This window comes from Pygocentrus nattereri, chromosome 23 (assembly GCF_015220715.1).
Source record: "Pygocentrus nattereri isolate fPygNat1 chromosome 23, fPygNat1.pri, whole genome shotgun sequence".
Classification (NCBI taxonomy): domain Eukaryota; kingdom Metazoa; phylum Chordata; class Actinopteri; order Characiformes; family Serrasalmidae; genus Pygocentrus; species Pygocentrus nattereri.
In genome coordinates, this window is record NC_051233.1 from 25,884,697 (window position 1) to 26,173,054 (window position 288,358).

Sequence of the window (288,358 nt, forward strand, 5' to 3'; positions counted from 1 at the left end):
AACCGTATTTGTTTGGAGCCCATCTGGACAGCGGCTTGAAGCGCAGCTCCACATGAATCTGGAGAGGCTCTGACAGCCAGCGAGAAAGGTGGCAAGGACGGCATAATTAGTCATTCCCTACTGTTTCTTCTCTCCTTTTCTCTGGCCAGAGAGGTGCTCCCCAGAGCCCATTCGGAATTTAAAAGATCTGCTAGATGCGAAGATTAACAGCCGAAAGCCCAGCGGGTGTTTTAATAGGGTGCTGCGGTCAAGAGTGTTCTGAATCAGCTGGAATGTCAAGATATGTTTCGACACACAGGATAAGAGAACAGAGCTGTAATAAGTGTGAATAAATCATGGTGATAAGTTGGATTCACCTAAAAATGACATGCTAATGTTTTAGTTGTTACTAAATTATAATGTAGTCTTTATAGAATTAGTCTTACTTTAACTTCTTGTATATTAACCACTAGAAAATAAATATGCATACAATACCAATATTTTACTATTTTATCACTGTCTTGCTACACCACAATTACTAACTCATTATTTATTAACAATCCAAAAATTAGCATGTCATTTTAGCTGTCCTCATGGAAGTTGTCGCCACAGGGTCATAGCTAAGGTGGGCAAGGGTTTTGGAGGATCAACCCAGTAAATTTGGGGGGATAAATGACATTTTGATCTTTGGCCATTCTGAAGGTTGAATAAATGTTCAGAAGCCACCAGAATTTCAACAGAGGTGTTTTGTCACAGGTTAAGCAAACAATGTATTACAAACACACTCTTCAGCAAGGTCATGTTGCAGTTACTGCCACGTACATACATCAGGGGACGCTCACCTGGACAGGTAGTCTGCTCAACCGATACATTTTTACAGCTGTGGTTTCAAAGATGCCACAAAGGTAAGATGAGGGAAGGTCATTTATACTGAATATTTCATTGACAAATGCAATTCAAAGTGGTTAAGTGAATAAGATATAAAATGAAAACAACAGTGCTTTAGTGTAGTTCAAGTGAAAATGAACTGAAATGTAGAAATGGAAGAGATAATGAAGAGGATGCACCGTGCAATAGTGTAGATATGATACATGAGTCAAAATAAGGCAACACACTTCTGCAAATTTGAATGTACAATCACTGTTTGTTTGCTGAATTTAACAGTTTGGAGAAAATATAAAACATAAAATGTGGCCTGTGTAAAAGTTATGGCACATTTTTTTGTGTGTTATTTCCCCTAATATGTTAAATTCAAATAAAATAAACAAATAGATAGAAATTCTCACTAAAATTGGCAGAAAAATGCCATGTCCAGTTTGTTCGTTGTAGAATGTGTTAACATAATTTCACTTAGAGATTCAACAAAAACACACAATTTGACTGGGGGTGTCCAAACTTTTGCATGTGAATGCTGTTGCAAAGCTATTTTTTTCATCATTTAGAGCGTATTTGATCTTCATAGCTAAAAGATATGCATGAAAAGACTCAAACACTGCTAGGCTTCCTATCAAGAACGCAGCCTACAACTTCCACATTTAATCAGAATATTGTGTTTTAGTGAGTTTCTTCATTGTACGGCCAAACTGCAAGCTTTATTTGAGGTGGAGGACAAAGCTTCTCATGAATCTTATCATGAGAACTGTCTCACCATGAGATAACTCTTAGAGAACTCTTATCATGAGATCTTTCAACACAGTTTTTTCCTACCACCAACAGCAACAATAAAAAGCAGTTTATGCAAAAGTAATGGCATTACTTTAGAATAAAGTAATAACCCTTATAAAGGGTTTATAAAAGCTTTAAAATGAGTTAAGTATTGAGTTGGTTATTAATCACATAATGAAGGCCTTATTAATAGTTAACAAACAGTTATTATACATTAATAAAAAAACTAATATGAGCTGTTACATCTGATGTATATGAATGTCTGATGAAGCTGACAGGTTTAATGCTGACTGGTGGACAAGACAAACGTAAGATCAGCAACTAGCAACATCTGAGCTTTAACTTTCCAAATCAATGTGGATGTACTATTAGACAAACAACAGGCCACTGTTTCCATTTTTATTTGAGGTATATCTGCTTATTAATTCTTTGTAGTAACAATTAATAAACGGTCATAAACCCTTTATAAGGGTAGTTATATTCTAAAGGGGGTCTGAATTGGGGCAGTCGTGGGCTGGAGGTTAGGGATCCAGCCTCGTGACCGGAATGTCGCCGGTTCGATCCCCAGAGCCGAGAGCACATGACTGAGGTGTCCTTGAACAAGACACCTAACCCCCAACTGCTTCCCGGGCGCTGCGGATTGGGCTGCCCACCACTCTGGGCAAGTGTGCTCACTGCCCCCTAGTGTGTGTGTGCTCACTAGTGTGTATGTGGTGTTTCATTCACGGATGGGTTAAATGCAGAGGTGAAATTTCCCCGTTGTGGGACTAATAAGGGTCACTTAATCACTTAATCACTTAATTAATAAATAAAAATGTTCATTAAACACAGTCAGCAGACAAAGCAAATATACAAGCAGCATATTTCTCCCTTCAAAACAATGGCCACATGGTGTTTACCTGTGTAATCAGCCCAATGTGGGGAAGTAATGATCTGGGGAAAAGAGAGAGAACTGCAGCTGTTCCTGTGCTAGACGATGCAAATGCATTGATACAAAACCTGGAGTTTGAGAGAAATTCTTTGGCTGGATCTGAAGAAAAGCAATGAGGCCAGTGTAAAAATAGCAGTGGCATCACTTCTGCTCACGTTGCCTGTAATCTCGGCACCAAACGCTAAGCTAAAGCACCAGCAACAGTGCTAATGAACTTTAAAGCCTCTTAACCCAGAATTAAAAGAGTACAGAAAGACTTTGAAGCCTTGCGCTAGATGTTGAGATGAAAGATAACTCATAGGCTTCCTTTCTGCTGCTGCCTGTGAGTGATGGCCGTTTGAGGATGTGCTAAGTTTCGTTTTTCATAAGTGCCTACGCAGCCCACATATAAGAGAGCTCAGCAGCCTCTAAATTGCACAAGGCACTTTCGATTTCTTGCATATAACCACTAGTTGTCAAAAACACACATAGTTTACTATTACTATTAATGACTTTTTCAAAAAATGTAAACATTGTCAATGAAAGCATGTGCAGGCTTTGTGTGCAGCAGTGCTTAGCCAATAAGCTTACCTAACATAACTACAGCTATTAATAGTCCTTAATTTTCTTATCATCCCATTCATCATTATGGAGTTATTCTGTTAAATGTTCCATTGCAACATGCAGATCAGACTTTCAAGACTTACAAGAATTTCAGTAATAGGCGATGGAACAAATCCCATTGTTAGAGTTTTCACCCTAAATATGTATCAGAACATGTTTTAGCTTTATGGTTGAATTGCGGTATGTAGGCTCTTGCCTCTCAGTGTTGCCTCCCCACCCCCTTGTCAACCAAATTTGCACACCTGGTCATGTCTTTGTCTTTGCCAAACACACAAAGACAATAAAAATGCTAGAACTTCTTTTTATGTCTTTAACAAGGGTTTACTTTGTAAATACTTGCACTTAGATGTACTTTGCATATGGAACTGGATGAATGAGTGAATCTGTCGAGTGTTCTGCAGTGGTTGCACCTACTACATACTTATCCATCCCGTCAAAATCACTTCATTTTTTGTTCAGTTGTCTTGGATACAGATGCAAGTGGTATGTAAAAAGTTGGCAGCCACTGAAGTTTCTGCAGTGGTTTTGGAAAATAGCGATGGCAATAACATTTATCTAGCTACTTTTGCGAACCGAAAACTTAGGTAAACCCATTTCAGGCCCCAAAACAGTTCATCCATTTGAGTAAAGCTTTGGTTTCCCAAGCAGATTTCATCTTTTCAGCTCTCGGACCCAGTTTTCTCTTTACATGGTGCACCAAATCAAAAGTGCTCTGTTATCCGTAGAGCTGAGATTGGTCTGAACAATTTGATACATAATATGTGAGTATCGTGTTGTATGCAAGCTTCTTTAAAAGTGAATTTAACAATATTTGCAAAAATAAAGATAATGCTCTCAAACCCCAGAGTGTTAAAGAACATTTCAATTGGTGCTTCTTCTGGTTGGATCCAAAAAGAACCATTTTTCAAGATACATGAACGTGTAAAACCTTTTTAAAGTTTACAGAATCTTTTCGTTCTTCAAAGATTTAACAAGTTAACCCCCAAAGGTGACTTCTTCTATGACATCAAGCAAAGAACAATTTATTTCTAAGTGTAAAAACATTTAAACTTGAGTTTATTTGGGTTTAGATCACTTGACTGCTGCTCATGCACTGCTCATGCATTCCTAGAGCATCAAACGTCTTCACTGTGGAAAGGGAATGGAACAATAGCAATATTGGAAAGCTGTCTAATTCACAGGAAAGCAACACAATCTCCACGAACTTCCTCAGATCAATAGACATGCTAGCAGATGTGGACGACCAATGATTTATTGCCTCGTTTCAATGAAACACAATCCTGAAATTGCATCCTGCAGCATGTTTGCTTGTGATGGCCTGACAATTCATTACAGTTTAACAAACTAGCCTTGTATGACTGACTAGACCAAAAACCAGGTCTACGTCCTTGTGCATACCTTGGATACATACCTCCCTACAAGCTCTCATACTGAATATGCCTCCACAGTAATTGCGTCAGATGTTCATGTTCATGTCTGATAGCAGGCCTGTCCAACTCATCAATATGTTTCACCATTTTTACCATGATTATTTTGGTATTTTACACAGTAGTGTAGAACAGACAACAACATTGAAAATAATTTATTTGATCCTAAACATTAGCATGTTTTTTATTGAATAATACTATTAGCATTTCTGTTAACACACTAAACAATCAAGAATCCACACTGTAAATCCAATTTTTTGGCCCAATCCAATCCAATGAATCCAATGTAATCCTAGGCCAGATGTGATTTCGAGATGAGAGCATTTGGGGACAACAATGGGGCTACATGTGGGTGAGAATGTAGACTGACTAGATTTGCAAACAAACTCAATGTGAACCTTCTATGCCAGTCCAATCCTTCTTGAAGAAGGCACTGGGGGAGCCACTAGGAGGCTCTGCTGAGCAAATATGAGAATTGGGCTACATGTGAGTGAGAATGTAGAACCGTTGCAAAGAAACTTAGTGTGAACTTTTTTTGCCAGTCCAACACCTCTAGAAAGGGTCTCAAGAGGACTGAGCCACTAGGGGGCTCCTGTGAGCAAATATGAGAAAATCTAAACAGCTGTTTTGTCACGCAATGGGAATGTTACAAACAGCTCAGTGATCCTGATGCTTGTCCCATGTCTTTCCCAAAATCAGCTTCCTTCCCTCCTCCAATCACTGCTTAGCAGCAATTACACCAACTGCCACGACTCCAGCATCAAGCTAGCATTCCTACCAGATAGTTCAGTAGAGTTGAGGAAGCCAATTTCCAAAATTTAATATACAATGTCAACCACCTGACTGTTAGCAAAGAAATATAAGATATAAACGAAAATAATACATTCCCACACCCACTGTGGCAGTATGCTTTAGCTAAGATGCTTGACAGCCTGTTGACCAAGTAGAGCTGTCCAATTTTAGTTTGTCTTATTCTTTGGGGCAAATATGTTGTATGTTAAGAGAGAAAACATGCTTTATAGGGAAGTGTGGCATTGGTTCTTGGGTTTATGTTAATCTATGCTCTCATTAATGTATCATAATCTTGCTATTGTTTTATCTCGATTGGAAAATAATATGCACTTATAGCAGTTACATGCCCAACACTGCTGTTAGAGTGCTGCCATCCTGGTGTTGCATTGGTTTTGTAACCTGCTGTGAAATCATATAAAATTCACCCAAACATTTGTGAGCGGGGACGACAACTTAATGATCTGGGCTCGTCCGGGGAAACCATGAGAATTTTTGGGCTAAAATGAGGGTGGAAATGTAGACTTATTATGGTGTGAACTCAATTTCCAAACCAGTCCAGTTCAAAGTGGCCTAGTGGCTTTTTGCTTTTATAAGATGGCAGCCAATATGAAAATAGAGAAAACACAATTTTTCAGAAAATAATTAAAATTATTATTAATAATAATCAACATGAACACGCATTCTGCCAAGAAAGGTAGTTCCTTTAGAGTATGGTATCAATGCCAAGCAACCATGGACAGCTAAATGAGGAAAATGCTTGGCCGGCCATCACTGCATGTTACAGTCATTTATTTAATTCTATCAAACTCATAACAACGAAGATATGATAACACAGCATTGTTTATTGCCAAAACCTTTGCTTTCTGAGTACTTTTTGGTCACCAAATTACCTAAATAGTCTTATTTAGTACCAATCTGGTGGACATTTGAAGTATGTAATCCATTCAAGTGACATTTTCAGACTTTTATACTGGAACTATACAGTTAATCATACCATAAGTGCTTTAATTCAAACCTGTGATGTCAATGATGAAGCTATTTAGCCTGTTAGTTATCTGACCAGCATAGTTCTAGTTAAGAACTTAAGTCGCCAGCCCCACAGTTTATACAAAACACATATACAAGCAGCATAAGAGTCAAAGATCATTCAGTAACTGCACAAAGGATTTTAGTGCCATGGTGTAGTAATACATAATTTAGGTGCTGTGAGGTGGTCATAGGTGTGTGCATACACGGCTCAGCCAATTTAGGACCAGAACTATCTTTTTATACTGGACAAGCCTGTTGTTAGGCCACAGATGTAGTCCAAATTCTCCTTAGAACACTCCAAATAAACATGTTTGGTCTGTGTGGAAACGCAGCAAAAATAAACTGTTCCTCCAGCAAGAGGTAAACATTGCCATTAGCTAATGGAAACATTTTGCTACTTGGCTTGTTTTTAGCTCGTTTTATTGATTATATTCCCATCTAGTCCCACAAGACTAGATGTAATCCAGATGTTTATTTATTGGTTGTGTCAAGCCTGTCCCATTTGTCCTCAAGTGGGCCAACAAATCAACTAAACAAGTGACATATTTACAAATGTTTCGAATGTGTTTACAGTGCAATTCAACAGTCATTAATGATTCAGGCCCATTAGATTAACTGAAGCTGTAGAATATGTAATACAAAACCTGCTGGGATCTGAAAAAGAACAAAACAATGTGGCTTGTATGTAGAGTCCTTGAGGTCTGGACAGCGAAGCACTGAGCTAAATTATTTAACAACAAAGTGTTGCCCAATTACTGGTTGGACCGTTTGAGTCTTTCTCCAATCAAGCACCCTTTCTGACATCTGCATGTTCTCTTTAGATCAACCCTCACATTCTGCAGCCTTGGCACTCTCCACAGTTAATTGGGTCTGCCTAATTGAGACTTCCTCAAGCTGAGGCTCTGAAATCAATTATTCAGATGGGTCGGAAGAGTTGGCACTCAGCTGCAAGATATCCAGTGAGTGACCTCAGCCATCTCCAGTTTTTTCCACTACAACAACATCCACTCACCTCAGCATTCCTGTAAAGCCCCAGCCTCTCTACTGAGTCATCCTGAATGTTATCTCAATTATGTATTAAGGATAACTCGATGTACCAACACCTGTGCTCTGGCAGTAGCCTAAGTCATAAATTATTCAGCAACAAGGTTGAGAGCACAAACAAGCAATCCTGAACCCAGAACCTGCAGTTCCATTTCCACTCTATGCACATCTCGAAATTGAAAATTAAGTGAAAAAGAATCAAATTTAAACAATTTTTCTCTCACCTCAACCAGCCAAGATATGCTTGGTGTTTGAAGTTGGCTTTGCTTGTTTAATCTTCTTGCCTAAGTCATTACACACTTGCCTCATAACACATTGAATAAACTTCCTTATGTGGTTTCTGACAGTGTGTGACATGCTATGGTTTAAAAATAGACAAATTACAGTGCTGAAACAATAGCATAAATTTTGTCTTTACATGTGTCTATTTCTGAGATTACTTAATAATGTAATTAAAGGAAATAGTTGTATAATTTGATGAATGTTACATCATTCCTTTGTTTTTCTGTTTATATGTTCTTTAGCAAAAGTGAAGTGAGTTGCTTCACATAAAACCCATTAGTGAAAAGACCTTCATGCCCAGATGTCTTCAAATGACATATAGCTCCACTCAAGGAAACCATCCGATGAGTGAAATGCATCATGAAATGCATCAAAATTGCTCCCATCCTTTAAAATATGCCCATCAAGTAGCAGACAACACATGGAATATGAAGTGGTCTGGTAGAAGCGTATGCACTGCGCTAACCTGGCAACTGAATATTGTGAATGAGCAATGAGAACATGCAGCATTCTGTGGAAATGCACTTCTTATGAAAATATACAGAATCCTGTTATTTTACATTTCTTCATAAATCTACTTATTAAAATTAAATATTTTATCAGCACATTATTTTACCTAAAAACCACTATGTTCTTTCAGAGGCTCTACATCTAAAATAAGTTAAAAGAATGACCTTGTCTCTAAGAAACTAGCTGTGAAGATCTTCAAGTTTGCAGATAACACCACTGTGGTGGGCCTCATAGCCAATGGGGATGAGTATGCCTACATATAGGAAGTAGAGCAGCTGGTCTCTTGGTGCATCAGTAACTACCTGCTGGTCTATATGCAAAAGACTGCGTAAATGGTGGTGGACTTCAGGTGCAACCCCCCCCCTCAAAATCAGTGGCTATATGGTTTCCACTGTGGAGTCACTCAAATCCAGCGACCTGAAGTGGGAGAGGAACAAAGAAAGTACAGAAAAGAATGTTATTTCTGACACAGTTGAAGAAATTCGACCTACCGTAGCGTCTGATGACCCACTTCTACACAGCAATCACTGAATCCATCCTCACGTCATCCATAACCTTCTGGTTTGGTTCCTCCACCTCACAAGAACGAGCTGCCAAACTACAGCACATAATCAGGACAGTGAAGCAGATCATTGGATGTAGTCTGCCAATGCTTCAGGACATCTACAGCAGCAGGGTAATGAAGCATGCTAGCAAAATTACAACAGACCCCTCTCCTCCTGGACATTACCTCCTCTGGTCACTGGTAGAAGATTCAGCGCAATCTTCTATCGTCAGCACGACCAGACATGCTAAGAGCTTCTTCCTCAGAGTTTTAGCACTCATTAACCACAGTGGACACCTCAGACTTTAAACTTAAACTAAACCAACAGACCTCACATACTGTATTACAGTTACTCCTCTGAAACGTAATGCTTATTGACAAACATTCATACCAGTCTGTAATATTCTGTATATAATAGTTATTATATTATGTCTCCTGAGTCTGACGTATGTATAAATATTCATATTTATCTGCATATGTACATATATTAACACGTATTTAGCTTATTTCCCATCAGCCCTTTATTACTGTATTTTTATTTTATTTCTCCTTTAGTAAAATACTTGGTAAATAGTCTGTGGGCGTGTCTGGTCTGTTCAGTGTGTTACATGTCATACATGTGTGCACTCACCAAAGACAAATCTGTTGTTTGTCTAACATTCTTGGTGAAATAAAGTGATTCTGATTCTTCTGAACTCTGTTTTACATTCTGTTCATTTTTATTTGTTATTGTTATTATAAACTTGTTTTAAGGCATCCTGGGGCCCGATTATGAAAAAAAAAAAAAAAACACTACTTATACACAAAGACTGAAAAATAAACTAAAAAGAACTAAAAAAATAAACCATCAAACATCCTAGCTGTTTATTTATTCATTTATATCTTACCTCTGATCTGATCGCTGCCAACAAGGGCAGTCTTTTCTCATTCTCTCAAAACAGGAGCACACATTCCATTTAAACATGCGCACAGTTCATGGCTCTATATTGATATATAGATTGTTCTATATTGAATTATTGTCTCTACTAAAGAACTCTTAATGTAAGGGGGAGCGAGGAGGCGGACGCACACGCTGAGATAAGCGAGATTTATTAGGGGCAAATCCAGGGTCGTAGTCAGAACATTCCAGGGTCAGTGAGCCGACACGTACAGACTTAGGGTAAGACATCTCAAGAATCAACACAAACGAAGACCAGGTACAAAGACACGATACAAAGGTACAAAGACTGGCAAACGCAAGGGGCAAACACAGGACTTAAATACACGGAACAACGAGGGACAGGTGATAACAATCAGGGGCGGAGTTACAAAACCAAAACATGAGCACATGGACAGGACTGGGAGGAGCCAACCGTGACACTTAAAGAACCATCCTTTTAAAGAGTGCATCTCTCTCTCTCTCTCTCTCTCTCTCTCTCTCTCTCTCTCTATATATATATATATATATATATATATATATATATATATATACATATATATATATATATATATATATATATATATATATATATATATATATATACATATATATATATATATATATATATATAAAGAAGGCGGCTCAGTAACATAAACGAAACAGCTAAGCGAATGTGCAGAGTTGGACATCCGGAATCCACCCACAAAGCAATTAGCGGAAGAACCAATTTAGCCTCAAACCATCAGGTGATAAATAAATCCAGCTGCAAGATTAGACATAATATTGTATTCCATCATGTTTTGTCTGAGAGATTTTACACCTCATGCTAACATTCATTTTCTCTTAAAATCACAAATGCACTCAATTCACCGCTGTTTGTTTTATTGAAGGGCTGAGGGGGATGTGTCAGACATGCATTAGTAAGATGTCATTTCAGCTTGTGCTCCTGGCTAATTTCCCTTTTTCCAGCTAAGCTTTTTAAGCTATCCACAATGAGCAGATGACATTTTACTGTATGTTGTATAAATGCTGTAAAAATGAACGCGTTAATTGTTGTGATTCATCTGAAATATTTTACGCATTAAAAAAATGAACACAATTAGCGCAGCTGGGTGAGGTGCACTGCCAAACTGAACCATCCTGGCTAAAGATGGATAAGGACAAGGACTGAGTTTTAGGTGGAAAGCTTACTTTAAAAAGTTGGCTGGTTGATCTCTGGAGAAAACGAAGGTAATATGCCCAGTTTGCAAAGCCGAATTGAATGTCTACGTAAATAATACATCTTTGACACATCACCTCAAAGCAAAGCACCCTACCGAAACGATCTCTTTGGGGCCTTGCCAGTTAACATTACAGGAGTGTGGTACTCGTGGAGGAACAAAGGAACCTGCCAGTGAGAAAGTAACTAGAGCTTAGGTTAACTGGACAGCTAAACACTGCCACCCAGTTAACTAAAGTAGAAGATAATGGTCTGAAAGAAATCATTCAAAGTGCATCAGGAAACAGCTCTTATAGTCTACCCTCCAGAGGAACCATCCTTTCAAGACTGCACACTCTGTATGAAAGCTAAAAGACAAGAAGGATGAACATGCTTGAGCAAGCAAAGTGTATTGTTTTCACAGGGGACCACTGGACTTCTGTGAGCGTCACTGCGCACAGCACTGATAAAGAATGGAATCTGCAGTCGTTTGCATGTTTGAAATGCAAAACAATGCAGAGGCATGATACGGATACAGATGAAGAGGAAGAGTCCATAGAGCAGTCTGGAACGCTACAAAGCAGATCCCAAAATGAATATGGAGAGGTGTCCACCACAGTGGTGGTCAATGAGAGACAAAGAGAGAAACATTTTATAATTGTATTAAAAGGCCCGTTTCCCCCCCGAGGACCACTTATTACATTTCTGTACCAAAACAGTCAGAATTCATTTGTGCATGACTATTTTCGGTCACCCCTGCAACAAACCAGTGACCTGTCCAGGGTGTATCATGCCTTCCACCCAATGGTTGCTGGGATAGGCTCATCCCATCCGTGCAGTGAAACACCCACATACATACACACTAGTGAGCACACACACTAGGGGGCAGTGGGCAGCACTATCCACGGCGCCCGGGGAGCAATTGGGGGTTGCCTTGCTCAAGGACACTTCAGTCATGGACTGTCAGCCAACCCTTCCGGTCACAGGGTTGGTTCCCTAACCTCCAGTCCACCACTGCCCCAGAATGAATGATGTAGCATTAGAGTTTTCCTGGCTGAACTTTCTCTAAAGCTTCCATTTTCTTTCTGTACTACAACACAAACTGAGCTGCATTTTGTGTGCGATGCTATATACAGTACACAGAACTGCTTCTCCCATTTTTCTCTGTATCTTAATAAATGTTTTAACTCCTGCATTTTCACTTATTTTCCTTTTACTTCTTCCCTTCCTTATATCTGATATCCAATCTCCTCAGAAATACCTCCTGAAAAATGAATAACCTGTACTTAAAGGCTGTTTTTGACAGGAACTTAACCCCTTAAATCATCGTACTTCTAAAACCAAAAATATCTCCATCAGTTTGCACTGAGGTATTTGTAGTTAACAAGTAATACGCTTTAATATTTAATACGCCTTGGGTTTTAAGGGGTCATGAAGGATCATAACTACATTATTTCTATATGAATCATATCACTGCAAACTTAAATTAGTAGACTTTACTCAAAAAAAAACCATGCAAATAAATTGCCTTGAAAAATCAGGGCAAAAAAACACATAACAGGTTCAAGCTTGAATAACATGATTTATAAGTTATAGCTACTTTCTAGTTTTCAGTGAATTGCACTCCAAGTTCTGCTTAATCTTGAATTACTTTGGCTAACTTGAATCAAATGCTGTTCCTTGTGTAATGTAATTGCATGAATTAAGACAACTTCATTACATGAAATATACTGTATCATACAGTGATGAGTAAATGACTTAGATATGACTAGACTCGCCCGTTTCTGTTAGCATTTATGGCTCCAAGCTGAGCTGGTGAACTTGAACACAAGACATTATGGTTAGAATAACAGCTTATAAAATGCATCCAACCATCTCATTCAGCATCAAATATGTTCAAGAAATAACATTCTGCGAGGAGAATTATGTTTATAATAAAAAAAATAAGAGTTAATTAACCCCTGTGGTGGACTAGCAGCCTGCCCAGGGTGTATCCTGCCTTCCACCCATTCAGTACTGGGATAGACTCCAGCACCCCCAGGGATCCAGGAGGCTTAGAATGAGTGACCGAGTGACTGAGTTAACAGAAAACAACAAAACCGCTAAGAATGCTGGGAAGCTTTTTGGGCAAAAGACCTTTCAGTCAGTAGGACTTATCCAAATGTCCTGATTTGAACTAGTTTTACTTCAATAACTAAGGATTATAAGATTATGAGATATAGGATGTGTTACTAGATTTGTATGAGCAATTGTAACAAATAAGTAAGTTAGTGCAATTATTGTTTTACAGTGTACCTAATTGTTTTAGTTAATTAGTCTTAGTTACATGCTGTCTACACCTTGTTAACAGTCTGCTGAAATGGCAGTCTACCCTTAATACAATATAAGGGGTGTAATATCAAGGGGTTGTACACCAGTTTATTCTCAAAGTCCAATGACAAGCTTTATCGTTTCTAGGGAAAGTCAGTGGAAGTGAACGACTGATAGTGATGAATGGCTCTGACACTGCGTGTCAGACTGCTCCCACAAACAGAAACGCTACGCTGGTCTGGTCACATGACACTACTCAAAGTGAGCCTTGTTTGTGTTTAATGGTCAAATGCTCAAATTTGAACAAGAATACAGCAGAACAGGATCAATGGTCATGATGGTTTTAGAGCTTGGTAAGACGTTTGGCTCCTATGAAAGGTTTTGAAACGTTTCATTAATTCAGGGCATAAACTGATTTCAGTCCAGATTGATCCAGTGCTCAACTACACAACTCCTGCCAGCGCAGGAGAAGGAGCTCATGCTGCGTACTACAGATTCTCCTGCACCCACCACCCCTCCAATGGACACCTCAGTGATTCTAAACAAGGGAGTAATTCAATAGGCTCAGTATTTAAAAGCTATATTTTTGCATGGTAACGGCATGAGGTCAGTCCACCCTGACACCTAGTTCAAGGTGTGTATTTGGTCATTTTCTTCAGTAAGGTGCCCCACCAGGAATTACAATGGACCTTAATGGTAAAATACTTAAATACTGTCAGTAGATTTTTTTTCTCAAAATTTTAATTTTTTTAGAATATCTCACATATAGAAGGACAAATAATATATAATATATATTATAGTAATGAGATTTTATTCAGAGTAAATTTGGACCATTTCTACAGAACTGAATGAAATCAAGTGCTGCTGATGGAACAAATCCATACCAAACCTGGGCTCCCCTGCTTTCTCCTCACCAACATATAAATAATGTATTATCAATATTTCCTGAACATTAAAATATATGGAATGAACCTTGAGATATACTGAATGAAAGTAACTATTCAAAGGCTTTAGAGTGGGTAATGGGGAATCTCCAGGTGGAGCTTAAACAGAAGGGTTTCTGATAAAGTGACCAGTAAATATATACAGTGCTTCTTTGGACAGAGTGATCTGAGAGTGGCTGATAAGTGATGTGAAGCTACAGATGAGTGGATCTTAAAAATATACATTTATAACTTTTTTACTGAGAGCAAGGGAAAACAATGCCACTTGAAAAGCAACTGAAAATTGAGGTAGGCCACTCCTAGCCCTACTCTTCCTTCTGATGAACACAAACACACTCTGAGCTGGACACAAAACACTACAGTAAACACATACACACACTGTAACTGAAGAACAGCAACATAACAACATTAAATAACAATGTAAACAGTCTGTTTAGGGAGGGCTAAGGCTACAATACGCACAACCCCAAAAGTCCCTCTCTGTCTGAACCGAGCATTCCATTAATTACAGTATTCATTTTTGAAAATCTAAATGTTTGATCCCTGTATATTAATATTCATTCCATATATACATCAATTTTCATTCAATATATATCAATTTTATTCAAATGATCAAAGATGAGCGATAGTCATTTTTTTTGTTTTTGGCATAATTTGTAATTTGATCATTCCTGTTGTTACTGTGGGGAATAATTCTATGTTTTGCCCACAGCAGCTACAATATACACTTTCAGAGTGGACTTTACCTTCATAATGTCTGCAGTATTACAGTTTCTCATTACACATCACCTAATGTTAAAGACTGCATGCTAGCAGATTAATATTAAACTCCAGCCTGCATTTAAACATGACAGATTTTAAGGTAAGTTAGTAGTGCTACAGTACTGAAGAAGACAACAGCTATCTGTTCTGAGGTTGCAACCCAAACAGCCAGCAGCAGAAATCTGAACAAATGGGTGCTGTCAGTGTATGGAATATGTACGCTGCAGCGCCGCATCCAGTTTAAAGAGACAGCGAGGAAAGAGGCCTCTATTTTCAATGCCTTACCTAAATGTGAGTGTACAGTGCACGCCACATGTCTTTAAAGAACATCTTATAGTGAGTCTGCTGTAAGAAAGCAGCCTGTTCTTTCTCTGTAAAAGCCTGCCTGACTGAGTTTGCTAATGGAGAGAGGCTTCAGTCAAAGCTGTTCCAGTCAAATCACTGAATCAGTAACTAACATTCAGATATACAGTAACCTTTCTTTGGCCTCATATACCATTAAGTGCCTCTCTTTATGTTTTGTTGGATTATTTCTCACACAGAGCTCAATGAAAACATGCAGGGAATTCTGTTGAAAGTACAGAATTTAAACCTTCAATCCATGAAACATTTGTGTTTGTAAGTAAAAGAGGAGAGCTCTTATCTTGATTTCAATTTGATCAAAAGTGACTTTACATCTTTGCCTTTAATTTGTTAGAAAAAATGGAAACAGTTTGAAGTGCAGACTCTAACGTGCTGTAACAGAATGTATATTGAATGTGTTGTGTAACTGATTTCATCATTAATTATGCAGTTATATGATTACATTTAAATAGTACAGTCAGGCCCATGAACAGATATTTTTCAGGGTGGGGCTTAAGAGGAAACAAGGGCAACATGAGCTTGAATTAATCTTAATTTATTTGATGTATATTGTGTTGAAGCATGCAGCATCATCAGACTCGTATTACTGATCGGTAAATACCCAGATGGCATTTTCAGCTGACTGATGATGGTGGACTGTCTGAACTTTCATAACTTAGGTGGTCAGAAGAGTGGCCATGCTTCATGCTAGAGTGACACTGGCCTCTCCAGCCACCCCTTGGCTATGCGTTTGTTTCATAGAACCAAACATAGCATTGACTTTTCCCAAAGGCAGCTAATAGGACTAATGTTATGGTCTCTGTATGGGTTTAAACCCCAGGCACCAGTGCAATGTCGTGGCCTTGTACAGTAAACATTATGGAGCATTTAGTCTATTCAAGAGCTCCACAGATTCTCGCATAACTGTTTTTCTACAATAGTGTTTTACAATAGTTACAATAGTTATTAACACACCTTATTGCTTTGGGGGCAGTCGTGGGCTGGAGGTTAGGGATCGGAAGGTCGCTGGTTCGATCCCCAGTGCCGACAGTCCATGACTGAGGTGTCCTTGAGCAAGACACCTAACCCCCAACTGCTCCCCGGGCGCCGTGGATAGGGCTGCCCACCGCTCCGGGCAAGTGTGCTCACTGCCCCCTAGTGTGTGTGTTCACGGATGGGTTAAATGCGGAGGTGGAATTTCCCCAGTTGTGGGATCAAAAAAGTATCACTTATTACTTACTTATTGTTATTGTTATGGTGGGGTGTTTATGAGTTATGCATTATGAAATGTACATATGAAATGACGCTTTCTTAAAGAGATAATCTGTGTTTTAATAATACGATTGCCAGCACTGTGAGGCAGCTTGAAGTTACTGAGGTGAACCACATCCAAACACGTTAAAGCTCATAGAGCTCTGAGACCCTCATCACAGACTTGTCACTCAATGCCATCTCCTTGGATTTTGCCCCTGATAGCCTCATCTCTGGAGTTTCTGTAAATGAAGAATACTGGTGTTGTAGTCATTTAAAAGCAGTAGCTTTTTATTAATTTGTTAAAGAAAGCATTTAGTTGTGTGTGTATTTTTAAGCACATGCGTGGAGAGGGAGTTGAGGCCCTAAGCCGCAGGCTGGCTTAGTGTATGAATAGGCCTCTGCTGCTATTTCATTTGACGGGGGCGGTGGGTGGGAGGGTGGGGATATAGGCTATTTAAGACAGCAGGAAATGATTGTAGGTGGCCTCCTACTCACCAATGCAACAAACGTTTCTATCAAGTCAATTTAGGTTTTTCAGTTAATCTTTGTTGACTTAAGCTTTCTGATACAGAAATGGCCTGAGTTGGTATTTTGGTTTGGTATTTTATTTATTCATTGTCTTTTGGGGTTTCCAGTGAATTTAGGATTGTTTTGCAATCAGACTTCATATTTTGGAGTGCCATTTCAGCTGCCTGTCCTAGTCTATGCCCTCTGTGCAGTGGCCCACTACAAGCTAAACTTGACCCACTGGGGTGAGAGTGAGCCTCGTCTGGCTAAATAGATCCTGAAGAATGTTGATATAAAAAAAAACTATTTTTACACACACCAACAAAGAGGGCACAAGGCTCAAGCTCTCTATTTGTGTGCATGCCTGAGTACAGCAAAAACCCAAAATGTAACCCTCTAAATCTAGTATTGACAATAAAAAAAGAGAGATTTTAACAACTGGAGATAATCTATTGCAAACTATGCAAATGACCTCTTTTTCACAGTAGTTATAAAATGCCATTTTGCCTGTGGTGGAGGTCCCTCAGCTTTTCCACTTTTTTTCTCAATATCACTAAACAATGCTAAACATATAGAGGAAAATGTACAAACTGCAGAATTTAAATTGAGCAGAATTCGCTGCTGTCGAAAACTGTCGCCTCACAATGAGGAGGGTCTGGGTTCGATTCCCCTGCTGGGTGACCGGGGTCCTCTTTGTGTGGAGTTTGCATGTTCTCCCTGTGTCTGCATGGGTTTCCCCCGGGTTCTCCGGTTTCCTCCCACAGTCCAAAGACATGCAGTCAGGCCAATTGGACATGCTACATTGCCCCTGGGTGTGAATGTGTGAGTGACTGTCTGTGTCTGTCTGTCTGCCCTGCGATGGACTGGCGACCTGTCCAGGGTGTATCCTGCCTTCTGCCTGATGATTGCTGGGATAGGCTCCAGCACCCCCTCGTGACCCTGATGGAGAAGCAGCTTAGAAAATGGATGGATTACATAAAATAGAATGCACTGATATGCAAATCATTTAAACCACATTTTTGAAAGAAAATACTACGAAGTCAACAAATCTAATGTTAAAACTTAGAAACTTTTACTGTTTTTTGAAAAACATATGCCCAATTTGAATTTGATGCCAGCAACATGTTCCAAAAAAGTTGGGGCGGGGGCATATTTACCACTTTGTTTCATCACCTCTTCTTTTAACAACACTCTGCTGTAGATTTGCAAGTGATATGTTTTCCCATTCTTGCTTGATACAGAATTTTAGCTGCCCAACAGTTCAAGGTCTCCTTTTTTGTTTTATTTTTCATTTCATAATGCACCAAATGTTAACATTGCATGATAGTCTGGACTGCAAGCAGGTTCAGTTTAGCACCTGGACTCTTTTAATGCAGAGCAATGCTGTTGTAATACATGCAGTATGTGGTTTGCCATTGTCTTCCTGAAATAAGCAAAGCCTTCTCTGAAAAAGACATTTTCTAGATGGCAGCAAATGTTGCCAAAACTTATGTATATCATTCAGCATGAATGGTGCCATCAAAGATGTGCACGTCACCCATGCCATGTGCGCTAATGCACCACTATACCATCATGAATACTGGCTTTTGAGCTGTGCACTGATGACAAGCTTAATGGTCTCTATCCCAGAGGACACAGCATCCATGATTTCCCAAAAAATTAAAACCTTGGTTCATCAGACCACAGGACACTTTTCCACTTCCCTTTAGTCTATTTTAAATGAGCTTGGGCCCAGAGAAAGGGGCAGCGTTTTTTTCATTGTTTTAACTTGCATTTGTGGATGCAGCAACAAACTTTTTACACAGACAGTGGTTTTTGGAAGTGTTTCTGAGCCCTCAGTGATTTCCACTACAGAATCCTGTCTGTTTTTACTGCAGTGATGCCTGAGGGCCCAAAGATCATGGCCAGCATATACTGGTTTTTGGCTTTGTCCCCAAGAAAAAACTAATTTCTCCAGATTCTCTGAATCTTTTAATGATATTATGTAGAGTAGATGATGAAAAGCAAAAGTCCTCTGCTCCTTTACATTGAGGAACATTATTCTTGGATTGTTGCACTATTTGCCATTTCAGTTTTTCACAGAGTGGTGAACCTCTCGCATCCTGGGATGCTCTTTTATACCCAATCATGTTGCTGACTTGTTGCTAATTAACCACTAGGTGTTTTTTTTGCAGTACATAACTTTACCAGCCTTTTGTTGCCCTGTCTGAACTTTTTTGGAATGCGTTGTTGGCATCAAATTCAAAATGGGCAAATATTTTTAACAAATTTTTCAACATTTTATATGTTGTCTTTATACTATTTTACTATCTAAATGATCTGCACATCATTGCATTTTGTTTTTATCTACATTTTGCCCAGCATTCCAACTTTTTTGGACATGGGGTTGTATATGATTTACAAAATCAGAAGCAAACTGGACTTTGTTAGGTGAGCAAGCAAGTCAATATTAATATACTCTATATGGACAAAAGTATTGGGACCCCTACATATTTCATCTACAGGAGCTTTTCTAAATTCTAAATCCATAGGCATTAATGTGGAGTTCCAAGATTTTGGAGTTGCTTTGGGAATTTTTGTCCATTCATCCAGAAGAGCATTTGTGAGACACTGATGTTGGATGAGAGGGCCTGGCTCACGATCTCTATTCTATTTCATCTTAAAAGGTGTTTGATGGGGTTTAGGTCAGTGCTCTGTTTGGGCCATTCAATCATACCTTTATGGACCTTGCTTTGTGCACTGGGGCTCAGTCACGCTGGAACAGAAAAGGCCTTTCTCAAACTGTTCCCACAAAGTTGGAAATGGACAATTGTCCAAAATGTCTTGGTTTGCTGAAGCATTAAGTTTTCCCTTCACTGGAGCTAAGGAACCCCTCAAAAACAATCCCGTAGCATGATCCCTACTCCACCAAACTTTCCAGTTGGCACAATGCAGTCAGGCATGTGTTTTCCTGGCATTAACCAACCCCAGACTTCATAATCCATCAGAAAAAACCATCAGACTGCCATATAGAGAAGAATAGTCTTTACACCACTCGACACTTAGCAGTGTGTTAGTAACGTAAAGCTTTTGTGCAGCTGCTCAGCCATGGAAACCCATGCCATGAAGCTTCTGGCAGTTTCAGTGCTAATATTAATGCCAGAGGAGGTTTGGAGTCTGGAGCATTGATGACTTTTATCCACTTACCTTTACGTCATCTGACATTTGTGAATGAGTTGCTCTGCTTTCTAAACACTTCCACTTTTCAATAATACCACTCACAGTTGATTGTAGAATATACAGGAGAGAGGAAATTCCATACCCACCTTTGCTCACAAGCAGCTCAATAAGGTTACAACATTTCACACCCAGAGAGCCAAACATGTCGTACTAAATGTACCAAAAGAGATACAGGAGGGAAAAAATGATGTGCTTATATTAACAAAAAATTTCAGGGTCATTATCAGTCGCACAGGCTGAATGGCCTCTGGGGGTCTGCAGAAAGAAGTGAAATGGAAATGAATTATTGGAACACAGTTTTCAATAAGCTGCTGTGTAAACTCCACCACAGCCATGCATGTTCCTGAGAACATGGCTATTAATCATGCGTTAGCCCACAGTAAAGAGATCGCCCACATGTCGGTGAGTATTGAGCAAGTGATGTACATGCAGAGTGAGAGAAAACTTTAATTTAACATTACCTCCCTGGGAGGTGTGCGGTGCCATCTTCACCATCATTATTAGGCCTGCACCTACAGTCACTGTGTTATCACTGTCAGCTCTGTCAGCACTAACAAGACACCTGCCAGAGCCAGAAATAGGCCTTTCCAAAAGTAGAAGACGCTGTTTTTTCAGAAGAACAACTTTTTTCTGTAGTTTGTAGAGTTGTATGATGTCAATAAGGATGACTTATAAGAGCGGATGGGAATATGTGTGGCAGATGGTTTGTGTCAGTAGATGGATCTGACAAGGGAACCTCCTGCTGAATTGAGGATGATGACAACAGGCTGTTTCTCTCCATCATCCTGCATTTCCAGGGCTGGGAAATACTTAAGTTATGATATTCTTTTACTACAATATGTGGTGCTATTGAAAACAACATTTTTGATTTCCTAAAGACCCTGTAAATGGATTGTTCCTTATAGAACCACTTTTGCAAAAGAGATTAAGAAACTTTTTTAATGTTTCAAGGATCTCCATACTATAGGATTCTATAATAATTGACGGCTTTTTTTCTGTCACTGTATGTACTGATAAAGAACTGAATGGAACTGTATATCATTGCTGTCAGAACAAAACCTTGTAGAATTTTTTTGACAGCATTTGAAAACAACAGCTACCATTTATACTTTGGTAAATATTATGAAGAACTGACTAATAGAAATGGTCCAAAATGGTTTGGATTAAAAACTCTTTACATTAAATTTCATTCAAAGATATGAATGTTTTTTCTTCTTCTGTAAAGTGTCCAACAGTGATGATGTATACGGACCTATCTATTCTACCAAATGAGTTCAAACTGCAAACCCACAGTAAAAACACTATTTAAAAAAAACAATTAAGAATGCAAACATTAGATATTTACAAGGACTATGTTATGATCTATTTAAACACAAGGCATCGATAGAGACAGCAATAAGCTAAAGATACACAAAATAAGGTATTCTTTCTGTAGACTCATACAAGGACTCACGACGTGGGTTTGGAGGCAAATTCAGGTTTAATGTTGCAAACTGAAAGTCACGTACAGGCAGAGTCAATACCGGGCAGCACATAGAGATTCAGAAAACTTGCAATAAATGCACAACTAACCATGACGTAAAGCAGAGGGTCAAAACCAAAAAAGCAAGACTTGGTAAATAATGTTCAGAGTTACACAGCATGGCTATAACAAGACTTTGCAAAGGACAGGATGGCTTAGTCAATGTGCTTCTATACAATAGCTCTAGTATTCTGGAGATAGTGACCTCTGTGGGTAAGGAGGTTAAACTTCAGTAGTGGATGTGACAATTGAAAGGTGTCACTTATTCTTTCTATTGAGACATGTCCCAAACCACAACCCCTAAATGTACACTTGTAATATATATTATATATATATATATATATATATATATATATATATATATATATATATATTCAGCCACGCACATTGTTAACAAGTGTATAAAAATAAGCATGTATTACATGGCTGTAGAATGGGTCGTATTGAAGAGCTCAGTGACCTTAAACATGGCAATGCCACATTTGCCACAAGTCAGTTCATAAAATTTCTACCATGCTAGATCTGCCCCAGCCAACTGTAAGTGCAACTATTATTTAAGGCTTTACAGACTCGCAGCAGCACACACACCATATTTTAGTATTTGTTCGTCCTGAATCAATTCAGCTACTTCTTTGATTTTACCAAAACATTTTATGTAGTGTAGCTTTAACTGTAATGTTTAGGTCACATAGGGATACTGACTTTCAACATAACAACAGAAAAAATTTAATATGAATAAAAGCATGACAATCACACATAGTAGGAATATTCAAATGGACACTGCATAACTATTAAAAATGTCATCACTTCATGACAAGCCAAAAAGATCTGTGGCATTTTTTCCGGATTGGACACGAATGAGTTAAGCTCAGAGCAATTCTTTGTGCATTTCAGCCTATTCTGGGATTATTGGGGCAGCTCGTGACATCACGTAATGTTTGTTCCCTTTTCTGCCTCAGAATGCAGCTCCATCTCAGGGCAGTGTTCAGACAACAGGAGGAGCGATCACTGCTGGGCTCATTTGCTTGCAGATGTGTGAGAAAGAGGTAAATAGGTTGAAAGCACCTTCAGCACAGGGTTTCTCAGAGGGAATGCAGCCGTTGATAAGTTAAATAGATTTATTTTGCTCATTTTGAAAGTCAAGACCTCAGCAAAATTACAGCAAGCCAAATTTTAAAGAACCTGAGGAGCATCAGTGCTAGCACTACAGCTGAATTCACCTGCAGACATAAACACTCACTGGCCACTTCATTAGAAACACCTATCTTGTGTTTCCACTCAGTTATCAATCATATCTGGTATTGCTATTTGAAGTTTTACAGTCACACTCTGCAGCTAATACCTCACCATACAGTCACAGTGGTTATCAGTTCAAATAAAAGTTGACTTACATTAAATGGTGAATGTTTATACTGCATAGAATTTAAAAGTTTCAAAGGCTTCATCCACTGTTTGAGTGTATTCCCATTGTGACTGACTCTGCAGTGTTTCAGAAGTCATATGTGTTTTCTGTACTTGCAGGGCTTTAGTGAAGGACAGTGCATATATCGTCATTTTCATGAAAGTGTTTTCTGTATTTGCAGCTCATTTATTGTGCAGGGCGTCAGGGTTTGTCAGGGCTTTTTATTATGTTGGGGCTTGTTGGCCACCATAGAAACGTACTTAAAGGCCCTGTTCTCTGGCCTAAGCAAGTAGCAGATGCTTTACTAATATATGTATTTATGAATTATTGGAGAGAGCAGTGGCACCATTCCATTATTGAAGTGCCTTTGACACTATTCATCATCATCATCATCATCGTCGTTGACCGTTTAATCCAGACAGGGTCGCGGTAGCAGTTGGGAGAGCAGAGAATCCCAGATGTCGCTGTCCCCTGCAACTTCCTCCAGCTCAGAGCCAGTTTCTGCCACAAGAGCCTATTCCGCCAAGGGCCCCCCTGCAATCTCCCACTGCCTGTGCAGCACTGCACTGCTCCCCCATGCTGGACCTTGCAGCTGGTGGGCCCACATGGTTAGTGTTAGTGTGGGTCTTCACTCCAGACCTGTTCGCCCTGGGAAACCCTACCAGGAGCATATTGCTCCTGATAACTTAGCTCTGAAGAAGACCCCTAGACCACACAAGCCCTTCCGCCACGACAAGGCCCCGATCCAGGAAGGGTAACACTGTTCAGCCATGGCCAATATATTTTTATAACTGTGAGTTGACGAACCAGATACTCGAGGATGTAAAATAAAGCATAAGGTTTATTAAAAGGAGAAACATAGGAGACAGCTGGGTAACACCAGATCAGGTCTAAAACAAGAATAGCCTATCGTGCTACATAGGAACAGGCAAAAAGAGTAACAAGTAAACAGATGAGGGTCTAAACCAAAAAGCAGACCAAGCAATACGTTTAGCCAAAGGGGCAAATCCAACAATCAACAGCAACAGACAAAACAGGGTCATAACAAGAAAACAGTGGCAATACTTCACAATGAGAGAGACTAACACACAGGTATATTCAAAAGAGCAAACAGGTGAAGACAACTAGAATTCAGGTGACTGGGATTTGCTGACTGACTAATGATTGGATGGCTGGGTCATGTGACTGGCTGATGCATCTTGGCAACTGAAGTCCGTAAGATATTTGGAAGGATGACCATTTTGTTCCTCAGCAGTATATATTTTTTTAACAACAGGCATTTTTTTAGCTGCATTTGTTTTTCTACTCGTACCAGCGCAACACACTCTAATAGATGACCACCATGTCATTGTCACTGCAGTGCTGAGAATGATCCACCACCCAAACAATACCTGCTCTGTGGTGGCCCTGTGAGGGTCCTACCAGTTGAAGAACAGGGTGAAAAGGGGCTTACAAAGCATGCTAACTACAGTCTGTTATTGTATTTACTAAATAAATGGAGAGTGCACAGTACTGCATATGATCCACATGACGATTTATGTTTAATATGACCAGAGATATGAACACTCACTGTAAAAACGGTCAATTTTGACTTCATGTTCTCTTTAAATAGCTTAAATACAGCTTCCCTATATTCCATCCTTGATTTGTACCTACTTTATTTAATGGCTAAGTGGAGCTGATTATTCTTATGTCAATTACACAGGATATGACCATAATGCTAATGCTAAGTATGACCATAGCCACAACAAAACAAGCTTTAGATATGATGCTTGCAGATGTGCTCTGAATAATATAGACTTCTTTAAGGGTAGATATTCCACAGCTTTATGTTGAACATCCCGTGCCCTCCAGTACTTTTGAATTATTGAATGATTTTACCTCAATGAGAGGCTAGATTTCCCTCAGGTTTTCAGTGCAAGTTCAACAATCAAGCCATTTCCCCATAGGCTGTTTGCGCTCGATTTTACCAGGGCTGCCCTTGATTCTGGAGGGTAGTGTAAAAGTTTCTAATGTCTTGAACTCTAGATAAGTAGTAAAGTCAGTGCTGGAACATCTGAGAGCATTTCTGAGGTGGTTTATTCTAAAGCAGCAATGCTTCATGTTGCAACAGCATATAAAAAACAACATTCTCTTTTAAATGTGGCAAACAACATTCCTTTTGTAGAGAGCACACTGTATATTGCATATGGGGACGGGGAGGGGGGGGGGGGGGGGGGGGGCAGGGGGCGATGGGGTGTCTGGAAGTCCTTTTGCCACCACAACATCTGGATTCCTTCCTTTCCTGGGATGGTACTCAAAAGACAGAACAGGAGAACGAGACTGGTTGGCCAAGGGTTAATATCCTGGTCAGTAGGGGGGGCTCTCACAATAATGTAACACAAAAACACCACAGAGCATGTACTATTTGTGTGGTGGATCATTCTTAGCAGTGCAGTGACACATGGTGGAGGCGTGTTTGTGTGTCACTGCTGGACTGAGAATAGTCCACTAACCAGCCAACAGTGTCCTGTGGGCAATGTCCTGTGACCACTGATGAAGGACTAGAAGATGACTAACACAAACAGCAGCAGCAGATGAGCTACAGTCTGACTTTACATGTACATAGTGGACCAACACGGTAGGAGTGTCTTATAGAGTGGACAGTTAGTGGACACAATGTGTAAAAGCTCCAGCAGCACTGCTGTGTCTGATCCACTTGCACCAGTACGGCACACACTAACACACCACCACCACCACCACATCAGTGTCACTGCAGTGCAGAGAATGAATCACCACCCTGCTCTGTGGTGGTCCTGACCATTAAAGAACAGGGTAAAAGGGGGCTAACAAAGCACGTAGAGCAACAGATGGACTACAGTCTGTAACTGTAGAGCTACAAAGTGAACCTATATAGTAAATGGAGTTGATAAAATGGACAATGAGCGTAGAAACAAGGAGGTTTTTTGATGTTATGGCTGATCAATGTATGTTGCACATACTAAACATGCAAACTAACACAGCTAGAGTGCAGTACGGTACTATATGACTGTATACGTATTAAATTTACATTACAAGTTGTTCTTACCAGTAAGCTTTAGGCCATTTGATGATAAGTGTGTGTCAAGATTACACAACTTTGAACCCAAAACAGTTTATGTATTAAATGTACTTTTTTTTTCATAGAAAATAGTTTTACTTTTGTTGGATGAGAACATATGCCTTCTTTTAATGAGACTATTTCAATTCATTACATAGAAGAAAAGGAAAAAAGAAAAACAGAATTTGAAATTAGTGAAGTGGCGCAGTTTTATTTTTCTTAATATTGTTCTTCTTAGTGCTCTCCAATACAAGCCAATAATTATATAATTAACCATTCTTGACATCTAATTGATTCAAAAATATCTTTGGCTGCTGTTAAATCATTTGAATTACATTAAAAGTTTTCATTATGTCAAATTTTTAGCTTCATTCTTTGAAGGCATTGCTACGTGACACTGTGTCAACCATCCCCATAACATGTGCCAACCAACCCCCTGACATTCGCTGACCATCCCCATAATGTGCCAACCAACCACATGTTGGGGCTTTTCAAATTCAGATTTAAAGGAGCACTTTGTTAGATTTTTAGTTTAAAATATTCCAAAATGAACTAAAATTATTGACAGAATGTGACGTTATGACATATCATATTCACACTGATGTTAACATGCTGCCCAGACAGTCCTGGTCCATCCTTTCTTAAAACCACCTCGTATCTCAAGAGGCGGTAGTGAGTCACTGTAGCAGCAAATCTGCCATCAGTCCAACATGAGGGGGATAAGAAGTAGCACCAGAGCCGGTTTATGAGAAGCCTGGCCACTTCCTATTCTCCTCATTATATCAAAAAACAGGTCTGCTAAACAGCAGAGGGCGCTCACCAGTGAGTCCTCAATGAATGGGAGAAAATGGTGCTCAATGGATAAAAACTAAAAGTTAAAATAGTTTCTAATCACTTGCCCAGAATGTTTCAAAAGTAGAAGGATGTATTTCACTAAAAAAAACAAAGAAATCTTACCTATATATTTCCTTTTTTCTACAGCAAACGGGCAACAGAACACTGGCATTACGGCTAGCAAGTGCTGACTGGTTGGCAAGCGGAGCAGCTCATTGGCTGTTCATGCTCACAGACATCATGGATGTGCATGAGGCACCATTTTAAACTCCTACAGCTGGAGTTTAAAAGCTCTTAAAATATAACAGCAGTGTTAAAATGTTTTATGATATTCAGTGTTCTGGATATTATTGTATTTTACATTAAAACATTCAAGCATTTATAAACAATGATTTTGCTCAAATGCTCCATATCAACCCATTCATTTTGCACCCACTCGCTTGCGTTTGAGAAATCTGGAAGTCATTGCAGAGTGGTAACTCTCTACAAGTTCTCTGGTAAGAAAGCAAGAAACCAGAAAGAAAAGAAGTGACAGAAATAGAAGCAAAGCAAGACTTAACACTGGAGTTGCTGTCCACCACTAGAGACTCTCTTAGAAAGTAAAGAGATGAAGTTTGATGTTGAACTCGTACGTTTTCTTCTAGACCGGTAGGTAAACGGGGGAGGAGGAGGAACTCTGTGGAGTATAAATTTGACAGGTTACATCTTACATGAAAGATGGAGGTGGATGAGGTGCAGTGAGGAGAATCAGCTTCACTGATTAAAAATGACATGCTTCACAAGATGAAAAAACATGAAAACAGTCATGGGGTAAGCCCCATAAGCCCACCCTTGCAACAGTGTACACTCAAGGCCTCCTGGACGATCCACGTGTTTGCTCTGTTTCTGTAATTTGTAATTTGTCAGGGTGGAAAAATGTGGACCATCTAAGGGACATTTGAGGACAGGATTGAGAACCACAGTGTTGTTTAATGCTGCTCCTGGCAGCCCACAGCACTGCACGGTTTCAAGTATCCTTTCATTCAACGCACCTCATCCAGCTCATCAAATGACTGTGGAGCTCTTCATGAGCTGGATCAGGTGGGCAGGGAAGAGTGAATGTGTGGTTTGCCAGGAGCAGAGTTACAAATCAGTAGTGCAGACTGTATAGAACAGCTGGAAGACACGGCCCTTCAGATAATAACTCAGAGCTGCTATAGAAGCAGAAATGTCATTAACAAGCCGAAAAAAATGTGATCTCAGGGATGAGAAGGAAGCCAGAATGGGAAGGACAGTGGTGACGAGTCGGAGTCACAAAGAAATGAAACACCTCGGATCTAATCAAGCCTGAAACTCTGGCAGAACTAAGTGTGGGAGGCTAACCTTTCTTCTTACGATCAGTGAAGAAAGAGTCAGGAAGCTCAGAGAGACCATAGATTCTCCATATGTAGCCAGAAGAGTGCTACCCCCCCCACCCACCCCCTTCTCTTTCATTGCCTGTATCTCATTCTCTCCCTGCTCCGCAGATCGGCAGAGATCAACATTAATAACAGACCCAAGCAGGAAATTACTTAGTGCTAAAACAGCCCATAAAAAAGCTTTCAAAATCTCTACTTGCTTGAGTAATCACAGACTCCACTCGTTTTATTCCTCTAATCAGCAGCAGCATTAAAAACGGAGTATGGGATAATTAATGAAGGGTTCTCCAACCGGCCTGACGAGGTGTCTTTTGTAAAAAAACAAAGGCAGCTATATTTTGAGGAGGGCGCCGTGTTTGTTCGCCGCTCTGATTGCGCAAACAAGCACAGTCATTAACCAACATTCTCGCCTTTTCACAGGATGATATTCCTCATCAGATGGTTTCTTTAATTAAGCGTTAATTAAGTGCTTATGAGAGTGAGAGCCAGAACTATACATAATGCTATGGAAGCAGATCCTCTTGGCAATAGACGGAACATTTACAGTGCATTGATGAAATGTGGGAATTGACAAAGTTACAGTTTTCACCTGAATTTAAGCCACTGTTAGAACAAGCCATGGTTGAATGGTCTGAGGCAAGGGTCACATTTTAAACAAACATATCTGACCACACAATCTGGTTGGAAAGCGTTTAGCAGTTTTGTTATAGAAGATACAAGCATGCTTTTTTCACCGTACCTGTATCATTTAATTGACCACCAGTTACTAAGTAAACACAATGGACACTTTTATCTAAGCTGCTGGAACTACTTTTTTGGTGGAAGAAACTGCCGATATTGAAAACACAGTGTTGACTTCCAAAATTCATAAAAATATACTGTAAAAATATAAAATTATTTCCTTCTTTGCCAACATTCATCCATTTAGTGAGGAGCTCTGAATGTATCAACCTGATAAGGTATTTTTTTTTTACTATATACTGTTCAGCATTGATAGTGCCTTTCCAGATGTGTAAGCTGCCCACACCATAGGAACTAATGCAACCCCAGACCATCAGAGATGCAGGCTTTTGAACTATGCGCTGATAATAAGCTGAATGATCCATCTCCTCTTGAGTCTGCAGGACACGGCGTCCGTGGTTTCCAAAAAGAATTAAAATTTTGAATTAATCTGACCACAGAACAGTTTTCCATTTTGCCTCAGTCCATGTTAAATGAGCTCAGGCCCAGAGAAGATGGTGGTGTTTCTGGATTGTATTGACATGTAGCTTTTCATGATACAGCTTTAACTTGCATTTATGGATTACACGGCGAAGTGTGTTCACAGACAGTGATTTCTAGAAGTGTCCCCGAGTACATGCAGTGATTTCCAGTACAGAATCTTGCTTGTTTTTAATGCATCCAATATTGACCATCGGCCTTGTCCCATCATTGCATACAGGGATTTGTATCATTGCATCATTGCATACAGGGATTTCTCCAGATACTCTGAATCTTTTGATGATATTTTGCACTATAGATGGTGGGATGTCCAAAGTCTTCACAATTTTACATTGAGGAACATCTTTCCTTAAATTGTTCCACAATTTTTAGATGCAGTTTTTCGCAGATTGGTGAACCTCTGCCCATCTTTGCTGTTGAGAGCCTCTCTAAAATGTTATTTTTATATCCAGTCATGTGAGTCCGTTAAAAATGGTCCTCCAGCTGTTTGTCATTAGTACCAGTCACTTTTCCTTTTGTTGCCCCTGTCCCAACTTTGTTTAAATGTGTTGCTGCCATCAAGCTCTAAATGAGTTACTGTTTTTCATGAAATGGTAAAATGTCTCACTTTCAACATCTGATATGTGTTCTATGTTCTATTGTCAATAAAATATGGGTTTATGAGATTTGCAAATCATTGCTTTCTGTTCTTATTTATATTTACTTACATTACATTCCCAACATTTTGAAATTGGGGTTGTATATTGTATTTTAACAAAATAGATTTTGGTTATAATGAAGTGCTATATTCTAGTATAAGATAATGGAAAAAATGTATTGTAAATTCATAACGGGCCTAGTTTTATGTTATTATTACCCATTTTTTTCTTCTTGTTCTTCAATACAGTCCAATGACAAACAAAGTGTTACTTGTGTTTAAAAAAATGTTAGCTGCTTACCACTGAATGTCTGTATTCGTGGTTTGGTTTTGATTAAAAGCCCTGAATATTTTTACTACTTGCTTAATTTTTTTAAAATTGTAGCCTTTTAAGGTTGTGCTAACCATCACCATAACATAACCATGTAGGGGCTCCTTGACACAAGTGCAATACATGAACTGAGTCATACATTTCTTACATTTACATTTATGGCATTTGGCTGACACTCTTATCCAGAGCGACTTACAATTTGATCATTTTTTACACAGGCAGGCCAAGGTGCTGTTAGGAGTCTTGCCCAAGGGCCCTTATTGGTATAGTGTAGAGTCATGAATGCACTAATTCCAGGAAATATTTTCTGACTTTTGAAAGTATCTGTTTCATTAATTTGCTGTTAGGCAAGTAATCCTAATGTATGGTACATGTGGGACAACAGTGAATGAAAACTATGCCAAATAACTTCACTCTCCCCTACTTTAACTGGGCAACTTTGCTTTATGCCTTTATTTACTGTGCAAAATCAGTTACATAAAATCACTAGAATGCCTGAGATCATGTGCCATCACAAATAACATCATGGCTATGATGATCTATGTGGTATTATTTGTGATAACAGACTCCCTTTTGTTTTATTGCCTCATTATTGCAATACTGGTGCAATATGTTTGCTCTCCATAGGTTAAAGGAGTATACACCATACATCAAGGGCTGCTTTCACAGACAGGGTTAGGACACACCCTGGAAGGCACAGATTTTGAATGGAGATTGTCCAGTGAAAGGAAAATACAGTCCATAACTAGGCTTAATACCTGTCTGGGAATCCAGCCCCAAGCATACTAACATGGCTAACAATGAATGGAAGGTAGTAGACACCAATTATCATGATGTTACATGAATAATACTAATCATTGGGGCACTTCTAATTAGCAAAATTAGCTTTATTGGCTGAACAATTCCTTCAGTGGAATAAGAGAGGCATTATGATGTTTGTTTTCTGCATTGAGAGCTTCCACTGAGAATGGATCTTCAAAAAGAGTAAAGGGACTAGGCCTGGGTGACATCTAAAATTAATCAACACAATATTTTCTAGTTAAAAGAATCCTGATTATCAATAATATCACCCCACCCCAACTGCCACCTTCAAAAAACAAAAAAACAGACAGTCTGCAGCAGCTATGACATTCTTTGAAATTTAATATATATATGCTTTTTTCAAATATTAACGGTAGAGCTTTTTAATAGAACTCACATATCCAAAAATGTATTACTAAGTAGCCCAAAATTTTTGAGAACTATTTCATCTATCAGCAGTTTGCATGCTAATAAGGCTCCCTGCTGGAGAAACTTCAGACTGCAGGTGATTTTCAGGGCCATGCCCATGCACTTTCCACATTAAAAACAAGGCATTTTCTGTTATTACACCAGTGTTTTCATAATTCAACTTACCACTGGGGCACTTAATCTGACCAGAGGACAAGAGTACCTTTCTCTTCAGGTTAGAGTTAACTTGGCTGCTCCACGCTAACTTCCAGGCGTTATTCTACTGCAGTGAATCACTTTGATGGTGAAGTATGGCGGCCTTCATTTTTGATTTCACATATACTAAATTAAGTCCATGCATTAAAGACAGCATTATAGTGTATATCAGAGAGACATAACATAGGCAGTTTCAAATAAATCTCTCTCTGTGAAACTATCTACTGATGGGTGAGCCTGCACACTTATTGACATGAACATGAACCCCAGTTTCCCTATGTATTTCTGAAGCAATTTAATGTTAAATTAGTTCTCTCAAATTCTCTCTCAGTTCTTTTACCAAAACAATTATCACCTTTTACACATCTCCATTGTGTTACTTGTCCATCATCAACAATATCCGATTACATTGCACTTTCACCCAGGCCTAAAAGGTACCCCCCAAAACAGAGACAAAAATGGATTCTGTGTTATTTCTTTCAATAAACTCTGTGTTCCTGACAAAATACTTCAGTCAAAATGGATGACATAAATTAAAATTGGACAGCTGAACAACTTATGTACATAAAGATGAAAAAAGCAGTACGCTTAAAAATCCAAACCATCAAGCATCCTAGCTAAAGCATACTGCCGCAGCGATTTAAACGTTTTTTTTTTTCATTTATATCTTACCTCTGATGACAGTCTGCAGGACACTGCTAACAATGATGATGCAACTTTTATCTTTAACTTGGGTTACTGACATTTTAGATTTAGTTTTGGAAGTGAGCATTTACTTTGACCGAGTTCAGGGCCTCACTTTTAGCAGATTTCCTGTTCTCATTTTTAAATACATGGACCTTCAAATTCAAAGTACATTCAAAGGAATGTTAGCTCACTACTACAAAAAACTAAAGGCTTGACTGAGGGAATGGTGGACAGTGGCATTTTCTGAAGGAGAAAATGAGGCATATGTTCAGGAAAGATGTTGAGAGTCAAAACAGTTGGTTCAGATTTTATCCTAATAGCTAGCAGGGGCCCACTAGTGGCCATAAAACCCATGGGATGATGGGTAAACCCATGGGCCTGGCTAAGTCTTACATAAACATTCAACAATGCAAAAGGTCACGTTATTGTCAGACTTTCTGCCAGGGGACCCCCAAGACCTTTGCCACAATTCGAAGTCTGTCTGCAACTACTGAACAGGAGAGCCAAAGAGCAAAACCAAGTCATACATACATACATGTAACATACACACATAAACTGCACCACAGCATTAACTTTGATCAGAATCAGACAGGACAGAAACTCTGATGTTACCATTGTCTCCCAACCATAAAACCCCTATAGCAGCAGACATGAACTAAGATAAAACTTCAAATACATAAAAACAGTGTCTCTCAACAATGAAAAAACTTGTAGCAGCAGACATACCACCAACAACACTCCCAGTCCAGTCTGTTCCACTGAGGTAAACTGTGTTTTAAGGACAAACACCCACCACAGCAAGTGGAAATACGCTATCACTGTGTTTATGGCCTCTAGGCTTAAACCTAAGCATTCACAGTGGTGGTGAACACAGTGGGCACACTCGTTCATCATAGGCTAGTGACTAATGATGGTACTGACGCCTTCTGACAGCCAGCTGAGTAACAGCCAGACACCCACCAGCTTCTCCAGTTCTCTGCAGGCTTCACAAGAAAACTACATGTGGCTATGGTGGAGGAGTAATGGCTTCCTCCATTGGAGAGCCGTTTGCAGGTAATGCTGCCCGTCCCCTAAGGCTTCATGGTGCCTCACACTGCACATGCAGTCAACTGCAAAAATGGATGGCCATGATTAATTTGACCCTCTAGTACTTAACATCAGGCTGCTACTATATTACTGCATCTCTGTAAATGACATTAGGCCACTCCACTATAATTAAAGGAGTGTACTGAAATGGGTCAATAACAGCCTGATAAAGGCTTTAAGGGTAGCAGTAGCAGAAGGGAAACCTCAGGGCCCTCTGAACCTTTAGATAAGACTTAATGATTATGGGGAATTGCATAATACATGTCTGTAATTTTTAGTTTGTTGTTATTCAATAAAATCATGCTTGTATTTATACTCGGCAAGTATTGCAGTACTACAGTACAACTATATTGCTACTACCATTTGGTTAAATTGTTGGAAAATTGCTCGATTAGAAACTTTTTTCCTCTGTGGTATCTGGGCAAATACAGCCAAGTAAGGCCATTGGTTGTGACTTTATGAACTAAACTGAAAGCCTTACATGTAGCCAGAGGAATCCTCCAACCAGGTTTTTCATTTACAATGAATGGGACCAATTTCATGGAAAACATTATTCTAGGCCTTCTGGAAGTCTTAGATATGCCACTGACTGCAGGATTCTGTTGGTTATTAGAAATAGAAAACAGCAGCTGTTGCTCTATACCAGGACTGTTTACCCTTTAACGCCACAGGCAGATAAAATAATGCATTGTGTCTGTTACAAGCTTCACATAAAACATGGAATATCTTTTCCAACCTTCAAATGCCTGTGTTCAATTTAGAGCAGTTAAAACATATCTGTGTTGCTGTTAGCCTGAGCTAGTGCCTTTGGCTATTCTTTTAATTCACACATTTTAAAAATGTTACAAGGACTGGAGGAACTTCTGAAACAAAGTTGTTCACAGTAGGAAGCGTATTAGGTGTCCAAACACAGAAGGCGGGCAAACTTAATATAAAATGTAGAGCTTTTCAAACACTGGCTACATTAAAGATAAACAGTATAGCACAGGTATTAAAGAACAGTTGAGACTTCAAGGTTTTGGACATTAGTAGAAAAAGAAAGTAAAGCTCCCCAAGTACAATAGAAGATTGAATAATTTATTATGATGGCCACCTGCTGTGATTTTAACATAAAAGTCCTACCTCCTGCAGGTTATAATTTGCTCATAAAACAATCACAGGAATGAAGTCTTTCATCTACCTGGTTGAGCTGACATTTCGCTAAGAGAGTTTTCAGCAGAGAACAAAACATTGTGGCTGTGAGCTTTAATGATTTTTGTGAACAGAATATATTTTGGGTGATAAGAGAATGAACAGGAACTATGGCTGGCTAAGGACTGTGGGCAGCAAATAACTTCTGCCATTTTTCTTACTGCATTTGTCAGACATAAAGCTACAGCTTGGAATGAAACTACACTTGTCCACCATGTTTTCTGTCTAGTTTGCTTCTTTAGCTTTGCACTAAGGCCAATGTGAGGTTAATGTAATGCAAGCTTATACCACACTACTTAGCATCATGCAAACTGCATGCATTAGTCATCACATGCTTGCCTCAAATAGATTTGCTTATGTGATTGCTGAGACTGTACCTATTGTTGTCTATAACAGCTGCTATTTCTTTTTAAAGCTATATTTCTGTATACATCTGTCCATTTTTTATACAAATCTCAATACTGAAAAAGGTCTGTTTATGCTTGATCTTCTGACAGGTCAGATGCTGGATCTAACGCATTTTTTAGCAAAGTGATGAGCCTCAACTCATCCCTACTTATAAAGAACTCAGCCTTTCTGGGATGTTCCTTTTATATAATGCAAGATCGATCACTGTTCAATGGAACATTTCACAACATTCTGAGCCTTAAATTGCCCCCCTGTCCCAGCCTTTTTGGAATATGTTCCAGGCATCAGGTTCAGAATGAGCATAGATGTACCAAAAGTACTAGTTTGTATTTTACTTGTATTTCACATACTGTTCCAACTTGAGATAACAGTACATCAGGCATGATTATTTATGCCACGATTTGAGGCGTGTCTGATGATGTGATTTAGGCAAGCAGTTTGCTCAATGCTAGCCTCTGACTGTAAGCTTTGATTAAAGTAAAGTAAAGTAAAGAAGACGAAAGAAGCAAACTTCAGACACCCAGCATGCTTTGGCTGGTCTATTACATTTGGGCTAAGTAAGAGAAATGGTGTAATCTTATTTTATTTAGCTTCTTTAAGTCTGTGATGTGTTGTGGTAGATCAGCGTCAAGAATGTTCGTGCCACAGATGCTAATGCTTCAGAGAAACACTCACAATGCAGTGGAGCTTTTCCCTCAAGAGATGTCAGGCCAGTTTGTTTATTCTGCGCAAAATTTGATTACAGTGATTAGTGGAAGAACTGATTGTGCACAGGGACTCTTTTTACCAGGATGGTAGATTGCTGTAATTAACTCTGTACACACTCTTTTTTTTTTTTTTTTCCATTTATTTATTTATGTGTTTAGTTATTAATTTGGGGGGGGGAGAGTGGTACTTCTAAGTCATTAGATTGAAAAGAGAAATAATGACAGATAAGTGCTGTTATATCATTTGATTTGTTTTATTATCTCAAAGCTCAGCCAGGATATGCATAAACACTGTCACAGTTGTCCCAAGACAATTTTTGTGTTTGAATGAGAGCAGTCCTGTAAAATAGCTGCACCTAAAAGCCGCAGCTCTGCAAATTCCTGATTAATGTTTTCATTTATGACAAGGGAAGTGCCCGTTCAAGCCCCAAACATAAAGATTCTAACTGTATTTTTGTTGTTGTTGTTGTTGTTGTTGTTGTTGTTGTTGTTTTGTAATGGAATGACTCTGATTCAACCCCTCAACAATCATGGACTCCTCTAAGCAGCTGATTGAGGATCTGAAGGCGAGGCAAGACCAAGAAAACTCTCAGACAGAATTACTCATGGACAAAGCAAAACCCCCATATTTTATATATATATATATATATGGGATATACAACATATATACAGCACAGGATCAGCAGGACAGTTTAGCTGACACAGGAGTGGTGGTGCACTGTTCTGCTATGCAGCATCGCTTGCATGAATATGATCTGCATGGAAGTGTCATTAATAAGAAACCTTACCTGCCCCCTTCTGCCCAGTGTCATCACCTGAAATATGCAAAACAACTTTTAGATGAGTTTTGTGTTCAGAGCTGATGAATTTAAAAGGCATCCCTTTGGCCACAATCACCAAAGATATATTTATTCATTTTGGGGGAAAGTGGTGCATGTACTGTTATTAGCTTGAAATTAGCGGCAATGACGGATAATTGCTGTTATATCATTTAATTCAATTACTATGTCAAAGCCCAATCAGGAATTGCATAAACAACAACCTAATTGTCCCAATACTCTTTTAATGTTTAAGTGAAAGTCAAATAGTAAAAAAGCTGCACATAAAACTTAGAGTTGTGCAAACTCCTTATTAGACTTTTTATTTGTTGTAATAGAACAGCCAGTTCAAGCCCTGAACAAAATGTAGTGTTTTATGTATTTTGATGGAAGAGTTGAAGTCAAGGCATATTTCCTGTGTGCCTCAGGTCAGGTAAAGTTGATTGCTCATAAAATGGAGCCATTTCTTCTGTGGCCTCATTATTAAGGTACTATTTGTCAGATTGCTGTTGACAGCAAAGCTTTCATAACCATTCCAGACTTGCTGCTGGCTTTAAAAAAAAAACACAATGTTGCAATGACATTTCTAAATGTGAGTGAGGAAGAGAGGGAGAGAGAGGGAAGAACCACAAAGTGTCTTTTTCTATTTGATGTAGCAGCGGTACTCTTGAAGGCGTGAAAATCCTGCTATGACATTTTATGCTTGTAAAGTACATTCCTTCACCCCTTTGAAGTCCGCAGCAACTGCGGCAGTATGTACTCGAGATATTTATTCAGTTTTTGATCACATTTCATGTGTACACAAACACTGCGTCATTTCTCAGTCTTAATTTTGTGCTACCGTCTGTGTAATTCATTCACCACGCAGTTCATGTTGTTTCAAACCGAGTGTCCGAATTGAAATTTAGACTTTTCGCAGAGACACCTCTCAGCTCTCGAGCCATCACTGATGGACTTGTCTTAAGCAATCAACATCACGTTAGCATGGGAGCACTCGCAGCAGGATCACTCTGAGGAGAATGTACAAGACGGAATCCCTTCTTTCTAGAATGATCAAATCAGAAACAGAAGGCTTTGTGCTAATAGAACTTGCTTCAATAGTCACTGTTGACTTGACTGGCACCAAAGAATTACCATTTTGTTCTAGTGGTGGGAATTATTGATGTGTTTCAGCTCAGTAGTTGTGCTAGACTTTTGAATGGGATTGGATACTCCATTGCCATTTATCCCTAATGACCAATTAACTCTTTCCCTGTCTGAGTGCAGTCATCTTTCTACAAATGTGGCACAATTCAATAGCAATTTAGAGGCTTGGATTAACTCCTCGTAGGGTTGAGGGCTATTGTTTGTGGGCTGAGCCTCAGGTAAGCCCCCATGCTAAAGGGTATAATCTGGAAGAGCATTGACACTTTCCCAATACGTCGATCTGCCCTCAACCAGTCCTCTTGGTTCTTGGGTCAGATATACATACATCACAAGGCAATATGCACCCACAGTGCATCTGAAATTAACATTTCATTTACTAAGACTGCAGCTAATCATACGAACAGCGCATGACTGCCTACTGACTGCTGGTGTCATTGGTAATCACCAGCTGAATCCCAAGCTCAATACATTCTCTGGCTCTCAAACTTCTTGGTGCAAACACTCAATGACCATGGGCCCCACTAAGCAGCTAATTTTACAAATGAAGCTAATTGCAGGCTATAAAATGGCATTAAAGCTACAATAAATACTGCTGTTGTTAATGAAAGCCAACAAGATGCTTCTGAGATACCAGGTCCCACGGTGGCCATTCTACCAGGAAGATGCAATTCACATAAACAAAATGTTTTATCAGACCATGTTGGCTCTCTTTGTGGGAAAATCTCGTGATTCTATATTTAGCTGCTAAGTACTAGCTAGCAGTGATGGGTTTAAGCTTGTATGCCGATTTCATAAGTAAGGCGTATGCTTTCTAGGGTAGAATGCATCCTATTTGCCTGAAACCTGACACAAAACCCCTTAGGGTTGGCTGAACTATATTGTCCTTGTAATGGTGAACCTTCTATTAAGTCATACTGTTGGACTGTTGATTAGTTCCAACTCAACAGATCCCCAGGATTGTCACATTCTCATGCCTTGAAGTGTTGTTATTGTGTTAACCATGTAACAGAGGAACAAATTGCATTGTGAGTCGTTCACTCTCCACCAGAAGGAATGTTCTCTGCCTGACACTTTCCCAATATGGTGTTCTTGCCCTCACCTCTGTTCTCATGATTCTCACTGCCGGCAAACCTACATTGTCCTTGTAACAGTAAATTACAAAAGCTCTCGTTATGGTATTTGTGATCGATGACAGTTAAGTGACCTGTAGCTTCTCCTTTGCTCTGGAGTAGTGTATCAAATCAAGGGGCTGAAAGGAGAATAGCTGTGCTATAATTAGAGATCAATAGACACTAAAAACATGGGGTGAAAAAATCTGGATGGAGCAAAGCCTTGCTTCAATTCTGATGGGAATGACTTGGTGAGATTTGATATGTACCTGTAGACGAAGGCCAGGGTTCATTTCAACCTCATGAGCAGCAGGGCCATATTAACCTGAATGAGCTTACATTGAAGGAAATCTGTTCATCTGTTCAAGAAAGTTTTCTTTTACACCACGTTGCAGGGGTTAAATTGAGCCAGGAACTTGTAGGAACAGTGCTCCAACACCTTTGGTTTATGTGAACAGCAAGACAAACTGAGCTCCAGTGCTTTACATGTAATGGAAATGGAAATGATTTCTCATACAATCTTCATGAAATTTGATGAGATAAAATATTCCATTAGACAACCACTATACAACTACTTCAACCACTCCTACTTCCGCTGCTAATGCTCCAGGATCATTATTTTGTTTTGGTGATACATATTTACATTAGTTTGCGAGTTGATGTTCATATTCATAAACGTACATTTTTAATCCATCCTTCTGCCATAGTTACATTATTTTGTCTGTTATGTGCCAACTTTTAAGTTGTCATTGTTTACCTGCTTTTATAAGTGCATCCAATGCTTTGTAACATATAGCAGCTAGGAACGTTTGAGGTATCACTGAAGTAACTGCGACACATGCAAAAGTTTGGACATTCTTCCAAAGCCTCAGAAGTTAGTTAACATATTAAGACATCTTTGGCCTGTTTGGACTGGTTATGCACATCAAGAATTGTCATTGGTAATTGTCAGCTGATTCCCTAGCACAATACATTCTCTGACTCTTTAAATCTGGTGCAACCACTCAACAACCATGGGCTCCTCTAAGCAGCTGGATCTATTGAAGTGGAAATTGAAACCTATTGCAGATTAAGGCTATAAAATGATTTCAGCTTCCAGCTCACAACTTCCACTGTTCGAAATGTCATTGAGAAATGGGAATTAAGGGGATTTGCTTTGCATTTCTTTGAAAGTTTTCCTGGTACTCCAGGTCTTGCCTTCCACGATTCCCCTTACCTTCCATTTCTCAATGATATTTCATACAATGGCAGTTAGTGAGGTGACTGTGGAACTCAAGGCAAGACCAAGAAATGGTATGACATGAAAGGCAAAGCAAATCCCCCATATGACAACCGATGACCTGCAGGAAGATTTGGCTGACACTGGTGTGGTGGTACAATTTCTACTACCCATCATTGCTTGAAAATACAGCTTCTGCATGGAGGAGTCATCAGAAAGCAACCTGTGATCTGAACAGCTGTAATATACAAAACAACTAGACAACATCTATATAAGCCAGATGCATTTTAGCAGAAAAAAGTGTTGTGCACTGATGAACCAAAAAACGAGCAGCAATTCATGAAAAGAACACTGTGCCAACTGTTAAGCTGGGGGTGGATCTATTATGCTTTGGGGTTGTGTGGAAGCTGGTGACACAGCAAATACTGAAGGGGAAGAGGGAAGAATGGATTCCATTAAATATCAGCCAGTTCTGGAAGCAAATGTGACACAGTCAATCAAGAAACTGAAGCTAAAAAAACTGGCTACCAGCAAAAGATACAAAACATACCCAAGAATTCACCATTCACAGTTGGCTAAAGAATGAAACTAACTGCTGCACCTTTACCAGCACTACTAACAAAGGTTTGGCCCACAGTGAACCTTGCCTTTCATGTGCAGGCAGACACCGATTTTTTTCCCAGAGAAACAGCCCCGAGATCACCATGGATCACTGGGTGTGTGTAAATGTGTGTGTTCTCCTCTGTGCCCTGAGTCACTGTTTACCTCTACTGCTAGCACAGCGATTCCACCGAGACTCTGGGTGGAATTAGATTGCAGGAGCTTTTAAAAGAACAATCAGTAGAGCCAATTTAAAGTGTTCACAGACAAAAAAATCCACATGGGTTTGAAAAATCCAACTTCTTGATATCAGCACCACTTTAATATCAGTTTGAGCCTTCATTTAAGCCCCTCCGCATATAAACCCCAGATGAACTAGAGTGACTGAAAGTACTTCTTTACTCTTTTCCTCAAGAGCTTTCTGCAGAGACCTAACATTTCATTAGAAGCTATTCTGGTCTGTGATAGGACCTTTTACGTTCAAGAGTGCTCCATCTTCCTGGTCTGCAAGAAATGCATGGCAAATATGCCAAAATGATTTCTAACTCATAGCGTCTACTTGCTGAATTGATGCACAAGCAGAAGAGACATTGTGAGCCATATTCCAGTAGCTTGACAGCTTTTTGCCTTGAAACAGAACAAGGTCCAATGTTAACTCTCCTAGGTCATCCATATGGTCTTGGCATATAATTTGAAATGCCTCTTTATATCTGGTGTATTACCTTATATCTTTCCGGGTGGCATGGTGGGTCACAATAAGAAAGGTCTGGGTTCGATTTCCAGCTGGGTGTCCAGGGTCCTGTTTATGTGGAGTTACCATGTCTGTGTGGGTTTCCTCCCACAGTCCAAAGACATGCTGGGATAGGCTCCAGCACCTCCAGTGACCCAGTAGGACAAGTGGCTTAGGAAATGTGTGTGTGTGCCCTATAACTTTCTGTTTCATCTTCTTACCTATTTTCCTACCTAAGTTCAACCTTCTCAGCGTAGCAGACAATGTATGCATGGCCTATACCAGCCTAGTGAAGACAAAATGAAGCACTCTAGACCAAGGGCTCTAAATTTTACTTTGTGCTGAGGTCACTTTTAAACCCTGGAAGCATCAGCCAATAGAAAACAAAGGGCCGAGCTGTATATCTTCGTTCTGAAAAATACTAAACTGAGAAATGTTCCTTGGTCGATATAATGCTGCTCATCACTTACAGTTGTTAACGCTGACAGCAGTCATTTACTGAACTATATGTTCCCTCTAAAACCACTTCAAATCAAGACTACTACTACTCGCCTGACTTTTGCTCCACCCCTGAGAAGAAAACAGCGAGATGGCAGTCTGGTGTGACCGTGGCTGAATTTATAACGGGTCAGCTTGTCACTAAGGGACGGCCTTGATTGAGCTATTGAACCGATTGTGTGCTTGAAGCACTTTTTCAGTGCAAGGCTACAGATTTGTGGTTTGCGGCAAAGTGTTAGCTAAGGAAGGCAGGCCCAGACTTACGATCAAGTGACAAGACTTACTCTTTGATTATTTTTCTGCTATTTCTGTAATGTGTATATTAGTATGTGTGGGGTGGCCCCTGGTGGCGGGAGGGAGGAAGAGGGGGAAGAGAAATATTTTTAACCCTAATATAGAGACACACTCTGAAAAAGGTTAAGATCTAGACCATTTATATTCAGCAAAAGTGCGTTTTGAATAGTTTACTTGTATGATAAGCTCTTACTCCATCTACAGTTGAATGCAAAAGTTTGGGCAGCCCTGCATTTCTTAGCTCTCACCATCAATTACTCATCAAGCACCTCATGGCGGATTATGACTTTAGTTTCTCAAATCAATTCAAATCCTTATAATTATAATATACATTATATATATTATACATTATATATATTATATATATTATTGTATATATTATATATATACATTATAAATGCAGCTTAAAGTGATTCGCAGTATAAAGTAAAAACAACAGAGGAAGAAAAGATAATCAGGAATAAAAACAAAATATAAGAAGCAAACAATAAATAGCAGAAAATTGATATATTAATACATGCATTTATAAAGCACAGGATAAAAGTGTAAATAAAAAGAAAGAAAGACAATAAAAAATGCAACTAACACAAATACAAAAGTAATAGTAATATTCCAGTGAAAACAAAGGAAACAATAAAAAACTAGTTAAATGCTAATTAATACAATTTTTACATGCAACTGCCAGAGGCATCAGCCTCACCGCTTCCTGCTCACTTTAGAGAAGCATTTGTTTACTATGCTGGTTTTACTACAGTGAGCAAGGACATGGCTTTCTATACTGGTGGCTAAGGTTCATATTCATACAAAGACAGTAATATTAATGCTTTTAGTTGCCCTTGGAAAAACTCAACTCTACGTTTACACTGCCTCTCTTTGTAAGAGTGATTTCAATGTACAGTAAATGAAATGAAGTTTAATTCATGCTCATGCTTTTTTCCTTTTTCTCCATTGAGCGACACACTCAAATTGTCAATGCACAGGCCTATACACTCACTGGCCACTTTATTAGGTACACCTTGCTAGTAAAAGGTTGGACCCTGTTTAGCCTTCAGAACTGCCTTAATTCTTCGTGGCATACTTTCAACAAGGTGTTGGAAACATTCCTTTTGGTTGGTTGTTTGAGTTACTGTTGCCTTTCTATCATCTCGAACCAGTCTGCCCATTCTCCTCTGACCTCTCACATCAACAAGGCATTTTCTAACTAAGCTCACACACACCCACACACACACACACACACACACACACACACACACACACACTATCTAAGCCACTTATTGCTGGGGTTTATCCCAGTGGTCATTGGCGGAAGGCGAAAAGCACCCTTCCTGTGATGGACAGGCTGCCAGTCCATCACATGGCAGACACACAGACATATACACTCTCACTCACATTACCACCTAGAGCCAGCTCACTTTTCACAGCAGTGAAGATACTAGATTTAATGGCAACAAAAACCCAATAATTTGGCTCAACAATTCTTCTTCTGGAAAGAGTGTGGTCTTTAACACCTCAACTGAAATCTTGCATATCCTTTTTGTCACTGGTTTGAGAAATGAGTAACAATTCATTCCTTTCATCAAACTGTTGGGAAATTTGGCAGGTTTCAGATTAACAAATGTGCTGTGGTACATTGTGAAAAAAAACAAAGTACCAACTGGGAGAACCAATTTGCTGCAGCACCATCCTGAGGCAGACCAGTACTGCATCTCTAGTTAGTTAAGAATACTAAGACAGAAACTCATAGATTATAGGCAGGCCAAACAATCACCTTTCCCTGAATTTGTATTTAAGTGTCTATTTTATATATGTATGTGTGTGTGTGTGTGTGTGTGTGTGTGTGTGTGTGTGTGTGTGTGTGTGTGTGTGTGTGTGTGTGTGTGTGTGCGTGTGTGTGTGTGTGAATCTGGCAGTATGACATCCAGTAATAATGTAATTCATGTGTTGTGCTATAGAGGTCACTGCGCCAAACAGGATGTCTGATAGAGGCAGAAGACCTCAGGGAAAATGGTGAGAAGCTATTGGTGCTAAGAAAAGCTGTGTTGATCACAATCATCAACAAGTAACAGTGCAGTAACTAAAAATGAGTGGTTAAGCTCGCCTGCAAAGTAGATGATAAAACCACAAACACTTTTCTGTAGGGCTGGTCTGAGTGCCATTTTATAAGTTGATATTTCCAAATGAGTACTTGAAAATTCTTTCTCAACCCTTAAACATACCAACTTATGTTTGATAATTGACCATAATTTGAAGGTTGTTTGTTAGTGCAGCTCAAAAATTATCCAGTAAGTCACAACAGTGTTGCAATATTCAGGCCGAAGCCTGAATGTGTTGCTCACTCATGTGTTGCCATGATAGAATCCGTGATGGATGCCCATTCGTTGAAATCACTACAGCTTTTCTGCCATGTGTTTTGAGTAGTTTTTATTTTTATTGAGTTATTTTACTTGTTTAGCTAAGTCATATTTGAGTTGCGCTCAGTCACAGCTGGATGAGTTCAGATACATGCAAATTAAGCTCTGTCCTAGCCGAATAAGTTCAGTAATATCTAAGTCATAGCCGAATTGAGTTCAGTCATATCCGAGTTGAGCTCAGTCAAATATGAGTTCAGTCATTTTTGAGTTGGGCTGAGTCATATCTGAGTTAAATTCAGTCATATGCGAGCTGAGCTGAGTCATATCTGAGTTAAATTCAGTCATATCCAAGTTGAGCTGAGTCATATCTGAGTTAAATTCAGTCATATGCGAGCTGAGCTGAGTCATATCTGAGTTAAATTCAGTCATATCTGAGTTAAATTCAGTCATATGTGAGCTGAGCTCAGTCATATCTGAGTTAAATTCAGTCATATGTGAGCTGAGCTCAGTCATATCTGAGTTAAATTCAGTCATATTCAAGTTGGGCTGAGTCATATCCAAGTCAAATTCAGTCATATCTGAGTTGGACTGAGCTCAGTCATAGCCAGATTGAGTTCAGTCATATCTAAGTTGAGCTTAGTCAAATCAGAGTTGAGTTTATTCAGATCCGAGTTGATCTCAGTCATATCCAAGTTAAGCTCAGTCACAGCCAAGTTTAGTTCAGTCATATCTGAATCGAATTCAGTCATATCTGAGTCAAGTTCAGTCATATCTGAGTTGAGATCAGTCACAGCCAGATTGAGTTCAGTCATGTATGAGTTAAGATCAGTCACATTCGGATTGAGTTTACTGACATCCAAGTTGAGCTCAGTCATATCTGAGTTGAGTTCGGTCAAACTCGAGTTGAACTCAGTCATATCTGAGTTGAGTTGAGTCATATCTGAGTTGAGTTCAGTCATATGTGAGTTGAGCTCAGTTAAGCTCAGAACTCCGTCTATGGCCTATTGGTGGATAGAATGGCTGAAGATAATTTCACCCTCACACCAGACATCCCACAACTAATAAGTTTGTGGCTCTGAGCTTTCCAGTTTTGTTTTTTGCCTCCAGCGGAGCCTCATAATACTCAGATAAGTACCGTTATGATTCATTATCTCATCATTTTGCATGCCTCTATTGTATAACAGCCTTGCATTGCACATTTCTTATTGTCCAATGATTTAAAATGCTCCCTTGATTTCTTAGGCATATGTGCTCTTTTAGCTTAGATGGTCAGTTGATTGTATTTTGTTGGATTACCACAATTGTAATAGCAGATCTGAAGCAAAAAAGTTTTATATATATATATATATATATATATATATATATATATATATATATATATATACAGTCATATATAGACACTCTGCCTAAGGAGAAATGAAGGCTGTTTTGCTTGGTTGCTAGAGTGGCAAATAGCCTACTGAATTGCACTTGCAAAATTAAAATGTTTATGAATTTGGCGCTTGGTGGGTATTAATTTCAGGCCCTGGTAAATGTGAACACTATACCAAACTATCCAGACTTTTGCTGGAAAAAATGTGTTCAACAAAACTTCCCTCACAGCCAGGCAAAGTAATGAAAGTAATGTCAGTAAAAAGCATGTTCAGCTGCCCCTAGTTCTAATTACATGGACCCTCTGACACACAGCATTGCTTTCCCTTGCTATATGATGTAAGACATTTGATTCAGCTCATGAAAAGTAGTTGCATCAAGTGTGTTAGACTAGCAAAATACACACACACACACACACACACACACACACACACACACACACGTATGTGTATACTACTTTTTTAGTTGATATTGAGGCACCTACCTATAGATCTATATAACCTGATGTTATGCTGTAATGAACTAATGCTTAGTACAACAAGTGTGTGTGTGTGTGTCTGTTGAGGCAGCTTAAAACTGGCATATAAAAGCTGTGACACTTTTAGGAAATAACTGTATGTTGTGGGTGGTCTTCAGAGTGGGGTTGTCTCATTTTCATGCCACTGTGGTTATTGCTGCACTCTTCAAATGGTTGGTCTTGAAAGGTTTCTAAATAGTTCTTAGCTGGGATGCGTGGTTTAAGGACAAAACTCTAATTTATAGAACCTTTACTTATTAGGCCTCTGTCTTACAGGTTCCATTACTTAGGAATATTGATTCATTACAGTGTTATAATAGGAACAATTACCCTTCACCTTAGTTTAAGGGCTCTTCTGTCAATACTATGTCGTGTACTTCATAGCACATTTAATTTCCTCTTGCAATTATGGCACAAGTACAACCCAATTTCTGTGCACAATGTAAATAAAAACAAAATGCAGTGATGTGCAAATTATTTAACCCCTATACATAGCAAATGCAAATTTTAAAACTGATAAATGTTTTTCTTTTTTAAATATACACACATTTTGATGCCAACAACACATTCCATGTAACTCTTATTTTATTTTATTTTATTATTATCCTTATTTTCCTGTAAATAGTCTAGAGGTTTAGCTTTAATTTTTATTATTTATAATGTTGATAAGGTTTATACTGTTTCCCGTTTCTATTACTGAGTGCCTTACTCCTGTTACTCTGCTGCTGCTGTAATACTGGGAATTTCCCTGCTGTGGGACTAATAAAGTATTATCTTCTTTTATCTTATCTTATGTAAGATGGGACAGGGCAACAAAAGGCTGTAAAGTTGTGTCATGCTAAAAAAACACCTGGTGGTTGATTAAAACCAGTCAATAATATGATTGGGTATAAAAAAGCATCCCAGAGACAGTATTTCAGCAAAGATGAGGTTCACCACTCTGTGAAAGATTCCACGATCTAAAGCAATATATAAATATCCCGACCTTATTTAAAATGGACTGAGGTCAAGTGGAAAAGTGGTCGAACAAATCAACATTTAAATTCTTTTTGGACATTATAGACACTGTGTCCTTCAGGCTAAAGACCCCTCACCCTCAGCTTGTTATCAGTGCACAGCCAAAAAAAGCCAGTTTTCATGATGGTGTGGGGGTGCATTAGTGGGGTTGTATGATGTGACATGAAGTCCCAAAATATGTAGGCCTCACGTAAACTGTTACCAGACTAACAAGTCTGAAAAGTTGAACTATAAATAGTTTAGAGTTGCTGTTCAGCTTGGTTTTTAGCATGTCTAGAGCACTCTGGCTCCACGCTCTGTGGTCCTTTGCCTTTCCAGAATTGCAAATCAGCCACCAGACGGCCGAGAGAGAGAACAGTACTGACATAAAGAGAAGTTGCCAACATTTTCACCAAGCATGAAGTCTCACGCACTCTCTTTCTCTCTCTCTCTCTCTCTCTCTCTCTCTCTCTCTCTCTCTCTCTCTCTCACACACACACACACACACACACACACACATACACACACACATACGCAAACAAGGTGAAATTCATAAACAGTCACTTTTTATGAGCAGCCATCATATTGTGTAGTGGTTGACCATCTGTTTCTAAAGTGCTCTGTTTCTTTCACTTCTGTCTTCAGTTCTGCAATATGGCCAAACTGGCGGAGTTTCTGGTGATAAGCCATGTTGGTTTGAATGCAATATGAAGCTTGTTACTTAGTACAGTATATTTTTTTAATGCATGTACAGTCATCTGCAAAGTTTCAGCACCTCTGGTAAAATTACATGTGTTGTTGATTTTGAAAGTTCCTCTTTCAGGGAACTTTCCTCTGCAGGGAACACACACTTGAATTTAACAAATTGGAAAAACAGCATGTGGCCTGTGAAAGAGTTGTGACACATTTTATATTGAATTTTTTGAATATTGATATTGAAATATAATTTATATTGAAATTGTGTGCTACGATTCACAGAACATTGCCACAGTTAAGTCATTTATTTTTATACTATGCTTGTCTTTATTTTAGTTTGTTTAGTTTAATAGATTTGCAACATTTTATTTTACTAGACGTTTTTTCCTAGAAGTGTGAATTCTAATCAGGTATCAACCAACACTGCATATTTTCTAGATGCTTATTATGCCCATGTTGCTTTTTAAATATATTTTTATGGTATTTTAATAAACTTTTATTTCTTAAATGACATTTTAGCTTATTTTCTTACAAGTATGAATTGTAATTTGTGTACCATCAGATATGTTTTACAACCTCCAGTTTATTCATAAATATTTTTATTTTATTTTATTTTATTCCACAGAGATTAATAGCTCATTTGACATTTGCATTGTGGTCTGTCCTTTTTCGCTCTGCACTACCGTTTTCTCCTGCTGGTCACTGTGGGCACCTTTCCAGTACCGGAATCATATGTGCATCAGTAACGCAAGATAAAAGGTGTGAGTACAAAGTTCAGAAAGGAAGCACTCAGAGTGAAGGTGACAGTGAAAGATAAGAGGACATGACAAGAGTGACGAGAAAGAACAAAACAGCTCAGGTCTAAAACATGTCCTCCTGTAGAGAGACTCTGCTGCTTCAGAGTCTCCTGTGTTTGAAAGTTCACTGAGGTCTGAAAGAGCTTGAGAAGCTTCTGTCCTCTGCAAGTGAATCAATAAGGCTCCGAGTCTAAGTCGACACACATGCCTGCACTTCTTTAGCTGTCAGTATGTGAAGGAACCTGTAATGTGATTTAATATGCTTTTCTCCATTGTTGCATCCAGCACAGTGATTTTGACTGAGGAGTCAAGAAAGCTTTGTACTGTTACAGTCTCGTTTGTTTGTTGTACTAAGTATTAGTTCATTACAGCATAACATCAGGTTATGTAGATATATAGGTAGGTGCCTCAATATCAACTAACAAAAGTATTATACACGTACCAGTAAATAGGCTTCTGTTTATATATATATATATATATATATATATATAAATAAAACCTTGTGTCTTCATTGACATTGTTCAGTTTTTGACAATTTGAAAATGCCTGTTGTCCTTTACATTGTATGTCAAATTCATGGTGAATGGACTAAAAGAAATGACCCAAAATGACTTGGAAGAAAATCTGGTTCCATTGACTTACATTGAAAGTAAGGTTTTTTCCTACTCCTGTAAAGTTTACATTTTGGAGGTATGAGTTTTTCTTCTGACAATATATATATATATATATATATATATATATATATATATATATATATATATATATATATATATATTAATATGTATCAAAATAATATACATTATATGCTCAAAAGTATCCAGACACCCCTTCTAATTACTAAACTTAGCTTCTTGAATATGTACACACTGGCTTTTCCAATAGAGTGGAACTATGTTCTCTGGTGTTTCTGGAAATCCATCCACACCTTTGAGATGAGTTAGAATGGTGATTGTGATCCAAAACTAATTATCCAACAGTACCTGACCTCACTTTTTTGGTTGAATGTAATCAAATCCTTACGATAATCTTCCAACATCTCATGTAAAGCCTTCTCAGAAGAGGCTGTTCCTGCAACACAGGGGGACAAGCCCTAAACCAGGGATGGATTACAGATCGTGCCAATGCCCAGGGCCATTATATTTTAGGTGATTGTTTTGTAATTTCAAAAACTATAGGTCATGTCTGCTTCTCTTGTTTGGATGTATTCTGCATATTGAGTAGGATGTTTTCATGAGGTATCACATGAGCTGTAGTGGAGTGCATACTTTAAATCAACAACTGCCCTGTTCCATTTTTCACAGTGTATGAGGGAGAATGGTCTCAATTAAAAGTCTAATAAGGGAATCATTACTTACTCACAGGTTGTAACTGACCAGTGATGTGGTCCAATTGAATCTTATTATTCATTTTAAGTATATCTGTTAACAGTTTTCCTCTCTAGCCATTATATATATAGGTTAGCCTTACTTATGCATCCAAAACGTTATAATAAAAAATTATATTAATAATCATACTTTTCAGTGTTTTTTATTCAGACCCCTTTAGTAATTACCACTGAAACATCGCATTATTATTATCGTGCCATTCAATATATGCATTATCATTATAATGATTTATTCACCAATTTGCTGGAACTCATTTTGGTTTTGTTGCCAGAGACATGATGCAGCACCGGCTCTGCAGCCATTCTAAATTAAACTGTCTACACAGCCACAGGAGAGACTGGCATGCGTGGCATAAATATTAATCACTTCACGCTACAGTTTCCCTCTTCAAGAAACATTCGAACCATGATAAATATCTCAGAAAGAGTCGGATTGTTTTCTAGCCTTTCATTTTCATTTTCATCCTGTTGCAGCTTGCTGCTCCGGTGCAGGTTCATCTACACTTATCTCAGAACGTAGGAAAACATTCTTAATGAACAAACCCAGTTTCATGAAGGTTGAGATAGTATATGAAATATGAAGTTGAGATAGTATGTGAGCACATAAAAGCAATGATTTATTAATCTGCTTTAAAGCAACATTATGTGGGAATTTGGTATTTCTTGCCATTGGGGTCCCCTGTACAGCCGAGTGTAATTCATATAATTAGCGTAATTCATTTATACCACTGTTGTAAATACATAACGCACTTTGAGACCCCCTCTTGGACAGCTGTATATGTGTATTTGTTGACAAGCTGAAGGATTCAGAACTGAAAAAATCTGAAAGAAAACATCTGAAGTGAAAGAACCATGTCAACTGACTGCTAAGCCAGCTATTACGTTATTGTTTACTAGAGAAGGCCAGCTCAGCATCTGACTTGCATCTTTTTATCTCTTTTAGCGCCAACAAGTAAAGGCCAGTCTAAGATTTACCCTTGTCTAGTCTCTTGCTCAGTCATTCTCTCTTTTTTGCTTCCTCTTTTTTGGCCTCTTTGCTGCCTCTGTCATGATGTCCATACTGGGATTACTGAGCGGGCGTCTTCTTACAGCTAGCTAAAGAGGCATAGTTGTTAATGTGTGATGTGGTGCCGCAAAACATTCCGCAATTCTCGCAAGAGGTCTTATGCCAGCTCCTCCAAAGTTACATAGTGCTATAGTAGGCTTTCTGGAGCCAGAGTGGTAATGACACCATTTTCCCTATTATAAATCAGTGTGCTGTCAGTATTATTTCAAAGCTGTTTTCTGAAGGTACAATCGTTACAGCTACATAATGTTGCTTTAACCTGTATTTAACCAAAAACAGCACAAGGACAAGAGTTTTAATGTTTTATCTGATCAACTTCATTCTATTTTGTAAATATAAGCTGATTCTGAAATTGATGTCTGCAACATGTTCCAAACAAGTTGGGGCAGGAGAAATTCCAGAATAGGACCAATGTTAAATGTGCAGTAAACATTATAAAAGATGGGCTATAATAATGCCTGGGTATAAAAAAGCATCTTGAAAGGCCTAGCAAGTATGAGTTGAGGCTTGCCACACTGTCAAAAAATGAATCAGTAAATAGTCCAACTGGTTGACACAGATGCTCCTCAATGAGCATTCTTTTCTGGGAATCTGGAGAAATCTCAGTGTGCAAAAAGACCTTCAACTCATTCAATCAGCTCAGGAATAATTTGATTAAGCACTGTCACTGCATCCACAAATGTAACCACAATATATAGGTCAACCACATCTAGAAACACTGCTGATGGGGTTTAGCTCATCTGCAGTGGAAATGTTTATTGTGATGTGATGAGTAAACCTTTCAGTTTACTCTGAGGGTTTATAGAAATAAGGGACAACCAAAAAGAATATCTGTGAAGCCATCATTAATGCTGAAAGATATATACACATTTTGGGGCAACATGTGCTGCCTTTCAGACACCATCTTTTTCAGTGACGTCCATGTTTATTTCAACATGGCAACACCATGAATCATTCTGCATGTGTTGCAACTATGTGGCTGTGAAATTTAGAGAGTGCCGGCGCTAGACTGGCCTGCTGTCTCCTGTTGAAACTTGCGAGTTGGCTTGGTGCAAAAATGTCAGCCATGTGGGAATCCTTGAGGCCTGGGGAATCTGAGGCCAGATTCAGTTTTGTTTGCAATATCTTCAACACATTGCAACCCCTGGTTCCACCACCACATTTTATTTGGTTTCCAAAACCACCACTGAAGCAACATGTGTATTCTAAGTTTTTCTATATGTATTGTTGATAAAGGTGAAACAGCGATTGGACCTTATCTCAAAATTATGGCAACATAATATCTCATGCATCAAGTTCTCATAAACATTCCATGTAATAGTTTTCTGTGACAGAGATTTTAGAGGCATTAAAAGCTTCGGATGTCTGGTTCCTATCACATTCACATTCCCTGTTTTACGTACAAACAAACAGAATGAAACTAATTCCATCTCCCTGCATTTTTTCTGAGTATATGACCACCCACATGTCTGGCCGGACACTGAAGGAGGACTGACTGTCGAGCCTTCCTGCTACCCACTTCAGACCAGCTGCTCACACCCCAGCTACCGCCACCTGCCTTGGACTAGCTGCCTGGAAAACTACATTGAAGTTTTCATGGACTCCTAACTATTACTACTACTAATACTACTGCTATTAAAATTAGTAGTATAATCATTTGTAGGTAGTTTGACCAGAGGAGGATGGGTCCCCACTTGTGAGCCTTGGTTCCTCCCAAGGTTTCTTCCTCAGCTCTGAGGGAGTTTTTCCTTGCCACTGTCTCCCCTGGCTTGCTCAACGGGGGGTTTTACATTCTTGTTAAAACTTTGTCTTTTCTGAAATTCTGTGAAGCTGCTTTGTCACAACATCAGTTGTAAAAAGCACTATACAAATAAATTTGATTTGATTTGATCAATTCTGACTGGGTAAATCTGAACCATTCAGTCATGCAGAACTTTAGAAAAATCAGTGGAATTTCTTCTAAGCTAGTTATTTCCAAATGTCTATCTTACAATGCATTCAGCTAATAGAATTATATTGGCAGTCAATTGGTCCTCTGTCTTGTCTACAGGTGTCCTAGAAGGGAGAAAATCACAGAGTGGGCAGATCCTCCCTGGGGCACCAATGCTTAATATACAAGAGGCAGTTGAGTGGGTGCTCATAATAAGCTTTGGCAGAGAACCAGATGTGTAATAATTCAAGCAGCCGAAGTGAAAATGGGTCCAGCCGAAGAAGGAAACAAACCACGCAAGGAGCGGGAAAGACAAGATGTTCGCGAACACCTCTTACCCCAAAGCACAAACACATTTTTTCCTTTTGCATCATCACCTTGTGCAACACCCACAGAGAGCATTTAGAATGCAAGGAAGTCTTTTTGATTTTTACTTCCCACCCCACCTTGTCAGTTAACGTGCTTTAAAGTTCCATTGCTTAGTGGGAGGAAAAACATTTAGACTCACAAAACACACGTTATTAAAGTCAATTGCTGTGTAAGAAACTCTAGAGCGAGGACACATTCTTACCTTATCGTCCCTGCCATTTCACAACCTCATTATTTTCAGTTCTAATATTTTTTTGGGATTTCACAGCAGCTGCTCTTCACACAGCATGAATAGTTCATGACAAACAGATTAATAGACATGGCCCAACGTTGGATTCTCTTCCCACTGAAGCCATAAAATTCAATTTGAAGTCCCTCAATTGAACTGTGTGTTTTTCTTCATTAAAGCTGATGCAGTATATTTCACTGGAAATGTGTCTCATTGGCAAAATAAGAAAACCAGAAGAAGCCAATACTAATAAGAGTATTTTTATTGTGTTCATATTATGGGTTTTTCTCTTCGGTGTATTTTTTATTTGTGAAAGGGGTCTTCAGATTGATGGAGAATGTGCTGTAGGTGGTTCTATATAGCAACCTTTTTGAAAACCATTCTATATAGCTCCAAAAAGGGTTCTTCTATTGTTACGATGTCAGACTTGTTGCAATAGCCAGACTTTTTAGTGCTATACAGAACCATCTACAGCACATTCTTCATCAATCTGTAAAACCCTTTCATGAGGCAAAGAACCTTGTGATCATGCAAAGGGTTCTTTGAGTGTTCATGGTTTTATATAGAACCATTTTCTTTACTAAAGAACCCTTGAAGAACCATGGTTTTTAAGTGTGTATCATATTTGACATGCACACTGTTTATTCTATTGTTATCAAAATAACAAACACGTCTCCAATATGTCTCAAAGTTCTTGTCTCCAGGAATTACAAACATTCATGTACACTCTCAGAAATAAACTGTCACCGGGATGGTACCCTTAAGGGGAGATCTCAGCACCTTTAGTCAGGGAACATAATTGTACCATAATCAGCTGAAATTATATGTTCTATGTTGACTCATTATCAGGGTATATATAAATATACTGCCGAAAGGGGTCTTTAGAGCAATGTCTTAAAGGAACCATTTTTGTGGTAGAAGAACCTACATATAATGTTCTACACAATTGAAAGGTTTATACTGTATGTTTTCTTAAGTGTGTATGGTCATGTAGAGGAGCTGGGAAGCTGATCTGGCATCAGTCATACACAGAGATTGTTTGAAAAGTACGTTTGGCCTAAATTTTACAATAATTTTCTTGCAACCAATCATGGTAGATCTGCATGGGCTTGTAACTGATGCAGAAGTTGCAACCTGCATTCTTCTGTTCACCACATAGAATGACACTGCACAGACTGTTTAAATGTCTCCCACATGCTTATGCAACACACATTTTTTAGGCCTCCCTGCAGGGCTTTTGAGACGTCAGAGAGCAGCAGGGAATCCACGCCTTCTAATGCTTCTAAAATGAATACCAAGCCACGTCTGTGTCCTGTTAAGAGCCTCACTGTATAAGGGACTCTGTTAAAGACTTCAAACAAGCACTGCTGTCATGAAAAACATACTTGTATCTTTGAGTGGTGGCTTTATAGAAGGATAAAAAAGTTCAAAACAACTCAAATGGTGAAAAACATAAAAAAAAGGTTTTATAATCACCTCCCAATTGGTGCAGACATCTTTGGAAAGAACTGGCATCAATTAAAGCCATCTGCCATTAACTCACTATTACCTCTCTTGAAAGATTCCCTCAGGGGGGTTGGAGGTTTAGCGGGGGGATTGGGGGTTGGGGGTCTTGTCCACTCTGGCCACCCCTTTAAACCATGCATGCCTGATAGTGGACTGTAACTGCAAAATAGCAACACAGAAAGTAAAGTTTATATAAGTTCTTTTCTTTCTGCAGGCCTCTAGTCGCCATTCTGACAGTGGAATGGAAATCAACATGGATATTTTTAATTAACACAATCAGACCCCTCTGTGGTCCACATCTGTGTGTTAAGTTTTATGCATCTTTATGCGTTTGTCTATCTTTGCAATAATATAGTGCAGAAATACAGTTGAGATATTTCCTAAATCTGTAGAAACTTTCCATTCCATCTTATCAGCATGTGTATGAGACACACATCATCTGCCTCTCACGGTGTGTAACTGGTGGATTTGTGCATCCATCTATATTTTGCGTGAAACTGACCAATGGACACTCAGGAAATCACGAAGGGCTGAGCCATCATGTCAGAAACCCTTCATTCTTTATTTATTTGACATCAGAGACACATGTAAAATGAGGTGTGCAGAAAGGTTCACAGCAACAGCAGTTTTGGAAAGTAGCAACAGATATAATGGAGCATTTTAATGTGAAACATATGAGGATCACATCATATGCAAATGCAAACTTTAATAAAGGCAAATTTAAGATGATTTGGCCTTTGATCCCAGGGGGTTAATTAGGAAACTCTTGGATCTCTGTGTGTGAAAGGTTGTGACTCTGTGTTGAGCTGCTAGCAAGAAATGAGGGGGTGAAATGGGGGTGGGAACACCTGCTTTGTTGACAATGCTCCATAATGGCCGAGCCAAGATTCAATGGGGAGAGTATGAATGCAGCTTTCTTCATATCAAACAATCCTGTACAATTCACACAATAAAAACACTTTTATAAATGTTTACTTGCTTGCTCACCTACAAAGATCTGCAAAAAATCTACTAAATCAGAATCGGTTTACATTCAGTTTTGTAAATCATACACATTTCAATTGAAATTTATTACAGCAGCATAAGGAAAAAACTATGGCATAGTTTATGGATACTAAATGCCACTGTACCCCTGCTTGTGGCCCATCCCCACCAACAAAAGATGTCATTTGACTGGGGATGCCCAAACTTGCATATGGCTGTATACAATTTTCTATAATATACCATTTTGAGCAAATAGCACTGTTTAAGCACATTTAATAAACTGAACAACAAAAAAAAATCTTTTTCTGTGGCCCCCTTAGTGCCATGACCCACCAGTTTAAGAGCCATTGCAATAGGGGGAGAATTGGACTTGCAGGTGGAATTGGACGTGGCTAAATTGTGGAGAAAACTGGGTAAAAATCAAAAAATGATAAGCAGAAAGAAAATGTCTGGAGCTTTTCTTGTATCAAAGTTTCTTTTAGGCATGTAAAAGTGTTGCATTTCCGTTGTTGGTGAGTCTGAAGAAGAAATCAGAAGGCTTATACTGGAAAAAACACCATTTAACACTCTAAGATGAGGTACCTCCAATAGGCCTGGCTGATGAAAGCTTTCGTCTTGTTTTTGTCAAGTTGACGCCAATCGCGGTGTCATTAGTGATCAGAATCTGTGTATGCTCTCTCTTCAAAAGCATCGTGCCTGTTTTCGCTTCTTCCATCTCTTCCCTTCCCCAGAAATGCCTTTCAGCTGTTCTTCATTTCCATTTAAAGTAAGAAAGTATCATACAAAGGAAATTGAACGGCGCTACTTGCACCGCAGTCTCTGGAATGGAGCAGTAAATCCACTGCACCCCCTCCAACTACCCCCCTCCGAAAAAGTCCCTAGACTTCTGGAATGGGGATATTGGGGTAAATAAATCACTATCAGCCCGAGCCCACAGGTCATCCTCCCATCCTCTCTCTGTCCCTCTATCTCTCTACATCTCTCGCACGATGTCTCAATTGCAAGAACCTTTCGAATCTCCTCTAGACATGACCAGTGCTTGAACCGCTGCGAGAATTGCTTGCACCTTCAGACTGATGAGTTCTGACACCACCTGATGCCCCCACGGGAGGTACAATTGGGGGGAAAAGAGAAGGAGGGTAAAGGAGATACAGTGGGGCAAAAAGTATTGAAAAAAGTACTGATTGTGCAAGTTCTCCTACTTAGAAAGATGAGAGAGTCTGTCATTTTCGTTATAGGTACACGTCAACTATGAGAGACAAAATGAGAAAAAAAAATCCAGGAAATCTCATTGTAGGATTTTTAAAGAATTTATTTGTAAATTATGGTGGAAAATAAGTATTTGGTCAATAACAAAAGTTAAACTCAATACTTTGTAACATAACCTTTGTTGGCAATGACAGAGGTCAGATGTTTCCTGTAAGTTTTCACCAGGTTTGCACACACTTTAGCTGGTATTTTGGCCCATTCCTCCGTGCAGATCTCCTCTAGAGCAGTGATGTTTTGTGGCTGTCGCTGGGCAACATGAACTTTCAACTCCCTCCACAAATTTTCTATGGGGTTGAGGTCTGGAGACTGGCTAGGCCACTCCAGGACCTTGAAATGCTTTTTATGGAGCCACTCCTTTGTTGCCTGAGCAGTGTGCTTGGGATCATTGTCATGCTGGAAGACCCAGCCACGTTCCACTGATGGAAGTAGGTTTTGGCTTAAAATCTCACGATACATGGCCCCGTTCATTCTTCCCTTAACTCGGATCAGTCGTCCTGTCCCCTTTGCAGAAAAACAGCCCCAAAGCCTGATGTTTCCACCCCCATGCTTCACAGTAGGTATGGTGTACTTGGGATGCAACTCAGCATTCTTCTTCCTTGAGTTTTTACCAAAAAGTTCTATTTTGGTTTCATCTGACCACATGATATTCTCCCAATCCTCTTCTGGATCATCTATATGCTCTCTGGCAAACTTCAGACAGGCTTGGACATGTACTGGCTTAAGCAGGGGGACACGCCTGGCATTGCAGGATTCGAGTCCCTCTCGGCGTCGTGTGTTACTGATGGTAGCCTTTGTTACTTTGGTCCCAGCTCTCTGCAGGTCATTCATCAGGTCCCTCCGTGTAGCTCTGGGATTTTTGCTCACCGTTCTCATGATCATGTTGACCCCACAGGATGAGATCTTGCATGGGCCCCAGATCGAGGGAGATTATCAATGGTCTTGTACATAATATCAAACATTGTGGACAATGTAAAGGTTTAGGAGTTTCGAAGTGTATATCTCTGAAAATGTGCTAACAATTGTTGACTTTTATAAAGTCTACTTACACATTGACGTATATAAACTTCATTTCACTTCAGCTTGTTTGCTAACTTAATAACTACTTTAAATAACTTGGGCTAATCAATACTGTAGCCACATCTAAGTTAATACTTTATCTAACATTATCATACAGTGTTATTAACAACATGTTTGACTTTGATCAGCAGCAGCTAGGCACTTCCTCTCAAGATGAAGATGCCATTTTCTTCTCTTATCTACTAATCTAATCTAAATTACATTGAAATGTGGAAATGTGAAAGAAAATTTCTGTTTAAATTATACAGAAAAAAAACGTAAAAAGATGGATGTTTTTTTTACAGTGTAACAATGTTATCTGCTTGTTTAGCTACTTTAGCTGCTTGGTTTAGTTGAGGATGCTTGACCCTTCAAAAAAAAAACACCAGCATGCATCCAGTACTGGTCTAAGCTGGTTTATGTTGGACTGGTGCTGGTTTGGCTGGTCACCCAGCATTGTATACTAGTATCCAATATACAACATATCCTTGTTTTGCTGGTGATCAGCCATGGTCAATGTCAGAGTTAGAATTAGTGGCAGGGTTAGGGTTTGGTTTGAGATTGAACATTGGGTAAGGTTAGGTTTTGATTGTTTGACGTATAATATAAAGTCTGTTTTGTAACATAACAATACATCTACTTAATTTAAGCAATGCATCAACAGAACATCAAGATATTTACTTCAGTGTATTCAGATGCTTCACTACTACTAATTCACTGATATGCTGCTGATGTGTTGATGATACTCTGTAAAAGGTTTATCATGTACAAAAGACCACTCCAAATAAAGCATTACCAACCAACATTATCTCAAACCAAACCCTAACCCTGGCACTAATCCTAACCCTGACCTTAACCCTAACCAAAACCTATTCCAGTGAAGCTCCAGGTACAGAATGGCGTCAGTGTGTGTGTAACAGCTTGTTGAGGATGTTGAGATGGTCTGTTTTAAACCTGCTACATGTTCAGTGACCGCTCAGGTTGTACATCTACAGATATGAACTCCAAACAAAGTGAAAAAACAACAGAATTCAGCAGATTATAAACTAATTGTATTTACACAGTTAATTAAAAGTCTCCTGATAATCTAATGAATGTATTCACTGCTGCTACATCATTGGTATGTTGTTGATGTTACTGAGAATCTGTTAAGTGTTTATTTCATCTAAAATGGACCACTCAAAATAAAGTGTCACGCAAGAGTCAGTTTTCAAACATTGTCCACAATTTTTTGTTTTTTCTGTGTAGTGCACTGTGGGACAATTATTGTTATTGTGGGACAGTGTGATTGGAAAATAATGGATTTGTCAAGGACTAATGACTAAATATCACTGACCCACCTACATTCCCAGGATTCATTTAAGAGGTGACTTGAATGCAGAGGCACACCGGGTTTCACTCCTCTGCTAGTACTCAAAAAGCACTAAATAATCCATGTGGGCCTCCAGTTTTACAACCCTGGTCCTGCTCCAGTTGGCACTGAACGCCATCATGAAGGAATTAATACAGATTGCTAATCGCAGGGTTCCACTTTCGATAACGTTTAACATCTGCTTCAGAAAGGCTGACTCTAGCTTTGAAAAGGACTTATCTGGAGCTGCTGTCGAATGGCCGATCTGTCATTAGCCACTTTGCTCTATAATAGCAGCGCTGAGGGGCTGGAGAATTGAGTGGGATGCCCTGTCAAGTGTAAGGCAAGGCTCTCAAACTTGAGCTAACACAAACACTTACGCGTCTAATGCGACGGCGGCGAGGAGGACGAACGGAACCTGTCTAATTTCATTCACGCTCACAGTCATAATCTGTCTGCCTCGATCAGGCTCAAGAGGCGGCTCTCTGGAAGGAAGATGCCCTTTAACACTAGCCAAGAATGAGTCTCCTCTATCCACGTCTAAACCCCTAACCACAATCACGGCAACCCCTTTTGTTTTTGAAAATGATGCTTGCCCACGCTCCAATACTTTCACCACTCGCTCTCTGTAACCCGGAATATTATCTTTCTTGAACAGAAGAATTCAATCACTCCAGGTACTGGTCATCAGATGCATATGCAGTTTTTTGTCCTTTTTGTTGCCACAGAAACAGCCAGAGGGATCTTAAGAGGCAACTGTAGTAGCTGAGGGAAAGTGAGCATACTAACATATAGCTATTGTTAGAATAAAATCTCATAACTGGAAATGATAACTTTACAGGACAAGGAAAAAACATACTTTCATTGTAATGTAAGGCAATGTAACCCGTACTTCCAAATAGCTTTGGGCCATTTCTTTTGGTCTATTCATCATGAAATTTACACACGATGTAAAGTGCAACAGGCATTTTCAAATTATGTCAAAAACTAATAAAAAATGACAAAAAATGGAGATTCAAGATTTTGTTCCAATGGCAGCAATGTATTAACTGCTCCATTATTGAAGGAATATTCCAGTGTTTGTCAATCTAGTCTTTGTCTTCCACATCTGTATTACACCATCTAATAACACAGACAATCATTCAAATGCAATTCCCTATACTAAGAAAATAACTGAAAACATTTTCTAAGCTGTTGTTCCTTATGGGTCATGGGGGGAGCTGGAGCCTATCCCAGCAGTCAGTGGGCAGAAGGCAGGATCACACCTTGGACAGGTCACCAGTCCATCGCAAGGAATAGTAGTTTATGCAAATTTACGGTGGTCTGGTGCTGGTCTATTTCATCACCCAATATGTAAATGCCGGTTGACCAACATCCAACACACAATATATGACTGGGCCATGCTGGTCTATGCTCTTGTTTCTAGCAGGAGTGACTACATACCATAACATTGATGAAAGCATTCTACCAAAATACGTATCTGCATAAACATTTAGTGACAGAATTCAGCATCTGCCCACTGGCTTCAATCTATTTTGAATACAGGGAAAAGCAACAAAATGATTGCAAGTATGTTGTATATGTGACAGATGCAGATTAAACTTGAATGCAAAAGTCTTACCAAGGCTCTTGAATGCAAGCCTTGTATTAAAAGAACTCTTTGGCTGACATTAAAAACATAACTGTTGCTACATTAGTTGTAAACATGCCTACTTGCATCCTACAAGCAGCCACAGTAGCTGAGATTGAAATCTTTGAGTTTAAAGGAAAAGCCCTTTCTGGTGATGTATCATGAGAAGGGGAAGAACCTCCAATTCCAACTGCTTTGGAGTGGGTTTTGGGGCCAGGCTGTTTTCACTAGCTGTCAATTGCACAAAGAAGCCTAATAGCAAATGACACTGCTAGGAAGCCAAACGTTCTCTTATTGCATCTGTGTAACTGTGGTAACTGTCTTACTATGGAGAAGATAGATCAAATGGCAAAAATCACAAATCAGATGAGCACAACAAGCTAAAGGCTGGCTGGCTGTAGATCTACATACGTCACTTTGGCTGAAAGTTATTTCGTGCTAAATACAGACAGAATCATTGTTTTCTTTATGTTTTTCTTTCAGTTGTACTAATGCTAGCTTGGTTGTATTTATTGGCTTATTAGGTTATATCTATCTCCCTAAGCAGTATTGACTCAGCACTGACTCTTGCTTTTGGCTGTATGTTGGTTCAAGGGTAATTTGCACTCTAAAGTACTTGTTCTAGCTAGGATCCATTCTTTGAGTGGACAACAAAGCACTTTTTGAAGTCAGTTTGGATAAGAGAGTCTGCTAAATGCCATCAATGTAAATGTAAATGCAAGTTTATAGACCAGTGGCTAAGCTAGCAGTCTGGAGTTGTTGACACCACAGAGATTCCAAGTGGTTTTATGATGTATATCTCTAATAAATGATGTGAATTGTAGAAAAAGAACACTGATAAATGAAAATATGAAAACAATACAAAATCATGCAAACCAGTGAGGCTGTTTCATGCCAGAATGGCCCACAACGCTACATGGGGAAGCTAAGGATCTTCATTTCATATGGCCTATGTGACGGAATAGGCTACCTGTTCCACACCTATGAATAACATCTTCAAAATAAGGTACATTACAAAGAAGAGATGCTGACGCTTTTTGTACTGATGGTTTCTTGTTCAAAGAGCACTTTTGAAAAGAAAAACTGAACTGGTCTGCCCCTGTTGAGCAGCTCATTTCTGCGAGGAGGTTCTCTACAGGGTATTCAATTGATTATTCATTAGTCACTATGTTGTTTCATGTTGGAAGGGGGTAGATTGGCCATGTTTAATAGTGCTTCTGGTGCCTGGATAGATCATTTATTTTCATGCTAAGTGACAAATGTTTACTGACAGAGCGATTGAACTCAGTAACGCAAAGCAGACAATATGACTCGGTGGAATTTTGCTCGGATATTGCTTTCCGGCCTGTTATGCTTCAGAATGCGCCTGCATTAAAAGAAGCCAAAATCGTGATAGTGCTTTGGAGTTCAAGGCAACCATTAAAAGGGGAATTAAATAGAAGCTTTGTTCTATTATCTCCAATCAAATTCAATTTATACATGTACTCTGTTTTTTTTGTTTTTTCTAGAAGTCATAGAACATTTCGCTCTGGACCTTGCACACCAGCCATTGATAATGTATCTCACCTTAAGCGAAGAGAATTAGCATGAAAACACAAAATCTTCTGAAAAAATGAGCTGCGTTCAGAGGGAAAGAAGGCAATAAGCCCCTGAGCAAATATGAGAGGAAGGCTGTGAAAAAAGATGATATCAGCTAGGAAATTAAAGGCGGCCGTTAAAACAGAGGTGCTGACCAAAATCACACCTCACTTTAGAGTCACCGTACCATCAAGCAATATTTTGGCCTTGAAGAGTTTAGATTTACACAGTTTACCCTAAGCCCAATATGTAGACGATCAACCAGGGCTTGTTTCATGTCTTCTTTCAAGGCTAAAGTAGCTGAGAGGAATTGAACGCTTATAGCCAAAAGGTTAGCATAGTGCTTTCTGAATCACACTGTGCCTCAAACTGTGTGGGATATATATTTTAATCATATAGCACCACATTTAAACATATGTGTGTGTCTATTTAACAACATATGGTAGAACATGAATCATATATGGATGGCAAATATTTCTGATATGTGCGAGGCTCAGGTCATTTAATGTAAGGTTTTCTGTCACGAGTTCATGGTGTATTTCTTGCTTTATTGGATTTTTTGCTTTACAAAGTCTTTTGATTTTTGTATCAGATATATGTATAACCTATGAAGCAGACTACAGATCAGATATAGATCAGATATATATCAGACAGATATCCATGTATTATGCATATATTTAAAATATTTGATGCTTATGACCCTTTATCAGATTTCTGTATGCGTAGACCTGCTACTGTGGTTGACTTGCTACAGACATTGCCTTTATCTTTATATATTTCATATATAATCAGGTGAAGAATGTAAGAATTACAAACATTTTCACACACTGAGCAGATACTGTAGCTTTATACATTCTAGAATTCATTCTGCTGCTTTTGTCAGCAGTCATATCAATAAATTCAAGCAAGTCAGTTCCACTATCAGCCATACGTGGCCATGCCATAACACTACCTCCACCATGCTTAACAGATGAGATGATGTGCTTTGGATCATTCTGGTACAGAATCTTTGTCTCATCTGTTGTTGTTCAAGAACTGTGTAAACTTTTTAAGATAGTTTTTAGCAAACTCTAATCCAAGACCTCATGTTTTTTAAGCTTACCAATGGTTTAAACCCTCTGTATTTAATCTGATGAAGTTTTCTCTTAATGGTTTTCTTGATCTGGCCAACTGTAAAAAAATCCTCTGTCATCCATCACAGATGTTTTCCATAGCCTTTTGGGCCTCTTGATATTTGGGAGCTCACCACTGCATTCTATCTTTTTTTATTTTATGCTAAAATAACTACACTGCTCAAAGAAATAAAGGGGACACTCAAATAACAACAAAATCACACAAAAAATATCAATGGAAATCAAATTTATTAACCAATGGAGGCCTGGATTTGGAGTCATACACAAAATTAAAGTGGAAAAACACACTACAGGCTGATCCAACTTTGATGTGATGTCCTTAAAACAAGTCAAAATGAGGCTCAGTATTGTGTGTGGCCTCCACGTGCCTGTATGACCTCCCTACAACGCCTGGGCATGCTTCTGATGAGGTGGCAGATGGTCTCCTGGGGGTTCTCCTCCCAGACCTGGACTAAAGCATCCGCCAACTCCTGGACAGTCTGTGGTGCAATGTGACGTTGGTGGATGGAGCGAGACATGATGTCCCAGATGTGCTCAATCGGATTCAGGTCTGGGGAACGGGCGGGCCAGTCCATAGCTTCAATGCCTTCATCTTGCAGGAACTGCTGACACACTCCAGCCACATGAGGTCTAGCATTGTCCTGCATTAGGAGGAACCCAGGGCCAACTGCACCAGCATATGGTCTCACAAGGGGTCTGAGGATCTCATCTCGGTACCTAATGGCATTCCAAAGAAATGCCACCCCACATCATTACTGACCCACTGCCAAACTGGTCATGCTGAAGGATGTTGCATGCAGATCACTCTCCATGGCGTCTCCAGACTCTGTCACGTCTGTCACATGTGCTCAGTGTGAACCTGCTTTCATCTGTGAAGAGCACAGGGCGCCAGTGGCGAATTTGCCAATCCTGGTGTTCTCTGGCAAATGCCAAGCCTCCTGCACGGTGTTGGGCTGTGAGCACAACCCCCACCTGTGGATGTCGGACCATCATACCATCCTCATGGAGTCAGTTTCTAACCGTTTTTGCAGACACATGCACATTTGTGGCCTGCTGGAGGTCATTTTGCAGGGCTCTGGCAGTGCTCCTCCTGTTCCTCCTTGCACATAGTTGGAGGTAGCAGTCCTGCTGCTGGGTTGTTGCCCTCCTACGGCCTCCTCCACATCTTCTGGTGTACTGGCCTGTATCCTGGTAGCGCCTCCAGCCTCTGGACACTACGCTGACAGACACAGCAAACCTTCTTGCCAAAATTCGCATTGATGTGCCATCCTGGATGAGCTGCACTACCTGAGCCACTTCTGTGGGTTGTAGAGTCCGTCTCATGCTACCACGAGTGTGAAATCACCACCAACATTCAAAAGTGACCAAAACATCAGTCAGAAAGCAGAAAGGTACTGAGAAGTGGTCTGTGGTCCCCACCTGCAGAATCACTCCTTTATTGAGTGTGTCTTGCTAATCGCCAATAATTTCCACCTGTTGTCTATTCCATTTGCACAACAGCTGTGAAATTGATTGTCAATCAGTGTTGCTTCCTAAGTGGACAGTTTGATTTCACAGAACTTTGATTTACCTGGAGTTATATTGTGTTGTTTAAGTGTTCCCTTTATTTTTTTGAGCAGTATATAACCTTGTCAGCATCCAAATATTTATGGACCTTCCTGTAGGTAATGTGTTGTTTTATGCATCCTGTGAAGCATAATGTACTCAAAATAGACAGAGAACACAGGCTTTTTGCAAGGTTTTCAGGAAAGCCAGATAACTTACTGTCAAAAAACTGACAATAGATGATCTAACTTGGGAGGTCTCTACAACTCTGTATAATGTATTCTTAGTGTTATTTAGCACAGAAAAGAAGTTTACAGAGGTGGCTAATCTGTTTTATGGTAAGAGCAATATCTAACAAAATCTAATATCTTTTTGGCACTGATCTTGTGTAATGACTCTATGAGAGGTGTGTGTTTATTCGATTATCCATCTCAACAACCAGAATATCCAAATGTTAATCAATGCTTACTTACCTCATTCACACAGAACAAAATGGGATACTATTTACACACACACACACACACACACACACACACGCATGCACACACACACACCGGCCACTTTATTAGGTCCACCTTGCTAGTAAACAGTTGGACCCCCTTTTGCCTTCAGAACTGCCTTAATTCTTCATGTCTTACTTTCAACAAGGTGTTAGAAACGGCCCAAAATGACTTTCCATGATTCCATCGACTTACATTGAAAGTAAAGTAGGTTTTTTCCTTCTCCTGTAAAGTTGTCGTTTTGGAAATATGAGGTTTTCATCCAACAACAGCGATATGCTAAGTGTACTATATCATGGCGCCCTTGGCTCACAGAGGCCCCTGTGTATACATTAGCAATAGGCTAACTGTGTGTAAAGATGACATCATGTTTCAGTTTACGAAGCATCCGGTTTCTTTCAATTTACGAAGCGTCTGTGTGCTTCTTGGATGTATTTTTCAAAGAGGAACAGAAAAACCAAGCCTGTCTAACCCTGCTTCGTCTCTAACCTGAACCATCACTGGAAATCTGTCTGCCCTCAGGCAAGAGCTGGCCTGCAAACAGCATTCACCTCAAAGAGCCCCTTAAATGGCAGCCCAAGTCTTGAACTGTTCCAACCTTCTGAAGTTCTGCAACAGCTGTGTTTGCACTCCCTGCTATAAGAACAGTGCACTATATAACATGCCAGCTATTTCATAGTGTTTCAATTCTCACAAACTGTATTTACAAGGGTCCAGTATGGCTTTATGTAGGATTGCTAATCTAACTTGGATGCGATTATTTAAAAGCGCTCTTTGATTGTTATGTTCTAAGATTGGAGACACACAACTCAGATACTTCTAATTCAGTTTGAACCCCAATGAACTGCTTTTGGAGATGCTAACACCAGCTGTGTGTTTTCACTAAACAAAGTACATCTCACATGGTCAATGCCAGAGTTGGTAATGAGGAAAGTTGGGAGAATTCCCAGCAGGCCGATAGCATTTTGGGACGGCTGCTGTGAGCTAATGTATAAACTCATGCATATAAAAACAAGAACGCTCAGACACACTTCAGATGTTACTTCCAAGAGGTTAATCTGTTAAAAAATTGAACAGATTCTTTTAACTTCATCTGAAAAAACTTGGTGGAACCAGTGGCCCAAGGTGGTGACCTGTATGAGCACTATGGTTTATTTAAGGTGGAACTGACGTTCAAATAACATGCTAACATCAGCCCTGAGAAACTAGTGCATGAAAATTAGCGTGACAGTGTGAATGTGATACTGGCTGACACAGCAAGCAGTGCTCTACAGAATTCATACTAATGCAGTAGTTTTCATCTATGAACCATATGAAGATGGACAGCAGTGGCTAGAACTGCAAAAAACAAGGTGGCACTGAACAGACAAGGATAAAAAAAATCGTTAAGAGGATGAGGACATATCTGAGCAGGTGAGCAGTGAGAAGTACTGACCTTAACTTAAGTTGTAGCATATTGAGTATCATGATTATGTCACAATTAAGATAAAAGCTTTCACCTGTTTTCATTTTATCTCAAGCCAGCTATCTTGCTTATCTCAGTGTAGCACATAACCTAGAAACAGGTATAAGATATAAAGAAGATGAAAGTACACAGATTTTAGAAAAAGTTGATTTGTGTGTGGATCAGAGCCTAAAGAGAGTCTAATTGATGTCATTTCTTTTACAGTACAGAAAGTCTTGATTACAGAGAAAAAAGTCTTGATTGATCACAATGGCTTGTACGTCATGGTCATGCCTCCATGGCTTTCTCTCTGAAAGGAAGAGAATTTCCTGATGTGGGATTTGACATCGACCTCCTTCTTCCTGAAAAGAGGGAGGCACATCCCTGTTTACACATTCCTGTGTTGTAACAGTCACTGCCAGGAAACCAAAACTAATGAATCTCATTTTTTTTTGAGAACTCACAGACCCTCACACTCTATGCATATCATTTATTTATGCTTTAAAAATTATGTCTTGAGTGTTTTTTTTTTTTTACGTAAACACTGCAAATAAGTTGACGTTTGCTACAAAGTTGATTTGAGGACAGCCTTAATGAAAACTGCATCGCCATTATCATCATGTTAAAATAACTGTGCTGCATGATTCTCTTTCATGAAAGTGTGGATGTAAAAGCGCGAGGATGTTTTGTAGCTTCTTCACAGCGTGTGGTCCTTTTCCACTGTGCAGAAAACATAATGAAATCTTGACATTTCTTGCTTTTAGGCGAGCTTGCCAGGCCAGACTAGTTGCCAGGCCTTGTCCCTCCATGATAAATCCTCTCCCTGTCTGCTGGACACTAGGCAGTCGCCTTCAACAATGCCACTGTGGGCTGTGCGAAAGCCAATAAACCCATGAAAGATCTTGCAAACAGAGAAAAGAGAAAGTGAGTGCAACAAAAAAAGCCATCCAAAAGCTTAAAGCTGGAGTTTTAGGCCAAATTATAGATCTGATGATGTCAATTAGGGTGGATTTATGAACTTATAATGAATTCTCAGTAAAGGTCAGCACTTTTGTGTTGGGACAGTGTTCAGTCCTGCCTCAGGGTCAACAGCTGGGAACTAAAGCGCCGTGTAAGATGCAACAGTGCCCCCTTCTGGACGTTCAGCCCAGTGGGTGCTACAGATTCTCCAGCTTTACTGTCGATGTTGATAGTGAGAAGATGTGGGAAGCAACTACTTCATACATGCATTGTTTACTCAGTTACATTCGCCTTTAGTTACTAATTCTTGTTTTGTTGGTTCTGTTCCTGTACTGCTACACCTCTGACGCATGGACGTAGCTAGAACTTTCATTTCAAAATAATACATCAGTACAGCTACTGGAGAAAGGAAACTGAAAGACAGAACTGTGGTGTTGTAAAATAACTTAGTCATTCACAAGGAAGTGATAGATTTGAATGAAGTAAATGAAATGCTTTGCTCTTTTCAGTCCACGGTGTTAGCTTCATATGGACCGACCATAGACATTACACATTTAGGCTGCTCTCTCCACAGGATATACATGCTCATAAAGCCAGCCAGACAGCACTGTATAAGCTAACCTATAACACATGCATATTGTCGCTGTCCAAAGAAAAACAGGTATCTCCAAAATCTCCACTTTACAGGAGACAGTGAAAACCTTCTTTACTTTCCATGTAAGTTAATGGAAAGATATTTTATTTTAAGCAGTTTTGGAGCATTTCTATTGATCCAATCATTATGAAATTGTCACACATTGTAAAGGACATATGCTGAGCTCAAATGACGCAGAAAAGTAAAAATCGCAAAAAATAGATGTCAATGGTTTTCATTGAACAGCGACAATATATATAACTGTAATAAGAATGACAAATTAATTAATAAAGCTGATTTATTTTTGAGAGTTAACTCATCTTACTATTGAACAGCCTACGTCATAATGTAGCTCACAGACCAGCACTTCTGAAGTAGCCCATACACATTCCCTCACTTGTTTAACCTGAGTAAATTAGTCTATCATAGCAAGTTATACTAATTATTAAATGAGGCATTATCAGACTCTTATAACTGATGATACTACCCTGATGGCAGATTTTACCATAACATATGAATGATGCTTTATTAATGATTGCTGACTGTCTTACATCCCATAACTGGGATGGCTAAAAGGGTAACCATGCTTCATTCTGGGGTGGCACTGACCACCCCAGCCACCCCTTGGCTACGCCTCTGCTCTGATGCCTGATCTTCAGCATTTTAGTTAAGACCAAAAAGAGAAAAATAGAGTCAAATAAACGTCACTTCCTACGCCAATAGATGCTGGCTGTACTAGTCATTTAGTACTTAAGTCATTTCTGACCTGAATAGCTTCGTATATGTATTTTTTTAGGTGCTTTTATATTTACTTGAGTCAAGTACAGGCTTACACTGGAAAAAGCAATGAAAACATCTTAACACATTAAAAATAAGATAATATATCCCCCCCAAAAAAACAATGAACACAATTATTATTACATTTCACATACCGTGACACAAATCCAGTGAAACTGTACTAATTATGCTCCCTTTGTCCTAAAATATGCAGTTGATCACAGTTTTTAAGTTTAAATACTTCTCAGAAAAGCATGTGTTGTCATTTATCACATCACAATATACTACGTCAATATCATTATATTGTCCTATTACCCAGTGTGTTTATATCCTATGTCAAACTGTTTTTTATTAAATGGGCTCATTATTGAGGGAAATTGCTGCAAGAACTGTGTGCAAGAACTTCCATAGCCCAGTTTAGAATCCACAAAGCTTTGCTTTCTTATGTTAGAAAGCAGCACATCAGCAGCAGAAGACAAAGGACCACAGAGAGAGTGGTAGGCATTGTTGGAGACTTTTACTGCTCCTCACACTGTAAAAAACACCATCACTTCATATTCTCTTCAAGCATGAGAATTACACAGGTTTCACCCTTTACAGCTTATGTAATCGCTTTTGTTGTCAGTACATGCGATTTTACGGGAATCGTTTTTTCGTCCAGATGCTTCACAAAATTGGAGATCATTATGTAAGAGGCTCCGCCTCAGCAGCCAGACGGGAGTGAAACAAGAGAGTCTCTGTTGTTGGCTTTGACCGCTTTATGGGGGCTGTGGGGGGAGGGTTAGCTCCTCGGTCTAGCGTTTCCCTCCTACAGAACCGACGAGAAAGGAGAGAAAGGAGAATGAGTGGGAAAAAAGGGACAGTATAGTCTTAAGCATTATTGGAACCAGGCCAGATTCAGAAGTTAGCAGAAGTTCTCCAACATTTGAGTTTACAAACTTTTAAAAACTTTGAAAAATCTTGTAGGAGCTGCACTGTGCAAAAATGAAATAAGCGTCCAAGTGAACTGAAAAGCTGTACAGGGTGTTATATTCATAATGTGGATTTGTAATTCAGTAATCAGTCATGTCTCCCATTCATTTATGCAAATGTTTGCTTGATGAAAAGATGCGTTCTGTTGATTTTCTAAACATATAATAATTATAATGATAATAAGAATAAGAAGTCAACACTTCCCCTAAAGGGAACTTTAAATAAAATATGACTTTTTTCTGTAATTCATTCATTTTTTGCACATTTTTGTGTACAATGTCTGAGTTTACCATACTGGAAAAACAAATAATGTGCAGTATTGTGTTCTCTGGAGAGGCTGTGTTTATTTATTTTCACTTACAAAATCAACAAAATATGTATTTTGACCAGGGGTATTCAAACTTTTGCACACGCTTTTGCATAGCTGTGATTTTGCTTTGTTCAAGTCATAGCCAATGAGTGGGTCTCTTTAAATGAATCTGTAAGTGGGCTGAGAGACTTGCAGGGGTGGGAGTTGGTTATTTGTTCAAGGCTAGGGACTTGCTTAAAGGGGAATTCCACCAGTTTTTAAAAATTTCCACATACTTAAGCTCTTGAAATGGAAATCATTCAGACTAGGTTGAAATGATTCACCGTTGAGAAACATTTCTCCTCAGATTTCTATACAGTGGTGGTGAAAGGAACCGATGGGCCTGGTCTCTCGATGACAGATTTCTTTCCTGTCCATCTAACTTTAAGCTTAGTTTGATGTCTCACAATGGTGGAGCACTTTTTATTTGCTTACATTACCGTGCCAACTTAAGCTGCATGCCTGCTCCAGGGCAAGCTTCCATCTAATCAGGGAGGGGCACAGGTGGATCCTTCCTCTTCTTCATGGCAGTTGTGGTGTGAATCATGTGAATTCTATTACTTCTATAGCAGAGGAAGCAAATCACACTGTATAGATATTAAGAATATAAAGCAATTATGACTCCAAAAAGCACTAACATGCTGGCAGTGGCATCAGCGCTTGCTTTTTACCATCATAAAAGCTTTACTTTCTACATTTTTATGTAGATTTGTGCACATTAATAATAGTCTGAGAACTTAAACCTGGTTTAACAGAGGAAGTAGTTAACCACAGTTCCACTTTGTGGGTTTTGTGAAGCTGAAAGCGTCAATGTTGAACTTTCTTCATGAGACATGCCTTAGGAGTCATGATATCTTCAACACAAATGTATGCATTTTAATTACTATCTAAATGATCAGTGCACCTACACATGTCCTATGAGTTTGCACAGTCATATACAAAACTCTCGTCTAATTATAAGTTTGCATACTTAGGATTATGTTTGATTTTGTGAAAGTGAAAGTTAACACATCCTCAAAAGAGAACGTAAATATGGCATCTTTCTGCAAATTTTAGTGCACAATTTCTAGTTTACGCATATAAAAAGTCACGGTCAAGTTTTATTACACACTTCTAGAACTTAAGAAAAGCTCTGTTAGTTTGCATTGAAGTCCCTGTAGTTTCTGAATAATAAGGCTTTGTATGAAATAAACCTGGGTTGATAAGGTTAACCCGTTGGAAAAACAACATAAATGTGCTGTAAGTTTAGCACAGGCCACATTTTAACCCAAACTTCTGCTGTACAACTGTATGTGTATGTATACTATGTATAGGAGTTGACCAAGCATGTTTAATCTAAGTAAAGTAAAAGTTGGTGATTCATTTTTATGGTGTAGTAAAATAGGGGGAACTTTGTGAAAATATATTTTTTGAATATATATATATATATATATATATATATATATACACTGGCGACTATTTTGGATAGTCCCAAATAACACCCTGCTTGTACCCCTCCACTGTGTATGTATTTTTAATAACATACGTTTTAGACTATACGTTTTTGTCTAAAAAAACAATAAAAAAAAGCATATCAGTAATCAGGCAGTGTATTCATAACCAGTTTCAGAGGCATTAAACACTTCAGACAGCTGGTTCCCATCACCATCATTGTGAGTAATCCTAACCCAGTAACTAGAGCATTTCAGATGAACCCCTCTGAATGACTTTGTTTACATTGTAACCATTTAATTATGTAGCAATTTAAAAATGGGGTTGAATTCCCTGGTGTGTTTGGGTGATATAAGTGTGTGTTCTGTTAGCATTCACTCTTACACATTTAACATCGAACCAAAAGATGTAAACAAAGCTAAAAAAAAATAAATAAAAAATAAACAAAGGGTAAAAAGTCACAGCAGACTGAACGCACAATAACTGATAATGTCCACTGAACTTCCTCGGTTATGCTGTTCTGTCTTCTATCTGGGCTTATTGCCTTTATTCACATCTTGTGATATTACAGCAATCCAGCTGTAGCATGCAAAAGCAGGTTTAAATCCCTGTAACATCCTCAGCTGGCTTAATCTACAAAACCAAAATCTTGGCACATTAACAAGTAATATAATTTATGTGTGCAGTCACATGTGTAATGAGCAGTTCTAACTTGCTGCAACCTTGTATTAAAACCGAAACTAGGTGATAAAACACATGCAAGTGTCAAAACAGCATCAGAAGCCCTTCTTTTCAATTAGCTCTGTCTGTGGTCGGTTTAGGCGTCTTTTGTCTGTGTTGTTAATTTTTGAAGGGAACTGAGACTGGAGGTCTTGGCCCACTTATCTGATGATTTTATGGGAGGGGCTCACAATCGCTGGTTTGCTTTCAAACATTTCACACATAATTCCTTTTGTATAGCTAACACGCATTCAGTGGAACTGCACTAGAGCTCCCTGGACGCGAACCCCAGACCACCAATTTCAGGAAGACCGGAGAGCGGTTCTCTGGACCACTTATGGGCTCAAAACAGCTTTAACACCTGACCAAACGTATCGAACTCGCAGGGCTAGCAGTCCTGTTTCTGGAAATAAACTCTAGTTTGAAAATGCCTTGAATGCACTCTATTTGTATCTTGTATTCTGTTTGTATCTGTGTTTGTATCGTACAGATTGTGTCATATTCATTTCATCTTGATCTGTGCAGAGACTGCAAATGGAAATCATCTAGTTAGCTAACTTGGGTGCTAGTTGGGCTTGATTTTTTTTGTACATGGTCCCTGCATGAAGTGAACATAGTGAACTCACCTCTTTAGCCAAAAGCTATTACCGCTCCTAATAATCGGAGCTCCTATTACCACTAACCACGCCTGTCACATTGTATCATCTGACGGTTTTGTTAAAGCTCCCTTTCTCCCAGTGTAACATGGCTTAGCCTGAGGAAAAGAGTTATTTGCCTTGACAAGTCCCAGCTCATCATTTTACATCAGCATTGGCCAAAGACAGTTTTACTTTGTAGTCGAGGTGAATTGTTCTGACTGGGTGCATGCACCAACAAGTAGAGAAGGCATCTGGCCTGTGTTTGTATCCTCATTTGCCAAAATGAGTGGGCAGATTACATTGCTGTGGCTGTTCCCTGTCCAAGGGAATGCACTCTCATTCTCCGATACAGGGGGCTGATTACATTGCCATGGCTACATCACTGTCCCACAGGTCACACTTCAGTTCAGTGCCTATGTCTTTACGGTGGCTCTTCGGAGTGCTGTTTATCTGATGGTGATGGGTTTGGTGGTCTAAGAGGTCTTCAAAAAGAAATAAATGGCTAGAAATATATATGTTTTTGGCTAGAAATAAAAAATAAAAGTGGACTTTATTTTACACAGTAATGTGTCTGATTAAGTGTAGTTTAAACAATAATAGCAATCTTACTTCCTGATCTTATAATGCCAATAAGTCAGTTCATGTTTTGGTTGAAAAGATTGAAATAACCAACCCGATGAATCAAACATATTCCACTAATGACTCAAGCTGTCTTACTGTAAAATGCTTGAGGTTTTGTGTACTTGTGTGGTTTGCGGTACACATCCACTTGTGCCCCGTTTTTCAAGTGTGGAAAAGCACAATTTGCAAAACCACAGTAAACATGCTAAACACATCTTTATGTGCATATTGCAGCACACTAAAATCTGATTGCCTGTCATATTCATAAATTAAATTTACACTGTTGTGTTGTGTCAAGCTGAGACATGCTTCTTCTTTAGTTTAGAACTGCTAGCTAGGCTAACATTACTGACAAACAGAAAAATGAAAGTGAAAGAAAAATGAGAAAGACTTCTGTAAAACTGCTCTCAACTCATTCAAACCACATTTTCCTAAGGTCATGCAGGCTTGTCAGTGTGGTTTAGGACACATCGTGACTTACTGTGAACTACAAAACAGTATATAATGCAAGTGCATGTTTTTAGTACTTGCTGATACTCATTACAATACCATGAATCCATGAGTAACCTACTTAGAATTAAATAGTTGTTAATGTAAATGAGTGCAGTGTATCCTAAATCATCAAAATCTAGCTGATTTTAAATTATGTGCACTAGCTGGCTATGATACATTAGTCACTTTGAGTAGTGCTACAGTGAAGAAGAGCAGGTTTTGTTCCATGTCAGAACACCACTTCTGTACAATTAAGTAAAGTATGTTTCATAGTTTTGATCCTCATCTGTCTCCTTCAACAACAATCTCTTATAGTACAGTGACAGAACAAATCACATCTCAGGAAACTCACATTTCATGTCTGATTGAGCTGTAATGTCCTCCAAAATCAGACCTATGCTGTGTGATTTTAGAAATCTAGTTCTCAGTTGAAGGAAAAGAAGGGAAACACTTAGCTACTATGCTCCTCTTAAATGGAACCAGTTAACAGACAGCATTAGAAGAGCCCTGACTGGACACTTTCAAATCTGGGCTGAAAACATTCCTATTTGAGCAGCTTTCAGATCAGTTTGAAACACTGGTAGCTCTACTGCTCTTCTCACCTCTAATGGCACTTTATTATTCTAATTTCCTTTTTAATTTGAAACATTCTTCTCTTTTATAATAACTAGACCTGCCAGAGTCTCTGCTGCCATGTTAATACTGTAATCTGTCACTCTTTACAGAACTTACTCTCTGTGTGTTTTTTCTCCTTTCTTTGTCAAATTAAACAGCTGCCCATCCTGTGCGTCTGATGCTGTTGCTTCTTCTGCCTTGATCGGGTGCCCACTGCTCGCCAGCTTTCTGGACCTCCTGATCATGCTGCTGCTGCTGCATAAACTAAAGCTAATCTAACTAACCATTGCTCTACCTGTTTTCCCTGTTTTGTGCTAGAGTGCTTTATACTAATACTATTTGCTACCCGGTGACGACCAGAGGAGGATGGGTTCCCCTTCTGAGTCTTGGTTCCTCTCAAGGTTTCTTTCTTCTACTCTTAGGGAGTTTTTCCTTGACACTGTCGCTTGGATTTTTCTGTTAAACTGCTTTGTGACAACACCTGTTGTAAAAAGAGCTACATAATTACACTTTGCTTGCTTGCTTTTCAAATCTAGTGTTTTAATCATGAATGACTGCAGTGCATGAAAGGTGCTATATAAATAAACTTGCCATATAATAATAATAATAATAATAAGAAGAAGAAGAAGAAGAAGAAGAAAAAGAAAAATATTTTAAGAATAAACTGACAAAATTAAGGAAATATATGTATGCATACTTATCTACACTCATCAGCTTTATTAGGTAGACCTTGCTAGTAAAAGGTTGGACCCCTTTTTGCCTTTAGAACTGCCTTAATTCTTCGTGGCATACTTTCAACAAGGTGTTGGAAACATTCCTCAGAGATTTTGGTTGGCTGTTTGAGTTACTGTTGCCTTTCTATCATCTCGAACCAGTCTGCCCATTCTCCTCTGACCTCTCACATCAACAAGGCATTTTCGTCCACACAACTGACCGCTCACTGGATATTTTCTCTTTTTCGGACCGTTCTCTGTAAACCCCAGAGATGGTTGTGCGTGAAAATCCCAGTAGATCAGCAGTTTCTGAAATACTCAGACCAGCCCGTCTGGCACCAACAGCCATGCCACGTTCAAAGTCACTTAAATCACCTTTTTTCCCCATTCTGATGCTCGGCCTGCACTTCAGCAAGCATGCATTAAAGTGTGCAGTATTGTGTTCTCTGTAGAGGATGTGTTAACTTACTTTCACTTTCAAAATAAAAAAAAACATGCCATTAGACCAGGGGTGCTTAAATAAACTTTTGCGGTTGGAGCATGCATGCTACTCTCACTTGACATGAAACTGCATCCAATGTATGGAAATATAAAGCACCAAAAATGGTTTTCCATTGTTATAAGTATGACATCATAACAATAGCAAAACTCTTTCTGGTACGATACAGAACCGTTTTCAGAAAGATTCTATATAAACCCATATACAGTACATTCTCCATCAATCTTTTGCCTTTACTAACCATTGTCTTTACTAAAGAACCCATGAAGAACGATCTTTTTTTAGTGAAGAGTAGTGTAGCACACTCACCAACACAAAATAAGGTTCTTTCCACTCATTGCACTATTGGTCCGTTTAAAGAGCACTTAGCTTTCATGCTGTAGTTTCCAAGTTTAGTCTCCACTATTGCACTTACAACAACTTTGTGGTTACCTGCTCAGAAACTATACTTAGTATCTGTTAGAGCTTCATAGTGCAATGGCTTTGAAGTCATATATTATATATAGTATATGACTTAATAGAACATTAAGTACTATTTATCCCCAGCACAATGATCACCACAAAAACACAAAACTCAAGGTGAAAAAACACTACAATTAAATATAAGTTTGTGAGCTACAAAAAATGTGGGATCCTTCAGTCATATTACAGGTTTTGTTGATTTTCTAAAGGAAAACACATTTCTGCACTTTTAAATGCACAGATACTGCTTATTTGCAGAACTTAACATAATGGGGAAAAAAATGAAACATGGCTTCTACAACAGGACAATGACCCTAAACACACCTCAGAATACACAATGGTCTATCTCAAGAGGTGTTGGATAGACCTCAAAAGAGCAAGAATGGCCAAAGAATCTCACAGAACTAGAAGTCTTGCAGGAAACAGTGGGCAAAAAGCCCCCAAACAAAAATGGAAAGGCTCCTGGCTGGCTACAAAAAGCATTAAGAAACTGTGATACTTGTCAAAGACAGTGTTACAAAGAACTGACCATGCAGGATGCCCAAACGTTTACTTTGAACCTTTTCATTTTTTTGCTATTTTGAAAGTGGAAAAGATGCAAATAAAAAAGAAACTAAAATAATAAGGTGTCTATACTATAATAATAAAGTGTCATCACCAGTCAAATTACAGGTTTTATTCATTTTGTAAATGAAAATAAAATAGTAAAGACACTTTATTTTTGCACAGATAGACATGGTGCACTAAAAGTTGCAGATAAAAAGTTTATTTCACTTAGAAATTCAACAAGATGTCATTTGGGCAAGGGTGCCCAAACATTTGCACGCAGCTGGATGTTGGCCTTATAGAGAATTTCAGTATTTTGCCATTTTAATATTCAAGGGTTGCAAAATTGAGTTCAGCTTACAAACAGATTCATATAGTATCAAACAAAGGTTCTATGATTTGGAAACCTTTCTGGTGATATATTGAAAAAAAGGTTCTCTAAAGAACCAACATTTTGTCCAACACAGAGAAGAGCCATTTAACAATGCAAATAGCCAAATGTGCATTCCAAGTTGTCATGGTTCTATATGTAACCATTACTGAAAACCAAGTGGGTTTATATATTCATATAAAAGACACAGAGATGTAAATTAGACATTTCCTTCCGTTTTGGAGGCGGCTGTGGAAAAACCCCACTGGTTTCCAGTAACAAAAACGTCCTATAACTTCTCATCCAAACAAAAAAAAACCTGTGCTGATGACGTTGAATGTGGTATAGATATTTTTACCCAGGCATTTACCCAGTCCTGCCTCTTTGAAGTTGGAACTTGGTGGTCTGCATCTGCAAACTGCTCTTAGCTAACCCCATGAGGCCTGGTGGAGCTGGCCAATTTGTACATCTCCTGTACACACTTGTGTACAACTTTCTCCCAATATTATTACAAACCAACACTTTGTAAAACTGAATAGAAAAAAATATGAAAAAACTGCAATATTTAGAGCGCATTACCCCTACCTATACAGCTGAATTCACTATGATGAGGAAAAAAGCCACAGAACATGTTGTAATTGGTCTAAAGTGATAAAATATACCTTAAATAAACATTGAACAGCATCCATATGGAAGTATTTTATTTCATTCACTATTTAGTCAGGTGGTTTCACATGAAAACTTTAAAATTTGTGCTTCACTAGTGATACTTTTTTGATCCCACAACCGGGGAAATTCCACCTCCGCATTTAACCCATCCATGAAGTGAAACACCACATACACACTGTGTCACTTGTGAGCTGCTCATTAGTAATTTTGAAGTGAAGGAATTTCCTCATTTAGGCCTCATGCATTACATCCTTTTTCGGAAAAATGTCAAAAACACAAAAACTATTAGAAAATGCTCACATGCCTGGATTGTAGGGCGATGTCATACACCTCAAGAAGAGCTTTGTGAGCAAGTGGACTGCACAAAATAGAGAGCACCACAGTTCTAACAAGGTGACAATAAAGTGCTACAAATACTGTAGACTTTGACCTGATGCCATTGGACCTCTGCAGTTCAACATTTCACACAGATTCAAGGTGCAAAACATCACCATTTGCTGTGAGCTTATTACGTTCCCACAGCTACGCCGATATTTCTGAAATATCAGCACAGTCCTAATCAGGCTGAGTTATTTCTAGCTTTTCACATATTTCAGTTAGGTCACCTGGGGTCTGAGGGCATTTTCTCCATTTGCTTTTAACCCTGGAGAACCCACGGGGTCAAATTTGGTTCGTGGTTAATTGCTGCCATCTAAAATGAACAAAAATTAAAAAAAAATATATATATAACCTCAAAAGCCCAGAGTGCCACTTCCGACCCCTGCATAGTGACACCTATGTAGTGAATATTGAACTCAGCTGAGTTACAGTGTCAGTGACAAGATGGCTGCCCACATGCTGTTTTGTTGAGCTGCAAACCCAGGAAACTAATTTGGCTTCTCAGCAAATCAGAGGTTGGTAAAAATTTTGTATTTTTGTTAATCTGTTTGGTAATAGCTTGTAGAATGCATAGAAGTATGTTTTATATTCTTTTAGGAGAAATTAGTGACTAATTAGCTAGTTCAAAAAACAATGGGTCAAAAATGACCCTCTGGGTGTATTGGTCCTATGTAGATAGAAAATTGTGACAGTCTTGTATTTGGCTAAAGCCTTGAAATAAATGTATTTTTTATATGTTTTAGTAAGTTACCTTGCTAGTACAGGGGCAGAGACTAAGAAAGTAAATACCTCTTTATTTTTAGGGAGTATGGCCACTCCCTTTTCAAGACAGGGAAACACTAGTTAACACACACACTAGGGGGCAGTGAGCACACTTGCCCGGAGCGGTGGGCAGCCCTATCCACGGTGCCCGGGGAGCAGTTGGGGGTTAGGTGTCTTGCATAAGTACACCTCAGTCATGGACTGTCGGCCCTGGGGATCAGACCGGCAACCTTCCGGTCACAGGGCCAGATCCCGAAGCTCCAGCCCACGACTGCACCAGCAATGACACTATATGTCTTTGCTCTTGTGTTTTATTTTTTTTTAGCAGAGATCCATTTATGACATTTGCGTGGTTTTATGTACCAATAAGAGTCGCAGTACACTTTTACATAATCCAATCTCTCTTTTTTCCCAGTAAAATTTAAAAAGACTATTTGTTACTATGACTCATAAAATTCATGTAAATGACATCTATTCACTCAGACTGAAACACTTCTTATAACCTCAATATGAATGGGCTGCTGTAGGCTGAAAATATGGATATATGTAAATGCAGGATGATGGCTATATGTCAAAATCAGAATCTTAGTTTCTGTATATGAACCATATGAATGGGGGTTATCACGGTAATGATACCTTTACTACCAGAGGTCCCTCCTGTCACAGTTGCTCTTATAAACTGATACAAATCAAATGTATTTTCTTCATGTGGTTGCAATCAAGATTTGGGGATGCAAAGTTCGTTATGTTCCATTTCAAGTTTATAGAAGTTCACTTGTGAGCTTCAAAAGGATTTGAAACTTACATTTGAAAGTATGTACTTTTTGTGGTATTTGATTGACTTGTCTTTCAGTTTGAAATGGGCCATGTGGTCATGGGCCAATGGTGTTTGTCACGTTTAATTTGCTAGATTAGCTTTCTTCCAGGTTAAACTAGGCATGTTGAAAAGATGATGTCTTATGCCCATATTTGAGCACACACCATTACAAAGCTGTTTGATTGAAAATGAACTTGTGAAACAAATTCAGTCCTGATGGTTGAAGGTAGTACTTTTACATTTGTATTTATTAAATTAGCAGAAAAATATGTAAACAAATTGAGGCCAGATTGATATTAAGTAGCCTGAGAAATGCACTTAAACAATGAAAGCCAAACATGGCTTGACCTAATCTGCTATAAATGTAATCTGTAAGGGTAGAAAGTGCATAAATAGTAGAAGAAGTAGATGAAGAATGGGTCCCAAGTTTACATTGTCTGTAATTACTGTGTAGTTAGACATTACCAATACATACAGGAAAAATGAAAGTACTGCTGTTACAGATAGATTAAACATATCTTTATAGTTGTAACAGCATATTTTCTCTTGTGCAATCACACATATGTAATCCTTAGAATTCCGATGATGTAACACAATCATGCTGCCACCATGTTGGCAGGCTTCTTCAAGTTCACTCAGCAGTGCAGTGATGGTCTGTGTGTATGTTTGAGCACATTGCCTTGATTTTATTTGATTTGTTGCTGTAATTATAATAGAAGCTGAAATCTAAATTGCTGAGATTACCTACCCTCATACTACTTCTATAAACTCGCACACTCAATAGTATGTAAAAAAAAACATTACCATTAGAAATGCACTCATTAGTGTAGTAGACAATGTATAGAAGTGTGTATTTTGGGGCACAGCATTAGATCAGCCAGTGAGACATGTTCAACAGTCTAGCAGCCTCAGTCAAGTATGATCATAGCTTTGCTGTGTCACTTGTGAGCTGCTCATTAGTAATTTTGAAGTGAAGGAATTTCCTCATTTAGGCCTCATGCATTACATCCTTTTTTCGGAAAAATGTCAAAAACACAAAAACTATTAGAAAATGCTCACATGCCTGGATTGTAGGGCGATGTCATACACCTCAAGAAGAGCTTTGTGAGCAAGTGGACTGCACAAAATAGAGAGCACCACAGTTCTAACAAGGTGACAATAAAGTGCTACAAATACTGTAGACTTTGACCTGATGCCATTGGACCTCTGCAGTTCAACATTTCACACAGATTCAAGGTGCAAAACATCACCATTTGCTGTGAGCTTATTACGTTCCCACAGCTACGCCGATATTTCTGAAATATCAGCACAGTCCTAATCAGGCTGAGTTATTTCTAGCTTTTCACATATTTCAGTTAGGTCACCTGGGGTCTGAGGGCATTTTCTCCATTTGCTTTTAAAGGCACTTGATATCCATATGTTTCATATAAGAATGTTTGTTGCTACTTTCCAAAACCACTGCAATAACCTCAGCAGCTGGAAACTCTCTGCATGCTATTTCACATGTGTCTCCGTTCTCAACTGAATGAAGAATGAAGTGGTTCCGACATGATGGGTCAGTCCTTAGTGATTTCTTGATTGTCGACTGGTCAGTTTCACACAAAATGTAGGTGGACACACGTACCCACCAATTACACATAGTGAGAGGCAGGTGATGTGTATCTCAACACATCTCCATAGCCTCTGGATGTGAGTCGTGTACGATTGTATGTTTATTACACACTAAGGCAATGCAAAGTGGCTGAGCTATTCTTACAAACATGATTAAGACTTCTAAATCACCTGACAAATTGCTGAGCCAACAGAAACAACCCTGCCATCAGTCATATGTCAGACTTAAACTTAATAAATGACTAGAAGCATGTGCAAGAAAATTCCAACTTCCTTCAGCTCATTCCCAGGGACCCCGAGCCGCTTCCAGGCCAACTTGGAGATTTAATTCCTCCAGCGGGTCCTAGGACGACCCCAGTGTCTTATCCAAGTAGGCCGTGCCTGGTACACCCCCAACGGGAGGTGTCCAGGGGGCATCCGAATCAGATGCCCGACCACCTCAGCTGGCTCCTCTCAATGCGGAGGAGTAGTGGCTCTACTCCAAGCTCCTCCCAGATGGCCGAGCTCCTCACACTATCAAATAGAGTGTAGCCCACCACCCTACAAAGAAAGCCCTACTCATTTCCGCTGGTTGTATTCACAATCTCATTCTTTCGGTCATTACCCACAGCTCATGACCATAGGTGAGGGTCAGGATGTACACCGACCGGTAAACAGTGAGCTTTGCCTTATGGCTCAGCTCCCTCTTCACCACTACAGTCCGGTACAGTGATCGCATTACTGCTGCCGCCTGTTCCAGCCTGCGGCCGATCTCACGATCCCTCTTCCCATCACTTGTGAACAAGACCCCAAGATACTTAACCTCCTCCACCTGGGGCAAGTCCTTTCCCCTTACCTGGAGTGGGCATGCCATCCTTTTCCGGGCTAAGACCATGGACTCAGATTTGGAGGTGCTGATTCGCATACCAACCACTTCACACTCTGCTGCAAACCGCTCCAGTGAGTGCTGGAGGCATCCATGTGATTCAGCCAAAAGAACAACATCGTCTGCAAATAGCAGAGACGCCACCCTCTGGCCTCCACACATAATGCCCTCCTGACCTTGGCTACGCTTTGACATCCTGTCCATGAATATCATGAACAGGAGTGGAGACAGGGCACAACCCTGCCGGAGCCCAATGCTAACACTGAAAGGGTCCGACTTAACGCTGACTATACGAAAACAGCTCTCACTCTGGGAGTACAGAGATTGAATGGCCCGCAGTAGTGCTACATTCCATTTCTGGTAATAGAGCCCCCTAAATCTTACCTTTACAAGTGTTGGTATTGGTAGCCATTCTTATTTGTTTTTGTAAAATTTTCTGAAATTGAGATGTGTGCATGTCATACAGTCCACCAGTCAAGAAAATCTTCATCTTTATCTTCAACTTAACATCTTTATCTTCAACTTAATCTAGCATTTTCTTTGAGACTGCATCTGAGTGTCCACAAAGCTTTCATGTTTTTTATGATCATTCTGGTCTAATTTGTTTGGTATTAATTAACTTGCAGGGTTGTAGGAAGTTATGTCCAAGCATGGTCAGAGTTACAGCTTGGCTAGCAAAAATGGTGGCAGGGTGTTCTTAATGACATAATGAAATACTACACTGTATCAAAAAAAGTTTCGGGGCACCTATACATTACACCTACAGGAGCTTTATGACATCCCATTCTAAATCCATAGGCATTAATGTGGAGTTGCCCCCCCCCTTTGCAGCTATAACAGCTTCCATTATTATGGTAGGCTTTCTACAATATTTTAAAGTGTGTCTGTAGGAATTTTTGCCCGTTTATCCAGAAAAGTCACACACTGATGTTGGATGAGAGGGCCTGGCTCACTGTCTCCATTCTACTTCATCTGAAAGGTGTTCTGTCGGGTTAAGGTCAAGATTCTGTGATGGCCAGTCATGTTCTTCCACTCCAAACTCACCCAGTCATGACTTTATGGACCTTCCTTTGTGGTTGCATGTCTGTGGCAATAAGACCGAATGAAACACTGGAATTTAATGATTAAGAGGTATGTCTCAATACTTTTGCTCATATAATGTATGTAAAGGCAGAAAGCAATTATATTTGAATGAACTGCTGTTTTTCCAACAAGACATTGTTGATTGTAGAAAGTGTGTAATTATCTACATTATGAGAGAACTTACACTGCACCCGCACTTCAATGTTTAGTTAGCTGTAGTAGCTTGATTGTGTTGTGACATGGTAACCAAAGTTCTGGCTTTAAACCATTCTGAAATGGTTTGGAAAATGACTGCACAGTATAAAAACACTGTGTAAATATGGTTAATTGTTATAAAGCCAGAGCTATGGTTACCATTTAGCAATACAATCACGTTACTACTGTCATTTCTTGTACAGATGCAGTGCAAGTACTCTCATCATGTAAGTAATTACTCATCTGTTACAGTCAGAAAAGTCTAGTGGCGGTTTACCATCATCCTATTACAGGTGTAATTACATGAGAGAGAATATGCTGTTACAACTGTCAAGACACAATTGTGTAACTATATCAGCTGTACTGCTGTAATCCATCTGTAACAGTGTTGTTAAAGTCTAACTACAAGGTTATTGGAGACGTGAAGTAGGTGGAGCGAATATGAAGTGAAAGTGAAGAACAAGAATGAAGAAAAGAAGTGTTCTTTATTGTCGTAGATGAAAAGCAATATTAGAAAAAGAAGACCGGTAGAACAACAACAGCAGTAGACGAAAAAGAACAACCAGAAGAAAAGAATATGAAGAAGAAGAAGAAGAGAAGAAGGAGAAAAAGAAGAAAAAGAGAAGAAGAAGATGGAGAAGAAGAGAACAACATCGGGACAAAGGACTGGAGCAGAACAAAAACAATGAAAACAAGTTTAATTTGTAGTGTTTTTTTTTTTTTAATGGGACAAAAGTAAATGACAAAACAGAAGGGAAAGTATGGAAAGTGTGTACAATGCAGCGCCTGTCTTATAAAACCCCCCCAGTGCAAACAAAGAACAGAAGGTGACAAATCATCACAATGTAAACAAGGAGCATACGGACACCTGCTACGGCTAACAAAAATTCCCCGCACTGCCTGCGCAGGCTGTGTCATCTGCAAAGTGTGCATTGTACTCAATTAAGGTTTTCCTCTGGCACCTCAAAGCCCTTCTGCTGTTTCTTCTTTTTCTACACTTTTCAGTCTTTTTCGCCATAAAATAATCAGAGAAACTTATTCCCTCAAGCAGCACTGTGTCTGTACAGTTTCATTATAGTTACTTTCATTTCTGGCTTTTTATTGTTGCTGTTGTTTTCTTTTTCTCAAACACGTCTTTCCCGTTTGAAAGAGTTTGAAATCAGTAATTACATCCAGCTTCGCGAACATAAAACTCCCTCTGTTATCCATCTCTCTGGGCTTGCCTGCCTCCCCCCCTCCTTTTTGGTCACAGCCCACCTCCTCTCTATCTAAAGAACTGCTGCTGACTCCCAACCCACATTCTTTCTGAAGCCCTGTTTGAAGCAAGTCTACTACTTTTTGCTCTTGGCTGAACGCAGGCAGGAAAAAAAGGGAACATGGACGGGAAAATGACCGGAGGTCCGAGCATGGTTAATGCCCCAACATACCTGGGATGGTCTATCTTCAACACACTGTGCTGCTGCCTTCCTCTGGGAATTGCAGCCATTGTGTTCTCCTGCCGAGTAAGTTTGAAATCATTTCTTTTTTTTCCATTCTTTGAAGAAAAAACGTTTGCCTAGAAAGGATTTGTGGTGTCATTTTTGGTTCCAGAAAGAACCGTTCTGTACGGTTCTTTTGAAAAAGCATTTTTTTTGCAAAGGACATCCTTTTACAGTTTAAAAAAACAACACATAAAGTAAAGCAACCAAAGACTGGAACCATAAATTCAAGCCAAGAACCATTCTTTATTTATAAGAGCTTCGTTGCGCAAAAACGTATTGAATTTCTGCAAAACTGAAAAAAAACTTTTTCCTGATAGGCTGACACTGCTAACACCATCGGAGATGGCACAAGAGCTCACGAGCACTCCAGGACAGCAAAGAACCTGAATATTGCAGCGCTGGTCATTGGAATCATTTTCCTCATCATCTTCATTGTTTTAAAAGTTCTTTTCCCAAGCCAACAGAATTAACAGACTATTTCTGTAACTCCTGAAGATAATTTTTTTGTTATTCCTCATCATCATTTTCATGTACAATTCCGACTAAACTTTGGCAGAGAAGGATGCCAAAATTTTGCCCTTTACCTTTTACATAAGACACAAAGAAGACAAGGGAAAAAACAACTGCCAGGTGTTGCATTTAAAAAAAAAAAAGCTTTTTTTTTCTTTTTCTTTAGTTTTTTTGTTAGTTTTTTACCTGTTTGTTAACAAAAAAGTACTTTGTATAATCAGTTTATTCCCAAAGAAATATGTTTTTAACCTGTGTTATCTTGTATCTTATCTTTTTTTGTATATGAACACATTGTACCTTGGCATGCATTGAATATCTTTTATATAGCCAAATAAAATTAGACAGAGATTTTACTCCGTTTCAGTGTTTTTTCTTACCTTTTCTACATCGGGAAAGTGTTTCAAATAGACATTAGAATTAGGTAGTCGTGTTGATATTAGCGAATGCATTTGGGTGTTTTCGTTTAATGGTAAGAACAATGAGAAAAGAGTTCAGAAGGTACTATAATGTCACTCTGTTTGCCCAGCCTCGCTTGCTGCAGATGTGCAAACAAGTGCATTGCTCTCGAGTCAATAATAAAATGGCGCACTAACTGTGGGGAGTGGCGAACAGCTCTGGATGCGTGTTGATTAAAACCAGCCCACGCAGCATAGCTAGCATCGCGCCCCAGCACCCAAAGCACCAACCAAATCTGCCCTTGGTTTTTCCACAAAATTTGATTTAGCTTTCATATTTTGAGCTTTAGGGCATTAAGCTCCAAACCATAACGAGGGATGCCTTTTATGAAAGCATGATTATGCTGTCCAATTACAGTTAAGTCAATAAAGAGCCATGTAAGCGGGATTTTACCGTGCTGTAATCCTGTTATGTGCCCCTTATCATGAGCTTTTAGTCAGGCGTTTATGTCATGAACACTCTTATTTTCAATTTGTTCAGCAGTGTGAATGAACATTGGCCAGAGACTAGCGTCTTCCATCTTCTAAACAGTGTGAGACCAGACCATAAGCACAGGCGAGGCTCAGATTTCACTGTTAGGGGAGTGGACAGGAGAGGCCAAGTATGCTGCATTAGTTCCACATTAACCGTGTTTATGTTCACATTCCTGTCCACTATAAGCTCCACTGCTACAAAGTTGCTACAGTGGCTCCATGTGAGCAAAGTACAATATAGCAATTGTTATCTTTATGAATCTGATTCAGTATTACTTTTAAACCAAACCATAACGTATCTGTACTGACCTTCTATTAGAGCCTCTTTGTTAGTTGTTTCTTATTCTTTCTGTGTATCATTCTTCCAAAAGCGCTTTAAAATCAGCACAAAACCCGTTTCAGATGTTCAACTGACTAGAGCTTGATTTTCTCCTCTCTCTCAAATATAAAAGCTTTAAGTATTGTTTATCCGATGGGGGCAATTTTGGTGGTCTACCAGCTCAGTTCTTGGCCCACATTTTTGGAAACTCCTGCTCTTTCACCTTTTCCATTACTTTTCTCTTTTCATGCAAATGGATCACATTATATCCGGTGATTGGCTAAAGCAATTTGCTTCCCCAAACATAACATTCCAAGAGACATTTACTGGAAGGGGTATATTTCGAGTGTATTTATTTTTGGATTGTTATCATGAATTGACCTTGTAGAGTCTGCACGCCATCCAAACAGTTGGCATTTGTTTGTGCCCAAAGGTCAGATGTGTTTTTGCTTCCTGGCTAAATCAATTTCAGGCACATTTGATATTCTCAAGCGAAAGATTTGGAACAAACTGCTCATTAGAACTGAAGCTTTGCACTTGTATCTCTTGTGTCAGCGATGGTACATGTTGATGGTCTTGTCACTTCCTTTCCGTGAACTAGACATAAATCTATATTGATATATGAGTCACTCAACACCAACTCACCAAAGGCCTATTATGTTATGGGTTTCCATCATTCAAGCAAATACTCCTATTAGTTTCAAGCAACCATGCAAAATAAATTTTTTTAGTTATGATGGTTTGAAGTTTTTTAAGTTGATGGTTTTAAATTAACATCCAAATTTAATTGTAAACGTTGAGTTGAGCTGCTTACATAATGTTTGTATCGACCTGGAAAATGAACGCTGAAGAATGCACTAAGAATAATATTTCACATTTAGTATTTACGGAAGTCCAGAGAGGCCATGAGGTAGTTAGAATTTTCTGTATTGTTATTTTGAGATAACAAGTAACTTGTTTCATAAATAACTCTATCTTGAGATAACGAGATATTTGTCTTGCTATTTTAAGATAACAAAATTGTTATCTTGAAATAACAAGTTACTTCTCTTGTTAACAACTTTTGTTATCCTGAGATAACATTATCTCATAAGATAATGAGTTAATTATCTTGTGATCTTAAGATAAGAAAGTTCTTATCTTATGTGTAACAGGGAGCGAGGAGGCGGACGCACGTGCTGAGATAAGCGAGATTTATTAAGGGCAAATCCAGGGTCATCGTCGGTTCAAGTAGCCAATACGGAGAGATCGGGGGGCAGACATGACAGACACCAGAATGCAACAGAACAAACAGAACATCCAACACAGCAGATAACAAACAAAGCAAAGACCAGCCAAAGCAAAGGGCAAACACAGGGCTTAAATACGACACCGGGAAGGGAGGGACAGGTGAAAACAATCAGGGGCACACAAAACAAGGGGCAGGACTACGGATACCAAAACAAAGAAGCACGTGGACTATACCAAAACACAAACACATACAGGACTGGGAGGGGCCAATCGGGACATTATGAATTATTTATCTTGTTATTCCAAGATAAGAAAATTGTCATCTTCACATAACAAGTTACTTATCTTGTTATGTGAAGATAACAATGTGGTTATCAAATGACGAGTTACATATCTTGTTATCTCAAAAGAATACAACTGTTACGTTGAAATAACAATTGACTTACTTTGTTATCTCTGGATGAAATAAGGTGTTGCCTTAAGATAATTAATTAATTATCTTGTGATCTTCAGATAACAAAGTTATTATCTTGAGATAATGAGTTATTTATCTTGTTATTTCAAGATAACAAAATGTTTATCTTGAAATAATAAGTCCCTTATATTGTTCTCTCAAGATTACAATCCAGGACATTATAACAACAACTCATGGCCTCTCCAGTCTTACGTAAGTCTTCCTACCTTTCTATTATAAATCATTTTTAAAGATATAACATGAGGTTAAAAGGGCTTCACCAATAAAGATCTTTTGTAGGCCTTTTAGCCTCAATATTTAGTCGCCCACAAACTGGACTAATCTTAATGTTAAGAACAGTTATATCTCACTAACATAACAAATACAGGTGAGTTATAACTCCTTCATGATTTCATCATTTTTCAAACATGACATATTTGAGTAAGGCACATGATATAAAGAAGTAGTAAAACTACAGATAGACTGGATTTACATTATCAATAAAACTTTTTTTATGCTTTAAAAAGTCTTTATCCTTTTTTTGCTAATGTATTCTTGTCTCTCTAGTTTTTTAAGGGATCAGTAATGCGTGTAATCTCTATCAAAGGCATCATACATGTATCCTGTTTTGCTAGACATTAAATTAAATTTCCTGTCCATGAGGACACAAAATAATTACAAAGACATCAACATTATGTCCAGAGGATTCCAGAGGGTTCCCATTTCCTATCAAACCAACAAACAGAGCTTTCCTGGGATACACCTTCTCTGCTGATTTCACCTAAAAGCCCTGAAATCATCTACAAATATTCTCACAACTTAAAAGATCTGTCCTGCAGCTACAATATACAAACATCATTTTGATCATCACCAATGAATAACATTATGTAATGTCTGTGCAGGAGAGCTCCCAATAGCAATAACAAAGCTCCACAATAACAAAAATCTACAATCGCAAAAAAACGTTTTTGGCATAATTTGAAATTGTAATTGCACATTGTGTAATTGTGACCAATAGAAATGGTCAAAAATGACTTGGAATAAACTTTTCTCCATGGACTGCCATTAAAAGTCATAGATGCTTTCCCATCTACTATAAAGTTACCTTTTTTGGAGATGAGAGGTTTTGTTCTGAGAGTAATGATATACTCTGAGAAACGAGAATACAAACATTCTAGAACATTAAAAAGGTTATTTTGTATAGCCAATATTTTTGTATTTACAGCTTTACTATTTATTCATACTGTGCTTCTACTCCAAATACATAACACATGCATAATTTTATTGACATGTCAAAGAGACATAACTCTTCTTGTTCAAAAAATAAATAGAAAGTCGGATTGATCCCTATTGAGAATACATAGGTTGAAAATTGGTTTATGTGATTGTTATGTCATTTTGAACTGTAAATATTGTGTGTTGAATTAAAAAAAAATAAAAGAGTAAAAATAATTCTGAAAACTGTGTGAAATGTTCCATTTCAAAGGTGTGACATTGCACTGAAATAAAAAGTTGCACCTGCTAATAATAATTTGCCAAACATTAAAAAATCATAACTAAAAAATGTTTTAAAGCACAGGTCTGAAATTTGCCATGGTTGCTTAAATGAAAGTAATTTATGCTTGATTTTTTTTCATGGAAATTAATAAAGCCTGACAGGCTGCAGGTGAGTTAGTATGAAACAACTCATATGTTTTTGTTAGAGCAGAAGTAAATTATACATGTTGTCCCTTAATATTAACCCCTTCACGTAATTAATTTCCAGTGAAACTGAGATTTAGTATTTTTCCACACCTCCAAAGTTCTTATTCTGTTCTTGTCCTGACATTAGATGAATGAAGGGTGACCTCAGGGTTTGGCGCAGTACTTGTACTTTGGTCAATTGAAAGTGCAGCATAATTAGTATGTGTATTCAATGGAAAGTGATCTAGCAAAATGAGCAATTCTGTCGTAGGGTGATGTGAAAGTGGGCAGTAAAACAAACGTAGAAGCTGGAAATAAATACAAGATGGGTGTTGGGTAGTAAGGGACTGCATGTCATCTGGATTACATAACAGCATCTTTGTTAAAACATAAAACATGCAGATTACTGCTACTTTTCTATAAATTACTGTTTGTTAGGATTACATTTTTGAACTGAAACAAAAATTAATCTATCTCTGCTACTGCATAAGAGTTATCATTATGACTCACAGTAATAGTTATTAATAGTTATGTGTACATCTGTACACTACAATAGCTAAATATGTAGTTTAACGTTTAAACGGAGGCCAACAATAATCAGATTAGATTATAGTTTTAAGTAATAATTTAAAAGATGACATTCTTTATTACATTTTTGTATGTTATTTGTTCTTAATATAAGTTTATATTTTATTAGCAGTGTACACGTTTAAAGTAAAGGTTCCTAAAAAGGTTCTTGGCTTGTACATCATGGACACAGAAGTTATTTGGAAATGAAAAAATTGGAGATTAAAAAAAGTAAATATCTGTTTATCAAGCTGAACACTAGTCACCAGTTGCCTGCATTGTCTACAGTACTGTGCAAATGTTAGAGACCACCCTTAATCAATATTTAGTCAAAAGAGTCATTAAGTAGAAGTTATTACATTTTCAGTGTAACGGGGAGCAAGGAGGCGGACGCATATGTGGAGATAAGTGAATCCAGGGTCATAGTCTAAATGGTCCAGGGTCATAGTCTAAACGGTCCAGGGTCATAGAGCCAACATGGATTGATTGGGGGCAGACATGACAGAAACCAGAATCAAACAAATACAAATAGTACAAGCAGAACAAACAACAAAGACCAGCGACAACTAGAGGCAAACACAGGGCTTAAATAATAACAGGGTAAACGAGGAACAGGCGGGAACACAGGTGGAAACAATCAGGGGTGGAGTCACAAAACGAGGGGGCTGGACTAAAAAAACAAAACAAAAAACATGCGGGCTAAACCAAAACACAACACAAACACATGGACAGGGCTGGGAGGGGCCAATCATGAAATTCAGAATCAGAAAAAAAGCATATTTAACATAAAAAATATTTAACAAAAAATAAAAAAAGCAAAATGTAATATTCAATTTTTCAGTTTTTAGTGTGTCCACTCTTTGCCGTTATTATAGCTTTTTTCTTTTTTCAAAGAAATCAGCAGGGATATTTTTCCACACCTCCACATTTCAGTCTTTTGGCATTTACTGCAACTCATCCAAATAATTCCAAACACATCCAGTGATGTCCGGACTACGGGATGGTCAGCCTTTTATTCTGAGAACTCCAGCAGCTTCTTTGTTTGATTTGCAGATTTACAGAAGATGAGATATTGCACAATCTGATATAAAAAAATATGCATTGTCTAATAATAATGGGAAATGTTAAAAAGTCATATCTTTAAAACTGTTTGGAGCACAGGTTTTTTATTTGCCATAGTTGCTTAAATGAAACGGAGGTTTTGGCTTGATTTTTTTCATGAAAATCCATGAAACCAGACAGGCTGTAGGTGAGTTAGTGTGGAACGACTCATATGTGTTAGGTAAGCTTCAGGAAGAAAAGCTAAAGAATATATTTAACAGAAAATGACATCTTAACAAGTAAATATAAAAAGAAAATGTTCAGTGTTAAAGTGTCCACTCTTGGCCATCATCTCAGCATCCATCATATTCATATTTACATTTTTCACACCTTCAAATTTTTCACACCTTCAAAGTTTAGTCTTAGAAGTTGGTTGCATTTTCTGCTTTTCTCGATCCAGGAAACCCAATTCAGTGATTTTGAGGTCTGGACTCTGGAATGATAAAAGCTTTAATTTGGAAAAGTTTTGATGGTTTATGAGGTCTTGCACAGTTTACTGGACCCTGTTTTCACATGTTTTCCTTTGATTTTTCTCTTTATTATGATTATGAAATATCACCTGAAAAAAATAAGTAAAATATACTTCAGGTATGTGGTTGGTTAGTGTAGTGGTTAACACCTCTGCCTTCTATGCTGTAGACTGGGGTTCAATCCCCACCTGGGCAAACACCCTACACTGTACCAATAAGAGTCCTTCGGCAAGACTCCTAACACTGCCTTGGCCTCCCTGTGTAAAATGATCAAATTGTAAGTCGCTTTGGATAAGAGTGTCAGCCAAATGCTGTAAATGTAAATGTTGCTGTCTGAAAATTAAAATTGCTGAAAGTTAATAATGTTTTTCATTCCTTTGTAATGTTACCATTTCAGAGATATGAACAGTGACTAAATGCTTATGTTAAAGCTTGATACCATTGTTATTGAGCGTGTTTAGTTGTGTGTGTGTGTGTGTGTGTGTGTGTGTGTGTGTATATATATATATATAATGAAACTAACAACTTAATTCATGCTTTAATGCTTTTGTTCAGGCTCTATTTCATTTTTCACAACTTTTCATCATTTATTTTCCTATTGTTAGTGTGGGCATTTGGTGGGTCCATGCCTATTCTCTAGCTTAGGCTCACACCACACATGTGAAACAAGCCAGAAATGTCAACAAGAGACCACCAAAACTGTCAATGTCAGATCAACAGTACTTCATCGTGGAAAAAAGCTTTCAACTTGGAGAGAGAAGAGAAAATCAAGCTCCTCTTGCTTATGATCTGAAAAAACACACAGGTGTTTCTGACCACCCCAGAGTCCAGACTTCAACATCACTGAATGGGATGTCTTTGGGATTACGGTGCTCATGAGAAGCAGAAAATGCAACCAACAGTAACACTGTGGCCTTCTTCTCGTGCTTGGGCTTAATTTCAAATGGCTCCCTGCACCTTCCATAGTGCATTATGTAGGAATGTAAATATTGGATCCTGCAGCCAAACAGTGCAAAATATAGCTAGGAAATTTGGGACTCAGACACATCCAAACTCAATAAATGATGCTCTATTTGACTGTAAAAGCCAGTATTTCTAAAATTCTATATCTAGCAAACTATTTAGGGAGTACAGCGTCGTTTGGGATTCTGCCTGGGTTTGACATGACTTCTGACTCAAACATGCACAATTGAGACATGTTATCAAGTGAAACTGTTTAGACTTTCATACTGATGTGTTGCAGTTAATCAAACTGAAAATACTTTAATTTAAGCCTGTGATATTAATGATGGAGTTGTTTAGGCTGTTTGCTGTGTTTTAGCCCACGAGCTCAGCCAATCAGATTTTAGGACCAGAACTATACACACAGTGTTTAATATATTGCTGTATTTTTGACAGTTTTTAATTTACATGTCATTTTAATTCCATGATTGTCCAGGACTGAAATGAGGAACGTGACCATAATCCATGAATTCATCTGAAGCCCACTCACCAGCCTTCAATTAAACTGGACGTTTGAAGAACGACATGATATGATCCATATGGAGTGAACATCGCTTCCATTCAAAACATTACTGGGACATTGTTAGGACTGACCCACTGATTCCCAGTTTAGCAATTTCACACACCACACCAAGCTCAGGCTGGGCTGAGGGGAAAAGGACAGTCCGTGTATTACGACATTCTCTGTATCCTGTGTATTTGCAAGTGATTTTACTGGAAGTTTCACAACATTTCTCTCCAGAGAAACATTGACCTTTGACTTCTGACCATATGTCAGTTTAGCTAGTCTTCATTACTTGCAACATGATGGAAAAATGCCTCTAGTACACTCTTTAAAAAAAGGGCTTCTAAATGTGGCTGGGACATGTAGATCCAGTGATTTTTCTAAATCTGTGCATCATTAAATAGTTCAGTAGTAAACAATGTTATTCAATGTCATGAAATTCATTCAGACCAACTGAGTCAGAATAATTCACAGTGGTGGTGATAGGAACCAGGCGTCTGAAGTGTTTGGTGTTTAATGTTCAATGCTGTAAAAGGTGCACGACAGAAGGTTATTATATTAAATGGTCATGAAAATGTTGAAAAATGTCTGAGAGGTGTCTGAGACATTTTCTGGACAGTTTTACAGACGACTGGCCTAAAACACACACACATATGTCATCTAAGATGCTTATCCTTCTGGGTCGCATGGGGTGCTGTAGCCGATCCCAGGAGTCACTGGGTGGATAGCAGGAAACACACTGGACAGGTCAAAATAAAGGAGAAAAATGCATTCATAGTGAAGAGGCACATGTACGGCAACACTGTCCCCAAAGAAAACTTTCAATTTTTTCAGATTACCACTATTTTACCAGTTATATGCAGATATGTAGGTTGTTTTGGATTTTAAATGGCTACACAGTTTTTTATTGCTAGGATTTTACAGTATTTAACATTATTTCCACAGTAAAATAACGTGTTCAATATTTTACTATGAAAACAACCAATCTTTTCTGTATTATCGCAGCAAATTACTGTGATGTTAATGTTGTGCTGTACTATGAGGGATATGACAGCAACTGAGCTAAAAAGGCATTGATTGACATATCAATAAAAACTGATATAAAAAGCATTTTTTAATTCTGATTTGGTGTTTTAAAGATTTTTCCTTTAATGAAACATATTTATAGGTTTGATAAAATTAATGTCAGTTTTCATGTGTGCATTTACAGTACTTTTCTAGCTACTAAGTTGCATTATTTTTACAGGTGTTTTGTAAAAACACAGAAGGTTACTGTATATTCATTACAGTAAGTGTACAGTAGAATACAGCTAAATCACAATAACACTGTGGCAAAGCTTTACTGTTATTTACTGTTAATATGGTGCAGTACCACTGTAAAAAAAGTAGCATTATTAAGTGTCTCTACGATTTTACATCAAACCACTCTGAAAGACGTTGTTCCCATGTGAAGAACTGCACAGAATTGCACAGAAATTTCAAAAAATGCTTCCCCTTTAGCTGGTATAGAGCTTTTTAAGTGGTTCTTTCACCTTTAAGTGGGTTTCTTATACTGATCACACACATTTACAGAAGTAAAAGTTCTCATGAACTTTCTAAGCGTACTGCTTCATTTTGTTCTTCAAAGCGCTGTAGGTATGATGATCAGTCCACAGTAAATCTAACAGCACTTTCCTTCTGAAATTCTGACACTCATTTCCTGTAACCCACATTTAAAGAGGCATGTCGTGTAGTTCTGGAAAGTATTCCGAGCCCTGTCTCCGCACAGGACGCTGTGAGAAAAGAGGGGGGAGGGGAGCTGTAAAAGGATCTGTTGATGAAAACACTAGCCCAAGGCCAGCCCCTCCACCTTCTGTTGTGCTATTCACCCAGGAGTCGGTTTGTAGGACAGCAGCAGAGGAAAAGCTCCAGTCACATTCCTAGAAAACTTTAAAAAAGGAAAAAATTAGGACACCCCTTCCTGCTCACCAAACTCCAAACAAGAAGTGAAATAAGGGAGTGGTTGGGGGCTGAGCAGTGAAGAGGGCTCTGGGCAGTGGGGAAAAAAAGAAAAAACTGATAAAAACAGACCCATCCATAGAGTTTCGGCCAGCTTGGAGGGTGAAACAGTTGGAATTTATGATGTCTTGATGAAAATTTCCCAGCATTGTCAGTTGCCCCTTCTCATTGTGCAGAGTTCAGGTTATGAAGAAATAGAGCTAACCTTTTAATTCCAAGGCAAAAATAAAAAAAAAAAACACATCTTGTTAAAGGTTGTAAAAAGTTACATCTTATGTCTTTCTATAGTAATTGAATATAATTGAATATAATTTGAATATAATTACATTTTTAGTTCACATCATAAATCAGGGGTATAGCTACAGGGAGGCCTATAGGGGCCTAGAGATGTAAAATTTGCTATCTGCATAATTGTGCAAATTTACAGGGTACACACCGCTACATTAGACTAGTGTTGAAAAGTGCTGAAATCTGGGAGATAAACTTCAAGCTTCTTGAAAATTAACTTAAAATATTGAATTTTACCGTAATTATCAGTTATTTTTCATTTTCATACACTGATTGTTCCCCTATAGGAATGAATGTCGATATGTCTAAAATTCTAATGAAACAGACAGCAGTACCATGCTGATCCACTGCACTAAAACCAACATAGACATGCACACACATCAGCGACTCGGGGACTTGAATGAGTTAAAAGAAACAAAGACAAATGAAGACTAAATATATCACCCGTAAGACGTTAGGTGCAGGGGCAAATTGGAAGCCGTGAAAAAAAAAAGGAAAAAAAAAACAGGCGTATCCATGGAGTTTTGGAACAATCTGGTCTGACTAATTTATTATCAGGTAAAGACACCACAAATAAACAAAAAATTCAGCTTTTTATATGATCATTATGTTTACTGAAGATTTTAAAATCTGGAGATCTGAAGATGTAAAAATTAATTGCCCCCTAAACCTAATACCTGGTTGTGCCCCCCACCCCCCCATCCCCACCCCTTAGCAGTAACAACTGCAATCAGATGTTTGTGATATCTTGTGATGAGTCTTTTGCATTTTTGGTCCACTCTTCTTCATAGAATTGTATTAAGTTGGGTACATTTGAGGGTTTTCGAGCACAAACTGCCTGTTTAAGGCCATGTCAATGGGATTCTTGTTAGGACTTTGACTCAGCCACTATGCAACCTTAGTTTAGTTTCTTCTAAGCCATTCAGAGCTGGACTTGCTTGTGTGTTTTGGGTCAATGTCCTGCTGCATAACTCAACAGCACTTGAACTTCATGACACAAAATGACAGGTAGACATTCTCCTCCAGGATTTTCAAAAGCAAAGCAGCCCCAGACCGTCATACTACCACCACCATGTTTGAATGTTGGTCAACCTTAATTTTGTTTCCTTTGACCCATTCAGTTTTTGAGTAAATTTCCCAGCATTTAGAGTTGTCTTTTCTTCTTCTGCAGTTCAAGTTACAAAGAAATAGTTTTACTATTGTTTAACCTTTCAATGTTATTTGCCAGCCTTTTCAAGCCAATAAATATGAACAGGAATTCACACTTCAATCCCCCTTTATCATTACTCTGATATAAGACGTCAATAATGAGCATATCCGTAGCAGTGTGAATGTCATTCTCAAAGTGTGTGTGCACTCAATCAGAGACTATCATAGTTCATCCAACAATAAAGGCAGCAACACTGTGGAACAGCTCCAATTTCACATGCTGATCCATTTTACTAGACATGTTTAATATATAATATGTAACATGGACATGCATCCACACCAGCAACTCTGGGAGCAGATCTGAATGTGTTATAAGAGACACTCTAAATATATCACCAGTAAGATGTGGCTAAATTGAGTTCCAATGCAGCAGTACAGTACTCAGTTGACATCATCCATGTTACTGGCAAATTTCCTTTTTGAGTTTTTTGCTTACAAAACCTCTTTTGTGCACTTTTCCTCGAGCTCCGCTGAACTAAACTGAGCATAGGTGGATGAAGTATCTCTTGTGTGCTCAGCACGCCTAAACTAAGCTTTCAGGGAAAAAAAATACTCCTAAAGTGTTCTCCTAGATCCTAGTGTCTTCTTCTCATGAACACCCAATCAGAAGCTTTGCTTACACAACATCTTGTCAGCTCCATCCGGAGAGGGAATGCAGATGTGGGGTGAAACTCAAACATGGGTTTTGCAACACCCCAAACTATGAAGCCCCTTTTCTGGACTGGACTGTTCTCTTTTTTGCACGCTTAACTACACTGACTAACATGAATGTAAATAAGTACACTGTTACTGTATTCTGTCTAAATTATAAAAGCAGAATTCCAGCCTGAAAATATATTTGTTTGTTGAACTATTATTTGCTGTTTATTTATTAGGTCGTGCAGTATTCTGTAGCGCAGCATTGCATTCCTCAGCCATGGTAGTCTGAAAGAATACATGATTTGTATTGCGTACTACAATATCCAGCATGCAATGCACAAACAATCCCTGGGAATTCCTACAGAATTCTGACTGACACTTCTCTAGAGGCTAATAAATATGTCTGCTGGCTTGCATTAGTGATAAAGCAACTGACCATTAAACTTAATCAAAGGAATAACTCGAAGCTGAAGAATAAGCCAAACCCCATGTTTCCACCCAAAGCTCTTCCAGTCTATCAAAATTGACTTCCACCTTCATGACGCAATATTAAAAGAGGGTTTTTCTAGTCTTTATACGAGGAAATCTTGCTTTAGAGGCTACTGTGGCGCTGCTGAGGCATATTTGCAGCAGATGTAGTGACAAGTACATTTTTCATTTTGGCCAGAGTGTCCATCTGTACATACTGACCTGATGCAGTTAGCACTCAATACTTTTTGAGCTTGAATGCACATAAATAAAACAAACCCAGTAAATATTATAAGTACTTTGTTATTTTTTTATTCTATTATTTTAATTTCTTTGCCTTCTGTGGGTATAGACTGAGGTTCAATTCTATGTCTCGGCAAGCACCCAACCCTATAGCAATAAGGGCCCTGAGTGGCAAAATGGTCCAGGACCCAATAATTAAACTCTTGGGCCCCCTGAATGTCTCAGAAACAAAATTCTGGGGGGTCCCTCAAACTAAACTTATTGTGACATTATGCTGTCCGTTAGGGAAGCTGTCTGTTAGACACTCAGAAATTCGGGTCATAGTTTAGCCTGCATCACCCACCAAACGTCAAACTTTGATCGTTTGAGCGTCTTTGATATTCTTACCTAACAAGTGATGCAGCATTGGTCTGCCTCAGGGTGGTGCTGCAGCAAATTTGATTTACTCAGTTGTTCCTTCATAGCCTAGCAACTTTAGCTATGCCCAGGATACCTCTGAGCATGCCATAGCAAATCTGGAAATCTGATAACATGCCAAATGTCCCAAGAGTTTGGTGGAAAGAGTGAATTGCTACTAGTTTCTCAAACTGAAAAGATAAGAGGGCATGTGCAGGTTCACAAGAGCACGTCACTAAACTAAAAAAGCATTTTCAAAAGAAAAATCATTCAAGTCAAGTCAAATTTAGTTGTATAGCGCTTTTTACAACTGATGTTTTTACAAAGCAGCTTCACAGAATTCCATTAAAATCAAAGTCTAAAATTAAACCAAACATTTTATTGTTATTTAAGGTAGCAGCAGCACTGCTGTGGCGAGTTAGCAGCCAGCCAGTGCAATTATATGTCATTATATTCAGTATTGTGTGTGGATGTACTGTGACTGTATTTAGAACATTCTGTTCTGCCTGTTTTTGTTTATCCCTACATAGACATGTCTGTCATGTACATAATTTGTCATGTATAGACTGGGCTTCATCTAATCAGCCCAGCTATAAAACTGTGTCAGTCCATTGTTTTATGAGCCGGCTAAGTGTCTGGTACCTGGACACAAGAAATAAACTTCGTAGTAAACTTACAAGTAAAGGATAGCAAGATGAGTTTTTGCAGGAAGTAATAAGTGACATAATAACATTACAGTTTGAGCGAAGTAATTATTAATAATGGATTATTCTTTTTGAGTCATTACTGCAACACAGGAGCTGACGTCAGAGCTAGTATTATGTGGGTCTGCTGAGGCAGCACTCTGTTCTGACTGAAAAAACAAAGTTAGCTTTGGAAGTGTAGCCACAACCTGTTTGCTTTCCTCTCTCTGTTTGTTTTTTTCTGCTGAACTTGGATCACATGGTTAGATTTTCCCCCTCAACACCCAGAGAATCACACTGGATCTCCTCTCCGTAGTGTGAGCCATTGTTTTATTACCTTGTTCATACTAGTCTGTCATTACAGTTGTAACAACATGGAATAGACTATTATAACTATGATGAAGGGAGTTGTTTTACTGAAATTGCTGAAAATAATTGCTATAATTGCAAATAACAGCTACTTTAAAAATGTATAGATGTGAAATATGTTGTTTCACACATACAGTATGTGTAAGTTCTCTTCATGGGGGGAGCTGCCTGTCTTTGTCTAGTGAAATACTGGCTGCTCCTGCCAGTATTGTCAATTATCTGAAATTGTAGCCTCTTCAAAGTGAGCCTTATTTTCACTTATTTTCATAACAGATGGGCACAGAACAACAGCCGAGAACAGTGCAGACAGAAAATAAGTACAATTTAAATGCAGTGATTGCACAGCTTAAACAGGTGCTACGCTGTTGCTAAAGTGTTACTGACTGATTACTGTGATTGCAAATGTGTTGATAAGTGATTGCTATAGTATACAAAGTGATTGCTAGGGTTTTGCTATGTAGTTGCTGTGGTATTTTGGTGGTTGCTAGGGTGTTGCTATGGTAGTTGCTATGGTATCCCAGATGGTTGCTAGGAAGTTGCAAGTTAATTGCTGGTGGTTGCCTATATTGTTAATAGGGTGTTAGTAATTAATTTTGGTTGTTGTAATTTAAGCTTGGAGCACAAGCACAAATTTTGCACCCCATTCATCCTCATGGGAAAAATATTACCCTTTTATGATAATTGTGTGAAAAATGTACATCTGATCAAAAAGTTGTATACAAGCACACCATTCCCAATCAAACTGAACATGCTAGAGTTGAAACAGTGGCAATGTCTTGATCACTGGGGATCGAACCGGCAACCTTTTGGTCACAAGGCCAATTCCCTAAGCTCCAGCCCATGAGTGCCTACTGCCCACTGTGTGTAGTGTAGTAGTGTAGCGTAGTGTTACAGAGTGAAGGTTTCTAGCGCTTGACATTAGAACCTCAGCTTAGGGGATCAATCCTTCTGGTTGCAAGGCCGGTTCCCTAACCTCTAGCCCATGACTGCCCCCAAATTGTCAGGGGAGAGCGCAAACGTAGTCCCCCACTACCAGACGAATTATGCAGATGAAATTCCCGCATTTGCAGAATTCGCATGAGTCAGCACCACCAAAGTGCAATGGCACTGGGTGAACCTTCGTGATCATGTGTAAGTATAAGTTTAAAGTGTGGAGGATGAATTTGACAGGTTGCGTCATCTTACGTATTGCTCCTTTAAAGCATCTGGGTCGTTAGCACAGGCGAGGTGATTCTTCCTTCTCTAGGTAGTGGCAGTTTGAACGTCCTGCACCAAATGTCTTGGAACACTGGTTGTGAAGTGTTCGTGTATCTTCTGAGGATATATTTTTTTTCACTATATCATCCACACACTTGCTTATATAGCCAGGGACAAGACAATGCATATCCATCTGAATTTGTGTGATCTCCTCATGTAGCAGCCTCCTTGAACTCCAGCTGAAACTGTCCTGTAGAGCTGACACCGCTCCTTCCAGGCACACTTTGATGTTTTTTTTGACTGGTTTCTCTTTTTTTTTAGAAGTGATTGGTAAGCAGAAAACAGCGTCACACTCTTGTGGTCTGAGAGTCCAAGGTGGGGTGGGGGGACAGCTTTGTATACTCCCTTTGTAGTGGTGTAAACACTGGTCCAGTGTATTCTCTCTCTTGTTGGGACAGAAACAAGTTTACATGTCTGAAGTCGGCTATGACAATAGTGAAACTGTCAGGGTGTCATAGAGCCCCTAGCACATTCTTAATGACGATGCTATGGCTAGTACTTTATCATTACGCATTCCACTGCGGCCAAACAGAGGCTAGAAACAACAGAAGCACAAACACAAACAAACAGAAACATTTAATCACATTGATGCACAGTCCGCTTCCTCTCATCTTCCCAGATAATCGGTTTCCGTCTGCACGGAAGCAAGTAATTCCGTACAGCGTAAGTGCTGAGATGAGGATGTTACTCATGACATAATTGAAACACAGCATTCCCTCGTCTCATATTGTGCAGTCATTCTTATCTTGAGCAAGTTTATTTTGTTGTCAAGTGAGCAACAACGACTAAAAATAGCAGGGGTACTGCTGACCTGGAGGGGTTAGCTTTTAGCATAGTTCAGACTCCAGTATGTCTACCATGTTTGTACTTCTACTCACATCATCTCCTGTGCTTCCTCTCCCAGCATTGCCATTCAAGAGGAGACCTATGTGTTTGGGCCTGACGTCTGCAGTCGCCCAGCTTTAATTCACTCCTCCACTAGCTCTGTTTGTAGCAAAGATCACTGTAAAATATCACATTTTCCTGTAATTCCTCGTAGTGTTGCTTATTGCAGAAGCTGTTCTTGATTGTGTCAGTCTAGCATGTTTGTGATGGTCCAGTGATAGACTGACTGTGGAAAACATACAATAAATGTAAGATAAATGTATAAAATCAAGTACAGATGTGGACATGGAAAACCTGCAGTGGCCATCTGCATCAAAATTATTGAGAGAATTTCCATATAACTTAAGCCCTAATTGGTAGGCATGACTTTGGTTGCCATTACATTTGTATTGTCCTATATCTCCTATAGATCTCCTATAATCCTATCATAATCCTATCCAGAGAACAGCTTCAAAAACATAGCAAGGTAAACTTTTACTCTGAATAGCACCATCTGTCTTGCTCCAATCCACAGATGTTTAGCTAGCTTGTGGTCTAAACTTTTATGGATCTGTTACCAACAACCTTGAACGAGGCTATTATTGAGCTGTGCTCTTATAAAATAAGGCTCCAAAAAGGACTATTTTTACCAGTGTAAAGGGGATGCCACTATTTGTGTCATTTTTCTCTTACCTGTTTAATCACTGGGGCATTCTGAACAGAAGACCATTACTAGACTGTGTACACTTAAACAAGAATGTAGAATTCTTGCACCCTTCACTATAAAGCATGCATCCACTTGACACAGGTACAATTTTTGTCTAATGAAGACAATAAAGAGTTCAAACTGGAGAGCAGAGATGAGGGAAAACAACACAGCAAACTTAAAGCCCTAAACTTAATCATCCTAGGCTAAAGCATACTGCCATGGCAGCCAAAATGTTCATGGAGCAAAAATGTTCATGGAGCATTTATGTCTTACCATTGATGGCTAAATGCATTGAAGTTGACATTCTGACACTGCCCATTTTTGCTTTTGTAGTCAAAGAGCATTGCGTCAAATTCTCAGACCATGATGGTCAGTTTATAAATATCAATGGCAAAGCACATTTGATGTAATATACAGTGCTACTTTGCTTTGCTTTTGTATTTAGCAGATTGTTGCTATCATGTGTGTTACCGTTAACAACATCACAGTACTACAGTACTCTGCTTTGGCTCGCATCTGATTATTTCTGACAATAACCCACCTTGTGTTCTATTGCAGAAATCAAGGCCATTCAAAAAGCACAACAAACAAAAAAAACAGCTACAGTGACTGGTGGCCGTTCTGTAGTCCAGTGAAATCAATCAACCATCAACCACAGCCAGTGTCCACCCTGGAGACACAGTTGACATTCTCAGAGAAATATTGTGTCATTTTACCAACAATATTTTTAGTTCATGTTAAAATCTTTTTAGTTATGAAATCTACCAAAGCAACCCCAGCTGAAGCTTTTCTAAACAAACCCTAACAACAAAATATTTGATAAAAAAAATCTAATAATACAAATTGCCTGCTTGGTGTTTACAGTAATTCCCTTTAAATATTTTGATTACTTATAGGATGATTTGTTTATTTTGCTTAAACATGAAGATGACAGTGTTGGCAAGATCATGACAAGTGAATTTGACCTTTGAAACACTGATGAACTACATGAATGAACATTTCATTTAGTCAAATAAATTTAAAAATTGCCACTGTGAAGTCTAGGTAGGCTATAAGGGTTTTCATACTTTCACACCCTGAATACATGAGTCCACAACCAGGACCAGGTCTGGGCTTGTTTGGGGGAGGGGCTCATTAATGCTGGCTTGCTCTCACACACAAAAATTCCATCCCAACCGTGGGTCAGTTGTGCATACGTCACATTTCTGCATGCAGCTTTGCTAAATGGTGGGCACTAGCTTCATCCGTTTGGTGCTTGTTATTATTTTCCTTGGATGCAACTGCACCTGGGCTCAAACACAGTTCAAACACTTGACCAAATGTACCAAACCTTTCAATTTTGAAGACATTATTTCCTTCAGTACGTAGTGCTACGTGTACTGAAATGTATGAAGTTTTGATAGATAAAGGTTTCCAACTCACTACTGTAAACTATTTATAAATTTATTTACAGAAAGTCCAATCTGATCTGACTTTTTTTGGTAAATATATCATTTCTTTAACCTGGGAGACCAGATGTTGCCATTAAAAAGTTCAAATTCATGTTGCAAGATGAACAAATTGGAATACATGCATTTTTGTCCAATTGCAGTCCACTAACTCTGTAAACTGCACTCATGAGCCAACAGGGTTGCTTGAGTGAAAAATGGAAAGTATGTAGACATTATTGAAGTGAATTGTGTCGTCTTGGCTTACATGAAGAGGCCAAAATCTATTGAAAGTACTTTGCAGTGAATGAAAAGTGTTTATCTTGATCCAAAGCAAATTCCATTTTAATGAAACACGAATAAATTGCAGTGAAATGTTTTAGTTTTGTTCCATCAACAATTGACCTTCATGCTAGGAGGTAAAGTCTAGGTACACAGACTCTGTTTGACTGAATAGAAATGTGAGGCATAATTGAATTCAGTTCATACAACAGTGTGCTTAAAGAGTCCGTATGTGGGCCTGCATTTCACCGCCTCACATTACATAACTTAAACAGCCGTATGTAAAAGGATGAACACCCCAGGTCAAGTGACATGTTTTGTTGATTTTTACACATTCCCCACAGAGAACACACTTAAAAGTGGCCAATTGTACAGTTTCTGTTTATTCGTTGGGTAAAAAAGCCATGGCGTTCACACAAGCCGCATTTTATGTTTCCTTTTCACACCCAGATGCTAAACGTGTTGGAGAGGATGTGGTAACTTAGGCTTAACAGTTGGCTGGGGTGCCCAAATTTTTGCATATGCCTGTCTATTGATTTGATAGTAGTACCAGAATAATGTATAGTGGTGACTGGATTAACACATTTCTAAATGTATGTATAGTATGCATACTTCTGTCGGAGTCTCTAACAGCTATAGCCAGCTGGACAGAAGACAAGATGCCACTGCAGTTATGCACAGAGCACGCAGACCCTGGGGTACCTGAGGGGGCTGAATTCCAGGAAGTATGAGTCATCTGAAAAACTCATTGGGTTGTACCTAATATAAAGCATATGATGGCTTTCTCTTTAAAAAAAATTTAACAGCACCATAAAAGTCTGTTTTTTTATATTTATTTGCGTATAAACAACCATAAAGTACAAGACATTTTTCAGCATCAAGAACAAAAGCAGAAAATGCATATAAAATAGAAAACTCAACAACTAAATACAAAATCACATTCAGTATTTAGTGTGTTCACACTTTACCTTCATTCTACTTTCCTTCTAAGACTGAACGTTTCAGTTCAGGTATTTTCATTACTTTTTTCTGAGACTGTACTGAGCCTTTTAAGGGAACCTCAACATGAGGGCATCCATTCACACAGGATAATTACATGCATTTCCTCCTGTACTCTTTAACCAAAGACCCAAGGATAAATAAGAATATCAACATAAAGTTAAAGGGAAGTCTTTCAGAAAAAGAAATGTTGGAGAACTGTATTAGATTTCTTTATGGTGGCAGTGATAGAAATCAAGATGTCTACACACGACATGATGAATTTGTTAGCCAAGTCAAAGTTAGCCAGGCAAGCTCCATGCTGCACCCACTGATTCAAATGCTGTTGTGTCCATTCAAGAAGCAAACGAAGCCATAAGTTCAGAAAGAGGGAAATTTAAAACAGCACTGGACAGAAAAACACTGGATTTCCGGAGGTCTCAGGGTCCAGGAAATGGAACGCCTTGAAATGAAGCCATGACCTTGGCACTAATCCTGCAAGGGAAAGTTCATTTCTCTGTACTATACAAAACCAGCTAGTCCACTTTCTACAATATGATTTGTGGGTTTACAATCCAGTCATTGTTAAAGGTACTGGGTAGTGGCTGATCTTTTCAGAAATGTCTTACATTAACTGGAACGAAAGATGCTTTAAGAATGATTGTGAAACATTGATGTACCCAATAAGGACGTCATTCTTTTGGCTGTGGAAATGGAATGCAATGGTAAGAATGTGAAAACTGAGGGTAAGAGGAAAAGAAACTTAAAGCGATACATCAGTCAGACTAGAAAACCTTTAGAAGAATGTTTTTGTATGCTATGCTGTACACAGGGGTGCAAATGACCTGGTTTTCCTGGGGGAGGCCTATTTTTTTTATTCATTATTTTTATTATTTATTTATTTCTATTTAGTTTTGGCCTATTGAAAATGCACCCTAAAATGCGTATTTCCGGCACATTTTATGTTGAAATATACCTGCAAATAATCCATCCATCCATAGCTTTTATATTCAATATAGAAATACTTTACTCTAGGGCATTTCCTACATTAAAAATTATAAAACATTTCAGTAGCTGAAAGTCTAATTTTTTTTTTTTTTTGGAAATTTCACCTTCACTGAAAGAATGAAAAGCATGTTGATTCTGCACTAATGTTTTGATTAAATATCAGGAATTCAGTTATTGAAAACAGTTTTATTGCAACTACTCTGTAATTTTATTTGAACTCAAATAAATTACGTCTGTTGTGCATAACCCTAACCCTAACTCTGTATATTCCACATATTGCTCAACAATTTTAAGTTACAGGATTGTTTTTAATGATTTTGTACACTCAAATGGCATTTTTGAGTTGAATTGGCTTATTACTATTTAGTCTAGTCAGTTGATATGGCAACATTGAAACCCCACATTCAAAACATGACAACTGTCGGTTTTAATTGCTTCTCATTAAAGTTACATTTTTGTTTTGTTGACCAAATCTTGATAGATAAAACACACATTTCTTTCCCATTGGCTCCCGGGCTCCATCTATTTTTATACTGAGTGTTTTTTCCATTTGTTTTACTTAGCGTCAGTGTGCTTTCATTCCACCCAGGCTGCCTTTTACAACCATAAACTTATCAAAACATCAAATAATATAATTTACATTAAGTAGACTACAGTCTATAATCTACAGGTATCCAAACGCAAGCCACCACTTTCATTACCCATTGTGGAGTTTCTTGGTTGTCTTCACATACAGCAGCTTGACTTTCCACTGGCCGAATGGGCTGTAGGCTGAGCTTGAGGTGCTTTCAACAGACACTTTGTTTCATTCATACAGTTTAGAACAGAGTACATCTAACAAACTACATTTACCTATAAAATCAGTTACCTAGATTTTTGAGATCTGTCATAACTTTTAGTCCTGGACAAAGCTATGGACCATTCCCACCCCTGGCTGTGCAACTCTTCCCCCAGCAGATAAACCTTGGGAAGTGAGGTTGTCCGTTTGAAGTATCACACATGTTCAATGAGCAATGATAGTCTAACATAGGGTTGGGAGTTTAGACCAGGGCTCAGAGATCTGAATAAATATTAGTTCTCCAATATGTTAACATTTTTACATTTTCACATCCCAACACCAACATAATATTCATAAACCAATTAGAAGAAAATTTAAAGTAAGTTATTTTCATTCCGGGCGCCATGGTGGTGTGGTGGGTAGCGCTGTCGCCTCACAGCAAGGAGGGCCTGGGTTCAATTCCCCTGCTGGGTGACTGGGGTCCTCTCTGTGTGGAGTTTGCATGTTCTCCCCGTGTCTGCGTCAGGCCCGTAGCCAGCATTGTGATGGGGGGGGGGATCTTTTTCCCCCAAAAGTGGACTTCATTTGGCTCTCTACTCCAATGCCCCCTAAATACACGAGCACACTTCAAACCTTTTAATTTAGACATATTTTATTCATTATAAGTTTGTTGTGAGTCTGTTGTTGCTGTCCTTATTTGTTCGTCTGTTGCTCCCCACTGTTAACATAAATTTGATATAAATGTAAGTGTTACTCAAACTTCCTACATCTGTGATGTGACTTCATTGTCTGTCTCTGTTGCTCACCTCAGTTGTCTGTTGCTTTGTTCCATTGTCTCTGTTGCTGCCCTCCATTGTCTGTCTCTGATGTTGCTGTCCTTTATTGCCTCTCTCTACTGTTGACATAAATAGATAAGAATTACTTCATGAGGTACACTATCGGTATGGTTATTAAAACTTAAACATGAATTAATAATGATATAAATTGAAGTGTTCCGTCTTATTCAAATCTTCCTACAACTGTGCTGGGACTTCATTGTCTCTCTCTGTTGCTCACCTAGGTCTGTTGTTGCTCTCCCTCCTCTGTATCTCTGTTGCTGTCTGTCTCTGTTGCTTTTCTTCATTGTCTGTCTATTTTTCCTCTCCATCTTTTGTATCTCGCCTTCTTTTTCTTTATTTTTTAATTGGGTCTTGCCTTCACTGTCTGTCTGTTTTTCCTCTCCTTTAGGGTCATTTTACGGGAAATCGGACACTTTGGAACTCAACCGACACAGATTTTCATCAAACTTTGTGTGCCTTTTTAGTGGCAATGTAGAACCCCAGAACTGCATTTGCATGAATCTGGCACTAATATTTCAGAGGTTGTTCATGACAATGCAGGCTATGTGTGGAAAGATACTGACCATTTTAAAATAATTTTTTTTATATTCAGATTTTAGTATTTTAATATCTCATAATTTATACTCGGCTAACTGTTGAGTTCAATGTTGTTTGTGTACTCTGTAGAGCCAGAAAAGAGCTTTCAAACAGCATCAAAACCATCTGTTTGTAATTTAAATGGACATAATCAAGGTTGAATGTGTAGTGCCCTACCCTCTTACTTAAAACATTCTTAGTCCATTTCTCCCTTTATATTAGTGGCAGATTCATGCAAATGCAGTTCTGGGGTTCTAACTTGCCACTAAAAAGGCACACAAAGTTTGATGAAAATCCGTGTTGGTCGGGCCCCAAAGTGTCTGATTTCACATGAAATGACCCACCATTGTCTGTCCGGCACTGTTAACGCAGGGGAGTTGTAAAGAAATAGAAGCCCTGCACTCAGCAGCTTTTACCGATTTTGGGCCTTTTATTGAACAAGTCACCAATGTTTTGGGACAATGTTGCCGGCGATTTCTTCCGTTTTCGCTCCATGTCTTCTTTTTTACCCATTTTCTCAAGTAATTTAATCCCCTGATTCTTATTCTTTCCACTAGCTAACAACAGAAATGGGGGAATTACCGCCACCTACTGGATTGGTGTAAAACAGTCTGAACAAAATGTGTAAAGAGAAACATTAACCGTTTTTCTTACTCCTCACTTCTCTGAGTCTACTTTTCTTTTTTATTAGTCTGGATGTGATATTGTAAATTAAGATTTGATGTATATTCACCGGAGATTAACAATTCATTCATTGAATAGCCTACCTATCTTGAGGGGCATGTGTGTACGGGGGGAGGGGGCGAGGGGGCGGCGGGGGGGGATCGAAAGAACCCTTCGATCCCCCCTGGCTACGGGCCTGTGCGTGGGTTTCCTCTGGGTTCTCCGGTTTCCTCCTGCAGTCCAAAGACATGCAAGCAGGCCAATTGGACATGCTACATTGCCCCTAGGTGTGAATGTGTCAGTGACTGTCTGTGTCTGTCTGTCTGCCCTGCAATGGACTGTCCAGGGTGCATCCTGCCTTTTGCCCGAAGACTGCTGGGATAGGCTCCAGCCCCAACCCCCCCCTCCCTGATGGAGAAGTGGCTTAGAAAATGGATGGATGGATGGATATTTTCATTCCTTCCCCAACGACCAGTGGTTGTCAACCAGTGGGACGTGACCCTCCAGTGGGCCATGGTAGTACTGCTAGAGGGCTGGTGGCCATGTGTGTTATTGTTTCATTTTTAATTTAATTTGTTACAATACAGAAATCATTTCAAAAGGAAACATGTCAAGGCTGGGTCATCTACAAGAGAAGCTATCAATGTCTTAGACTGAGAAAAGAGAGAAAGCCAAGCATAACCAAAACAAGGAAAAAAGACTGAATGCCCTTCCTACTAGTTAAGATATTAAAAGGATTAACACTAAGACGTTTTTAGGAAAATGGACCCGGATTGGTTAAATCTTGTGGGCCATGGAAGCTTTGTAGTAAGCTGTGTGGGACATAAGTTGCAAAAAGTTGGGAACTAAACTAAAAGTTTCCTTTTAAAACAGTTTCTTAAATAACCAGCAAATTAACCAGTCAGTCTTCTAAGTGATAAGATATAGCCAAGCATGTTTATGCCATTGGTTAGGACTTCAGGAGCTGAACAGAAAACTTAACTACATTAATAACTAATGGTGGACCTGACCCATCTCATTTTAATATATAGTGTGTGAAACCAATAGTTTTATACTGTATTCAAATCAATTTAATTTAAAAACATGGTCCAACTTTATATTAAGTGTCTCTAATAACAGTGTAGTTACATATGAACAACATATGCAACAACAATGTAATTACTAATGATTTAGTCCCTGTTACAAATGGATTACTGACGTATACCTTATTTAATTACATGTGTATTAACTTCAGTTTTGCTTTGTGTAATTACACAAGTGTATCTTAATAGTTGTAAAAGCCTATTCTCTCACATATTTACACAAGGGAAATAACACACATGTAATCACAATTGTAATAAGACTGGAACAGTAGTTTGTTTTTTTTTAGAAGTTTGTTTTTCCAGCAGTAAAAGGAAGTATATAATAACTTACACTAAGACATTACGTACACTGTATCTGCCAGCTTTTCGAACATTTAGCTAGGACTTATATTTCTAGTGCTGTGACATTGTAACCAGTTTCAACTTTAAACCATTCTGTATGTATATGTGACTGTACAGCAGATGCTCCCTTATCTTAACACGTAACTTTTATTCAAAATTTATGAAACATGCTGCATTACCCCAAAGCAATTTCTATATTGTCACTCCATTATTACACAGTATCTGGATAAACATTACACAGGAACTTATAAAGTGTAACTTTAGCACTACAAGAAAGTTTCTGTGTAGAGGACACACTTGTGTAATTACATGAGGCAAAACTGCATAACTGCAGTATTATTGGGTATTGGGTACATAGGCTGTAGTTCTGTGATCTATCTGTAACAGTGAATAAATCATCAGTAGTTAAAGTGTTGCTGCATATGTTATTCATGTGTAACTGCGCAGTTATTAGAGACACTTAACATAAAGTGGGACCAAAAACATTTCTAGGCATTCTGGAAGTTGTAACTTCCAATACAACTGCTAGCTGATCTAATATGTTTCATTCAGATGTTAGAAACGGAAAACAGCCATAGCTTTATGCCAGAGCGCTTTGCCGAGTCACCGTAAAACTACTACACACAAGGTAAAATATTCAATTCAATTCAACTTTATTGTCATTATACAATACAGGGTAGTACAGTATAAGGAAACACTATCGGGCTACTTTTCCAGTGCAGTAATAAAAGATGCATAGTAAACAGCGCAAAGACAAAAGACAGACAAAATGTGCATTGTCAGTAGGTACAGGTACAGCAGATACAAATATATACTAATATTTGGTGTTGTGTACAAACATTACATGTTCTTGCTTATCTAGAACAGCCAAGTACTGCTCATGGGAACCGCTGTTCATTTATCAGTAATATACTATTTAAATCCCATACAGGCATTGCCACAAATTAGCATAATGGTAGAGGTATTTTTTCCTTTATGACCTGAACTGAGGGCCTAACGCTAATAGCACCCACAAAAACATCTTTTATCTGTACTGACCACACAGTACAGATAAAAAGTGAAGAAAGAACATTTACGTCTCTCTGGGCCTTGCTGTGCGCCCAGTTTCTATAACATGACCCTTCTGCAATTGTTAACCAGGCTAACTCTGGCTATAATTTCAGAAATAGCTCAACTGAAGCGATGAACTGAAGTAAAACAGATTTCAAGGAAAAACTGCGACACCACCAATAAATCATACATTCCACTGAAGGAAATTAAGTGAAAAGTAGATGTGAGAAACTGATAGCTTGATCATATGAAACCTGCTGAGATCCGCTCTCATAGCTTGACTCCAGCCTGAGGCAGTATTAGCCAAACTAGCGGATCAGAACTAAACAGGTAACCTGTTTATGGATTTCTTCCTTCTATTATAATGATTCTGTTTATTAAACTTGAAATCTGTTGTGCATATTTTATTACAAATGCCAGGGAGCTACTTTATTTAACAGGTGCCACCCATAGCCTGCAGTTTACCCATTTATACAGCATGGATCAATCTAGTCTAATATAGCTTCTTCATAAAGTCTGGACAGTAATTCTGTCACTCTGTCTTTGACTGGCCTAATCTGTTTCCTCCCCATCTCTCTCTCTCTCTCTCTCTCTCTGCTTTGGTGTTCATCTTTAACTCTGAGAGGCTGTGTAGCTGCTTAACTGTCTAATGCAGTAATGATGTCTGATTCTGTATACAGTGATCAGCATGATTACTACTGAAATATTACAGCAAAAAATGAGGTTCACACCTGTTAACGTAAGCTGGCGTCCAGGGAGCTGATGGGCAGCAGGACTCTCACTAAAATACTAAAATACTAGGTCTAGTATAATCATCTAACCATGAAATGCATGCAGTTTAATGTAAACCTTGTTCCTTACACAGTTTACAGAAAGGTGTGTAAACGTGCTCAGAGCAGACTGTGATCAGTCCCAGCTCTCAGAACTTTAGCTTTAGTGTTTTTCTGTACAGATTATTTCCAATGATGTAGCTGAGTCAGCTCAGAAATATTTTTAGGTTATGACAGTGGAAATACGAAAAAGTATCTAAGTAACTCTGTAGTATATTTTCAACAAACTACTTGTTTACTTTTACTTGAGTACTTTTTTACTAATACTTTTACTTGTTCTTGAGTAAATTATCACTACAGTAACAGTACTTGTACTTAAGTAGGGATTTTCAGTACTCTTTACACCTCTGAATACATTACACAATAATTGGGAATCCCTGTGGTGTCTAATCCTGACTAAGCCTAGCCTGGCTACTGATCTGTAGGCTAACCAATACAGCCGAGGTTGCATTATTGTAAAATTTCCCCAGTTACAAAATTGTAAAGAAAACAGCCATTCTGTCTCAGTTTGGCATCTAAATCACCAGGTAGCTGCCTTGCCAACTGCAGCATTGTGTTTGTTGTCCTCCTGAGGTGATGACGCATTTCTGTAGTGTGAGTAATCTCTCCATTGTGTTGATGGTTTGAAAACAGCTACTGTAGTTATGTGGCCATAGTAACACATTTGGATAGCAGTAATATCAGCTCCCTGGCTTCTTTCTGCATTCAGCAGCTAAAAGAAATCCCTTTTTAAAACAGCTACCCCCAAATATCCACCCCAAACTTTCACTAGTTTTTTAAAAGTTCCTTCCACCATCATCAGAATGGGGGTTGTCCTTAACTTTAATCCTGAAAAAAGAAAAAAAAGAAACAAAAATCTAAATCACACTGTAAGAAAAAAAACCTGCAAATGATATCTCATCCCTAGCTAAATCACAACAATAAAAATCAGTGATATGGGCTGTTAATGCTCATTTACATGTCTAAATGAAATTCTTATTTCCAATACAAATCATTGCATTTGTAAGAAGATCTGTAATCACCTGGCAAAAATTCATTTACTGTTTAAAAAAATGACACTATTCAATGATAGTGTCTCATCTTCAGTAATTTCTTTGAGCTGCTTTTTTGGACTTCTCCTTCATTCTTGGTATAGACCTTAAGTCATTATTTCACAGAAATAACAATGCTTTAAATGAAGTATCGGTTTAGGTTCCTCTACCCACTTACAGTGATTAATAGTATATTGCAAACAAACGTACAGTATTGCTCATAAATGTAAATACCCCAGCCAAACCTGTACGATATTCATCATTTTTGAGATAATACAAAACTAATTTTCTTTTAGTTAGTAATAGTGCTCACCTGAAGCTATTTATCATCACGGACATCCAGACACAGGAGGTATCACATTAACCATATGTTGCTCTCGGAACAAAACCTCTTTCTCCAAGTCTCCAAAATGGGAAGTTACAGGAAAAATAAGAAAAAAAACAAACTTTACTTTTAATGCAAGTCAATGGAACCAGACTTCTTCCGAATCATTTTGGGCCGTTTCTTTTGGTTCAATTATCATAAAATTTACAAAGTGTAAACGGCATTTTCAAATTATGTAAAAAAACCTCTAAAATGACAAAAACGGAGATGCGAAGTTTTATTCTGGGAGCAGAGCACAATAAAAAAAAACTAAATGACGTCCTTATTTACATACCCTTGTATGTTGGGCCTGTTAATAGGCATGGGAATGAGGTCCTAATGCATAATAATGAGGACCTAATGAGGTCGTATGCCACATATTAGGATCTTGATCCTACGCCTTACTTAGTCATGGCCACACATTAGGATCTTGAGCCCATGCCTTACTAAGTCATGGCCACACATTAGGACCTCATTTCCATGTGTTAATAAGGCATGGCATTCCCAATAGGACACCATCAAATTCATTTATAATCAGCCATTGGTCTTCTGTTCAACTATTAGGATCCTTTATATTGTGATCATCACAAAAGCCAAAACACATCACAAAACCGTTTGGAACCAACAGAAACACAGTCATTTCTATATTTTTTTATAGTATCTAATTTAGCTACTTAGTTACCTGCCTACCAGTTAGCTTACTTCGCACACCCACAAAAACGTCTACATTTCCACAGAATCTGGTGTCAAACAAAGCTTCAGTATTCCTCTGTGGTCACTAGCAGAAATGCTAACAGCATTAGCTTCCTATAGATTGTGTTGAACACTGTACAAAGTAATAATCCTAAAATATAGCAATCGATACATCAACATACATCAACAACTGTCCTAGTTTACCTTCTGGTGCTCTTTTTCTGAAAAAAGAGCCACAAATACTGACCAAGAGACTGCTCCTTGCTCCAACAACCCATTTCAGCATTACAGGTTTTATGGTAACACCACACAGAAGCCTGGTTAAACCAGAGAACAGTGACCATGCTTGAGCTTGTGCTCAGGAAAGCTAACTTAGTTCTTGTTATGGTTTGGTTGCTTTTTGTTTGTGAGGGAAGGTCTTCTGTGTTTGGAAGGCTGCAGCAAGCTTTTATCTGGTAAACCACAGCTATAAAAAAAGTGCTGCTTCGTGCTGCTACAGAGTGTTCTGAGGAACCACGGGGAAAGAACCTTACAGGTGCCACATTTTAACCATAGCTTTTTATGTTGTTGCTCAAGGTCAAGCTGCGTGTGCCTCTGGCCATATTATCACATTTCTCAGCCACAGTGTCCCACCAAAGTTCAGATCAATTCATCTATGTTTTAAAGAGATCTGTGCAAATGAGTGTTTTTATATCAAATCGATCACGTTTATTGTCATATCACATCTACACAGGCGTGAAGGTGAATGAAAATCTGAACGTAGCTCCCTGTAGTATTGAGATATTATATATAGAGAGAGAGAGAGCACTCTTCCAATGTACAGTTGCACAGTAATAATTGTTGCCTACGTTGTAGCACTGTTTAGCGTGAGGTAAGCTTACAGTAGTTGGTAGCTAGGCTTAAGTACAGCCTCCGTACTGCAGGGTTAGTTGTTACTCAGCGTTACAACTAAGCCATCTTTAGTAAACAAAGACAATCAAGTAAGTTTTGTCTTTTTGTTCCATATGTTCACACAAAATTTAAGATGAAAAAGGGCAGTCATGGGCTGGAGGTTAGGGAACCATCTCAATGTGACAAAGACAAAGGAACTGGTGGTGGACCTGAGGAGGGACAAGGCACCAGTGACACTTGTGTTCATTGGGGGGTCAATGTGGACACTGTGGAGGATTACAAATATCTGGGTGTGTATGTTGACAGTAAACTGGACAGGGCTAAGAACACTGATGCCCTCTACAGGAACATCTGCTGGACTATGCTCAGGATCTTCTATGAGTCTGTGGTGGTGAGTACTATCCTCTATGCGGTTGCATACTGGGGAAGCAGGCTGAGGGTGGCAGATGCCAACAGACTCAACAAACTGATCCGCAAGGCCGGTGATGTTGTGGGTGTGGAGCTGGACTCGCTGACGGCCGTGTCGGAGAGGAGGACACTGTCTAAGCTGCAGGCCATTATGTACAATGGCTCCCACCCACTCTATGACACGGTGATGAGACACAGGAGCTCATTCAGCTCAAGACTCAGTCTACAGAAATGACCATAGAGTGCCAGAGGAAGTCATTCTTACCTGTGGCCATCAAAATCTATAACTCCTCCCTCAATGTGTGATACTATGGTACTCAATACCAAATTGTATTGATCATATGTGTAATAATATTAATAATGTAATTAATTTTTTTTAATTATGTGTGCAATAACTCAGAGGTACAATAAATTATATTATAATTTTATAATACTATTATAATTAATGTAAAGCATAAATAATTGGTTATATTGAGTGGTTTCTGTAAAGAAACTGTTAACACTTTCAATGAATGCCACATTTGTAATTATCTATAAATACATTTATAACATGTTATAATGCATTCATAAAGCATCATAACCATGACATTTATAAAAATTCAGTACACTTTATTGCCATGCTTATTATGCATTATGAACTCTTTACATAATGCATTATAAGTACTGTTCATAACAAATTATAAGAGCTTATAAGTTGTATTTGTCCATTCTAAGGAAAATGATCATACTGTACTAAAGCCTCCTCCAGTGTTAAGAGTGAGGCTTTGAGTTGAAGTATATAATGAAACATTAAAACATACACAAATGTCAGATTTTAAACTGCCTCAGTGTTTTACCCAATGTTGGAAAGTTAATGTACACCACCATTAGCTTGACACTTACTTAACACTGTATAACCATTAGAATGCTAGCAGAAATTAGCACTACTGGACTGTAAGTTAAGTGATAAGTGATTTTTTAACCCCACAACCGGGGAAATTCCACCTTCACATTTAACCCATTTGTGAAGTGAAACACCACATACACACTAGTGAATACACACCACACACTAGGGGGCAGTGAGCACACTTGTCCAGAGTGGTGGGCAGCCCTATCCACGACACCCGGGGAGCAACTGGGGGTTAGGTGTCTTACTCAAGGACACCTCAGTCATGGACTGTCGGCACTGGGGATCAAACCGGCAACCTTTTGGTCACAAGGCCAGTTCCCTAACCTCCAGCCCACGACTGCATACTGCCCACTGTAGTGTAGCATAGTGTTACAGAGTGAAGGTATCTAGTGCTTGACGTTAGAACCACTGAGGGAACAAATTACAATGACAGCACTCTACTATCTCGCCTCTCCCTCTCCAGGCCTTCCCTCTATAGTAACTTCATACTCAGGGTGATGTCAGAGGGGGTCCAGGGGAGGGGCTGATGGTTTGCTTTGTTGTAATGTAAAATAATATTCAAAGTGAGAGCACTGGTTAAGAAAAACACATAGTAGCAATAATTCTTGGCTGAACAGCCTGTTTGGAGCATCTGAATATTCAGGACTGAAACCCCCAAAGATGCAGCCCTAACAGCACCAGTGGTGAGAAATAAAATATTATAAATGCCAGGGTGTAAATAAACCTTATATTTGTCTTTATTTTATGTTCTCCAGGCTAGTACTTCTTTGGCATTGACCGTATAACATGTCATTAACACTACTTATATCACATTATATTAACAATTAATAATGTATAATAAACATGGCTATAAAGTGTAACTCAGTGTAATTAATTTTTATCAATGTTTATAACCATGTTTATAATGCCTTATGAATACATTATAACACATTATAAATGTGTTTATAGATGCTTAAAAATGGGACATTCATAGAAAGTGTTACCGATAAACTTGCCATATCAGAAATGTTCATAGTGGTGGTTTATTGGAACCAGATGTCTGTAGAGTTTAATGCCTCTACAAGCAACTTCACAGTAAAATATTAAATGAAATGCTTATGGCCATGCTGCTTAATCTTTGAGATGTTATTACATTTGTTGGAGAAAGTTTTGGCTTAAAACCTATTTTTAAAATGCATTTAAGATGCAGACGTACAGCAGATGATCATAAGGCAAAATGGTCCCCAAAATGGTCCCCTTTGTACAGATCTATTTCACCATCATCAATGTTATAAGCAAAAACCTTGAAGACAATGCAGTTTCACTAGTCAATAAATAAAATGGCTATATTTTCAATGTACACATGATCCCTGGTTCCCACTCTTCCCACTAACTGCCACTGTAATGAAATCCAAGTGTGCATGTTTCTCTACAATGAATCACCTCCCATCAAACTACTCAGAATGACTTTGATTGATGTTCAGACAATGGTCACAATTAAATTATGCATAAATCTTAATACGTAGGTAAAATTCTTCTTTAAGTTGACTGATTCTGTAACAAGTAATGTGAAATAAGGAAAAACACCAAGTGTACGTGTAGTTCTTAGTTGCATGTACTATTGGTTAAACCAGGGCCTCGAGTTTGAACTGAATCTGTTCTTTCATGCAGGTGATCATTTAAATTGAGTACATGTGGTTTGCTGGAGTTTTGCTTCCACTTTGTGAGAATGAGAAGAGACAGACATGTCTATAAACTTCCCCTTTGCTGCATGTGAGTATACATTAGCATTTGTCCAGCATGAAGACTCGCTGTAAGACAGTGTAGTATGATCATGGAATGTGTTTGGGGTAATTCAGGCGTTGTTATGTGGAGGGACTCTAATGGGAAGAGCAGCATTGGGAGCCACTATATTTGCGGAACAGGGGAAGAACTGGGGGTCAGGATTGAGTACTTGAGCAATGTGGACATGCCACAGGCTCCTTACCCCCAGGTTGGAAGGGGAAGGCTTGGGTCAGCAGCAAGTTGGAGAGCTCTGTTAGTATTTTGACCATGTGTGTACAGTGAAGCTGTGGCCAATACAGCTCAATAAACACCTGACGTATATATAGTTGTGCTTATCTCCAACATCCAGATATGTTGCTAACTGTTCTGGACTCAAGCTTATCTGGTCTGATAAGTCAGACTCTCAGATTGTTTATGGAAATAATGGACATTGTGTTCTCCAGGCCAAAGATGAAACAAAGGACCATCCAGAATGTTACCAGTGTAAAGTTCAAAAACCACTGCCTCTTACAGTATGTTATGGACACATCTGCACATTAATGCTAAATACCTGGAGCAACATATGCTGCCTTTTATACACTGTCAAAATATAACATATGATTTGTACAGATGCACAGCTGAAGACTTGTATAACAGAAGAATGGCTTTCAAAACTGTATGAATTGGTTGTTTTTAGTCTACTAGTGATTATAAAATGTTGTTGAAAGGAGATGATATAACACAGTGGTAAACTCGCTCCTGTCTCAACTATTTTGGAACAAGCTGCAAGCATCAAAGTTACAATGAGCAAATATTTACAAAATAATAAAAATTGTTATATGGTAAAACATAAAATGTCTTTATACTGTTTTCAGTTTAATACAGACATATCAGGATTTTTGTAACGTGGAGCGATGATGAGGCAGACGTATGTGTGGAGACAAGCAAGATTTATTAAGTGCAAATCCAAAATGAGGATCAGAACAGTCCATGGTCAGAGAGCCAATATGGCTTGCAGGAGGTACAGACATGACAAAAATGAACACAGAACTCCAAACAGGCCAGAAATAAACAAAACTCCAAACCTTACATCAAACAAAGACCAGCAAACACAAGGGGCAAACACAGGGCTTAAATACACTTGGGCTAACGAGGGTTCACAAGACACAGGTGGAAAACAGGTGGAAACAATCAAGGGCAGAGACAAGAAACAAGGGGCAGAACCGGGAGGAAACCAAACAAAGAAGCACACAGACGATAAAAAGTAAACAGAAAAGCACATGCAGGAGTGAGAGGAGCCAATCGTGGCAATTTTGCTGCTGTCAGATCAAAAATGGTAACTTTACAGGAAAAAGAAAAAAAACAGACTTTTTTCCAAGTCATTTTAGGCCATTTTTGTCCAATCATCATGAAATTTACACACAATATAAAGGGCAACAGCCATTTTAATATTAAGTCAAAAACTGAAAAATTGAGATTTTTGAGGTTTTGATCCAACATTTACTAATCACTGCTTTGTGTTTTTATTAACATTTTGTTTAAGGTGCCTATATTTTTTTCAAATTGGTTTTGTAAAAATTATACATTTTTCAGGAGATTTTTCTAAGGAGATTAGATACAGGACAATCTGTTCGCTTAAGGAAGGTGAAAAACAAAGGAAAATAAGTGTGGAAAAAAACAAATTGGAGCAAAAAAATCCTTTCTTTCTTTTTTCTTTCCATCCTTCCACTGTGAGAAGGCAACTCAGCGCTATGAGTCTGAAAAGAAACAGCAAAGCGAACAAATAAAACCATGTAAGATTGAATTTTGAAGGTGTGGAAAATTATCCCTGCAGATTTGTTTGAAAAACTGAAAGCAAGAGTCCTGAAAAGAATGATAGTTGTTTCTAAATAGAGACAACAGATATTTTGGACACCAAATAAGTCTTAGCTGATTGCATGTCTAACTTACTGTGTGTGTGTGTGTGTATGCGTGTTTCTGTGCATGTGTGTGCGCGCGCATGTGTGTGTGTGCGTGTGTGTGCGCATGTGTGTGTGTGTGTATTTGCATGCGTGTATGTGTGCGTGCATGTGTGTGTTTCTGTGTATGTGTGTGTGTGCATGTGTGTGTGTGTGTGCGTGCATGAGTGTGTGTGTGTGTCTGTGTGTTTTGCGTGTGTGTGTGTTTTGCGTGTGTGTGTGTGTGCATGTGTGTGTGTGTGCGTGTTTTCCGTGTGTGTGTGTGTGTGCGTGTGTGTGTGCGCATGTGCGTGTGTGTGTGCATGTGTGTGTTTTGCGTGTGTGTGTGTGTGTTTTGCGTGTGTGTGTGTGCATGTGTGTGTTTTGCGTGTGTGTGTGTGTGTGTGTGTGCATGTGCGTGTGTGTGTGCATGTGTGTGTTTTGCGTGTGTGTGTGTGTGTGTGTGTGTGTGTGTTTTGCGTGTGTGTGTGTGTGTGTGTGTGTGTGTGTGTGCATGTGTATATGCACCGGTAAAAAATACTTTAGTTTTAATGTAAGTTCAATATAAACAGACTTCTTTCCCAGGTCATTTTGGGCCATTTTACACACAGTATAAAGGGCAACAGTCATTTGCCAATTAGTGTCAAAAGCAAAAAAAAATACAAAAATGGAGAAATGAAGTTTCATTCCTGAAAACAGCCATTTACAATATATTGCTAAAAGTATTCGCTCGTCTGCCTTCACATGTTTATGAACTTGAGTGACATCCAATTCTTAATTCATAGGGTGTAATATGATGGTCAGCTACCCTTTGCAGAGGTATAACAGCTTCAAATCTTCTGGGAAGGCTTTCGACAAGAGTTAGGAGTGTGTTTATGGTCATTTTTGACCATTCTTCCAGAAGCACATTTATGAGGTTGAGGTTATTGGGTTGAGGTCAGGACTCTGTGCAGGCCAGTCAAGTTCTTCCACACCAATCTTGCTCAACCATGTCTTTATGGACCTTGCTTTGTGCACTGGTGCGCAGTCATTTTGGAACGGGAAGGGGCCGTTCCCAAACTGTTCCCACAAATTTGGGAGCATGAAATTGTCCAAAATCTCTTGGTCTGCTGAAGCATTAAGAGTTCCTTTCACTGGAAGTATGAAACCAAGCCAACTCCTGAAACATGACCCCACACCATGATCCCCCCTCCACCAAACTTTACACTTGGCACAATGCAGTCAGACAATTACAGTTCTCCTGGCAAATGCCAAACTCAGACTCGTCCATCAGACTGCCAGGCGGAGAAGTGTGATTTGTCACTCCAGAGAACACGTCTCCACTGCTCTAGAGTCCAGTGGTGATACTTTACACCATTGCATTTGACGCTTTGCACTGCACTTGGTGATGTAAGGCTTGAATGCAGCTGATCGGCCATGGAAACTCTCTACGCTGTTCTTGAGCTAATCTGAAGGCCACATGAAGTTTGGAGGTCTGTAGTGATTGACTCTGCAGAAAGTTGGCGACCTCTGCGCACTATGCGCCTCAACATCTGCTGACCGCGCTTTGTCTATTTACATGGCCTACCACTTCGTGGCTGAGTTGCTGTCATTCTCAATCACTTCCACTTTGTTATAATACCACTGACAATGCTTGGTTTCATACACCTGTGACAATGGAAGTTATTGGAACACTTAAATTCAATCATTTGAATGGGGAGTGAATACTTTCAGCAATATAGCGTACATCTTCTCACGCAATTCAAAGTTAGAGCTTAATGCTATAACAATAAATGCATGAAATTACTATAAACATTAAATGTGCAAGATAGGAATTACTTCTGTTTTCTCTGTCTGCTTCTCACACATCACTTCATTTAGCCATTTATTTAATGCAAAGACTTTCAAATATAATTGTTTAATATTGTACTATACTATACACCAGACACTGATCAGGACACTGGTCTTCATATCACTTTTTATCTGAGGAAACCAGTGCTATCACACATTCCTGCAAATGCGTCACTGCTAACGTCACTGAAAGCTGATGGTTTCTGAGCAGCACAATGCCCTGTACAAAACCACAGATAGGTCCCACCTATTGTTCTAAGCGAGCAGTGACAGGTGTTGGATTATGGTGTATCTGTTTCTAAGGGCCTGATCCTTCTAGGTCGTCTGAAGAATGTTCTGTACTTTTCTATGCCTCTCTATCAAGGGTACATAACCTAGATACTTAGGGAGAGGGGGGGTTGTTTGGGCCAGTGGCGGGTGATAACACTCACTTGGTGTTTGCTCCTACTTTCCTGCAGGAGAAGAACCTAACCGGTGACCCGTGAACATCTCTGTATGAAGACGTCTTGAAATAATTCAAACCTTTTCCTCAAAAGTGCACAACTCATGTCAAGATAGGCAAAGAAGAATAGCCAAACCAAAGTAAATCATGCAATGGCAAAATGAGTCATACCCTGCAGCTTTGTCTCACTTCCTTTGGTTCTTATCTACCAGCTTTTCCTAGCAGATTAGAGTGACTCAGTGAATCTGCCTGAGGTATATTTACCAGTAAAGTGGAACTGAAAAGTTTAGAACTTGTGTTTTTGAAGGTTTACCACAGTTTTACCATTATTAACATCACATCTAAAAACTCAGAAGGTACATGTAGGTTCACTGGTGGTTTTGGACAGCAAATCAAATGTCTTTATTTGAGTTGTAGACATTGTGACTCCTGGTTTCACCACCAGTGTAAAGAAAATGAGTCAGAAGGTTTCTCTGCAATAGTGCCTTTCATATCAAAACACTCTGAATGTTTTTTTTTTACATTTCAACCACTGAATTATTCAGCAGGTTTGACAAATCTGTAGAATTCCCTCTTTAAAATGTTAAAACAACAGAATAGGACTTGACTTTATAGTCCCTAGGAGAGGTTTGGGGGAGGTGTCTATATGGGGGTATTGGCCAAAGTTAAGTGGGAGGGGTTCTAGAGTGCAGGAGTGAAGGGTGAGAGAAGGGAAAATGGGGCAGAGCTTCAGTTTTGTAAAGGGAGAGCGGTGTCTGCTTTGGGGACGGCCTCCACTGTATTGTTGTTTTCAGCAGACGACCTTGGGTTTAGTTACGATCGCTCTAGGGAATAAAAAGGCAACAAGAAAGTCTCAGCACAAGCTCTGCTTTCCATCTTGATCACTGCTGCCACTAGTTACCTCGCAATGCAGCAGTAACCATACGTGAAAAATCTGGGAGAGCCCAGTTGTCTTTATTCTACGCTACCAGAGCCATCCTGCGTAGCTTAAAGGAAACAAGTAACCCAACTTTATTCTGCCTTTGTATTGTGTGTTCCACCCTGTCATTAACTTTTTTACAGGTTATTCTCTGGGTGTTGACTTTGTGTGCTTTGGTGAGCTCTGCCCTCGTTGGCTGCCTCTGTCGAGAGGAAATGTGGGGGTGAGCAGTGTGCAATGGAAGAGTGGTTAACAATAGCTAGAGACGTGTACAGGATGGGTGCCTGATTTTGAGTGAAAGCATGGGGGCAAATGTGTTGATTACAGACAATCAGCTAAAATCATTTGTACATATGTGTGTGTTTAATGATAAAGGAGTGTAATGATGAAGGCCAGTGATACATGTATTGTTTTTAAAGTGTAGAAGGTGTCATGTTGTAAATAAGCCAAATGTAAAACTTATGTAAAAAGTTTTTACATAATACTGCCAGAAATAAAGAGGTGAATAACAGGTAATATTTTTTTCTTGTAACTGGCTCATATGAGTGCCTGTAAAGGTGAACATGCTCTTCAAATTCATTCAAATATAAACCTAGGTTGTGGGCAGGAGCAGACAGCATAGATTTTCTAAAACTCTAACAAAAGTGGGGGTACACATGCTTTAGGTGCACACACATTGCTGAGGCACCTATGGAGCTCACTATACCATACATGCTCAACTTTTTACGCTTGTTTAGTGTCAGAAAAAGTCACTAAAGCATGAGCACAGCCAGCCAAGCATGTCATTACAAAGTAGTGTGTCATGCAAAGAACTTGTGATTTGCTTTCTAAGTGGAATTTTTACATGTTTGCCTAACTCACTGATTTGTTAGCATCCCAATGGGAATTCCAACGTTACTTTACTACCAAGCTAACATAGCATATATAGAGAGCATATAGCAGCTCTCTATCTTAAACACAAACATTTGAAGCATGTAACTTTCATTCAAGTAACACATTACATACTCTGGGTGTTACTGTTTGGCTGTTAACTTCTTCAATAAATACACTATATTGCCAAAAGTATTTGCTCGTCTGCTTTCACACACATATGAACTTAAGTAACATCCCATTCTTAATCCATAGGGTTTAATATGAGGCCGGCCCATCCTTTGCAGCTATTACAGCTTCAACTCTTCTGGGAAGGCTTTGCACAAGGTTTAGGAGTGTGTTTATGGGAATTTTTGACCATCCTTCCAGACGTGCATTTGTGAGGTCAGGCACTGATGTTGGATTCACTCCAGAGAGCACTGCTTTTTACTGTCCTGTTTATCAGAAAAGTCTGCATTTGAAACCGCAGCTGTATGAAGGCTAGTTGAGTGGGTGTCCTTGAGTGTGGGGCAGGACTTTTGCTTGATAAGATGCATCTTATTATGCAGGGATTTCACATTTGAGAGTTTATCAGATGGTAGATGCATGTAACATATTTACCTGCTACTGGCTGCACTGCCTCAGAGGAGCTCTGGAGGTGTGGCCATGTGAGTAACCAGGCATGGAGGCTTATGGTAGATGCCCTCCTAAAAAGGGATTTATTTGTTGTTAAGGTCACTGTTTGTTAGTGTGAAGGTATGTGTGTGCCTATTTTTTATTATTAAGTCAATAGTTTTTTCCCTGATTTTGCCATCAATGGCCTTCTAAGGTCCATTGGCTCCTCCTCAGTTTAGGCCTGAGGACCACCAGTGGGTGCTTCATGACCCACTTGTGGTCTAAGGACCAGTGGTTGAGAAGCCCTGGTTCAAGAGAACAGCAGATGCAGATCGAGGCCTAAAATGCATGAATGCGTTTTGATTCCTCAAGCTCTTAGGGACTCATTAAGAGTCTACACAGAGGTTTTACATAAAGAATTTGAATGGAATTTTCTGACATGTTCAGAAGCACTAGTACTTCAGTTTCAGATGGTTTTGATACTCATCTCCATCATTCTGAATGGTAACTTTTGAGCAGGTTTTCTGGATAATGCCTTAGGTTTTCACAGTACGTTTCACATCCTTATATGAAAAGCTATAAAGTGTTTTTGACGCAGTTGCGTTTCGATCACAGGGGAAGTAACAGCAAGAATACATCTTCCATACCTTTAGTTAGGGAGCATAACTGTACCATATTCAGTTGCAGTTATATTTAAGAAACCGTTCTCATACCCACCATCCTCTCTCCAGCTTTTATTGTATTTTTCTATTTAAAGTGATTAAGCTTTCAAAAATATCAAATATGCCCCTCACCCAAAGAAAACTGAATATAATGTATTTTAAAAACTTATTGAAGGCAAACAACTGGACCTTTGAGACAATGGTACATTTTAATAATTTGTACTTTGAGGGACTAAAATGTAGCTGGCCAGTCAACCAGGACCTTCACATTATAGTGCGTAACTTTAATACAACCCATAACGGTTCTCAGCTTGTCAAGCTTGCATACATGCAATGTCCTCCATTACATACTGGCTCTCTTCAACCACTTATAGCTTTTCTAACTCAGCTTTTCTGATTAGAATCCAACTTCGGATCTATTTATCACCAGAGGTTATTCTATTAACAGTGCCAATGTTCCACACATACGAGTATTATGGATTTTAGGTCAAAATGAATAGGATTGGATCAACACAAGCATCTAAGAACCATAAATCACCATAAACCGAAGCTTCATACTGGTCAACACTGTTCTGTAGATCAACTTTTTCCCCAGTGGTTCCCAAACTTTTCTCAGACCCCAAAAATAATGATGTGCCTTGGAAAATGTGTTTACCGCTGTTATATTAAAAATATGCATGCAATTTAATAGTATATAGATAAATAGATTAATGCCCTAGAAATTCTTAACTGCCTGTCCAGAACTGTGTCTAATTACATCATGTTAGAAATATGAATGCTCAGTAGTAACATGATATCCGTAACCTATAGCTAGCTGTCTAGCTAACTGCTGGCCGTGCTTCTAAAACAGAGCTCCTGTTACGAGTCAGCGTGGTCATATCTGTGGACAGCATGGATACATTTCTCATCGTCTTATTGTGCACCATGCCTGTAAAGTACAATTGCAGAGAAACACTGTGAGCCATGACTGTGAGCCGTGACTGTAGGGTAGCTATCATATCATTTTATTCCTGTAGTTAAGGTGGGCCGTTAGCTACAGCGCTCTCAGAAATTAAGTTAATCACTTATAGTAGCATCCTGCAACACTTGGCTAACAGCCACTTGACTAACTACGCAATAAACAGTGTAATAAACCATTAATACATTTAGATAAGCATATATAACCTATTTGATGCCAATCCTAATCTCTAAGCGGTAATCCCAGCAAGCTATGGAAAAAAAAAAATCACTACAACTATAAACCATGTCTGTGAAGGTGAAACTAACTTGAGTACTCAAACATTATACATTCCTTAAAAAAAAACAGCACTGGGTTAATTAGTCTGATTACAAACTGAACAGCTACACTGAGAATAACTGGTTTTATGTCTCCAGTCTCACTTAGCAATATTACAATATTTCTCTAAGGGGCTTTGCTTCCATTTATTATTTCATTGTTCATTTCATTGAAGAATGTGGACCAAACCTGATCAATTTTCCCTTGATAACCATTATGTCTCGCAACCAGAGCTTCAAAGGAGGCTGTAACGGTTCATGTGGCAGTGAAAAACACTGCGACTGAGACTGGTCTCTGAGCAGATAAAGCCAGGGAGATTCTGGTAATGGTTTGCTCACCCACCCTCCAAGACTTCTGATTGTTTGCTTGCAGAAAGGAAAAACACAGGAACACACTCATATTGCGTGCAGGAAGGTTCCTTCCCTGCCATTACACGATCATTACAGATCATTATCTGCTAATCCTTTTCTCTTGTGTTTGACTTGTGAGTAGTAAAATCTATGCAAGTGTAATTTTACCTAGTGCATTCCTGACTGAGCACCCAATGCACCATGTCTTTCTAAGTATCCTCTGCAATGTCCGAGCTCAGGTCCTTTTCCCAGATTGGCCTGAAATTCTCACATTTGCAATACTGTCATAGTTTCCCCTTGTTCTTGGGTCGGTTTCTTGCCCTGTGTTGTTGCCATGTGCTTGTTTGGTTTTGGTTCGTGTGCTCTGCCTTTTCCCGCCTTCCCCATTAGTATCTTCCCCTGTTTGTAGTCTGTCCCCTCCCTCTCCCTGGTGTTCCCCATATGTTGTAACCTTTATCTAGCCCTTTGTTTTAGTCAGTGGTTGTCTGGTCTACTTGTCACTCTGTTTTATGTAGTTGTTCTTTCCCTGCCTTGCGTTTTGTTTGTGCTTCTTTGTTTAAGCCCTGTAGTTTGTTACTTTGCTAGTTTGTTTTTGTTAAAGTCTGCTTGCACCTAAATCCAGCCTCCCTGTGCATACCATACATGACACATACAGATTATCTGCCAGCAGTTTATAGCCTTTCTGCTGGACGCCCGGGAAGCATGCCTGTTAATTCTCAAACTCCATTAACATGATGTCAACAACTCTTTACTCAGCTTCTCATCTGTGAAGTCTCCCTTGTCTGTTAAATTAAAGCACTGTTTAAGCTCTTGAAAGGAATGAATTATTTCATCTTTTTACAGGTCTCTTACTCGATTATATTCCTATATCTAGCCATGATTTCCACAGAATCTGATTTTCCCAATTTTAGTGGAGGGATTATTCCAAACAGAGGAGCATCTCTGTATTGAATAATACACAACACCTCATGCAATTTAGCCCATACCCCTCAGGGTGTTGTAATATAGGATTGGTGTCGTCTTCCTTTTAAGTGAGCATAAAGTTTTTGTAATTTTCTAAGTGCTCAGTATGATTCCTCCAGCTGTACGGAAAACATCAACGCGATACTTAAATCCATCCCATACTCGATTGAGCATGTGGGGTGTTACTGTACTCATGGCTCTTTCAATACAATTTTGGAGATCATGCAGTGTTGTTGGGAGTGGTGGCACATAAACACAATCCTTAATGTACCCCCACAAAAAAGTGATAAGGTGTGAGATCTGGTGATCTTGGGTACCAAAAGTGGGGTGCCAAATCATGGGCTCCTTTATGGCCAATCCAGCAATGATGGAGTCATCTGCCATTGACAGTCAGAAACTATATTGCCCTCTCTTTCAATTGGTATGTGATTGGCTCCTAGGCACCTCACAGTTGTAAAAATATGACACTTTGAAATCAAATGAATCTTTTTGAATCACCCTGTATAACTGAACTTGGGAGTAACGTAACATTTTGATGATGCTTATATTTCCCCATAACTTGTGATTCATTCATTTTATCTGAAGAGTTATCTGATTCCAGTGAATGAGGAGACAGGTAACTCCAGTACCAACAAGTTGTTGGCAGAATATTAAACACTGCCATGTTGATAAATCAATGGTTTATCATGTCTCCCACTGATAGAGACTTTCTATGAGTCTAACAACACCATAGGAACATCTTGCCCTGTCACAGAGAAGGAATACAGGGCAATCCTAGTAACTTGGAGCAGGACATTGACAAGAAGATTATCCAGATGAACTTTACTGAGAGCAACTTGATTCAAGGTAGTTATTGTAGTTCCTGATGCAACTGGCCTACATGGTAAGCCTTTAATACAGTGTAATGTATAATCTGAGAAGTTTGTGATTGTCCAACTGTTTGTTTGTCCTCTGAGTAATATGTTTAAAAAACCTCTTTTATCTCTGTCCCTTCCTCCACACAGTTTGTTTCATCTCCCAAGTATTTTGTGGATTTGAGGATCTCAGGGAATTTGAATGGGGGTGGATTGAATGGGGCCCATAAATGGAGCTTGAGGAATTGAGAAACAGTCACACAGGAATAGCTATCACCAAATTGGTGAGCTGGAATGTTACAACTCTATAAAGAGAAAATGTCTCTGCTCGTCTACACAAATTGAAAGGTGAAACTGTGTATCTACCCTTATGATTTTATTACTATTTCAAACTATTCAAAATTTTATTGCTAAAGAAATAAATACATTTACTTCCACTTTTATCTGGAACAGGATCTTTCCTCAGCTTAGGAAGGAATTTTTGCAAAAAACAGGGAGAAGGGGCCCTACTGGGAAGCTATTCACGAGCTAGGGGCTCTAGCTTGAGCTCTAGGCTCACTAGAAGGGGTTTCAAAATGGGCTAAGATGGAGCAGCTTTTGTGTATCCCAGTATTACTGCTTTCTCTCATCTGAGCCCTATTACCCATTAGCAGACTTCTTTTGACAAATAACCCAATAGTGAATGGATCACTGAAGATCTAGTCTCAGTTTAAGGTGTATTTCAATAGGCTCTCCATCTGCTCTTATTGTGGCAAATGCCTTATTTCCTCCATCACTTATTGACTCTGCATTTCAAATGTGGGCTAAGAGATGTGTGAGATATAAAAGACGTGTTAAAAAACAAAATCTTTGGTTCATTTGCACAGCTTAGATCCGATTTTGGTATCCACAGTCTAATATTCAGGTATGCAGCTTCATCAAACATATTTCTCACCATCTAGAGTAACTGGATAGATGAGTGCTTAAATATAAACCCTTCTGTATCTGTACTACATGAAAAGAGTTGCTACACCTACTTTGACTCATATAAAGGCGTAATGGGAATTGCAGAGAAAGTCTGGCAATTGGCCATGAGGTTGCTGCATTTAAAGGGCTCCACAGATTGCATCTATGCAGAAATAAATGGGCAAAAATACATCCAAATATAAGCCCAGCTTGTCTTAAGTGTAAGCGGGATCTTTTTTTGAACACACCCCGAATTGCTGGATTGTTCGCTCGGCATCTTTAAAACGTCTTCCCATATTTAGTATGATCCTCTGTAGGTGGAAGAGGGCTGAGCCACCGTGTCGTAAAAACAGGATCAAAGAGGTCATGGTCCATCTTAAACTTGAACATTTGAAGCATATTACCGGAGGTTCAACCAGGAGGTTCTATAAATGCAAGATAATGAACACCAAGCGTTTTTGACACATTTTGAGACGGAGTATTCTCACCCACTAAACATATCATAAAGGTCCTTTTTAAATATTTATTTTTATTTTTTCCTTTCTCCCTTTTTTGTTTTGCTGTTCTTTCTTTCTTGACTCTAGCTGGGTCTTAGAAAATGCGAAGTGAGGATTGCTGTTGGGGGGTTTTGGGGCTAGAAGAATTTGTCTGGAAGTTTTTGTGCATACATATTGAAAAGTCAATAAAAGTAATAATGAATACTTGACCTGCGAGGAGATGCGACCCCTGAGCAGAAAGCATTCTGCGTTCTCCACTTCAATCAGAGTGAATCTAGTTATAACTGTGCAATGTGTTTTTCGTCGGCAGTGAACCTCCAACAGCTCAGAGCCTTCGTTGCTGGTTCCACAACACTGGACGATGTCCAGAATCGCTTTGAAAGAGCTGCGAGTTCAGTGACACCCGACGTGCTCAATCAAGTATGGGATGAGTTTGACTATGGTGTTGATGTCTGTACAGCTGAAGGAGGTTCACATTGAGCACTTGTAAAATTACATAATAAACTTTGTGCTGACATAGACTGTTTACAGTTTACTGCATTGTTCTGTAATGATTTGCAAGTGAAATAAATCATTTTGAAATCAAATGAGTCTTTATGAATTGTATTTTTGCCAGTTCACTCTCTTTTTTTTATTTGGGTTTTCAATCAGTTGATCTTATTGTCTTTTTTGATGCATGGGCAATGATTTTTCCACTTTGAGGCCCCCCATGCTGTGCCTGTTTTTCCAGTAGACCCCACATCTATCTGAAAAAACGTTTTTAAGCTCCTCTGACAATAAGCGCTTAAATGCTGGATTTTGAAAAAGAGGGGTACTAAGTCTCCGACATATCTTTGTACCGTTTGTGCATTTGTTGTTAGACACAGCTCCACTGCTGTGTGATCTGCAAGAGCAGTTATTCCCATCCTACTATCTAGGATTGTCTCAGTCATTCTCCTTAATACTAAACATAATCTGGTCTACACTCTCGTAAATAAAGGTAGTACACTGTCACTGGGGATGTCCCTCTCTTGTCTCTGGGGTGGTACCCTAAAGGATACATCTTGGTTCCTTTAGTAAGGGAATATAATTGTACCATAATCCATTGAAATGATTTTTTCTAAGGTGTACTAACTCTACACACCTTGTTTCGTCTCCAGGCTATTATTTTACTGTTCCATTTTAAAACATTAGTTTATGAAAAGGTACAAATATGTACTTTTTACCAGGAAAAACTTATTTAAGAATGTTTACATTGTTTGTATCTTGATAAATGAGAAATGTACCTACACAGAATCTTTATTTTTAACAGTATACAGGGAGATTCACTTGAAAGAGGCCCCAAATATTCTGTAATAACTCTCTCTAGGATGAAGCAATCTAAACGAAACAATGTGTAATGTGCTCCTCAGTATATGGAGCTTCTAACAAGTCAGGATCCCCCTGCGTCGGAGCGATGATGTAGGCACCGTACAGCCATCATGGCGTTTAACCTCCGTTTGCAACTTCTGGGTCCATACTGGGTGCATTATGTGTCTGGCAGAAAGCGGAGATCACTTCCAGCATTGCATTAAAGCAATCCATTACACATATGTTAAGGTATGTAGCGTATTCTTTTGGTTCAGATTGTTTCAATTATGACCTTGACACATATGTTATATTTCCAAATGTATTCGCTCGTCTGCCTTCACACGCACATGAACTTGAGTGACTTCCCATTCTTAATTCATAGGGTTTAATATGATGTCGGCCCACCCTTTACAGCTATAACAGCTTCAGCTCTTCTGGCAAGGCTTTCCACAAGGTTTAGGAGTGTGTTTATGGGAATTTTTGACCATTCTTCCAGAAGCGCATTTATGAGGTCAGACACTGATGTTGGATAAGAAGGCTTGTCTCGCAGTCTCCGCTCTAATTCATCCCAAAGGTGTTCTATCGGGTTGAGTTTAGGACTCAATCAGGCCAGTCAAGTTCTTCCACTCCAAACTTGCTTATCCATAGGGACCTTGCTTTGTGCACCGGTGCACAGTCATGTTGGAACATGAAGGGGCCATGCTCAAACTGTTCCCACAAAGTTGGGAGCACAAAATCTCTTGGTCTGCTGAAATGTTAAGAGTTCCTTTCACTGGAACTAAGAATCAGAATCAGAATCCATTATTGATCCCAGAGGGAAATTGCAGTTGTTACAGTTGCAACCATTTATGTAAAAGAATAAACACTTTAATAATTTAAAACAATGATAAAGAGAAACTTGCAATATGTACAGGAGATTTAAGTACTTATGAATATAGTAAAGTGGTGGTGACTGTGATAATAAATATGAAATATCTAGTATAAAGCAGTGCAAATTATTTAAATTATTTAAATTATTGTCCCTCTGAGTTATTGCACACACAATTATTATTATTACACATATGAACAGTTTGGTGTTGAGTTTTGCACAGATGAACCACACTTTGTGTATCATACACTGAGGGAGGAGTTATAGAGTTTGATGGCCACAGGTAAGAATGACTTCCTCTGGCACTCTATGGTCATTTCTGTAGACTGAGTCTTGCACTGAATGAGCTCCTGTGTCTCATCACCGTGTCGTAGAGTGGGTGGGAGCCATTGTCCATAATGGCCTGCAGCTTAGACAGCGTCCTCCTCTCCGACACGGCCGTCAGCGAGTCCAGCTCCACACCCACAACATCACCGGCCTTGCGGATCAGTTTGTTGAGTCTGTTGGCATCTGCCACCATCAGCCTGCTTCCTCAGCATGCAACAGCATAGAAGATAGCACTCGCCACCACAGACTCATAGAAGATCCTGAGCATAGTCCGGCAGATGTTGAAAGACCTCAGGCACCTCAGAAAATAGAGATGACCTTGGCCCTTCCTGTAGAGGGTGTCAGTGTTCTTAGCCCAGTCCAGTTTATTGTCAATATACACACCCAGATATTTGTAATCCTCCACAGTGTCCACACTGACCCCCCTGATGGACACAGGGGTCACCGGTGCCTTGTCCCTCCTCAGGTCCACCACCAGTTCCTTTGGCTTTGTCACATTGAGCTGCAGGTGGTTGCGCTCACACCATGCAACAAAGTCCTTCACCGTCGCCCTGTACTCTTCCTCATTGCCCTTGCTGATACAGCCAACTATTGCAGAGTCATCAGAAAACTTCTGAAGGTGCCAAGTCTCTGTGCAGTAGCTGAAGTCCATGGTGTAGAGGGTGAAGAGGAAGGGAGAGAGGACAGTTCCTTGTGGAACTCCAGTGTTGCTGACCACTCTGTCTGACACACAGTGCTGCAGGCGTACATACTGTGGTCTGCTAGTCAAGTAGTCAACAATCCAGGACACAAGGGGGGCATCTACTTGCATCACTGTGAGCTTATCACCCAGAAGAGCAGGCCAGACGGTGTTAAATGCGCTGGAGAAGTCAAAAAACATGACCCTCACAGAGCTGGCTGGCTTATCCAGGTGAGCATATACTCGGTTGAACAGGTAGATGATGGTGTCTTCAACTCCCAGGCGGGGCTGATAGGCAAACTGGAGGGGATCTAGAAAAGGCTGGACTATGGGTCGGAGCTGATCCAAGACGAGCCTCTCCATGGTCTTCATGACATGAGACGTCAGTGCCACTGGCCTGTAGTCCTTGGCATCACTGGGTCGTGGCATCTTTGGAACAGGAACAATGCAGGATGTCTTCCACATCATAGGGACCCTCTGGAGGCTCAGGCTCATGTTGAAGACATGTTGAAGTACTCCACAAAGCTGGGCAGCACAGGCTTTAAGCACCCTGGGGGGAACCCCATCAGAGCCTGCAGCCTTGTTTGTGTGGAGTCTCTTCAGTTGTCTTCTCACCTGGTCAGCAGTGAGACTCACTGTAGAGGTGATGGGTGGGCGAGGGATGGAGGTGTGAGATGGGCTGTCACCAGAGGGGGGCAGGCTATCAGGAGGGGGGGTGAATGGAATGGGCTGCTGAGAACCGGCAGCAGAGGAGTCAGGATGGGGGGGACAGAGCCTGCAGTGTCAAATCTGTTAAAGAACAGATTTAGCTTGTTGGCCCATCCACGCTGCCCTCTACTCCTCTGTTGTTACTGGACCTGAAGCTGGTGATGGTCCTCATTCCATTCCAGACCTCCCTCATGTTGTTCTGCTGGAGTTTCCACTCCAGCTTCCTCCTACATTTGTTCCTCACCTCCTTGATAGCTGTCTTCAGTTCCCGCTGAATCGTTCTCACCTCCACTCTGTCTCCAGCTCTGAATGCCCTCCTCTTCTTGTTGAGGAGAGCCTTAATGTCCTTTGTTACCCATGGCTTGTTGTTTGGGTAACATTTAACAGTCCTGATTGGGACAGTGGAGTCCACACAGAAGTTAATGTAGTCGTTGATACACTCTGCGAGCCCATTGATGTCCTCTCCTTGTGGCTCACAGAGCGCCAGCCAATCAGTAGCCTCAAAGCAATCCTGCAGTGCCTCGTAAGTCTCCTCAGATCATCTACTCACTGTTCGCGTGGTCACAGGCTGACTCTTCACCAGTGGTACATAACAGGGACTGAGGTGCACCAAGTTGTGGTCTGACCTACCCAGAGTGGGGAGGGGGGAGCAGCTGTATGCATCCTTAACATTAGCATACAGCAGGTCCAGTGTTCTTTCCTCTCTGGTGAGACAGTCCACATACCACAAGTGTGGTAGTGCCTTAGCCATATTGACATGGTTAAAGTCACCTGATATGGCAATAAAGTCACTCTGGTGTTGAATTTGGAGACATGCTGTAGTTGAATAAATGACATCACTCGCCGACGTCGGGTTGGCAGAGGGGGGTACGTAGACAGTCACGATGATGGCATGCGAATACTCACGTGATAAATAATATGGCCTGAGTAAGCACAGCAAGCCCTCCTCCATTGCACTTACGGCCCTACCAGTCTGGAAGCCATCGATGGAAACATGGTCATGCGGGATGTCCTGGTGTAGCCATGTCTTCGAGACATCCCAGATGACCATGTTTCCATCGATGGCTGAGCCCAACTCCTGAAAAACACCAAACTTTACACTTGGCACAATGCAGTCAGACAAGTACCATTCTCCTGGCAACTGCCAAACCCAGACTCGTCCATCGGCTTGCCAGATGAAGAGGTGTGATTAGTTACTCCAGAGAATGTCTCCACTGCTCTAGAGTCCAGCGGCGGCACTTTACACCACTGCATTCTACACTTTGCATTGCACTTGGTGATGTGAGGCTTGGATGCAGCTGCTCAGCCATGGAAACCCATTCCATGAAGCTCTCTATGCTGTTCTTGAGCTAATCTGAAGGCCACATGAAAAGGTCTGTAGTGATTGATTCTGCAGAAAGCTGCCAACTTCTGCACACTATGTGCCTCAGCATCCGCTGACCCGCTGTCATTTTACATGGCTGTCTTTGCCATCATTTCCAATCACTTCGATTTTGTTATGATACCACTGACAGTTGACTGTGGAATATTTAGCAGTGAGGAAATGACTGAACTTCTTGTACAGGTGGCATCCCATCACGGTACCATACTGGAATTCACTGAGCTCCTGAGAGCAACCCATTCTTTCATAAATGTTTGTAGAAGCAGTCTGCAGGCCTAGGTGCTTGGTTTTATAACCTGTGGCCATGGAAGTGATTGGAACAGCTGAATTCAATGTTTTGTATGGGTATGAGTGAATACTTTTGGAAATATAGTGTATTATACCTCACCTCTTTGTCTTTATATTCTTTCAACAGAATGAAATTGAATTTCTCATTCGCTAACATAGCAAATTCTGGACTCTTACTATTAAATGAGCTATGAAATACTCGGCTGACACAATCTTTCTTTTTTTTTTCAGCATCTCATTTATTCATGTGTTTCTTGTGTACATGGCAAATCTGTCTGCTGTGATTTGAGACACAGCAGATATTTTTTCTGTGCACCATTTATTTTCCAGGAAATAACTTGTATGTATATCTGTTCACGTTCACTTGTACATCCATAAATCTTCAGTTATGCTGCCAGTTCTAACAGACATTTTCAAAAAAAGACAAAAATATATTTTAATATTGCTTCTCTAGCCATCAACAGCTTTAAAATGAAAGAATGCACTGCCAATATCACTCATCATACCAGTTTGGCAACCACAGCCATTTCATAATATCTTAACACTACTAAAGTGTAACATCAGTCTAGGGGTCTTCAAGGACTAAGTGAAAAATCAGCCTCAGCCTACGAGACACTTATCGTTGTTTTGACTTTGAGTGTAACCTGCAAACAACACTGTAAGGGCCTCATTAAGTAGTCAACAAACTTTCCCATTAATATTACTGTCACACAATGTTCAAAGCATACCTGGTGTCAGCAGTGCTTGGGTAACACCTTTGCCAGGACTAAACATTTCTAAGCTCTTTGCTGCATTCAGTGTGGGTACATTTAGAACAGGAAATTGCACAAGGACATTTACATCATGTCACAGCTACTACAGGAAACTGGAGTTCTACCACACCTCTTTCAGTTAATCAAGGGCTTCTGAAGATAATCATTACTGAAACAGTTCGGTCAAGCTCACTTTTGTCCCATCCCCAAATGTAAATCAAACATGTTTGAAGTACTTATTCAAATAAAGTAAAAAACAAATAATAGCTGCCACTTTAGTTATGCAACACAGTTTTCATACTCTTAGTACCAGAAAACATAACTGAGTTTGCTCAACATGCAATTTGTGGCAACTGTGACAATTACAGTAATCCTTTATTAGTCCCTGACTGAGGGAATTCAGTGCTACACCAGCAATGCACTCAAGAAAAAGAAGTGTCAAGAACAAAATTAGCCACATGGCTAATGCTTGGCCACTATTTTAGGGTTACGGCAAAACTTAATTTTATCATAGACAAGTCATCACTTCATGAAGTATTTTTAGTAGCTGCTCCAGGTAGAGCTGAAGGCTTAATGCTGAAGCTGCCCTGTGTGGAAACTGGTTTCTACAGGCATATCAATAGTTGGTGGGCCAAAAGGTCTTACTGCCATCTAGTGGTAGTCACAAAGCACTTGTATTTGTACACAGCAAGTGACAGGCAGTTTTTAAAAATGATTTTTATTTAGACCATTTTCTCCATTTTATTTTAATACATACATTTATTAAAATAATGAATCTTAAAATGCCTGGAAGGCACTGAAATAGTTTCATAAATAACTTACACTTAAATCAAGCGGTTAAACAAACAGACAGGAGCTTTTTCTATGAGCGGTTCTTGCTGACCCAGTGGTATTTGTCCACTCGTGGACCAGAGAAGGCATAAGTGGGCCTGTAATTTTTGAAGCCGTTGTGTGGAGGGTACGGGCCACTTGAATGCTGTTGATAGCCATCCCCAGCATAGGGCTTCCTTTTCGAATAGGGAGCCCAGGACTGCATAGGGGCAGGTGGGCCAAACTCACTGAACTGCAAAAGATCAGGGAAGAGAATTTAAAGTCATTAAAGTACTTGTGTCAGCTTTCTCCAGTGGACCAGAAGTCCTGGAGCTCAAAATTCAGAGGCAACCTCTTTTGATCACTGTGCCAATAGCCCTTATAGTAAACAGCAATCTTGTGGTTGAACAGATTTGCTAGGATTTAAGCCATCAAGTCAGCTGTAGGCCTCCAATACCAGTTTGGACCACATGAGATGACATTTCAAGCAGTGACCCTCTGCTGAAAATCAACTGACCATACATGACCATGTATTTATAACTGACCAGGCCATGTGGCATTGTGCCTTTTAGACTGATGAGCAAGTGAGCTCTGTTAGGATTGGTTGCCCTGTATACATCTGTGTCACATTCAGTAAGCAGCCCAGGCTCAAACATTTATAGCTTCAATAGGAATGGTGAGGCCTCCAGAGATCTTCATAGCTGAAACTAGAGACAAGCTCATCCTATAGAAGAAAAGCTGAGAGGCTCTTGGCTCAGAAGCAAGATTACTGAAACTTATGAAATGCACTCCATACCTGGTAGACACTATTGGGGTTGGACACAGTGGGGATGCACTTCGGCTCAGGAGCTGAGAGAGTACTGCTGCTGCTACTGCTGGTCATGCTGCTGTTGGAGCTCTCCTCGTCTGAGGACGTGCCAGAGTAGTAATCCGAAGAAGCCCGCTCCACAGCATTGTTTATCCTGCGTGAGAAGTCGCTATCCCCCTTCTCCCCATCCAACAGTGTCACACAAAACGGTGTGGTCTTCTCACCATACCTGAAAAACAAGTTGTCAGACAACTTGCAGGCAACTGATCAACAATTCTGAACACCTCCATAGCGATCAGCATGGTTAAAACCTACAGAAGACTCAAATCACTTCCCCAAGCACAACACATGAAAACTGCTAAAGCACACTTGACACCAACATTGTAAGATGTCACCTTGCCTTAAAGCATGCGTAGCAATCTAGGGACCTTCCAGGTCAAAGTGCTGCAGCAGTTAGCATTTACCCTCATCTAAAGCTCTGAATTCAGTTCATGAAGGCCTTGCTAGTTAGCTAATGAGCCAAATCAGGTGGGTTTGTTGAGGTTGTGTGCTGAAGTCTGCAATGTTTTGGCCCATAAGGCCTGGACCCTGACATGCCTATAGTAGGATTGGCCCAACCAAACTCAGAATGGCTTTATGCATTTACGGCATTTGGCTGACACTTACGACTTACATTATGATGACTTACAATTTGATCATTTTATATAGGTAGGCCAAGGTGGTGTTAGGAGTCTTGCCCAAGGACTTATTGGTATAGTGTAGGGTGTTTGCTCAGGATTGAACCCCAGTCTACAATGTTGAAGGCAGAGCCGTTAACCACTACACTATATTAACCGCATGCCTCTTTCTAGATGCACAAAGTTGTTAACTGCGGTGGTGAGAAGCCACTGTCTGACAAGTCTAAAGCCTCAGTTTCCTCACAGAGCCATGAGACCATCTAAGCACTGGTTTTACACCTTGGCCACTGAATTACAAGTTTTGAAAAGTTTGAATTCCCCTTTAAACCAAATGTGAACATATAAACCTAAGATTAGATTGAAAATGGGAACTCAAGTGGTCTTGATGGGAACCAGACAAGAATGTAATGCCTCTAAAGTTCCCTGACAGAAGCCAGTGACAAAGTTAGTTATGCTATTTGAGACCAAAAAACTGTGTCGAATAGTTTCACGAGAAGCTTTTGGGCTAAAGCATTCTGAAACTACATGCAGGGTGTCATGAGGCAAATTGACCCCAAAGAAATTTTCCATAATCTACATTACATATGAAAAATACAAGACATGCATGCTTGCATGCGAATCTGGAGAGCAAATAAGACTGCTGTGTGTTAGACATCACAACCCCAGTATCGAGTTAACCAGTTAACTACCAATTAATTTCAGATCAAACCATCCCACATGACTTTGCAAGCAGCAGAATTAATGGATGGAACTGGTTTAAAACAAAGCAAAGCAACACTTTGGCATTTAAAAGCAGAAGGTTTGAGGCATCTTTAAGCAGGTCACCTGCAGGACACTTCTCCTGGGTCCACCCAAATGGTGATCTCTTTTGGCAAACCCAGGTCCTCATAATCAACACCACTCTGTCTGCAAGCACGAGCAACTGTGGGATCCCTCACTTGAGACTTGTTCATCCTCAGACACCTAAAAGAAGCACAGTTGATTAAAACTGAAGCCAACTTCTGCAGGTCATGCAGCTACAAAAAAGACCCTCACCGAAAAGCCTGTCCTTTGCACGGGTTCTCAGGGTACCAGTGGCTTTTATAGCTCTCAAACAGAACTGACGTAAAAGCGACAGCAAACTTCTCCCTGTGCAAGCGGTCCAGTTTTCCATGTTTCTTCGCCAGCCTTGCCACAAAGAAAACTGTGGCTGCAATTTCTTCCTTCATTTTCACAGATTTAGAGATTTTCAACACGTAAGAAACTACAGTCCTTTTTTGCTAATCTAAAAATTCAATAAAACTAGAATAAAACCAGGTCTCTTCACAAACAAGCAAAGAGAGTTTCCCTTAAAAACTTCACAAAACTGGCAAAAACAAGCTCAGAAGCACACAGTGAACATTCAAAGCATTGCAGCAAACAAAGAAGTGCTACCTTTTAAAGAAATCAGTGGATACTTTGCCTGTTAATGCCTAATTAGGTGTTTCAACAGGTGTTTTATATTAGCAGAGGTTCCTCACAGGGCTTTACTGACATTGTCCAGTAGATGGCATCAAAGGAGAAGTTGTGCCCCCTTCCAAGTTCCCTGCAGTATCAACTGGGGCCAAAGGTTCCCATTTCAGCCCTTAGCTACCTCAATGTGCCACTGTGTTATTCCCACATGGGAAGAATGTGTGTTACAAGACTGTGAAAAATCCTCTGTTGAAGGTTTTAACGGTTTGGGTTATTTGAATTTAATCTTAAAAATCCATCAGTTTTTCACATTTTCTGCACTATTAATAACCATTTCATGTAATAACTTTCTGTGGTGTATCTGTTAGAGGCATTAAAGGCTTCAGATGTCTGGTTCTTATCACCCCTGCCGTGAACAATTCTGTAGGTTTTGAAGCAGATAGATATAGCGTGTGAATTGTGGGCCATGTGATGTAATAGATGCAGGAGCGTCCACTTCTGGTCCTGGGAGGGGGGTTGCGGGGAGGAGTCCAGCACATGTATACATTTATATACAACCAGTGGATTCAACACATAAACACAAACATATGCGCTTGATAAAAAAAGAATGCATTCAAAATGTGAGATATTATTATGTCAGTTATTTTTTTAAAACATGTAATCATCAGCAAGGTGTACATGTCCAGTGCTATTATACTGCTCAAATAAACCAAGCAACACAATATATATATAAAACCCCTGTCTCCCGTAGGTTGCCATTTTTGTCACAACATCAAATGTTTGCTCTTTCGTCTCCACTGAGTGAAGAAAAGCCAGCTAGATATATAATTGAACTCAAACGGGATAGTGGGGATAGTGTAGTGGTTAACACCTCTGCCTTCTATGCTGTAGACTGGGGTTCAATCCCCACCTGGGCAAACACCCTACACTATACTAATAAGAGTCCTTGGGCAAGACTCCTAACACTGCCTTGGCTTGCCTGTGTGAATGATCAAATTGTAAGTCGCTCTGGATAAGAGTGTCAGCCAAATGCCATAAATGTAAATATATTAATCATCCTTTCCAGGTTTAACCAGAATGTAAAAATTAACCAAGAAAAAAACCTGTTGACTGCATCACAACAATGGTGACCAACTAGTAGAGGGATTTTACCATTTCCCATATGCTTTTATAATAAACAAAACATTTTATGCATAATTAAATCACTGCAATAAAGTCATTTACAGTTTCATGCGAAGTGTAGTGAGTTAATTGTAGGGAAACTAACTGACTCAGATTTCTTTATAGTGGTGGTGGAACCATGTCTACAACTCAAATATAGAGCCATTTACCATCTAAAATCACCTTTGAACCTACTCATGTACAGTTTTCTTTGGGGGCTATTTTGCCTGATAAAACACTACATTATCTCTCTGCCATGACTGGATTTTTTAGGTCAAAACCTTCGCAAAATTGTAAAACAATGTCAGACAACAACCATTTCAAAGTAACCACTCTATGTGAGGGAGCTTTCAGAGGCATTAAACTCTTCGGACGTCTGGTTCCCATCACCGCCACTGTGAACAATTCTGATTCAGCAAGTTTCTATGGAACAGAGCATTTCACAGAAAACCACTCTGAACATATAGCGTAAAATTCACGGTACCACACTGATGAGTTTTTCCTTCAGAGCAACAGTTGGTCGTTTTGATAAACGATAAACGTTAAACTCTCAGGGCAAGTCTGGACTTGTCTTCAGTGGAGGCAAGAAACATTTAGTAAATGGTTTCTCTAGTAACCCGGTCAGGCAAACCTTTTGTCCACAGTCAACACGTGTAACACGCACCCTACCAACAGCAACAACACGGCCAACTCGGACATAAATGAAGGCTCTCGGTGGCGGTTTTACTTCGTATCTAAGGAGTCACTGAGTCTTTTTGTTTCTTCCCTTCGTCTAAACTAGCCCAACAATAACGAGCCCAACGGCGCCCGAGTGACAGTTACCTTGAACTTTACGACCTTGAGTCACCACCACACAGGTAAGATGGTCATTTACGTCACAGACTCGGACTCGAGTCACGGGCATTTGTGGGACAATAAGTCAAACCTCGCTTATTAAAGTTCATTTTCAGAGAATTGAGTATAATACCAGTATCTCCCGGTAGAAAAGGTGGGTAGGGTAGTCTGACTTAAAGGGGAATTCCACGGATTTTTCCAAATTTCTGCATAGTGTTGTGATAACGATTTGGACTTAAACGTATTTCAGTCGATTTATTTTATTTTATTATTTTTAATTTAATTATTTTAGTTTATGGCGGGGAGATTTACGAAGGGTGTTCTAAGACAAAATAGTCCCCTAAAGAAAGTGCCAGATACCTCCACATTACACACAAAAGCCCAAAGGCCGCGTGTAGGTTCACTGGTGGTTTTGACAGAAAATAGAATGGCTGTATTTAGTTGTAGACATTGTGAGGCCTTGATCCTGATAATCACCACCGCTGTAAAGAAATCTAAGTTTCTCTACAGATGGACCATTTCAGGTCAAACCGCTCGGAATGGCTTTCTTTACACCACAGCCACTGAATGATGCAGACATTTAAAACACGGTGGGGTTCCCCTTTACGCATAAATATCAACAGTGGTTCCAGTAGAGGGAAAAGGCAGCTACCAAAGCTAACCTGAGGTAAAAATCAGGTCTCTGTATGTCCCTGGGTTTCCTGTAGAACTACAGCAGAACTTCTGGACAAACCCAGCCTCTGTCGGGGGGTTTGCGAGGCTGCGTTCTTCTCTTTTTGTGATTTTCTAGGTGTGAAATAAAACGCTAAAGCTGAAGAGGTGTGAGGCACAGCCAGGACGAGGCTGATGATGGCCTCCACTCCACCTTTAATGTGGTATTCGCTGAATATAGTGATCATATTCCATATGGGAATAATCAGAACATAACCATCCATATTTCAGTACATGGTACTGAGCTCGTTTATTTACTGCTCTACCGTGTGATGGATGCTTAATGAAAAGGGGGGTATTTTAAAGTAGAATCTTAAAATAAACTACAGTTATTCCTTACGAAACGCTTAATGGGTTACGCTGCTGGGCTGCACGCATGCGCGAGATATCAACGTTATATTATGACTAATGCCATCTTTATTAGGAAAATAAATCTGTTTCATAAATCAGTTGTTATTCTTTATAATCTGCATATCCCAAATCATCACAGATTGATATAAACAGCGTTTTTGAATTAAGCTCTTCAAACCCAAACGCTAGAATTAATTCATTCCTTCAGTGACGGTAAAAAAAAAAAGCCCACAGACGACTTCGTGTGAGATGCCATCATGTAGCCCGCGACACAAGTTTCCTACCTGTTTTCCGTCACGCCTCTTGCGATGAGTTTGACAAGCGGTTCATAGTTACAAGCTATTGGCTGGTCGTTTCTGAGCGTGAACTATAAGCCAATCCCAGCGCAGGATTCCACCACCAGCCAATCATCGCGCAGGAGGGGCGGGACGTTCCGGAATGCGGGCGGGAAAAAGCATCGCCAAACTGCCCTAACGATTAGCTCGCTGAAGGCGCGCCTGTTCCCGCCTCTGACTGCTGGCGCCTCGCAGGGCGCTGAATTCGAACGACCAGCGGCGGCTCCCGGTTATAAAAACCCTCGAGTTCGTGCGGTAAAGTACAAGCGAGCTGTAGAGGCTCACTGCACGCTGGGCTTCGAGTTTGTGTGGTAAAATCCGAGTAACTGCGACGGCGAAGAAGAAAGTCTTCAGCTGGACTGTGTAGTTCTGGACGGCTTTCCCTTCATGTGAGTACTGGTGAGTAGACATGTCCCAACTTAACCCTTTTCCTTTATAGACATAACTTTGGGAGTGTGTTCCGTCTCAGATCTGCTGTGTTCTGCTGTTATACTTACAGGGACAGTTTCCCAGACCCAGATTAACCCCAAGTCTGGACTAAAAGTGATATCCAGTATTTATTCATATTCAGTCCCTTAATTTAGCCAAAGCCTGAGCTTAATCCACGTCCAGGAGCTCGGCCCATGTTCCTACCTGGATGCCTGTCATTGTAGCCGTTGATTGAGCCTTTTCCATTTTATAACATCACTTATTGAACTTATAGTCAGTAAATAAAGAACACTGATCAATTTTTTGTTTTGCCAAGAGGGCAAACTTAGTACTGTTTAACTGGGTTTAGTGCAGTATAGTGTGTGATGCTAAGTAATAATGATTGTATTCATCGTTTCTGATTGCAGACTTTAAATGTGACACTCTTAATGTGCTTCATCTGCATCAGAATATGGCGATACATGTCGTGTATCATGAAAATGTCTTTATGTATCACGATATGCTATTTTTCCATATGGTAAGTGCAAAACGTTTACGTTTATTCATGTGGAATTTATGTACATAGTCAAACAGGTGGCATAGCGAAGATCGTAAAGGCCCCATGGCAAAGCGTCGAATACCATTCATTGCTTGTCTGCTCTACTTTCACCTCCTGTTTAGATTTTATAATTATATAGAATGAATGCATCATGTTGTGAAGGCTCCTTATCACGGACGACGTGCATTATGAATCAGACAAATAGGTGTCAGTGCTGTCTGTAGTTTTAGCTGGTGGTCAAGCAATTAGATCTTGGGTGTACTGCCCCATGGGGTCTAGACAGGTTCGACCCCACCCCCAATAGTGACACCAGAACTGACATTGCGTCATGTGGTATATCGTTATATCTAAGGCAGCACTTTCACAAGTATTGCCACACATAGTTATATAATTGATATTTTCACAATAAACCTACGTTATTGCAAACCGGCGAGGATAACATGCTCACTTGTGGTTTAAAGAGCTTAGTTTCCCCAAACGTTTGATGCAGTGCGGCATAGAGGGAAGAGTCAGCGTCTATTCTACCCACCTATTCACCTGCAACCCCACCTGGTGGTGTGACGTCGGCAGGGCCGTGACAACAAGGGACACAACATGTACACACAGCAGAAAGGAGAGACGCTAGCGTAAAGGTGGCATTCCTTTGGATGGGACCTTGGGATTAGTTGTTTGGGAATGTAGAGGTGGGTGGTAATGAGTTGTATGTAGTCTGTATTAACAGGGCTTTTTACTTTTACTCAAGTATTTCACTACTGCTAAAACAAGCTGTGCTTTACAGACATATTTAAGGTCTCTGAACTGTGGTCAGCACTATTTTTCTGTACACCCTGCAGATAAATGCGACAACATTTCTTGGAATAATCTTTTTTCTCTGTACTCCGGTCTTGTAAAAGGAGAAAACGGCCATCAGACTCTACTTTGGACTTCAGCGAATGAAACACTATGTAATTCGAATGTTTTTCGGCCTGCTGCCACTTTTTGTACTCATCCGGTTACTTGAGCCTTGTTGTTCTTGACTGTTCGGCCCTGATTTACGTTTAAACCAACGTTACTTGTCAGAATGTCTTTTGTGTGATTTCTCTGAGGAATACATTCAACTGTGGAGGTAAAATATCAACTTTCACACGTTGCCTGTTTTGTAAACGAAACTTTAGTCCACTGATGTGAATCCAATTGCTGCTGTTACGTACAGTCGCCTGGGTTACGTGTTGGGGTTGGTTTGTAGGCAGTGTTGTTAGCTGATTGTTTTATACGCTCTACAATCACTAACCATACTGCCAACACAACGGCCTGCAAGCAAGCACAGATCACCGGCTACAGTCCCACAGTGGTGCTACTGGTGTGGCATTCTGGACGACTCTAGAGAACTGATACTGTGTGGTCATTTGGCAGTGTAGTTAGCTGATTACAGTGCGGTAATCACTAACCTCACTACCAGCTGAACAACAGGAACCGCTCAGCAGACACAGCTTTACACCTTTTGTTGTTATGGGCTAATAAAAACTTGTAATAAATTGCATTTTTATAATAAATAAAAAGACAAAACATCTACTTATTTGGGTTTCTGGCTTCAGTGTGTTCATACATGATGATTCAGCCTTATTTGGTCTAAATCTTCTAGCTAGTAATGTAAACAGTGACTGCTTCGTTCTTTTAATGGAGTTGTGAATTTTATCAGCACTCAGTTTCAAGTCGTCTCATTAGCCATATTACTTTAGTAAGTGTGGAAGGAATGGAAGGAATTTACCTGTGACATTAAAAGACACAGATTCGCGTATAACGTTGAGAAATGCTGGGCTTTATGAAGAGCAGGAGACTTTGCGGTTATGGTCGACGATGCACTGGATGAAACAGTGAGAATGTGTTCACAAGAGGCAGTTTTCAGTAATTCTTTAAGAAAAGCATCCTGGTGACTGAAACCCCATGAAGGACATGGTAGACAAAAAATTACATGCATTTTTCCATGATGGGAAAAAAAAACTGCCCACAAAATGACCTTTTTTCCCCTTACATTCATATATCTCAGAATAATTATCACAAGATATCTCAGGTGCTTTTATACCCATCACAGAAAAGCCCATTTTCTTATCACCCCATGTCTTTTTGGGGGATCCGCGAAAAGTGTGCTTCAAACACTGGGCCTCATTCATCAATATCTTGCTATGGTTATTATTATATATTAATGTGTTCTTTAGAAACGTCCTAAGAAAAAGTGGGTGTCACATTCATGACGTGTTCTTAAACCGTAGAACTGTTCGCACCTTTGTGTGTAGATTCTGGTCTTAACTAAGAACAAATCCCACAAAAGAAAACTGTGTAAGTGGGTTTTAAGAAGAAATGTCTTCTTAAGAACGGCTGGTGAATGAGGCCCAGTGTGTCCTGTCAACATGCAATATTGGGCAAATATTTGGGCGTCTGAGAAAATTAGATGTAAAGAAGGTATTTAATCTGCCAGCAAGCATTTTGCCTCTGAAGAGCTCTAGTATTTGTATGCATTTCTAATATGAATATGAATACAAATAGCATTAATAGTATTGACTGTATGGCCTTCCGCCGAAGACTGCTGGGATAGGCTCCAGCATCCCCCCGCGACCCTGACGGAGAAGCGGCTTAGAAAATGGATGGATGGATGGGTGCACTATATGTATGCCAGTGTCATTTAACCATTTTCAAGCCTTTCCTTGAGGGAGTCCATTATGTGCAGCTTTCATTCAACACCCAGTTTGGCTAATCAGTCATTCATCAGGTGTGCTGGTGATGGAATATAACAAATCCAAATTTTCTTTCGTTTTTTTCCAGTTTTTCCAATGTTTTTCTCAAATTTTCTCAGGGGTTGAGGTTCAAAGTCATTGAGACCGGTTTGATCTGAACTGGTGCCTTTTTAGAGAAACTGGTTTCTTTGCAGTGGTGACGATGGGAACCAGGAGTCCCAATGTCTACAAAGCAAGTATGGCCATTTTATGTGTTATCCAAAACAATCTTACACAGGCCCTCTGAGTTTCAGATGATTCTATATAGCTCAAAAAATGCTTCTGCTGTTTTAACCATGTCAAACCTGTAAGAATAGAACATTTTAGAAGATCCCTTTTCACGTTCTTCTTCAACTAGTCATGCAGAGGGTTCTTTGAGTGTTCTTTGTTCTATGTAGAGCCATTTTCTTTACCAAAGAACAGCTGGAAAAGCATCTTTTTAAATTGTGATAGTGACAAATCTGAAAAAAAAAAGTTTTATGGGGCGACAATTTAGCCTCACAGCACCCTGCATGTATTCCTCCGCCGTGAATGGATTTACATCAATTTATTAAAATATGTTTTAGACCAAAAACATGATCACAAAGCTGTCATTAAACTATGTCTCAGACATTTAATGTATTCGTAATTGTTTCCTGTTTTAACGTTCCGTGAGGGAGCTTTTAGAGGTGGGCGTCTGGTTCCTATCACCACCACTGTGAACAATTCTGACTGGCTCAGTTTCTCTAGAACGAAGCGTTTCACAGTAAATCACTCTGAACGACGTTGTTGACACGCTAAACTTAATTCAGCAGAACTGAAATTGAAAAAAACGAATGAAAGCTCGTGGGAGTTCACCTTTAATGTTTTCACTTGTTCTAATGTTTTAACAGTAAAAACACTCCTCCTGCTTAGGCACCTAATGACTGTGTTTTTCTCGAAACGCAAATATTTCTTAATAATAAACTCCAGTTGCGCTTTGGCGTCTGAATATTTATTAGTGTAGGGCAGAAAGCGTCCCGTCTCCATGACTACCGCGACACGAAAGCGTCCAGTTTCCTTGGCAACAGAGCCTAGCAACGCTTCCTTGCCAACCATCCGGCGGCCTTTCCGGCGACGGCCTAGAACAAGAGGATCATGAACGAACTACAGGACTTCAGTGCTCTGGACAGCCACTCAGATTTGGAGAAGTATTTCACCGTGTTTGAAGGCTCGTCGCAGGAGGACGTGGCCTACGCGAAGGTCTTCTGGAATTCGCTGTCTCTGCAGCCGCCAGTAGAGTCCAGCCTGGTCTCTGTAGACATCAGGCAGCGGCTGAAGGTGGCCAAGTCCCCACAACGTGAGTTATACAGTTCGGTGTGCGAGTATTTAACTCTTTGTGGGGACCCAAATTGAACTGAATTGCAAACGGTGAAATGCAGTGGACACATGACGTTATCTTTCCGCAGTGACAAGACGATGTGCTCTCCAGAACGAAAACAAAGCCACTGTGGCACCGTATTAACGTCGCTTCACCTCTCACTGCATGAGGATACGCTTTTAAAAACCAAACGCTGAATTCATGCCAAGGTTGAATAATCCGCTTTGAAATGTTATAGGGATGTACAGTGATGATCATGATTAATTGTCACAATGTGTTTTTCTGAGTAGATCATGCATAATTAGGCTTGTTTGGATTTAGTGCAGAGCAGTTTGTGAAATACTGAATAAAATATTTGTAGCTGTAGGTGTATAGTAGTAATCATCATCATCATCATCATCATCATCATCATTATTATTATTATATTACATGTGGCACTACATGTTCTATTTTTTCTGTCCCACCTGTTGTGATGCATATCATTCATCATTAAAAAGTCTTGAAGTATTGTTATATCGTATTTTTGCCATACCCCCCCCCCCAAAAAAAAGATGTAAAGATGTGATGAAAGCACAGCTATACTGCGTTCCACTGTGCAGTACTTTAAACAGATTTTCCTTATTGAAATGCAACAGTGAAAATAGCAAAATACAATGCATACCTACCATGTTTTCCAGGGTACAGGCTATCACATGTTTTCATATGTCTTGATCATGTAATCAATATGGTCATATACACACACACACATATATATATATATATATATATATATATATATATATATATATAAATTTTTTTTTGGACCATATTGGTCATAGAGAGAGAGAGAGAGAGAGAGAGAGATTTTAAAATGATTAGAATTACTACAAATAATATTGATTTAATGTATATAATAATAATAATCATTTCCAAGGCTCTCCTTGAGGAAAGGAGACATTTTACAAATCTAGACATTCTACTATTCTTATTATTCTCATTCTAACTATATAATATATTAATATAATTATATGTGTTTTACAATCTCACTGTTGTTGAAACAAAACCTTGTAAAAAACATAAAGAAACATAATTTACTTTTAATGTAAGTCCATGGAACCAAAACAATTTTTCAAGTAATTTTGAAAAACTTCTTTACAAATTTCTTTTGTAAAGAACAATGTAAAGAACAATAGGCACTTTCAAATTATGTCAAAAACTGAAAAATGTTTTTTTCCCAACAGCAGCAATAGATAGATAGATAGATAGATAGATAGATAGATAGATAGATAGATAGATAGATAGATAGATAGATAGATAGATAGATAGATAGATAGAAAGAAAGAAAACACTTTTTATGCATGTCATTGTCTAAACATCACCACAAGTTCTCCTCAAGGAAGGCCAGTATTTCTATTCACCGTCCAGTACCTGTTTTATCTAATCAACCCTTTATTATTACTCATAAACTGATTCAGGTGCTGCTGATGGGATTAAATAAATCCTTTCATTCCTGGGTGTTCAGCGAGAAGTCAGGAACTGAACCTGTTTTCTTCTAACAACTTTTTGTTCTTCTAACGTTTTAATACAAAAATGACTGGCACTGTAATGTTATATAGCATTTTACTGGTAAAAGCTACTCTAACTACTAAGATAAACAGTTTTGGACTTTGGTACAATACTTTCACTTATATATAGATGTAAGTATGTGTGTAGTATATGTTTTAAAGGAAAGTCCTAATCATTTTGTTATTGTTATTTTCCCTGTTAGCCCCCAACCGCGGTCCCAGTCTTTCATCAAACCCCAGTAAGTAACATGCTTTATTCTGCATTTCATTACTTTCTCTCCCTTTCATTCACCCTATCTGACCCCATGTCCCCCTCCAGAGAATGATGAGGTCCTTCAGAGGGCTTATCAGAGACAGATGGAGGATGAGAGGAAGAGATATATGGAAATGGTGAGGAACAATCTCTCTCTAACCTGCAGTGTCCTTGTTTGAGCATGAGGTATTACAGCTGCTCAAATTAAAATCGAAAAAGTCGGCGTCATAATTGTCATAACGATGACTTGCACAAAAAACGGGTCATAGTCTTAATGAGAAATCCAAGAGGAAATGCTTCAAACCGACTTTGCAGGCCAAGTATTGATAGCATCGGAAGATGACTCGTCCTCTCAAATGGAAGACGGTTCGATTCCGTGCTCAAGTGGCCTGTGATGTATGATGGTACTCTTTTCTGCTCTGTCTGAGATGTGCTGTGCTGGGCCCTCCATCACTCCTCTACATCTTTATATATGAAAAAGGGTATGCATAATACCATGACTGATTCAACTTGCTGTAATGTAATTACTAAAGCACTTGTGAGACCAGAGATATACAGATCATGCACAGTAAAATGAAGCTTTTATAATTCCCCTGATGAATTTCAGTTGAAGGTGGCTGACAACGACTTAAGCACTTTAAGATTCACTTGTAAATTTGTGTTTGAAGACTAGCAAACCAACCATAACTACTCTCAGGACAGCCTAAGGTGCTGCTTTTGCCTGCAATTTCTTAACTGTGATTCATCACTAATGCTTGGCCTAGAGGTGTTAAACTGTATGTAGGTTAAAGGTATGAAAAACACCTCTTGGACCTCCTGAATCCCTCAAAATCAAACTCATACATGTATCAGTATGACATCATACTGTCTATTAGGGAAAAATAGGCGCTCATTTACAAATTCAGGGAAAGGTCATTGTTTAGCAGCTTCACCTACAATCTACTATAGTACTTGATATTCCCAGTAGAGATGCAGCACTGGTTTGCCTCAGGGTGGTGCTGTAGCAAATTGGTTCACATAGTTCAGTGGTCAGCAACCCAAATGTTAAGAAAAGCCATTCAACAAAAATCAAACCACTTTGGGAACCACAGCATATTATGTCGATTTTACCATCTCGGCTGTAAATATGACTCAGTATGTGCTGATGTACTAGTACAGGCTACAAAAATATAATCTAAACGAAAATGCAGATTTACTTTGCTCTGCTTTAAGCTTTAACTCTTAAGCTATAAACACTTTTCTCACATCTCCAGCAGGAAACTTTTCTGTGGAAAAAAAAATTCTGGTTTCTGGTAACATATCTGTCACCGTTGGACTTTTCATGAGGCTGAAGTCAGCTTTTCATTCACCGGCTTCTCGGTACCATAATGTAACTGCTGCACCATTTAAGGTGAAATGGGAGAATTCGAACAGGAAGCTGACTTCAGCTTCCCAACTTTTTAGTGTTTGACATTTTCTCGTTTAAGATTAAACGTATCAGGAAAGCAGCTGGAGTGATTATAAATGTAAATAAGTGCCGTTGTCTCCAAATTATCAATGTTCGTCTTAAATCTTTCTCTTTGTCTAACTGTTAGCCACTAGCTAGGTGTGATTGTTGTCTGCATTGCTATGGTGACCAGCAGCCTGTGCATCAACCATCAGTGTTAAAGGTTGGGGAATTAGCAGATATAAGCCACATTATCTACAGCATTTAAGCCCATTTATTGTTAAAACTGTGTTAGAAAGATCCACAGCTTTATTTTTCTGCAAAGACGGTTATTTTACCTTTAGTAAAAATCAAAGTCTGCAGCCGCAACATGGCAGTAATAGAGCCGCATGTTGCCAACCTTGAACTAGTTGGTCCTTCATAGCCCAGCAACTTGAACTATATCAAGGATACCTCTGAAAAAAATTACAATATGCTGTTGTACATTTGTTAATCTGAAAACGTGCCTAATTCACCAACAGTTTGGTGGAAAGAGTGAATTGTTACTCATTTCTCAAACCAAAGACAAAAAAGGAGATATATAAGATCTCAGCTGATGTGTGGAAGACTATTACCAAACTGTAAAAGTGAATTTCCAGCATTGTTAAGCCAAACATTTTGCTGCCATTGAAGCACCATTATAGCGAGTTAGCAGCTCACCAATGCTGGACTAGCCAGCCAACGTGGTTCCTGCTGAATACCAAGGGGTATTTCACACACGGTGTAAGTTTATGCATCACCATCCTGTTCATGCTAATCTCATGTCAATCTCAGATGTGGTTTAGTCTGACTCGAAATTGACATTGTTCTTAAGACAGTTAAGGCGGTTTCTCTCATTTTCTCCTGCAGATTCCTAGCATGGCTGAGCAGTGTATGCTGACCATATTGACCACTAATGATGATAAATATTTCTCAAAACTTCTTTTACCAGTGAGCTGGCCTACAAGATAAGCATATTACAGGTGCATCTAATTGAGTTTTCTTCTATTCTTTGTAATTGTATACTAGCACTAATGGCGGATTGGGAGCTGGTTTGCAGTGGGCGGTTATAGATCTCTGATGAAAGATGACTTGAGATCAGAGGGGTTTTGCTGGGTGTGGATCTGGCAGGCAAAATCTGCTGGCTTTAAGCAAAAAGGCTCAGCAGACTGCATTAACAAAATGAACCTCCCACCAGCTTCACAGCGCACTTAAGATCACAACGTAAATTGACTCAGATGTATGCCGCCACTAAACGCCCCCGCGATTCAGGCGAGATTGTGCTGAAACTGCTGCAGCTGGATTACATCTCTGTATAAAATTTAAAGTAAAAGTAAAGTAAAAAGTATTTACTTTATTGTGAAGAATATGTGTTGGTTACAATAATAATATTCACCTGATTAGCATCGTAGTCTAGGCCACACACTCCTACATGTGCATAGGAGCATGTACTTTAAATGGGTAGGAAGGTTACCAGTATAAAGGTGAATACCAGTATGAAGTTACTCCAGGATACGTCTTTAAGCCCTTAATAAGCCAACTAGTAATAATAACAATAATAAGAAGAATTATTATCATTATTTGTTAATGTTGTTGTTATTATTATTATTATTAATGATTATTATTAAAAATCCAAACTTTTTGTTAAGTATAAGTATAGAATTTTTGTCCTGGTCATGGAAAATACTGTAGTAAAAAAAAATTCCATTTATATCACCTGCCCTTAAAGGGCCCATATCACGGAACACCAACATTTTTCTAATTTTTTAAAAAACAAAATAGTCAGATGCAGTATGTAAATATTTTAAATACTGTTCCCAGCTTCCCAGTCTCCATATATGGAAACTAAATTGCAAAAACAGCCTGTTTTAAATTGACTGTTTTTGTGATGTCACACATTTACATTTATCCACCTATTCAACTTACAGCAGTTCAGGCCCACCCATTAATGGTAAAGTTAAAAGGAGTGTTGCAGCCAGGACTGATTTTTAAAGCCAATCAGAACAGAGCTCATTTACATATATCAGTCTAAAAGATAGTAATTCTAAGGGAAGGGAGGATGGACAATTATTCTGACTGTCTTTTGTATGTTGAACCACACAAATGTCATAAGTGGTTCTCAGAGGAAAAAATATAAGACCAGAAAAAAGTGGGCTATGGGCTTTTTAACAGACACCATGATTCCTCTAAAACACAGCTCCTGATGCGTTGTGCGCTGCATATTATCAGCTAATAAAACTCTCCTGAGTGATTGTCCGTCTTCTGTGTGCACCTGATGCTTTGAATCAGGACTAATGTGATAAAAGCAGTCTGGGGCGCTTTGATTTAGAGCCCTCCATCGCTGTCCAACCCGTGTAAATTCTCCCACAGCAGAACCACCCGGGAGCCAATTCAGTAATGCTATCCCAGAGTCTGGCATCTTTAACGAGCTTCTTAGCCCCACTTAGCCCTGCGCTCCTGTGCTGATGAATGTGCTTGTGATGCCTCCATCTCTTGCTATGTCCTGCTAACCGAGGCCACTAATCGGATTAGTAGGCCAAAGCCTGCAGTGAGTACTCTGCAGATCAATTCATCTGTGAAGGGGGCTTGGAGAATTCAGGGAAAGTCTATTTATCCCACTGTGGGATCTGGAGTGAGGAAAAGCTCAGTTTGAGACTGGAAATGGCTTTAAAATGCAGATAGTGTTTAACTTTGCAAGGCCCACAGGATCACAGTCTGTGTAATTTATATCTTTTAATCATTTTATGGTTATAGAGTAACTGTAAGCGAAGCTGGAGGTGTGAAGTATGTTATATACGTTTGTTTTCTTTTTAAAATGGTATTTTGTGATTCAGACATAATAAAACGTATGGATTTTTAGCCACGTTAGATCTTTTTCTTTATACACTGCCTGACCAATAATAAGAGCCTTTGATTGTATAATTACTGCAGTGATTATGATTATGTTTCAGCTGGCAAGAATTCTTTTAACCTGACCACCGGTGTTTCCAAAACTCACTTTGTCATATTCTTCATAACCTTCATAAGCCACATTCAGAAGGTGGGTGTCATATAAGAACTTCTTTCCAGTCAAATAGGTGGGTAATGGAATTTTTAAGCCTTATAATAGAAGAAGCTGAATTCACATTTTTTGTCTACTGAACCTCGACCCATTTTTCCACAAATCTGGGCTATAAACTATAAACAGATGTCGTCTCTTCAGTGATGAACTCTGTAAAAATGATTTTTATAAAATTATACACAGAGCGTTTAAGATTTTTGGCTTTCAGCAGCAAATTGTAACATATAGCAATATGTGTGGTCATAAAACACATGTTCTGTTAATTTGAGGGGAGCTTTTACCTAAATAAATAAATAAATAAATAAAATTAAAATATACAGTTATTTCATACAGTTACACAATTATTTGCCTTACGATTTGGTCATGTAAATTCAGGTGGACAAACCAAAATATACCCCGGAGAACAAGAGGTTAATCAAGCATGTCGGAAGATGTATCCTTTGGTCGTGTGTTTCAGAAGGGTCAGATTATTGGCCTTCATCAAGCAAAGAAAACAACTAAGGAGATTGACGAAATTACTGGAATTTGGTTCAGAACTGTCCGAGTGCATTGTTAAAGCCTGGAAAGATAGTGGTGAGCCATCAACTTCATGGAAGGGTGGTCAGAAAATGTGGTCAGAAAAAAGTGTGGTCACATAAGGGCTTTAGTTTACTGGAGAACATAAAGACTGAAGTCTGGAGCAATGAAAAGGTCATGTGGTCTGACGAGTCCAGATCTACCCTATTGTAGAGCGTTTGGCCCAACAGGGTATGAAGAGAAGCGCATAAAGAGATGGATCCATCATGCCTAGTGCACATTGTACAAGCCTCTGGTGGCAGTGTTATGATCTGGGGTTGCTTCAGTTGGTCGAGTCTAGGCTAAGCAATATTATGTGGCAATAAAATGAGGTCAGCTGACTCCTTGAATGTACTGACCATCAATGGGTTTTTTCTTCGCTGGTGTATTCAAGGCCGACAATGCCAAGATTCATTGGGCTTACATTGTGAAAGAGTGGTTGGGAGAGCATGAGGAATCGTTTACTCACTTGAATGGGCACCACAGTCCTGATCTTCAGACTTTACGGAGTGGTTCGACTCTCCTGTTGTCAATACAAGATTACAAAAATTAATGCAGTAATGCCAAAAATGAATGTTGTGATGTTGCATAAGGTTGTCAACGTAAGTGAGTGTGTGCCATAATTAAAGCTAAAGACAGGCCAACCAAATATTAGTGTGCACCTTTTTTTTTCCAGGCCAAAATGTGACAACAGAAATCGTATTATTAGAGTAAAGGCGCTATTGGCTGTTTATTTGCCTTGTCATTAAAAGGATAAAAGTTCACCGTGGCTCAGGATTAATGACCTCCACAGTGTTGGTTAAACGATTCAGCCAAATAAGAGTGTAGAATGCTTTCTTTGATTACTGGAATGCAACCTGTAGTCCTGCATTTTTCAGTTTCAATGTATTTTTCATACATTTAATTAAGTTTTCTCCAGTCCACCTCAAGTTTAGTTTGTTTTGATGCAACTGCTCCTTGGTCAGCCAGTGTGAGGCCATTCAAAGGCCTGTTTTCGGGAAGCAGATGAGGCCTGGTCTTAGAAAACATTATCAGAGGTGATTATTAGATATTCTTTTAAAGCATTTAAGGACTTTAGAACTTAACCATCTATTGCACGATGTTGCCTTAGGGCAACAAACTCGTTTTTCTCACTTTACAAGAACATTATACATATTTAAAGACAATAATAGGGTTAGCAATAAAGGAAAGAGCTTGACTAAGTCAATAAAAAGCATGTATTTTGTGTCTCTGTCTCTTATATTTAATATTCAGTATACATTTTTTTTGTTATGAGAATTTACAGAAATATGTTTGTTGCCTAGAAGCAACAGTGGCAGTGGAACGGATTTAGCCAGTCATAAGCCAGGTCGCGCCACTTCAGGGAACTTGGCTTTATTCCATTTCTTCCTATAGTTTCATAGTGTTGCCTCACAGCAACATACTCCAAAAAATAGTACATTAATTGTGATGTTTATGATGTTTTTTGATGTTTTTTCATTTAATAATCAGGGCTGATTGTTAATAATCGTAACATATAATTTTATAATAATATAACTTAATAATGAAGGACCATTGTATGCAAGAAGGTGACGTTTTTTAATTGCTCTCATAATGCGTGCAGTAGAGGGTTTAAGGATTTATGTATTATCAAGAGCTTACCCTGATTGTGAAAAACAACATAGATGCATCATTTCCCAGTCACAGAACTTCATGAACTTCCCAATGTGTTGTTCTCCTTTGACCCACTGTTAAGTTATTCACTTACAGCTTGCATTTAGACTGAAGAAGAGTTCTTCCCATTTCTCCACTGCTCCACTGAGAGCAATCCACATGGAAGCCCCAGGATAGATGGCCCTCTAGAGACCAAATTCATTTCATTCAAGTCCTCTTAAGTAATTAACCTTCTTTCCTAGGCCTCCAAAGCAGAGATCTATAGACAAATGTCTGGCTTTATTAGAAAAAATAGCCTTTTCCACCGAAGAGACTCACTTAATGCTGGATGCAAAGTCAATTGTGCCATTTTTGCATCCAGTGTCTTGTGTTAGAACACAAAAGAATTCTCTCATACCATGGGTAATGTAATTTAGCCATTATACAGTTGGATGGAATTTACAGATGATTCTTTGGCGAGTCTAATTCCTTTAGATTTCACTTTGAGTGCTTTGGGAGCGTGTAGCATGAGTAATGTTTATAGCAAACGATAATAATCAAATTCGACACTGCATTACGTTACTGTAACTGATTAACCTGCTGTGAAATCATGTCTGCTTGATAAATGGCTACAGAGGCCATATTCGGAATGGAATCAATCAGATGATATTAAACTCCAGCCAGCCATGTAGCCAGAAAGTGGGTGTGTTAAATGAGAGTTATGAGGCTTGTTTAGCAGTTGTAGCGGTTGGCTGCTGCTGCAAACTGCCTTCTCAGCATCACAAAGACTATATGCACGTATGGGTTTTTGTGGGCTGAAACTCAGGTGGCTATAGACAACATCCTGGCTCGTTTTACCTTCAGTTTGGATCTTTCTTCACCCTTGTCATGATTTGTAATCAGGAATTCCAGACTGTTTTTTGCACTGTAATTCTGTCTCATACTTACTAAACTAACTTACTCCTAGAATATTCACATGTTTAACACTTTGTACATATCTAGTACAATTGTAGATCCATTAGATGTTTGTCTGATAGATTTCTGGTAGACCTTTAACATTAGCCATGAGCTTATCTGGTGTGGGTGAGAGGAACATGGGTTCTATTTTCGAGTCTTGGTTCCTTTCCGTTTAATCCTTGAGCGTTTAAGGAGTTTTCCCCTTTTGAGTCTTGGTTCCTCTCAGCGTTTCTTTGCCATACTATTAGGGAGTTTCTCCTTTTGAGTCTTGGTTTCTCTCAGTGGTTCTTCCTTATGTTCTTAAGGATTTTTTTTTTCATTTTGAGTCTTGGTTGCTTTGAGCGTTTTTTTTTTTTCGTTTGAGTCTTGGCTCCTCTTGGTGATTCTTCCTTATGTTCTTAAGGGGTTTCTCCTTTTGAGTCTTGGTTTCTCTAAGTATTTCTTCCTCATGCTCTTAGGGAGTGTCTCCTTTTAAGTCCAGGTCCCTCTCAGAGGTTCTACCTCAAGCTCTTAAGGAGTTTTTCTTCTTGAGTCTTACTTCCTCTGACTGGTTCTTCTTCATGCTCTTTGAAAGTTTTTCCTTTTGAGTCTTTGTTCCTCTTGGTGGTTCTTCCTTATGTTCTTAATTAGCTTCTCCTTTTAAGTTTTGGCTCCTCTCAGTGGTTCTTCCCTCTTCCTATTTTCCTTAGGAGTTTCTCCTTTTTAGTCTTAGTTCCTTTCAGTATTTCTTCCTCATGCTTTTAAGGAGTTTCTCCTTTTGCGTCTTGGCTCCTCCAAGCGGTTATTCTTCATGCTGTTTGGAAATTTTTCTATTTGAGTTTTGGTTCCATTGAATGGTTCTTCCTTTCAATGATGCTAGGCTCTTAGTTTCTCTTATTTACTCAGTATTTCTTGCTTATACTCTTTCTCCTTTTGAGTCTTGGTTCCTCAGAGGGGTTCTTCTTCATGCTCTTAAGAAAATTTTTCTTTTGAGTCTTGGTTCCTCATAGTATTTCTTCCTTATACTCTTAAGAAGTTTCTCCTTTTGAGTCTTAGTACCTCTCAGCGGTTCTTCCTTATGTTCTTAATAGGTTTCTCTTTATGAGTCTTGGTTCCTTTCAGTATTTCTCCCTAATGCTTTTAAAGCGTTTCTTCTTTTGAATCCTGGTTCCTCTCAGTGTTTCCTCCTCATGTTTTTTTTTTTCAGCCATGGCGCCTCTATAAACATCTATATAAATAAGTTTAACTGAACTGGACTCATTATGTGCTGCATGCCGCTTCACTGCTTGTGTCTACATTTTCTTTGAAGGCGAAGAAACGAGATGAGATCATGATGCTCTTAAAGAAGCAAAGAGAAGAGCGCATTAAGGTAAGGACTGAGGTACAGGATGAATCCACTTCACCTCCTTCGTAAAACCTTATTGCTGGTTCTCTTTACTTCTGTCTAGTTGCAAATATGACTGTGCATAATTCACCCCAGTTAGAGCCTGTGTGGATTTGGAAAGGGCAGGAGAGGACTCCTCTGGACAGCCAAGTGTTTTATTTCTCTCCTATCCATTAGAGTGCTCTCTCTCGCTGCTTCTCCCTCTCCTCAGCACTTTTTCCTCAAAGCCTCAGCACTTCTGAATCTGGCCACCCCAGAGAAAAGAGGAGTGGAGTGGGCTGGAACTGAGCCCCCACTGGGCCTTCATTTCTCTCTGGGGAAAAGGGTGATGATTAGAAGCTGCTGGGGCTTTATCCTCCCCCCGCAGCATACCCTACCAGTCATGTTTAATCAGACCATCATAGCCAGTGTCTACTTTTACATGCTTACTTTGCACAAATGTGCATAAAAGCAATACATCATTAGAGGTGTGTTGCAGGGATTTTATCTTGATTAATGTGAAGCAGACAAGTTTGGTTTAAAACCAAAAAATATTATACATTTTTCTGCATTTTCCCTCGAGTCCAATTACACTATGTGTGGCTTTTAGCAAAAAAAAACAGTCGTAATTCATTCTTATAGGACCTTTCTTTACCCCTTAGAATTAAGTAGGCTGTTTTGGTGACTTTTCCTTTAAGATTGATATATGTATGATCTCTGCTCTGATTGGCTGCTGTGTATTGCACCTCATTCAGAAAGAAGTATTAGCTGAAACTACCCTTTATAACTTCAATGTGAATTGGCAGAGCTAAACCACTGTAGGCTGTATATATATATATATATATATATATATATATATATATATATATATATATATATATATATACACATATATGTGTGAATGTTTTGCTCTTTGTTACTTTAAAAAAACAGTGAATTCAAAACAGGCTGTTTTTGCAGCTTAGCTTCCATAATTTAACTGTCTGGACCAGAGAGTACATTGAACCATATTGTTTTTAAAAAGTGGGCAAGTTTAAAATATCCATGATATGAGCCCTTTAATAAGAATGTGTTATTAACAGTCACAATCACAACAAAAAAATCTTCCACCATACCAACAGCATGGCTGTCAAGCAATGAAACTTTTTTAAACCCCAAAAATAGAGGGACTTTTTCGTATTCCACTCACAACTATTCACTTTTATTCACAACGGATAACTTGTTATTTCATGGTAATAACAAAATGACTATAATAAAAAGTTGTTCTCTGATTATTATGGCATTTTTCATGTTATTACCATCTAAATACACTGTCTCTGTTTTGCAGTTGAGAATATTTCCTATGTAAAGCTTCCCTTGTTGTAAATCTCATGTTTCTTCATAGCTGTGAAATGTTAACTCTCTGTTCTTCACAGAAAGAGATGATATCCTTACAGCACAAGCCAAGAAGGTTGGACCTGACTGAGAGGTACCAGAGACAGTTTGAGCTGTTAAACTTCAGATTCCTTTGGGGATGCAGCAGTAGAGAAATGATGCTTGGAATTGCTTACAATAAAAGAGGCAGGGTGCGTAATAGAGGCCTGCATTGATCATGTGGCTACAGAGGCAGTAACCCTATCCTGACTGGGAATTTACTGCTGGGGAAAGAGGGAGGTGGAGCTGTTTTGCTGAGGCTGCTGCCATAAATCAGATCTAATTAAAATAAAGGAGAACAAATAATTGGCTACTCCCTTTTAATTCTCGGTAGAGGAATTGCTCCAACTTTACAGGTAAGAGAGTTTTGTGGGCTGGGTTTTGTACATGCATTTGACAAAAAACAGGACAAATTGAGGCTGACTTTGTGAAGTGTTTTTTTCCTTTAACAAAAGCTAAATTTTTAATTTTTTACAATGGAAATGGTGCATTAAGTTACTCAGATTTAGAGTCAGTGACATGTGTAGGACTTTCAGAAGACCAAGAGTGAGGATATATTCCACTGTTAATCTGTCATTCTGACATGGTAAACCTGAAGACCTGACCTGGGGGAGAGCTCGCTTGCCTGTATCTACCTACATACCACAGAGAAAAAAAACAGTGTGGACAGTTTTCTGTTTGGTGTTTCAGAAATATATGCCTTTATTTAACTTATTCAACTTTATTCAACACGAAATAAGAACATGCCTGTTGCCCTTTACATTGTGTGTAAATTTAATGAAGAAGTGACCAAAAGAAAAATAGCCCAAAATTACTTGGAATTTTTTTGGTTCCATTAACTTACATGAAAAGTAAAGAATGTTTTTTTTCCTTCTCCCTGGAAAAGAGATTTGAGCTTTTTATATACATGGTATCTCTCGCTCTCTATCTCTCTCTGTGTTTGTGTGTAGGGTTTTTTCAAATTTTCCCTTTTAGATTTTAAGTGACAATAAGTATAAAAGACATCATTTATTTCCCGAATTTAACAAATTGGGGACAAAAAAAATAACAATAAAATGTGGCCTATATAAAAAAATATTTGCTTATTTTTTATATTTCTAATATGTTAAATTCAGTATATAAATAGATATTGTAACAAGTGAGGAAGCGGACGCATGTGCTGAGATAAGCGACTTTTAATGTGGGCAAATCCAGGGTCATGGTCAAGACGGTCCAGGATCAAATGGAGTCTGTCAACATGGAGAGAATAGGGGTCAGACATGACAAAAGAACACAGAAATCCAAATACTTCACACCAAGCACGGTCAAACAACAAACAGTACAACAAGAACAAAGACCCGCAAAACAAAGGGCAAAGCACAGGGCTTAAATAACACAGGGTAAACGAGGGACAGGTGGGAAACAGGTGGAGACAATCAAGGGTGGAGTCATGAAACAAGGGGGCTGGACTAAAAACCAAAACAAAAACACATGGGCCAAACCACAACACAACACGAACACATGGACAGGACTGGGAGGGGACAATCGTGACAGATCCCCCCACAAAACCAAAAAACACAACAGAACCAAACCAAAACAGACACCAAGGACAGGACTAAACAAGCACAGACACAGAAGCAGGAACAACGGGCACAGAAGCAGAAGCAGGAACAACAGGCACAGAAGCAGGAACATGAGCGGAAGCCAAAGGCACAGACACTGGGACAGGAGAGGGAACAGGAACCACAGGCACAGAAGCAGGAACACAAGCCGGAGCAGGAACAGGAGCAGACCCAAACGAAGAACATGGAACAGAAGCCGGAACAGAGACACGAGAAACAGGAGACGGAACCGAAGAAATACCAGACACAGGAACAAATGAAACAGGAACAGAACGAGGTTGAAACATGGAGGGAGGACGAGGAAAACAAGAATGTAACACAGACCAAGCAAACAACAGGGGAACAGGGACCAAAACTGACACCGGCACAGAAATGGACACACAGACAGACACTGGGACAGAAACGGAAGGAGAGACAGAAACGGGAACCACCACAGGAACGGGAAATGGCACAGACACAATAGAAGGGAACAAGGACAGAGGAGGGTAAGAACGAAGGAAAAGGCAAAACAGGAGACACAGAAGGATCAGAAGGCCCATGGGGAAAAGACACGGGAGAAACGGGAGGCCCATGGGGAACAGTAAAAACAGGAGGAATGGGAGGCCCATGGGGAGCCACAGACACAGGCGAGGGCGGGATGGGCGGGAACAAAAGGGCTGCGACGTCCACGTAGGCAGGTGAGCCTACAACGATGTCCACAGAGGCAGGCGAGCCTGCAACGACATCTGGCGTTGCAACTGGCGGCAGGGAGTGTCGCAGGGCGCAGCCGCGGGATCAGGAATGCCGCGGGGTGCGGCCACAGGATCAGGAACTTGAGCTGGGGACTGCAGCTCCAACCTGGAGGAACAAACAGAAATGGGACCCTCTCAGCCGTTCCAAAGGTTCACTTCAGCAGCTCGCATTGGTGCTTGAGAATGAGCCGAGTACCATAGTAATGGTTATCTGAATGTTCCTGCCGTCTAACCACATTTAGCGCTGCAGGTCACTCCTCCCTGCAGAGTTGTTCAAAACAGGCAGACCCAAGGTACTTACCTGAGTGCTCGTCGTCTAAACCAAAGACAGGATGGTCCTTCACCTTCCTACAGGACCGACGAGATGCCCCTGTACCCTCAGTGCCAGGGGATTTGCTCTCATTGGCTTGGTGGCGTTGAAACATGGGTAACTCGGGCTGCGTGGAAACAGCCGGAGTTCGTCCCAATGGAACAGCCACAAACCAGTATCTCGCTAACTCGCTGCATCCTTAGTGGGCTGGTCTTTCTGTAATGCCGGGGAGCGAGGAGGCAGACGCATGTGCTGAGATAAGTGACTTTTATTGTGGGCAAATCCAGGGTCATGGTCAAGACGGTCCAGGATCAAATGGAGTCTGTCAACATGGAGAGAATAGGGGTCAGACATGACAAAAGAACACAGAAATCCAAATACTTCACACCAAGCATGGTCAAACAACAAACAGTACAACCAGAACAAAGACCAGCAAAACAAAGGGCAAAGCACAGGGCTTAAATAACACAGGGCAAACGAGGGACAGGCGGGAAACAGGTGGAGACAATCAGGGGTGGAGTCATGAAACGAGGGGGCTGGACTAAAAACCAAAACAAAAACACATGGGCCAAACCAAAACGCAACACAAACACATGGAGGCAGGCGAGCCTGCAACGACCTCCACGGAGGCAGGTGAGCCTGCAATGATGTCCACGGAGGCAGGTGAGCCTGCAACAACGTCCAGAGTCGCGGCGACCGGCGGCGGGTCTGGAGGTGCATAAGTGTCGCGGGGTGCGGCCACGGGATCAGGCTTGCAGCAGGGTGCAGCCACGGGATCAGGAACTCGGGCTGGGGGACTGCTGCTCCAACCTGGAGGAACATACAGAAATGAGACCCATTCGGCTGTTCCCAATGGGGATTGGAGGGGCCAATTGTGACAGATACTTTGCACTAAACATAGCAGAAGATTTTACATATATATATATATATAATCACTGCTGTTGGAAAATCTCCAAAATGAGAACTTTACAGGAGAAGGAAAAAACATACTTTACTTTTGATGTTTTTCAATAGAACCAGACATTTTTCCAAGGACTTTGGGGCCATTTCATTAATTTGACACATACATATAATTAAATCTAAAGGGCAACAAAAACTGAAAAACTGCTAAAATGCAAATTCAAGGTTTTGTTTCTGATCTACATATATGTATATATAATAAGCTACAGTTGAGCCAAGACAGTTCAAATCCATTGATTTACTGTCTTACTATATAAAACCGTTCTTTTGCTGATTAATGTATGATGTGCCTCATTCTGTAACACTTTCCCTAAATCACTAATGATGGCTACTCTGTGGGTATTAGCTGGCAGCTGAGGTGAGGATGAACAGTGCAGCACTTACTTTACTGCTGATAGAACATTTCTAGTATGTGAATCTTTAAATGATGGCAGAGTACACGGGCAGCAGCTCTCAGTGCGACTCCTATAGAGACCACAAGCTCTGCACCTTTTTGTGTGATGCTGTAGCCTGGTAATTAGCTGAGGGGTTGAAACATTTGTGTTAGATTAGGAACAACATAACTGTGTGTAGCACAACCTAGTACAATGTGTTTTATGTCTTTTCAAGTCTGCTTACTGACTATAATTGTATTATACTGTGTTTTTACAGGGTTTCTCTAAAGACTCCACCTGAGGTTCTGGAGCAGGACATAAAGGAAGTCCAAGCGTTAATATGAAGGGCACCTTCAGTTGTTCACAGTAACCAGAGACATTCCTCCTCTCCTACTACAAACATCTCTGTTTAAGACATTTTAGATTCTGGAGAGTCAGCACGTTAAGAGTGAATGGCTTTATCGGCTGTGTCAGAGAAAACAGTGAGAATTCTTGCAAATATTTGCCTTATTGAGAAATATCTCATAGCCATTTATAGCAAAGTAGTCCCCATGAAGCAGTCACCACTGAGGCTGGCTCACCACACTCCACTTTAGTTACCACTTCATATCCATGACTTCATGCTACAGATTCAGCAGAGCAGTGCAAACAAATTGTACAAAAGACACAGTATTATGCCAATCCATGTTATTAAAATGGGACACCTTTACTGTCAAAGCGAGTTAATTTCTTCACACTGTGAAAAACAGAGCTTGATACTTTAATGAACATATTATGGTTCATTTTGCTTGTGATATGCATGAACGTTATGGTTATGACTGACATTTGTGTGTCTGTTGAAGAAATTTCAAAGTAAGCCTGTCCAGTTGCTTAATCATATTTCCATTTTTGTCATTTTTGTCATTTTTCACTTGAAAATGGCAGTTGCCCTTCACATTGTGTGTAAATTTCATGATGAATGGACCAAAATAAATGTCAAGCCAGAATGACTTGGTAAAAAACCCGGGTTCCATTGACTTACATTAAAAATAAAGCAGGTTTTTTTCTTTTTCCTGTAAAGTTTTCATTTTGGAGACACAAAGTTTTGTTCTGACAACAGCGAATTGTATCTTTAACATGGGTATAAATCATAAGCACAACAAAACAGCATTCACCCATAAGCCTCCTGGTACTGGATTTGCGATAACGCTGCCTTTAAAGATGTGCAAGTTCCCCCCACACCATGACAGATGCTGGCTTTTGAAAATCATACAGGCAACAATCTGGATGACCCTTTGCTTCTTTGGCTTAGAGATCACAGCGTCCATTAATGCCATAACTAATCAGAAAGATTGACTCACCAGACCACAGTAGATGTTTCTACAGCTCAAGCTCAGAGAAGACGTCACGTTTCTGGACTTTACTATAGCAAATGGCTTCCACTGTGCTTGGTGCAGTCTTTAATTTGTGGAAGCAGTGATAGATGGTGTTTATCTGTCAGCGCATGTGGTGGTATCTCTGCATTTCCTGAATCTTTGGTGGATATTATGCACTGTAAAAGCTAAAATACCTCAAATCCTTACACTACTGAGTTGAGTAATGTTATTTTTAAACTGTTGGATTTTCTGCTGATGCATTGGCAAAGTGGCGAGACTCAACCCATCCTCATGAAGGACTCGGCCTTATCTGGACACTTCTTTTATGTTTGAGCATCATTGTACCACCTGTTTAAGATATTGTTTGACCATTTCACAACATTCCTAGTCGTACCTTTCTCCTGTCCCAACCTTTTTTAAATGGGTTGCGGGCATTCGTTTCAGAATGAGGGTATGTCTACAAAAATAATAAAGTTGATACGGAAAAATCTTATATATTTTGGTTTTGTACAGGTTGTGTTCAGATATAGGTCCATTTAGATTTATAAATCACTGGTTTCTAGGCTTTTTTGTATTTTACCTACTATACCAGCTTTTTTGAAATTGGGTTTGTATATATGTCTTTTTTGGCCAAAATATGTGAACTATTTAATAACTGATGTGACCCCCTGAAGATCCTGTAACTGCTGATCAGCTCGGCATATTGACTTGGCCCATTCCTTCTTACCAAGCTGCTTCAATTGGTGGGCTTTCTTGCATGAATGCTATGTCTTAGTTCCTGCCCCAACATTTAGAATGGTTTCGGGTCTGGACTTTGACTAAGCCATTCCAAAATACTACATTTATTCTGCTTTAACCAGTGGTTCTAGAGTAGATTTTGTGTTTTGGTGTTTTAGTGCCACTGTCTTTCTGCAGGAGCCTTATATTGAGGTTCAGTTCATGAATGAATGCCCTTCATTCTTCAGTCACATTTTATTGTTACTGAACATTCTGGCAAGCTGTCCAATGGTGACAGCAAAACAGTCCTAAACCATGACGCTTCCACCACCATGTTTCATATATACAGTATGTACAGTCACACTATACATACAGTATATCGCTGTTTTCTGAAGAAAACCTTCTATCTCCATTTTTGTTGCTTTTTAGTTTTTACATCATTTGAAAACACGTTGCCCTTTACATTGCATGTAAATTGACTTACATTAAAAGTGAAGTACATAGGTTTTTGCTTTTCCTATAAAATTCATCATTTTGGAGATACAAGGTTGTCCTCTGACAACAACAATATACGTTTAGAGAACATCCACATAACATAAAGATCAGGTCTGGGTCATCCCATGGATGGTTTTATAGGCTCATTCCTGTTAAGGGCCCTGATGAGCAATTATGACAAAATTTAAACAGCTTTTTTGACTTACGGTGGGAACTTTACTAGCACAACAGTGAAAAATGAACTAATTTTGAACTAATTTCTCACGGGGATCAACCCCCTGACTCTCGCACAAGCTAGCATTCCAATCAAGGACCCTTCCAACATTTGTGCCCAGGGGCAGATAACTCGATGATCCAGGCCTGGTAAAGGTTCTATACCATTATAAGGCTCGTTCATTGAAAATTCTGAATTATGTGGAGGTTCTTCAAACTTTTAAAACGTTCTTCAGGCTCCCATCCACTGAAAGGCTCCAAAAGTGGGGGCCAACATGGGGTTATCACCACTGCAGAACTGTAGCTAATTCGGTCCATTGGAGAAACTATGGTGGACTAACGAGCACATTAATGCAAAAAAAGCCCCTCTAATCTCTAATGAGGGTCAGAAGAATGGCCGAGGCTGTCCTAAATCACCCTTTCACTTTTTCTAGAATCTGGTAGTGAAGCTTAAATGGAACACAGAGGGCGGGGCCAGAGGCTTCACCCATGGTCAGTCTTTGACCTGCTGGTGATGGATGACGTGAGTCTGTTGCGCGCCCCACATGCTCGCCCCCGACGCATCTCTCTCCAGCCTTCAGCGGGAGCGCTCAGAGATGCCAGCGACTGACAGGGGAGACAAGTGTCCAACTCAGTTTGCTGGGAACAGAACTCCTCTGTGGATATCCCTGATCTGGATCTTCTAAATACGTCTCCAGAGCTGTTAAAACGCTCTTATAAATCTATATGTACATATAAACGAAGCATGAGAAGAATCTAGTGCGATGGATTTGATGAGTGTGGTGGGTTTGGCGGCGCTGATGCTCAGTGTCCCTGCGTTAGGATCCAAAGTGTTGAGCGGTAAGTTCACGCTTGTTTCTTTATCAAATGACTTTTTTGGCCATATTTTCTTCCTTAAATGGAAACTTAAGTGCTTTTTAATGTAGTACGAAAAAAGTTGGTTTTTTATTCGAATTTCCCGTTCCACCTTAAATGGTGCAGCAGTTACATTCTGGCACCTCAGACGCCTGAATGTAAGTGCTGCGCCATTTAAGGTGGAGCGACAAAATGTGAATAAGAATTCAAGCGTTCGTCTTTGTCTTTATTATCTTTCTGTGCTGCCTAAATGGAAACCTAAGCGCTTTTAACGAAGTGAGGTTTGAGTAAAGCAGTGAAAATGAAGCTGAAGTTGCTTGTTCGAATTTTCCGCCCCCCTTAAAGAGTGCAGCACTTACAGTCTGGCTTCACACTGTAACCGCTGCACCATTTAAAAGAGGCGGTTCAAAGAAAACTAGTTTTTAGCCTTTTTAGCTTTTAATAAAGTGCGTTTTGGGGAAAAAAGCAATGACATTGAGGCTATAGTTGATTTCTTAGTCGCATATTCCGTTCCGCCTTAAGTGGTGCAGCAGTTACAGTCCGGCACCTCAGTCGCCTGAATGTAACTGCTGCACCATTTAAGGTGGAACGGAAAATTGGAATAGAATTTAAGCGTTCGTCTTCAGACACCACACTGTAACTGCTGCACCATTTAAAAGAGGCAGTTCATAGAAAACTAGTTTTTAGCCTATTTAGCTTTTAATTACGTGCGTTTTGAGAAAAAAAAGCAATGACAATGAGGCTATAGTTGGTTTCTTAGTCGCATATTCCGTTCCACCTTAAGTGGTGCAGCAGTTACAGTCCGGCACCTCAGTCGCCTGAATGTAACTGCTGCACCATTTAAGGTGGAACGGAAAATTGGAATAGAATTTAAGCGTTCGTCTTCAGACACCACACTGTAACTGCTGCACCATTTAAGGTGGAACGGAAAATTGGAACAGAATTTAAGCGTTCGCCTGTTTCCCTTCAGTGCTTTTCTAACGTAGTGCGTTTTGAATAAAGCAATGAAAAGGAGGCTGACGTTGGGCACTAGCCTCAGGCGCCAGAATGTAAGTGCTGCACCTTTTAAGGTAGAACGGAAAATTCGAACAAGAAACCGCCTTAAGCTTCATGAAATGAAACCCTTATTGACGGTTGCTCGAAGCGTAGTCCGCAACAAGTTGCAACCCCAAGTTTGGTAACGTTTCTCTTCGTGTAGCTTCATGTATTTTTGACAGTTTGAGCCTAGCTGGGCTATTAGCTCTCTCTGTGGACCCCCCTCAGTGCGGGAGTCGTTTCCTTGTGTGTTTCTTTTGATCATGATGAAAGCGTTTCTTCTTTCTTTACCGCCTGTAAACCCGGGTTTGGACCGTTTCCCTGCGTCGCAGACATTTACGAGCCCAGAGGTATGTCTGACCACTGCAGTGCACTTAATGAGCCCGCCTTGCCATTTCAGACTGCATTCGTCACACAGGGAGAGAAGTCCTACACGTCATTGTGCTGTGATGTCATTAGTTCATTCAGTTGTTAATGTCCATTTTCAGCCACACATTTGCAAATTATCCAGCCAACACGTCTGTGTGGGAATCCTATGGGTTTGAAAAATGTGGGTTATTTTGGTGTTCGTTCCTGAAAGATGCTACAAAGGGTTCCTTGAGAAACGCCGTAGAACCGTGTAAGATAGGAACAGGCTAAATATGGTGCAGTATGGTAGAAAAATGGCTTTTATATTGCTAAATTTAACTTATTCTGGAAAAATAACATAAAATTTGCAAATATTGGCACATTTTATGTTTAGATTTATTTTGAATATGTTCAGCATTTGACCTGGGGTGTTCACGTTTTGCACACACACACACACACACACACACACACACACACATACATATATATATATATGTATGTGTGTGTGTGTGTGTGTATATATATATATGTATATATATATATATATGTACAGAGACATTTTCAGTGAGTGCAGAAATATGCAGAGACCTGAACCTTTCAAAGATTTTAAATTATGATTAAATAATTTTTCCTTCTTCATCTTCTTCTTTTTATTATTATTAAATCATTTTCAATGTCTAATTCTGTCTATTAGACCTAACTCACAAGTTTATCTGCTAAAATTTATATAGACTCTTCTATGTTATTCTAAATTGCTTCAAACACTAAAACAAATTCTGCTAAGTGGCAGCAAAATACATGAATTATGTGCACTCGTTAGTAATCCTCCCAGACTCGTAAAAAAAGCCTTAAACAGCAGCCATTCAACTTTCAGGACGCCTTTATCGAGCACACCTACAGGCACCGTTCACTAAAGTGGGCTACACTAATCAGCCATAGACCAAAGGACAGAACTCTTAACTGATACGCTGAAGGCAAACCAAAGCAAGAGACCAAAGATGTGTGGTAATATAACAGAGAGCACGTTTTTTTGAAGTCAAGCTTAAGAGAACCTAATATGGGCGAGATCCTCTATCTGTCTTGGGAACGCATCCACTGAGTGTGGGTCGATTTCTCAAAGCTGATCTGTTCTGTCTTTGGTGCCTGTAATGGGGTGCTGGGTGGATGTGCTGCAGTTGGAGTGAGCCTATATAAGGTGGCATCATGGATGGTTGCCAAAGCTTCCAAATTACTGGAACCAGTGTGCAGTGAATCAGAAGCTGAAAGCAGGGGTGGTGGTAAAACATTGTGAATAAAGGAAAATGTGTCAACACCAGAGCTCAGATGCTAGACATGTGCTTCCTTGGACAGAAACCAAGTCTTGGAGAGAGAACCAAAGAGCCTTGCTGACAGCAGTGATGCTGTGTCAGAGTCAGAATTGTAGCGATGATAGGAACTAGACATGTGAAGTGCTTGATGCTCCTAAAGGATTGCGTGCAGTGGTTCTGAATACACTACCTGATGCCTGCAATGTTGTTTTATGATAGTTTTGAGAAGGTTTTGGCCTAAAATAAGATTTTTTAGAAAACTAGTCATGGCAGAGAGGTACATGCAGGGTGTTATAAGATGAAATATTCTCCAAAGAAAACTTATTCTGTCAGATTCATCACTATTTTAGCATCATCAGCATTGCACGGACAAACTAAGGACACACCTGTAGGTTCACTGGTGGTTTTGGATAGTAAATAAAATAGATATTTTTTCATTGTAGACACCATAACACCTGGTTTCTATCACCACCACTGTAAAGAAATCTAAGAAGATCATTTTCTCGAAAGCAATCCAAATGACTTTCTCTACAGCTCAACAACTGAACTGTAGGGTAGCCCTAGCAAAATCAGTGAGGCTTCGGCATGGATATCAGAAAGAAACGTTTGCTAGAAAAACTGCAAAAAAAAAGAAGCAAGTTCCAAAAGTTGCTAAATTTAGAAAGTAGATAAAGTTTAATATGAAAAATCACTTTAATATGAAAAATCACTTAAATATGGCTTCTTTCTGCAAGGTTTAGTGCAGAAGTTCTATTTGTTTGTCTAACCATTTTAAATCCCTGGCTTATTACATACTAAGGCTTATTATTCAGTAACTTCAGGGACTTCAATGCAAACTAGTGGAGGTATTCTTAGATTATAGAAGTGTGTAGTACCACTTTGTGCCTCTTAATAGGTTAATACATTGGAAAAATAAAACAATAAATATTAAATATGCAATTTTTGCCCTTTTGTTCTTAAATTTATCAAATAAACAGTAAATGTGCCTTATAATTCAATTATTTTGTTCTCAGTAGAAGATATGTTCACTTATTTTAACTCAGAAAATCAACAAAACATGTCATTTGAACATGGAGTTTTCCGCAAACTTTTTGATTTGCATTTGATTGTATGTGGATTCTGTTTTTCAGTTGTTAGAACTGAAAAGTGACAAGTTACCCAAAATATCTGCTGATATTTAACCCCTTACATGGCCATGTTTTATTACACACTTCTATAACCTAAGAATAGCTCAACTAGTTTGCACTGAAGTCCCTGTAGTTAGTAAACAATAGGCCTTAGTATGTAATAAGCTTGGAATTTTAAGAGGTTAAATCATTTGAATAAAACGAAACACAGCTTATCTGGGCAGCATTTGGAACCTGACCAGCCTACATTTAGTCCATCTGGGCTCCACAAAGATGTTGGCAACATGTCTATTGCGATGACATTCTCAGTTTATCCATGTTTTTACAGGCATATCTGAGCATATGTACGCCACAGGCTCAAACCTTAAAGCAGAATTGAGATTTCATTGTATTTCACAATAATCTGGACCTTCGTCTTCTTGAACCATAACTAGCAGGTCTCTTACTCTTCCCTTTAAAGGCCAGCGGATCTGCAAGCGCGGCACCGACAAGCCCTGCTATAAAATCGCCTACTTCCAGGACAGTCGGCGCAAAGTGAACTTCGAGGAGGCCAACCGAGCGTGCAGGAGCGATGGAGGAGAGCTCCTCAGCATCCAGTCGCCTGATGAGCAGAGGCTGATCGAGGGCTTTATCCAGGAACTGAAAGCTTCAGATGGAGATTTCTGGATTGGGCTTCGCAGAGAGCCAAACTATGAAGAGAGCAACATAGACTGTGCATCTCAGTACTACTGGATGGATGGCAGCCGTTCAGCTTTCAGGTCTGACTTGAGAAATTCCCACTAGAGCTACCATGATCTAACGCATAAGTATAAAAACATGGGCAGAAATACTCATCTAAAATAACACAACTGAGATTACTAGTGGAATGCAGTGTAGTGCCAATGCTCTTGATCTGATAATATTAAATGATCTATATCATAGAACACTGAAATAGAAATAGAAATGGAGTTATGACATAACTGAAGTTTGAAGAAAGACCACGCCTATACTCCTCCTACTTAATTCTAGCTTCCTATAAATACCAGTCCTTCACTCCTCCTACTCCTGACGAATTTCGCACCCCATCTCCTCCCCTTTCTCCTCAACCTTGTCCACGCCTGCAATTGATCTTTAATTGGGGGGGTCAGCCTTCTCATGACCCGCAGAAGCCGCACCAAACTCTAGCTCAAACTTCCTCAGAGATCCCCTCCTCTCATTATCTCACTTACCAAGGCATGGACTGCATTCGCAAAACACTGTTGTAGGTTTAAATAATGTGCCATTCACTCCATAGCATATGCAAAATTTTGGGCGCCCTTGGTCAAATGACATTGATTGATGAAACATAAAATGTGACTTGTGCAAAAGTTATGGCACATGTTCTACTTTGTTTTCTTTTTTCCATTATGTTAAACTCAGTAAATAAGTAGAAATTCTGAACTAATATTAGTAGAAAATGCTCTCTGTAGAGGATGTGTCATTGATGAAGTTATTTTCACTTCGAAAATCGACAAACCAGTGCGCCCAAACTTTTGCAAACGACTGCATAAGGAAGCTATAGTGAAACTTGAAGCCATTCCTACATATGCTGAAAGTCTCTAGTTTGAGATTTACCTGTTTAAAGACTGGAAAAATACCTTAAAGGTGGAAAAGACTTTTGAAAATCTGCTTTGGAGTGGATTTTGGGGAGTTGGCTGTTTTAAATGTGGTTTTTTAATTTAGCTGGTGAATGCAGAAGGAAAGCAGATAGCGAACACTGCAGATAGGAGGACGAATATCTTATTGTCATATAACTGTGGTAACTGTCTAATCTTTAAAATGAAGAGAATAGGTTACACAAATGACTCATCAGATGACCTGTCTATTTAGATGCCTTAGCTCAGTTTGGCTGCCTTTCTCTGGCTGAAATGACGTTTCTGGTGTCCATTTTTCGCTAAATAAAGATAGAGTTTCTGTTTTCTTTGCAATTTTGTTTGACAGCTGAAGTAAGACTTACACTAAATACTAGCGTGGTAGCCTGTACATCAGTGGCTAGTCTACCAGTCACGATTGGGTGGCACCAGGAGAGTTCCACTGATGGCATGACATATTTTTGTAATGCATGCTGGGTATTGTAGTGACAGAATGTTGAACATGACACATGAAAGCGATATAAAAACATAAGTCATGTCTAAGAGATAAAATGCTGTACTATAAAATACTCCAGTGTGACAAATAACACTTGTTAAAACTCTTGTTTGAGGCTGGGAAGCCACTCCAAGCTGCCTAAACTGCCCACTATACCACGGTTGTGATGTCACAGCTGTGTAATCTGAGTGTGGTCATTTTGTGTGTGGGGGCAGGAACTGGCACTGGGACGAGCCCTCCTGTGGTTACGAGGTGTGTGTGGTGATGTACCACCAGCCGTCAGCTCCTCCAGGCATCGGAGGCCTTTATATGTTCCAGTGGAATGATGATAACTGTGAGACTAAGAACAACTTCATCTGCAAGTATACCAAAGGTGAGGATCTTTCACATGTGCTTGTGGTCACTCAAAGGGGCAACTCCACCAAATTTTAGAAATGTCTGCACAATTCATTCATCAAGATCTAAACAAAGGCATTGAAAGTAATTTGATGTGAAATGCACCACTTTGTTTTATATGGTTCTCCTGTTGTTATGATGTCATGCCTGTAACAATAGAAGAACCCTTTTCGGTGCTATGGAGAACCCTTTTTAAAAGGTTCTATTTAGAACCATATATCTTTCAACAATCTGAAGATCCCTTTAATCATGAAAAGTGTTCTTTGAGTGTCCATGGTTCTGTACAGAACCATTTTCTTCACTAAAAAGTGTGAATCTTGACATTGACATAGTGGAACGCCGTTGGTGCTATATAGAACTATTTTCAAAAAGGTTCTGTATTTACCATGCAAAGAACTAATTAACTATAAAATGGTTCTAAACAGAACTTGTGGGCCTAATTAGAACCATTCCCTTTGCTAAACAGTCCCTTTTTTAAAAGTGTACCCAAAAATATTTTAATGAATCCCCTCAGCCCTGGTTCTGAGTGCGCTGCTATGGCCTGGAGAAGTGCAGAGAATCTCCAAACCCCCATTCAATCCAGGCTAATCAGAAAATGCTCCATTCTGATTTGGCCTCTATATCCCTGTTATGACTCTCTTCTGTATCAATGCACAGAGCACCATTATGCCACCCCACAAAAGAGTGCATTCGGTACCCTGAGGGGGCGGAACAAAAGAAGCACAGATCCTGACGCTATCCATGAAATATGATATTCATAAGAGATTTCACAGAAGTGTAAAGTTCAAGATATGGTCATGCACTAATAATTAATATGTTTTTGGGTATTTTTTTTCTTTCAGATAGAGCACCACTCCCCACCACCGCAGGAAACCGAACACGGGCAGGTGATTGTTTGATTAAACATCTAACATCCAGTTATAACAGGGGTGGACGATGCGGGCAAAATATTATATTATGATACTTCAAGACACTTTCACAATGCATGATATGCATCACAATATTTAGTGTTTCTGGGATTTAAGAAGTTGGAATAGACTAAATAGAACCTGTAATGCCACATATGAAAACCTACAACAACAGTTATTACAGGGGTGGACAGTCTGTAAATTACTGAGTAATTTACAGACTGCAAAGCACCAAATCCAATTAAACAGGCCAAATTACGCTCAATTTGTATAAATCACGTAGTTAGTCAGTGTTTTTTAAGTACTGACGACATCCACAATATGCTCAGAAAAGCAGGCTGTGACATAATTAAGCCCATCCGTGATTAAACCCTTATTAAACCCATCCGTGAAGCAAAACACCACATACAAACTAATGAGCACACAAACACTAGGGGGCAGTGAGCACAGTGTCTTGCTCAAGGGCACTTCAGTCATGTACTGTTGGCACTGGGATCAAACCGGCGACCCACTGGTCACAGGGCCAGTTCCCTAACCTCTAGCCCGTGACTGCCCCACGATATAGCACAATAACAATAAATCGTTTAAACATTAAAAACAATTAAACACAAAACCGATAAATTCTCCAGTTTTAAGCGTCCGTTTTTATAGATAACTGCATGTCATACAGTATTACAAACCACACATGAAGTCTATATGAGATTACTTAACAACTCATTGTGGTTTTATGCAATTGTGTGATGAGTTTACGTGATGCTACTCGGTGGCCTACAAGCGTCCATTACTTGTTCGCCGCATTCTTAATAGACATGTTTCTTCAAGGGCTCTTTAATGAAAGATGGTGAAATGGTTCCTCAGATTGAGAAAGAAGAATGTGTCGTTCATGGTTCTAGATAGAATCTTTTTTTAACTTCTTCCGAATAGCCCCAAAAAAGGTTCTTCTATTGTTACAGTGTCAAGCTTGGTGCTGTGCAGAGCCATTTAAAGACATTCTCCCTCAATCTGAAGAAGCATTTCACCATGTAAAGAGCCATTAGTCATAAAACAAAACCATTCCCTTGAAGATCCATATTTTTAAGAGTGTACATTAACCTCATAGCTCCACTCATTGACTGCATTTACAATAAGGGGAAATGTGTGTGCATTTATTGCATTATTGCTGATTTATTTCTTTAATGAGGCACAATCAGTGCATTTCAGATAAACTGTATGAAATGATTCATGTAAACAATTTACTGTAAAATGAACTAAAGCCAAGTCCGGTCGGCACTAACAGACTGTAATAACTCTTCTTGTGCTGTCAAATAAGGACACCTAGTGGGTAAAACAATGAAATTATGTCAAGGACATTGTATTGTCTGCAGGAAACATGGTCTTCCTAGTCTGTGATTTGTTCAGCACCTGCTGTACGTCTCTCGTTCTACTGTGCTGTTTGTGTTTTTCATGAAAAAAATGGTTGATGTTCATTAAGTAATGTCTCTGCTTATCTATTCCAGATGTTCTGCCCACAGCAAAAGTACCTAAAAACCCCTCCGTCACAGTTAATGATGATGGAATGAGGGTAGTTGTTTCTGAACCAACAGGTACGAAACGTAGGTGTCCATTTTTTACCACTGTCAAATATACCATGGTCAAATTACTGGTTATAGTTATTCATTTGCTAAAACTGGGAATAAAGTAAATGCAGTACTATACAGTACTATACTATACTGAATGCAGTACTATACAGTACTATACTATACTGAATGCAGTACTATACAGTACTATACTATACTGAATGCAGTACTATACAGATGGTTTTCCAAAAAGGCCCTTAAGTACAAGTTATTCAGGAGATCAGATATAAGATCCACCAGAACGAGGAAAGGTAATATCAAAGGATAATTAGTAAAAAGAACAGGAGTTTTTAAAACTGGAGTTCAAAAAAACATTAAAAGATACAGACAAAATACGACCTAGAACAACCTTGCGAGAGCTGGTAAACCCACAAAACTGTCCCCATCAGATAAACAGGCCTAAAAACCTTCATCTTTTATAGAGAGGAGAAAACCAAGCTCCACTCTCGATTCAGATCTGAAAAAAATCCACAGCTGTTTCTGGCCGTCCTTCCACTGTGAGAAGACAACTCAACACTATGAGTCTGAAAGGACATGTAGCTGTTAAGAAGCTCTTACTGAGGAAAAGAAACAGACAAAAAAGAAAAACGTTTGTAAATCAAAGAAAGAAGCTGCTGGTGCTCTCAGAACACTGGGCTGACCACCCCAGAGCCCCAGTCTCATCATCAGTGAGTGTGTTTGGAAAATGCTTGGATTGTGACGAGCAGAACTTTAAAGACTGAACTTTGGATTTGTGGAAAGATGTCCCTGCACATTTCTTTGAAAAGCTGAAAAACTGAAGGTGTAATAAAGGCAATAATGATAAGGTGAAGAGTTGACACACTAAATACTAGAAAACCTTGATATTATATTTCGGTATTTGAAGGCTTTTCTATTAAATGTGTTTTCTGCTATGTCCTGACACTGAAAAAATGAATAACTTGCACTTCATGGAAACTAAATAAACAAGGGGTGGTCTCTGACTTCTGCACAGTGCTGGATTTTGGGTAAATAATTTATCAGATTTGATCATGAATTTCGTAGTAGAATACTTTGCTGCTCCATAAATGTTGCATATTTGATTCTACATACTGTTTAATTCTGAATATAATCCTGACTGCTTTACCTTTCTCGTCTTTTTCAGATAATGCTCTCAATATTGCTTACATTGTCCTCCCTACAATACCTCTGCTTCTGCTCTTGATAGTCGCAACTGCAGTTTTCTGCTTCAAGCTATTTACCAGAAGGTATGCCATTATACATCTGCTGAAGCTAGATTTACTCATTACAGCTTTTCCACATATAATAACTATTTAAATAGGTTAGTTTCCTAATATTCAGTATTTCTTTTACTTATACAAAATGGCTTAAAGAGAATACATTTCATAGTAATTACACAGTAATAACAAAATAATAAGATAATAATAATATAATAACAACATAAGGGTGCAGGAAGCTTTAGATAGCAGGTTTGGATTTTAAATGATTCCTTCTTAATGAAGAACAAATACACTGATGTGCCAAAATTCATGAGACGGTAACTAGGACTGTGAACGACCCCCTCTAGACCGGCAACTCAGTGATCAGTTCCACAAGTGGACGGAAAAAGTCTGTCACTCACAGCTCTTTGGTATTTGTAGGTGTAGGATCTCAGGTGCGAATGGACCTCTATACCACATCCCATAATGCTTGATTAGGCTCATGTCAAGCAAACATGCAGGCCAGACCATTCATCTGAACTCTCCTCTTCTCGGACCAGTTCTGGACAACTTGAGCCTGATGGCATGGTGCATTATCCTGCTGGAATATCCCATAATTGTCCATGAACTACATGAGGTCCATGAAAGGCTGCCAGTGGTCACCAAGCAGTGTTGTGGTCACCGGTCAGTGGTGTGTTTAGGCAGACAAGTGGACCCAACTCATGCTATAAGAACACACCCCACACTTATATGGCACTGTCACCAGCCTGCACAGTGCCTCGTTGTCAACTGGGCTCCATGGCTCCATGCTGTCTGCGCCACATACAAACCCTACCATCACCCCAAAACAATTGGTACTATGACTTACAAGACCATGCCAACTGTTGCCAGTCCTCTAACCTCACAAGCTCAGGTGAGGTGCTGTGTCCGTTGTCAGAGTCACAGTGTCTGAGTTGCTTCTACCCAGTCAATTCTACCCAGACACTGCCTGTCACAATCAATAAGCACTCATGGGCGGCCACTGCCCTGTCCAGTGTGGGTGGTAATGCCTTCTGTGACACGTTCCTGGTACACACATTACACTGTGGATCGGGAAACGTTAAATGCCCTCACAACTTCAGAAATTAAATGTCCCATCTGTCTGACACCCACTGTCATGCCTTGATTCATGTTGCTTTACCATGAGCACACTGGCCAGCGTTCAGCCACACTCACAAGATGACACCTCACGACTTATGACTTAGGTGTGGGTGGTCCCATGCCGTCCCATGAGGTAACGTCACTTCATAAGCAAAGTTTACATACTGCTATCTCATGCCTTTTGGCATGTCAGTGTATAAAACGTGCCTTTCTGATTGTCCATACTGTCAGGGACAACTTGATCAAGCACATCTTTTCTGTAATGGTACCGAACAGAATATGGTACCTTTCGCAATCTTTGTAAGTACAACAGTGATGCCAAAATCATGCCAAGTTCTGAACTGTATGTGTACAGAAATGCAGTAAATGTAATTATATATCTCTTTATTATGAGTACATTCTGTGCACTGACACAACCAAGCCTAAGATCACCATGACCAATGCCAAGCGTCGGAAAAGAGGGGTGTAAAACCCCCCAGCACTGAGCTGTGGAGTAGTGGAACTGTGTTCTCTGGAGTGATGGAGTTCCATCCAATACCTTTGGGAGGAGTTTGAGAGGCGTTTGTGATCCAGAACTTATCATCCAGTGTCAGTACCTGACCTCATTCATGTATATATATACATACATACATATATATATATATGAAGATTTAATAATCACTGTTTTCTGATTTTATTTACATTTCACATACCCAACAGTTTCGGACTTTAGGTTTCTAAAAGCCAGTGGGCAGATGCTTCTGTTCTAAGCAAGTGTTGAGTTCACTGCTGCAGATTGAAAAATGTTCAACAAGCAAGTGTCTGGAAACTTTTGGTAATTTCATGTATCTATCTTACACACCTGCAGCCTCTAAAGTACAGTACCTTTTTCATCTTTGCAGGAAAAAGGAACGAACAGAGACTCCACCCAAGGAGCCTGGGTATTGGCCGTCCGGTGATCGCTGCAACAGCCCCAGCCCTGACGTCTATAAGGTCATCCAGAGGCAGCATGATGCAGACCTGAAGGGCACACGGCCCGATATTAAAAACACCTCCTTTCTGGGCTCATCCCCAGACACCCCACCCGGAGATTATGACAACCTGGGCGGCCGGGACACAGAAAGCGGTTTCGTCACGCTGGCCAGCACCGAGAGCGGCTTTGTCACCAACGACATCTACGAGACAACCTGCCATGGCCGGGGAAGTCTGAGATACTACAGAGAGCACGGCTGGCTGGATAATGAATTGTACGGCTACTGAAGGAGACGTCGAGCAGCGGTCTGGATTGTTTATAGCCCTGTGGTCCAGCCAGCTAAAGCTTCTGCTTTCCTTTGCCTATGTCTGGTAATTTGGTCGTTTAGGAACTCAAACAGGCAAGCAAATGATGGAGTCTGACAAGTTCCAAAGTTATACTAACTTGCTGAGATTTTATCGACTGGTTAGAAGAAGATGTAACCAAAGGGGTCCAGGCATTTCAAAGTGTTGACTCCTGCATTCGCATGAAATCAAAGACTATGAAAATGTTTTAAAAACGGCATATAAGTGTCATGAAACCTTTAAAGAGTTGATCAAAACGTTTTTGCTAATTCCTCTGAATGACTGCTTGTGCAGATATGGTTTTGCTGCTAAGAATCTATATTTTTACCAGACATTTTATGACTAGAAATTACCAATGAAATGTCATATTCTCTGTTCCCCAAGCTTATCCAAATTGGAATAATCATCATCTTCTAGCGCATATACTTAAGTGAGCCTAGTCACTTCTCAGTAAGTATAAAGAAGCTCCTTCTGGAAACAGTTCAGTCAGTTTTCCTGCATAATTCAACAGTTGTGGTGTAAACAAAGTCAGAGTGACATTGTGAAATGGTTTATTTTAGAGAAGCTTAAAACTCTTATTTTCTTATAGTTTACTTACAATTGTAATTGTGAAGAAAAGTTTTCTTTGGGTACTATTTTTCCTTACGGCATGCTCTACTGTGCCTGTCTGCTTTCTTCTGTGTATTTAAAAATACTTATGCTTTACGCCCAAACCTTTTAGCAAGTTTATCGTAAAACAACACCTCAGGCATCAGACGACGTATCTGCAAGCATTTCATGTAATCACTTTATGTGAAGTAGCTTTTAAGGGCATTAAGCACTTCATATGTCTCACTGTCCTCACTTTTTTTAAATAAAAACGTTCAGTGTAGTTTGTAAACATTTTTAAACCGTTTCAAAATGTACTGTTCTTATGTCCTTATGAGATAAACAAGCCACAAAAATAGTCTGTTTTAAATTCATTTCTTTTGTGATGTCACAAAAAGCAAACAAATGTACATTTAGCCCCGCCCATTCACGATAAGGGGGTGTTTCAGGCTGGCCTGCTTTTTGAATGAGGCACAGTGCAGGACAGCCAATCAGAGCTAACCTATTTCACATATATCACAGTCTTAAAGCGACAGTAACAAAAATGGGTTAAAAATGTAAATGTAAAAATGAGTTAGCTCTGTTTTCAGTACATGAAACCACACAGACATTACCAGTGGGCCTCAGTGGGAAAAAATCAATGACAAGAAATGTACATGGGCTCTTTAATATGTAGTGGGGCTGAGATCAGATGGTTAACTCTATGAATAAGATAGAATAAGGTGATTCTATATGCGCTTGCCTCCTCATTGGTGAGTTTGCATGGCCCTGTTATGCTGCTTTTCTTCCATACTGCAATGGTTGCTGCATTGAGCTCAAGGATTCAAATGTGATCTTATACTGATGGCTTGGAGACTGTTTGCCTGAGAAATGTCCCGACTCCAAATATTCCCTGCGTTTTCTTTCAGAAACGTGTGACTGTGGTTTGTGCTCGTGTTAATAAAAGCCATTAATAAAACAAGTAATGAAAGACGTTTTTCCCCACTTAAAACCACAGCAGTGGCTCATTTTATGTGCATGCAGTTATGAACTGGGAGAGGCAGTGCACCGCTGTGGCCAGCAGATGTCGCTATAGTACACAATTTCTCTTACATATTTGCATGCGCTAGAAAAGCTTAGGATAAGCTCGCATGCATAATATACGAGCGTTATAAAACTGTCATTTTAAAGTAGAAGTAAAAGGAAAGCGGGGCAATGGGAATTCTCCCGATGTTTCCCCTCATCATTAAACGGCTGAGAGGTAAACAAAGTCGGTCAGGGTGGTTTCATTGGGCAGAAAGTCGGGAGTTCTTTAACTACAGCGGTGGTGAGGGAGCAACGTCAACAAATCAAACTGCCACTTTATTTACTTTCCAAGCTATGTCTGTAATGTTGATGGTAGAAAGGTGTTACAGGTTATAATACGTGTTCTTTGGGTTCTATTTTGCATTATAACTGCTCGCATGTCCCCCTCCGCCATGAAGGACTTGTTTTCAACCACGTTTAAGTTCCAACGCTTATCTCAGATCTATCGTAAACAACGTCTCGGGTATCAGGCAGAGTGTTCGGCGCATTTCATGTTAATTATTCTCTGTGAGGGAGCCCAGGGGCGTTAAACTCTTCAGACGTCTGGCTTCTGTCACCACCGCTGTGAACGGTTCTGACTCGGGACGTTTCTGCCGTGTATTTTACTTTATTTATTTCGTTTACGTCTTAACCGTGTAATTATACATACATTTTGGAAAGAAATGGGCGGGATTCCTCCTTCGCTAGGACGTTTAAAGGGGTGTAACGACCTCTTTAGACTGTGCTCGGGCTGAATGAGCGCACCGCTGGGTTCATATTTTAGAGGAGACTGAAACAGCCGAGCTTCACGGACAGCTCACACTCAGCTGCCGACTGACGCAGGAGGCGGATAAGGTTGTCTTGGTTACTAACCGCTCGCGAGCTGCGTGGACCCGCCCCCCCCCCCCCCCAACAAAAAATAATTAAATAAACAAACAAATAAATAATTAATCCCGTTAGCGCTGACGTCAATGCGCGTTGGGCGCCAAGCTCGCGCCGAAGCCGTTAGAGGCGGTGATGGTGATGGCGATCGTATCTGAGGCGACACTGAAACGACGAGCAGGCAGAAAGAAGGAAAGGAAAGCGGAGATGTGATGAAGGGGGCTAAGGCGGAGCTAGCTAGCTTAGCGCCAGTGTTTTGAACTTTCAGCCGGGGCATGTGAAGCGCGGTTCGGCTGGAGAGAGTGAGAGAGGCCGCCCCACTCCCCTCCCCTCCCCTCCTCTCCCTCCCCTCCCCTCCCCTTCACAAACCCCCCGCCTTTCGAAAGCACACAGGTGTATGAGCCCCAAGCACTCGGCTAACTCTCCGACTCACAGCTGAAAGGGCCAGCGGGAGGAGAGCCACGGCCATGGCCGAGCCGGCCGAGCCGAAAGCCGGTCAGCGGGCGCCGGTTCGCGTCGGGTTTTATGACATAGAGCGGACCCTGGGCAAAGGCAACTTCGCCGTGGTGAAACTAGCCAAGCACCGTATCACCAAGTCCGAGGTAAGTGGACGCTGTCCACGTTTTTCTCTCAGAGGAATCGGAGGGGGGTTTACCTCAGAGAAATTGCCTGAAACTTCTTAGACGGCTTTGCGAGCGCCAGCTAGAGCAACGTTCAACCGAGAACGCTGAAGCGAGTAACTTCAGCTGCAGCTGCAGCTGCATTCAGGTGCGCTGAAGGCGTCCTGCGGGGTAACGTTAACCGCTGTATTTTCAGTGGGACCGAATGAAACGCTACAATGCAGAAGCTCAGTGGCCAAATTGTGTTTTATGGTTACACCACTTGCCTGCTGCCGACTTCTGCTCGATGCAAACCGTATTTCATTTCGTCTCGGGCGTATTTTATTACTAATTTTCAATCAAACGAGCACAAATGATTAAAAAAATCCGTGCACGCAAAGCGCCTTTTGAAATGGGCGGTTTGCCACGAACAGCAAGAATCACCTTTGCCTTTTGCAAAGTTTCAGATTGGCAGGCGCTGCAGCCAGCAAGACGAAACACACGAGGACAGAGAAACCCGAACAAGTCGTGTAAGCTTCCTAAAGCATGCCGCTGTGTGTTGATTTGCCTTTCATGTCAAAGTATGTCAGCTGTAAAGCGCTGGCTGCACTGGAATGTTCCTAATACCTGCTGGCATGTGGCGGCATCGGAGATACTGCTGTGCCGACTGACATGACGTCAGCGTGTTTGTCTTCAGGGGAAACTCTTCATGTTCCTCTGCTGCTCCTGTGGTACAGAGAGCTCGTGCGAGTCTTACACGGCTTAACATGCTCCACTCCTGGCCAGCCTCTTGCAGAATCGTGCATACCTTTGCAATGATGTTATATAATAAATGATCACATTATGTAATGTTTCAATGGATGTGAATGGCTCTGAATGTATGGATCCCCTCTATTTCTGCTGGGCAAGTGCTTTACGCTCCAGTAAACTCATGTTCCCAGTGCTGAAATGGTAAACGCTGCTTTTCATCAACATGCAGGTGGCCATAAAAATCATTGACAAGACCCAGCTAGATGCTGCCAACTTGGAGAAGATCTACAGGGAGGTGGAGATTATGAAGCTGCTGGACCATCCTCACATTATCAAGCTTTACCAGGTGCGTCAGGGTTGACAGTCATCTGTGTGCACCATTCAAATTCTCGTCATTCACTCAGCGTGCAGTCATCAGGGCAGATCACAAATCCGGTTGTACCAGTTTGTCAGAAATTTACTCATTTCCAACACCAAGTGTTATGTCATTGGCAGGGATTGAGTGCATCAGTGGGCTTGTTTTGACGTTTCACCATACCGACACTGTTGTCTTATAATGGGAGTGGATTTGGCCAATATGACCATTGCTTGGTGTGAAATACCTCCATCAGTGTTAACAGCTTGATGTGCACAGCTCTTAGCGCCAGCAATGTTCTTCCAGTATGTTGTTGGAATGTGGGGCTGGAATTTAAGGATATTATATTACGATACTCTTGCACAAAGGAGTTCAAAGATGCTGCTGACTGTACTGACTGCATTTTCCATGCAAGAATTTAAAGACTTGCTGTGAAAAAAAGCTACTTGTGGAATTAAACCATAGTATTTAAGAACAATGCAATAAATACATTTTATTTCAGTGAATTTAACAACCTGAAGCACACTGTTAAAAAAAAGCACAGTCACAAGGATGAGTTGAGTGTGATTTAATTTTTTTTTTTTGCTTATAAACCTGAGCCCAGGTTATAAGCTGAATAAAGGTAGTAATAAAGAAGAGGTAGCAGCAGGCTGAACGAGTCCTGTAGTGTAACTGCATATTTTTTGGTATGACCAGATTAGTGCAGACGTGCCATGGCGTCAGCTGTCATGTTTTATGGCCACAGAGCTGTTGGCTGCTTGTGCTTGATGCAGTGTCATTTCACCTCACGCTTCTTTTATTGATTATCCGCATTAAATAAGCGATAAATCTAAGTCTATGCATAGGCTATAGTGTCCTCCCCACCCCACTGCCTCTTATTTTGCACCTGTGCATGCACACAATTCTGGGGAACTTTGCTAGTTCAAGTTAGGTAATTGACAATATATAGATTTTACTGACTGGCGCACTAAATTAGATTAAGTTAATTATAATGTAATTGTGTCTTCTTCTTTTTTTTGGTATTTAGCATTTTCAGATGCACTCAATGAATGTGACTCAGAAAATGTGAACATTTTAAGGAATATCAGCTTATAACGTTCAATGTAAGAGAAAGTGATTCCATTGTCCTGATCTGAAGCAGGAGTGGAAAAAATAACCATGGTTATCATTTTATCCATTATCGTGCAACCCTAGTGGAAGTACATATAACGTGTATTACACAGTTGACCCTCCCCTTTTAAGAGTTCATCTCTTCAGCATGAGTCTGATCTTAATACTCGACCTTCTGGCCTCGCTCATATTGCATTTTCAGCCAAGAATGAAAAGCTACCCTCTTAGACACCAGCTGTACCAGCAGCAGGATTCTTTAACCTGAGCTCCTTCCGCCATAGAGTTTACCATTAGTCATAATCACCTTTCACATCCCCCGTGGGAGTTTGTCCGCTTGGATCCCAGGAAGCTGAAGGCCAGATCGAGGCCTGAATCCAGTTGTTGTGGCGGCATTCTTATAGGGTTAGCCTCGTTTCGTTACGTAATGTTTTTTAGGTCGCCCAGGGCTGGGATGCTGTGAGTAGCAACAGCAGTCTGCCTCTGTTACACAACAGCAGCAGCAGCAGTGAGTGTGGTGGCAGTCCAGCACTGACCTTCGCTCAGGCTGCGTTGGGCTGTCATTCAGCGGTTACCCACGCTTTAATCGAACGCTGAGATTTCACAAATTGTTCACTGCCGCTGCACTGCAAACTCCGCTGCTCTAGATGAAAATCACCTGTGGCTGTCTAAAGCCTACTAAGAAGCTTATGATGGGTTCAAGGCTTTTATGGACATTTTATCACAAGAATATTGGGATTCCAGTTCAAGCAACCCTCTCCAACTGAAGTGAACGTAATGAGACTGTTATGTCAAAGACGATCTGAGACATATTGCAGGGCATGTCACAGTCTATGGTTGTTAATGCTATTTTGCTACACATTACATAAGACTTTATACGTAGTTATATAATGCATACATTCAATATACATACCGTAAAAATGTCAGAGACCACCTTTCATTTATTAAATTTCCATTAAAAAACAGCCAGTAAGTTGAAGTTATTTCGTATTTCAGGAGATATTTCTGAGGAGATTATATTTAAGATAATCCACTTGCATAAGGAAGAGTAAAGTCGGAGGAAAATAAGAGAAAAACAGGAGTTTTCAAAAAAAATGAAGTAGTAGAGAAAATATGACTCGAACAACTGTGCAAGACTTGGTAGACCACCGAATCACCCCCTATCAGATAAACAGCACGTAAAGCTTTTTGAAAGAAAGGAGAAAATCAAGCTCCACATTTGCTTCGTATCTGAAAAACTCCATAAGTGTTTCTGTCCATCCTTCCAAATAAACTATCTGGGTCTGAAAGGATGTGTAGCTGTCAAGACACCAGTACTGAGAAAAAGACACAGACAAAAAAGAGGAAAATGTGCAAATCATGCAAAGACGCTGCTGGTGTCCAAAGAACAATGGGCCAGAGTCCAGACCTCGGAATCACTGAGTGTGTTTGCCATTTATTGGAGCGTGAGAAAGAGAAAATGCAACCAAATTCTCAGACTGAACTTTGGAGATGTGAAAGACTATCCTGGCAGGTTTCTTTAATAAACTGAAAGCAAGACTCCTGAAAAGAATCAAAGTTGTAATAAAGGCAAAGTGCAGATGCACTAAATGCCAAGAAAAATGATATTCTACTTACTTGTTGAGGCTTGACTATAATTTTCTGTTCAATGTATGTTTTTGCTGTTTTCCTGATTTAATAACTTAATGGCTGTTTCAACTAGAAATGACATGAAGGAAGAGTGGCCTCTGACTTTTGCACAGTACTGTACAGGTAAACACTTCTGCTTTACTGTGTTACCAAATTACAGTAAACAAGGAGTCCACAGTGTCTTCTATAGCCTTTTGCACTAGTTCCGACCTTCCTGCTGTGATATGACCTCTGTTTAGTGATAGTAGTTTTGGCACACTACACTGAAGTATTACTCCCTGTTTCTCAAGCTTCTAAGGCAACATTTTTGGTGCAACAGAACAACAGGTGGTATTATTATCACTGTTACAGTGGGGATTTGTGCTCTTTTAATCATTTTCTGGGTAATGTTTTTCTCCGTTTCCTTCAGTATGTGCAAAGCTGTTTCCGTTGAAGCCAGAACTGCCACACTTTTTATAAGACAGCACATGTAATAGTGGGAAAATACTTTGGTGCAAAACTTTAGCATTTTGGTGCAAAATATCTTGTTGGTCTTTTGTGGTGCTAATTTGCATCATCATCTGTATCAAACCTGTTAATGTGCTTGGGTTTGTTCTCTTCTAACAGGTCATGGAGACCAAGAACATGCTCTATTTAGTCACAGAGTATGCCAAAAATGGGGAGATCTTCGGTGAGTGTCTGTCTTATTCTCCACAATACTGCTCAGGTCAGATTTTTATAGTAGAGAGGGACATTTTAACTTTTTTATTGTCTACTTTTAATTGTTTACTTGATAATTAATTGTTTACTTATGAAACGAAAAAACAAAAGAATCAATTGTTGCAGGCAGCTAGCAAAATAAGTGGTCCACTCCTGGTTGTTTGGCTGCCATAGTATTATTATTATTATTATTATTATTATTATTAGTAGTAGTAGTAGTAGTAGTAGTAGTAGTAGTAGTAGTAGCTGTAGTAGTAGTAGTAGTAGTAGTAGTAGTAGTTGTAGTAGTAATAGTATTTTCACACGTATTTGATTAAAAAAAACATATAATTTTGTTTGGGATATTTTCATGAACAATGCTGCTAGACTTGTGTCCAGTGACGCTTAACTGAGTTACCATGGTAACAACTTTAGCTTTGCTTTGACCTTTTTAAAGTCTGTAACGGTAGTTGTCTAAACTTAGGTTTTTAACATTATTTTGATTTTGTGTTTACACGTGTCCATATGGTCAGTTCCTGATGATGTATGTATGTATGTATGACCGTTGACTGTCGACTTTGATTGAGTAGTTTAGAATCTTCTATCTTGAGACAAAACAATATGCTGTAAGTAGGGATGAACGATTTGTAAAAAGCAACAAAGTGATAATATCAGAACCGTTTCTGATGCTACACAGAACCACATACTACACATTCTCCAATGTGAAGAACCATTTAATCCATGCACAGAACCTTTTATGCATGCAAATGGGCCTGAGTGTTCATGGCTCTGTATAGAATGATTGTCTTTACTACATTTTTTAAGAACCTTGTAGAACTATGTTTTTTTTTTAATGTAGGCTATAATTTTTAAAAATTACAATTTCAATATAAAAATGATTCATCTGTAATATGAATGTGTGAAAATCTTATCCTGTCCTCTACTTAGGACAAATGCAAGATGAAAGATAAGTATTGTCAGTGATATGACTCCTGGTCACAGGACAAACACTGTCGTGTTTCAGCTCTTGTACAACAGCCTTGGAAATGGCCTTGGACAAAAAGCATCAGGCTTAACTGCCACAGACACCACGATCCAGACTGTAAGGTTCGAGTGACATTTGCAGTTTCATTCTTGCGTACTAGATTAATTAGAGGTATGACAGAGTTTACTCAGTTGGACTGTTAAGTTCTTTAATTTGTTTTTAAGATTATTCTTTGATACACAAGCTTACTTACAAAGATGACTTTGGATATATGTACATTTAAAAAACCATGTCTGTTCCTTGTTTTTGGGGAAGTTCTTCTTCTGGGACTCCTTCAAGTAGGTGCCTTTAGAATTCCTTTGTAGTACTGTACATGCATGCAGTGACCTACAGCACTTGCCATCTGCATGCACTGAGTGCTGATCCTCCAACAGTCCCCAACAGTGAATAAACACATTCAACAGATGCCATTTGTTTATCTCTGTTAATTAGCTTTGGCACCTGTAATGGGAAAAAAGGTCACTATGTTTGGGAATCTTGCTCCGTGTTTGGCAGCTGGCTGGCAATTTTTGTTTATCGCCACTCAGGCTCGTGCTGTTGTGGTGCTTAAAAGGGCTAATCTAAACTGTACTCTCATCCTTTGTGAAGCTTTATTATATGGGGACAGTTACAGCATTCACATGTCAATGGATTAGCCAATTAGATAGCATCTTTACGATGAAAGGTTGCTTTCGATTGAGGCCACTGTCATATGATAATAGCTATAATAAAAAAATAAATAAACACAGAACAGAATGGTTGTCCACAGAATGGTGCATTTGATAATGGAGAAAGCAGTTAGTGAAAACAGCAAAAATCTACTGTGGCCAGCTGTTAGCGCCTGACTGACTCTAGCCTGTGGACTGGTGTCTGGTTTGGATTAGTGCTCCAGGGGTCTAAACGAGTACCTCTGACGTTTGCAATGTTTTCAGAAGAAGTGGTAACTTCAAAGCGTATCACGTTCTTGGCAGGCTTCCCGAACGGCAGCACAATAAGCCTGCCCAGGACCAGAGAACAGGGTGTCGTAGAGAGCAGATCGTTATCAAAGCCAGGTTTTGTAATAATGTTTGAGTGGGTGGGAGTAAAAGGGGATAAAAGGTTACCCAATGAGATTTCAGCTTGTCCATTTGCCTTATGGATATGACACATAGGCTTTTAGGAAGAAGAGCCACTGGGAATTGAAATGACATTTGGGAGACCAGAGGCCAAAAATAAAAAGCTGATAGCAGAGACTGTGTCTATAATAAGGCCCAGCATTCCACAACAAACGCCAAGAAATCCTAACACTGGGTTCACACCTATGTGGTGTTGTTTGGAGTGTTTAGAGTGTTCTTCCACCGTTTGCACTGTTCTAGAATGTTCTACCCATTCAGACAAACCACTGCCCCATGTTTGTTGGCGAATGTTGAGTTTCAGGGTGCACTGATTCAATCAGCCAGTACCGGAGTAAGCTGTAACTAAGCACAGCTTAGAAGTGACTTGTAATTTTAGTATATCGCTGCTGTCAGGAGAAAACCTTATGTCTACATTTTTGTCATTTTTCTGTTTTTAACATAATTTGAAAATGCCTGTTTCTCTTTACATTGTGTGTACATTTCATGATGAGTGGGCTGAAAGAAACGGCCTGAAATTATTTGGAAAAAATTCTGGTTCCATTGACTCACATTAAAAGTAAAGCAGGTTTTTTCCTTTTCCTGTAAAGTTACCATTTTGGAGATGCACGTTTTTCTTCCGACAACAGCGATATCTTTCCTGTGGGGTTCCTTCACCACATTTTGAACGGTGAAAGCAGTGAATCTTGGTCTAGCAGAAGATCTGAGGTCATCAGTTCCTCGTTTGTGTGACCTGAACAGATGTTCAGAGATGTTTTCAAAGTCAAACATGGTCTCTGGCATTTGGAGCACCCTCCTCCTCCATCATAGTGTCGTTATGAGGGGACCATCAGGGTTGGTTATTGTTGGGCCTCATTTACTTCAGCTTGTATTGCAATTACAGTATGAGGTACGAGGTGATCCTTCACAGAACCACATGTAATCAAAGGTCATTGCTTTCATTGGCTGTGTTTATATGTGTTTTCCCAAGTCTGATTGAATACATTCTGATTATAGATTAAGACTGAGGTGTTTAAATGCTCATTCTGCTCAGCAATCTGATGGAAGATCTCCGTTTACATTGCACGCTACAAGTAGTCAGATCCAAAATGACGCACACGGGCAGAGTAACACTTAGCATAGACATTACCATGACAACGAGTATCATGTGAGTCCAGTCAGAGTGAGACGAGTTATTAGCTGACGCACTTGGATTTTTAAGTGTTATAAAATTATGGCAGATTCAGGAAAACATACTTCATATGTACTTATTAAAGAAAGCCGAGAGGAAGACGTCGTGTTCTGAGACACATAGGCTGGACCCCCGTTACACCACCATCTTTTAAAGATCAGAGCATAAACGTCGTCAGAGCATAAAAATCGCCATGTTGAATAGATTTTTTGACTTTTAAGACGCTGTGACTTTTAACATTTTTCAAACATTTTTAACTTTCAGAAAAGGTTGTAGGTTTTGAGGCTTTTCCAGACTTTACTTTTAGAAGAGATTTAGACTTTCCTGCCTTTTTTACTCAGAAAGTAAAATAAATCAATAGTTTCCCCAGAATTTCCAGAAAATTTAAGCTGATCACTTCAAGAACAGTACTTTACTTTGCACATGTAGCTTTATTTTATAGCTTCTTCTGCACAAAGAGAGCCCACCTACTCTAACATCACTGTTAAATCACCATTTAATGCATAATCCTGCAATTTCTATGTTGCTAGTGTGTTTTTTAAAGGCTGAACCTGATAAAAACCTGGACCAGATGCTCTGCTCTTGGCTAACGTCACGGTGCGAATGACGCTTTGTTGTCAAATACTTATACCATGCGGATGTGAAGCCATCTGTCAGCTGACCACGATGCCCCGTCCCGTTCTTAAACCAGCATGGCCCGGGCCTGGTTGTGCGCTCACATGCACTCCGTGTCCTCTGAAGTATCCTATGTGTGTCCTTAACACATGGGCTGTATGACGCACATGAGGCTTGTAGCGCACACTGCCTGCTGTCTGCAGCTTCACACTGACATGATCAAGCTCTGAGAGCTGCTGTTTCATTAGCACCAGAGACACACTGCAGTGCCTGATGCGCACACACTCTCTCTGAAGGCCTGCTCTTCTGTCCTCTCACCTGCCTCACAAAGAACCAGCAAGAGCCGATAGTTACAGAAGCTTTTGCTGCTTCATGTCATACTAGCTTCTTCATTCCACATGGCATGCTGATGCCTTTGTAGCTTTCCTTTTGGCTGCATGCAGAGCTACTGCTTACTGTTTTTTAAAAAGGTATTCGTGAATAATAGTAATACAGCACTGCAGAAAAAGACCACAGCTTAGACACCACCCTTCATTTATTAACTATGTTTTTCCATACCCCTAAAGTTCAGTCTTAGAAATTGGTTGCAAGTCATTCCACAGTGGAAGGATGGACAGAAACGGTTATGGGTTTTGTAAGAGTGGAGCTTGATTTTCTTCTCTCTCTCTCAAAGATGAAAGCTTTGGGTGCTGTTTATCTGATGGTGACAACTTGGTGGTCTGCCAGGTCTTGCGCAGTTGTTAGAAATACCATTTTCTCTATATCCTTAAAGATTTTTAAGTCCAGTTTTTCCAGTTTTTTTCCAATTTTTGATTTAACTGCAAGACTGTATGTACTGTGAGTTGAGGTTTTATATAAGTTTATATAAGAACAAGATCAAAGTATTTAATAACAAAATAAAAACATGGCACAAAATAAAGCCTGATAAAGGCAGTCCATGCTGCAACATACTATATTACTTCAGGGTGACAGGGCGGAGCTAAACTGCTATAGGCTGACTAAGCAAATATGTGTAAATCTGTTTTGTGACATCACAAAAACAGTGAATTCAAAATGGGCTATTCTTAGTTTATATATGGACTGAGTTTTCTAAGATCTAGGCTACGTATTTGTAGTTCTGTAGCATTTGAAGTTAGAGGACTGAACTTTCTCAGTTATTTATCTACAGCCCTCATCATCCTGGAAACATCTTAAACTTCTAAATGTTTTTTTTACAGTTTCCTACTAACTGTTTGCAAAGGACTGGCACATTGAATTCATTTTATACATTTATCTGATTTTTATACTTTTTATATAATTGAAAACATTGATCCCAGACTTACAAACAAGAGTGTACGTTGCGTGTTAACTAAGAAGATTACTTATTTGTGGTAGTTAAGTCTTCTGTCAACACTGTGGTCTTGTTTTGGCAGTTGAGTTTACCACTGACAACAGCAAAACGCAAAATGAAATGTGATGTTAGCTGTGTATTTTTTCCTGTAGGGTAGTACAGTGTTTGAGTAGTTGGAGAATGCTAGACTACTTTTAGATAATGTTTTTTACTGAAGTGCCTCAAATAAAATAGCTTATTTTAAAGTGTAGTAGCTTTCAAGGCAAAAAGTCTGATCAGTTTCAGTTTCAGGTCAGTTTTGAAAAAGGAAAAAGTGGTATCATGTTATCTCTAGTCATCTCTCCTGCTTGTAACTCTGACTGAATGAACCTATAAAAAGTTTGAAAAGCAAACCTTTAGTTTTTGTTCCGTTTATAGATGTTCATTTTTTTTCCTTCCTCTTAAAGTCAATATTTCAAAGACAAAGTTTTCTTGCAACAGCAGTGATACTTAGCATGTGGTGCAAAGAGGATGACTTGTCTGAAATCTGTCTTACCCACAAAGTTGAATGTCCTGAACAGACTCATTTAAATACACTCATCTGTTCACTTGGCCTAGTTTTATTAGTTCTGGCAAACATAGCAAAATATTGAACAGATTGAGCCTTCTGTGAGCCAGTATTGCTTCAATGATTTACAGATGATCTCAGCACTTTAAGCATTTAACTCATTTAGCTTTGTCTGCTTTGCAGCACTCGATGATATTGCAATAATTTACATAATTTATAATGCTATGCTGAGTACATCATGGATATCATCAGTACTTCTGGAGCACAGAATAGTATACATCATCCAGTAGACAGATTAAGACACATTATGCTGGCCTGTAAACAATAACCAGTGAATAGCAGCTGCATAAGCTGCATAGTAATAAGTAATGCATTGAATGTCATTACATTATGCCATTGTGCAGTGTGTGTGTGCGTGTGTGTGTGTGCGTGTGTGTGTGTGTGTGTGTGTGTGTGTGTGTGTGTGTGTGTGTGTGTGTGTAGTGTGTATATATATATATATATATATATATATATATATATATATTTATACACACACACACACACACACACACATATATATATGTGTGTGTGTGTGTGTGTGTGTGTGTGTGTGTATAAATATATATATATATATATATATATATATATATATATATATATATATATATATATTATGAGAGAGAGGGGGGTACTGATATATTTTTGTCAATATATTCAATTTTTTTTGGTAAACATTAAAATGTTGCATTATAAGATCAATATATAACATTTTTACCTGTTCCAAATTGTTTGAAAGCCTCAGAAAAAGCTAAATATTGTGTACCTTTGGGAATGTTAATGTGCAGCAGTAACAGCTGATATGTGCTGATCTGCAGACTACCTGGCCAGCCGTGGGCGGCTGAGTGAGGCGGATGCTCGCCGGAAGTTCTGGCAGATTCTCTCAGCCGTGGAGTACTGCCACGAGCGCGGAATCGTCCACCGAGATCTGAAGGCCGAGAACCTGCTGCTGGATGCACATATGAACATCAAGATTGCAGGTACGTGGATGCAAGTTTACACATCTTTACTATGAATTGGTTATTGGTTTTAATGATGTACTGCAGTGCAAAGCAAAGTGATAATCGTAGTAGTTTTAATAGTTCCAACAACCACAGATATCTTTGAAAAGTCTCAGTGGAAACAAGACATGTGCCAGGGCATCACTTCTTCATAATGAAAATAACAGTAGTGCTGGTGATAATTTCACATTAGTTCAGGTTGTAGTTGTAGTGTTGTTGTTAAATTGTAGTTGCAGTTGATTGGTGTCATAAAGAAATACGAGAGCTTCAGTGAAAAGCTGACTGATGTAGTACCTGTGATGCGTTAGTTCTTTTTCAGTATATTTTAACAATGCACTGATAACACCAAAAATGATCATCTTAGTCACTGACTTCCCCAGTAAGAAATTATACAACACTTCTCCACCTGCCCCATAGCAATAGAACATGAAGAGAAAATCTGCCGTTTTTCTTATAGACAAGCATTCCCTATGTTAAGTTGGGTAAAATGCTAAACTTTCCCCAATTCAGGGTTTTTGGTATGTAAAAGAGAGGCATTAATTGAGAATGGCTAAAGTATTTATCTAAGTAATCTCTTAAAGCTCCAGGAAACCTAAATCTGTGTTTTCTTTCTAATTAGGTTAATCTTGCTCTTTTCGGCTCACACCACACGTGTACAAAATATGCCATAGAATAAACATTAAAACATTTGTGTTTGAGTTAGAGAAACCTGCTGAGCAGAACTTGGAAAGCTAAACAGCTAGCAAGCTAACTCATGCTAAAATTTTAGGACCACACCCTGACCGTTTTCATATGTTTCATATGTCTAATCAATGTTTTTGAGCAGCGTTTCATGCCATTGCTGTCTTGTTTTTCCTTAAAACTTTACTGGTTGTTTCATATGACACTGTATTTTAATATCATGAAAGCTTGTTGTTCTAATTACAGTAAATTATTCAGTAACCGCTCGCTCACTGGCGAGCCCCTCCCCCTTCCCATCGACCCACCACCGATGGGAGGGGCAGTAGTAGGGGTTCGGTGCATTGTGGATCGGGCAGTGTCCGAAGGCGTGGGCCTTGGCGTTGCTGAAACTGGCTTTTGGAACTTGGAATGTTACCTCACTGACGGGGAAGGAGCCTGAGTTGGTGCAAGAGGTTGAGAGATACCGGCTAGGTATTGTCGGGCTCACCTCAACACACAGCTTGGGCTCTGGGTCCAATCTCCTTGAGAGGGGCTGGATTTTATTCTTTTCTGGAGTTACCCATGGTGAGAGGCAGCAGGCAGGTGTGGGCTTTCTCATAGCCCCTCGACTCGGCGCCTGTATGTTGGGGTTTTCTCCGGTGGACTTCTCTAGCTTCCCTAGCTTCCCTACACCTTCGGGTTGGGGAACGGGTCCTGACTGTTGTCTGTGCTTATGCACCGAACAGCAGTTCAGAGTACCCAGAGCACCTTGGGAAGGGTGCTTGATAGTGCTCCTCCTGGAGACTCTATTGTCCTACTGGGGGACAACGCTCATGTGGGCAACGACAGTGAGACCTGGAGGGGTGTGATTGGGAGGAATGGCCTCTCTGATCTGAACCTGCGTGGTGTTCAGTTTTTGGACTTCTGTGCAAACCACAGTTTGTCCATAACGAACACCATGTTTGAAAACAAGGATGTCCATAAGTGCACATAGCACCAGGACACCCTAGGCTGCAGTTCAATGTTTGACTTTGTAGTCGTGTCATTGGACTTGCGGCCATGTTTTTTGGACACTCAGTTAAAGAGAGGAGCTGAGCTGTCAACTGATCACCACCTGGTGGTGAGTTGGATCAGGTGGTGGGGGAAGATGCCGGTCAGACCAGGCAAACCCAAACGTATAGTGAGGGTTTGCTGGGAACGTCTGGCAGAAGAACCTGTCAGATTGATCTTCAACTCACACCTCCGTCAGAACTTTGACCAGATATCGGAGGAGGTGAGGGACATTGACTCAGAATGGGCCATGTTGCGCTCCTCCATTGTTGAAGCGGCTGACTGTAGCTGTGGTCGCAAGGTAGTTGGTGCCTGTTGGGCGGTAATCCTCGAACCCGGTGGTGGACACCCCAGGTGAGAGATGCCGTCAAGCTGAAGAAGGAGTCCAACTGGGCATGGTTGGCCTGTAGGACATCAGAGGCAGCTGGCAGGTATCAACAGGCCAAGCGATCTGAGGCTTCAGACGTTGCCAAGGCAAAAACCCAGGTGTGGGAAGAGTTTGGTGAGGCCTTGGAAAGTGACTAAGTCGGCTCCGAAAAGATTCTGGCAAACCGTCAGGCGACTCAGAAGGGGAAAGCAGTGTGCCACTAGCACTGTATATAGTGGAGATGGTGTGCTGTTGACTTCGACTGAAGACGTCATTGGGCGGTGGAAGGAATACTTTGAGGACCTTCTCAATCCCACCGACACGTTCTCCAGTGAGGAGGCAGAGTCTGGGGACACGGGAATAGGCTTGTCCGTTACTGAGGCCGAAGTCCCTAAGGTAGTTAAAAAGCTCCTTGGCGGCAGGGCTCCAGGGGTGGATGAGATCTGTCCCGAGTTCCTCAAGGCTCTGGATGTTGTGGGGCTGTCTTGGCTGACACACCTTTTCAACATTGTCTTGACATCGGGGGCGGTGCCACTGGATTGGCAGACTGGGGTGGTGGTGCCTCTTTTTAAAAAGGGGGACCGGAGTGTGTGTTCCAACTGCAGGGGAATCACACTCCTCAGCCTCCCTGGTAAGGTCTATGCAGGGGTACTGGAGAAGAGAGTCCGGCTTATAGTCGAACCTCGGATTCAGGAGGAGCAGTGCGGGTTACGCCCTGGTCGTGGAACACTGGACCAACTCTTTACCCTCTCCAGGATTCTGGAGGGTTCATGGGAGTTTGCCCAACCAGTCCACATGTGCTTTGTGGATTTGGAGAAGGCATTCGACTGTGTTCCACAGGGTATTCTGCTTCGGGAGTACTGGGTACATGGCTCTTTGCTACGAGCCATTCAGGCCCTGTACAAACAAAGCAGGAGTTTGGTTCGCATGGCCAGCAGTAAGTCAGACTCGTTCCCAGTGAGAGTTGAACTCCATCGGGGCTGCCCTTTGTCACCAATACTATTCATAATTTTTATGGATAGAATTTCTAGGCGCAGTCAGGGGATGGAGGGTGTCCGGTTTGGTGACCTCAAGGTCACACCGCTGCTGTTTGCAGATGATGTGGTCCTATTGGGGACATCAGGCCGTGAACTTCAGCTTTCGCTGGATCAGTTTGCAGCTGAGGGTGAAGCGGCCGGGATGAGGATCAGTACCTCCAAATCCAAGGCCATGGTTCTCAGGCGGGAAAGGGTGGAGAGCTCTCTCTGGGTTGGAGATGAGCTCTTGCCTCAAGTGGAAGAGTTTAAGTATCTTGGGGTCTTGTTCACAAGTGATGGTAAAAGGGAGCGGGAGATTGACAGGCGGATTGGTGCTGGTCAGCATTGATGTGGGCTCTTTACCGGTCTGTTGTGGTAAAGAAAGAGCTGAGCCATAAGGCAAGGCTCTCGATTTACTGGTCGATCTACGTTCCCAACCTCACCTATGGTCATGAGCTTTGGGTAATGACCAAAAGAACAAGATCGCGAATACAAGCGGCCGAAATGAGTTTCCTCCACAGGTTGTCTGGACTCTCCCTTAGAGATAGGGTGAGAAGTTCGGCCATCCGGGAGGGACTCGGAGTAGAGCCGCCGCTTCTCCACATCGAGAGGAGCCAGCTGAGGTGGTTCGGGCATCTGGTTAGGATGCCTCCTGGACGCCTCCCTTGGGAGGTGTCACAGGCAAGTCCACCCTGGAGGAGACCCCGGGGAAGACCCAGGACACGCTGGCGTGACTATCGCCCAGCTGGCCTGGGAATGCCTCGGAATCCCCCCCAGGTAGCTAGTGGAAGTGGCTGGGGAAAGGGAGGTCTGGGCCTCATTGCTTAGGATGCTGCCCCCGCGACCCGAACCCCGGAGAAACGGAAGATAATTTCATAATTCTGCTAGCTTTATTTGATTAAAAAATTGAGTCTCTTTGAGATCCTTTGAGAGTATAATTTGCAGGCAAAAGTTCCACCTCTCTGGAGGAAATGTGTAACTGCATATAACATACGAAGAAATTTTTTTAATGCCGTTTGTGTTTCTAACCCCTTCCCCAAGTGGATGAATCTGATGATTGCAAGTGTGTTGTGTTCTAAACTTGGTGCAGGGCATGTCTTCTGAGGATGTGAGTGAATGATCTATTATTGTCATCAGTTTATCGGTTTATCAGTATAATGTTGATTTTGCATTTGAGATCAAAACATCAAGCCGGATTTTCTTTTTGAGCCTGTGCATGTGACGTTTTATTTATATATATATATATATATATATATACTTATTTCAGTTTTAACCAAACATCTTACAAAGTGCAGCTTTCACTCCTAAGAAGCTGGTCTGTAAGTTCTGTAGTTAACAGGTTAACATACCTGTTTTTATTCCCAAATGTATGTCCTATACTGGGAGCAAATGCATGTCAATTTTAATCTGGCTCACTAAAAGTGGGTTAATTATTCAGTCTTTATTGCAATTTACTTGCATTGTGCACTTTTGCTGTGAAGGTTCTGCCTGCAGTATGTGTTAAAGCCACAAAGCCAAAAAGCCCAGCCTTCACTTTCCTTCAGGCACACCACATTTCAAACCAGATACCACGCATACACGCATGCATACCAACAGCAGTCAGTCTCTCAGCCACTCCGGGATCACATATTTACCCAGTGACGTCAAGTGGAAGTCAGGCCAGTAGCACTGAGGAATGAACTAATATGCTCGGAGATCAAACACGCACACATTCACAGAGCTGTAAAACCAGCTGAGCTTGGTGAATCACCAGGCCTCCCACAGTTTATTTGTACGAATCCAAAGATTTGAGGAAATGAATTATTACAAACATGCTAGGGCTACATGACAGAAGATGGATTATAATTATATTAATAACTTTTTTCGCTGCATGCTTGTTGCTTGGCTTGGTTAAATATATAACTGAACGGTTTGGTATTTATTGTCAATGTGGTATATATTTGTCAATGTGAGGATCCCTGTTATTCCTCACAGAACCCAAAACCTTCTGGGTTCTGTTGGCACATCTATTGCGATATAACGCGCCCTATGTCTCAAATCTGTAGTGTACATTTTTAGTGAGAGTAGTGCATTCACACTGAGAAATGAACCTGGATGTGGTGCACTCTTAGTACCTGAATTATGTACTAGAACCACTCAAAAATTAAGCGTAGAACAATGCACTCAACAACCACAGGCTGTCATTGCAAAATGTTATAAAGGTATCTGTATATCTTATATAGCTAACTGTGAACCTAGGTATAGATTCAGTCATGTGACATACTGCACAGTAATTTGTCATTTCTATTTAGTGCTAATCGTTCAATTCGAGACAATACTACCCTACAAAACTTAGTTTCAGACAGAGAAGTGCACAGTATGTTGTGTAAGAATATATTGCACAGTGCCTGAATTGAGACTGACTGTTGTAGCTATAGACAATTTAGCTAACCATTAGAGCTAACAATGCTTCATTTAGATATATTTACATTTACAGCATTTGGCTGATGCTCTTATCCAGAGCGACTTACAATTTGATTATTTTTACACAGGTAGGAGGAGGTGGTGTTAGGAGTCTTGGCCAAGGACTCTTATTGGTATAGTGTAGGGTGTTTGCCAAGGTGGGAATTGAACCCCAGTCTACAGCATAGAAGGCAGAGGTGTTACCCACTACACTAACCAACCAGATATACCAACAGATATACTTCTGAATGGAATTGATTAGTGGCACATTTCTTGCTAATGCATTGCAGAGACCAGTATCGCAATTAGGGCCAAGATTACATGATAAAACTTGGATTTACGTGATTCAAAACACCTCATAACAGACGATGGGAATTGAGTGTCAATTATGGTACCAAATATGTTATCAATGAAGGTCTCTGAGCATCCGACTGTTTTTGGTGCTGATGGTGGTGATGGTTGTGATTGTGAGGCACGTAAAACATAATGTTGGTATTAATGTTAATTTAGTAATATTTTCCTTGCCTGCTAGTGCACAATGATATAATTAAAAAGAGAACATTTTACCTTTATGTTTTTATTAAAAAACAAGAATTTTCTTTGAAATGATGAACTGGTGACTGATATGATCAGGGACTTGAACTAACCAGATAATGTTTTGATTTCAAGTTGATTCCTCATAATAATCAGTAGATTACTATATTTAAAGAACACTGACTAACTACGTGTTTCATAACAAACTGAGCATTATTAGGCCTGTTTAATTGAATTTTGTGCATCATCATTATTATTCTTATTATTATTACTCTTCTTTTTATTATTATTATTATTACTATTATTATTATTATATTTGTGGCAGTGCAGCTTCTGTTTTGTCTGTTCCAACTTATTAAATCTCAATAAAATGATATACTGGTCTGCATATCATGTATCATGAAAGTGCGTTGAAGTTTTGTGATCTTTTTGCCACATCATCCAGCCTTATGTGCATAATGTTTCACATGCAGTAATACTTTTGTCAAATCACAGCAGAAACTGTGAAAGTGGCACAAACCCATTTTCATGTAATTCAGCTTTTTGAAGAGACAAATAGAGACATATAATGGTTTCAAAAAAGCATTCACGCAGCTATAATGCCCTCTCGGCATGAAAAAAGGGTGTGAATATAAAAAAAAGTGTGAAATCTTCACCTTTACATAATTTTTACATTTGCACTCTCCATCTCCCACTAACCTGGCAAAAGGCATGTGATCGCAAACATCAATCACTGCCTCTGACCTACATTCTCAACTCTGAGACATTTTTGTGTGTGTGTGCATATGTATGCGAGTTATAGGCTCACTTTATCTAGATCCGGAGCTTGTTGTTTTCCAAGTAAATGATTGCTGCAGTGTGACAATAGAGGCTGGTTCAGACTGAAGTGATAGAGTGAGGGGCTGGCCGGGTGTTCCATAGGTGCCAGTCTCCAGCTGCTGAAAGACGCATTGTAGAGAAAGGACCTGCGAGGGAGGGGTCAGAAGACTGAAATTGAATCATAAGGCATTCCTAGTTTCTAGTGTCTTGTATATACAATGAGCTTTACTTCATTACTGCTGATGCTTTTATTGCACTCATTACTTAAGATGACGTTCAATATGGAAATGTTTATTGAGGTTTATTAGCTCATATACTCATAAACTCCACACCGCTTTTATCAAATGAGGTCTTTGTCATCATTTTACATGGAAAACACCTCATGGATATGGATTGTAACCCGCTCAGTCACGTACACACACACACTCAAGGCTGTTTATCAGGCTGAAAAATTCTCCACATAGAGGCAGTATTTGCAGCTTTTGGTGCTTCTGTTTTAGTCCAGACCCAGACCACAAATGCATGGTGTCCAGCCAATAATTACAACAGAAAAAGTTGCAGTAATTACTGGTTATTACTAGTCTTGAGCAATCCTTCAAGTGGATAGCATCGTATATAACATCATAGATTTCTTGTTACAGCATATTGAGCAGTTATTATGGCTTTCATGTGAACTTCTTTTAAAATGCACAAAAATAATGCGTTACCCTTTTACACTTCCAATTCATTCCATTGTTTTTTCATTCCTCCAGTTTGGTAGTGAAAGAGTTAACCTCCACTGTAACACTCCCATTCACCCCTACATGTCAGTAAAGCCTTTGACCTGAACACTTCAGATACCATGACCTCTTTCATGGCCTCAGCTATAATATTCCCCCCATTGACTTTCACTTTGGTGCCCTTTCCCTTTCCCACAAGTTCACCTGTTATATAACAAGGGCAAGGCAATAGATTGCTTTCAAGATTCCATCATAACAGCTCCAGTGCAATAGAAACAAAGCAAACTCTTTGACACCGAGCATGTCTTGGGTGATCAATTACACCTGGTAAAAAAAATAAAATTTTACTTTAAATCTTTACATTTAGAAAAATATGAACATACAGATGTATTGAGTAACACAATTTTCAGTAGTCATTATCACTCTACCTGCTGAGTATAGAAGACGAGAATAATATGTCACGGATGTGCACTCCTGTCAAAGTGATAACATACAACTTTTTATAAGTTGGTCGCAGCCTGTATTGCTGCTTTGGACCCTTTCACTAGGAAGGCTTCATATTTGACCACATTTGCTAAACTGAATATTGACACATGTTTCATGACCTTACCTTTTTTCTAGACTTCGGCTTTGGAAACTTCTTCCGCCCGGGGGAGCCTCTGACCACGTGGTGCGGCAGCCCTCCATACGCCGCCCCGGAAGTGTTTGAGGGCCAACAGTATGAAGGTCCACAGCTAGATATCTGGGTAAGAGGATCCACAGAACACTTCAAATACAACACAAGCATGTGCAGCACTGCTTAAAATATTCTAATCACTATTCAAAAGCTTGGAATCAGTGTTTTCAGTATCATAAAACAAATGTCATTGCAGGTAAATGTATAAAGTGATTCTAATTCCCATGCAGCATTTTCAAGTAATGAGTAGGAAGCTATAAAGTCTAAAATAACTGGTGAATCGGAATTTTTAGATTTTGAGTTTACCTTAGAGTATGAAGAATTGTCAAATACACTATATTTCCAAAAGTATTCAGTCATCTGCCTTCACACGCCTATGAACTTGAGTGACATCCCATTCTTAATCCATGGGGTTTAATATAATGTTGACCCACCCTTTGCAGCTACAACAACTTCAACTCATCTGGGAAGGCTTTCCACAAGGTTTAGGAGTGTGTTTATGGGAATTCTTGACCATTCTTCCAGAAGCGCATTTGTGTGATCAGACACTGATGTTGGAAGAGAAGGCCTGGCTCACAGTCTCCGCTCTAATTCATCCCAATGCACTGGTGCGCAGTCATGTTGGAACAGGAAGGGGGCATCCCCAAACTGTTCCCACAAAGTTGGGAGCAATAAATTGTCCAAAATCTCTTGGTCTACTGTAGCATTAAGAGTTGCTTTCACTGGAAGTAAGGAGCCAAGCCAACTCCTGAAAAACAACCCTACACCATAATCCCCCTCCACCAAACTTTACACTTGGCACAATGCAGTCAGACAGAAAGTACTGTTCTCCTGGCAACCACCAAACTCAGACTCGTTCATCGGATTGCCAGAGAAATGTGATTTGTCACTCCAGAGAACAGGTCTCCAATGCTCTAGAGTCCAGTGGTGGCGCTTTGCACCTCTGCATTCGATACTTTGCATTGCGCTTGGTGATGCAAGGCTTGGATGCAGCTGCTCGGTCATGAAAACTCATTCTCTGACGCCACATGAAGGTTGGAGGTCTGTAGCAATTGTCTCTGCAGAAAGTTGGCGACCTCTGTGCACTATGCGCCTCAGCGTCCGCTGACCCTGCTCTTTTACGTGGCCTACCACTTTGGCTGAGTTGCTGTCATTCCTAATCGCTTCTACTTTGTTATAATAACACTGACCATGGACTGTGGAATATTTAGTAGCGAGTAGATTTCATGACTGGACTTGTTGCACAGGTGGCATCCTATTCACTGAGCGCCTGAGAGCGACCCATTCTTTCACAAATGTCTGTAGAAGCAGTCTGCAGGCCTAGGTGCTTGGTTTTATACACCTGTAGCTATGGAAGTGATTGGAACAGCGGAATTCAATGATTTTGATGTGTGACTGAATACTTTTGGCAATAAAGTGTATGAATGAATTAAGTATAATTATTTTTTGTTTTGTGTATTTAAGTTAATGCAATATTCCTTAATTTATAACTTCTTAAGTTATAGTTGTTTGATGTCTAGATTATAATATTTAGGTCTATATTATATTAATTATCAAAAAAAATTATGAAACCAGCTTATTTCAAACCTTTTGATTAGTATAGCCAAAAACAGACATTCATCCATCTTCCACTGTTATGGAGACACAAAGATCAAAATTGTGAAATACAAGCATCCCCAAGTCCAAAGCACTTACATTGCTGAAGTGCTTGCTGTTTGTTGTATTCGTGCCCTCTTGTCTCACTGGTTCAAGCACGGTGGGTTGCGTCACCGGCTAATGGTCATTTTGATTGATTCTCCACTTCAACAAGAGCGCATGCTTGTTATTTCCTGTTTGTTGTTGAAGTGGTACTCTATGAGTAATGCTGGTGTATGTGCTGTTATCTAGAGCATGGGGGTGGTCTTGTATGTGCTGGTGTGCGGAGCTCTGCCGTTCGATGGGCCCAGCCTGCCTGTTCTGAGACAGAGGGTCCTCGAGGGGCGTTTCCGCATCCCCTACTTTATGACCGAGGGTAAGGCTGTAGTTTCCTCTTATTTGAAAACAAGATGTTCACCATAAGCGCTCTATTGAAGAGACTTCATTACTGGGATTTGCCTTAGATTTGTAACGTTTTGCATTATGTTTGTTACTGTAGTAAACTAAAGTGTAGTCTGCATACCAGGAAAAGAAAGCCTGAGCATTTCACTCCAGTCCAGTTTATAATGGCTTCCTGTTAAATTTCGTATTGATTACAGGGTCAGGATTGACATATACAGCTCTTAATGGCCTTTACCTCTGTGATCTCTTTGGTGGAAAGTCTTCTTCTTACATGGCTTCTAAACTCTGGAACAGTTTTTAAATCCAGATTAAAATCATATACAGTACTGTGCAAAAGTCTAAGCACCTTGTTTAGTAGTTGAGATGTTGTGAGCTGGTTAGAAGAATGCTGGTTCCAGATTCCTCCTCATTGTCACAGCTACTGTGTAGATTTGTTCAATTCCACCTTCAGCACACCTGATTTAATTTAATGAAGTTTTGATCAGCCAAGCCAAGTATTGTCCTGAACACTGAATTACATGAAATCACTACTGTATTGTATTTGTACTTTGTACTTTTGTACTAAACCCAGTCAAATTTTTGAAAATGAAGTGAAAATAAGTTAATACAAAAACAAACATAAAATATCAAATGTGCCACAACGTATGCACGTCACATTATGTATTTCATTGCTTTTCCCCACTATATTAAATTCAGCAATTAAACCATAATCATGCATAAAAATGTGCAGAACTGTGGTCTCTGTACAGGATGTGTTCATTTATTTCCATTTAGAAAATCAACAAAACATATAATTTAACCAGGTGTACACAAAGTTCTGCATAAGAATCTAGGAAGCTAACATATAATGGAAGTAATCTCAAATAGTCTTGCTTATGTGGTTTCTGACACTTTAATTCATGAAAATGGTCACAGTACAGAAAGAAACCAAGGCTTATTACTGTTACAGCCTGTCATCACAGTTTTTAGCTCACATACACATACAGCAAACATGTCTTGGCTGCATAACTACCTTTGGGTTGGCGGAAACTGTAAGAATTATATTTTTTGCCAAACTATTTCTTTACAGCCGTTTATTGTTCTTTCCTCAGACTGTGAGCACCTAATCCGGAGGATGCTGGTGCTGGACCCGGCCAAACGTTTGTCCCTGAGCCAGATCCGTGAGCACCGCTGGATGGTGCAGGAAATGCCGTCTCAGAGGCCTGTACTGTATCGGCAGGGTGTGGCTGCAGACAGCAAGGTGGGCTTAGGGGAGCATAGCGAACAAGTGCTCCGCCTCATGCACAGTCTGGGCATCGACCAACACAAGACTATAGAGGTGAGGCTTTTAGCAGTTTGGAGAAGCAGCATTTAAAAATACATATGCATTGCACTGTGATTGTAGATGGTCAGGACGTAATATAATGGGGTCTGATGAACGATTTGGCAGGTGCTGTGGTTCATACTTGCATTTTTTGAGGCTATTGATCTAGTTTTGGCCATGTATTTCTGTATTATTATGTGCTTTATGATACGAGAGGCAACCCAATGCTGCATTTCTGAGAGCTTTAACAGTTTTTTGCTTTAAAATGTAGTTGATCAAAAAATGATTGGTGTCTAAAGTTTGCTTGTTTCGTTTTGCAAGGCTATTGTAAGTAACAAGTTAGGGAATTTTACAGTTGCTTTATAGTTTACTTGTATGATGTCTCACACTGTATGGCTTTTAATGCTAAATATAATCCTATATAAATGGACAAAATATGTTACATGGCCAAAAAACAGTAGAAGCAAGCATCTTGAAGTATGAGTTTTGTCCAGGCTTCTGTCCATTTTTATGTACATCATTCAGAAATCACGTGTGCATCTAAATCTCTAAAAGAATGCATCAGTTTTCCATCTTCTCCATTTCTCTTCCCCATGCAGTCTCTCCAGAACAAAAGCTACAACCATTTTGCTGCTATCTATTACTTGCTGGTGGAAAGGCTGAAGGCCCACCGAAGCAGCTTCCCCGTAGAGCAGCGGCTCAACGCCACCCAGCGCCGCCCTAGCACCGTCGCTGAGCAGACAGTTGTCAAGGTAACGCTCTCCTGCCAAGGTGCCCCAGCTATGTTCCAATGGCAACATTCTAAGAGTGCAAATAAAAGTCACACGGAGCCACATTCCTGTGATCTTACTGCTCAAGGCAAACCTCTGACGCAGCAGTTGTAGAACACAGGAGTTTGTGGTGTACCCGAACATTTGGTAAAAAAATGGGACTATTCTATTGTGTGTAGAAATTTGATAGGAAGTAAATATTTTTAAAGCAAGAGTTTAGCAAAAAAAATTTCCTTACCCCAAAGTTAATCAGTCTGCCAAAATACATTTGGTGTCTAAAGTTTGCTTTAGTTTTGCACTGAAGCCTTGAGGCTGATGTAGCTAACAAGTACAGAAGTAAATTAGCATTGTGCAAATCATCTGCCGAAATCATTGCGCACTTGCCTCAGTCTTTGTCAGGTTATGTAATCTCAAATAGACTTGTCTTGGTAGTATATTACTATATGATATACTGTAGTCTATAAATATGAATGCAGCAAGGCCTCTTTTTTTGTTTTTGCTGTACAGTGAAGACTAAAGATCAAAAGTAGAACAGTAGATCAGAATCTGAGCTTTTATTTCCTTATACGACACCTAGATGTGTTAAATAATTTAGTACATGGCACTTTTTGTTTGAACCCAGCCACTTTTCGAATGGGCAGGAACATTGTACCAGTGTTTCTTGTTGCCCAGGTGTGTCCTGTTATATTCATTGTTAAAATACTTAGTTGCCTTGAATGTTTACCTTTGGTTTGAGCCCTGGGTTACTGTCATGATTCAAAAAATACAAGCTCATTGTTTAAACATGGTGGAGGTAGTATCATGGCTGCTTATGAAACAGGCTTACTTGATGTAGCTCATGATTGTTGTAACAGAATAAACTCAGAAGTCTACAGATTCCATCTGCCAATTAACAGAGAAATACATCCAACCTAATCAGGAGGAACATCATCATGCAGCAAGACATTGACCCAAAAAGCATTACCAAAATAACAAAGGGGAAAAACAAGTAGAAGGTTTTAGATTGGCCAAATCAGTGAATAGATCTTAACACAATTGAGTATGCATTTTTACCTGTGAAGAGGAGACTGAAGGGAGAAACCCCAGGACAAACAGCAACTGAAAGAAGTTGCTTTTCCCAAAAGAAAAATGCAGGAGTTTAGTGATGTCAGTGGGTGGCTGCCTTGATGCCAAATATTGAATATTATTTACTTTAATTTAAGACCATCTGTTTCTGTACTTTTCCTACCAAGAAATAGGGTGGTCTGCCACATTCTAAGTTTAACACATGTAGATATAAATATCAAAGGAAAAAAGCTGGAATTCTGATCTGTTGTGCCATATTCATCTTTTGATCTCAATCCAAAAGTATCATTTGGCTTTCAGAGGGTACTGTATGCTGCATAGATTTTGTCTGTATTTTAGCCAGGTGGTCCCAGTGCAACACCAAAAAAGCAAACCTCAGACTTGGTCTTAAACTGGTTTTAGCTGATTTTAAAGACTGCAAGGGAAAATTGTAATAAAATGTAAGTTTTATTTAACTATCGTTTCAAAGGAAAATCACCTCAAAAACATCTAGATCTCACTATGTTAAAATGGCATTGATATTTCTCATAGGCTTCTGTCCCGACCCAGGTGGGTCTCACCCCTCAGTCTGCACGCCACCTGCGCTCACCGGTTCTCCTGCAGACCTCCACTGAGACATTCAGTTTCCCACAATGCCCTGCTTCCCCAGAACAGGCCCTCATGGAAGAAGAGGTGGCTACTCCCAAGGTTAGTGAGAAGTTTCTGGTGGGAATATCAAATTGTAACAACCAGTAGTTTGAGTTTGGTATCACATTAACCATGTATACATCCACTGGACAAGACAGATTTGCCAGATTTGATATCAGGGAAGGCACTGGCCGGACATACGTTGTAAACTCATGTAGGTCTAAAACTTGGGATAATCGTGACCTCGGGTAATATGAAATTTGTCTGGGCAGGCATTGTAATATAACAATTACTGACGAGATGTGATTTTATGCAGTATGAATTATTGCATTGTGGGTAGTTTTTTTCCAGTTTGACCAGTAATAAGTGGAGTGAATGGCATTTTGTAGACAGTACTAGTAGTTTATCTTATGCTAATGGAATAAGAGAACCTGCTAATAATATACGTGGCCATGTGCTGTATTGTTATTGTTATTGAGTCTCACTCCTGTCACTGTCTCACTCCTGTCACTAATGCTGACATGTGAATGTCTGGGCTGTGACCTTTTAAATCAGAACTTTATCCTCTACAAATCCATCACAAATTACAGAACCTCCTACAGTAAAACTAATCCAGCTACAAAACTACTTTTGTCAGACACTCGAGAGCTGTGAACTCAGAAATTCACAAGTTTAAGAAAGTACCAGTAGAAACAAACGTGGCTTTCTTTATTAAGACAACAAGTCCCACTGGCTTGTGCAGGGAGAGCGAGGCGAGTCAGAATCCGTGCGCTTTAGCCGGAGGCTATATTTGTGCGCTGGTCGGGTTTTTTAAAATAGCAGCGTTACTCATTGGGCGCCGCTGGATGACGCCAGCAAGGGCTTCTTTTGTCTGTGCTGTGTGAAGTTCCTCCGCCACAGTGCCACCCTCCACTCTTCCTCATGACTCATCATCATCACCGGCGGAGAATCGGCCTCTGCTCCTGAATCCTAAAATAACACAAGTGCAGTGATGGCAACTAATGAAACCCTTCAACATTTCTTTCTACTTCATATCTCGACGTAGCTGGCAAGGGATGCGTATAGATTTGAGTATGAGTGTAAGGTGTATGCTCTACAGCTTAAGTCAATTGTCAGTGGAAAATCACTGTGAGTTAGGATTTTTGAGCTATGTGGCCCCTTTGTTTGGGCTCAGTTGCTTAAGTCCCACTGCTGAGCCAGGCCAGCTGCCGACAGTTACACAACACGCCGGGCCATCGGGCGTCTGCCAGCCCTCATCTGACCAGCGCTGGGCCGCCCGCTAGCTATGCTTTTCCCTCCCTCTCTCTCTCTTTCTCTCACTCTCTCTCTGCCAGCCATCAGGAGGTGTGACTACGTACCACCTTTTCCAGCTAAATCAGGACCCTGGCTGTCGCTAGGCGGTCGCCATAGTTACCGTATATTTAATTCCTAGCACTGTGGCTCAGCCTTTTTGTGGTTCTTATAAGCATCAGCCCATTTGCCCTTAAAGCAATACTTCCTCAGAATGCTAACATTATTAATACTGGATCAGAATCAGAAGTATGTTTGCATACACAAGGAATTCAGTCACTTAATGCAGTAGTTCATAACAGGTATTTTTCACTTAATACAGACACCTAGACATTTATTCTCTAAATACACATTCAGACACCCTTAGATACTCATTTCTGTAAACATTTGCACAAAGATTCATAAAAGCAAGAGTTATGCACAGATTCAGCAGCCAGATAATAGCTAACAAATGGAAATTAATGGAACAAATGGAAACACAGTGGCATAGTGTGGTATTACCCCACTTAAGTCTGTTCATTTGTATATGAGTTTATCGCCTCCCTTTTAAAAAACTGTCAGACCAGATTTCACACATTTAAAATTATTAATTACAATTCGTAATAAAACTAACTAAACTATTTTTCACCCTGTTTGGAGTGATGCTGAACTAATTACATCAAATCACATTTTGTTAACATTACCACTACGACAGCTAAAGTGATGGCAAGTGACATCTTTCTTGAATTGTAGAAAGTATTTCTTCAGAGCCTGTCTGATTTTACGCATGTCGAGTTTTGAACACACACACGTTAATGCTGTCTTTCACATACAAAAACAGTCCAAAACAAATTACACACTGCAATTTTTATCGGAGCCTGCTTGTTTTCCTGCATTTTACAGATATCTAAAAAATCAAGAGCTTCACTGTCATGGCTGCAGCCCAAATTAATATGCATCAGGGTGGCGGCGTGGCTTGTAGCAGAGCACAAAAGCTTATTCAACAAGCAACATGGTGACTATAAAAACGCGGAGGTTACAGAAAGTGGCTATATGGCGGACAGTAGTTGAAAGGCTGGTGAATGAGAATGAATACATTACAGTAACTGTATAAAACCTTTTTTTTAGCTCATGTAGGTGGATCGTAGTTTGTTCATGCCCACAAGGAACTGCAAACTATTAGATTTCCTTGCTAATGAACGCCCCTTTTTAATGTGAGGGGCAACAAGCTCATTATACAGCTTCAGCTCTTGTAGTGGCAGTTGAACTCTCCGTGCTGGTGTCTTTTCTGTTGGATGGGGTGAACGCAGTGTGTGTGTTTTGTTTAGTTGCAGTGTTTAAAAGATAACTGATTAATTCACCAGCACTGCTATTCAAAGAATGAATTTCTTCCTTCTTCTTCTGTCTTCTTTACACGTGTTCACATTGTTTGCTCTGGCTTGTTGCGAGGGTCCCACTACTTTAAAATCACATCTGTTTCTAGGTCTTAACAGCGATGTCTGTGAAGAATAAGAAGATTTAGGAAGTTTCAGTTTGAAGAAGGAATATGAGAATTTGTCTGGCTGGCATGTTTTTTTTGTTTGTTTGTTTGTTTTGTTTTTTGGGGCAGATTTTGGCCTGCTTGTTAATTGTAAATATGATGTATTTGCTAGAGGTCTGCACGGGCTTGATTATTAATGCCAGCACCCACCTACTTTAAATAGCAGTCACCTACACACCGGCCTGCTACAACCACATGCCACACCCACCTGCTCCTGCTTACTTTGGGCTATACCAGTGGTCTTCACCCAATCCTGCCTGCATTTACCATATAATCCGCTCCACTGGCATAGGACACATCCATGCAGAAGGATGCACTTTAAGAATTTTTTTCACAAGTTTGGCCACAAGATTCACTGATGTAGTGCAGATTTTTGTATCTATCCTACCCCTTTTCATGAGTATAATGACATGAGGAATTTTCATGCAGTTTTGTTGCTTTAATCCTTACAAGACTGACATGCCTTACAGTCATTGTCTGCTTATTTCCTAAAATGTTTCTTTACAGGGGAAGGAAAAATGTTAACTTTCAGTTTTCAGTTGGAAGATTTTTTTCCAAGTCATTTTCTGCTTTTTCTATTGTTCCGTTCGTCATGACATTCTGACTAATGGCAGCTGACGTTTTCCAAAGATGTAAAATATGTTGTAGGGTTGGACGATATGGCAAAAATAATATTCCATGATATTTGAAGGCGTTTACAGTTGTATGATATCAGTACGCAATATTTCATTTTTCTGAGGTTTGATAAGTTGGAACAGACAGAATGCACCTGAAGTGCCAAATTAAAAGTACTATTAAACTTCTGTTTTAACATTTCCCTTACTGCACCAAATCCAATTAAAGCCCTGTACTTTAAAAAAGATAGATTTAGACCAATTACTGAAAGCATGTGAACACCAATCAGTTCATATTATCTGCATAAACTGCAGAGTAACAAGTAGCTGATTGGATGTCAGCAGGTGAAGGATAATTTAAACAGGTCCTGTTTTGTACAACTTGCAAAGATCACACCAGGGCAGATCGAAGGATCCAGATGTTTTCAGATGCTCTGTTGCCCAGAAAAGCTGAAAGGATGGCAGGACAGAGAGAATGCTGTCGGATTTCCAGCCCTGACAAACGGATCACCAGCAGGCTTATCCTGATTTACGCATCTGCTAGAAGCCAGCAGGCATTTGATAGCATGAAGTAGTGTTACATAATTCAGATAAATAAAATGAACCAGGGGCACATAATCGGAACCCTGCGTACAAAAGATGATTAACTGGCTGAGGATGTGAGGAGGCAGAATGGTTAATAGAATTTTTGCTCTGCTTGTTGGGATTCTCAAAAGCAGGCACCGGTTCCCCAATGGCTCAGGCATCAAGGCCCCGTTTTTTCTGCTGGTTTGTTTTCTTGCTCTGCGTGTGATGCTATTGTGATGCAGATGGTGTATGTGTTTCTGTGTTTCATCTGCTTATTCATAACATAAAACTCTTCCTTATTTACCTAATTTGCATACTGTGCAAAAATAGCAAGCAGCTTCTCTTTTTCTCTTTTTGAATCCACAGTTTGTATGTGCCGATTCTAACGTTTCAGCTTTGTCTGGATCTAAGGCAGCCAGTCTCTGACCTGAAAACATTTTAGTTTGATTGCAGTTCTTTAGAAAAAGATTAGTCAAATCTCAGTGATTTCATGATTCCATGAGATTCGGAATTCTTTTTAAAATATACAGAGATGACTGAGGGAGGTATTTACACAGTGGGGAATTATGGACAATAAAAACAATTCATCAAGCTTCTTCAGATTTTTATATTCCAAAATAGACTGAGATTTCTATTTTGTTTTTTAAAAAATTCAGTTGCATACCTTTGAATAATAAGGTATTTATTTATTTATTATTAATAATAATAATAATAATAAATACAATTATAATAGATTCAAACGTTGATTGTGTTGCCATTTTTCAATGTATGATGATACATCAATGCATAAACCTCTCAAGGCTACAGCTTGTTTGTAGGTAGTTTTCTTGTCAGCAGTATGTATTTCACAAATGCCTTCTCTTTAGGTGGACGGCTGTCTGTTGGACCCTCTGCCCCCGGTCGTGGTCCGCAAGGCCAGTGGCTCAGTGCCAGGAAACGTCTTGGAGACGTCCATTGACGAAGGAATCGAGGCTGAGAAGGATCAGACCACGCCTCCTGCTGCCTTCCAGACCACTCGCTTCAGCCAGCGCAGGCACACACTGTCTGAGGTCACCAACCAGCCGGGAGTTCTGCCCACCACAGGTCTGTGTGTGCGTGTTTATGTTGGTGCATGAACAGCTAGTAGTTTTTTTTTAATTACAACTTATATACATACAATAAATACTGCAATATACGTTTGTTTGTATAAATAACACACGGTACCGTGCGAAAGTTTTAGGCATCTAAGCAAATTTTTTAACAATTTACCTCAGCAGTGAGTTTATCACAATATACATTAGAATAAAGTCATATTCATAATATACATAAAAATAATAAAAAGTAACAAGAATTTCTTGGGTCCAGTTCTTTCCTTGATGCCTTCACAGCCACCACAGAGACTTACTATCATCAATTGCATCATGTGTACGATCTACTGAAGCACTGATTGGTCAAACCTGGAGTTGCTTTTTAATTACATATACAAATATACAAATACTGGGCTTCCTCGAGGAGAGGTTTGAAAATGGTTAAACACACTAACATCCATAAAATCACTACTTATTATTTATATATAATATAAATAATGTGATTTATATTATAAATATTTATATTTATCGGCAAATAAACATACTACAATAATAATTGGATTTTGAAAATGTGTCTTGGGTGCCTAAGACTTTCGCACAGTACTCTGTGTGTGTGTGTGTGTGTGTGTGTGTGTGTGTGTGTGTGTGTGTGTGTGTGTGTGTGTGTGTGTGTGTGTGTGTATAAACACATGGTACTGTGTATTTAAATAAATAGGTACAAAAAATTTACAACTTTTTAGCATCCTGTAGAAAACAGCAGAAATCACGCATTAACAGAATATTACACATAAGCTTCAACCACTAAACGTCATTTTTTCAGTATTAGTTTATTCACTTTTTGCCTTTTATTAGTTTTCTTTCTTTCAAAGAGACTTACTTTCAGTTTTTCACAGACTCTGCATTGAAATTCATCTGTGCATCTAGACAGAGTATCGGATGGATGGATAGGTGTAAACTAGAGGGACAAGCAGATAGGTAGATGGATGGCTAGATAGGTGTATAAAATAGATACATGGGTGGATAGATAGATGTATAAATTAATGGAGAGATTGACAAAAAGACTCAGACCTAGATGTGCTGAAACAGTTCTGAAAATGTTCAGAATTTCATACTGGCGTAGTAGTTATAAGCAGTACTGCTGTAAGGTAAATGAGTTTTGCCTGCATGTCATTGTCACAGGGAAGCTGCTTTCCATGGGCCTGAACCCGTCTCTGGGCAGCATGGACTCAGAATATGATATGGGCTCAACACACAGTGACCTTAGCCTACCTGAAGAGACCCCGACTCTTAGAAGCACGCTGGCTGCAACACCCGTCAGTCAAGGAGGCCCCTCCTTCATTTCCATCAAGCCTGCTAACCCAACCCTGCAGGCTCTTAGCTCAGAGGGGCGGGACACTCACAATCATTCACCAGTCAACTTCCGTGAAGGCCGCCGAGCATCCGACACTTCACTCACACAAGGTGGGTTAGATATATACATAGGATGGGTGGATGGATAGGTAGATGGATAAATTAATAAACAGATAAATTAATGGATGAATAGATGTATAAATGGAGGAATGTGTAGATGGATAAATTGATAAATTAATAAACTGGTGGACAGATAGCAGGATAAATAGGTAGAGATGGATAGACAGATGAATAGGTAACAGGATAGATTGATAAATGGATAAATGGATGCATGGATTGATGTATGAATTGATTAGTGTATAGTTGTATAGATGGACAGATGGATAGATGGATTTGTGCGTGTGTGGATAGACAGACAAATGGATGGCCACTATCTACATGGTTCCTGCTAGTTTTAGGTCTCTTACAGGTTCTTGATCAGTAATCTTTTCTGTCTCGCTTCTCTCTCCCTGTCACTCATTTGCTATTGCTATAAAAAACCCATTTGCGTCAGTCTGTCCAAATCCGTAATTTCAGCCCATTCTCGGTTCATTTGAAGAACCCTGTAGTGCCTCCTTTCCCAGCCCACGCCAAATGACACTCACTCTGATTGACTCCTGACCTCCCATTAATGATGATTACGTCTGATTCCTAAAAAAAACCTCTTGATGATTCAATTCAGCAGCGATCAAAGCAGCAGCCAAAACTATGAAACAGCTTATCTCTCGCAACAACTGTAGAGCTACAATATTTGTCTGCCATTTAGTTTTTGCGTTCTGTTCTACATGCTTTCTAGGTCTGGTGGCTTTTCGGCAGCACCTCCAGAACCTGGCCAGGACCAAGGGCATCCTGGAGCTGAACAAGGCCCAAATGGTGCAAGGATCAGGGGCTGGAGATGCCAACTTCCAACCTAAACCCCTGGAGCTCTCAGAGCTCCTAGAGCCTCAGCACCAGGTCAGGATACTCAACATGGCGTGAATTTTGATTCTAAAAAAAGAACGGCACTTCTGAACTTCTGAAACCCATTTTGAAGGGTATTCTGATTCTGTGGTCAGCAGCCCCTCGAATGCTGAATTTGATTTAAAAATGTACACTTAAGTCATATCCCTGAAATCCATTATGATTTGATTTGATTGAAATGATGACATTTACCAAGCAATATATTTGTCAGAACTTCTACATATTAATTATATTGTATGCAGGGAGATGGACATCAGTCTCATAGCGGAAAGGACATGGCCACGTTCTCTACAAAAATGCATCCTTATCTGTTGTCCAGAAGACAGTCTCTGGAAACCCAGTACCTTGCTCAAAGGCTGCAGGTATTCTCACTTTGAATTCAACTGTTAACCGTTGCCGTTCATTGTGCAGATTGTTGACCCACTTTTGCATTCTAATCTTGAAGATGCAGGGGCTAGAATTGTGTGTTAAAATAGCAGTAGGCCAATCATATCCTAAAATAGCACTTACGAGTCACTAACCAACAACAGTCACTACAGGTCTTGAGGTTTCTAAAGCACGTTTTTGAAAAACCTCTTTCTCTGTATAAAAGTTGCGAAAGTAAAAAAAGCCAGAGGGCGACTGCAGTGAGTCAGAATCTGGTTGTGGTGGCCTGAATAAGTTTAATCTAAAGCAGTTTTGTACGGTCCAAATTAAACTGCAGATTAGACCAAAGAGATTAATTGGAGAGCACAGTGGGTTGGGTTAATGACGATCTGCGTGTTTTGCCAGAGGGCCAGTCTGCTGGCCAGCGGTCCTGGCAGTGGGCAGATGTTCTGTAAGGAGCCTTCACCTCGTACACTGGAGCAGCAACTGCAAGAACACAGGTCAGGACTTTCATAGTCACCGTCATATATATTTATCATTTTCCCCCAAACACATGAGAAATTGCTGATTATTAAAGTTAATTAGTTAATTATTAAATTAAATCCATCAAAACATGCCATAAATACTTGACCCCATCACCAGTCTCCAACAAATGTAGCCAGTCAGCCAAGACAAGTTTGTTGTCTGAAGTTTGTTTCTTTACTTTTGTGCTAGAGCTACAAAGCTAAGGTAGTCAATGCAGAGATATTGTTCTAGGATGGGATGCAGTGTAATGATTTTTAGTAGTAACACTATTTTCACAAAACACAACATGCTATGCAAAGTTTTTAGTTTTATAGAAAACACACATTGAGTTGTATCTTACTAATTGCAGGGAACATCATGGCATTGCTATCCATAAATATACTAAACAAGGAATGTATTTTTCCTGATACTGCATTGCAGTGAAAGCTAATATTCGAATTATGTACACATGGAAAATATTGGCTAGCTTTATGCTTTTTTGCTTCACTCCATTTTTAGCGCACTGTGACAACGCAATATCATTAGTGAGGGAGATTTTATGAAAAAGTCATTGTTGTCTTGTTGTCCTCAAGCATTTTAGCCAGTTATATTTAGCCCATTTCAGTATATATATTTTTAAAGGGTAAATAGACACTTTATGTATAAAGTATGTTGTGAATAGTTAGGCTGCAACTACCAATAATGCATTTGTAAATAAACATAAACAAGTCACAGCTTGGCTAATTGATTATGTATTTGGGATAAGGAAAAAAGCTGGTTACTAAATTGTTGCTTTAATGCAAAAATGACTTCTATGCAAAAACAATTACAGGATGGTCAAGTTTTTTTATAAGCAAGCTGTTGCATCCATCAAAACATGCAATAAATGTTTGTGACCCCATCACCAGGCTCCAGCAGAAGAGACTCCACCTCCAGAAGCAGTCACAGTTGCAGGCCTACTTCCACCAGATGCAGCTGGCTGAGGACCAGTACCCACCAGCACAAGAGTGCTTGGACCCCCAGCACAGCACGCCACTTTCTAGTCCGCCATTCTCCCGGACCCAGCCTCTCACTCCACTCCTAGAGCCTGGCAGCCCGGCATTCCCTTATAGCCCAGACCTACTCTTGCCCTCTGCCACCTCTCCCCCAGACTGCTTCACGTTCAGCCGTTCCGCATACACCCCATCCACCCCCACCGAACCCCTGTATGCTTGGAGTCCAGCTCAGCCATCCCCACTCCCCCCCACCCAAGGAGAGACCAAAGCGGCTCAGCCCGCTCCGGAGCATTCCTACATGGACTGTGAAATGATGGAGACGGTGGAGGCCCAGCAGGGTTGTGTGCTGGTGAACTGAAGCTCTATTGCAGTGATCACCAATCCTCCTCCTCATCATGTACCATCCTGCTAGGGTTGATCTCCAACCCAAAAGACCATATGTAGCTGATCAAAGCATGCCAAACACAACTGCTGTGCAATTGTCTACTAAATGCTATTGAGTACTGGTTTTTAAACATACTATACATGAGGTAGGAGAGCGTTCGGTAGCACTAGTATAAACAGGCTCCTCATCAGGGCTCGCACACACGTTTGAGATGGTCTGAGCAGGTACTAATACATCACGGTTTACTGAAATACAACGTGAGGCGTTTTAAATGAATACATTTTACATTTCATTACTCTGTCGTACACCACTCAGCCGCTTCTGCTGGGTTTTTTTTCTTCAAATAAAGGTCTTGAAGGTTACACGACGAAACATGCTTTTCTCAGCCACGAAATAGGACGGCTTTCAGTGACAACAGCCGAAAAATGCATTTGACACAAAACGATCTGGCATGCATAGGTGGATTTTTGAGTACTGTGTTGAACACAATGCAGAAAGGGAGGAGCAACTCATGATGGTAAATAAAGCTGTTACTTACAAACAGGTTAGTGAGTAAAGCTTTACTCCTCTGCAGGAGGGTCTTTGCCATCTCAAAGTACAATTGATAAAAGCCAAAAACACATCAGCAAGTCCTTTAGGGCTGGAGTCAAACTCTGCAGGATTGTACATCTCCAAGAGCAAGATTGGTGACCATTCCTCTACTGGTTAGAATGGGGGCACACTGGGGCTGGATCTCAGGATAACTCACAAGGAGGGGCCACTTGGGGTCAGAGAGCCCTCAGGGACAAACAAGATGCCGTTGTTGTTAATAATGTCTAATTGTATTGACCCTGTACACCTTCCCCTTTTGGATCCCAGGGTTTGGATGATTTTCGTCGTCAGTCGTTTGTAAGACCTGTAGTCTTTAAAAGAATTAGCTCAACAAGCACAAAGGGAATCAGAAAGCACATCACAGTTACAGTAGATTTTCTGCATCAGTATTAAAGCAATATGTTCTCTGTAAAATGCCCTGTAAATTTGATAGGGTCCCTCTTTTTTTTTTTTTAAACCTTTTTTATATCCCTATACTGTTGTCACTGAGTCAACTTTCATTGTTGTCATTTATTTTATCTGGATTTGGAAAGAAAAGCTGTAAATACTGAGACCTCTATTAGAAAAGAGAGGAAAGGAGGTTTTAAACATCCAAACGGTTCCACTAAGGTACTTTGAAATGGAGGAAAATGGTAAAAGTGGTAAATGGTAATGACCGAGAATGAGCGCAGCGTAAAGCTACAGTAAATGGTAGATCTGACCATACAGTTCCTTCTTAGACACAACTCTGTACGTTGTGGTTCTGCCATTCTAGTTTCGGCTATTTTATAAATGGACAAAGCGCTGACTTTACTGCTGCTCCTAGTGAGCAATAAGGAGCTGTAAAATGTACACAATTGCACAAAGGCTGCTAGATGAACTCTTCTAAAGATTTCTCCAGGAACCTTTTCTAGTGTTATAGTGACGTGCCTTTCTATTCCTTTTCTTTTCTTTTCAAGAATGTATGTTTTAATGGAATCCTGCGAAATTTCCTGTTGGGGAATAGTGTTAAGTGACCTCTTTACGGAACCAAAGCCCCTCCGAGGTCCTCCTTCCAACTCCACTATGTGGCTTTTAGGGGGATCAGATGAAGCTGTGTGACATGGTTACAGTCCAACAATATTATACGCCGTCCAGAAGTATAATAGCAATATCTGAAGCTACAGTAATAGTCCTGGCGCCTAGAATAGGTGTCGGTAGTGAATGTGTTTACTTTGTCTGTGCCATTTCAAGCCTTTTTAAGAAAAAGAAATCATCAGTTGTTAGAGTTTGTAGTCAAGCTTTTGTTGGCTATACTTTGTTGGTATTAAACCTGAGAGATTGCAGTTAAAGAGGGCTGTTTGTTGGGGTTTTTTGTTATGACTTTAAAGTTCTTCCAAATAGCCTAAACATAGCCAATACACTATGCTTTACAGAGATATGCCTTGTTGATCCCTGGGGAAAATGTGGGATTGTTCAACAAAGGGGCTGTAGAAAAGATAAATGATGCACTGAAAGGTTCCTCCGGCTCTGTCCACCTCTCAGATTTCAGTTTAAATGGAGAGACGTTTATACAGCAGTTCTTGAGGATTTCACATTTAAAGGTACACCAACTATTTCCCCCAGTTTTTAAGTCTCTTTTTAAAAATACTTTCAAATAATCTTTGTGGATTTCTTTGGGAAATATGCGCTTTTCAAGTAAGGCATTAGGGCTGCGGGGAAAATCGATTCTTGGATGCATCGCAATGTGGACGTGAATGATTCCCAATCGATTCACAAATGTCAAAAATCGATTTTGGAAGTGGGTAAGCGCAGCACCCGGACACTCTGTGGTGGCACATGACAAAAACACAACCGGATGAGCGAGAAATCCGACCAGCTCTGCATTAAAGCCGGGTTCGGTCAGGAGTCACAGCCCAAACGTTCAGACGTTTTATCCTTTCAACAAAAGCGAAACCACCTTGGGAGCCACATTTAATGCCCAGTATGTCTCAGTGTGTGCTGATGTCCTAGTATTGGCTAAAAAATATAGAAACGAAAACACAGACTTACTTTGCTTTAAACTTCAGCTCAGCTACAGCCGCTTTCCTCCCCTTTCCACCAGAAAACTCTTCCTCTGAAGTAGAGCAGCTTATTGTAAAATGTCTCTGATCGTTCGGCTGTTTCACGAGGCTGAAGACATTTCTTGTTCGAATGTTTCTGTTCCACCTTAAATTCTGACTGAGACGCCGAATGTAAATGCGGCACCATTTAAGGTGGAACGGGAAAGTTCGAAAGAGAAGCGACTTCTGATTCACAACTTTTTAGTGTTTGACAGCCTCTCAGCTTTAACGTTCCAGGAAACTAACTAAGGTGCTTATAAATGCGAACAAGTCCAAGAACAGTGACCCCTGACTCTCTACAGCGACACCAAATCCGGAGGTATAAAACCACTAAAGAAAACGGGCAGGACGGCTGTGACGTGCTGCCTGGACGTCCATTACCACAGGATCTCATTTCACCATAACGGCGCATTTTACCGCAGATGAGCGGCAGCAGCGTGCTCCAAACATGCGCAGTGAATGAGTCTTCAGTTCACTCGCCACATCACTTCCATTTATTTATTAATAAATTTTATTAATAAAGGACATGGAAAGTAAATTCACTGTGGACTATTAGAAATACTTTCATCACACCATGAAAAAAAGATGCATCGATAATCGTTTTATAATCGCATCGCGGCCTCTGAATCGTAATCGAATCGAATCGTGAAGTGCCAAGAGATTCCCACCCCTATAAGACATGGTGCCAAAGCTCTCCAACAGGCCAGCCTGGTGTACAGAGCGGCAGGTTTTGCGTTCAAACTGCTCCTCCAAAACCATAAAAACTTAATATCCTTCGATTATTGTATGAATTATGAATGAGTATAACATTTACAAAAAAGGTGAGCATTACATTTGACCCATTAGCTCAGTGTCAGTGTTCTCACTGTACTGGTTCCTTTATGGAGGAAAACATCAGTATGTCAAAATACCAAATTCAAATCTCAAAATAATGACATTTTTTCAACATTATGAAATAAGCTATTACATTTTTTAAAAATTTTATATTTCAGGAAAACTCAATTAGACACCAAGTCATTTTGACATAGTAAGTCAATATTTTGAGAAGTCTTTATTTCAAGAAATGTAGTCAAAATCTGGACCCGTTAGGAATCATATGGAAGCTATCGATGCCCATTTCCGCCACTTAAAACTGTCTTAAAAATCCAGCACCTAATTTTTATTTTTCATTAAGTACTTTTATTTTGCTATTCTTATTTTAGGATACAACATCTCTCATTATTCTGAAAAGGCTTCATTATTTAGATTTATTTATAATTTTATCCCAAAAGCAAACGGTAGCTCAAAACAAGAAAGCATCTTAAATGACACTTCATGTCTCAAATGAAAGTTTTTCCAAAATAATTTAGACAGCAACTCAATGACTAAGCATCTAAATAACATCACAGCAATTTACTTTCTAATTTTAAAAAATTAGATGCTGGATTCCTTTTAACATGAGTCTAGATGTTGGAACAATCAATGCTTATTGGCTCACAGACAATACCAAGACTTATTGCTTAGGTACTGAAATTCAACATTGAGTAACCTGGAATTTGATACCCTGTAGTACTGAAGTAATTTGGTTGATGCCACAATAGTACTGAATTACTAGACCCTGTGCCTCATTAAAATCACACAGGAAGTCATTTGTACCTCATATTTTACAAACAAAATTTAAAAGTATTTTAAAAGACTTGGAAAACGTTTAAAAACACTGACCTACTACTTTTACCCCAGGTCTCAGAAAGCCAACTGTAACTCAGCTGGCTGTAGGTGTACCAAGAACTCACTGGACCTTGTCCTTAAGGCCAGGCTGAGCCACCAGAACCAGTCAAGCAGCCAGACAGCTCTTATCCCTAAATCAGATTACACTATAACACCCTCTCCTTGGCTTATAGCTCACTGTATGGTACACTGATGGAGGGCAATCTGCCACAAACCAGCTCACTAGCATTAACCTCAAATCAGATCGACCCTCTAGTGTCCATGTCAAACCCTCAGAAAATAAACATTTTAAAGCCCTTAGGAGGGAAAACAACAATCATAATGGTCAAACAAGCAGCCAGACCAAGCAGAGTTTTTCCTTAAATAGCTGCTATGGCAGGAGGAGCTGAATTCCCCTGCTGATTGAGCCTGATTATGAGTAAAGCGCTGCCGACACTCATAAGGTGAGTCGTGATGCAGCAGCGGCGAGATGTTCATCAGCACACACGACAGCAGCTGTCACACAAACCACACCAGACGTACAGCGGCCTTGTCAGAACAAAAGCTCTGCGTGCAATCGTGAAGCTCTCACCAGGGCTCTGCTAGACCTACTGCTGTCCAGAAAAAAAAAACAAAAAACTAACTAAACAGTAGCTACTGATCTCAAAATAAATCATCCAAGCCTACAAAACTCATGAAAACTTATTTTCCAAACTGTATCAAGATTCAAACAGCAGGGCTTGTTGGGATTTTTTTTTTCAAATGCACAATGAAACAAGACAATTGAGGAACATTCTAGAGGAAAAACAGGCGTCAAAAGTGGAGACTGACAAAGCTGTGCCTAATTGTGTACTCGCATCAAAACTGCAAGGGGTGTCATTCTGACTGAGAAAGAACCTCTGAACTCCATCACTTATTTGCTTTTCAGCACAGCTCCTGACAGTTTGAATGAGCCGTTGTGATATGGGGAAAATGACTAAAACAAGGCTAACACAATAACCCATCCTCGCTCACGACAGTCAATATTTTCCAAACGTTTCAGGCTGTGGACCATGTGATGCCTTCAAAAAAAAGCTCAGAGAAAAGTGTTTTGTCAGGTTCTTTATTGATTCTCCCCTCCATCTGAGGGTAGTGTGGGTTCACGTTCATATAAAACCAAAGAAAGCACATTGACAACAACCACAACAACAAAAAAAAAAAAACGGGGGGGGGGGGTTGGCGCTGCTGAAGCGGAGGACAAGTAGGCATCACTGGCAAAGCAAATGCATTAATAAGGGAAACATGTTGCCTGGGATTGGACTGATTCCTAACTTTCCCAGGCTCTACCTACAGCTGTGGAGTTCATGCAGAAGCCTAAGAGTAAAAGCATTACACAGATCTGTTCAGTATAAACAAAAATATAAACACAAAGAGGCAGGAGAGAGGAGGGTTCTATGTTGGTTAATGGCAGAACGGCAGATGGCGGAGAATGTCCAGAAAGAAAGGAGCCGCAGACGCTTCCCCCGGGTTATCACTGTTACTAGAGGAAGATCTGATTCGCGGTGGTCCCTTTTAGTACATAACCATTCGATTTCGAGTCCTAATGGAGAGCTACACTAGGACAGCAAAACAGCATGGTGTGGAAATACTGCAGCCAATGTTTTGAAGAACCTGTTCTTGAATGTATTCACAGCCATTTAAGACAGATGGAATGCACAGGCTAAACGCTATGAACTAACAGCAGTTCTATCAGTCTGGACATCCACATGCATGGTGCAGGTGCAAGACTCAAAACAAGCCATGCAAGCTCTGAATCAGTATCAATAGCCCATAAGCTTCTGTTCATAGCACGCAGAAATTACAAAGAATATAGAGTTATATCTGGGGCCTCTAGATCATCATCATCATAATCACGCCCCCCTAAAACGTTCATAGTCTGAAAACTTAATCTTCACAACAGTTTATTAAATAGTATGTCTACATCTAAAAGTGCTGCCCATGAGGGGGTTAGCAAGTGAAGAGATGTGAGCTACTACAATGTAAAGATAGTGTAGGATGGGAGGAAAGTTGTATGTGTGGGCCAAGCTGATGTTAGCTCCCATAACTCTTCTTAGAATAAAGGGTGAGACATTCAGGATCATTCAAGGCTGAGAAAGAAAGAGAGAGAGAGAGAGAGAGAGAGAGAGAGAGAGAGAGAGAGAGAGAGAGAGAGAGAGAGAGAGAGAGAGAGAGAGAGAGAGAGAGAGAGAGAGAGAGAGAGAGAGAGAGAGAGAGAGAGAGAGAGAGAGAGAGAGAGACAGAGAGAGACAGAGAGAGACAGAGAGAGAGAGAAAACTCAAACCAAATACTGAGGACAGCTGAGATGTTCTCCAAGGCTTGTATATACAAGAGACACAAACTTAAGAAGTTTCCTCTCCAATAACAGTCTAATGAATGATCCTGGAGGACAATCAGTATGATGCAGGTCAGCTTGACATGGAAAAGGATTCAGCAGTGGCTCCATTAGGCCAGGGCAAGAACTACAGAAAAAGAAAGGAGGAATCATGATCAGTGATATTAAAAACATCAAAAAAAACTGCACCTGTATCACATCCTCATTGTGGCATCTTACCACTTATGGCCTCCTGCGCAAAGTATTTGACGTCTATGTCTTGGTCTGCAGCTAGCTTCTCCAGCACTGGTTTCACCTCAGTCTGGAGACAGCTGTGAAAAAGCAGCGTTAATGAGTCAACTAGGTTTTAACTTCTGAAAACACTGAAAAATAGTCCACATTTCTAATTTCACATCCTAAAACAGACATCAGGTCTCACAACCTCAAGGACAGCAAATGGTGAGCAATGTAACAGAAGAATAAAATACCTGAATGATTTACACGATACCCAGTATCCATCACAAAATTTAGTTTTACAGATGTTTGCAAAAAAAACTTGGAATGGACAAAAAACAAAGACTGCTAAATAACAGATGTCTATGTGAAATGGCAGCTGAGATGGTAAAAGTTTGAAGGCTGGCAGAGTAGGTTATTTAGGGGGAGGGTACAGGAAAATGCAATTTTGTTTACTATGTCTCTTTTAATAAAGATAATAGCACGGTGGGCTGACATCCACTCTGCTATTTGTAGCTATACACTGGCTGTTGTTTACAGGCGCTCTACAATTGGTGTAAACCGTTTTTATACACACAACTGTTCTGTGACCTAAAAACACTGATGATACCACGAATCAGAAAGAGTCCTGTGATAATTTACCACAACAACATTGTCATACTGTCCACCCACAGATTAGAGCTTTCTCTCCTGTAACAATTCAATTCATGAAGGCCTGGCTAATTAGCTAAAAAGTTCCATCAGTTATGATAAACAAGAAAGAATGCAAAACTGCTGTGATTGCGGCACTGCAGCACTCGAGTCTCATACTTGTGTCCTAAAAGGGCACTGAAAGACGTACTTGCTGTCCAGAACGGGACCGATCTTCTGAAGAGACTTGGCTACATTGAAGCGCACGTTGGCCACCTGGTCATTGGACATCTTCAGGACAACGGGGAGCATGTGTTTGGTGGTGATCTCCTGGCCACACGCTTCTGACAAGGCCTGAAAGACACATGCATACATGAGTGCTTACGTAAACCAGCTGTGTCTGCTTCATGTGAAGGGTTAGTCACTGGGCGCATGGTGGTGGTGGTGACTACACATCACTGAATCACTGACAGAACGAAGGAAACAGAGGCTTATTTGGTTTAAACGGCACTTCCGTTCTTTAGTCAAGCACATGGATTTATAGCCCAGCTCCTAACTTCTTACTCCCCAAAGGTGCTTAAACCCTAGGTCTTGCAGTGTTGCCATAGCAACCACACTCCTTTCCTGCCACTGTGAGGGTGAGTCAGCATAGGAACAGCATACTCACATTGATGCAGAAGAGAGTGGTCATCCGGTGCAGGTAGTTCGGGTCGTTGGCCATGCCCAGCACTTTGGGCACAATGGTGTTCTGAGCCCATTCAGCTCCAAACTTCTCCACCAGCTTTGTCAGATTACACGTGGCTGCCTCTCTTATGGCATATACTGTCAAAACACAGGTGAGAGATAAGACAATTTTACATATAAAGCAAAGTAATTGGGAAAGTCAATGTTCTGGTAGTGCTTTAAGGAAAAATTAGCTGGCAAAACGTAATTTTTTAACCAGCTGCTCTAAATATCATCACTCAGGATTACTCTATAATGTGCTACACCGTACAAATACATACCACTTGTATATTTGTACATTATTATGTGGTACCACCATGGACATATTACAGGGCACAAAAAACTCAAGAGGCTTATGAGTCTTTAGCAGGTCATAAAAATAAAGACACAGCCAATTCCACAAATCCTCAGTAAATCACCAGCATTATGAAAATGGGGATAACGTACCATGGTCGACGAGCCATGCCATGCACAGGGAATTCAGTTTCTCATCAAAGAACTCCACTCCCTGAAGAGAAGGAAAAAAAAAACAAAACAAAAAATCAAATGCAGTAGTCTCATGAGCAAACACCATAAGTAGCCCTGGAAGGAGGTCAGGCCAGTTCAATTGCCTCTCTACAGGGAAAACAGTCAAAACATCTATTAAAGAGGTCACGCAGAGTGCATATACAGGCCGTGACATCTATTTCACTGAGGGATTTGGTTTACTTACCTGAAATTAACAGAAATTACCATTAAATAAGCCGGCAAAGGCATATGACAAAACATTTTCCTTTTCAGCAAATCAGTTAAATAACAGCAATAACAAATTAAATCCTATCAAAGGGACCAAAGAGCAGAATAGACCAATACTGACCAGTTGGCCAGCAAGAAGCGGCATGTACTCTATGATAGCTAGCCGCACCCTCCACTTGGCATCTTCTGCCAGCTCCACAATAGCAGGGAGAAGGGACTGGGAGAGCTGCCGGATGCCGATTACTTCGTTCACACAGTCTAGATTAGAGATTATGTTCAGACGCACCTCTGGACACTGGAAGGGAATAAAAAGAATTATTATTATGGGCATTAGAATGTCTGTGCACCCATTAAAAAACAAAAAGGAAAAAACAACAGAGGGGGCCTGAAATAATGCCGATTAACTGTTCAGTTACTGATCTAAACATTTATTACTCAGCAATTACCATTACAGACATTTTATTCACTATAGAAATCCACTAGTGAACCTGGACAGCTTCAGTTTTTAAATGTTATGTCAGCAAGGATGAAATAGTGGTACCATTTTACCTTGGCCCGCATATAAATCTTTGCTATGAATGGGTTTTTCATGGCAGAGAGGCACAAAAATATTTTAGACCAAAAGCACATCTTCAAACTATAAAAAAAACTCTGAAGGTTCCTTTGGAGTCATTAAGCTCTTCATGACGTCTGGTTAATTGTTTGTCGTAGCCTCTATAGAAAAAGCTGTAGATGTAATGCTGACTTTATCTCAGCCTTTCAGAGCACAAAAAGGTGTTTGCAATTCTGATGTTAGCAGTTTTTAGTTTTTATTCTGCTTAGTGAATGGTGCTTCTATAACTTTGTATTTTGCCATTTACTTAAACAAGCGGTTAGTTAGACTTCTGTTTACACCTCCAAAAGAAGTCTATACTTGAACCACATCCAGTCAGATGCAAAACTATTTTAATAATATATATTATCACTTCTCACATCATCATGATGTTCAACAGCTTTAATGAACATCGTATTTTATGCCTATTGTACAACCCTATCTAGGACTCTTGTTCACATCAAACAATTTAAAGACTTTAATTAAAATTTAAATGACTTCATATTTCTAAATGTAATTTAATTCAACTGGAATTCTCCTTTAAAATGTAGCACTCACAGTCTCACCAGATCAGTAAACACTAATATAGTCCTAGTAACCTTTTTTCTATTTGTCTATTCAGTGAGGGGGAGACGAGACACATTCAAAGACCCAGCTAAGAAGGAAGGGAACAATGCAGACCCACGGGCCTGCAGGGAGCAAAAAAGAGAGCCATGCAAAGATGAAACAGGAGAAAACTGCACAGCACTTGTCCATTCATCCCTCACTTCAAGGCTGCCCGCTGGCCTACAGGATCAAAGTGACCAGTAGTACAGAGCACTCATCTGTGGCTAGAAGATGATGACGCAGATCATCTCACTGAAGTCTGGTTTAGGTCAAGCACATACATGCAAAACACATTCACAAACCACAAACATGGTCCACAGCGGTGTGATCTGAAGGTCTTACCTCATCCTTGAGCTGGGCCAGGAAGAGAGGCAGCAAGTGCTCGATGGTGTTGTCTTTGCCCAGGATGGTCGACAAACCCATAATCACTGAGGCTAGCGCCGATTTGACATGCTGATTGGTGTCTGAAACCAGTTCCTATCGACACAAGCATACAAAACAAGACTCTGGAGCGCCGAGATATTTGACAGCTGTAAAATCCAACGTTAACTGCCCCCACAAGTCAAACTGCATGAGTCATTAGGACTAAATGAAATATTACCCCTGCACTAAACCCTGTAATTACAGACATTACACAGTTTAATTGTAATTATGAATCATACTGCAACACAACACATATCGGAGGGGACGAGAGACCATATGAATCAGCAGGGAAGTTGCTCTCCTGTGGTGGGTTCAGTGAAACTTTATTTGGGTTATGTCCTGTTTTTGGATTTAATTTATTGGTTTTATGCATCCTTAGGCTGTTTTTGTTTCTGTGCCTTTAAGACTGGTATATGTAAATGATCTCTGTTCTGCCTGGCGGCTCTGTGTCTCATTCACGGTGTCTAGGCTAAAACGCTCCTGTCATAGCACAAATGAGCAGAGCTACACCGATGTTGGTTAAATAGGCAGATATTTGTAAATGCTTTTTCGATACATGACAAAACCAGTGATTACAAAATGATTACCAATTGTGTGAGCTTAAAACTGAACAGACTAGGAGTGCACCATACCTTTAACGCCTTTAACAATTTACATATTTAAACGAACAAAAAAATTTTTTTATTCTGTTTTACATGATATGGACCCTTTAACAGTGAATAACATGTTTTGCCTAACCCCTTTAATGAATTCCACAAAAGATTTTATTATTATTATTATTATTATTATTATTATTATTATTATACTATAAGTCAGCACAAAGTATTAGCCATCCCACGGTGGACATCATTACCAACATACTACTTGAGACAAATGAGGCAATAGCAGTTAACCTGTTGTCAAAACATGCCAACCGCATTCAAACTACCACTACTCCTGTCTTTCTTCTGTTAACAGAAGGTCAGAGCTGAGACATAGTGGGTCATGCTAATTTGATCTTGTTTAAGCCTTAGCTGCTTACACCAGGGACAGATGCTGAGTCAGAGTGTTAACTGCCAATCAGAACACTATAAGAGAGCTCCAACTTCTTGGGCAAATTACATGGAATCTGCCACTTTTAGAAAACTGAGCAAGATCTGAGGGGGAAGAATCTGCCATAGGGCATAAAGGCTACAGAACAGCAAACAACTATGGAAAACAGAACAATCAGAAAGATGAATCGAATAGCATACAGTCAACGTAAGCTGTTTAAAGTCTAGCGATCCAGTTGGCTGGTGACTGCATGAGTGATGTACCTTGACGCAGGGCAGAATGTGAGTCATGATGATTGTCTCTCGGCTGTCTTCCGGTAAATTCTCGCAGAATTCTGATGAGTAAGAGATAAAATGCATTAAATCAACGCACAAACACATTAGTGGTTCAAAGGATTCATGCATATTGCAAATAAACTTCATTCTGATGCTGGAAGGATTTTACATGCCTGAATTGGTACTTAATACCAACATGCTAATTTATTACTGTTAATAATGCTAATTAACTGCTAAGTTGGGGCAAGTGTTTACCTTTGACTTTATTAGCAGCTGCAGCCCGCACCTCAGCCTCACAGTCTTTGAGCAGGTTCTGGAAGGCTGGCACAAGGTCATTCTTAGTAATTTCTGGGCCAACTGCCTTTTGTAACTGCAAATTCACAGGAAACAACAGGAATTCAAACAAACTTGCATCGGAAATCAGCTTACCCAAACACTGCAATTACACTTGTCTTGCACTGCTCCAAAAAATGAACGCAGTATAACTTGGTAAAAGGGGTGAATAAAAAGACTTATGAAACATTAAAGCTGCCACAGCATTTGTCTGGTACACTTTCATGTTCTTGACTACTGGTGGTACTACAACCCACTGTTTTCAATGTTTATTTAGAACAAATCCTAAGTGCATCAAGACAGGATGAAGACCTAGATATTACATAAAGGGAGAGCAAGTCATATATAAGATCATGTACCAAATGTAGCATATTACCTAAAAAACTACATGAAAACACTAAATAGTAATTCTTAAATAAGTGGTAAGTGCTTCCTTGTGCACTGGGATGGCACCCAGGGAAATAAATAAATAAATAAATAAATAAATAAATAAATAATATTGTATTCCCAATCTCATATTGAGAACACAGCTGGAGACAACCTGTCCCACAGGCTTTGTTTACAACTTGTACCAAACCTCCTCCAGTCTACGCTTTTTTTAACCTCAAGAACATAATCAACAGCACAGCAACATCTGACTAGCTAGTGAAACACTCTGCAAATGTAGCAGCCAATCTTTCCACATCACTTTTACTCCAGCAGTATCGTTTGAACTGTTAAGAGTCGAAAACACAAACAGCCACCGGTAATTTGATGGTAATGTTTGCCACCTGTCCAGTTCAGTCTAAGGTTAAAGCGCACTCCAGTTTAACAAAACAGTTCTCTCTTTCAATAGGTAAAGCTTATTTTTAAATACAATGTATTTAAAATAATGTGTTCTCTCTGTATGCTTAATTGAAGCCTATACAGGGACGTCTAAGACACACCAGCTTTACAACCATGGCTTGTTGTTGGGTGGACAATATTGACAGGCACATCACCCTTGAAATCCACTCTCAAGACATAGCGAACTCTGTAAAACCATATGGCTCTTTATCTGGAATGCAAAACTGGGCATACCTTATCCGTAATCTAAAGTAACTAACATTGCTACTGAACGGCATGTGCATGCATGTCAGTAGATGGACTTTAACTGAAGCAAGCATTATATCGATGGTGTGGGTTCATTTCATATTTGAGACAAGCAGAAGTAAAAATTCTCATTGGAAAACCTGTAACGCCAGTATTTCAAGGGGAGGTACTAGAACTGGGCGATATACCCACAATATACTCCGTCTAAGGCATCGGCCACAAGTAAGCTGATAATGCAAATGTGCAAGTAATGCAAAGCATGCTAACAGTAGCCCTTTATCTGAACGGCTGTCTCAAACGATCTTTCAGCAGTCTATCAGCCCGTTTAGTCAGTTACAGTTTGATTTAAACATTAGTCAAAGGTTGTTATCAAGAGAGCGACAGTTACAGAGACATATGGAAGGACCCTCCGGCCTTATGGAGCAGTGAGAGCCCTTAGCATAGAAGCCTGCAATTCATGCTAAGATTTTCTGTAATACTGTCTATGGTGCACCTCCATCAGTCAGTTGCATCAGATAACAGCATGGTCTGTGGCCTGGTCTCATATCTGCTTTTCAACAGCTGCTGCTGCGTGCATAAATGACTGTAATATTTACCACATGCAGCAGAGTCTGACTAGACAAATAACCTAATTTTGAGTGTTTCTTTTGGGACAGAGAAGCTGCTGAGTGAATATATCTTCGCAGCACAGGCTTTATATTATATTATATTATATATATATATATATATATATATATATATATATATATATATATATATATGCCATGTCGTTTTAAGGCAAGAAATTTTTGAAGTCCAGAAGTCTTCGATTGTTTTTTTACCAAAATAAAGTTTAACACACGCAAGAGAGGATCCTCATACGACATCTTACCTATTGGCCCCTAACCGGTCATAATCAGAGTACATGCTTTCTTTTTACCTCAGAAAACTTGTCTGCCACCATGTACCGCACCCTCCAGGACTTGTCTTCAGCTGCCTGGCGCAGGGTTGGCATGACCAGAGTCTCCAGGTCCTCCTGAGGCAGCAATGTGGCGATGCTCACACACGCCTCCACGGCCAAGAGACGCACAGAGTCCTGCAACAAACACCACATGTGGTCTGCTGCTTAAGCATTAAAATCAAGCCCATTTTTTTTCGGCCTCACTGTGCTGCCGTAAATAACGCAGAAGGGAAAGTGCCAGTTAGGAGTGCCTATGCTTGAGGGATGTGTGAATTACACAGATACAAAGGTGTAAATTCATGTACGTGTTCAAATTTACGTCATGGTGTCTTGATAATTTTAAGATGTGTGCCTGGGATGAGGAACTGACCTGTTCGTCAGAGGCCAGTGCAGTAAAGAGAGAGATAATGTCACTTTTGACGTATTCCAACTCCAAGACTTTGGCAAACTCGCCCAGCTTGGAAGCAGCAGCACGGCGCACCATTGGCGTGTCATCAGAGCACAGGTTACGGAAATGCCTGAGAAAGAGAACATTGATTTTATCTTAGTATTTGAGTGACAGCTTTAAAGACACTCAGCTGTTTAAAAACAGCAGTTACAAATATTACATGTCACAGCACTACACACTTTACTGTCTCTCCCTATTTAACATACCTAATTAATCCTGTGACTTAATTATCAAGCCATATATAAAATAAATCAGCCGTGTTGGAGCAGGAAAAAAATTCTCAACTCTGCAGTGCCTCAACTCTCCAAGAATGCAAGTTGACATCACAGCTACAGCGTGGAAGGCTATAATTTAAGGTCACTATGTTTGGGTTTCCTAGACAGGAATTTAGCCCGGGGCTGGACTACATTTTCCACTCAACAGAAAATCTCCATTAAGAATGCTGCACAGTTTAGAACTAGGCTTAATCCCTAGAGAGAAACCGAGTGTGTTTAAATAGCTCCTTTGGGAAGAAGCTCTGCTCTGCAATTTAATACTCGTCATCAAAAACAGCACCACATTAAAGCACTGGTCTGGACAAAAATCTAATTTACAGTTTTAACATATTCCTGATGGAGTCAATCAGACAAGACACACACAGGGCTCAAAACGTATTTGGACATTATAGCTATTGGTAAATCTTTTTTTTTCTTTTTTTTTTAACATTACCTGATAGTAGACTGTGTGAAGAAAGCCTGGAAAAGAATTCCATAAATTCCATAGACTAATGCATACAGGTGAAAAAATCAGTTTGGGACTGTTTTTCTTACAGTGGTGTTGATGAGCTTGTGTGTATTGATGGGATCATGAGCTCAGAACAAAGGCGTTTTGTATGCAAACCTGCAGACAGCTGTCATATGAGCAATTTCTTTGTAGAAGTAAATCTTTAAAGCTCTGAAAAACACAAGCTGCCTTGTGACAATCATTGAATAGTCTGTTTAAACTGCCCCTTGTTTTGATATTTCCTCACACAATGAACCAACTACCATTTAGAGCCACTGTTTTTCATGTTCTTCAGTACTTCAACAAGACTAATAAAGTTATTAAATAATGGAAGCTTACAGGTTAGAACCTTTCTAGCACAAAGTCTAAGCATACCAAAGCACCAAATTTTTCTATGTCTATGTGTTTTGACTAAACCATTGCCTCAAGAAAAATATTTATCATCATTAGGAGACAAATGGGCAACTGACTGGCGAATCTCAGCTTTGACAGTGCTGGAGACACGTGGATAGCAGACACTGAAGAGGCCACAAGCTGAGGTACGGGAGGTGAACCAGTCGCCACTGGCCAGACGCTTCACCAGCGGCTCAAAGTGCACTTCTAGGTCCACAGGCGAGTGCTCATGGGAGATCTTGCGCAAAGACTCCACTGCCTTGTCCCGCACAACTGTCTCCTCCACTGTAGCCAAGCTCTCCAAGGGTGGCTGAGGACAAAAACATATGAGAATAATGAGTAACAGCATGAAAAAACACTTATGTAAAGCTTCAGGTCTGTCCAGACAAAAAAAAAAAAAAAAAAAAAAAAAAAAAAAAAAAAGACATTTGGCACTTACAAGGAGACAGTGCACATATTCTGGTCCTCCAACCAGCATCGTAAAGTTACCCAGCTGTTCAGCAAGGGCGAGAAGCACTTCATCCTCATCATAGATGGTATCTAGATGTCCAACAAACAAGCCACAATAAAACTTTTAGTGATGCAAGGCTGACGTCAGTGCAATGAACATGCAGCATATGAAGAGAGCGAGCCCAGCTTTCACTGCAAAATAGGCTTGGCTAATGTCAGGTCCATAAACACTTCAAATATACTCCTCAAACAAACTAATGTGTTGGCAAATCATCCACTGATTAAGGAAAGAAAAAAAAATCCTAACCATTACGTTACTTATCCAACACAAAAATCTACTAATTGCCTTCAGCCATTTTTGAATAATAAAAATATTAATTTGAATGTTGAAATGTATTCATCTGTGTGATGCTGAATTTGTGTAACACCAGCACTTTCCTAAAAAGTGAGCAAAAGCTCGACATCGTTTTCCTTTTTTCTACTATTCTTTTACTGCAGTTTACTCCGTCTAAGAACTGTTGCAGATATTTGAATATCAAAATTATTCAGAATGCACAGGCCCAATAATGAGTCTGTGCAACACCACTGAAATCTGAATGCTGCAAATGCTTCCATGAACCTCAAGTATTGTGCTGCTCTTCCACTTTGATGGACAGTCTAGAACACTCTCTGTGGTATACAGCATAGTGGTATAAGTTTATTGACTGACAGTAATTTTTTCAAAAAACTAGCCAAATCTAACAAAATGTTGCATCAAACCCATAGTTTTAAATGTGCAATTATGGCATAACACCGTGTTAAGACTTTTTTCTTCCCATACAGATTTCAAAAGTGGCAGATAAAAATGTCATAACTGTCAATGTGGCATTCTGGGAACATGTCTGTGCAAAACTTTCACAAGTGTCTACCTGTTAGGAAAGGGAGAAGCTCTGTGCGTGTCCTCTCCACTCCCAACGCCAGGGCTATAGTGGAAAGCTTCTTGATGCTGTTCAGTCGCAACTGTTTCAGAAACAGAGTTTATGAAAAAAATTATTTAATAAAATATAGATATAGATAGAGCGAGAACGAGAGCTCAAACCAAATACTGAGGACAGCTGAGATGTTCTCCAAGGCTTGTTCACCTAGTCACTGCAAGCATTAAAACTAATATGCCTACACAAAATAATAAAAAAGCCAAAGTGGTACATTTGCTGCAGCATTTCACTACATGTAACAGAATTGAAAGATAATTTAATTTATTCATGGTAAAGTTCAGAGCAGAGTTTGAAATATCTGTCCGAAAACAAACGTTCGCGTCAAGCTGGTAAGTAATTTCTCAAGTGTTGTCGTACTCGAGTCAGGTTCAAATTCACACTGGGTTCTCCCAGCTTGCCTCCCTTGCTTTAGTTTTTCCTCTATACTTTATTCTTATTTTCCATTTTCATGCTAGAGTGAGCTCCTTATGTTGCTTGGACAAAATTGTACACAGACGTCCATAGGATCCGAGCGTGGGTGTGTGGGGAATAAATTAATCAAATCAATATATAGGCAGAGCAGTTCACTGCAGTCAAACAGGCATTTACATTTAATTTGTCCAGCGAAAAATGTTTGTTACAACCCTTTTTTCCAAAAACAGTTGTGCAAAATTTTAAATAAAAACAGAATGCAATGATGTGCAAATCCTACATTAAACCCTATATTTAACTGTAAATAGTAGAAAGACAACATCAAATGCTGAAAAACTTTTTTGTTGTTTTTTTTTTATTTTTCAATATATGCCCATTTTGAATTATAATCCAGCAACATGTTTCCAAAAAAGAGGAACAGCAGCAACAAAAACTGTTAAAGTTGTGCAAGGCTAAAAAAATACACCTGGTGTACTTCTCTTTCCTAATTAGGTTAATGGCAACATATCAGTTAAATGATTGGCTATAAAAAGAGCAAGTCTCGCTTATTTCAGCAAGACAATGCCAAACCACATTTTACATATATTACAACTGAACGGCAAAGACTCTGTGCTAAACTGGCCTGCCTGCAGTCCAGATCCGTCATCCCCTGAAAATATTTGGCGTATTATAAAACAAACAAAAACAAAACAAATAAATAAATAAATAAAAATCGATGAAAGTGACTCCAACCTGTTAAGCACCTGAAATCCTTTATCAGGCAAGCACGGGATAACATTTCACTTTCAAAACTACATCAATTGGTCGTCTCAGTTTCCAAACGCAAAGCAGAGTTGTTAGAAGAAGGTTAGGCAACACCGGGGTAAACATGCACCTGTTCCAACTTCTTTGAAACATGTTGCAGGTATTAAATTCAAAAAATAAAAAAATTCAAAAAATAAAAAAAAAATAAAAGTCTTTATACTATTTTCAAATAAATATAATGTTTAAATGATTTGTACAGCATCGCATTCCGTTTTTGCATTTTGCACAACATCCCAACCTTTTTGGAAACGCGACTGTACCTTATCAATGTTATTCAACATGTTTTATCAAGAAACCACACAGCATGACAGTGCACTATGGATAGAATGTATATGCACTTTTGCTTAATCAATACATTTGTTATGGCATAATGTAAACTTAACTTTACATAGATGACTTTTTTTTTGCCTTTTCCTGTAAAATTACCACTTATATCATCAAAGTGGTAATGTTGACTCCATAAGAGAAGCAAAAGGGAGGGGAAGAAGAAAAAAAAAAAACACTTTACTTTTAGTGTAATTGAATGGAACCTGATTTGACCAAATCATTTTGGGCCATTTATTTTGGTCAATTCACTGTGAAATTTACATACAGTGTAAAGGACAACAGGCATTTTCAAACTGTCAAACAGTTAAAAAAATACATGAGGATTTGTTCCGACAGCAGTGATATATAAAACTTGATGCCCCTCCCCAGGGTTATTTTAGATCTGTGGGAAATATGATATGTTTATCTACGCACTAATGACAGCCAATATTGTCATGGCAAGCTAATATAGCCAGCATGATCATTTAAAATACAAGGTTTTGTTTAGCACTTCGAAACGCACCTGGACCGGCCTGCCATCACTTAGTCAGAATTTTGTTGTGTTGGAGTCAGTTTCAAACTCGATGTCAGGCTCAGGTCAGGCTTTGGTCACAAAATATGGTGCACATCGCTACTCCAGGGACCATCAAACCTCTCCTTGTATACAAAAATTAAACCTATATTCTCTACTCCTATTATTATCATTATTACTTTAATTATTACTGTCAAGGCTTCTACATTCGCTATTAGTTCCACAAAGTTCATTAAGCTTTAACATTCAGATGCTGTGGCAAAATTGTACCTCAGACCAGTAAAGGCCAGTAAAGCTACTTTGCATTCAAATAAATTGCTGTGAGTCAGTTTGGGTTGGGCAGCACTGTGTTCGGACGGAAAGCTCTTGGTTGGTATTCAGGTTTAAAATAAAATTTCTAGTCTAGAGTTTCATGGTCAAGTCTGGATGACAACAAGAACTGATGTGATCATTGGAAGAATACTAAGACCAACAAGACCATAGCCGTGTCCAAACTGTGTCCAAATAGTGCACTATTTTGAGGCGTTAACATAGAGAGTGTCCAGTGCACCCAAAACAATCCCACAATGCACAGCAATAAGTAGTGTACAACTGATGCACCCTAACAGGGTGGGGGGGTCCCTGTAACGCACTGTGGTGTTTGAAGATTCCCATGCAACTGAGACCAGCTACAACAGCAACTACAGACTTCGCTATAGGCCTGGTACGGATGTAAAGAGGCTCTTGTGTGCACTCAGACTCAACCGTTATTAATTGATTTTATTCTGTATAACTGTGTCCTATATGTTTGTCATGACAGCTAATTAGAGTTGGCTTATCAAAAATCAGTATGTGACAAGCGATCAAGCCGCCGGGTTATTACATTTTTAATGACAAGCATTGATAATAGTAACTCATAACAGTACATGATATCCGCCATTACGTGCATGTAGCATGGTTATAGCAACGTTATGTCGCAGGGCTCAAATAAAGTGCTACTAGAATTTTATCATGCATCTCATACCGCCTCTAGGTTTTCTGAAAATGGCTCAAATCATTCGACTAACGTTAGTGAACACTGGCATCTGCATTAGAGGGACATCTAAAGCAGAGAGGCTGTACACTCCCACATCACAGCTGAAACGCTGAGTGCTGGCGTTGGCTTTCGTAACAGACACAGAGGATCTATATAGAGCTCGAAGCAGGATGACGCATTTACTGATACTGATACACCGGCGAGCTCATTATCGATAGCTCAGATTGCGAAATCAAACCCTGAGGGCGATTCAATGAGTTAGCCGCAGATAGCTGGTTAGCACATTTTGGGTGCTGCTTCCATATAAAACGTGTGCCCTTTATGGTTTTCAACAGCCGCCTGTTTATTCGGATATTAAGTTCGGCTCGTCGGGGTTAGCTTTAGCTTAGCGAGTATGTTCCTACCCGGTACACTAGCATGCCGGTGAATGTTGGCAAACACAACAGAGCTTGACCTGAATCCTTATTTCAAGCGTTCAGTACAAAGCAGAACAGCGCGGCGCTATTAACGTCATGGGTGAAGACAAAGCTTTGTTCCTTGTTACTGTAACGTTATTAAACATGCGTGTTAAACAGCCGGCTGGGTATCCTGTGATGTATGTTAAGCTAGGTTGGCTATTTATCCGTTGAAACGCATCACTCTGAATGGCACCGGTGGCTAGCTAACGTTAGCTTGTTAGCTGGCCTTTCCGTTCCACCTTAAATGGCGCAGCCGTTACTATGCGGTGTGTGTACGGGCCCCAGAATGCAGCTGATGTACAATTTAAGGTGGACCGGAGTGTTCAAATAAGACGGTAACCTCAGCTCTAGCTAGCTTAGCGGTAAGCTCGCCGTCTGAAATCCACACCAGAGGTTAGCGACGCTAAAGCAGGCGAGCTGAGCTGTGCTATGCTAAGCTAAGCTAATACAGGCCCGAGTTTCCTTCTGGCTAGAGTACTTGGTCACGGCTTACAGCGTTCATTCACTTCAACATGTAAGCTATGCTGTATTTAAAACACAGAACACACAGCTACCTGAACGTCTTCATTCCTCAATTCGTCGATAAGCACCGCAATAGGGTAGAGAGAATCATCACCATCGGCTCCTGCCATCTTGTCTCAGGCTGCTGGCTGCTGCGGGGTTTCCGCAGAGGGGCAGTTCAGCACTTCAGCCCGGAGACGAGCGGCGGGGCGCGGTGATTGGTCTCCGTCACAGCGGCGCTCCAGATGAACTAACCGAATGACAACTGCCGGCGCTGAGGGCGGCAGGGCAGTATAAACGTAGTCAGGTAAATGGTTATTACGCTTCCGAAGGGACGTGGTAAAAATCTGGTGAGCACCCGATACTATCTAGTGAGCACCAGATACTATGTGGTGAGCATCCGATACTATCAGGTGTACACCAGATTCTGTGTGTGTGTGTGTGTGCATCTGTATATCCATAAACAGTGTCAGTGTTGACTGATGACAGGTGGCACAAGAACAAATAAAGCGACTTAAAGATGACACAGATGTGCACACACACACACACACACACACACACACACACTTCTTTTTCACAATATAGTATCTGGTGCTCACCACATTGTATCTGGTGCTCATTTGCTAATATCGGTTACTCACCACATGGTATCTGGTGCTCACCTGATAGTATCAGATGCTCACCACAGCATATCTGGTGCTCACTTTATAGTAACAGGTGCTCACCACAGAGTGTCTGGTACTCACCTCATAGTAACGGGTGCTCACCAGATTTTTACGTAAAATAAAAAATACACCACATTAAGTTTTGTGTAATAATAATTGTGTGAAATAATATCTCAAGTAAAGAGTCGAGGAGCACAGAAATATCAGGTCAAAAACTGCAAACTGTGCATAATTAAGTGGTTGACCTATAAACCCTGCTGGAAAAAGTAACATAGACCAACATATGTTGTGTTTTGCTGCTGGTATACTGCCATGGTGTACCAACATGGGATGCATGCTGGTCTGTGCTGTTTTTTTCAACAGGGAACCAAGTCATTAAGAGTGGTTTGATACAAAATACCATTAGAGACCACCAGTTTTCTGTAGAACACCTTTAAATCCCACGAAGAAACCATCAGATGCATCTGGAATCAGTCCCAGAACATGTGTTAAACCATAGAATCATTTACACTGTGATATCAACTCATCAGGAAAACACAAAATACCATTTCTGACTAGTAGACACCACCTGGAACCAATAGAAACAGGGTAGCAGTGTAGATCTGCTACATTAGCCACCTTGGATCAGTGTTACAGCAGAGAAGACTGCGTTTTATTCCATGTCAAAATAGCACTTCTAGCTGTAGTGAAGTATGTTTCATAGTTTTGATCCTCATCTGTCTCTTTCAACAACAGTCTCTGTAGTACAGTGATGGTAGGAATCACATCTGAGGCTAATCTGAGGAGCTCACATTTCGTGTTGTTGAAGTCTGGTTGAGCTGTAGTTGAATGTCTTCCAAAGCCAGATTCACACTGTGTGATTTGAGAAACATTGGGCCTCATTCACCACCTGTTCTTAAGCAGAAATTTCTTCTTAAAACCCACTTTCACAGTTTTTCATGAAGATTGTGACATTCACTGTTTTCTAAATTTGGGATTCTTAGGTAAGAATAGAATCTACCCACACTCAAGAGCACAAAGGTGCACCAATTCTACAGTTTAAGAACGCATCAAGAATTTGACGTAGACTTTTTCTTAGGACGTTTCTCAAGAACAAATTTAAGAATAAAAAACTGAGGAATGTATTGGTGAATGACGCCCAGTGTTCTTTGTGATACACACTGTACAGAAATGTTTGGTCAATGCTATGTGAAACATGGCCAGAGCTGGTTTATGAGGAGTCTGGCCACTTCCGATTGGTTCACAGTATATCAAAAAACAGGATTACAAAACAGCAGAGAGTCCTCAATGAATGGGGCTGAATAGAGCTCAACGGCTAAAAACAAATAGTTAAAATAGTTTCTAATCACTTGCCCAGAATTTTACATAAGATGTAATGTAACATAATGAAATTACATAAAATAACTAGTAATTATGCGATAATTAATAAAATGTACATGAATAAAGTTTCCTCACTACTACATTCGAGTAAGTATAGGTATTAGCATTCAAAAACACTCAGGAAAGCACAAATCCTTTAGTCTAAATTTCACTTTAGAACATGTAACTGAGTAAGAATGTATTCTTACTTCTGCTACTGAAAACGTGCTTCCATTCGGTTCATATATGGAAATTAAGCTCGGAATTGAAGCCCTACTTCAAAAGAACTGTTCATGAAAACAAAGTAATTTACATATCCTCGCATATTCAGTGTACAGAAGGTTAGCCCCACCCTGCAGCAGATGGATTCTACACCCAGCAGATTGTTTTAGGTGTATTTTCGCTGTTGATACCAGGCCTGTACGCCCCCGCTGTTGTGGTTGGATCTGAGATGTGACAATGCGTTTTCACAGAAGAAGCAACCTGCTTTGAGTTTTGGTTCAATTTCAAGGGTAAATCTCTGTTCCATCCACCCAGACTGAACAGACTGAGATAACATCTCTGCTCACAGTCGAGTTTCTGATCTGGGAGAAACGCTGCTCTTTTCCCTTCAACGCTGAAAGGATTCTTCAGTCGTTCACTTCTTTTCAGTTTAATCTGAGATGCACAGCTGACTTTGGCATGCCTGCTTGGCCTATTTTGTCTGTTTCTGATTCATTCTCCTCTTGCCTACACTGTAAGGGTCTACCGTCCTTGTACTGGCATATTCCATGATATTTAATGTAAGGATGAAAAAAAATCCCTTTTTTGCCTTCATTTTTTTTCTACATGACTGAAAACACCTGCTGTTCTTTACAATCTGTGAACATTTCATGAAAAATAGAAATGGTCCAGACTTACTTGGAATAAGATATAGATTTTTTTTCTTCTCCATTGCTGTATGGTTCTGGGGAAAACTGTTACAGATCCATTACACTGTGTGGAGGTTCTTCACACTCATACATGTCATGACAAAAATGGCTCTTTAGGGCAGTGGTTCTCAAACTAGTCCTCAGAACCAGATATTTGATCCAACTAACTTGCAATACATTAGAATAGCATAAATGAGGAACCTCTTTGGCTCCCTGAGTACCGATTTGAGAACCACCGTTTTAGGGAATCAAAAATGGTTCTTCTGTGGTATTCCAAGGTTTTTTTCCCAAGACTGTACAACCCCAATTCCAATGACGCTGTGTGAAACATAAATAAAAACAGAATACGATGATTTGCGAATCCTTTTCAATCTATATTCAACTGAATACACTACAAAGACAAGATATTTAATGTTCAAACGGATAAACTTTGTTTTTTGCAAATGTTCACTCATTTTGAATTTGATGCCTGCAACACATTCCAAAGAAGTTGGGACAGGGCCATGTTTACCACTGTGTTACATCACCTTTCCTTTTAACAACACTCAATAAGTGTTTGGGAACTGAGGACACTAATTGTTGAAGCTTTTTAGGTGGAATTCTTTCCCATTCTTGCTTGATGTACAACTTCAGTTGCTCAACAGTCCGGGGTCTCCATTGTCGTATTTTGCGCTTCATAATGTGCCACACATTTTCAATGGGAGACAGGTCTGGACTGCAGGCAGGCCAGTCTAGTACCTGCAGTCTTTTACTACGAAGCCACGCTGTTGTAACACGTGCAGAATGTGGCCTGGCATTGTCTTGCTGAAAAAAGCAGGACGTCCCTGAAAAAGACGTTGCTTGGATGGCAGCATATGTTGCTCCAAAAACTGTATGTACCTTTCAGCATTAATGGTGCCCAACTTTATTGGAACGTGTTGCAGGCATCAAATTCAAAATGAGTGAACATTAACTTCATTGTTTTTTTGCAAATGTTCAAACGGATATCTTGTCTTTGTAGTGTATCCAATTGTATATAGGTTGAAATGGATTTGCAAATCATCGTATTCTGTTTTTATTTATGGTTTACACAATGTGCCAACTTCATTGGAATTGGGGTTGTACTATAAATAGTTTTGTAACTGCTAATAGAAGTGGGCAATATGACAATATAACATCACAATACTTTTGAGACATTTTTACAGCACACTAAGTATCTCAGTGCTATATTTAATAACATTATCAAAAACTATGAACAATTATTTTTGTACAATGTTTTATATACAGAACTGCACTAAATCCAGTTAATCAGGACAAATTAAGCTGTCTTTGCAATGAGGCATGCAGCTGGTCAGTGTTAAAGTACAGAGAACATCCACAATACCCTCAGAAAGAGCCCTTACTAGTAACACATGGTTGCTGTCAGAACCTTGCATAGGAGAAGGGAAAATATTCTTAACTTTTAATATAAGGAAATGGGGAAAATACTCATTACAAGTAATTCTGGATCATTTCTAGTGGTCCATTCATGATGACATTCTGTCACAATGTAAAGGGCAACTGGCACTTTCAAATAAAAAAAATAAAAAAAATGAACAGCAACAAAAACAGAGATACAAGGTTTTTTCCCGACAACGAAGATATGTAGTAATGACTCCGGAGCTGAAGCATGGCCCTCCGAACTCTACTTTAGAGTCTGAGAGAGGTTAGAATTCTGTTAAGACAGCAACACCAAAGTCAGTGAGTAAAAGTCCAGTACTCCTGCTGCAAATACACAAGCCTGAACAATAGCTGCAAAGCCAAATGCCCAGATACTTTTGGTGCTGATGGGGATATGTACATGAGCAGGTGCCTATTTCTGAAGATCATTTACAGCTAAAATGTACTTTTCACATATAAAGGTTTGAGCAAACAGACAAAAAAGGGTGTAACTGACTAAATATGTCCATTAAAATTATGTATGCACATAAACTGAACTGGTTCACTATAACTATACTGTATATACAACTATAAAGCTGGTTGAAGTAGCTCTGCCAGCAGGTGAACTCATGAGATCCCAAGAGCGAATGCATCACTGATCCATTTAAAAAATGGGAAAATAGCCCGCTGCGTGATCAAAATGTGTGTGGGCCATCTGTCAGCCATTCATTTGCTAATTTGTGCTCAATTTAAACACATCAGCATCCATTATTCAGGTCACTGTTTCCTCTTTCATTGGATCTTTTTTGGAAAGCGCATTATGACAAACCAACTCAGGCAATGGTATTGATTGCCCTTCCACACTGATCTGCAGTCAGTCTCGTGGTCCATGTGTAGGTACTAAGGTTCAAATTTAGGTGCAACAAAATGTTCCTAGTTCAACAGAGCCAATGCCCATTAGCATGCTCCTGATTGGTTGGCTGATACAATCGGTTGATATTAAAGGTTCCACAAATGTATTGGTACCAGCAGACATGTTGACACCCTCTAAACCAGTTAGTTTCTGACCACAGGACTGCTATTGACCAGATATTTGGGCATCTATATCAGATATTCTCACAGCAGTGACCCAGACATTGTCATATTAGGCCTGAAACTACACTGCTGTGGCTGATACACAACTACCAGCATCATACACACCACACAGCAGTACATGCATGGAAGGATGCTCTATTAGGTGACATAAAGGCCAATTAACAGGAAAAACAAATATGCCAAGTTCAAGAATGATGAGACAATCCTCAGCTAGGTTAGCCTCAGTGTGACAATCAGCTGGCAATGCAAACTTTTTTTTGAGAAGTTTAATTATAATGTGCATACAATTTATGAATAATTGCTTTATCAGTCTATAAACTTTGCCTTTCTTTTTGTTATCCGTAGCCATGTAGCCTTTAACATGCTAACTAGCAAGCTAGTAAAGTGATAGAGCTGTATAAGCGGTCATGCACTCAGACAGTAGCTAGCAACTTAAAGTCGGGTAAATGTTCAAGTGAATGTTATGGCTTTGAAATATTAAGCATTTTATTTTATTGCGATGTTGATGTTTGTGTTTACTCAATCCTTTGCCCCTCTGAGGGCTCATGCGCACTGAAACAAAACCAGGCGATGTATGTGGTTAGAAAAATCTGATCTCTCTACAGCGTATTTTACAAATGCTACTTTGATGAATCAGTGAAAATTAAATTGCATGACAAACAACCAAAACTTCTGATGGCAGAAATCCGTTAGATTGTCCGACTGCTCAGTTTTGGCAAGTTTGGGCAATTAATTAGGTGCTGTTCCCCTCTTCACACTGCACGTCAAACGATGGCCTATGTAGCTGAAATTTGGCCCAGTCATGAAATTCAGTCGTGTCCGACCGAATCGGGTTTAAAAGCAGGCTAAAATCATCGCAGTGTACATCTGGCTTAAATTTGCTTTAGCTGATACAGTTATAGAACAGCCCTTGAGATAATGTCTGGGATTCCCCCACAGAGAAATGGCAAGGCCAAGTGGACGAGGGCATGTTAAAACCAGCATTGAAATGTGTGATTAGAATAGCATAAATGGGGGGGACCATCTAGAACAGCATAAATAGGGAAGGATATTTTAGAACACTAGAATGGAGGAGAACATTATAGAACAGCGTGCAAGGCAATATACATTCTAGAGACCCAACAATAACACACAGGCCCTGTTTAGGTCAGTGGGTTCTGGGCTTAAAACAGCCCTTATCCAAGGCTAACCAGCGAACACGCTGGCCAAATCACTTTGGTACGGTGAGTCAAATTACAAGGGTCAAAGTAAGGCACTCGGCGTCCCATATAATACAAACAATACAACGACCAGCTTATAGTTTTAAGAGCCTGAGTAATTCCTGGGGCTGTGCTGACGCATGCCAACAGACAAAGCCAGGTGGTTGATCCTTTGAGGACAAGCGCACAAATGGCCCACACAATGCACTAAAACCGCCTCATCTCTGAGGCCTGGCCAAACAGAGGACCGTTGACCTACTAATGACTTAGAACGTTGACCTCGCTCGACAACATGCAATGACTACTCTGTGCAACCTTATAGATGTAGAGGGTGGAAGAGCTTTTTTGTTAACTGTTAATCTTCAGAAAATCTACTAATGTTCCAAAAAATACTTTTTGTGAACTAGAGCAAGAGGAGGGCTGCACAATATATTGTTTAACACCAATATTGGCCTATATATCATTTGTTAACACAAATATAGGCTAGAATATGCAAATGAGTCCTCTAACCACAGTGATTTTTACTGTGCACTCTGAGCATCTTAACCAATCACTGAACAGTCCCTTTCTGAAGGGAGGAGGTTTGATGAATCAAGGTGCACTTCAACAAAATTTTTAAAGAATTGCATTATTTAAAATAATGCAGGTCAATCTAATAATGTCACTTTTTATAAATATGTGCAAATACACTCACCGGCCACTTTATTAGGTTCACCTGTTCAATTGCTTGTTAAAACAAATAGCTCATCAGCCAATCACATGGCTGCAACTCAATGCATTTAGGCATGTAGAGGTGGTCAAGACAACTTGCTGAAGTCCAGACCGAGCATCAGAATGGGGGAACAAAGGTGGTTTAAGTGAGTTTGAACGCGGCATGGTTGTTGGTGCCAAACGGGCTGGTCTGAGTATTTCAGAAACTGCTGATCTACTGGGATTTTCACGCACAACTATTACAGAGAATGGTCCAAAAAAGAGAAAATATCCAGTGAGCAGCAGTTGTGTGGACAAAAATGCCTTGTTGATGTGAGAGGTCAGAGGAGAATTGGCAGACTGGTTCGAGATGATAGAAAGGCAACAGTAACTCAAATAACCACTTGTTACAACCAAGGAATGCAGAACACCATCTCTGAACGCACAACACGTCAAACCTTGAGGAAGATGGGCTACAGCAGCAGAAGACCACACCGGGTGCCGCTCCTGTCAGCCAAGAACAGGAAACTGAGACTGCAATTCGCACGGGCTCACCAAAATTAGACAATAGAAGATTGGAAAATGTTGCCTGGTCTGATGAGTCTTGATTTCAGCTGCAACATTCAGATCGTAGGGTCAGAATTTGGCGTAAACAACATGAAAGCATGGATACATCCTGCGTTGTATCAACGGTTCAGGCTGGTGGTGGTGGTGTGATGGTATGGGGGATATTTTCTCAATCCAATAGAGCACCTTTGGGATGTGGTGAAATGGGAGATTTGCATCGTAGATGTACAGCCAACAAATCTGCAGCAACTGCGTGATGCGATCATGTCAATATGGACCAAAATCTCTGAGGAATGTTTCCAACACCTTGTTGAAAGTATGCCACGAAGAATTAAGGCAGTTCTGAAGGCAAAAGGGGGTCCAACCTTTTACTAGCAAGGTGTACCTAGTAAAGGGGCCGGTGAGTGTATTTTATACTGATAATATGTGATAACACAATGCAAGCTGTATCACTGTGAAATGAACATCCATTCCTGCCTGGTGAAGGAGAAAAATATTTCCTATGACTTTTTCTATATATCTATATATATACTTTTTTTGGACAGTATTTGAAATACTAACGTATGATCTCATAATGATGACTTACTATGTCAAAAATAATGACTTTGCATCTTATAATACATTCTTGAAATGTAATACAATCATTATTGCGACAACTCAAATTCTTGGGAACTATTTTAAAAGTACTAAATCAATATTTTAAGAAAATTTGCAATTATTTCAAAATATTGTTAGTATTTTGAGAGGATCAATCTTTAATTTGAGATATTAAGTCAATAACAATAATATTAAGAATAATTCATTTTGAGATATTAAGTCAATATCTTGATTGATTATTGCTTTTATTATTATTGTTACTATTATCATTATTGCTTATTACTTGTACCAGTCATAATAATGTCAGAAAAATGTTTTTTTTTTTACTTATTTATTTACATACAATTTTATCTAATTATGGTTTTGAATGAAACATTTCCTCTTTTCCTTCCTTGTATACAAAATTATAGGACTGTGGTGGGTGGAGAGGGTCCACAGGTAGGATGTCGATTAGTGCGTCCAGATTGTCAAAGACAGCATTTACTAGCAATATTTTTGCAATACTATAGTATTTTATACATTTTGTGCAACTCTGCTGCAGAGTTGATTATCTCACTGAATGATTCCAACAGATTTATTATGATCTCCTGATGCCAATTTAACACAACAATACTAGACGCTGCACCTGTAAAATAAACTCTGAAGGCCCTGGCCTGACAGGACACTCAAATCAGTCATATCAATACCGTATGTTGGAAAAGTATGTGAGTAAACATCTGGAATTTTTCTCCACCAGTCGTAACATTGTGTGCCACACACTTTTCTACTGGGGTTTACACCCAAAGTGTTGCACAATATCAAGAAAACGAATGGACAATGTATTTATACGTTACACTGTAAGTAATTATATAACAAACTTCGTAGACTTTTTACAGAGGTGCATTAAATTAAACATTTGACCTCACTCATGTCGTAAAACAACTGCTGGTATGTGCACTTATTTGGAGAGTGCCTCTCTGCTGAAGACAGTTGTAAATTACACTTGCAATAATAACAAGCAGGGAGCAGGGCTGGAAAAAATTCTCATCTATGTTTCAAAGGGGCTTCTGCGTCACCAGCTATAGCGTCACTGCCAGGATTTAAAAAGGATCAGGGTTCTCTGTAGTGTCACGGGGCTTAACGTGTCGTCACTGTGTACAGCTTAATAATCCCACAGGCCAAACACACACACACTTACCCCGTCACTCACAGAAAGGTCTGTGCACAAAGGGTGTGTTTACATACACCCACCCTTTATTCTGTGCAGATTTCGCACAACAGGAAGAATAATGGTAGCCTTGTGACTACAGTCCAGCATCATTAGACCATTCCTTCCTATAGAACCGGCAATGAGAACCTGAAAGAGAAGTCCAGTGATGTAGATGCAGGTTCAGTTACTCATGAGAACTGAAAATTCATGGAAACTTAAAGTATTACAACCCTCAAAAATGCTAATACTGCTAATTATGAATGTAACCTAATAAGGGCTACTTAGCATTAAGCAAGTTACCTAATGCTAACTGGCTTCCACTGGTTTTCTGTTGTTGTTAGCCATGCTATCGAGCTGAGTGTACTATTCTCTTAAATAAAGCAGTATTAGCTATCCAGTTCACGCTAATCTAGTGCTAAACCCAAAAATGAATTATGAATGTAACTTGGCTGGCGCTAGTTAGTGTTATGAAAAAGTTCCCTCATGCTAATTGGGTCCCATTGTTTTTCCCCCATATTGTTCCCCCCATGTTAGCATGCTGGCTGAACTGTTCTCTTAAAGCACAGGCCACACTCATTTTCTTTCATTGTTGGCCATAACAACATTGTACTACTCTTATAAAAAATAGCTTCCACTGGGTTTCTTTCATCGTTAGCCATGTTAGCATGCATGAACTATTCTTGCAAAAGACTAGCTCCCACTTGGTGTGCTTTCAACTTTTAGCCATGCAGGTACACTGAGTGAACGATTCTTTTAAAGTACAGTTTCCAGTGTTTTTCTTTCTTTGTTAGCCATGCTAGCACACTAAACCTAAAATGCTAATATTGGTAATTATGAATGTAACATAATAGATTCTAGTTAGTGTTAAAGCAACTACTCATGCTAACTGGCTCCCACTAGTTTTCCCTTGTTGTTAGCCATGCTAGAACGCAGAGTGGACTTTTAAATAATGTAGTGTTAGGAATTCTGTTCACGCTAATCCAAAAAAACGATTTACATTCTTACATTTTTAACCGTCATAAGTAAAATTAAAAAGCTAGGCTGAGATCTGTACACATTAGCATATTCTAGTCACCCAGGCCAGGAAGGGTCTCTGTTCCACACTTTTTATTTGATTCCATCAAACAGTTAACACTGAGATGACTGTTCTGAGGACATGACCACACATCAACACTCAATTAACACGCCCTGGTCCACCAACCATCCTACCAGTTTATGTACTTTCACAGATAGAGCAACTGGCGGAACTAGACACAGTTTTTAGTGCCAGTTCTTCTGCTGAAGAAGCTGCAAAAGGGGGAGAACCTGGGCCATACGCACAAGACAAGCAATCAGTAGATTCCATGTATACTCCACATCGCAACAAGACAACGGATGACATTAACTGTGACCTGGGGCTGAGTGAAGTTCATTGTCCAAAACCAGGTCGAGAGAGCATGAGGACAAATACACAGGACGCTGGCGAAGAAGGGACTTGTGGTCCTTAAAGGGGTTGCTGAACAGAGTGTCTTTCTGTTATAAAGGTACAAAGAGGCTGGAGAGCGGTCTATATCTGCAGTAATGCACTATGTGGGACATAGCAAAGTAAGGGGCTGGAGAAAAGCCATGGAATGCATGGGTCTACATAAGGGCCAGCGAGGGGCAAATGGCTTAAGCTTCCGTGCTGCAACTGACAGGTGGCCTGGGTTGTTACAATGGATGGGAACAGTCAAATTGGTCATAATACAAACAGACACTGCAAGCTTTCTCTCTTACTCTTGCACACTTGCTCTCATACAGAGTTCAGACAGAGGGTCTCGTCAGAGGCTTAGTGTGGAAAACAGAAGAAGCAAAGAAGGGATGCAATCATCAAAAAATAAATAAATAAATGAAGCATCAGGGCTGCGTTCTTCTTCTGCCATGTTTCACCCGCCGGGGCTTGAGGATGACATATCTGCTGTAGGTAGTGTGGTGCTCGGACAGGAACGGAATGAAGAACGCCCTGAAGAACCTGGACGATCTGTGGAGGAGAAACATACAGGAAGAGGGAATAAACACAACTTCTGTTTCAAAAAGACCTCAACAAACCAGGGGATCCCAACCTTGGCCTTAAAGTACTCCTGTCCTCCACATTGTCCACTCAGGTCTGCCTTGCTCTAGGAAGGACTTCTCAGTTTTTAAGTCAATTAGCTCATTAGTCGGATCAAGTGTGTTAAGGCAACGGCACACTGACCCAAAATACCCCAACAAACACAATGCTAGCTGTTTGTTTTTTCATGTTCTAGAATGTTAAATGGACCAGAGTGACAATCTAGAACAGTGTGAATTTGGCAGAACATTATAAGGACTACTAACAGTCACAAACTGGGATGGCACACCACCAACACTTTGGAAAATGTTAGATTGGTGTTTTCCTGCCTATAGAGCAGGGGTTCCCGACTCAAGTCTGAAGACCCACTGCCCTGCACAGTTTCAACTGTTCCCTAACACAACACACCTGATTCATCTCAACAAGTTTTTAACGAGTAGCTGATAAGTTGGATAAGTTATGGTGAAGCAGGGGAGAATTGAAACTGCAGGTCAGTGGGTGCCAGGGCTTCAAGTAGCAAATCCATGCTCTAGTACGCAGATTCATCATTGTACAACAAACCAAAATGTTTGAGTTATGTGCCATATTTGTGTGTGTCAGTTGGGAGTCTTTAGAAAGTGGGTCCCCACAACTTGAGAACCACTGTGTTAGAGCTAGGGCTGCAAGAATTAGGCGAGTTGGAAAATTTGTTCATGAATAAAAGGTAAAATGGAAATAGCTTTTTCGAATAAGTGACGGCGTAGCAGGAAAAAAATAAAATAAAAAAAATTCTTCCACGCCATGTAATTCCACTTTTTTTAGAAGCAAAATTGCTCTATAATACTTTATATTGTCTATTCTGACAGATTGCAATGAACCACAAGATGTGTTGAGAGTGATATGATTTCTATTGATTCATTAAACCATTAAAGAAATCTCTAGTTGCACAGAGAAGAAACAGCAGAAAGTTTATGGTTCAAATCGTTAATTGAGGAATAGTCAAAAGATTAATACATTACACAAATAACTTATTTGCAGGCATAGTTTATGCAGAGAAACACAAAATGGTGCAGGGCCTGGACTAGGAAGTACTACAGTGGGGTAAAAACAGATTTGTCTCCATCTAATGAGAGTTCATGGAGGCTATATGGAACTGATCCTGTCAGGGAGCAGATACAGTTTGAACGGGCTCTACAAACAAGGGCACTCCGCACATGCAAATTTCAGCAGCCGTTAATTGAGGCCAATTGCTTTGGATATGTAATACAGTCTGACTGGATCTGCACGGGGGCTTTTGATTCTCCATTACTGCAATCATCACTGCTGTAATGGACTCTGTTACGGAGGTAATTACTATAAATTCATAAGCGAGGTGAAAGACGTTTCCAGAGGACAGGTCCTTGTTGAGCAGATGTTGGAAGAACCACCTAAGATCCTCAGACGATCATAAGCGATGATGTCATGGGACTTTAATAATGGTCTATGGCGCCCTCAGTAGGACAAGCCAAGGCATTACAAGTGTTCATGTCATAAAGGAGTATTAATGGATTAGTGGTGGGGGGCCCTTCAGCAAGACTTAATTCTATGCCTAATGTAACACACCTGTTTGTGATATTTAGAGACACATGAGCATTTTAATGAGGTAAAATAGATGGATGTGGTAGTGCGGCACTGAGAATAAAGGTTTACCTTTGTTCAATTATATGATTAAAGTAGGGCTGTCAAAAGATTAAAATACTGAATAAATAATCATGATAAACCACATTATTTTGTGTAGTTTAATTAATGACATTTGTCATATATGCTCAGATTTGACCCTAAAGAAACATTTAAAAAGCAGTGTATGGTTATAGCTTTATGACAAGACAAAATAAGTACAACAAAGGCTCTTGAGGGAAACAGCAGCTTTACACTTTGCCGTTGCCTTTGTTAGTTTGCTGCTTGTTGATTTATCCATAGATCTCACGCAAGGAGCGCGTTGCCTACCATAGCACTTTAAAAGTGCTTTAAAAGCTGTGATTGAACGTGAGGGCTACAATTATGGATTCCATCATAGCAACATACAGCGCACAATTATGGTTCAAAGGGTCAAACTAATAAACATGTTAAAAACATTTTTGAAAAATGAGTGGTGTTAATAATTTATCACATTAACGCTTTATTAATGCGTTAACTTTGACAGCACTATTTGAAATACAATTTAGAAGAATCATTGTTTGTGCTCTGATGCATCTGTAAAATATCTGCCCTATACTCTTAATTTTATTCATTGTATTTACTTATTTTGGCTTAAATTAAAATTAGATCCTGCCCCCACTCTGCTTATGTAATCACTGCATCCCTCTGCACAATCAAGTTCTACTGTACTGCAAAAGCAAACATTTTAAAGAGAGAAAAAGAGAATTTATTTTGAGTGTCGACATTAGCTTTCATCTGAATGCTATTTTATCCCATTACCCACCTCTAGACAATAATGGCAATAAAAATGAGCATAACTATAGATATCATCATCACATCCATGCTCATGTGCACTTTTTCTTAAAAAACTTACTTTGAAGCATCCAGAAAAGGTTTTTCTGCAATGACGCTCCACTCGTCTTTGTTAGCTGCGTAGCATGGCTCTCGAGGAGCTTCCATGTCTGTCGCCAAGTCTACCAGATAGTGACAGTGCTTCAGATCCACCTACAAGGGGAGAGAATGTCACACTGACCGTTCATACAACCACCAACACGCAGCCTGACTTACTGCAATAATACTAGCTGACAATTAATTGGCAAATAAATTAAATAATTGTGATTAACAAATCTTTTTTTTTTTCCCTTCACTGAATGTAAATGTGCAAGTACAAGCCTGAAGTGGCCAAATGTTGGTGCCTGACTAACCATCTTATTTCTGTGCTGTCCATAGCTCTCAACTGATGAGACACTGCTTGAGGTTAGATAAACAAACATTACTGACTGGTGCCCTCTAAAGGTACCAGTTGGAACTTTTCATGTTCTGATAAAACTCATGATGTTTCAGAAAAAGTGAGAACCTGCCTCAACCCCATGCATGAAAAAGTACCCACATTCTGTTTGTAGCAACTTAACCATAAGCTTGTGAAGGCTAACAGCTGGAGAAAATAATTGTAGTCAGCTTAAATAATAGCTCAATTAAATGTGATCAGGTCATTATTTTGTAATTGTGACCATCTTAAATAATACCACACACAACTTTCTCATAAATGTCATGATTATTTCAGGAACAGAAATAAAACCTATCAAATCTGTGGAACATAAAAGGACTCATAAGATACTGTACTATGATATGAGTAGTTCTCTGAAAAATCTAAGGCAGATACTAATGCAAGGTGTGAAATATAGGGGCTCCTGGGGGGGTCTGAGACCCCCTAACTAACATCTTAAATTTATTATGATGTCATTCTCTCTACAAGGGAAAAAAGTAGACTTTCAAACACAAATTCAGGGAAAAGGCAGTTTAGCGTGCTTCACCACCAAATGTCAAGCTTCTGTCTTTGATATGCTTGCAAACTAGTTCACCCAATTGGTCCTTCATAGCCTAGCAACTGTAACTATGTCCACAGCACCTCTGAAAAACTTCTCAGTATGCCAAAGAACATCCGTAACGCATGAAAACTTGCCCGATTTCCCAAGAATTTGGAGGAAAGAGTAAATTGTTGCTCATTTCTCAAACCAAAAACAAAAGAAGATGTGTGAGATCTCAAATGTTTGGAAAACTGCATAACCAAATTAGCAAGTGAGATAACAGCCAACCAGTGCTGGAGTAGCAAGTCAACATAGGACCCCCAAAATACCAGGCCTAAATCATGACACTCTTGCCTTAATCCATGTTGAGCTGTTAAGTAATCTCGACCTGTTTATGCAATGAAAAACAGAAAGAAACAGCAGCACTAATCATTTTGAAGTCTGCATGTCTTGCATTACTGCGATATGAAGTAACCTTATGGTGTCTTGTGTTATATTGTAGTGCTGTTCCTATACGGCCTTGTATTCTAACCCTCGTCACACAGAGAAGATTTCTCAAAGCCAACATGATGTTCCCTCGGCCACAGATAAACACAGCTGTCACCTCAACCAATCTTGCGATAGTGAGTTCCTCAAGAGACTGCTCTTATGAAGGTAACCCATATTAATGCACTGATTATGAAGATTGTGTGTGATTGTGTAAGTGGATGTGGCTCTAGAACATTTGCACAAGCCAAGTACTTACATCTGGTGAAGCTTTAAGGGCCATATGATCAGTATACTGATGGCTTGAACTGATGGATCTAACAAGCAAACGCTGCACTCACATGTACTACCGATCAAAAGCTTGGAATTTTAATAACTGTTGCTTATTTATGGCAATGATAATACACTGTGTATTTTGAAATATTATAAACCAAGTCATTTTAGTTGGTTCAAAATCATGGAAAAGACAAGAAGTTACTAAAAAGAAATTCTTTGCTGTTATGATCTGTTCACAGGAATTACTGTCTGCCTGATTTGATCATCACCAAGATTGATAATGGAATAATCTACAGTTCTGTTAATCATCAACACATGCATCCAACATCTCTACACCTTTTTTAGGTTGTAGAGCAGTAGCGTTATAATATAATCCTTTTATACATGTGTCTGCAACAAATTTTGTTTTATATTACTGAAAATAGTGATTCAATCTTGAAAGCTGCTTGTATGACGCCGAATAAAATGTGTGCTGAAGATGGGTGGAGCTGTAAGCGGGTTGGGTGAAGAAGGTCACTCACATATCTGGAAGGCTCTTCTAGATTCTGGTCGTTCATGTCTGTTGGCAGGATCTGTGTGGCATCAGGTCCTGAGGCATAAGGCTTGGGCAGCTGCCCCCGGAACTCTGACTGGATGAACTGTAGTTGCCAGCTGTGGGACGGACAAACAAGAAAAAAAAAAAACATACAGGTTAGAGTTGAACAGGAAAAAAAAGTTCAGATCAACTGTTTTTTCAACCCCTTTAACGCTACACACTGATTTTCAGATTTTGGGACACATTTACATCAAAACAATGGACATAACTGCTCAGCATGTGGCCATGAGGGACATGAGGGCCTCACTTTCTGCTCTAAAATTCAAGGTTCAAAATAAGGCTCTGCCTATGAACTAAAAAACTATGCGTTACGGTACTGACATGAAAACGTGGGGCAGCTTTTGAATAAAGTTACTCATGAATAATATAAATTGTTTTAACTTCACATTAAAAGATGTTCACATCTTTAAAATAAACAGCTAAACAGAATGCAAACAAAAAAATGTGAGAAAACTGATACCAAAACTTTTACAAAAAAAAAAACAAAACATGGAAGTGGGCTACAATTATACGGATTAGCATAGTTTATTTCTGTGAGATTACAAGTGCTGTAAATAAAATCATGTCACCTAAACATTCTGCTTTTCTGTAATACAATAAACATGTCATCAAATATCAGCGTGATATATTGGTCAAATTTAAACATCCGTCTGAGGCTGATCTTACTTTTTTTTTTTTAACAAATATCAGTTGATACTGATATGATTCTGATATCGCTGTGCATCCCTGGATAAAATAGCTAGAAAAAAAGAAAACTGACTTAGGCTTAACACAGACAATACAGTTCTAGTGAAATGTCCTGAACAGCATTTTAGTCAAACTAAGAGACTCACTGAGTGAAATCACACTGAAATAATTTGAACACGTCTGGCCTTACTGACTTGTTGGGCAGCAGGAAGCTGCTGGGGAAACGGTACCACTCCTTCCCCACACACACACTGACCGGCCTGCCCTCAGGCACTGTGTGGATGGCTGGGTCTTTGGCTATGCGGTGAAACTCAGGATACAAGTCCAGAGGAGCATGATAACCTGCAACAATTACACATATCACAAATCAACCAACACCAAGAGTTTGTAAAAATTCAACATAAAAATAATAAAACAATCTTCAGTGTTTGAGGATGCACTTACTATTGGGTGAAGAAGTTTGTAGATGCACTTATTATTATTATTATTTGTACATGCTCACCTTTACTGTCTTCAACTGCCATTTAGCTAAAAATTAGGTCAAAAAAATTGACCTTAAAGTTTCGCCAATCATAAACTTGTATCTAACGCTAATAATTAGACAATTCAAGTTAGAGCAGTACAGTCGAGCCATGTGTAAACACAAAAAACAAGCGGGACATTTAAACCCTTTAACTCCTTATTGTTCAGTTACTAATATTAAGGATTATTATTCAGTAACTACTATGAAAGTAATATGCAAATTTTGCAACTAGGACAGTATGGACCCTTAATAATTAAGAGGGTTAAAGGAAAAGTTCTCTAAACTGCTTAGTTATTTTGTATGGTCTTTATGAACACAGTATATGCACAATGTTGTGGTCACCTCGGAAGAGAGACACCGAGCGCGAGAGAGAGAGCACAGCGAACAGAATCACAGAACCCAGAGCCAGCCAGTTGGAGGAAATGGTATAGTGTTCCAGACGATAACGCTGGAACATGAAGTGATAGCACTTCTGTAGGGACAAACACAGGAGGACAAACTGTACAACAAGCAAACCATACAGCTCAGAAGATGCTGGCAGTTACAAAACTTTAAACAAAGAATTTTAACAGCCTTACATGCAGATTTGCTTATTGTGGTAGTTGCTGTATTTATATGTACTGTAGTTATTATAAAATATACAAAATAAGCAGCAAAAAAATTATATATATATATATATATATATATATATATATATATATATATATATATATATATATATCCTCAGGGACCAAATTTAAACATGCCATTTGAATTTGTCAGCTTTTTATGTATTTATTTCAGTCTATTTGCTATTATTGAGTTTAACCTATTGTAAGTCACAAGCTTATGAGGAACGTGTGAATGCTCTGCATGACTGTGCTGTGAGTGCTGTGCTGTGTTACCTGGAGAGAGGAAAGTGCCACGGCCCCACACAGACAGATGAGGGGGTAGATGGGAAACAGGAAGCGCTCCTCCTTGTGGGGACGAGTGAAGAAAACCAGCATCCAGAGGTACATGGGAGACAGTGTGAGCCAATAGGGACGGCCAAGGTTCTGCACTGCAGAGAGGGGGGGAATGGGATTTAGAGTTTAAATCAGTGGCCCTGGAGGGTCCAGCATAGTTTGGTGATTTTCCTGCTTTTAGTACTCCTACCAAACCTAGCAGTTAGCTGCTGACTTGATTCAGGTGTATTTGAGTAGGAGAAGCAGCAAATTGTGCTGGACTTTGGCCCCCCATGACTGGAACTCATCAACGCTTATTTAAATGTCTTTAATAGAGTCAGTGTTAGGCCTTTTATTATGTGGGGCAAATGTCACAGTCTGGTTTGAAATCACAAAAATATTGACAAGAGCAGAAGTCACAGCACCACAGTATCAACTGATGTTGAGCTCAGAATAGACAATAGTGTGAAAAAGAATGGTGGCAAAATGAACTTCTTAAATAAGCCTGTCACAATCATTGCATAATCGATTAAAGATTACTGCGATTGTTTTTCCACATGTTAGCTTTCACATGGCAAAATACAGAATGTGAATGGGTAAGATTTTACCAGTTGGGTTAAGGTAAATTAAAATAAAGTAAATAAAAGAAAATACATTATACATTTATTTAGACACAACACTGGTCTTATGAATAATTTTTCATAAGTTCTAACCTCTGATTGGTGCTATAAGGTTAGAGGGCAATGGTGAGCTTTTTCATTTAAGCATGGGCTGTCTGTCTTCAGCTAGGAGCTAGAATCAACAGCTAGGAAGCAAGACAGCTAATTAGCCAGTTTGGTCACTTGAGAAGTGTACTTTGATACAATTTATTTAGGAAGATTAATCACGGGCTAAAAGTGTTATTGGTTGCTCACTTGGTTTAAAACGAAATTTTCAGAAATTTTCATGAGGTTTCAGTGCCGTTAGTGGTTATTGATGGTTGCACTGAAATTTTGTTTGACAATGTGAGTGCTAATCAAATTACTCGAAGTCACTGTTCGGTTACTGGAAAGTGCCCAACCTCACTCTCTCTATCGCATGTGCAAGCACACACACCCACACACACCTCACTCACCATTAAACCTCTGAAGCAGGGCCTCCATTAGAGCCGTGAGGGGAAGCGAAAACAAGGCCAACACAAACACAATGTTAAAGTTGAGGAAACCATTCACAAAGTAGTAGTGCCAAGGTTCAGTGCCTGCAAGACGCGAGAAGAAAAATCAAGCTTCAACATAGTGTGTTATCATCTGGTTAGACATATACAACAGGAATGGAAAAAAAGAAGATATAGAGAAGATATATATAAAAAAGAAGGTATTCACCATATTAAATGGTTTTAGATAATGAAACAAAATATACAAGACAAAAAGTATATTTATGGGAAAAAAAAAACAGCTTGTAAATGATCATTTCTCTTACTGAAGGAAAAACATTTTGCAACACCTACATCACCCATTTGAAAATGAAAAAAAAGTAACTGCCCCTTTCTCTTGATAACTGGTTGTGCCACCTTTAGAAGCAACGACTGCAACCAAACACCTCCTATTAGTGGAGGGCTTTTGAGCATGAACTGTCCATTTAAGGTCCTGCCACAGCATCTCAAAGGGATTTTTACTAGGCCTTCTTCTACTACTACTTCTTTTGAGCCATTCAGAGGTTCACTTGACAGCCCTTGTTTCAGATTGTTGTGTTGAGCTCCAGATTACAGCCTGATGAACAAACATTCTCCTCAAAGATTTCTTACAGAATAGAACTCATGGTTCCACTGACTACAGCAAGTTGCCCAGCCTCTGAAGTGGCAAAGCATCACCACACCATCACACTATGTGAGAGGAGCTACATGTTCTTGTTGGTTAGCAGTAGTTTTCGCCTTGAAACTCTCACATGGCTGTCATTTTTGCCCAGTCTCTTTCTACTGGTGGAATCATGAGGACTTTCCTTATAATAATAATAATAATAATAATAATAATAATAATAATAATAATAATACATTTTTTATTTAAAAGTGCCTTTCAAGAAACCCAAGGACACTGTACAATAAATAATAAAAGAAAAAAAGGTAGATAAAAAAGTAAGAACATGACCAAACATACATAGACACATACAAAACCATAACACAAACACAGAATCAACCATATGCTAGTTTAAAAAGATGAGTTTTGAGTCGGGATTTAAAAACATCAACAGATGAACAAGCTCGCAGTTCATCAGATCATTCCACAGCTTTGGACCCACGAGACAGAATGATCTATTACTAATGGTGCTTAGCTTAAAATGTGGGACCTCAAGTGGAGGCTAGAGGACCGAATCCTAGAAATGTTATCAAGATGGTAAAAGGCTGTCCTACATGTGTTGTTAATGTGCGATTCAAACAATAATGTAGAATCAAAAATTACTCCAAGATTTCTCACGTATGTAGAGGTAGAGACAACAAAACCAAGGATATAGACATTTGTGTCACTAAGCCTCCTGACTGTTGCAGAAGAAGCAATTATGATGGCTTTAGATTTTTTATTATTCAGGCTCAGGAAGTTCTCCACCAGCCAAGCCCTCATGTCAGTTAAGCAATTCAGCAAGGCACTAGGTGGCAAGATGTGAGAAGGCTTTGTACAAATGTATATCTGGACATCATCGGCAAAACAGTGAAACTGCAGCCCAAGATGTCTAATGATGTTACCAAGTGGAAGGATGTACAAAATAAAAAGCAGGGGCCCAAGAACAGAGCCCTGGGGGACACCATGTGACAAAGAGCATGTGTCACAGATCGAAAACTTCCCATTGAAACAAACTGCTGCCTACCAGAAAGATATGATTGGAACCAAGCTAATGCAGTACCAGTTATGCCAAATATATTTTTGAGACGAGTTAGTAAAAGGCTATGACACACTGTATCAAATGCTGCAGTAAGGTCCAATAGGACAAGCAGACTCAGCAGTCCTTGGTCGGCTGACATCAGCAAATCATTGACAACCCTAACAAGAGCAGTTTCTGTGCTGTGATTCCTCCTAAATCCTGATTGAAAGACCTCAAACAGATCACATGATACAATATGTTCTGTTAACTGAGCAGCTACTGTACGCTCCAACAGTTTAGCAAGGGATGGGAGATTAGAGATGGGCCTATAATTTGCGAGATTCTCAGGATCTAAGCCAGGCTTCTTGAGAACTGGAGTAATAGCTGCCAGTTTCAGAGAAGCTGGGACCATTCCTGAGCTAAGTGAAGCATTGATAACCCTGGTAATAAAAGGACAGATAAATGGCAAACAGGCTTTCACCTGCTGTGTTGGCAAGGGGTCTAACTGACATGTAGTTGCCCTTGAGGAATTAATAATCTGTGAAACATACTGTTGGTTTACAGTATTGAACGTAGAAAAATAACTGCCGCTGAACTGAGAAAATAGTTGTAGAATGTTTGGGGTAGCTGCCGTAGGCTGAAACTGAGAGTAAATTGTGTGTATTTTATGATTGAAAAAGTTCATGAACCGAGAACAAAGTTCAGCTGAGGGAACCATGGGGAAACTTTTCACAGGGCTCAATAACTTATTTGATTTGAAAATCAAAGAACACCGCTTTATGTTCAGATACGCACAGATCAATGCCTTTCACATTAAAAGGGGTTTTTCCCAGAGAGCAAACAATGTCCAAAGTGTGGCCATTGTTATGAGTAGGAAAATCAACATGCTGAGATATACCAAAACTCTGTAAAACATTAAGAAATTCTTCAGCAAAGAGACAGTTACCAGAATTGACATGAATATTAAAGTCACCAAGCAGCAACAGATCAGAATAAACAGGAATATGAGTGGAAATTAGCTCAGAAAATTCAGCCATAAAAACAGATGAAGTTTTATCTGAGGGACAGAGGCCTGCAGCTCTTTAGATGTTCATCTAGGTTGTTTTGTGACTTCCTGGATGAGCCGTCTCTGTGCGTTTCAAGAATTTCTGTGGTTCAGTCACTTCTAGTAAGATTTACATCGGTACCAAGTTTCTCCATTTGGAGATAATGATTCTTACTGTGGTTCACTGGAGCCCAGAGCCTTAGAAATGTCTTTGTTATTCTTTCCAGGCTGATACATTTCAATAGCTTACTTTCTTTTCTCTTCAGAAATCCCTTTTGATCATGGCATAGTATGCTGCTTGTTGAGCCCTTTTAGCCTACTTCAAATTCCTGGAAAGCTTCTGTTTAAGAGATTTGACATATAGGCAGTAATCAAACCTGGGTGCGTCTAGATTAATTGATCATTATCAACTGAATGTAGTTAATTGGATGACATTTTCACACTTTTGGTGTTTGATACCCGTTTTCCTTCAATAAATAAAATGATGATTTAAAAACTGTATTTTGAGTTTACTCAGGTTGTCTTACAATACGATATGGATGGGAGAGGTTTAATATGCAGTGGCATTACCATAGAGATCCGGCCCATGAGGAGTGAAGACGTTGTACAGTATTATATTAAGAGGTGCCACCACCAGCTTTCCATAGTAATAACTATCCACTACAACTACAGGGACCTATAATAAAAGAACACATCATTACAAAAAAGTGAAGAGAGCAAAAATATTGTATTAATTCCTACAAGAGCCCAACTGTTAGTATTTTTTTCAAAAAGATCAATTATACAATATTATGACAATTACATCAACAGTGATATTATTATTATTGTTATTATGAAGACAAAAGAAGAAGAATTTTGTAATGAAACATGTAGTCAGTGAATGTTCTTTAAGACAATATCTACAAGATGCTCTGAAAAGCACACTGCCCACCCACAGTTTTAGTTAAGCAGAGCTTTACTGATATATTTGTCAATGATTTATCAAATATGTTATCCCACAGAGTCATTAATACTTGACAAGTGCTGATATTCCTCACTCAGGTTGATGAAATAAACTTACATAATACTATATTTTTTCTAACCCGATTTTCTCCCCAATTTTAGTCGTTTCCAAATCCATCTGCTACTTAGGACTCCCCCAGTCACACGATGCCACCAACGCTAGGAGGGTGGGGCTAGCACAGGCTTCCTACTAGACCTGTGAAACCAACCGCTGCTTCTTTTTGAACTGCCGCTCACGCAACGTCACTGGACAGCCGAACGCGCTCGGAGGAAAGCACCAACCGCCAGACCTGTTACGTCAGCTACCAGACGCCTGCGCTGACTAGCATCGCGTTGAGTGATGGGGAGGAGAAGCGGGGCCATCCTACCCGCCAGAGAGAGTAAGGCCAATCGTGCTCTCTTGTACTTCCGGCTACAGATGGCTGTAGCATCACCAGGGATCCAACTCGCGATCTCCTGATGACAGGGCCAACGCTTAGATGGTTGCGCCACATGGGAGCCCCCTCATTTGATATTTTGATACTTTATTATTATTATTTATTTTATTACTAAAATAAGTCAATAACATTTCACAAATCTCACAATGTTGACGTCTCAAGTACATAAACAACATATATTCTACTTAACAAAAGCAGTATTTCTAGCACATTATATTTGGTGGCTGCTCAAAATGGCACCACATTCCTGCATGTGTTTCTATTTTACAAAATGTAATGAGACATTGAGTGCTTTATTTGTAGTATTTCCAAATTCTGTGAAACTTTAATATTTGCTGGCCAAATGACATATGTTTTTTGATATTCTACAGCAACAGGATGACAAAAAATTTATCCCATAATCATTATCTGTGGGTTTGAAGGTCAGTGCAATGAGGGGTCAAAGTTTAACAAATTTAAACTTGTGTTGGGTCACTCCACAAAGACAGGGCAGCAAAAAACAGCTCCATAGAAAATGAGTAGCCAAGACGTATGCAAAACTTTTTTCGTGTGACGGCATGAACGCTGCTTTATTACGGCATATCTATGTACTTTTGGCCAAGTTGTATGGCTGAAGGTGAATAAACGTTTATTGACTCTCTTTATTATGATACTTTGTGCTTGAAATATTGAAGATATATGTTATTCAATTACCCTCCATCTTCCTGCAATTTGTAATACAACTTCTTGTCCTCTTTGGTCTTATTTGGTCTATCGTCATTCAAGAATTAATTATGATGTAGGAAAACTACCAAAATTAGCCTCTTCAGACCAACTGTTAACTAAGCATTTGTCACAGATGGAAGAGTGAAACATCTCTGCTTACCAGAAAGAGCACCAGGGCTACAAGCGTCCATGTAATGAAACTTTTCCACTTCTTCTTCAGCAAGAGGAGGTCGAAAGCAATGGGTATCCTGCAAAGCACAAAAGAGCACTGCTGAAATCTCATAGTGTCCTGGGGAAGTTCCATGCATGCCAGAATAGAACATTCATTCTATTATTTTGTATAAAAACCTTCTTTACTTGGTTTTATGTTTAAATTTTAGGAGACATTTCCCCACATTAAGGAGACCTTTTAATATTGTATTTAATACTGTATTAACAGCACAATGCGGTTTCATTTTGTCAGGATATAAATTAATCTCTGTACTGGAAACGAGGATGCACAGTAATATCAGAATCATATCGGTATCAGGTATCAGCATCAGACAGTAATTTAGACTTGACAGTATTTCTAATTGATACTTGATGTATATACTGTACTGAGGAAGAGCAGAATGTTTAGGTAATGCTGGGCTTCTGTACTAAAAATATTAACATATTAGTCATTTTACTGCACTTGAAACCTTCTTCAAATTTATGGCTAATCCAGGTAGATGTAGTCCTACTTCTACATTTTATGAATATGTACGCATCAGAATCTGCTTCAGCAGATATGCACATGACAAATATATCATATATTAGCATGAGTTCAGAATTCCCATATTAGTGGACAAATCTACATATGTAGACGCTTTAGGGCTGCACAATGTATTGTTTGTGAATTATTACTGTAATATTGGTCTTTGTAGTACTGATATTGTACATACACTATATTTCCAAAAGTATTCACTCACCATTCACTCACAAATCACTGGATTCAGGTGTTCCAATCACTTCCGTGGCCACAGGTGTATAAAACCAAACACCTAGACTGCTTCTACAAACATTTGTGAAAGAATGGGTTGCTCTCAGGAGCTCAGTAAATTCCAGCATGGTACCATGATAGTCCAGTTGTGAGATTTCCTCACTACTAAATATTCCACAGTTAACTGTCAGTGGTATTATAACAAAGTGGAAGCGATTGAGAATGACAGCAACTCAGCCATGAAGTGGTAGGCCATGTAAAATGATAGAGCAGGGTCAGCGGATGCTGAGGCACATACTGCGCAGAGGTCACCAACTTTCTACAGAGTCAATCACTACAGACCTCCAAAGTTCATGGGGCCTTCAGATTAGCTCAAGAACAGCGTGGAGAGCTTCATGGAATGAGTTTCCATGGCCAAGCAGCTGCATCCAAGCCTTACATCACCAAGCGCAATGCAAAGCATCGCATGCAGTGGTGTAAAGCACCACCACTGGACTCCAGAGCACTGGAGATGTGTTCTGTGGAGGGACAAATAATGCTTCTCCATCTGGCAATCCGATGGATGACTCCAACATGACTGCGCACCAGTGCACAAATCAAGGTCCATAAAGGCATGGATGAATGAGTTTGGTGTGGAAGAACCTGACTGGCCTGCACAGAGTCCTGACCTCAACCCGATAGAACACCTTTGGGATGAATTAGAGCGGAGACTGTAAGCCAGGCCTTTTTGTCCAACATCAGTGTCTGACCTCACAAATGCGCTTCTGGAAGAATGGTCAAAAATTCCCATAAACACACTCCTAACCCTTGTGGAAAGCCTTCCCAGAAGAGTTGAAGCTGTTATAGCTGCAAAGGGTGGGCCAACATCATATTAAACCCTATGGATTAAGAATGGGATGGCAGTGAATTTCATGTGTGTGTGAAGGCAGACGACCAAATACTTTTGGAAATATATAGTTCACAGTATGTGTGCAGTGAGCGTCTTGACCAACCACAGCAACCACAACTTTGAGCGTTCTGAGAATCAAAGCACTGAAAAGTAAATTATTTTGATGAAAATAATGCAGGACGATCTTTAAGCTGACTAGTGCAACATATATATATTGCCTATCACAATATGTTATATGGTAAAAATATTGTAGTTTTCCTCCAGGTTGCACTTACCCCAGCAGAGCACTGAAGGGCCAGCCCACAATTGCCCCTGCTGCTACACCCAGTATAGCCAAACTGGGTCGCCCTAGGAACCAGCCAGTCATAGCAACCACTGTGCTGTACATGCAGAAAGTGCTGGGCAGGAAAGCTGTGCACGCAACATGAACACACATACAGGATTTGAATATATGAATGAGTATATCATGTCTTTTGAGCATGTTACTTTTATGTCCAGCTTGGTAGATGGCACCCCCAACATACTGCATTTCACTCTTGTAGACTGATAATTACCCACACAATCTTGTAAGTGCACAATTTCTATTCGATGGGGGGGCATAAATTATTAAATGTGCTATGAAGTTGCACAGGCCACAATCCCCCCCCCCCCCCCCCCAATGTATTAAATTCAGCAAATAAACCTTGTATATTAAAATGTGCCGAAGAGTTTTCTCTGTAGAGGACATGTTAACTTACTTTGACTCAAAAATCAACAAAATATCATCTGACCAGGGGCACCCAAACATTTGCATGAAGCTGTCTAGTTTAAGGTTCATGCCAAGTACTAGACGTTTGAGAGATCAACACTGTGAATTTGTGTAATATTTATTTTATTGAAGGTTAAATATCATTTCGAAGGCTAAGATTTTAGGCTTAACGTCAGTTGGAAGTCACGATACATTTTCTTTTCATACTGTGATTTATGGAATCCCTCATCGCCTGTTAAATATATATTATTATTAAAGTTTATTAAGGCTTACATTAATTATGTCAGATTTTTTGAAATCTGTAACAATATCTGAGACAATATTTTAAAATTAGTTGTGTCCTGTGTATATTATTTGCTGATGTACATACCTGCAGAAGAGCAGAACATCCCTGCGCTCAGGACCAGGAAGGCAAGCATGAGGCGGCCAACATGCAGACCAAACTTCTTGCATACTGCCCTGCAATTAGCACACAATCATAGCGCTTTACAGCATCCTTATCATCTCCCAGAGTGACTTTTAATGGTTGCCTAGTTATGGGGCTGTTTGTTGTTCACAATCTTTAGGCTCATTGCAGTAAAATTCATATTATGAGACATTGTCCTACCAGTACCCCCCTCCTCTACATTGATCCCAATCACAATATAGTGGAAATAAGCTGTTCAATGCACTCACTTGTAGAAGTAGAGCTCACAGACGCAACAAGTGAATGCCAACACGCAGCGGAGAAAGTAAAACACAAGGACCTGAAAGACAACAGGAGAGAACATAACAGCGGGTTACGTCAAAAAGGAAATAGTTAGATAAAATAAATACATAAATACATAAATAAATAAATAACAGGGATACTAATGATAGTAAAATAGGTTACAAAAAAAACAATAAAGAAAATGGGTAAAATTGTAAAATAATAAGATAAACACAATTAATTTAAAAAAAAATCAGCAAAAGTAAGTAAAATAGTAAGAGCTAGTTTTAAAGATGCTAAAGTGAAGAAGGTTTTTGTTTTTTCCTTAGTCATAGAAGGAGCCTATGCTATCATTATTATTATTATTATTATTATTATTAGTAGTAGTAGTAGTAGTAGTAGTAGTAGTAGTAGTAGTATTAATCTGTCCCAGTGGAGATAGAAGTGGGTCAAGTACAAAATATTGTGTTTCATTTAAATATGTAGATAACCAGTTTAACACAATTCCAAGAAGTCTAGGTTCTGTTTAAGAAGAATTTTATATTGTATGTAAAACTGCTTTGATATGTTAAGGGAGATCTGATGATATAAATGGAATCAAATTGAATACAACAAGGACACTTTGAATTCAAAAGAATTGATTATTATGAAACACTTGAGTTTGATGCTATAACTATGTTGTCACTGTCTAAGCAAAACCTTGTATTTTCAAAAAGTTACATTTACAGGAGAAGCAAAAAAAAAAAAAAAAAAAAAAACCCATTCTTAACTGTAAATAGATGCTAATGAAACAAGATTTTTTTCCAAGTAATTTTCCATTTCCTTTTTCACTTTTTCCAGGAGTATTTCCATTGGACCACTCAACATTAAATTTTAATATATGGTAAAGGATACCTGCCATTTTCTAATTCATGAGAAAAAAAAAGACAAAAAACAGAGATGCAGGGTTTTATTCCTACATCACACACCATATTATATTACATTATTTACAAATAAACACAAATAAAGAGTAAAAAGTAGATGAGTTGTTGTGAGCTAGTGATTTAACACAATGAAGCATTAAGTAGCCAAAGCAGGTATTGGATGATAACTACAATTAGTAGTGGGCTACAATAAAGAGAGGTTTGGAAATGGTTAAATAAACACTGACATCTAAAATAATTACATCTTGTATTGATTTATTCTAATATCAGTAGTTTTCTGAGGACATAAACACACTGCCAATAAAATATAATTTATAACTATATAACTATATAACATTATTATATTATAATAAATCATTTTAAATATAATTTTCACAGATGCCTAAAAATACAGATGGAGGCTAATTCTATTACCTTGTTGGTCTGCAGTATCTTGGCATGAAAGCAAGCAGGAAGGGCATGGAGCCACAAGTAAGCATAAGAGCGAATGGCATAGGCTGGGGAATACTCCCATGTCTGCATCCCTTTTCCATAAAGCAGGTAGTGTGTCTAAAGAACAAGGAAAGAAGTGCTAATTAATCACATATAAAATATAAGGGTAACACTTTTATGGTGGTCCACTGTAGATGCTCTGTAGATGCTCATGCTGGCTTTAACAGATATATACACTGTATAGCCTTAAGCAAGGGTGCTCAGTCTTGGTCCTGGAGATCTGCCAACCTGCAGTGTTTAGCTCCAACTTAAATATAACACTCCTGATCCAAGTAATCAAGGCATTTAGGGGCATCTGAATCTTAGAGCCAGGTGTACTGGATCTGAACTCTCCAGGGTGGCAGATTTCAAGGACCAGGTCAAAAGTATATGGATACCTGACCAACACATCTACACTATACGGACAAAAGTATTGGGACACCTACAGGAGATTTTATGACCTTCCATTATAAATCCATAGGCATGATGCTGGATGAGAGGGCTTCACTTGCAATCTCCATTCTAGTTCATTCCAAAGGTGTTCAATGAGGTTATGATTTTTACACATGGGCACAGTCTTATATACAGGGTCTTGGAAGCATACAGTTGTCCAAAATGTATTATATGCTGAAGCATTAAGATGTCCCTTCACTGGAACTAAGGGGTGTAGGCTAAACCACAGCATTATCCCTCCTCCACCAAACTTTACAGTTGGCACAATGCAATGAGGCAGGTAATGTTCTCCTGGCAGTCACCAAACCCAGACTTGTCCAGCTGACTGCCAGACAAAAAAGCGTGAGTCATCACTCCACAGAATATGCTTCAACTGCTGCTGGGCCCAGTAGCAGCATGCTGTACACCACTCCATCAAACACTTGCCATTGTGCTTGGTGATGTAAGGCGTGTATGTAGCTGCTCAGCCATGGAAACTCTGCGATGAAGCTCCCAGCACACAGTTTTTGTGCTTGTTTATTAATACCAGAGGAGGTTTGGAATTCTGCAGTTATTGAGTCAGCAGAGCACTGCAACAGAGCATGTTTGTTGTTTTTTTTTTTGTTTTTTTTTTTTACATGCTTCACACCTTAGCACTGAGCAGCTCCATTCTGTGGGTTTGCATAGTCTTTCTCTTTGTGGCTGAGCTGTTGTTCCTCTTGGACACTTCCATTTCACAAGTATAGCACTTGCAGTTGCCTGGGGCAGATCTAGCAGGGCAGAAATTCTCCAAACCGACTTGCAGCAAAGATGGCATTCCTATGACAGCGCCACATTTGAAGTCACGGAGTTCTGCAGTATAAACCATTCAACTGGCAATGTTTGTCTGTGGAGTTTGCACGGCTATGTGCTTGGTTTTATAAACCTGTGAGCAATGGGTGTGCCTGGAACACCTGAACTCAATAATGTCCACATACTTTTGGCCATATAGTGTAAATAAATATCTATAAAATTTTTACCTAATCCTAAATCTAACCTCAACCTAGAACCAAAACCTAGGCATAACCCTGGCTCTAACACTAATCCTAAACCTCAAGTTTCACCATATGGTTCAATAATGTTCACGTTTGTAGATAAGCTATTGGGGGATCATATTTATATTTAAAAAAAAAAAAAAAACATGAACAAAAGAAGTTTTAGCAAAGAATTTTTCGGCACTATGCTGCCTGAACACTGTCATACAATTAGTTAAACTCACCGGCTCCCAATAATTGAAGGTTTCATCACAGTCTGAGATGTTGCTGAGTAGGGCAGCACAGAAGCGGGCAGACACCAGGCACTTGAAGGCTGTGGAACCTTCCGGGGCCCACACCTGGCCTGCTTTACCAGATGACCTAAAATGGTAGAGGGGTGTGGCATAAGGGGTGATGTGCTTATCTGGGAAAGATCTAAGAAGCAGCCAGTGGGGGGACAGTGCAAGGAGGGTGGATAAGGTTATGCCACTAATATCAAAACAGCACTGCTGCCAAATACAACAACTACCTAAGAGAGTTATGCTGCTATTTAAATCATGCCTTTCATACTTGTGTAATCTGTATTAATGTTGACCCATATTCTTGTATATGTTACACTGTTCTTATGGTATGTGTAACAGATTGCAACAACCTATAAGTCAGTCCAATAAAAAGGAAGTACATCAATATTTCAAGCTTTCATTCAGTTGTTGCAATGTAACTAAAAGCCATTAAGTGATATGATCTTAAATTATTATCACCGTCAAACATTGCAAACTTTTGGGTGCCTATGGTTAAATTAGCAAATACAACCAGTTTTACCTTTAAATGTTGATAAAAATAGTAAAATAGTGGTGAATTTGAAACATTTTTTGGGACTATTTTGCTTTAGAACACTCTGCCATAAATAAACTGTAAAAAGTAAATTTTAGGGCTAAAAATTCTTAAAGCTCTCGTACCACATTGTCTCAGGGACCAGGCAATGTATTGATAACCATTCTATGCAATAATTTTCTGTGAACGCCTTTTAAGAGACATTCTTAGCCCTTCAGACGCCTGGTTCCTATCACCACCACTGTGAACAATACTGACTGTAAGTTTCTCCAGAATGGAGCACTTCACATCAAACCACTCTCAAAGACTGTTTAGATATTATCCTACCTGATTTGTGTAGCTGTACATCCTGGGGATACGCATTTTGTCATATACTTTGTCGCTGTGTATAATAATTATTTGTTTACTATTTATATTCTGTATTGCCCACTTACATAATCACCAATTTCACCACATCTTCCATGTACATGCATCTATTAGCTTCCTGAGCATTTGAACCATTAAGGTTAAAATCAGAAGACCTTGCTTTCTAATTGATAATGACTTACTGGTCACCATTACATTTTTTATAAGACACCTTTAGATCCCAATAAATACAGCTAGGATGAGTCACAGGTCACCATTAGGATCCCTTACGTTGTGATCTCAACCAATCAGGAATCAAGTGAAACCTTTAGTGCTTTTGGCCAGGTGAACAGTGAAGTGACTCTGAATCACTTGTGTGAACGTGAACACGTCACCATGCGTCTACAAGGGACACAAGGACTCCCGTTCATTTAAAAATAAAAAAATATAAACAAAAAGGGGCCAAAACTGAGAGCAATGTAATTAGGCAGTGAAGACATGTCCAGCAGCCGGACACACAGTGCATAAGTAACTCCAAGCAAGCTTGAATAACCCAGCTGGCTAAGAAGCTCCTTGATGAGAGAGGAGGAGGAGAATGGAGTCGTCTTCCTATTCAGCTGCTAATTCGAAGTGTCACGTTCCACCTTAAATGCACCCAGAATGTTCCCCCCAGAATGTAACTGCTGCACCATTTAAGGTGGAACGCCAAATTCCCAGCAGGAAACTGGCGGCGAAGGAAGCTGACATAAGCGTCGCGAATGAATGAAACCGATGTTACACGTTGCTCGTTTAGAGGCTAAAACACTCGAGAGGAAACACCTGACGGCCGAATAAATCTGAGGTGTAACGTTACTCGAGTTCCCAGTTAGTCGGTTTCGAGGAGGAATGTGTATTTAGTGGAGTTTGAACTCTGCACTTCGCGTCAGTACGTTGGGTTTCATCGCCGCTGAGCTGAGCTGAGCTGAGCTGTCACTCAGCAAAGCAGCTCGGCATTTCAGCGGCTAACCGGCTCTCTGCGTTACTCACTCGTTCCGTGTTTCGCTGGATTTTCCATCGTCAGCTGCCTTTTCGTCCTTCGCCGCTCGGTTTTCGCCGCCGACTGAGCTGCTGTTGACGTTGTTGGCGTCCTGTTTGCTCCCCCGTCTGTTGCGCTGGCGGACCCCCTTCGTCGCCATGTTTACTACTGGAAAACCATGGCGGCGTCCTGCGCGGCTAACGTTACGCTTTCCTTTCACCGTGAGCCATGTTTGTTTGGGGCAGCTTTAAAAGTCGAGGTGTCGCACAGGCAGAAACCTCACATCTGTCTAGATCACCTAACTACCCGCGTGTTTATCCTGCCCTGTTGTTCGAGCCGCACCGTGGACATGTAACCGAGCGTTATTTCCGTTAAAGGGGAATCCGTCCGAATTTCCGAATTATTCGGTTGTCGGGATGTAAACGAACGGCTGGTTGTGAAATGGTTCTTTACAGTGGTGGTGATGAAACCATTACTCGTTAAGTCTACAACACACATATGGAAATCTACCAGTGAGTGCGAGTGAGTTTTTATGTGTAATGTTGTTTTTTTTTTTTCAAACAGAAAATAAGTATTTAAAATGGACAAAAATGATGTTTTGCTTTATGCACTTTAACGTTTGAAATACAATTCAAATGCAATAATATGCTTGAAATGCATCTCACATGTAAAATAAAAACTCATCTGAGAAAGCTTGGGGCTTCTGTGAGCTTTGGGTTGCCAGTCTCATGACTCTCGTGTTAGCATTTGCCTTAGCGACCTCCTGTTGCAGTATGAAGGACCAACAATGACACAAGTATAAGTAGATAATAAATAATTGAATATATAAAGAAAAAAAATAATGCAGACATTTATTGATTTATGTAGTTATTTATTTATGGTTCCATAATTCAGAGGATATGGCGAAGTTTGGAGGAAAATTCCTGTAAGACACTACGTATTGGGTTTGGAATATGTTTGTTTTCCACTATGTGCAACGACAGTAGTTTTCAAGAACAATATTCATTACATTGTGATATCAACCCATTAAAAAAGCCAAAACACATTACAAAACTTATGCACCAACAGAAACACTTCTATAGGTTTTTTTTTCAGAAAGGTACGTTTTGTTGATTTTCTAAGTAAAAATAAGCTAACACTGTTTTCCACAGAGAACACACTATTGCACATTTAAATGAACAATCACTGTGTATTTACTGAATTCAGCATATTGGGAAAACGTAAAACATAAATGTGGCCTGTGCAAAAGTTACCTAGATGGCAATCACACACACACACCTTCTAAGCCACTTCTCCTGGGTCGCAGGGGGTGCTGGATCCTATCCCAGCTGTCATTGTGCAAAAAGCAGGATACACCCTGGACAGGTCACCATTCCATCACAGGGCAAACAGACACATTCACTCACACCTAGAGCCAATTAAGCATGTCCAATTGGCCTGACTGCATGTCTTTGGACTGTGGGAGGAAACCCACACAGACACAGGGAGAACATGCAAACTCCACACAGAAAGGACTGTGGTCGCCCAGCCGGGGACTCAAACCCAGACCCTCCTTGCTGTGAGGCGATAGCGCTACCCACCACGCCTCCGTGCCGCCCGGCAAGAAGAATACAGAAACTTAAAAACAAGTTACTCAGTAAATGAATATATGAATTAGAATTGCAAAGAGTAATGATGATAAATCTAAAAATAAATATACATAGAAATTAATATATTAATAAATAAAACCTTTACATGCGTCTATTCAGATTATTTATTGATTTTGTTATTTATATGTTCTTACTTTTATTTCCATAACTATTCATTTCAATATTTATTCTTTTATATATTTACTTATTTCTGTATTTCCTTGTCCTTATGATAATAAAGGGCATGTCAATCAACCCCGGGCGCTGCAGATAGGGCTGCCCACCACTCCAGGCAAGTGTGCTCACTGCCCCCTAGTGTGTATGTAGTGTTCACTTGATACATACTTGATTGCTAAGCCTGAACATGAAAAACATAAACCCTCATTACCACGTAAATGAAGAAATACATAAATGAATTCATGAAAAAAACGTATTAATGAATCAGTAAATAAAGCGAGCAATTGTTAAAAATATAGACATAAAACTATAGAGAAAAAATATATAAACGGACATACACATTAATAAAACATTATACATAATACAGAAATAAACAAATTGAGAAATAGATAACTACAGAAAAAGGAAATACACGATATTTCCAAAAGTATTTAGTCATCTGCCTTCACATACATATGAAATTGAGTGGCATCCCATTCTTAATCCATAGGGTGTGATATGATGTCGGCCCACCCTTTGCAGCTATAACACTTTCAACTGTTTTGGGAAGGCTTTCCACAAGGGTTAGGAGTTTATGGGAATTTTTGACCATTCTTCCAGAAGCGCATTTGTGAGGTCAGACACTGATGTTGACTAGAAGGCCTGGCTCACAGTCTCTGCTCAATTTATTTCCAAAGGTGTTCTACCGGGTTGAGGCCAGTCAAGTTCTTCCACACCAAACTCACTCATCCATGTCTTTATGGACCTCCCTATGGACCCCCAAACTGTTCCCAATATGTTGCGAGCATGAAATTGTCCAAACTCTCTTGGTCTGATGAAGCATTAAGAGCTCCTTTTATTAGAACTGAGGGGCCAAGCCCAACTTCTGAAAAACAACCCTGCACAATAATCCCCCCTCCACCAAACTTTACACTTGGCACAATTGCACAATGCGCTTGGTGATGTGAGGCCTGGATGCAGTTGCTCGGCCATGGAAATCCATTTCATGAAGCTCCCTACACTGTTCTTGAGCTAATCTGAAGGCCACATGAAGTTTGGAGGTCTGTAGTGATTGACTGCAGAAAGTCATGCACTATGCGCCACAGCATTCCCTGATCCCGCATGTAATCCACAGTATATACACAATATATACACAGTATATACACAGTATATTTTAGTGTATTCACATACACTAAAAAACAGTTGAACTGTTCCTTTAATTCCCTGAGAAACTGGCTCTACTCTTATGTCTTTCATAACCCCTTACATGGCCAGGGCCCACCAGCAGGCCCAAAGGTTTATTGCACACTTCTATTACCTAATAACAACATTTGCATTGCATTTAAGTAGATCAAGTAGATCCCTTTTAGTTACTGAATAATAAGGCTTAGTATGTAATAAGACTGGGACGTTTAAGGGGTTAAGGGCTCTAGATGTTAATAAAATGGCAATGAAAAAAAAAAACAGAACAGTCCAGAAGAGAGCTAAAAGGGTGAAAGTCTTTTGTAACCAAAATATGTGGAAAGCATAAACAATGAGGCTTTTGGGGGAAAAAAAACAGACTACTCTCAAATGGTTTGGGAACAAAGGATAAAGTTTAATCTGGATTTCAGAGAAGTCCCGTTTTATGGGCTCAAGCGTAACCAGGCAATTCGTGGAAAATGTACTTTTTTCCAAGTAGCAACTATTTCAAACGTTTGCACACAAAGCTGCACAAAACCTTAAGCAGTACCAATCCCTCTCAAAAAACCAAAATCATTAAAATCCACTTAAAATGAAAAACATTCATTTAATTTTACATGATCATTCTAAAGGCAAAATCCATCATTTTATATAGCAGCATATTCACTGTAAACGTATGGGATTCGTATACATGAAGAAATGAAACCAAATCATATGAAATGAGATTCTGGTTACTGTTTACTGAAAGTCTCTTCCTGATATGAAATATAGTCTATAAGTCATTAGCATAAACATGCCTGATCATGCATCATTAGCGTCCAGATAAACTCTTCAAAAAAAGCAAGAGTTACTTACAGTAGCTTAAAGGTACATTAAGTAAGATATGTACATGTTTATCTGGTTCAGTGCATAGGCATCGCCTGATTATTACCTCTTTGCTGCTTACATAGGTTGTGATGTCAGCAGAATACAGTACTGTGCAAAAGTCAGAGACCACCCTTCATTTAATGCCAGTCAAACAGCCATTACGTACAAGTTTTTCTACTGAAATTTCAAAGAAATCTGCTGGGATATTTTTCCACACCTACAAAGCTTAGTCACAGAAGTTGGTTCCATTTTCTGATTCTTACATTCCAAGTAAACTCAAATACACTCGCTTTTGTTGAGGTCTGGGCTCTGGGGTGGTCAGTTCACCGCTCTACCAGCAGCTTCTTTTGTGAGACCACAGTGAGAAGTCACATCTTCCAATACTTAGTTTAATTCATTTATTCTCAAACCATTACGTTTTTGGTAGAAGTCTTCACTTATTGTACTTATTAATATCATTTGAGACGTTTTCTTTTATCCAATTAGACACTAAAACAACCAATTCAATATAAAGGCGAGTTCAATCAGGTTTTTTTTAATGTCTGCATAATTCAGTTGATGAGATGTAAACAGTCAGTCAGAGTGGTTTGATATGCAATGTACTATAGAGAAATTCTCAACTCATATTTCTTTACAGTGGTGTTGATAGGAACCAGAGGTCGCAATGTCAACGATGCGAATAGAGCCATTTTATTTACTCTCCAAAGCCACCTGTAAACCAGAGATGTGTAATGTTGATAATGATAAAGTAGTCAAAATCTTCATGAATGCATTTTAAAAATATGCTTTACATTAAAAGTGCATCTCAACACTACCGTAAAACAGTGTCTCAGACATCAGGCAACCTACTTACTACCGTTTTATGTAAAAACGTAGTGTGATGTAGGTTTTAGAATCATTACAACTCTTCAGACGTCTGGTTCCTATCCATACCACTGTGAACAATTCTGATTTGGCAAGTTTTACTCAAATGGAGCATTTCACACTAAACCATCTTGAATTACTTTGTTTACATCTTACTGACTTAATTAAGCAGAAATGTTGGGAAAAAAAACAGTGGAAGTCCCCTTTAATCAAAAAAATCTAACTGTCCAAAATTATTGCATTGTTCATGCATTTTCAACAGCTCTTTAGGTCAATCACATCGATCAGATTACGTCTGTCAAAACACTTCTACAACAGAGGGTAGGGACATATTTTAAAATCAAGTTAAACAGTTAATGATACTGAGAAAGCCCTAATTTCTCCATTGTTATACAAAGACAAAGGCATAATGCACTCACCCATATCCTGGCTTTGGAAATGGCCATTCATCATAAACAATTATATTACGTGACTTGCTTTTTTTCGGTAAATATATTTCCATCTTTTTTTAAATGGACATACATTTTGTACTCTAAGCATGTGGTATAATATTGTGATTTTTTTATTTTAGCCATTTTTTGTTTAGAATCATTGTTGCAAAAAGAATACTTGGATGGAAACACAGCTAGAGGCAAGAAGACAAACCCAGAATCTTAGCAGAAATCTGGTTTGTTATCTAATGCTGTTTTGATGAATTTCGAGTATGCTGACTTGTATTGGTAACTTGTAGTAGTAGAGGAGCTTGCTCTTAGCAAACTTACAGAAAGGGCACAAAGAGATAACTTTCAAAGATAATGTTCCTCTTGGTTCACTGACAGCCTTTAGCATGCATTAATGGACCAGCAATGAAGGTTTTGGTAGTTGCACAAAAATGAAATAATGCCACAACTTTACAGTCCTGAGTACATTGTAGTTATAGAGATAATTGAGCAGAACAATTACTGGGCGTATAAAAAGTCAGAATCCTTATTTTAGATATTCACAGTCCTCAAGTCTCACTTCCCCTGGAGATTCCACTAGGATCCTATAAAACACAGTTTACACAGACCCACTGCCCTGCACATTTGCAAATATTTCATACCCCAATACAACTAATTCAAGCTTGTCTCAGAGGTCTGGACATGATCTCTAAATAAGAATACTCATTTGGGGGCAAATTCTTAAATTTTGGTGCTGGACTGTGGCAAAATCTGTCATCAGCAAGGATATGCTACGTCTTAAACCCACTCCCAAATTCCTCTAGTCTGTGCTCTTTTAACATCCAGAGTACATTCGATACCACAAGCAAAACAATCAGCTATCAGCTAGTGGCTCTGGCTTTCTGATACAGGAGGTCATTTTCATGTTTACAGCATGTAACGTGTTCTCTGCACACATGCCTCACATCTTCATGCTTAATTGGAGCATTCCGGGGGATTTTTTTAAGCCATGCTAACTTACATAGCATCCATGTGCTAGTGACAGTTTCGGTGTCTATCAGACAATGTTGATGAGCACACTCTCGCTGACTACTTCGTGCTCCACCTTCACAAGTTGAGATTGGTTTAGAAACTTCACACTCATTTTGTTCCTACCCTTTTAAGTCCAACCTTAATTAACACAAAACTTCTCATGGTTGTCCTCAGACTTTATCGATATGATATCACGTCTAGCCCCATGAGACAGTTAAAAGGGCTTGAAAAAGCAGTCAGTGAGATGGATCAGATGTGTTCAAGGTCAAGGAATACTTGAACCAGTGCAGGGCACTGGATCTCCCAACACGGGAGCTGAGAATCCGTGGTTTACATGTTTAAAGCAGCCAGTGTCAGTGATTTTTATGTAATGTTCATTGTCAATTTTAGTTGTAAACAACATACTTTTGGATCACCTCGTCATGGGTTTTTACCTGAGGGTGACTTGCAAACGGAGAGGCAACAGTCTGCGAAGCTGGTTCTGCAGGCCCAGCACCTGGCTGTGGGACAGGGCGCGGTCGGGTGACTGGTAATCCAGCCGGTAGCACAGACTGGCATGACCCATGTGCGGGTGACGGAAACGGTCCACCAGTTTCAGATCCTTGACTGCACCACCTGTGGCCACCCGCACCACAGCATGGAAATCTAGCTCATCAAAGCTATCTGGTTCCATCCAGAAACTGATGTCATGAGAGTAACTTGGCGGGTACAGCGAAAAGGGCCGGAAGGGACCAATAGGCCGTGGTTCGAAATGTGCAAGGAAGCGGGGGTCAGCGCTCCACAGCAGTCTCCAGTCAGGGATAGAGAGGATCAGGGTGGCCAAGTGGTCTATGTTCAGCAATAACACGCAAAGTTGGAGGGATCCCTGGAAGTCGGATCCTGGGACAGGGACAGATGTCATCCTGCCAAAGTTCTGGACATCTTGGGAGTACACCCACACTTGATGTTCCTCTCCAAGGTGCTCCTCCTTGAAGGAAACGTGGTAAGGTGAAAGTAGAGCTTCCATGCAGTCTTTGAGGCACTGGAGGGGCTGAGATTTAGAGGGTAACACACCGACTAGGAGAAGCTGATGGTAAGCAGGGTACTGGTTCGGGGATATGGGGACTCTCTGGAAGACCAAGCCACTCAATGCATGAAGAGTTCCAGGGCTAAAGTCCTCATTCTGCATGATCTCCTGTACATGCAGCAACAGAGATGGCCGCAAAGCATAGCTCCCACCAGAGCTCTGTTGATCCTCCATCGGATCACAGTCCTTCATGCTGTCTTCACATTGGTTAAGAGGGTGGGTTTCAATGGGCTTGATCCAGTAGACATCAGAAGGGGTCAAGTTCAAGCCGCAAGACTGGAGTTTCTCTGGGCAGCAGTTAAGCAACTCAGGGAAGTTGCCAATAACTGTGCACACAGGCCATGAGGATTTAATCTCTCTAAGCAGCTGCTCCAGCACAATTTTTACAGGATGGTGTGACTGTTGGCTAAGAAAACCCCTGATGAAGAGAAGAATGAACAGCATGACCTAATTACAACTTTTAATAGAAAGTCATATTCATTTTTTCTTGCATGGGTGAGGACTGGCTGGAAAAGAAGATATTTATGTGATCAATCCAAGGTATTCAATCCATTTTAATAAAAAAAAAAACTTGGCGATGTAGGTGAAGGAAACAGCCATTACTTATAATCTTTATCTACAAATCTCTACAAAACCCATTTTATCTACAAAACTTTCAATTATTTAGGTCTTGCAGAAAATCAGTAGAACTGCCAGTTAAAAATACTGGATACATTTTCAGCAGTAAAGCACAATTATGGACAATGGTAGTTTCAAGTGACTTACATCTCCAGAATTAATGACACCTTAGATCATTTGGCTCTGCATTAATCAGGCAAATACTGTTACATGCCATCTAAATATGATATGTATTGATAGATTATTTTGCCTACCTGTTCACATAATCGCTCAGTTCTTCTGGAACCTCAAAACTCACTGTCTCCTTTCCAATTGTTGTGACCATTTTCAGCTTCTCTGGCATGGTGTATGGCAGACTCCGGGTAAAAATGTGGTTCAGTGCCCCTTCTACATGAAAACCTTTGTCTTGACTCCTGCAGAGGAATTAAAAGCATGCAAACATAGCAAATCATCACCTGAAATAAATAAAATCTTACTACATTGTAATCGGGGCTAGCCTAAATAATTACTACTATAATTAAATGCTCAAGTATTTGTTTCTCTATTTAATATTCAGAAGCTTTTCTGTCTTTGCCACAAAAACTGCAACCTAAACACCATAACATTTCATCAGCAAGAGTTATTGGTAACATATATTAATAGATATTTTAACAATAAATTAATAATAATTAAAAGCAGGTTTAGTTTTGAGGTGTCTGGCAAGGGAGTGAAGCTCTCCTCATCCACTTCTAGGGTGGTCTGCATTCAAATAAGCTTGAAGTGCCAAACGCTCACCAATACCCAGGTTCACTCTGCACAGCTCGGTTAAAACTGTGAACTAACCAAATAAAATGGCTTGGTAAAATAAATAAAAGCAACCGACTAAAATAAACTAAAAGTAAGACTGTGATTGTTATACATTTGTTACACTGTGAGTGACTACGTGGCTCTTTAAAGCTGGCTAGAATTGCAAATTCGATCATAGCAAATTACAGCATGTGTGCAACTGTTAATACGCAGTCACCTACTGAATATATTCTGAACTGCAGTAACAAACATATTTAGTATTACGGTTTATTATGAAATGTAAATTTTACTGGTGTGGTAAGTGTTTTTGTGAAGCTGTCACATATGCATTTGGAAATACCAACAAACATTCAAAGTCTATAAAATGCTGATCAACAACTGTTTGTCCTTCTCCTATAAAGTTACCATTTAGGAGATATGAGGTTTTGTATAATATAAGGTTTGAAATACAACAGAAGCAATATATAAACAGCCAGTATTCTGTATAGATGTGTGTTACAAGTGCTTTAAATCATGCTGGTTACAAAGAAAGTCTTCCAGTATGCCTCAATAAAAACATCTCCATACCTGTAACCTGTGCATCTGTAACCTTGATATTTGTCACGATCAAATGGGTGAATTTCACTGAGGATGAGGCCTGCCTCTGCTGCCATGGCAACTGCCTGCCAGCTATTGTGCCACTCTCTCATGGGGTTGTCGTATGGAGTGCCGCCTTGTCCGTTGCACAAAGCCATGTGCACTTCCCCATTGTCCTTAAGCACTTCGGCGCAACTAGAAAACACAAGCAGAGAGCGCTCTTCACACAGGCAGAGAGCATCATTCCCAACGAGGGCTGCGCTGACACTGTGAGAACGGCTGAACAGTGTTTCAGCCCCTCACTATGACTCTTGTGTAACACTGCAAGGCTTACATAACGACCAAACAAATCCTCACGGGTCTCCAGAGGGCCTTGCTTACCTCTGAAAGAACTTAGCCAGGAGGGTACGGTTCTTCTTGACGCCGCTTTTACGGCCACAGTGAGGAAAATTGAAGATGATACAGTCATAAAGATGTTGCTGAATGACCTCATGCCCCTTTAAGCATGTGCAGTCCACCCCAAACAGCACAGTAGATCCTGTGAAAAGACACACAACCACATGTACACGCACATTATTAGGTTTACGGTTTGGTCCAGTGTTAAGACTCCAAAATGGGCCTCCCACAAACTGCAACTGGAAGTTTGAGAGGGCTTTTTATCCCCTTGGCTGCTTCATAGCAACCAAACTGTGACCAAAATATACTGGTATGGTCACAAGCATGCAAATTTATCGGGTTATGACACCGCGTGAGTGGGCAGGACGACTGGCTCAAATGCAAAATAAAGTTGACACATGAGCTCATAAATGCAATTTGAATGTGTATTTATAAACGACAAGAGGGATTTTAAGGAAGTTTTACCCCTTCAGCCATTTTGTAGCAAGCCACTACAGAAATCTAATGCCTTGACCACTGGTGTGCAAATTCACTGGTTTATGACACCTCATGAGTGGGAAGAACGACTGGCTCAAATGCAAAACAGAGTCAACACATAAGCTTATCAAGCCAAGGAACATAATTTCAAATGCAGGAATAAAAATGACCAGACCACACATTAAGAGAACTGGGCATCATTCAGAGGAACCCTGCCTAAACACACTATGTGTACGACTGCTCAAAACATTGTCATGATATTGTAGCATCCTGAGAGGAGGACTGACATTTGGCATTAATAAATACATATCAAAATCTAACCAGACAAGAAATCTAAATGGGATGCTTTTTAATATGGCTAATGATCTTATATGCCATACATCTTTAATACATATTAATATATTAACATGCCCACTAGTTAAAGGTATTGATAGGGCAAGGTATATTATATTACAAAACTGGCACATATGTTCACAATACACAATATGTATCTTGCTATTTTGCGAATAATAATGCGAATAAATCAGAAACAGTGAAAATGCACTCAGCCAGTCACTATAATCACATATTCACCTGATCTCAATTATCTGCGCTGACCGCAGTTATATTCCATACTTGTTTACTGTTACAATCATGTTTAAATTCTGTTAATAAAGACAATTTAATTGGACGTGTTTTTTTCTGTCCTTCTTACCGGCGCTACATCGCATATAGAGGGCAGCAGTGAGTAATGTTTGTTTATCTGAGTTTGAGCTAGTTCTGTCATTAGTTGGGAGCTACTCCAGACAACTTGCAAAGAGGAGTGTTACCATTCTGCGATGTCTTCCGGGTTTCTTAAACACTAGAGGGCGCTCTCGAGCAAGTCTAAAATGAATGGGTTAAGATGGAGCATTTGAGCATGCTTAAACATTTTTAATGTAATAGAATGGAATCATTTCCTGAACACTGAACAGCATAAAGCACATGTTAACACCACTGTTATATTTTTAAAGGAGTTTAAAACAGAGCCTCATGATGTCAGTAAGCACGAACAGCCAACGATCCGCTCTGCTCACCAAACAATCAGCACTCAGTAGCAGTAATGCTAGCGTTGTATTGCCCAAAACCCATTTGCCGTAGAAACAAGGAAATATATAGTTACATTTTCTCTCATGTTTAGTGAAATGCATCCTTCTACTTTCTAAAACTGAAGAAAAGTTCTGGGCAAGTGATTAGAAACTATTCTAAGCTATTTTTTTGTTTTTAGCGAGGGGAATTGGCTCAAATGGTAGCGTGCTCGTTTAGATTCTGAGATCCTTCAGGGCAGTTAACCCACGCAAGGCACCCGGTCCTGATGGTGTCCACAGCTCTGTACCAACCAGCTGGCTGAGGTTTTCACTGATGTCTTTAACCTCTCTTTAAGTCAGTGATTCCCAAGTGCTTTAAGGAAACCACAATTGTTCAAGTCCCCAAAAAATCGTCTGTCACCTGCCTGAATGACTAGAACCCTGTTGCACCGACATCTACAGTTATAAAGTGCTTCGAGCAGCTGGTCAAAGTTCACATCTGCTTAACGCTTCCAGCCACCATACACCCTCTCCAATTTGCATACCGCTCCAATAGACTCAGAGACGATGCCATTGCACTAACAATACACACTGCTCTCACACACCTGGACAGGAAAAACACATATGTAAGAATGCTGTTCATAGACTATGGCTCAGCATTCAACACAATCATCCCTGCCAAACTCATTCCTAAGCTCGCACACTTGGGTCTGAACTCTCATCTGTTCAACTGGATACAGGACTTCCTAACGAGCAGACCCCAGGTGGTGAAATTTGGGAACAGCTTCTCCTCCACACTGACTCTGAGCACAAGTGCTCCCCAGGGATGTGTGCTCAGCCCCCTCCTGTACTCCCTGTATACACATGACTGTGTAGCCAAAAACACATCTAACATCATCTTCAAGTTTGCTGATGACACCATCATCCTAGGCCTCATCACTGGTGGAGATGAAACAGCCTACAGAGACGAGGTCAGCGTGGTGTCATGACAGCAGTCTCTGTCTTCATCAGCAAAACAAAG

General features: G+C 39.7%; 7 protein-coding genes and 1 pseudogene across 13 annotated transcripts in view; 3 read left to right on the forward strand and 5 right to left on the reverse strand.

The window, feature by feature from the left end:
• Nucleotides 1-103,028: 103,028 nt before the first annotated feature.
• On the reverse strand, nucleotides 103,029-103,166 carry LOC119262308 (annotated as a pseudogene).
• A 36,738-nt stretch (nucleotides 103,167-139,904) lies between these two features.
• On the reverse strand, nucleotides 139,905-142,870 carry btg4 (B-cell translocation gene 4). The gene is made up of 4 exons (XM_017697432.1): nucleotides 142,533-142,870; nucleotides 142,323-142,460; nucleotides 140,809-141,049; nucleotides 139,905-140,265 (listed from the first exon to the last, which is right to left on the reverse strand). The coding sequence occupies exons 1-4, from the start codon at nucleotides 142,703-142,705 to the stop codon at nucleotides 140,065-140,067; spliced, it is 753 nt and encodes a 250-aa protein (XP_017552921.1). The 5' UTR covers nucleotides 142,706-142,870; the 3' UTR covers nucleotides 139,905-140,064.
• Nucleotides 142,871-151,139: 8,269 nt separating this feature from the next.
• Nucleotides 151,140-168,539, forward strand: hoatz (HOATZ cilia and flagella associated protein). Of its 3 annotated transcripts, none has more exons than XM_037533518.1 (6): nucleotides 151,140-151,355; nucleotides 153,124-153,159; nucleotides 153,240-153,310; nucleotides 162,111-162,170; nucleotides 163,580-163,729; nucleotides 167,831-168,539. In XM_037533518.1, the coding sequence occupies exons 1-6, from the start codon at nucleotides 151,154-151,156 to the stop codon at nucleotides 167,852-167,854; spliced, it is 543 nt and encodes a 180-aa protein (XP_037389415.1). In that variant the 5' UTR covers nucleotides 151,140-151,153; the 3' UTR covers nucleotides 167,855-168,539. The 3 variants fall into 3 exon arrangements, with proteins under 3 accessions (XP_037389415.1, XP_017552934.1, XP_037389414.1); XM_017697445.2 differs by having other exon boundaries at nucleotides 163,580-163,632; XM_037533517.1 differs by lacking the exon at nucleotides 167,831-168,539 and having other exon boundaries at nucleotides 163,580-163,883.
• A 2,366-nt stretch (nucleotides 168,540-170,905) lies between these two features.
• Nucleotides 170,906-184,854, forward strand: layna (layilin a). Of its 3 annotated transcripts, none has more exons than XM_017697460.2 (8): nucleotides 170,906-171,173; nucleotides 172,556-172,573; nucleotides 175,466-175,763; nucleotides 177,327-177,484; nucleotides 178,350-178,394; nucleotides 179,912-180,007; nucleotides 181,155-181,257; nucleotides 183,231-184,854. In XM_017697460.2, the coding sequence occupies exons 1-8, from the start codon at nucleotides 171,098-171,100 to the stop codon at nucleotides 183,586-183,588; spliced, it is 1,152 nt and encodes a 383-aa protein (XP_017552949.1). In that variant the 5' UTR covers nucleotides 170,906-171,097; the 3' UTR covers nucleotides 183,589-184,854. The 3 variants fall into 3 exon arrangements, with proteins under 3 accessions (XP_017552949.1, XP_017552959.1, XP_037389413.1); XM_017697470.2 differs by having other exon boundaries at nucleotides 179,912-179,998; XM_037533516.1 differs by lacking the exon at nucleotides 172,556-172,573.
• Nucleotides 184,855-186,522: 1,668 nt separating this feature from the next.
• On the forward strand, nucleotides 186,523-223,758 carry sik2a (salt-inducible kinase 2a). Its single transcript, XM_017699884.2, has 15 exons — nucleotides 186,523-186,761; nucleotides 187,738-187,854; nucleotides 191,206-191,269; nucleotides 197,934-198,095; nucleotides 206,345-206,469; nucleotides 208,287-208,410; nucleotides 209,528-209,754; nucleotides 210,339-210,491; nucleotides 212,106-212,261; nucleotides 217,058-217,274; nucleotides 218,438-218,719; nucleotides 219,444-219,601; nucleotides 219,850-219,969; nucleotides 220,379-220,473; nucleotides 221,386-223,758. Exons 1-15 carry the CDS (start codon nucleotides 186,627-186,629, stop codon nucleotides 221,828-221,830), a joined length of 2,580 nt encoding a protein of 859 aa, XP_017555373.1. The 5' UTR covers nucleotides 186,523-186,626; the 3' UTR covers nucleotides 221,831-223,758.
• Nucleotides 223,759-227,280: 3,522 nt separating this feature from the next.
• ppp2r1ba (protein phosphatase 2, regulatory subunit A, beta a) lies at nucleotides 227,281-243,402 on the reverse strand. The gene is made up of 15 exons (XM_017699921.2): nucleotides 243,246-243,402; nucleotides 239,100-239,190; nucleotides 238,181-238,281; nucleotides 237,819-238,051; nucleotides 236,509-236,656; nucleotides 236,118-236,273; nucleotides 234,050-234,164; nucleotides 233,783-233,853; nucleotides 232,407-232,541; nucleotides 230,988-231,161; nucleotides 230,579-230,639; nucleotides 230,076-230,230; nucleotides 229,620-229,762; nucleotides 228,785-228,876; nucleotides 227,281-228,692 (listed from the first exon to the last, which is right to left on the reverse strand). The coding sequence occupies exons 1-15, from the start codon at nucleotides 243,321-243,323 to the stop codon at nucleotides 228,676-228,678; spliced, it is 1,770 nt and encodes a 589-aa protein (XP_017555410.1). The 5' UTR covers nucleotides 243,324-243,402; the 3' UTR covers nucleotides 227,281-228,675.
• Nucleotides 243,403-253,952: 10,550 nt separating this feature from the next.
• Nucleotides 253,953-276,544, reverse strand: alg9 (ALG9 alpha-1,2-mannosyltransferase). 2 transcript variants are annotated; one of them, XM_017699897.2, is made up of 15 exons: nucleotides 276,236-276,544; nucleotides 274,276-274,465; nucleotides 272,529-272,663; nucleotides 271,179-271,249; nucleotides 270,874-270,962; nucleotides 270,031-270,166; nucleotides 268,066-268,153; nucleotides 266,332-266,437; nucleotides 262,999-263,121; nucleotides 261,846-262,000; nucleotides 261,304-261,433; nucleotides 260,633-260,780; nucleotides 259,678-259,807; nucleotides 257,461-257,591; nucleotides 253,953-254,861 (listed from the first exon to the last, which is right to left on the reverse strand). In XM_017699897.2, exons 1-15 carry the CDS (start codon nucleotides 276,382-276,384, stop codon nucleotides 254,738-254,740), a joined length of 1,905 nt encoding a protein of 634 aa, XP_017555386.1. In that variant the 5' UTR covers nucleotides 276,385-276,544; the 3' UTR covers nucleotides 253,953-254,737. The 2 variants fall into 2 exon arrangements, with proteins under 2 accessions (XP_017555386.1, XP_017555395.1); XM_017699906.2 differs by having other exon boundaries at nucleotides 274,276-274,411; nucleotides 276,236-276,542.
• Nucleotides 276,545-279,581: 3,037 nt separating this feature from the next.
• fdxacb1 (ferredoxin-fold anticodon binding domain containing 1) overlaps nucleotides 279,582-288,358 on the reverse strand; it is an 11,972-nt gene continuing 3,195 nt past the window's right edge. For both annotated transcript variants that reach the window (XM_017699942.2, XM_017699932.2), the window contains 4 exons: nucleotides 285,800-285,956; nucleotides 285,410-285,613; nucleotides 284,311-284,469; nucleotides 279,582-283,856 (listed from right to left, as the gene is read on the reverse strand). In XM_017699942.2, coding sequence (XP_017555431.1) covers nucleotides 282,803-283,856; nucleotides 284,311-284,469; nucleotides 285,410-285,613; nucleotides 285,800-285,956 — 1,574 coding nt within the window. In that variant the 3' untranslated portion in view covers nucleotides 279,582-282,802. The remainder of the gene's footprint in view (nucleotides 283,857-284,310; nucleotides 284,470-285,409; nucleotides 285,614-285,799; nucleotides 285,957-288,358) is intronic.

Bases quoted from the DNA above. Each gene is read 5' to 3' on its own strand.
- hoatz (XM_037533518.1), top strand. From the start codon at position 151,154: ATGAACGAACTACAGGACTTCAGTGCTCTGGACAGCCACTCAGATTTG. The intron at 153,311-162,110 runs GTGAGGAACAAT...TTTTCTTTGAAG, and splicing joins GGAAGAGATATATGGAAATG to GCGAAGAAACGAGATGAGAT. The intron at 162,171-163,579 runs GTAAGGACTGAG...TGTTCTTCACAG, and splicing joins AAAGAGAAGAGCGCATTAAG to AAAGAGATGATATCCTTACA.
- btg4 (XM_017697432.1), bottom strand. From the start codon at position 142,705: ATGAAGGAAGAAATTGCAGCCACAGTTTTCTTTGTGGCAAGGCTGGCG. The intron at 142,461-142,532 runs GTGAGGGTCTTT...TGCTTCTTTTAG, and splicing joins TGCAAAGGACAGGCTTTTCG to GTGTCTGAGGATGAACAAGT. The intron at 140,266-140,808 runs GTATGGAGTGCA...GATCTTTTGCAG, and splicing joins ACCCCAATAGTGTCTACCAG to TTCAGTGAGTTTGGCCCACC.
- sik2a (XM_017699884.2), top strand. From the start codon at position 186,627: ATGGCCGAGCCGGCCGAGCCGAAAGCCGGTCAGCGGGCGCCGGTTCGC. The intron at 210,492-212,105 runs GTAACGCTCTCC...TATTTCTCATAG, and splicing joins CTGAGCAGACAGTTGTCAAG to GCTTCTGTCCCGACCCAGGT. The intron at 212,262-217,057 runs GTTAGTGAGAAG...CCTTCTCTTTAG, and splicing joins AAGAGGTGGCTACTCCCAAG to GTGGACGGCTGTCTGTTGGA.
- alg9 (XM_017699897.2), bottom strand. From the start codon at position 276,384: ATGGCGACGAAGGGGGTCCGCCAGCGCAACAGACGGGGGAGCAAACAG. The intron at 270,167-270,873 runs GTATGTACATCA...TTGCGTGCACAG, and splicing joins GATGTTCTGCTCTTCTGCAG to CTTTCCTGCCCAGCACTTTC. The intron at 262,001-262,998 runs GTGAGTGAGGTG...CCCTCTCTGCAG, and splicing joins CCTGCTTCAGAGGTTTAATG to TGCAGAACCTTGGCCGTCCC.
- ppp2r1ba (XM_017699921.2), bottom strand. From the start codon at position 243,323: ATGGCAGGAGCCGATGGTGATGATTCTCTCTACCCTATTGCGGTGCTT. The intron at 229,763-230,075 runs GTGAGTATGCTG...TGTGTCTTTCAG, and splicing joins CCACTCTCTTCTGCATCAAT to GCCTTGTCAGAAGCGTGTGG. The intron at 228,877-229,619 runs GTACGTCTTTCA...GCTTTTTCACAG, and splicing joins GGTCCCGTTCTGGACAGCAA to CTGTCTCCAGACTGAGGTGA.
- layna (XM_017697460.2), top strand. From the start codon at position 171,098: ATGGATTTGATGAGTGTGGTGGGTTTGGCGGCGCTGATGCTCAGTGTC. The intron at 177,485-178,349 runs GTGAGGATCTTT...TTTTTCTTTCAG, and splicing joins CATCTGCAAGTATACCAAAG to ATAGAGCACCACTCCCCACC. The intron at 180,008-181,154 runs GTAGGTGTCCAT...CGTCTTTTTCAG, and splicing joins TGAACCAACAGGTACGAAAC to ATAATGCTCTCAATATTGCT.